General features: G+C 48.3%; 2 protein-coding genes across 3 annotated transcripts; both read right to left on the minus strand.

Annotated features, from left to right (window-relative positions):
- Window positions 1-57,265: 57,265 nt before the first annotated feature.
- Window positions 57,266-213,286, minus strand: mst1rb (macrophage stimulating 1 receptor b). The gene is made up of 21 exons (XM_038812334.1): window positions 212,980-213,286; window positions 193,140-194,616; window positions 155,828-155,995; window positions 143,044-143,160; window positions 140,328-140,498; window positions 124,925-125,085; window positions 107,993-108,131; window positions 104,750-104,886; window positions 101,114-101,284; window positions 99,924-100,017; window positions 95,774-96,004; window positions 89,553-89,702; window positions 84,348-84,504; window positions 80,066-80,158; window positions 76,643-76,840; window positions 71,434-71,514; window positions 68,744-68,925; window positions 65,277-65,386; window positions 63,473-63,638; window positions 60,470-60,606; window positions 57,266-59,707 (listed from the first exon to the last, which is right to left on the minus strand). Exons 2-21 carry the CDS (start codon window positions 194,346-194,348, stop codon window positions 59,500-59,502), a joined length of 4,080 nt encoding a protein of 1,359 aa, XP_038668262.1. The 5' UTR covers window positions 194,349-194,616; window positions 212,980-213,286; the 3' UTR covers window positions 57,266-59,499.
- A 27,261-nt stretch (window positions 213,287-240,547) lies between these two features.
- Window positions 240,548-279,005, minus strand: mon1a (MON1 secretory trafficking family member A). Of its 2 annotated transcripts, XM_038812336.1 has the most exons (7): window positions 278,737-279,005; window positions 278,200-278,281; window positions 264,092-264,237; window positions 251,574-252,026; window positions 249,390-250,155; window positions 247,269-247,416; window positions 240,548-244,461 (listed from the first exon to the last, which is right to left on the minus strand). In XM_038812336.1, exons 3-7 carry the CDS (start codon window positions 264,216-264,218, stop codon window positions 244,321-244,323), a joined length of 1,635 nt encoding a protein of 544 aa, XP_038668264.1. In that variant the 5' UTR covers window positions 264,219-264,237; window positions 278,200-278,281; window positions 278,737-279,005; the 3' UTR covers window positions 240,548-244,320. The 2 variants fall into 2 exon arrangements, with proteins under 2 accessions (XP_038668264.1, XP_038668263.1); XM_038812335.1 differs by lacking the exon at window positions 278,200-278,281.
- Between the last annotated feature and the right edge of the window lie 9,353 nt (window positions 279,006-288,358).

Consider the following 288,358-nt stretch of genomic DNA (forward strand, 5'->3'; position numbering starts at 1 on the left):
TTCCGCACAACTAGCTAGCCATCCTCGGCTACGTCGTGGAAAACGGAGTCCTGGACCCAGACCCCGACCGCATGTGCCCCCTCTTAGAACTCCCCCTCCCTCATTGTCCCAAGGTCCTCAAACGGTGCTTGGGTTTCTTTTCCTACTACGCCCAGTGGGTCCCTCAATATGTGGACAAAGCCCGCCCACTCTTTAAGGCCACATTATTTCCCCTGTCAGCTGAGGCATGCCAGGCCTTCAACTGCATCAAGGAGGACATCGCCAAGGCGGCCATGAGGGCGGTGGATGAATCCACTCCATTCCAGGTTGAGAGCGACGCCTCAAAGGTAGCTCTAGCAGCCACCTTAAATCAGGCAGGAAGGCCAGTTGCATTTTTCTCCCGTACCCTCTCCACTTCGGAACTCCGACACTCGGCAGTCGAAAAAGAAGCACAAGCCATCGTGGAGGCTATTCGTCACTGGAGGCACTACCTCGCAGGTAGGAGGTTCACCCTCATCACCGACCAACGATCGGTTGCCTTTATGTTTGACAACTCGCAAAGGGGCAAAATTAAAAACAATAAAATCCTGCGGTGGAGGGTCGAACTCTCCACCTATAACTATGATATTAAGTATCGACCGGGGAAGCTCAACAAGCCCGCAGATACCCTATCATGCAGGACATGCACCAGCGCGCAGATCGACCGCCTGAAAGTCATCCACACCAACCTCTGCCACCCGGGGGTCACCTGGCTCGCCCACTACATCAAAGCCCAAAATCTGCCTTTCTCCACTGAGGAGGTAAAAGCGGTCACCAGGGACTGCCCGATCTGTGCGGAGTGCAAACCACACTTCTATAGACCAGACAGGGCCCACCTGGACAAGGCTTCTAGACCCTTTGAATGCCTCGCAATCGATTTCAAAGGGCCACTCCCCTCAACTAACAGGAACGTTTACTTCTTAAACGTCGTAGACGAGTTCTCCCGTTCCCATTCGCTATCCCGTGCCCCGATATGACCTCCCACACAGTTATTAGGGCCCTGCATAGTATCTTCACCCTGTTTGGTTTCCCCAGCTACGTGCACAGAGACCGGGGTTCATCCTTCATGAGCGACGAGCTGCTTCAGTACCTGCTCGACAAGGGTATTGCCTCGAGCAGGACTACCAGCTACAACCCAGCTAGAATCCAGCTAAGAAGGTTGTGCTGTGCTGGTCCGAGGAGACAGAAGAACTCTTACGTGACTGCTTGGAGACAGTGGACTGGTCCATATTTAAGAACTCAGCGACTAACTTAAATGAGTATGTCACCACCATCACAGACTTCATCAGCAAATGTGTGGACGACTGCGTGCCAAAGAAAGCAGTACGTATGTTCCCCAACCGGAAACCATGGCTCAACCGCAAGATTGACTCCCTACTGAAGGACAGATCTGAGGCGTTCAAGGCAGACGACCCTGTCCTATACAAGAAATCCAGGTACAACCTCCGCAAAGCCATCCGAGATGCCAAGAGAGAATATCAAACTAAGCTAGAGTCACAGACAGACTCTCGGCGGTTGTGGCAAGGACTAAGCAACATAACGGGCTACAAAGCGAAGCCGAGCAGTATCTCTGGCAGCAGTGCACCCCTCCCCGATGAACTTAATGCATTCTATGCTTGGTTTGAGCAGGTAACCAACAATCCGCTATCGAGTGCCCCAGCAACCCATAATTCACCCATACCCACCATCATAGTTTCCGAAGTCAGATCGGCCTTCCTGAAAGTGAACCCACGGAAGGCGATGGGCCCGGACGGGATCCCTGGTCGTGCACTCAGAGCCTGCGCGAACCAGCTGGCAGAGGTTTTCACAGACATCTTTAACCTGTCCCTACTCCACTCCGAGGTCCCCACCTGCTTCAAGAAGACCACCATCATACCGGTACCAAAGAAGAACCAGGCAACGTGCCTCAATGACTACCGCCCAGTGGCCCTGACGTCAGTTGTAATGAAGTGCTTCGAGAGGCTGATCATGAAGCGCATCACCTCCATACTCCCGGAACGCCTTGACCCACTTCAATTTGCATACCGTCGCAACCAGTCCACATCAGACGCCCTTTCCCTGGCCCTACACTCATCCCTAGAGCATCTCGGAAACAAGGACTCCTACATCAGACTCCTATTTATTGACTACAGCTCCGCCTTCAACACCATAATCCCAGCCAAGTTCATATCAAAGCTCCAAAACCTAGGACTTGGCTCTCCACTCTGCAACTGGATCCTTGACTTTCTGACCAACAGACTACAGTCAGTAAGAATGAACACCAACACCTCCTCCACAATAGTCCTCAATACCGGTGCCCCGCAAGGCTGCGTACTTAGCCCCCTACTCTACTCCCTGTACACACACGACTGCATGGCAAAACTTGGTTCCAACTCCATCTACAAGTTTGCTGACGATACGACCATAGTGGGCCGGATCTCGAATAACGACGAGTCCGAATACAGAGGGAGATAGAGAACCTAGTGGAGTGGTGCAGCGACAACAATCTCTCCCTTAATGCCAGCAAAACTAAAGAGCTGGTCATCGACTTCAGGAAGCAAAGTACTGTACACACCCCTGTCAGCATCAACGGAGCCGAGGTAGAGATGGTGAGCAGTTTCAAATTCCTAGGGGTGCACATCACCAAAAATCTATCCTGGTCCACTCATGTCGACGCTATCACCAAGAAAGCACAACAGCGCCTTTACGTCCTCAGGAAACTAAGGAAATTCGGCATGTCCACATTAACCCTTACCAACTTTTACAGATGCACTATAGAGAGCATCCTCTCGGGCTGCATCACAGCCTGGTATGGCAACTGCTCGGCCCAGGACCGCAAGGAACTTCAGAGAGTCGTGAATACCGCCCAGTCCATCACACGAACCTGCCTCCCATCCATTGATTCCATCTACACCTCCCGCTGCCGGGGGAAAGCAGGCAGCATAATCAAGGATCCCTCCCACCCGGCTTACTCACTTTTCCAACTTCTTCCATCGGGCAGGAGATTCAGAAGTCTGAGAACACGGACGAACAGACTCAAAAACAGCTTCTTCCCCACTGTCACCAGACTCCTAAATGACCCTCTTATGGACTGACCTCATTAACACTACACCCATGTCTGCTTCATCCGATGCCAATGCTTATGTAGTACATTGTATATATTGTGTTGCCCTATTATGTATTCTCATGTATTTTCTTGAATTCTGTTTAATTCCCTTTTCTTCCCATGTACTGAGTGATCTGTTGAGCTGCTTGCAGAAAAATACTTTTCACTGTACCTCGGTACACGTGACAATAAACAAATCCAATCCAATCCAATCCAACCCAGGGGGAACGGGCAGGTGGAGAGGGAGAATGCGACGGTCTGGAAGACCGTCCTCCTGACCCTCTGGTCCAGGAATCTCCAAGTCTCCCATTGGCAGGAAGTCTTCCCAGACGCGCTCCCCGCTATCCGGTCCCTCTTATGCACAGCGACCAATCAGACCCCTCACGAGCGGCTCTTTAGTTTTTCCAGGGGCACTACCACCAGGGTCTCACTTCCGGCATGGCTGAAGACACCGGGCCCTGTACTCCTCAGGAAGCACATCAGGGCGCACAAAACCGACCCCCTTGTAGAGAAGGTGCTCCTGCTTCACTCCAACCCCCAGTACGCCTTCATCGAGTTCCCTGACGGCTGTCAGGACACCGTATCCCTCTGGGACCTTGCACCCACCGGATCCAGCATCCCCTCTATCACTACAGATGCTCCCCTCACCCGACACCCCATCCAGCCGCCCCCTTGCACTCCCGAGCCCACTAGCTCACTCCACCTGTTCCACGCGCCCGCACCGGCTAAGCCCCAGCGCCCCCAGTCCCCAGTCGAACCAGACGGGTATGGAGCTCGGACGAGATCTTCCCTGGAGTCCGCCATCGTATCCCAACCCACAACACCCGTCCAGCCACCGCAAGAAGCTGCAACCCCGGTGCTCCACAGATCGCAGCGGACAGTTCGACCACTGGACAGACTCAATTTATGAACCACCACCCCTGCCAGAGTTGATTTTTTTTGTAGGGGGTGAATGTGGTGAATGTAACTCCGTAATTCACACTGTATTGATGAGACCATGCATTGATAAGCGCAGTTGTGTTGCCCGACCACTATGAGGAGTAGCGCTGGGAATGCTTAGGAGTTTGTACAGGGCTCCACCCTTGGCTCCGCCCATGACCCCTCCCCCTGGACTGCTGTATAAATACCAATGCTCAGAGCCAGTCGTTCAGTTCATCAAGAGTTCAACGTGAAACAGGCTGGCTCTGTTGTAAGTAGATTAAAACCACTGTTCTTATCATAAAGCACGTGTCTAGTGAATTGATGGTTCCATCAAGTATTATCACATATCTTTGCCACATTAATGGTTAACCTTTGGCTCCTTTTACAGTACATAACAACCAAAGTTCACAATTTATACTGAAGCTGTGCTAGATTCTATATTTTATGCACTGAGTCTTTACCCTTTTCTGACCAACTACAGTTCACCAAGCTCCTTTACTTCTCCTCGAGGGCTTCCAATTAGACAGCTTCATTTCGCAAAGGCTCCAAATCAAGCTCACTGATTGGATAATTACAGGTTCATCGAACCTTTCAAGAACAGTAACCATGACAAGCGGAATTTAACTAATTGGCAGCTCTCTAATTTCATTGACAATCAGAAATATATTTGAACAAATTGCACTGTTTAGTAACTTGAGGAAGCAGGCGAAAATTGTGCATCAAATTATTTTGACTCTGTACTAAAGTTCTACATAAAGCAGCCTCTCGCTCCCAGTACAATCCTTGCTGGGAGGACTACTCTGTTTTGGGCCGGCTTGAAATTAGTGCCTCATGAGCCCCAGGCGGGTGGACTCCGCCCCCTATCTGGGAAGCTCATATTCCACGGGTCCAACGGGAAGATCAATGGTGGTTCCACTCCCCACCCACCCCCCCCCCCCCCCCCACCCCCCCACCCCCACCACCACCCCCGTGGTCCTCATGGGAATTAGGACACACAGCCTGTTTGAATTCAATTCCTTTTTCGAGCAGCCCTCCTGCTGACCAACTGAAAATCCTTTCCATCAATAAATGGATCTGGAGTACGATCGATGAAGATATGTCTGGACTAACTAGTTACGCCCCCCGTATATGCCAATATTTTCTAAAGAGATTAATTTTCCAGTGACTGATGGAAAGAATTAAATGACATGGTTTCCATGCTTGAAGACTTTTACTGCACCAAACAACCAGAATCAATATAGAACAAACATTAATTAGCAGGTGACCAAAAAAATCAAACTGAATAAAAAGCTAGGTTTCGCAGTTACCAACTAATACAACTCAACAAAACTCTTTTATGCAAAACTATGCTTACATAGTATTAGAGAAACAGTCCACCAGTCGCTCCCAGCTTCCCAACAAAGGGTCACTCCCTCCCACCACGCCAGGATCAAACTTCCAATGTTCTTCGACAATCATTCCACTCCGCCTGAGTTTCCCTAGTTATAATTACCACCACCATTGCACATCTTGCTGACTGTCCATTCCGTAAATTGTCCAGAGCACTAGGGGGAGATGGTGGTAATGTCATTGAACTAGTAATCTGGACACCCAGGCTACTGCTCTGGGGCAAGAGTTCAAATCCCACCATGGCTACTAGTGGAATTTAAATTCAATTGATCTGGAATATAAAGTAAATCTGAATAATGGTGACCATGAACATATCAGTGATTGTTGTTAAGACCCCATCTGGATTCATAATGTCCTTTAGCAAAGGAAATCTGCCATCCATATATGGTCTGGCTTACATGTGATTCCCAAACCCACAGCAATGTGGTTGCTTCGTAAACTGTCCTCCACAATGTTTAAGAGCAATTAAGAATGGGTAGCAAAGGGCGCCACAGTGGTTAGCACTGCTGCCTCACAGCACCGGGGACCCGGGTTCAATCCCAGCTCCGGGTCACTGTCCATGTGGAGTTTGTACATACTCCTCGTGGTCTGCTTGGGTCTCACCCTCAGCGATGTGCAGGGTAGGTGGATTGGCCAGACTAAATTGCCCCTTATTTGGAAAGAACTAAAAAAAAAGAATGGGTCATAAATGGTGGCTTTACATCCCTGAAAGAATAAACAGCACTTTCTGTTCTGATCCCTTTCTTTTGAACATAAACCGTACTCTCACAAGCATCCTGCTTAGTTGTTAACACCAAACCATTCCCCTTGCTTCTTCACAGCAGTAACCGTTTTGTTTTTTCTGTGGCTCAAACAACAGCAGTAATTTTTCTGCAAAGAAGCTTTAAGCAGCCTCCCCACCTCATGGGTTTCTGTTTGAGTTTCTCTTCCCATGGCAATCAGATCCCCTGGGCATGTCTCAGGGCTGAGATGTTTGTCATGAATTCTCTGTTTGACTTTGAGTTAAAGGTCCATCTCAAGACACAACTGAATTCGTGAATGAAGCAGGTTCAACCATATCTCCCAAATGGGAAGGTGGCTATGTGGTAAGATGGGGTAAGTGGGAGTAATTGGGTGACTCTTTTAAAAAGCCACCACGGGCATGAATGACTCCATCTGCATTGTATAACTCTGTGCCTTCCTAGCGCAGAGATCATTCATCATTGGTAAGCAACGTAAGGGACCTCTATCTTATAGCACGAACATTGTCATTGATATTGGCATGGTCTATGGGCAGGTGCCAAATTTATCTGTAGGTCATTACCGATCACCGAGAGCTCATAACTTTAACGTTTCTGCAGGTCCTGTTTTATTTCCTCCATTTTGCTTTAGATAAACAAGAGTTTAAACCACATCGGAGTCAAGGTCCAAGTTAAGATAACAAGTGTTAGTAATCTTAAGAAAATAATAGTATCCGAAAAACACAATTTAATTTGAGTTCCTCCCAAAATCCCAGACCTCAGAGGCACGCACTTTCTGCCTTCATTAATAAATCACATTCAGACTTTTTAGAACAACCTAGCAAATTAGAAAATGCTGACAAGATAGTTTCAGGACATTTCTCGTGGTTTGGTGCCTGTTCATCTGGGAGAACTTTGTGATGTTAGAATGGAGTATTCCAACTAATTTCAAGCACCGCTTTTAGATTTCATGTAGCCAACAGATGTGTGCTCTTAAAAGAACGGGAAAAACAAAGTAACGTTTGGAAATTCAACTGGGCAGCCAGATCGTCACTTTGCCCAACAGTTACCTCATCGATCAATCTCAACTCCGTCCATCCCACCACACTCAGTTACTCTGTTCCTCCCTGATCCCTAGTGGTACTTTCCATATTCCATCTGACTGTAAAGTCTCAGGGAAGCGACCAGTCGGAAGCGACCAGTCGGAAGCGACGACTGCAGAAAAGGTTTTACTTCGTCGAAAGTCATTTGCTGTGGTGGGTCCCCAAACAACTGGTGCAGGGGTGGCCAACATTCGTGCCAAGGTTGGGCTGAACTTGCCACAATAGTTTAAAAAGTGCCAAGTCCTGTTTGATCCTTTGGCACGGGTTCCTGCCGGATTGCCCGTACCTTACCGTCTACTGGATGTAACCCGTTTTTGCCCACCCTGTAGCCTATGTAGACTAACTCTTTTGCGTGGAATACCCACTTTTCCCACCATAGGCAGACCCCGAATTTCTTGGATCCATGTAGCAAATCCTCTGGGTTTCTCATGTGGCCCCAGTCGGAGGAACCGGTGATCAATACGTCATCCAGGTAAACTGCTACCTGTGGGAATCCGCCGAGATATTCTCCATCACTCGTTGGAATATGGCACACGCTGAAAAAAACTCTGCAGGCCGGCCTGTGCGGGTTGGTGCTTACATATTTCCACGAGGCCGTATCCAGAACTAATTGAAGATGAGCGTGGCTCAGGTCGAGCATGGTGAAGCTGACTTGCTTCTGCCATCGCCGGAACAAACGACCACCCGGCATCTACCGACCTTGCCAGGGAGACCCCAGTCGTGTGCCGTTTAGTGCTGGTCCCCACAAAGGGGGGCCAGGTGGAACGGTACCTGGAGGGGGGGGGGAGGTGTCCCAGGCAATCAGAGCCCCCAGGTGGCCGGCCTCCAGGCAGGGTGGTACCCTAGCACTCCTGGCACCACCAGAGCACTTTGACACTGCCAGCCTGGCACACTGGCAGTGCCCACTGGGCACTTAGCTGCTTGCCTGGCATTGCCACGGTGCTCAGGTGGCACTTTAAGGGGGCCAGGCTGGCATTGTGCCCACGCTGGGAATTGGCCCCGGGTGTGCCCTGCCCAAAGATGCTGGGGTGCGAAGGCCAGAGGCCACCCTGACAGGTGAGTTGGGGCATTCGGGGAGGGTTGGGCGTTGTGCCTGGGGGTGTTTGTGAGATCAGGCCGCCATTTAGAAATGGAATCCAAACCCCTTCCTGCACTGAAGTGCTCAGCTTGTCGGAGCACCTCAGAGCCGGAAGTGTGGCTAAGTGCAGCCTTGCCGGGGCATTCTCCCCCATTGCACGAAAACAAGACAGAGTGCCAAAAGATAGCGAGGTGGTTTCTGGCACTTCTGGGAACGATCCTGCTAATCCCACCCAGAACGTCACTCTGTTATTTTGGTTAGATCGCGCCCTAAAGTGCGGTTGAATGACACTGAGGATCTCACCCAAAAGAACGGCCAGAAACATTTCCCCAAACTAGCCAAAATGACACTTTTGGTTGAATTCCGCCTCAGATTTCCTCGGATTGTATTAGCTTGATGGAATCATTGTGGAGCCAGTGTGACCCTGAATCTTCTCTAACCCAATCTAGAGAGCAATTCTCTCACTTGGTGGCATTCTTGCCGATGAGTCAGACGCTGGTGGGTTCAAGCACAAGATACTTGAGCAGCGAAATGTAGGTCACAGTCTGGAGCACTATAGGAGTGCTGCACCTCATGAAGAAACCACCCTCATAAATGAGAACTTTGTCTGTTCTCTCAAATGGGTGAAAATCCTGGGTGGGATTCTCCGGTCTCCGACGGCGAAATCGCGTTCGGTGATTGGCCAGAGAATCCTCGTTTGAGACGAAATGGGGGACGGCTCTGCTTTCGCGATATGCCACCCCTCCAAAGCTATAGGAGTACGCTGCACGCTTTATCGACGGCCATGTTACCTGAGGCCCTCTCCCTGATGCTTCGCCCCCAACCGGCCAAGTTCCCGATGGCGTGGGTCTCTCACGCTATTTTTTGTCGTGAACTCGGCGCGGCGGCTGCGGACTCAGTCCAGCGCCACCATAGTCGGGGGAGAGCCAATCTGCGGGCAAGGGGGACTTTGGCATGGGCTGGGGGCACTGTTTGGGGGTGGTCCAGGGGGCGCAAGCGTGGCCAAAGGGAGGGTACTATTTGGCAGGCCACTGCCATGTGCACTGCCATGCCATGGCCAAGAATCGGCAATTCCCCGGCCGTATCAGCAGCTAGAGCCGGGTGCTCTATGCTGCCTGCCTGCTAGACCCCCACAAATGGAGAATCGGTGACCGTTTTACGAACAATTGTCCAGTCGTGAAACGCCACCATTCCCACGCCGGCATCAGAACATAGCCTAAAAACTGGAGAATGCAGCCCCCTATTTCCGAGAACTGCAGCAGCGTTATCCCTGGTATCTTGGCCAATATTCTTCCCTCAATATTTGTAACGTGGGTGTTTGCTGTGCAGAAATTGGGTGCTGCATTTCCTGTAATTGCAACAGTGGCTGCACTTTAAAGTACTTCATTGGCTTTAAAGCACTTTGGGGCATTACAAGGTCAAGATAAATTAAAGCCATTCATTTTTGCTTGTCGTTGGGACAGAAAGTGATTTTTAAAAATTGATAGAAATTGGTCCTTGTTTTATTAGTTTGCTGGCAGGTGAAGGGGGGCAGAAAGGACCAATTTTGGACGATGGACTGGCAAAATTAGCTGCTGTTCGGCAAACTAATTCAATTACACACAATTAGTCGAGATTATTGAAGCCGAAGAGACAAAGGACAGATGGTGTCTACATGGTTCAGACACTTAGCAGCCATCAAATACCGAGGTGTCAAAACACTTCAATATAGATAGGTTGTAATTCATGGAAAGTTGGCAATACTCCTTGATTTCTTTCTCTGTCTCCAGATGCAATGTTCTGTGAGCTGATATTACAGGAATATGCCTGCCCCACTGAAGAAGGATTCTCTCCTTCAGGAATGTCGCAAAAGGCCGAAACCGTGCTGAAACTAATACTCCAATCCGACTGATAGAATACTCAACTGAACCCTATATTGTCAATGTTTGCATTTACCCTGATGAACCTTTTCTCCTTCATAACCTGTAAGTATTATCCACTAATTGACAGTGTGTTCAGAAAAGAATGCCTCTTTGTCACTTGGTCACAGAATCGGTCCTACCTTCCCCTCCTGGATCACATGGTTCATGTCCCATTGTGGCTGCACTGTTGGAGGCACCGTCTTTAGGATGTTAAAGCAAGGCCCCACCTGCTCTGTGAGGTAGATGTAAAAAATCCCTGGCACTAGTTAAAAGAACAGCAACGGGAGTTCTCCCTTGACTTGGCCAATATTTAGCGATCAATAAATAGCATTAAATCGTATCACCTGGTCATTATCACATGGGAGCTTGCTGTGCACAAATTGGCTGCTTCTTTTCCCAGGTTACAAGTGGCGACGCTTTAATTGGTTGTAAATTACTTTGAGGTGTCCTGTGGTCTGAGCGGTGCTATATCAATGCTAGTCTTTCTTTATATTTTCTCTCTAGTCCTTAACCAAAGTTTAAGTTAAACAATCAGCTTAGAGCCACATTCCCTGTGCTTCTGGCTTTATCACATCTTTATTGTATAGGACCTAAAAGGAATTCAAAAGTTTGAGAGAAGCAACAATTCAGGGTGATGTTATTTGGGTATCAGAATGCTAAAGGTTTAATCGAACCACACTAATACGCATGACATTGCAACATGTTAAAGATCCAAAGGACATCGACTATAATTTAAGGGCAGCACGGTAGCAGAGTGGTCAGCATTGTTGCTTCACAATGTCAGGGTCCCGGGTTCGATTCCCGTTTGAGTCACTGACTGTGCGGAATCTGCCCTTTCTCCCCATATCTGTGTGGGTTTCTTCCGGGTGCTCCGGTTTCCTCCCACAAGTCCCGAAAGATGTGCTTGTTGTTAGGTGAATTGGACACAACACCAACAGCCCAAGTTCGATTCCCGTTGGAGCTGCAGGATAGTTATGAAAAATGAAATGAAAATCGCTTATTGTCACAAGTAGGCTTCAAATGAAGTTACTGTGAAAAGCCCCTAGTCGCCCCATTCCGGCGCCTGTTCAGGGAGGCTGGTACGGGAATTGAACCGTGCTGCTGGCCTCCTTGGTCTGCTTTCAAAGCCAGCGATTTAGCCCAGTGTGCTAAACCAGCCCCTGTTAGGATTAGTCCCCTCAACCGGCTTCTGAGACTGCGAGGTAATGGCTGGCAAACTATTACAGGAAATGGGTCAAGGACCGGCCTTTAGGCAGAAAACATGTGACTTGACACTAATCTAAGGATAGATATCCTGGCATTGGAGGTAGTTCAGAGCTAGTTCACAAGATTGATCCTGGGCTTGGAGGGATTTTCTTATGAGGAGAGGTTGAGTAGGTTGGGCCTGTGCTCATTGGAGTTTAGAAGAATGAGAGGTGACCTTATTGAGACATATAGGAGTCTTAAGGGGTTTGACAGGGTCGATGCTGAGAGTTTTTTTCCGCTTGTCGGAAAGTCTAGGACCAGAGGGCATAATCTCAGAGTAAGCGGTTGTCCATTTAAGACAGAGATGAGGATGAATTTCTTCTCTCAGAGGGTAGTGAATCTGTGGAATTCTTTACCACAGAGGGTTGTAGAGGCTGGGTCGTTAAGTATGTTCAAGGCTGGGATAGACAGACTTTTAATCAGTGAGGGGATTGAGAATTATGGGGATAAGGTGGGAAAGAGGAGTTGAGAATTCTCACATCAGATCAGTTATTATATCATGAATGGCAGAGCAGGTTCGATGGACCAAATGGCCTATTTCTGTTCCTACATCTTACGGTCTTATGCTGTATTTAGAATGGCTGAACAAAAAAGACATATAATTTTGAAGCTGTTAGTGACAAAAATTTGTTTTTACAATCTGCCAGATAGATCAGAAAGTTTTTTTTCCAGCTCCATAATTTTAATGTTCCTTCTTTACCCATATGTGTCTATCTTCACAGCAATCAAAGTCCTCGTCTCCTCTTCGCTGACTCATGCCTATTCTAGTTACAGCTTTTCTTTGGACCTCAGGCACAAAGACGTACTTGGAAAAAAATCTTGCCTTCATGTAGCACATGTTCAAAACAACAACTCAAAGAGCATCAGGCTTTTTTTTTAACCCATTGTTACTTACCCAAATGAGCACAAGATTGCACAGACTGCAGCGAAATTAGTCACAAACCGTTTATGTAGAAGAATGTCGACCCAGGCAGCGGGAGAACTGTCTGCTGATCTTTGGGGGAAATTGTTGCGTGACCTTTGTCAACTCCGAAGTGGCAGACAAGACATCAGTTTAGAGTCTCAGAGGTCAAAAGGATGTCTGTTCCCTCCTTATGCTGGAATGAATGATTTCCGCCCTCACTTCATTGCCTGGCATTTTCTCGGGTCACCTCAGAGGAATGTTGGGGCTGCAACATTCAGGGTTGGGTGAGGGAATGTCCCTGGCTGTTCTGCCCCATTTTCCTCAATGTCCATCCCTGGTGTGCTAAAATCGAAGGGTGGCCCAAAAACATGTGGTGACTGGTCTTTCACCGGGCCCACTGAAGTCTGGAGGCCCTGAAGAGAACATCTGGATGACTAATGGAGGAAATAAGAGGCCCCTTTTAAACTTGCAGTAGCACCCACAGCCCGCAAGCATGGTCTTAACGCATCAATGGCTACTGTGATAACCCTCACGACGACCGCAGGGAATGACTCATCGATCCCCCCCCCGCAGAGTACGAGTTCCCATGGTAACGGGTGGAGGCCCACCCAGCGGGCATTCATTACCATCTCTTTAAATGCCACCCCAGATTGGACCAGGTGTTCTGTTAGTTCCGGGCTGGGACACTTGTGTTGCGAGCTGTAGGTGTGGCTTCACTTTTCTGTTTGGAGTACATCTGTTTAAATCTTCGTGACTACACTGGCGACGAGGTGTAAGAATGGGATTCTGGACAGCCCTGCTTTTTTTAAAAAATCTGCAGTGAGGAAACGTACAAAGAGAACCCGGGAATTTAACTATTTGGGAAACTCAAGCAGTACAGTGCGGGCATGAAGGGTTGGCCCCAGTACACAGAAAGAATGCGCCATTTATTTTATGCAAATGGCATAGAAGGTGATGGCTGACAAAAATGAATCCTTGTGACTGCTTATGGAGCCCCACTGTTTGGCATCATTAAGAGCTTGACTTACTCCGCAGTCCTAGACTCAAAAACATTTGAATGAACTGGTAGGATTAGTGACAAACCACGGTCAGCTGCACACAGACTTAGTTTATGGGGTCATTGGTCACCTTGGTTGACGCCCATTCCAAATGGATGGGCCTACGTCGGATGTCCTCCACAACTTCCAGCGCCACAAAAGAGTTGTGCCAGTTGAATTGCTGATGGGCCAATCGACACCTCTGGACCAGTCTCAGTCTATTGTTTGCCAACCTCGGTGAGAAAGTGGAGGCAAAACAAGAGGCCCAGAAAAAATATTACAAAACCAACGACCCGACAGGACCTTCAAGCCGGGAGTTACCACCTTTGTTTGGAATTTCAGAGGCAGATCCCCTTGGATCCCGGAGAGTTTAATGGAAAAGACTCCCCCCGTGTCGTGCAAGGTCAAGAGGACCATAAAAAAAACAGGTGGACCATCTCAGGAGCAGCGAATCCTCTCTTGCAGAATCTATTCCAGGCAGGGCCCTCAACATCCTTGAAACCTACCTCCAGGCAGGAGACTCAATCCATATTAAACCCAAGAGTCATCCCCAAAGAGGACGAAAATACGGGCTCAGAAATGGAGACTGAGGTGACTGATCCACAGCCGGAAGCCAGCATTGTGGAAGAGCCCCCATCAGTGGCCTGTTGATGCTTGGCGAGGAAGCAATGCTCCCCCATCCACTCCCCCCCCCCCCCCCCCCCCCCCCCCCCCGCTGACGGTAGACTCAAGGCCATGTGCAAAGAGGCAATGGGGGCCTCATTGTCATGGGATTGAGGGGGAGGATCTGGGCTTGCAGGGGTTGGGGGAATAACACATCAATTGCTCAATAGGGCTCATGGAATATGAGTTTCCATGGCAATGGACAGAGGCCCACCCAGCGGGGACTTGTTACAGAAACCTTTAAATGCTGTGTCAGACCCAGACTGGGAGTTCTGTTAGTTCTGGGCTGGGACACTTGGGTTTGGCGCCTCGGGTGTGGATTTACTTTTGAGTTTAGACTAAATCTGTTTAAACCTTCATCTTCGTGCTGCCTGCATTGCTGCAGTTACATCTCTCCAGGTCTCCTGTTTCTGCTTCCCAATCCCAATGTAAAAACCTATCGGCAACCAGCTCAGTCCAGAAATACTAGATGGGCTCCTTCCCTTGTAGTGTCCTGGGACCAAACATCTTCAGCTGTTTCATCAATGACCTTCCTTCCATCGTAAGGTCAGATGTGGGGATGTTCGCTGATGACTGCACAATGTTCAATACCATCACGACTCCTCAGATGCTGTAGCAGTTCATGGCCACATGCAGCATGACTGGACAATACCCAGGCTTGGACTGACAAGTGGTAAGTAACATTCACGCCAAACATGTGCCAAGCAATGACCATCGCTAACAAGAGAGAATCTAACCATCTCCCTTTGACATTCAGTAACAGTACCATTGCTGAATCCCCCACTATCAACATCCTGAGGGTTATCATTGACCAGAAACTGAACTGAACTACCTATATAAATACTGTGGCCACATGAGCAGGTCAGAGGTTTGGGATCCTGTGGCGAGTAACTCACCTCTGACTCCTCAAATCTTGTCCTTCATCTACAAGGCACGAGTCAGGAGTGTAATAGAATACTCTTCATTGGCCTGAATGAGCCATTCCAACAATACTCAAAAAGCTCAACACTATACGGAACAAAGCAGCCCGCTTGATTGGCACCCCATCTACCACCTTCAACATTCACTCCTTCAACCACTGATATATAGTAGCAACAGTGTGTCCATCTACAAGATGCACTACAACAACTCACCAAGGCGCCTTTGACAGCACCTTCCAAACCCGCAACCCCTACCATCAAGGGCAGCAGATACAGGGGAACACCACCATCTCCAAGCCACACACCATCCTGATTTGGAACCATCTCACTGTTCCTTCACTGTAATTGGGTCAAAATCCAGGAATTTCCTCCCTAACAGCACTGTGGTTGAACCTACACCTCAGGGACTGCAGCGGTTCAAGAAGGCAGCTCGCCACCGCCCTTCTCAAGGGCAATTAGGGATGGGCAATAAAGCTGGCCCCGCGCTTAGTTTTAAGTCCGCTGAATCGCGCCCATTAAGGTTGCTCCTGTCTCCACAGATGCCTGCTGAGTATTTCCAGTGTGTCCCCTTTTTATTTCAGATTTCCAGCATCTGCAGTATTTTACTTTTGTATGTTTCATACGGGGTTAACCACCAAGACACACATTATTGTCGAATGAGATGGAAGCTGCTAGAAAAATATCCAAATCCCCATAATGTTCAATTCTCGACCAACTATATTCGAATGAATCAGGCAGGTTAGAGTTAAATTCCTCAAAGCCACTATCCTGCCGGAAAAAGATATTTTTCCCGACATCTCGTCGCACCCGAGACTTGTTAATTCTGTACTTGTTCCAGTTCTACATTGAAGTTAAACTCCCTCATACAACGCAGACTATTAATGTGATGTTAGCCAGATGGTATCTGTATAGCGCAGACATCTAATCATTTGATTCCTCAAAATGTGGTGAGAGGAGCAGCAGTTACACAACTAGCTCATTTATTCCTCCTGAGTTCTCAGCCGAGAGGCAGGTCCTCGGCAATTACCTGCTGAACCACGAAAGCGTTCTATGATTTATTTTTCACTCTGGGTAGGACAGGAGGGGAGGGGGGGTGCCGGTGGGGGAGGGGGGGGGGGGGGAGCAGGCTCTGAGATGTGCCTCAACCACAGTGCTGTTGGTATTAATCCGACCTACACATTGGCCATCGAGCCAACTGACTAGCTCAATGTCACTGGGACAAAATCCTGGAACTCCCTCCCTAACAGCACAGTGGGTGTACCTACAGCCGAAGGGCTGCAGCACTTCAAGAAGGCAACTCATCACCACCTTCTGAAGGGCAACTAGGGATGGGCAGTAAATGCTGACTCAAGTAGCAAAGCCCACATCCTGTAAATAATTTTTTTAAAATATCCACTCTATGATAGTATTCTTTCTCTACGTTTAGACAGTAAGTAGGAACTGTATGGGGTAGCACAATCAATCTGGCCTGGTCTTCCCACAACATGCAAGCTTACACACATGGCAGGGCCTGACTAGAAGAGATGATCTACATCTTCATGCCTCCAACTCTCAAGACCAATTTCTGGGCTCCCACTGCCACTCCAGCTAAAGATTGCTGAGCATAACTTGGGACTTCCCAATCCATGTTTCGTGCTGGAATCAAAATCCTGACATTTACTACGTTGGTTACAGTGGCACAGTGGTTAGCACTGTTGTTTCAGAGCACCAGGAACCCAAGTTCGATTTCCGGCTTGGGTCACTGTCTGTGAGGAGTCTACATGTTCTCCCCGTGTCTGCGTGGGTTTCCTCCGGGTGATCCGGTTTCCTCCCACAAGTCTCAAAAGACGTGCTTGTTAGGTGAATTGGACATTCTGAATTCTCCCTCAGTGTACCTGAACAGGCGCCGAAATGTGGCGACTAGGGGATTTTCACAGTAACTTCATTGCAGTGTTAATGTCAGCCTACTGGTGACAATAATAAAGATTATTATTATTAATTAATAACTTTTCGTCTAAGATCGACGGATGATTTTATTTTTGCCAGCTAAGGACATTGAGAGGCATGGAGGCAAGGTGGGCAATTGAGTTTGGATCCTAACAGGTCATATTATTAATGAATGGTTAGACAGGCCCAAAGAGTAGAGCCAACTCCTGTTGCTATGCTCAGCGTTTCAGTGCAGAATGGTTTGGTAGAGCAAAGTTAAACAACCACTCAGCTCAGCTGAAGGTTGTTTATTAGGAAAGTGAGACAGTTCAGGGCCGGGACATGGATGTTAGCCTGATACTGCTCTGGACGTATTCATTCATGAGCATAGATACACATTATGTGAAGTTAAGAAAAAATTGTGATGAAACAGTGCCTTGCCCCATCTTTAGGATGTCACAAAGCATTTCACAATCAGCAATTACTAATGAAATGTTGTCACTGTTTTGTCAGCAAATGTGGCAGCCATATTGGACACAGCAGATCCCATAAATAAGAAGGATGGCCAATTCACCTGTTTTGCTTGGTATTGATTGACCAAAGAGCAAAAGGGTTCCATCAGAGCCAGTTGGCTCCAGATCTCATCACAATCTGGTCCAAACACAGGCAGAAGAGCTGAACTGCGGTGGTAAGGTGAGGATGACTGCCCGTGACATTAAGGCAACATTTGATCACGTATAGTATCAAGGAGCCCGAACAAAATTGAAGTCAATGAGAATTGGGGAAACCTCTCCACTGGTCGGAGTCAAACCTGGCACAATTATCTCAGTATTGGGGCATCATTGCAGGTGTCCAAACATCTTCAGTTGCTTTATCAATGACCTTCCCTCCATCATAAGCTCAGGAGTGGTGTTGCTCGCTGATGATTGTACAATGTTCAGCACCGCTGACAATTCCTCAGAATGCTGACGACGTCTGTGCCCGTATGCAGCAAGACAACACTCCAGTCAGGGCTGCTAAGTGGCAAGGCAGAATCTAACCATCACCCCGTAACATTCAATGGCAGTATCATCACTGAATCCCCCACTATCAACATCCTGGGGGGTTACCATTGACCAGAACCAGAACTGGACCAGCCATATCAATACTGTGGCTACAGTGAGAAGCCATGATGTGGAGATGCCGGCGTTGGACTGGGGTGAGCACAGTAAGAAGTCTTACAACACCAGGTTAAAGTCCAACAGGTTTGTTTCAAACACTAGCTTTCGGAGCACAGCTCCTTCCTCAGGTGAATGAAGAGGTATGTTCCAGAAACATATATATAGACAAATTCAAAGATGCCAGACACTGCTTAGAATGTGAGCATTTTCAGGTAATTGAATCTTTACAGATCCAGAGATAAGGGTAACCCCAGGTTAAAGAGGTGTGAATTGTCTCAAACCAGGACAGTTGGTAGTATTTAAGCCCAGCCCAGATGGTGGGGGATGAATGTAATGCGACATGAATCCCAGGTCCCAGTTGAGGCCACACTCATGTGTGCGGAACTTGGCTAGAAGTTTCTGCTCGGCAATTCTGCGTTGTCGCGCGTCCTGAAGGCCGCCTTGGAGAACGCTTACCCGGAGATCAAAGGCTGAATGCCCTTGACTGCTGAAGTGTTCCCCGACTGGAAGGGAACATTCCTGCCTGGTGATTGTCGGGAGATGTCCGTTCATTCGTTGTCGCAGCGTCTGCATGGTCTCGCCAACGTACCACGGGACATCCTTTCCTGCAGCGTATGAGGTAGACCTCTGAGGAGGTCGGTGCGGTTTTTTGCTGTGGCACATTGGAACTGTCGATTGATGAGTCGAGCGCCATATCCCATTCGTACGAGTGAGAAGGTCAGAGGCTTGGAATTCGGTCGCAAGTAACTTACCTCCTGACTCCACCAAACCCATCCACCATCTATAGGGCAAAAGTTTGGAGTACTCTTCCACTTACCTGGATGAGTGCAGCTTTAAAAACACTCAAGAAGCTGAATACCACCCAGGATAAAGCAGCCCACTTGATTGGTACACCTTCCACCACCTTATTCACATTCCCCCCAGCACTGGCACAGTGGTAGCAGTTTGCACCATCTATAAGATGCACTGCAGCAACATGCCAAGGCTTCTTTTACAGCACCTCCCAAACCTGTGAGCTGTATACCATATGGTAGATCAAAGGCAGTGAACGCATAGGAACACCACCACCTGAAATGGCTCAAAGAGGTGGTTCACCACCCAATTCCCAAGGGCAATTAAGGGATCGGCAATAAATGTTGGCCTTGCCCGTGATGCCCGCATCGCATGAATGAATTGGAAAGAACGATCTTTGTCTTTGAATCGTGGCACAAGATTTTTTTATCCGAATAGGCAGGTGGGACCTTCAGTTGAATGCTGTTTGATAACATTACAGTGCTCCATCAGTACTCAATTCTTCCCTCAAGCCTTGCAGTGGGAGTTGAACCCACAATCTTTTGACTCAGCACTGAGATTGTAGCAACTGAGCCTCGAAAACCTGGTTGAATTTAGAGAGGAATAATGGATTCTGCTTTGGAGCAAAACTCTGGACTCCAACAGGATAGGCACTAAGTTGCTACACTCTTGGTTTCAAGCTGTAACACTGGAGTGCGAGCTACACAAAAAGCTGATGGGGAACCAGTCAGTGCAGGATATCATTATAAAGTTAGTCTCAGTAGGCTGACCATGAAACTATCATCAATTGTTGTTAAAATGGGCGGCATGGTAGCGCAGTGGTCAGCACTGTTGCTTCACAGCGCCAGGGTCCCTGGTTCGATTCCCGGCTTGGATCACTGTGTGTGCAGAGTCTGCACATTCTCCCTGTGTCTGCGTGGGTTTCCTCCGGGTGCTCCGGTTTCCTCCCACAAGTCCCGAAAAAGGACCTGTTAGATAATTTGGACATTCTGAATTCTCCCTCTGTGTACCCAAACAGGTGCCAGAGTGTGGCGACTGGGGGGATTTTCACAGTAACTTCATTGCAGTGTTAATGTAAGCCTACTTGTGACAATAACGAGTATTATTTTTTTTTTTAAAACATCATCTGGTACACTCTTGTCCTTCAGGGAGAGAAATCTTCCCTGGCCTGGCCTACATGTGACTCCAGGCCCACAACAATGCCTCATAACTGCCCTCTGAAACGGTCTAGCAAGCCTCTTTGTTCAAGGAGATTAGGGATGGGCAGCAAATGCCCACATGTCATGAAAAAGATTGAGAATAGGTTTCTCCCTGAACAAACAAAATATTAAAACAGCCAAAGATTGGTTCCGACCATCGATGTAACCTTTTCAGACAGTCTGGGAATTTCTCAACTACTAAGCGCTATGATGTGAGCTGCCAGTCTCCATTTTATGTGAGACTGCTCCATTGCCCCCAATGCATAAGAACTGGTATGTCAAACCAAAAACGTGTTATTGCTAGAGTCACTCGATATGTATACTGGCTAGGTAGTCAACCTCTACCCATCTGGGATATCACCGTTCCTTCACTGTCGCTGGGTCAAAATCCTGGAATTCCCTTCCTAACAGCACTGTGGTTGTACCTACACCACATGGACTGCAGCGGTTCAAGAAGGCAGCTCACCACCACCTTCCCAAGGACAACTAGGAATGCGGATGGGCAATAAATGCTGGCCTTGGCAATCATGCCCACATCCGAAAAAAATGAAAAGAATATTAATTGATGGGGTTGGAGAGGATAAATAACAAAAACAACTCTTAAATGGTGAGTCTTCAGTAGAGATCACAAACTAATCAGTTGAACTCCCATATACTGCTCCCCATGCTGGCTATTGGGTCAGGATTCTGTGCCCTGGTCCCAAAATCTAATTGTGCCAAGTTATCACATGAGTATCAGAAAGAACATCTCCAACATTGCAGCACTCCCCGAGAATTTGTATTATGATTATAATATATTATAATGCGGATGGTGAGCTAGATTCTCCATTCCTGAGACTAAGTGTTGACGCCGGCACAGGATTCATGGAGTTCCACGACAGCAAAACTGGTGCCGCACCTGGACCGATTCAGCGACTGTTGAGGGGCTAGTGCCGCGTATAACACAATTGATTCCAATTAGAAACGGTGCCTGATTCGCTGGGTCCGTGATTGACACTTGGAGGCTGACAAGCTGCAGCTGCACATACACATTACAATCCCCACACACACTCATCCCAGCCAACAAGATGGCACTGGTTATGCTGGACATTGCCCATACAGCTGATGGGTCGGCTGGGGCCAGATGACACCTAGAGGGTGCCCTGGGAGGACATCCATACGATGTGTGGCCCTAAGGTCACAGTGGGCAGTCAACGACATGCACAGCTGCATGGCTACCTTGCAGGCCGCAGGAATAGTGTTCCGTGCCTGTCCAGCCCGACCACACAGCCCACCCCCTAGCTATCCCTTCCTGTTCCCCCTGACCATGGCAGAAGGCCCTGGCCAGCAGCACAAATGTTATCAAACTATGGCGATGTTAGACACTTTCTGTACCCCGGCTCTCTCCCTCATCAGCCACGACACCGGTTTCACAAATTTTAAAAGCACAATTTATCGCGCCGTCGGGAATTCAGCCCATCGGTGGGGGAGCATCACTGAGGTCCCAGAGAATACCGGGTCAGGCCCGCTAATGGTATGCAAATGGCGTTTACTGTACGTGTGTTCCAGAATGCAATGGTGCCACCTTTGAGGCGACAGAGTACTTCGATTTGGCGTCAAATTGGCACCCACCACGATTTCGGAGTCGGAACCAATTCTCTGCCCATTCCCGTTTCCCAATTTCAGCGTTGGCCAATGGAGAATCCGGCCCCATATGTCTCACATGAAAAGTGAACATTTCCCAGAATGGTCATGGTGTGTTCATTCAGGGAGTTCAAGTTACCAGGGTAACGTACACGTTGTAGTCTGGAGCTATGGATAGTGGTGGTCCAGGCACCAATTTATTTCTATCATATGGCTGACCAGGGACCTCTCACATTCTTATCGTCCACCATTGGAAGGGTTTGCAGGTTGGTTCTCAACCTGTTTAACCATGTTATAAAGCTTGGCCATCAAGTCCTGGGGTAGGGGTTGAACCCAATCTTCTGGCTCAGAGACAGAGTTGCTACCACAAGGCCTCCTTCCCAGATTACCCATACTTCATTCACTCCGTGGAATTTGCAAAGATTTTCCCTTAAACCACAAATGCTGACGCTCGCAAGGAAATGATTTTTGAGGAACAGGCGTGAAAGGAAAGGAAAGGAGAGCGAGTGCAGCAGGGGACCAGATAATGAGCAGAACCTCCACCAAGCCTTTAACATTTTCCCTGTGGCATGGAACTATATAAATAGATTAGAAATATTTCAGGTATTTTTTTACACATCCAGTAATATCTCGGTTGAAATGAAATGAAATGAAAATCGCCTATTGTCACGAGTAGGCTTCAATGAAGTTACTGTGAAAAGCCCCTAGTCATCACAATCCGGCGTGGCTGGTACGGGAATCGAACCGTGCTGCTGGCCTGCTTGGTCTGCTTTAAAAGCCAGCGATTTAGCCAAGTGAGCTAAACCAGCTCCTGGTTGGAAGTGCTACAATGCAGTAAGTATTCAAGGGGTTGTGATTGCACAATTAACTGCATATATCCCCCCCCCCCCCCCCCATCTCCCATTCCCATCCCCATCCCATGTTTGTAACTGGCAAATCTCCATTTGCACAGCTTGTGTCCGTTCATCCATCGGGAGATGTTTGAAAGACAGAAATGTGGATAAAACTGATTTTCCCCTTTTGGGGAAATGGAGGGTCACTGTTTTAATTCTATTTGTTCATTGGATGTTAACATTTCTCGCAAGGCCAAATTTGCCCATCCCTCATTGCTCTTGAGAGTTGGTAGGAGTCTCAGTGGGTCTGGAGTCACACACAGGCCAGACAGGGCAGCCATGGGCAGATTTCCCAGATGGGTTTCAGCAACAATCTAAGATGAGCAAGATCGCCATTAATTAGACCAGCTTTCAGTTCCAGACTAATTCATTGAATTCAAATTTCACCAGGTGCCGTCAAAGGGAATTGAACTCATGTTTTTGGAGTTTAATCCGGACCAATGTGAGGTAATGCATTTTGGAAGATCTAATGCAGGTAGGGAATAAACAGTGAATGGTAGAACCCCCAAGAGTATTGAAAGTCAGAGAGATCTAGGTGTACAGGTCACTGAAAGGGGCAACACAGGTGGAGAAGGTAGTCACAAAGGCATGCGGCATGCTTGCCTTCATTGGCCGGGCCCTGAGTATAAAAATTGGCAAGTCATGTTGCAGCTGTATAGAACCTTAGTTAGGCCACACTTAGAGTATAGTGTTCAATCCTGGGCGCCACACTACCAGAAGGATGTGGAGGCTTTAGAGAGGGTGCAGAAGAGATTTACTAGGATGTTGCCGGGTATGGAAGGCATTAGCTATGAGGAGCGGTTGAATAAACTCGGTTTGTTCTCACTGGAACAACGGAGGTTGAGGGGCGACCTGATAGAGGTCTACAAAATTATGAGGGGCATAGACAGGGTGGATGGTCAGAGGCTTTTCCCCAGGGTAGAGGGGTCAATTACTAGGGGCCATAGGTTTAAGGTGCGAGGGGCAAGGTTTAGAGGAGATGTACGAGGCACGGTTTTTACACAGAGGGTAGTGGGTGCCTGGAACTCGCTGCCGGAGGAGGTGGTGGAAGCAGGGACGATAGTGACATTTAAGGGTCATCTTGACAAACACATGAATAGGATTGGAATAGAGGGATACAGACCCAGGAAGTGTAGAAGATTGTAGTTTAGTCGGGCAGCATGGTCGGCACAGGCTTGGAGGACCGAAGGGCCTGTTCCTGTGCTGTACTTTTCTTTGTTCTTTGTCCCCGGAGCATCAGCCTGGGCCTCTGGAATACTAGCCCAGTAATATTACCGCTACACCACTGTCTCCCCCTGTAAGTGAGGCGGGGGAGGGGGAGGAAGAGGACAATGAATAGCATTTATGTGTATAAGAAGAATCTAGATCAATGCACATGCCCGTACCAGCCTCCCCGAACAGGCGCCGGAATGTGGCGACTAGGGGCTTTTCACAGTAACTTCATTGTGAAGCCTACTCGTGACAATAAGCGATTTTCATTTTTCATTTCATTTCAGGGGAGAAAGGAATGGAAGAGGGCCCCAATGGGGTCAGATAAAGCAGGGAAAACAGAGGCTAACATGGAAAATAAACACCAACAAGGTGGATCAGTTGGCTTGAAAGGTTGTGACTGCGCTGTGGATTCTACGCAATTCTCTGTATAAATGTTGCCTAGTGTCTGGAAGCTACTTTTGATATTTCTGCAGCTCTGCTACCAGGTTTGCTGCATAACGCACACTTCATAATGAAAGATGAATTAGTCCCCTCTTGTGGCACTGTTGGGAGAGCAGCGATTGGAGTACAGCACATATATTAAGATGCTAAATCATTCTGTTCAAAAGTCATTGCCGTGTGTAAGGTGATAGTCTAATAGCAGTGGGTATAACTGAGGAGCAATGAGACATAATTTGGAATGGTGCAGGAGAATTCCGACCATTAGCTGATTAGCTTTGTGGAGATTGTGGAATACGACTCCAGGTCAGTTGCAATGTCTCAACAGATGCAGCTCTTTCCAGGGATGGTTTCAAACCATCCTACTGAGATTGAAAACAGCAGTGCCACAACTGTAAATTATGTAACCTTTCCCTAGACGGGCAGCAACGTAGGCAACAGAGAGAGTTTCAAACCACTCTTGGGCTAAATATTTCCTCAAATGTTTCAAACTGATAGCCTTGGGAAATTACATGTCCTTTGGTCTGGTATGAAATGCTTAACATTTGCTCAGGGCCATTAATTATTAGTGCAGAATTGACCTGGTTGGTAATGTGGGATTAAAAAGGACAGAATTTAGCTGGAAAGCATTTGAAAGCCTCTCTCTGTGTGTAGCTAGTCACATGATAAAAATTGTGCTATTTTGGGGCAGTTATTGTCTTTCTTCAACCGTTTTGATGTCAGGCGTTGATTTAATTTGCAGTGTATTTGTCACACCCTCTTGCTGGTTCCTATCTGAATTTTATGAGTGTCAGCCTGTCAGTCTGCAGGTGATGGGTTCAATCCTCGCCTTAAGTACATGAACACACATCCCGAACGAGAGCTGCACTGTTGGAGGTCCCAACGTTAAATCAGAGATCTGTCCTACGCTGAGGACATAAAAGAGCCACTGCACCACTTCAAAGAAGAGCAAGGATTCTTCCCAGTGGTCGGGGCAACATTGATTCCTAATCAAAAAGCACCAACTAAGCAGCTTGTCTGGTCGTTATCACATTTGCTGTTTGTAGGACGTTGTGGTGGGCAAATTGGTTGCTCATTTACGACCTTTACATAACAATGGCTGCACTTCAGAAATGACTTAATTGGCTGTAAAGGAGGATAGCACAGTGGTTCACACTGTTGCTTCATAGTGCCAGCGTCCCAGGTTTGATTCCCTGCTTGTCTGTACGGAGTCTGCACGTTCTCCCCTTATCTGCGTGGGTTTCCTCCGGGCATTCCGGTTTCCTCCGGAAAGACGTGCTTGTTAAGTGAATGGACATTCTGAATTCTTCCTCAGTGTACCTGAACAGGCGCCGGACTGTGGCGACTCGGGGATTTTCTCAGTAACTTCATTGCAATGTTCATGTAAGCCTACTTGTGACACTAATAAAGATTATTATTATATCAGTAAGTCATGAATGCCATTATCTCAGTGGCATGCAGAGGGAGTGCGGTGGGGGGGGGGGGGGCGACGGGGCATTGGCCCCGGGCATCCATTCGATGGGGGCATCCAATCAGAGAAGGAAATAATTTTTTTTTTTTTTAATTTAGATTACCCAATTATTTTTTCAATTAAGGGGCAATTTAGCGTGGCCAATCCACCTACTCTGCACATTTTTTGGGTTGTGGGGGCGAAACCCACGCAGACACGGGGAGAATGTGCAAACTCCACACGGACAGTGACCCAGAGCCGGGATCGAACCTGGGACCTCAGTTCCGTGAGGCGGTTGTGCTAACCACTAGGCCACCGTGCTGCCCCAGAGAAGGAAATAAGATAGTAATTTTTAAATTTCAGCGGTGATAAATCAATTTTTGGAGGCTCACCACACTGCAGAGGCAGCTGTTAGCTCTTTATTCCTTTATTCCTTTAACATGGTGTACCCTTTCTGTCCAGAGAAAATGGTGCTTCTCCCCATCCCCCCACACGCATGCGCATGATGTACGTGGTGCAACTATCAAAAGCAACAAGCAGACGTGGCTGTTCGTTCCTGCGTTTCCTCGAGTCATAACTTGTCTTTTCTTCAGCTTTTTGTGCATCTAGATTAGTTCTTTTACCTACTCAGGTCAGTGAATAGCTCTAGAACGGGTGCAACTACGTTTTTTATAGGTTTTTTGGTGATATTTAATGAAATATTTACGTGGGATGTAGTAAGAGTGAAGCCTGGATGATCAGAGGACTGCTATGGCATTTAATCTCGGAATAGGAGACATTATTCCTTAACATGCTAATATTCGAATACAGATACCACTAATTTGCAAGTCTATGATATAAATTGCACAAAATTATCAGTGGAGAATCAGTGTGAAATAATTTGATACGAAGGAACAAAGAAATAAAATATGATTTATCCGTCTGCAACTGACCGATTGTTTACCATTTTCTTCCCATTTTCTCATGCGTCTTACGGTTTTTGAGATAGAAAATGAAATGTTACGAGTTAAGGGCAGCACGGTAGCATGGTGGTTAGCGTAAATGCTTCACAGCTCCAGGGTCCCAGGTTCAGTTCCCGGCTGGGTCACTGTCTGTGCGGAGTCTGCACGTCCTCCCCGTGTGTGCGTGGGTTTCCTCCGGGTGCTCCGGTTTCCTCCCACAGTCCAAAGATGTGCGGGTTAGGTGGATTGGCCATGCTAAATTGCCCGTAGTGTCCTAAAAAAAAGTAAGGTTAAGGGGGGGTTGTTTGGGTTACGGGTATAGGGTGGATACATGGGTTTGAGTAGGGTGATCATTGCTCGGCACAACATCGAGGGCCGAAGGGCCTGTTCTGTGCTGCACTGTTCTATGATCTATGATCTATGAGTATTTCGTGTACAACCGAGTGGAGCACAGAACAGGAAAAAAAAGAGGGCCAGAGTCGAAGAAGAGTCCCATCAAAGAGGGGCATTAGATGAATGGATAAAAAGAAGTAAAGAAGAAGTAGGAGAACCTGGAGAAGTAAAAGATGATGTGGGTGCAGAGAAGGATTTTTCTGATACGGATTCAGCTCGGTCAGAACAGAATACTCTCTCTCCTCAGTCTCGTTGTCAGGATGATGATCCATGTGAAGAAAATAAAGAAGAGTTTAGCATATTTTTGCAAAGAAGCGATTTTGGCTGTTTGAAGAAACCGTAGTTCGACTCCATCATTCAACTACGATAGATGCTGAACCTCAACAGCAAATGTCTGCTGAAAAGAAAAGATGGAAAGCTATAACTGAACGGATTGTCGAGGTTATATGCTTTCTGGCAAAACAGAATCTGGCCTAGCGTGGACATCGAGGAGAAGGAATATATGGGTTATCAGAGCCAGGGGAGACAGTCAGTGAAAATACAGGAAACTTTCTAGCAACAATCAGACTTTTGGCCAAATACGATGACATCTTAGCAAAACACTTGCAGAGAGGGAAAGAGAAACCAAAAAGTGTCACCTACTTGTCCAACAGAATTCAAAATGAAATAATCAATTTTCTTGGTGAAACTGTCAAGAAAAATATAATTTACGAAATTAAGGACGCAAAATATTTTAGCATAATGCTGGATTCAACTCCAGATATTGCCCATGAAGGTCAGGTTTCTGAAATTCTGCGTTACGTTCATATTGATGAAAACAGAAAAATAGAAATAAAGGAGACATTTCTGGGATTTTTTCAAGTCAACAAGAAAGATGCAGTCAGCCTGGTAAATAAAATTCAGGAAAAATTGGAAGAAGACAAAATTTCCATGAATGACTGTCGTGGTCAAGCATATGATAACGCAGCAGTTATGGCTGGAGTGAGAGGAGGTGTTCAACAAAAAATTCTTGAAGTTAACCCAAAAGCTGTGTTTGTGAACTGCGAGAACCACAGCCTCAATTTGGCCTGTGTCCATGCAAGTGAGGTGCAACCTGTTGTTGTTACATATTTTGGCATTCTAGAAAAACTCTTTACTTTTTTTTCTTCATCTACTTCTCGTTGGGAAGCGTTAAAATCATTTGTCACTCGGACTGTGAAAAGACAGTGTGACACAAGATGGAGTTCCAGCCATGATGCTGTGCAAGTAATCCACGAAGAGTGTGACAACGTTATTGCAAGTCTTCAACACCTGCTGGAAGGAGAATTTTCAAGGGAAACTAAATCTGATGCAGGATCGCTACTGAACTCTATTCAACAGTTCCCGTTTATAGCTTTATTAAATTTTTGGTACTCAGTTTTATCATCAGTGGAGAAAGTCTCAAAACGTTTGCAGGATCCGAAAATGGGGTTCCATGAAGCTTCTTGTGATCTGAGAGGACTTAGTCATATCTTGAATTTGAAGAATGACGAAATTATCCACAATGCAATAGATTTAGCCAATGAATATTGTGAAAATTGGGGGATACCAATTGCACGAACAAGGAGAAGAAGAATAATGCCTGGAGAGTCAGCAAGAGATAGTGGACTGACGGCACAAGAAGAAATGAATAGAGTAATGGTAGAGATTGTGAACAGATTAAAAACTGAAATATAAGACCGCAGTGTCCGTCTTCAAAGACTCAGTGACCGATTTTCTTTTCTTCTGAACTTGAATTCAGTAGTGATTGAAGATGAACAAGAAAGAGAGAAATTAAAAAAGGAATGTTCAGACTTTGCAAATTATTATGACAATGATGTGGTTGCAATTCAGTTATATGACGAAATTATTGATTTTGTGATGCTCCTTCGAGCTGGAGGGAATAGAGTTCCCCCTGATCCTAAAGATGCTCTGGAGTCTTTACTGCAGTATGGGAGGGATGTCTTTCCGACGCTGTGTGTTTCATACAGATTACTGCTTACAATCGCATTTTCAGTCGCAAGCTGTGAAAGGTCATTTTCAAAACTGAAATTAATAAAAACGTATCTGAGGTCTTCTATGTCACAGGAGCGACTGACCAACCTGGCTTTAATAAGCATTGAAAAATAATTTCTCACAGCTGATGTAAAAAGTGAAGTAGTTCAGGTGTTTTGTGACAGGAGGCATCATTTGGGGAAAAGAACTTAATAAATTTGATTGATTTATATTAAAATCGAATAAAGCGTTTATTTCATGTTTATATATTCACAATGTTTTCCTTTCTCATAATATTTCTCAGTATATTAGGCCTTATACTTGAGTCTTTGGGGCATACAATCAAGATTTGCCCCGGGCATCACCAGACCTCTGCACGCCACTGCATTATCTGAATGCAAGTTCTTTACAGTGACTCCTCTGATATAACTGTTAGAGTTCAGTCTTGTGGCTAAGTGTTAGATTAAGCCCAAGATGAGGTACAACGCCTTTTCTTGTCAGCTTGAATCTTGTCTGTCTCTATTGTGGAGACCATGAATTAGATTCAATTAGAATTTGAATTAGTTTTTCAAGCAAGCAATGAGGTGATTTAAGGGCTTGCCCCGTCCACTCTCCACATTGGATGGAGACTATTCTTTGTTCTGTCACGTTGGGGGACTTGGTGGCCATCTTGGGTGGGTCTGGTGTCAGCTCTTTTTGAGAGGTTGCTGGACTGACCCACAGGGTGGGAATGGCTGATCCTGGTTTGGGCGGAGGAGGGGGTTGTAGATGATTCCCCCATCCGGCTGGTCATGTGGAACGTGAGGGGGGGTTGAGCTCACCAATAAAGAGATCTAGGGTGTTTGTGCACCATAAGGTTTGAAGGATGATATGGTGATATTGCAGGAGACAGATTTGTGGGGTAAAGATCAGTTAAGGTTGCGGAAAGTTTGAGTGGGGCAAGTGTTTCACTTGGGATTTGACAGTAGGCCCAGGGGGTGGGGGGGGGGGGGGGGGGGGGGGGGGGGGGGGGGGGGGTGCAGTACTACAATGAAGTTACTGTGAAAAGCTCTTCGTCGCCACACTCTGGCGCCTGTTCGGGTACACAGAGGGAGAATTCAGAATGTCCAATTCACCTAACAAGCACGTCTTTCAGTATTTGTGGGAGGAAACTGGAGCACCCGGAGGAAACCCACGCAGACACGGGGAGAACGTGCAGGCTCTGCAGAGACAGTGACCCAAGCTGGGAATTGATCCCGGGACCCTGGCACTGTGAAGCAACAGTGCTACCCACTGTGCTACCGTGCCGCTCATCTACCATGCCGCCCATAAATGCCATAGTGACCTCCGACCATGCTCCACATTTTGTGGATTTGGTGGTGGGTCGGTTCCCGCTCAGCACCCCCCTGTGGAGGTTGGAGACGTCACTGTTGGCGGATGAGGGATTCTGGGAGAGGGTTTCCTCCGCCATTGAGGAGTGTCCGGGGAAGTGAGGAGATTTCACCTTCCGCATTGTGGGAGGCTTTGGAGGCGGTTATTAGAGGAGAGATCATTTCTTACAAGGCGCAGAAGGAGAGGAGTGAGAGTGTGGAAAGGCAGAGGTTGGTGGATGCCATCCTGGAGGTCCATCACCAAAATCCAGTGAGCCAGACACCGGAACTGCTGGCAAGTAGAAAGAAATCGCAGGTGGAGTTTGGGCTGCTTTCGGATGGACAGGGCGGTGCGCCAGCGACAACGTTTGAGGGAGACTTTTTACGAGCATGGAGAGAAGGCCAGTCACCTATAAGCGTACCAGTTGAGGTGACAGGCGGCTTCTCGAGAAATAATGTAGGTAAAGGACTCGGGTGGCAGTTTGACCTCTGCCCCAGATAAGGCTAATAAGGCTTTTGAAGTTTTTTAACATAACCTTTACAATATGGAGCCTCCGAAGGATGGGTTGTCAATGTTGGACTTCTTGGATGGTTCGTCTATCCCGGTGGTGGACCAGGAGAGAAGGGAGGAACTGGAGTCCCCGCTGACCTTAGAGGAGGTGGTGAAATGCGTGGGTCTGATGCAGTCGGGTAAGGCGCCGGGGCCGGATGGATTCCCGATCAAATTTTATAAGACGTTTGCGGGACAGTTGGCCCCATTGCTGTTAGAAATGTTTAAGGGTTCAATGCCTCGGGGGACGTTGCTGCCCACAATGGCTCAGGCGTCAATCTCCTTGATCTTAAAGAAAGATAAGGATCTGGCATAGTGTGGGTCTTATTGTCCTAATTCATCATTGAATGCAGATGCGAAGTTGTTTGGCGAAAGTCTTGGCTATGCACCTGGAGCCCATGTCGGAGGAGCAGTCGGGGTTTGTTACGGGTAGGCAGTTGTCAGCCAGTGTTCGTAGACTGATTAATGTTGCTTTGTCCCCTCTGCAGCCCCTAAGTCGGAGGTGATTATTTCATTGGATGTGGGTAACGTGTGTGTTAGGGTGGGGTGGGGTTATTTGTTTGAGATCTTTGGCAGGTTTGACTTTGGGTCAGATTTATAGCTTGGATCCAACTGTTATATAGGGCCCCCACTGCGACCGTTCGTACGAATGTTTTGAATTCAACGTCTTTCCATCTGATGAAAGGCATGAGACAGGAGTGTCCACTGCCCCTGCTATTGTTTGCCTTGGTAATTGAGCCTCTGGCCTTAGAGTTGAGGCCACCTATGAAGTTGAGGGGGATAGAGAAAGGGGGGGGGGGGGGGGCGACCATAGAGTGTCATTGTATGCAGACAATTTATTGTTGTATGTCACGGACCCTCTTGTCAGTGGAGAGGAGATGATGAAGCTGTTCGGGAGGTTTGGTTACTTCTCGGAATATAAATTGAACTTGGACAAAAGTGAATGCTTCCCAGTGAATCTCCGAGGGAGGAGTGCCAACCTGGGGAGGTTGCCCTTTCGCCTGGCCAAATCCAGCTTCCATTACCTGGGAATCCGGGGGGCCCACAATTGGGCCTCACTCCATAAATTTAATTTTGGTCATCTGGTCGATGCAGTGAAGGTTGACCTGAAGAGTTAACCTTGGCGGGAAGGTAAAAATTAATATCCTCCCAAAGTTTTTATTTTTGTTAATTGCCTTCCTCCTTAAATCTTTCCAGGTGAAAGTCAGTAAAATGTTATCATCTTTCATTTGGGCGGGCAAGACCCTCCGGATTTTCGGGGTGTTTTTGAAGGGGAATAGGCAGTCGGGGGGTCTGGCTTTGCCCAATCTGTTATTGGATGGCGAATATTGAGAGGGTGTGGGGGTGGTAGAGGGGGACGGAATCCGTGTGGAGGCGGATGGAGAGAGGCGCCTGTAGACGTTCCAGCTTGAGAGCCTTGGTTATGGCTCCTCTTCCGTTCTCCCCGGCTGGATGGACTTCCACCTTGAGAATATGGAGACAGTTTAGGCAGCAATATAAACTTTTTAAATTGCTGAGCCAAGTCTGTGAGAATCACTGCTTTGTACCAGCGGCCTTGGACTCGTTGTTTAGGACATGGAGAGAGGAGGGGACGGGGCAGGATTGGAGTTTTGTTTATAGATAGTTCCCTGATTTTGAGAAGTGGTTGGGAAAGTACCGGCTTCCGAGAGCTCACCTGTTTCGCTATTATCAGGTAAGCACGTGCATGTACGCAAGTAGGTTTTTCCTTCCCCTTGGCGCCTCTGCCCACGTGATGGATCTGGTTCTTTCGGTACTGATGTAAGGGAAGGGAAGATGTCGTAAATTTATAGTCGGCTTGTGTGGATGGAACTGATTCCACTCAAAGAGGTTAAGAGGTATTAGGAGAGGGAGCTGGACCGGGCGTTTGGTTGTGGTGGGGGGGGGAGGTGGAGTTGTGGAGCAACGCTCTACACAGAGTCAACCGGGACTGGTTTAGCTCACTGAGCTAAATCGCTGGCTTTTAAAGCAGACCAAGCAGGCCAGCAGCACGGTTCGATTCCCGTACCAGCCTCCCCGGACAGGCGCCGGAATGTGGCGACTAGGGGCTTTTCACAGTAACTTCATTGAATCCTACTTGTGACAATAAGCAATTTTCATGTCATTTCATTTCATTTTCAACTCCATTTCCTCATGCGCTAGGCTTAGCCTGATTCAGGCTAATAGCGGTCCATAGGGCACATTTGACCAGGGCATGGATGAGTGGGTTCTTCGCGGAAGTAGGTGATAGGTGCGAGTGGTGTTCTCATGGTCCAGCACACTATGAGCACACGTTCTGGTCTTGTTCTAAGTTTATGAGCTTTCTCCTTCTTCAGTCCCATGTCGGGAATTCTTGGAGCTTTGCCCTTTGGTGCCTATCTTTGGGATTCTATCTGAGATGGCAGCCGTTCATTTCCTATTTCGGGGAGCTGGTCACTGTCAGCTGTTGCGGGGGGGGGGGGGGTGGAATCGGGTGGGGGGGATTGTTTTTTGTTCTTTTTGGGTTTGGGTTTGGGGGTGGGGGGGGTGAAATATTATAATTGCTGTGTGAATATGTTTATCAACATGTTATAGAAAACAAATCCTTAATAAAAATATATCTTGTCTGCTCTATGGAGACCATGATCTGGAGATGCCGGCGTTGGACTGGGGTGAGCACAGTAAGAAGTCTTACAACACCAGGTTAAAGTCCAACATATTTGTTTTGAATCACTAGCTTCATGTCCACCTGACAGGACTGTGGTTTCACATAAATTCACTGTCGTCATTTCAGAGGCCACCAAGTAATCACCCCACCCCCTTTTTGAAAAATGTTTCTTTTTGTATCACTTTCTTCATTCAATATTCCGTGTTTAGTATCAAACTAGTTGGAGATATGTCTTCTGTTAGCTTTTATATCCTTTTGGCAAGGTACAACCAAAAACACCCATGGAGACAATGGGCCAGTCTGCTGAGGAGTGGGAGACACTGTGCTCTGAACGAGTCACCTGGTCACTCCCTTTTGCTACTTCAACTTATACGTTAATGTCTCCTGTTCTTTCTCCTGTTTTAGCAAAGATGGTGTATTTCTATTTATCAATATTTATCAGCAGCACGGGAGCATAGTGGTTAGCACAGTTGCTTCACAGCTCCAGGGTCCCAGGTTTGATTCCTGGCTTGGGTCACTGGCTGTGCGGAGTCTGCACGTTCTCCCCGTGTGTGCGTGGGTTTCCTCCGGGTGCTCCGGTTTCCTCCCACAGATGTGCGCGTTAGGTGGATTGGCCAAGCTAAATTGCCCTGAGTGACCAAAAAGGTTAAGTGGGGTTACAGGGGTCGGGTGGAGGTGTGGCCTTGGAGCTCTTTCCAAGGGCCGGTGCAGACTCGATGGGCCGAATGGCCTCCTTCAGCACTGAAATTCTATGCTTCTGTGCTTCTAATTGGTGTGTAGTATGACCAAGCAATGAAATAGGTTAAATTAAGGTATGTGTCTCTGATGTTCTGGAAGGTTGTTAACATATGATTCACATTGACTACTTAGAAAAGCTGGCTGTGATGTCCACAGGTAATATCTAGTTAAATCACAATGTCCAGGCCCGTGCATGAGCAATGAGGCCTGGAATGGATGCCATCCAGCTAGACATTGATGCTCTGGGGAGAGCTGGGGGAACGTAACTGAGGAAGCTGCCTAGAATATAGCACAAAAACAAAGGGCACGATTCTCCGCTCCCGAGAAAAATCGTGAAGGCCATCGTGAACTCGGCCGAGTTTCACGACGGCCTCGGAGCCCGCTCCTCTCACCGAATTCACCCCCACCCAGGGGGCTAGGAGCGGCGCTCCGTTATTCTCGGCCGCCGGGCCTTGACGCAAGCGCGCCGAGAATGATGCGACGGCGGCGCCTATGTGACGTCAGCCGCGCATGCGCAGGTTGGCCGGCTCCAACCCGCGCATGTGCGGCTGACGTCATGACGGCTGACAGCTCGAACCCGTGCATGCCCGGTGGCCGTCTTTCCCCTCACCGCCCCGCAAGACGTGGCGGCTTGATCTTGCGGGGCGGTGGAGGGGAAATAGTGCGTCCGATTGAGACGCTGGCCCGACGATCGATGGGCACCGATCGCGGGCCTGTCCCCTCCCGAGCACAGTCGTGATGTTCATTCCCCACCAGGCCCCCTACAAGCCCCAAAACGGGCATCTCCACACCCGTTTCATGACGGCAGCGACCAGGTGTGGTTGACGCCGTCGTGAAACGGTCGCGAATGGCAGGCCGCTCGGCCCATCCGGGTCGGAGAATCGCCGGTCGCCGTAAAAAACGGCGAGCGCCAATTCTTCCGAGCGGGGGGTGGGAGAATCACGGGGGGGGCGCCAGAGGGTCGTGAAATTAGTCGGGGGGCCCTCCCGCGATTCTCCCACCCGGCGTGGGGAGCGGAGAATCCTGCCCATACAATGGAAAAAGTAAAGTTGTTACACTTCAGCCAAATTTCATCCACATCGCGGGGATGCCTTTGCTTCTGACAGAGTCAGTCACGCACTGATGCAGGTAAGTATACGCAGGGACATATTCACACAGATACAAATTAGAGACTATATACATGTTGGGCATGATTTACCGGTCACAGCACCCGAACAGGAGCATGACGTGGCCGGTAGATGCAGGGGGAAGTCTCCCGTGGGCTTTCCGGTAGCCAATACGCCTCGCGAGATCTACCTGGACCTCACGAGGTGGCGTGATCAGGATTCCTCCCACAATGGGCGTGACCAAGCCGCACTTGCCTAAGTAGGTTACCCAAGATCTACCGAGCTCCGGGCATCCAATAGCCGTCCCAGGCAGTGCCAAGCCAGACGCCATTCAGTACTGGTCCACACAAATATTGAGTAGGCAGTACAGCACCTGGGGAAGGCGGGGGGTGGTTCTCCTGAGCCATCAGAGGCCCCTGGATGGTCAGGGATGGGGCAGAGTAGCCACCTCGCCCGCCCCCTACAACAAAGGCACCTTGGCACAGCTACCCTGCCACTGTCAAGGCGGCCAAGTGGCACTGCAAAGCTGGTAGGAGCACTGCCAGGGTGGCAGTGCATGAATGCCCAGGTTCCAGGGTGGCACTGCCATGGGTCAGGGCCTGGAGGTGTCATACCCATGAAAGGAGGTGGGGGGTGGTTGAAGCTTTGGGGGGTGCAGGGCAGGTATGAAGAGGCCTCATAAGGGTTGGAGGAGTGAAGTGTGGGGGTTCTGGAAGGGGGGGGGAGCCCGAAAGGGAACATGGGAAGGCCTGGAAAGGGGGGACCTCAATGACCACATAGCAGGGTTTCATCACTTGGGAGGGTGGGGGGGGCACTGCCCATGTGGGTGTGTGGGGGGTGACATTGCCCATGTGTGGGGGCTTTGGGGAACCTACAAACCCTCTTACGGATTGGGGTACCCTTTCAAAATGGTGGCCGACCTCTCAGAAGCCGGTCTGTCAGCGAGTTCAGCTCCCCAATGCTGAAAATAATTCTAAAGTCGAGATTTACCGAACACCCCGCCGTGTGCTTTATGGCGGCGGAGGCGGCACGCCAGTGAGATCTACCGATCCCGCCATTGTCAACGGGATTACCTGGTGACAGCACCCCCCGTTGCCGGGAAACCCTTGCTCCGGCATGGGACCGCCGGTGCGAATAGGTGGCAGATCGCGCTCAAGTGTGGACGTGACCGGGGAGAAACTCCCCCGGGGCCAAAAAAAGTGGCTGTGTAGTTAGATAGCGGTGGGGAACCCACGGACAGAGCCAGCAGGAACCTCCCAACAAAACCCGCCACAAATAACACTTAGAAACATTTCCTTCAGATCGCGCCCGCTATTCTGCATATTCTATTCAGTTGTTGTAGACCTGCTTCCATAAAACAGGTTAATAACCGGTGCGCAAAATAACACCAATTGGAATATCTAGGCAGCAACCTATATTTGTCCCAACCCCACCACACTATCGCCCAGCAGTGATGCATCCCAAGCCTCTTCCACTATTCAGTGAGATCATCACACGTCTGAAACCGAACTTCATAAACCAGCGCGTGCCCCTTATCCCTTAACATCCTTGGTTAGCAAAAAGCGATCACTCCCAGATTTAGCATTTACTATTGATTCCGTGCCGATTGCTGTTTGCAGAAGAGAACTCCGAACATCTACTCCTCGATGTGTGTGGAAGCGTATCTTAAATTTGCTGCTGAAAGGTTGAGCTTTAATTTTTAGACTGTGTCCCTTGGTTCTAATCTCCCCAATCAGCCCAATAGTTTCCCTCTGTCGATCTGTTCCCCTTAAAAACCCCCAGCTGACCAGATCCCAAGGAATACAACCCTAGTTATTGGGCTGGTGGGGTCTTCTGGACCCACCGGTGGCGACCCCTCACCCCCCTCCTCCACCCACGGCAGGTTCCCCGGCTGGCAGAGGTGAGCCACCTAAAATGCCCTAGACATTGGCAACACCGGAAGATCCCACTGGCAGCCAATGGTGAGCCACTCTGGCGGGAAAAGTGCCATCGGTGGGTGGGGGTGTTGGGAAATCCACCCATTGTATATGTTCTTGTAATTTAAACCTTGTATTCCATGTATCCTCCCAGTAAATCTATCCTTCACTTGTCCTTCCTTGAAGGCCAAAATATCCTTCCCAAGGTGTATGCCCAGCTATGGTCTATCTTTGTGTAACTGCAGTAACGTCTACCCTCTTGTATTCAAGTCCTCTCCATGTAAAGAGCAGCATTCCATTCCTCTTCCTTCAGGTATCTGTTCGTGCTATTGTAACAATCTACCTGAATCCCCATATGTCTGTGGATCACTGTTTCCCTAATTAGTTTTTGTTGCGTGCGGCCTAGTCACATAAGTGCGCAGTCCCTTTAAATATCTTTGTGTGGCTGGCCGCACGCTGTATTTTGAAGGGGTCAGTTTGTCCGCAGTCTGCCCGGTAACTTGCGGGTTTCCTTACACTGATCGACTTAGAGGAAACATCACTTTGCACCTCCACTGATTCAGGCATTTCACCTCTTAGAAAGTGTTCCAAATAGTCCCTTTCTAGGCCGAAAATGGATGACTCCACATGTGCCTATACTGAAATCCATTTACCGCAGCTTCTCCTGTTCATTTAACCGATCAATGTCCCTTTGTAATTTAATGCTTCCATCTTTACTGCTTACAATGCTGTCGATAAGACTAATCCCAATGGCCGAAATATACGTGTGACTCTGCTATGTGACTCTCGCTACAGTAATCGTTTGAAATGCACAGGGGATCTGAACGTTCCTTGTACAATTTCTGTAAGCACGGACATAAAACAAAACCCAGTAAATAAACCAGTTGACGTTGTGCACAGTCTGGGTTCTGGAGCGTGATTACAATGTTGCCCAGGCCGGTCGGTCACTTTAACACATTGCTCAGGAACCTGCTATGATCAAGTGGTCTAAATAATTGAGGTCAATTTAAGGCTAATTACTTCTGCTGTCGGAGTCTTTTTCTCATTGCCTTTGATCGGTTACTGTTGTTGCCTCTCCAGGTTATGTTAAAACCAGAAAATAGCATACATTCTGCACACAATTCTTTTGAGATAATTCCCCGATCCTTTGCTTAGACCTGGTGAAAAAATGTAACATATGGAGCATGTAACAGGCTCTAAAAACCTTTAAATAAACTAACAGATTGCCCATCGCATTACTTCTGGCAAATCGATGATGGGCTGTCAACAACAGAAATTTTAATAACATACAAGGAGAGAGCAATTATTTTATTGCCAAGGTGTAGCTGCCCTTTCTCTTTAAGGCTATAAAGTCATTGGCTGGTTCGTGACGCAGAGCGAGATCAACAACGTGGGTTCAATTCCCGTACCGGCTGAGGTCAGTCACGAAGGCCCCGCCTTCTCACTTGCCCCTCGCCTGAGGTGTGGTGATCCTCAGGTTAAATCACCACCTGTCAGCTCTTCCCCCCCCCTGCCCCGCCCCCCACCTCAAAGGGAAAAATAGTTCATGGTCATCTGGGAGTATGGCAACTTCACAAAGTCTGATTGGCTGTTGTTAGTGCTTAGATACGCTGAGAACCAATGTGAAGTATAGTCCCTGCTGTTTTGTGGGACGTTAACATCTGATTTCTACACAGATAGGTCCAACAAACAGCAATGTGATAAATGGCTGGATACACTGGGCTGGATTCTCCGGTTATCGATGCCGAAACCGCGTTCGGCGATCGGCCGGAGAATCAAAGTTCCCGACCGAATCAGGAGCAGCGGCACTTTTGCAATGCTCCGCCCACTCCAAAGCAGTGTACTCAGTACGTCGCATGATGTATCGACGCCTCAGGACGTTGCCTGAGGCCCGCCCCCCCCCCCCCCCCCGATGCTTCGCCCCCGACCGGCCGAGTTCCCGAAGGCGTGGGTCTCTCGTGGTCTCACCGGTCGGAACTCGGCCTCAGTCCAATGCCGCCACAGTCGGGGGAGGTTCAATCCGCGGGCAGGGGGGCACTTTATCAGGGGCTGGGGGCACTGCTGAGGGGGTGGTCCAGAGTGCGTGAGCCGGTCAAAGGGGCACACTATTTCACAGGCCGGGTCAGCGAGTGCATGGGCGGCCATGGACCCAGCAATTCTCCAGGGTGTATCGGCAGCTAGAGCCGGATGTTCCACGCTGCAAGCATACTAGCTCCCAGACAAACAGAGGATCGGTGGCCATTTTACGCCATTTTTTCTGAAAAGACCACCGTTCCCACATCGGCACAGGGTCCTCGCCTCTGAATTGGAGAATCCAGCCCCCTGTTTCTCAGTGGCATTGATGGAGAGGGGAAACAGTGACCAAGGCTCAGCAGAGAATTCAGCTACCCTTCCACTAATATAGCAACGGGATCTTTTACATCCACCCGATCATCCTCAATATGGCATCTCACTCAGAAAACAGGCCTCTCATCATACAATGCTCTCTCAATACTGAGCAAAGCTGACACTAAATGAATTACACGACAATGGCTATTGGCACACTGGGCAAAAGACTATGGCCAGGATTCTCCAATAATGGGGCTATGCCCCCACGCCTGCCAAAAACGGGCGCAAATCACTCTGCACTTTTTTCAAGAGGGATAGCAGGGCCCCGGCGTGCTCCCCGCAGCTCCTGCTGCCGATATTCTGGCCTTGCACTTCCGGCTGTGGGTCCGCGCTTGCGCGCGGCGGCCGTTTTCGTGCTGGCTCCCGTGCAACATGGCGGAGCCACACAGCGGCCTGGCACAGAAGAAGAGGGGTCCCCCCCACCCCCCTAGAAAGCGCCGCCCGTCGATTGGTTGCCCCCCGATTGCGGGCCTGGCCATGGTGGAGGCCCCCCCAGGAGTCTGATCCCCCCTCCCCCCACCAGGACGGCCATGACCAGCCGCCACCATGAGCTCCTGCCGGGTGGAACCAGATGTAAACCACGTCTGCGGGAACGTGGCGGGAACTCGGTTGGTCTCCTCAAAATATCGTCACGGGGGCCTCTTTCAATGGCCCCTGACCGGCGCCGTGTTGAACCGCGCACGTGCGACTGGCGGATCCGCGGAAGCGGCGTAGCGCCGGATTTCCGGCGGCATCGGGTATTCCCCGCCCCCGCGCCGGGAGCGATTCCAGCGCAGAGGGTTGAAGAATCCAGGCCTATATACATATCTAAAGTTGCAACATGAAAACAATTCATTCCACATAGCCAGACTATATTACTAATACATAACTATATTTAAAATTCCTTCCCGTTCTATGAGCATCTTAGAATCTTCTTCCACACACTAAAGAACTATCTCAAAAGGAAAGACAGAGACATATATATATATATATATACAGATAGATAAATATACAGATTTAATAGTAAATATTTAAAATCAGTGTAAAAAATGCGAGGAAATTGTTCATGTTAAAACTTTCTTCACAGACCTGTTTTAACTGGATTCCACTCACTGTACATTCATCTCCATACAGCATTCTTATAGCAATTGCAGCGAGCCGCCACATATCATCCAGACATAAAAGGTTTTTCTTGGATAATGAGACTACCTTTTTGGTTTTCTACATATTCTTAAAGAGAAGAAACTCGATGAAGGAAAGTGAGGCATTAGCACCCTCGACTGTGAAGTTTTAGAACTGCAATGCACTATGTAGTCACGGAAGGGTCGATATTACATGGATTTGGAGCAACACAATACACCACACACTGGCAGCACAATTAATAATAGATGGAATTTCAGAACCGTATTACGCCACAAAGTGACAGAACAATCGATAATACGTGAAATTTTGAATGCAAGAGCATAAGAAATAGGAGTGGGACTAATCGGCCGCCTTGAGATCATGGCTGGCCTTCCACCTGAACTCCATCTTCCCATCATCCACCAATATCCCTTTATTCCCTTAGCCTCTAAAACAAAATCTTATCTACCTTGGTCTTGAATGTATTTAACGATGGAGCATCCAGAACCCCCTGAGGTAGAGAATTCCAAAGATTCACAACCCTTCGAGTGAAGAGATTTCTCATGTAACACCTCAAATGACTGACTCCACAATCTGTGTCTGTGACCTCCACCAGAATGGTTAATGTCATACTTCTCCACATTATAATCCAGCCTGCCCACTCACTTAGAATCCTAGAATACGTACAGTGCAGCAGGAGGCCAATATATTATCCCCAATCTGACAAACCCTAATTCTGTGTCATGAATTCTTGTGTGGAACCCTTCTGAATGCTGTTTGGTAATCAAATCCATTGGCGAGAGTCTTCAGTCCTGGTTCAGGGCTGGGTTGGGATTTTTCAGTGCAAGCGAATGGATTATTGGCTGGGACACCAAGTTTCCTATTCTCGCTCGCAATTCAACGACGGGACTGGAGAATCCCGTCCATTACATCCACTGGTTCCCCTTTTCTACCCTGCTAGTTACAACCTCAACAAATCTAATAAATTTGTCAAACACAATATCCCTTTCATAAATTCTATTGGCTCTAACCAATCATATTATGAATGATACCTTCCCTGTTACCACATTAGAGCTGCTATAATATTGTACAGCGGCAGAAAGGTTGCCACGCCAGACTATCCCAGTGAAGAGCCTGAGCTGAATGATTCAAACTCAACCGGAACAGCGTAAATTTCAACTGCTCCCCTTGATAATAATAATTTATGTCACAAGTAGGCTTCAATGAAGTTGCTGTGAAAAGACCCTAGTCGCCACATTCCGGCACCTGTTCAGGGAGGCCGGTACGGGATTTGAACCGGCGCTGCTGGCCTGGTTCTGTATTACAAGCCAGCGGTTTAGCCCACTGTGCTAAACCAGCCCCATTATAGGAGAGTAAATTCACCTCCCAAAATCCAAAGCAAGTGAAACCGTTTACTTTTCAATCATGATTAACATTCCCAGCGATTATGCCACAGTAACGAGGCCAATGTTTGCATTCAGGAATGCACCATCAGAATCTTTCCTCGCTTGCTCCGAAATGTCTTTGGGTACAGCCACTTGACATTGGGCGGGATTTTCTCGTCCCCCAGCCGTGTGTTTCCCGGCAGTGCGCCGTTCGCTGGCTTCGGGATGCTATCTTCCCGCCGCTTGTCAATGGGATTCCCAATTGTAACCACCCCATGCCGTCGGGAAACCCACTAGCGTGGGTGCGCTGCCAGCGGGATTGTCGATGACTGGAGAATTCCGGCCATTGATTTTACAACATAGCCAACGTGGGTCGGTGCAGGCTTGATGGGCCGAATGGCCTCCTTCTGCACTCTATGTTCTATGTTTTATGTGGCACTGCTGTTATTACACTTTGACCTCTCTTAAGCTCTGAAGGAGAGCCATATGGACTCAATACGTCGACTCTGCTTCTCTCTCCACAGATGCTGCCAGGCCTGCCGAGTTTTTCCAGCATTTTCTGTTTCTATTGTGGCACTGTAGACCATGTGAAATGACCAGTTATTTTCAATTACAAGAAATTATTTAATGTCACTATAATCCTCTCATTGCACAGCCCAAGCCAAATTGGACATTACTTGTGAATCTGCCTGAAGAGACTGCTGGAACAGAATGATTTACCTGGGCAATGCAGCTTCTGGTTACCATTCAGATTGACCTTCAGAAGGTAATAAACTCCTGTATGTGATAAGACAGCAGTGAAAACTTATTCAGTTTGTCATTTATGTATCTCTCTCTCTATATATATTTAGCGGCATTGATGCCCTAGGGTTACATAATTACAGCTTATGCCATCATTTCACTCGCTAGGAGGTAGGCCCAACAGCTGCCTCGGCAGATGTGGGGAGTGAACCCACGCTGTTGGCGTTTATTGGGCAGCACACACTAGGTAACTGAGCTAATCGACCCCCCCCCCCCCCAACCTTTGCATATGTCGAACTGAAATCCAACAAAGAATGTATCTACAACTTGCATACATTGAGAGGTATTTATGACCAGATGACAACTGTGGTTAAGTTTACAAAGGACCCCTGAGCATAATTTAACTGCGAAGAGGTTGTTCTGATATGCATCCCCTGTGACGAGTAAATCGGGATTGTGTTATGGTTACCAGCACAAATACCAGCGCAACAGGACTAACCATCCCTCCAGAATGTCTATATCTATAATGGCTAATTAGCTGCTTGAGAGGTATTAAGAGAATGGTTGTTATTGGTAGTTAGCAATTGATTCTTTTCAACCCTGTGAACCAAATCAAGTGCCAGGATTTACATGGTCCAGAAACCTCCACTTTACTGCAGCGTTTGAAAGAAACAAAGAAAGATTGTTACTCCCCCGGGCGGAATTCTCCGTTTCCCGACGCAGGTTCGGTAAGGGGGTGCCGCCGATTTCTTCCAAGTAAATGCAGATCCCCCGCACTTATCCTCATAAACGGAGAATCTGGTCCCCTGTCCTTAAGTTAAAAAAACATAGAGGAAGGTGAAACCCAAATGGCAGGAGGGTAAAATGGTTGCTTGCGAATTGGCAGCCTGCCTGAAGTCCTGACCAATTTTCATTGCAATTCAGCGAAAAAAGATCAGACAGCGGTTCGAAGCTGGCTGGCTATTTGCTTGTTGAAAAGCAGAATTCTGTGAATGCTGGAATTCGTAAATACAAACAGGAAGTGCTGGAAATACTCAGCAGGCCAGGCAGCATCTATGGAGAGAGAAACAAGAGTTGACATTTCAGGCCAATTACTTTTCATCAGAACTGGGAAAAGTTTGAGATATAATAGGTTTTAAGCAAGGGCGTGGGTGGTTCAAGGTCGATAGGAAGGTCTGCGAGAGTGTGGAAGGCAGGAGAGGGTGTGTCATTCCTCCAGGGCTAACGGGACTGATGATGGGGCAAGGAAAGAAGTAAAGAAAGAAAAACGAAGAGAAAAGACTAAACAAGCAAATGGCAGCATGGGGGCAGCATGGTAGCACAGTGGTTAGCACAGTTGCTTCACAGCTCCAGGGCTCCCAGGTTCGATTCCCGGCTTGGGTCACTGGCTGTGCGGAGTCTGCACGTTCTCTCCTTCTGCGCTGTAAGTTCTATGCTTCTAATGTTGAGTCCAGAAGGCCTAGTCGATAGATGGGGTGCTCGCTGTTCCTCACGCTTCCCTGGGCCATTGCGGCAGATCGAGGACAGAGGTGTCAGTGTGAGAGTGAGGTGAAGAATTAAAATGACAGATCACCGGAAGCTGATGGGCTATGCTTTGTGGTCTTCTGCAAAAGAGTCACCCAATCTGCACTTGGCTTCACCAGTCTAGTGGAGACCACATTGTGGGCAGCAAATTGCAAACGAGTTGAAAGTAACACACACAAATCGTCGCTTTGCCAACTGGAAGGAGGGTTTGGGGCCTTAGACAGTGAGGAGCGAGGTGAAAGAGCAGGTGTTACATCTCTTGGGTCTGCATGGAAAGATGTCTTGGAAAGTGGACAAGGGGGTGACTGGAGAATGAAGCAGGATGTCACAGAGAGACTGTTTGCTTTTGTCTGTTTTGCACAATCGTGGAAGTTGAATTTCAAACACCATCATCTCTAAAGATCCCCAAAACTTGCAAATCCAGTGCAATCTATGACACGCCCAACTCCACAAGGGTACCAAAAATTAGATTTCTCCAAAACTCCAGATTGACTGATTGGCCCCAGTTAAGCATTGCTGATGATCAGAAGTAAGCCCATTTTTCTCTTTGAATGTGCTTGCGTTTGACAGTTCATGGTCTGTACCACTCAATATTTATAGCCATATGTTTTTCATCCTTGGCTTCTATTTGCAACTAATTAATTTATCTGTTTTGGATTGCCATATACCATTTCCTGTCTGTTCAAATTAATTGGCAACCCTTCAGAAAGTCTTCTAATGGTTTCAGAATTTAGAGGTTTTGGAACATTCAATAAACTTAAATCCAACAACAGAGACCAAGATTGAAAGATTTTCCCTCATGTATCTGTACTGGTTTGAGCTTGTCGGCCATATTGCTTCCATTCAGGCAGCAGCTGGTTTACGTTGCACAGCTCCAGATGCAATTCCCTTACTGAGGAGGGAACTTTGTGTATGTGGTAACCCTCTCGCTAACGAGTTATGATGTGGGTTCAAATTCCACTCCAGAGACTTCGGCACAAAACCTAGACTGGCACTATGATATAGTGCTGGGGAACGGCTACACCCAGACACTTGATAATACAGAACTTGAATATTGCTGAAGAGAGACATAGTGGGCGAAATTCTCCCATCGGGAGTCTAAGTCCCGACGCCGGAGTGAAAACCGGAGTGTTTCACGCTGGCGTCGGAGGCCGCTCCTCGACCCCTATCCTCCCGCCCCTGGGGGGCTAGGAGCGGCGCCGCGTCATTTACACACGCCGGGCCTCGGCGCAGTGTAAAAGCGGCGCCGCGTAAATTACGCGGCCGGCGGCGCGTAAATGACGTCACACGCGCATGCGCAGGTTGGCCGGTGCCAACCCGCGCATGCGCGGTTGCTGTCCTTCCCGCGGCCGCCCCGCGAGAAATGTCAGATGGATCTTGCGGGGCGGCGGAGAAAAGGAGTTCCTCCTTCAGAGTGGCCGGCCCGCCGATCGGTGGGCACCGATCGCGGGCTAGACCCCTTTTGAGCCCCCCCCCGGGTACTGGATCCCCCTCTTCCCCCCACCCACCCCCCCCCCCACAGGCTGCCTCCCCCCCAGTGTTCCCGCGCTGTTCCCGCTGGCAGCGACGAGGTGTGGACGCGCCGACGGGAACCCGTCATATTGGGCGGGCCGCTCGGCCCATCCGGGCCAGAGAATCGGCGAGCGGCGATTCTCCCAACGGCCAGCCGTAAATCTCGCTGCGCCGTTTTGGGGGGGTGGGAGAATCACGTGCGGGTGCCGGGGCGGCGTGGCGGGTCACCGGAAAACATGCTGGGGGAGGGGGGCCTAAAATCCCACCTTATGTGTCCAATAGATCACTGGGCCCTGGATCTGCTTCAGTGCGGCACAACACATATAGATTCTGAATTAAATCCTTCTGCACTGGCATTGGCATCTTAATGTTAGATAGAGTTTCAGGCCAGTGGAAAGTCTTGTAAAAACTCTTATATGTTTGGAAGATATAAAGTTCAGCGGAAATATAACTGAACAGGTAACGTTGAATTTTTACCAGCCATTAGGGGGACTGCCTAGGAGGCAGGAATGGAACAGAAAGGAGGACGGTGGTGTACGTATGGTCTACGTGCTATTATATCACCTTGCCAGCGGTGTGAAAGGTGGCAGACAGTCCCACCAGCCTGGAGCCGGTGAACCCAGATGGACTCCCAGTGGGCTCCGGGAGGGCCCTCTCCATGTTGGACACTCGTGGGCCCCACCCGCCCACGATTACAATGGCTGACCCCACAGTAATGGTGTCATCTATCTTCCCCCAACAACCACGCCCCACCCCCTTGCCGGGGCCTGCCTGACCAGCCCCACCATCCCCAAACCCCACTTACCTGACTTTGAAGGTGCACAACCTGAAATATGCTCTCCTCCTGCAGATGCAGCACCAGCCATGGCCATCGCTAGCAGTGGCGCTACTGAGCTACTAGTCATCTGATCCTCGGATTTGGACAGCAGCTTTTGAGATGGGAGACTTGAGGGTGAGTCCTTAGTGGGGACTGCAGCCTTGGCTGCCGGTGATAAAATGCAATCCCAGAGTCTTGTAACATGGTCCATGGTCCCCTTCCTAACTAGTTCTCGGCCCCGGCAGCAAGACAATTACTGCGTGCATAAAATCCAAACCATACCATTCAGAAGGCCATTACTCTAGGGGTTGAAAAAATGTTCAATGCCTTTGATTACAAAATGATTTAACACACTTCCCTGTGTGTAGAGAGTGTCCCGGCCCAATAGTTGCTCTAGAATATCACAAGACTTATCCTTAGCAAGGGTGACCTCCACATATTAGAGACAGAAGAAATTAGGATTCCTGCTATTGGTATGAGATGTGGAAAGCACACCTGATAGAGTACATATAGGGATGCCATGAGAGGATTGGGCTAGGTTCACCTCTAATTCATCTCGACATTTGAATACTATAAAAATAATCCATTTCAACTCACAAGCAATCAATGGTTTCCGGCAAGTCACTGAAGAAGTCACCAATAGGTCCTCGGGAGTGGAGGGTAGAGAGCTGGAGAACATGAAAAGGTTTGCACTAAGGGCTGACCTGAAATCTTTCTCTCACTCCCTTGCAAATTTTTCTTTGGCCTCTTCATTATTCATATTATTTTGATTGCACTCCTTTGAGTTTTTCTCTTTTGCCCCTCCAGATATATCCTCTCTCATGCTCTTCCTCCTTTTCTTCATCCTCAATTGTGCTGAGACCCATTGTACCATCTCCTGCCAATTTCCTGTTACCCAAACCAACTCCATCCTCCTGCCTACCTCCCATCCTACCTCCCTACCTTCGACTCCGCTGTTCGTCAAGAATGTAATGCGAACGTACCAATTGGGAGCTATCTCAGGCTTAAACCTTTCCTCTTCTCAACTGGCCCTTCAAAGCCGGTCTGTCCTGCAACCTTTAACCAGGTTTCCCAACTTGGAGATAGGGACAAAAACACAAACTGTATGAACTCAAAATCAGCAGTTTTAATATTAAACAACTCATTTTATTCAAGTTGAAATTTACATTCAAAAAACATTAAACCACATTCGTTAGAAATGGTCTTTCAAGTCATAGGGTGCACTGCCACACAGTGGCACATTGCTGTACATACAGATCATCTCAAATATTTTTGAACCTTTAAAGTTGAGCATTAGATAAATATATTTTATCAATCAACGTCCTGGGAGGGCTATATTGATCAGAAACTGAACTGGACCAGCTGTATACATGCTGTGGCTGCAACAACAGATCAGAGGCTGTGAATTAGAGAGGGTGCAGAAGAGATTTACCAGGATGTTGCCGGGTATGGAGGGAATTAGCTATGAGGAGAGATTGAATAAACTCGGTTTGTTCTCACTGGAATGACGGAGGTTGAGGGGCAACCTGATAGAGGTCTACAAAATTATGAGGGGCATAGACAGAATGGATAGTCAAAGACTTTAGTGACTTTTAAGGGGCATCTTGACAAATACATGAATAGGATGGGAATAGAGGGATACGGACCCAGGAAGTGTAGAAGATTTTAGTTTAGACGGGCAGAATGGTCGGCGCAGGCTTGGAGGGCTGAAGGGCCTGTTCCTGTGCTGTACTTTTCCTTGTTCTTTGTTCTAATTCTGTGGCGTGTAACTCAGCTCCTGACTCCTCAAAGCCTGTCCACCATCTACACGGCACAAGTCAGGAGTGTGATAGAATATTCTCCAGTTGCTGGATGAGTGCAGCTCCAACAACGCTCAAGAAGCTGGACACCATCCAGGACAAAACAGCCCCGCTTGATTGGCACCCCAAGTACAACCTTAAATATTCACTCTCTCCCCTGCCGATGCACAGTAGCAGCCATGTGTCCCACCTACAAGGTGCACTGCAGGAACTCACCAAGATTCCTCCAACACTATCTCTTAAACCCATAATCCCTACAACATCGACAGACAAGGGCAGCAGATACCCAGGAACACAGCCACCTGGAACGTCGCCTCAAAGTCTTTTTTTTATGTTTTAATTGGAATTGTTGCACTTAACATCAAAATAATAATAACCAAAACAATAACAACACCAAGTATTACAAGCTCCCACCATTTCTGCGACAGTAGTCCCACTACTAGCATTTCTTTACATTATTGACATTAGTGCGTATCACGCAGTCTTTTTTAGAAGTCTTATTGGAATTTTGAACGTTTAATAATAGGAATTATACACATCTTTGCATACGTATTTACAATTACTGCCAGAACTCATTCCATTGTTTATAATAACATTAATTTTGCTGTGGGGTGGGGGGAGTCCTGTTTCCACCACCCCCCCCCCCCCCCCCTGAGTTCTTGGGGGAGATTAGGAAGGCCCGGTTTGACATGTGTAGGAGCGATCCTTGTTCCCTCCTGCCAATGGCCTTCCTCCCCTTCCTTCTCTGCTATCCACGAGTTTCCTTTCATCCAGGCGGAGCTCCCTGCTCCTCCTTCCCAACCCCTCCCCCTTCCTATCCCTCCCCCTCCCTTCCTATCTACTCCCCCATCCCTAGTTAGATGCTGGTTGTAAACAGGTCTGCAGAGAGGTTTGTGAACTTCTTCCACGTGCCGTGGAATCTCTCCTCGGACCACAACCCCCCCCCCCCCCCCCACTTATCGAGAATCCCTCCCCCCTCCCCTATCGAGAATTTTATTTTTCCTAATTTCAGGAACTCAGCACAGGTTTTTCTCCTCAAAGTCACTCACCATCCTGACTTGAAAAGTCATCCTTCAATGTCGCTGGGTCAAACGCCTGCAACTACCTCACTAACAGCACTGGGGGCGTACCTACACCACACAGACTGCAGCGGTTCACCAAGGTGGATCACCACCACCTTCACAAGAGCAATTAGGAATGGGCAACAATAGCTGGCCAGCAATGCTCACAGTCCATGATAGAATATTTCAAAAAAACATCATTTCTTTGCCATTCAGCTTACCAGAATACATATCTTGGGCAAAATTCTCCGACCCCCAGCAGGGTCGGAGAATCGCCTGGGGCCGCCTAAAATCCCGCCCCCGCCGTGGCAGAGAATCTTCGCCACCCGGGAAGTGGCAGTGGCGAGAATCTCGCCACTCCGATCGGAGAGGCCCCTGCGGTGATTCTCCGGCCCGGATGGGCCGAAGTCCCGCCGCTGGGAGGCCTCTCCCGCCGCCGAGGTTTGAGCCACCTCTGGAACGGCGGGATCAGCGGCGCGAGCGGGCCCCGGGAGGGGGGGGGGGCGGGGGGCGATCGAACCCCGGGGGGTGCCCCCACGGTGGCCTGGCCCGCGATCGGTGCCCCCCGCTCAGACTCCGGGCCAGTGCCCTGGCTGCACTATTTTCCTCTGCGGCCACCACGGCCTCCGCCATGGTGGAAGCGGAAGAGAACCACACATCGCGCATGCGCCGGCAGTGACGTCAGCGGCCAGCTGCCGCTGACGTCACTGTCGGCACATGCGCGGACCGGCGAAAGCCTTTCGGCCAGCCGCACTGCCGGGGGCGCCGGTTATTTGCGCCAGTCTTCTCGTGCAAACCGCTCCGGCGCGGGGCTGGCCCCCAAAGGTGGGGAGAATTCCCCACCTTTGGGGAGGCCCGACCCCTGAGTGGTTGGCGCTACTCCCCTACTCCAGCACCCTCCGTCACGCTGGGTAGGGGAGAATGCTGCCCCTTATTTGGCATTTTGAATGCTATTGGATCTACCTGATATTATCTTGAAGAGGGACATTTCTTAAGGCAATGTTCCTTTGTTTACAGCTTACTTTTATATTTTAAGCGTGATGCATAACAGTGACTCAAAGGATGACGCACATGGAAAAACATAAATGGTATAACATGTGGACTCTGTTTGACCAAACCAGTTTTTAACCATCCGCTTGAGTAAATATCCCATTTAAACAGGCCCTGTATCCACATCCCTTTATCTCCTTAACCTTCAGCTACCATCCAAATTAATCTTGATGTTTACATGGATTTACCTCAGCCAAAACCTAGGAAGTCAATTACGTAAACCTCACAGCACGCTGTCTAAAAGAATTTTGCAAGCTTTTTGTTCCAAATCTTGGATTGATGTCCTTTTGTTCTAGACCTTGGCCTTTACATCTAGACATGTTAACGGGTGGAGTATTTTTCACGCCTTACACACAGTATGGACATCAAACACTCCTATGTCAGGTGATGAGATTAGTTTGATGCCCCGTGGCATCTGTAATAATTGAAGGAGTTGCAAACGCAAACTTGGTTCGTACCACTGGATTTGGCCTACATTGTTATTCTAATTCAATGCCACAATCCACAACCCATTACAATGATCTCTCTGGATATTCCTGTATATGTACAAACAGATGTGATGAGCTCGTCCCTCAGTACAACTCATGTTAGTATTCCTCCATGCAATTAAAAGCTCCCTCCAATGCGATGATTCCAAAAATGTACCCCAAATCCCAAGAGAAGCGTAGCCACACTGCGATGCCTTTCCCGGAATTTGATGGTTCCTTGGGAGACTGTCAAATTTGGACAATTTAAATCTCAGTTTGGATTCATGCCCACTATATACTGCCACGAGAGAGCATGATTTTATTTCAGAGGAACTGGCTTTAATCTGTTTCTGATATTAAATTCAGCAACAGCTTGCGTTTACATAGTGCCTTTAGCATAGTCCCCAAGAACCTCACAGGAACATTATCAGAAAAGAATTGATACTCAGTCGTGAAGAGATCTTCAGACAGGTGATCAAAAGTGTCAATGAGATGGCTTGAAGGGTTAGACAGGAAAGGTTGAGGGAGGGAATTCTAACGTTTGGGACCAAGGCTGAAGACATCGATCCGGGAACGCTGAAAGCCAGGGCTGAGCACCAGGCCAGGATTGGCGGAGGAAAGACATGACGCAAAGTTAGTGCTGAAGGATGTTATAGGATACAGAGGGACATAGATAAGCTGCAGAGCTGGGCTGAGAGGTGGCAGATGGAGGTTAATGCGGAAAAGTGTGAGGTGGTTCACTTTGGAAGGAGTAACAGGAATGCAGAGTACTGGGCTAATGGCAAGATTCTTGGTAGTGTAGATGAACAGAGAGATCTCGGCATCCAGGTACATAAATCCCTGAAAGTTGCCACCCAGGTTAATAGGGCTGTTAAGAAGGCATATGGTGTGCTAGCGTTTATAAGCAGGGGGATTGAGTTTCGGAGCCACGAGGTCATGCTGCAGCTGTACATAACTCTGGTGCGGCCGCACCTGGAGTACTGCGTGCAGTTCTGGTCACCACATTGTAGGAAGGATGTGGAAGCTTTGGAAAGGGTTCAGAGGAGATTTACTAGGATGTTGCCTGATATGGAGGGAAGGTCTTACGAGGAAAGGCTCAGGGAATTGAGGTTGTTTTCGTTAGAGAGGAGAAGGCTGAGAGGTGACTTAATAGAGACATATAAGATAGTCAGAGGGTTAGATAGGGTGGACAGTGAGAGTCTTTTTCCTCAGATGGTGATGACCAATACGAGGGGACATAGCTTTAAATTGAGGGGTGATAGATATAGGACAAATATCAGAGGCAGTTTCTTTACTCAGAGAGTAGTAGGGGTGTGGAATGCCCTGCCTGCAACAGTAGTAGACTCGCCAACTTTAAGGGCATTTAAGTGGTCACTGGATAGACATATGGATGAAAATGGAATAGTGTAGGTCAGATAGGCTTCAGATGGTTTCACAGGTCGGCGCAACATCGAGGGCCGAAGGGCCCGTACTGCGCTGTAGTGTTCTATTCTATGTTCTAAGGTTGTCGTTTGGGCTGAAGGAAGTTAGACACCAGGAGCTTTCTGTGACGCAAGGAGAGGTTTTGCTAACAACTCTTTGTGCCCGCAAAGGCTGAAGCTGCAGCTGATGCAGGGACTCAGCACACTGAAGCACCCTACACCATAACAACAGGGGTCCAGGGTGGTTGCATAGCAACAGATATCAGAACTACTACATCCATGGTTTCAGCACAGTGCCACGGCAATAAGCTGAACAGGCATTGGACGTTTTATTCTTAGCAAGACAGCAAATTAAGGGGAGAGTTACTTGTGACGTTGTTGGTAAGGGGTATGTAGAATTACATAGAAACCATGAAGAATAAGCCATTCTGCTCAACCCATCTGTAGTGGCATGTATTCTCTGAACAAGCAGTGGCCCTAATCTGCGGAGCCCGCCCTGCTTCCCACCTCCCATTCCTTCAACCCCACTTTTGAAACAATATAGGCAGGTGTCTGCTGTAGCTTTGCACGCAGCTGGTGTTGAACTCAAGAAGACCGGCAAAAATGGAAGAAAACTGATGTATGTTATAGAGTTTGGGAGTAAGAAAAACACACACAAGGACACACCGCAACATTGTCTTTACCTCAATACATGGTTGAATCCCTAACTTATTCTGAACGAAAAATGGCATATTTGGAAACATTTGTTCACTGCCCGACTCTGCTCCAAAGGCGAATTCCTCGTCTCATTTGACCCACACATTGGTCAGGTCAGCTTTGAAATCATTAGGGGATTAAGCTTGATTGGCCCCCAAAACAGTCGTGAGGATTGTGCTTGCGATTAACCTGCACTCATCGATTACAATGGAGGCAGCATTGCAAATGTTTCCTGCTTATTTCAATCAGTTCAGTATCTTCCCAGAATAAGCCACGCTTTTTTGAGTGGCTGGATGCATCATCGGGAGGGCAATATCATGAGTGGCCAGCACTACTTGAAGCAGGACCGGAGGTCAACTGTGGCTGGCAGTGATGCAAGAGGTGACTCTAACCTGGGCAGCAGTGAAGAATGACACAAACCAGGAGGATGCGAGCTCAGGCTTACATTACACGGCTTCCACAAGCTCCCAACTATTCAACCACGACAGTCAAATCACCCTGACTGATTGCACTAAATCCTCTCTCTTGCAGAGCTAGGTGGCACTCAACTGGGCAGCAGCAGAAGATAGCGGGGGGGGGGGGGGGGGGGGGGGGGGGAGAACAGGTCCTAACCCCGCGTGGGAAAGACAACGGTGGTCATTATTGGAATGGCCATTGGTGATGCCATGGCCAATAGCAGGACTGAACCCATTAAAGATGATGGTATGCTCATACCTCATCTGGGGTGATGGTGGTCTCGTGGTATTGTCACTGAACCAGGAATCCAGAGGCCCAGGCTCGGGAGAGATGAGTTCAAACCCCACCATGGCAGCTGGTGGAATTAAAATTCAATTAATAAATTTGGAATTACAAGCCAGTCAAAACAACTTCTGTCAGTGACAACCATAACTGACTATTGTATTTTTAGGGAAGGAAGTCTATTCGTCGCCCGGTCTGACCTACATGTGAGTCCATATCCACAGCAATGTGGTTGACTTTTAACTGCCCTCTGAAATGCCCTAGCAAGCCACTCAGTTCAAGGGCAATTAGGGATGGGCAACAAACATAACCCTTGCACAGCGACGCCCACATCCCGTGAAAGAATAGGTTAAAAAAAAAACCTCCTTTCCACTTCTTCCTTGTCCCACAATCTTTTTTTTTTGGATTTGCAAGTGGTAGGGGCATCAGTATCAGAACACGCCTCACACTCGCCCAGCCACCCCCCCCCCCCCCCCCCTCCCCCCCCACTGTGCCTTTCTCCTTTCAGAATCCCAGCACATGTAGACTGGTCAGGAAGTGATGATGTAGATCTAACATGATTCGGTTTTACACTCGCAGCCTCCAGCTCAGATACTGAAATGTGTGTGATTCTGAAGATAGCATAGAGATGGAATCTGTACATGGTGAGACACCAGACAACGTAGCCTGCAGCCAGCACAGGGGATGAGGACAGGATGGATGCCAGCACCAGAGCGTGGGAGGGTACACACACGTTCCACAGCGAAGGGCTCAGATGAGTATGTCGATGGAAAACATACAGAAGAACACCGATGGGCATGAACTATTAAATATCTGGTGCAGTTGAAGCACAGACCTCTGCCATCATGGCAATAGCGTACAAAGGGGCTGGCAGTGTGTCATGGCAGTCCAGAAAGCTGCCATCTGACAGATTGCTAGGACTGCTGAGGCACATGCCCCGGGCAAGAGGCAATGGTTCTGTGCCACTCAACTACTGCCCTTGTTATTTTGACTGTCGGTTGGTCAGACAAGGCTGTTGCTGCCCATGTCAAGATGGTGCAGTGCACAGCCAGGGAGTCTAGACCTGTAGCCACTCCAGGTTGTCCATCAGCAATCACCCCATCAGCCATATTGCAGCTATCAGGAGAACACAACATAGGAGCACAAGGACAAGCAAACACACCTGGCAGGCAGGCACTATGACAAGGGTAGTGAGTTGAATTCTGAATGCATGATCTCATTTATAGATTTGGTTGCGATTTTCTGATAGCATTAATCTATGGCCCAGTGGTGTGACAGGTGGGTGGTGTGGGACGGTGTAGGACTGTCGGCAAATGGGGAATTTAGGTCCTGGTTTCTGGTATTGCAATGAGTTCGTCATAGACACCCTAGCCAGAACATGGCTGTTTCAATTCCCTTCCTCCTCATGTTCCTCAATTTCTTGCCATGTACCCCATGGCTAGAACTGACTACATTTGATGGTGAGGTTGGGCAGCATGCAATGCACCACCACCAATCCTGATATCTAATCTGCTGAGCACTGCAAAGCTCCTCTAGGGTGACCCAGGCAACAGACGTGTTATTTCAGCATGCCAAGGGTCTGCACTATCACATCTCGTACTTCACCGAATGGATGCTGTGAAGCCATCAGCAGAAAGCTCTTTTCACTCACTCACCACATTTTGGTACACAGTGGTAGTGCAACTGATTGCCATAGAGATCAAGGCATCATGACTGCTGCCAGAATGTTGGCTATTGACCTGCATGATTCACTGCCCGTGATTATATACCAGGTAGGCAGCAAAGGAGTGGAATGGCTTTCAGATGTGGCACAGATCCGAGTTGACGTGGGGGTGCTGCAAAGCCATCAGTGTGCAGTTACTGTCGCCTTGCACCATGGGAAAGTGGACAACCTTGGCAAAGCCACCTGCACACTGGAAAGATCCAAACACATAAGGGTTCATCCCCATCATCACCTCCAGAGTCACTGGAAAGGTGGTCCTCTGAGGTTGCCATTGTGGCTGCATCAAATGGTAGCTTTCAATGACGATGTCCTTGGTCTCACACATCATTCCGCATGAGGTTCAGGCAGGAGTCTTATTCCCGAAGACCCAAGGTCAATATGGGGTCCTGTCCTTCTCCTGCTCCTTCCCTTCCCCCCTCCTCCAGCAGTTTGTCCCGCTGCATTCTGTTTCATTCCTGGCCTCTGTTCATTCTCCAAATCATACTCTATTCCAAGAGGATACATGCTACTGGACCCAATCTAGGAACAGCTTCTGGAATATGCCTTTTAAGGCTAGCAGCACGCCATCACTCGAGGGGAAGTGTGTCATGTGAATCACACTCTGTTTCACTTTGGCCTGTGAGCAAAGTCCATAGCTCTGCTGCTCATGTCTTCAAGTTTTCTGTCCACATATACATTCTTATATGCCACGTTTAAATAGATTAATCCACATGTTTACACGATCTCTTAAGAGGGATTGGTGTCTGTATCATTATAACATACATAAACACGTGACATAATAACCGGTTTGTGCAAAAGTCTAAAAGTCAGCAGAAGCTCCTTCAGTACCTGCCTCGCCACATCCCGTGGACCTTTGCAACTTGAAACAGCTATGGAAAGCAGCAAACCCTTGTAGAATCGAAACAATAACCCGACAAAGATCAACCCTCAACTAACCTGTAATTAGTTGTTCAGGGAGCTTGGCAATGAAGTCCTTACTGCTGCTGGGCACGAGTTCAACTGTGCAAGGTTAAGTTGGGCATTAACTGAGGTGTTGAACTCCAAAATGGCATTGCTGGCATCAGATTGGTGTTGCACATTGATTGATGCCAGGACATACCTGATCGTACTAATGCCCTCGTGAATATGGCGTCCAAAGCAATTCGGCCTAAACATGTGCCCACCTGCTGCCACCACCATCTCAGAGCCCCAGAGATCCTCCGGGTCCCCAAAATACAGGCATAAAGGAGTCCAAATTCTCACCCATGAAATTTAGCTCTCTTTGAGGTTTACAAACCTTGGGTTGACAAACTGGCAAGGACCCAGGCAGGAATACGTTGTGAACTTTTCATAATTCCTCTTATAAACTTCATTCGGGCAAAAGTAGCGTTTTGTTTCATCAAAACCTGTTTCTGACGCAAGTGCCGTAAAATTAGACTCTTCACACAGTAATTCACAGAAGCTTCATCCACCATTTTGACCGAGGAATCGGCCCATTTCGTTTAAACAGGTCCCCGACTCCCTTAAACACCAAATAAAGAATTTTCATTCAAATCCATTAAGCATTCAAGGCCCTGAATTGCAGGTTGAAATTATTATAATTTAAAAAATACAAAAATCTACAAAAATAAATGCTGTACAGTGACAGCCTGTACACGTTTTCACTATCAAAGAATTTCACCAGCTGTACAATCTGATTATTAATTCCATCAACTCCAGACTTGATTCTGAGTATAATATCATCCCCGTCCAGGTTCTGAATTGGTCAAACTACTTCTCATTCATTCCCATCCCATGCAACTCTTGAACATTTAAATACAAAACACTTCTGCAATTATTCACTCCTCTGATGCTGAATACAGTCCAGTGAGCTCATTAACAGTTAAATCTGGAGACATCTTAGTAATGATTAGGTTTTGGTTGGGTATTTTACCTGTCTTCTTAGATTGATTTGCTGGGGCATACAAGTGAGCTAATGTAGCAGTTTATCTGCAATTTGGTAAACTCCTAAATGGAGCATGAACATCTCCTGGCTAAAGAGTCATACATTCAGCAGGAGCAAATTCAAATGTGACTTTTCTTCTTGTTCAGTGAGAACATCGTTTTAATATACACCCTGGCACAAAAACGCAAACATTGAAAAATGTGTGCAGGGAAGAACAAAAAGTCTGATGTCACGTCGGCCAACCAAAAAGGAATAATCAGTGGGCGGGAATTTACGGCCGTTCCCGCCGGCGCGATTTTCCGGTCCTGCCTACGGCGGAGTGTATGGACAACGGGAAACCCGCCGTCAGGGGCGGGAGTGGAAGATACCCCGCGTGGGGGTGCGGAATATCCTACCCCCCCCCCCCCCCCCCCCCTCCAAGAGAAGGTTAAATGCTAGAGTAAAATGTTACCTGCTAGCACAGGGATTAACCTCTGACCTCTGATGGACAAAATGGCCAGTCCTCCACCTCAGCCTTAAGGTCAGGTCCGTCGTCCAGTTAGCCATTGTGGGAAAGTTAAATGCAAAGGTTAGTTTTTCCCTTTGTTAAAATCTTATTGACAAATTGCCTCTCTTACGTATTCAGGTACAGTGATGCTCTCCAATTTCATGAATATCTAATACAAGTACCATTATAAAACAAATCAGCTTTTTGCTGGCAGCATACATTTTTCACCTAAAGACTTTTTAATTAACAACAAAATGTTTCATCAAGAGAACAGTATCTGGTGAATGTTTCATCGCTCGTTGCCTGCGCAGAATGGTAAATTGAATTTAAACACTGGAGAGGAAACATTAATGGAAGCCAAGTCGATGAACAGAACATTGTTTTTTTGCTCACATTGCCCTTTGGGTGGAGGTAATCCCCTGCATAAAAGCCAATTCCTTTTTTCACTATATCGGGTAGAAAACCTCTACCTATAATCATGGACATCAATTCGCAATTCCTCACTTTTCCTGCAATGTTCCTTTTGTTGTTGGTGATTCCACAGGCAAAAAAACTGCAGTGGTTTCTTTGAGCTATTGTCTCATTGCATCTCAGCATTCTTGGGTAAGATTATGCTATGGAAGACAACATTTGATTTACACAGGCATTCAGTTAAGCAAAGACTCGGTTTTAGAATTCTCATCCTTGTTTTCAACCCCCATCGCGGTTTCGATCCTCCTGACGTTTGGAATCTCCACTTGCCGAACATCCCTCCGAGGTGTCTGCGCTCCTCCAATTCTGGACTTTTGAGCATTTCCAATTTTAATCGCTCCATCATTGGAGGCCATGCTTTCAGCTGTCAAGGCCTTAGCCTCTGGAATTCCTTCCCTAAACCTCTCTGCCTTTGATGCATCTATTTCTCCCATTTAAGACACTCCTTCAAACCTACCGCCTTGGCAAAGCATTTGGTCATCTACCTGAATATCTCTTTATATGGATCAGTGTCAAAACTTTATTGGCAACGCTCCTGAGAATCACCTCCAGAAATGCTGCAATTTTGTGGAGATGCTATGTAGATACAAGTTGTTGCTGATAATGAGGAAAGCCACCAGCCTCTACCCTGCCTAAAGGAAAAACATAATAACTACCTGGGTTTGCATGGGACCATTACTTACCCATGGATAGAAGTATTGGTTGCCAAGGTGTATTAACAACTTAGGAGACCCATGTCCATCCCTACAGGTTTCCCTGACCACAGGAATTAGCAGAGACAGGTTACAGAGGAAAGGCACCGAGGGAGAAATAGTAACTCAATTGCAGGAATGACGTCCATTGTGTTTAAAGACAGCGTTCTCCTAAAATTCAAGTCAATGTTTTGAGCAGCAAGTGCAGCATCAGGTAATCAGTCTGAATCCAGGTTTAGTGCATCATCAGTAGTGTCCATTTCCGGATAAGGCTGGTTGTTCCCCAAATTCACATAATTTACTTTCAAGTTGATGTAATGTTCTCCTTCCAACATCGATTGTATTGTTTCGATTTCGTAGACAATTTCGGTAAATTTTGGACGCATTTCGGGCGTAGGATCCCAACAGCGGAGCATGATGTCAAACCTGGACAAGGGAGAGGTTATTAAAATCACGGCCTGTGGGTCACATTGTTTCTGTCGCTCATTTGGATTTTAGTACGGGAATGCTGTGTACCGGAGCATTCAAACCACATACCTGCCAAACATTCCCAATTCCATTATCCCCTACAAGCTCACAGTCCTACCGCTGTGTTAAACAGGTAAATATCCATTTACGAAATTCAGCAGCAGAAGAATCGTAGAATCATAGAATTTACAGTGCAGGAGGAGGCCATTCGGCCCATCGCGTCTGCGCCGGCCCTTGGAAAGAGCACCCTACTTAAGCCCACACCTCCACCCTATCCCCGTAACCCAGTAACCCTGCTTAACCTTTTGGACACAAAGGGGCAATTTATCATGGCCAATCCACATAACCTGCACGCCTTTGGACTGTAGGAGGAAACCAGAGCACCCGGAGGAAACCCACGCAGACACGGGGAGAGCGTGCAAACTCCACATAGAGCGACCCAAGCTGGGAATCGAACCCAGGGTCCTGGTGCTATGAAGCAACAGTGCTGTGCTACCGTGACATTCTGCTTCACAATTATTTCATTGTGCGTCTATAGTTCAGCACAGACATTGATGTCCTCTCTTCTCTCTGGATGCTCTCCCTGTCCAGAAGCTCTCCTTTCCCCTCTCCTCCCTCTCCCTGCCCCTCACCTCCCTCCCCCTCTCCTCTCTCCCTCCCCCCCCCCCCCCCCCCCCCCCCCCCTCTCCCCTTCCCCTTCCCCATGTATGAAACACTCACATTTCATCCGGACAGTATTCTGGTTGAGGCAGTCTTCTCCCCTTTAACAAGTATCTGGTAACATCATAGGGATCTATCTCTGGGTAGGGTGGTGCCCCTCGGGTAAGCAGCTCCCACAGCAACACGCCAAAGGACCACTAAACACAACAATGCCAACAGATCAATCGGTAAATATTTGCAGAAATTACAAAGTCGCACTCATTAAGATGGATTCCAATGGTGTGGATAACATAAATGAGGTTTGACCCTCAAACCCTCTGCCATTCTTTCAACATTCTACAATGCAATTCAAAATCTATTTGGGGATTTAATTTCTTCAGGTTGTGTGTCAGTTAACATGTTTGTGCATAAGTCCTGTAGGTGCCACGTGAACGGCTATAACCCCATTCAGTTTAGTTAACTATTAGGTTAATGATTTTCACCGTGGAATTTTACACAAACATTTTCTGCACAGGTTCAGTCGATTTAGCAAAGGCAAAAGAAACACAATTATAAGTTTCCGAGTGCTTCATTGGGAAGTTGATAGATCCTTCAAAGAGTTGGACAAGGGAGGTTAGAGGGGCAAGTCGTTTCGATTTCTCCAAGGTCAAATTGGGCATTTGCCATTTGTGATGGCAGACTAGACTGGTCAACAGTTTTGGCAGCCTCTCGACTTTCCATGTTTCTATGAAGTGCAAACTCATTGCGATCCACATCTATGCTGTGACTGTGATATAATGGCAAAGTAGGTGGATGTGTGGTCACGTTCATTGGGCATTACGTCTTTAGGTCTTTACTTGATTCTGCAAATAGCAAAAGAACAGGTTTCTGGTTTCATGGACGAGTAGAAAAAATTGGAAACCTCAACACGCCAGTAAAAAAACCATGCAATCCCGGGAATAAAAGTAGAGCTTTTCCAGTAATGCTGCCCATGGTGTTTACTGGATTCCTCGGGGAGCCAGGAGAGAAAGTACAGATTATGGTTCTCGTCTTCCCACTCTCCAAAGGAATCATTGTTGAAGTGCTCCCAGGCGACTTGGACGCAGCTCATTCACCCACCATTTCAATTGGGGAATGGTGTGTGACACGGAGTCGCTTGACAAGACAAGCACATTGTGCAACGTTGGACATTATCAGGAGGAAGCCCCAGGCTGCAATCTCAGGCATCCAGCTTGTTGCTGTACCGTGATGAGCAAACACAGACTCACAGCACTGATCCCCGACACAAGGACAAGCAACTTTTTTATTCATTCACTCTTTCATGGGATGTGGGTGTTGCTGGCGAGACCAGTATTTGTCGCCCGTCCCTAATTGCCCCTGAACCGAGTAGCTGTCCAGGCCATTTCAGAGGGGCAGTTGAGAGTCAACATATTGCTTTGGGTCTGGAGTCACATGTAGGCCAGACCAGGTAAGGACGGCAGATTTCCTTCCCTCGCCCTCACCCATTACTGAGAGTACCTTTTAATTCCAAATTTTGTTATTTGAACATAAATACATTTTACCGGCTGCCGTGGTGGGATTTGAACCTATGTCCCCAAAGCAATAACCTGGGCCTCTGGATTACTAGTCCAGTGGCATTAACATTATGCTGCAATCTTCCCCGACTGTACAGTGCCTTTAATGTGATAAAACATCCAAAGACACAGCATGTTGATTATTTCAGTCCTGTCACAGTGCAGTGCTGGTGGCTGGGTAGCATTCGTGCCAGTCTGGCCACATGAACTTACCACAGAACCATAGAATTCCTACAGTGCAGAAAGAGGCCATTCGGCCCATTATGTCTGCACAGACCCTCTGAGAGAGCACCCTACCTCGGCCCACTCCCCCACCCTTTCATCGTAACCCCACCTAATCTGCACAACTTTGGACTGTGGGAGGAAACCAGAGCATCCGGAGGAGAATCACGCAGACAAGAGGAGAAAATGCAAACTCCACATGGGCAGCCATCCCAGGCCGGGATCGAACCGGGTCTCTGGTGCTGTGAAGCAGCAGTGCTAACCACTGTACCGCTCTGCCCCCGTGCCTCTTTTTTTTTCTTTAAAGGCATGTACGGCCGCGATTCTCCGCAACCACGATGGGTGGGAGAATAGCGGGAGGTTCGGGAGCGGACCTCCCGCTATTCTCCCACACCCCCCAAAATGGTGTGTCCGGTTTACCGACATGCCGCTCGGAGAAATTCGGGCCGCCGCGATTCTCCGACCCGGATAGGCCGAGCGGCCTGCCGTTCCCGACCTGTTCACGACGGCGGCAACCACACCTGGTCGCTGCCGTCGTGAATGTGGCGCGCCAGGTAAGTGTGGGGCCTAGGGGGGACGGATCGGGGATCGAGCACCACGACCGTGCTCGGAAGGCGACTGGCTCGCGATCGGTGCCCACCGATCGTCGGGCCGGTGTCTCAAGGGGACGCACTCTTTCGCCTCCACCGCCCCGCAAGATCAAGCCGCCACGTCTTGCGGGGCGGCTGAGGGGAAAGACGGCAACCGCGCATGCGCGGGTTTGAGCTGTCCAACCCGCACATGCGTGGCTGACGTCATTAGGCTCCGCCGCGGCGTCATTCTTGGCGCGCCGGGCCTTGAAGCCAGGGACAAGGCCCGGCCGCCGAGTTTCCCGGTACGGCCCGCCTATCCCCCCGGGTAGGGGAGAATAGGGGGCCGGGAAAGGCTTCCGACGCCGTCGTGAACCTCTCCAGGTTTCACGACGGCTTCGGGCCCTGCGGAGAATTCCGCCCATAGACTACATCAAGCATGTCAACCTCAACCCCAGTTTGGTGAGGAGAAAATAAAAACTTTGGCCACGATTTTCCAGTCCTACCTGACATGGGACCAGAAATCCCCACCTGAAGTCAACTGGCTGCTCTGTCAAATTTTCCAACCTGCCCGCTACGATTCCCACCACATTGGGGGTGGTGCAGGGGGAGAAAATCACAGCCCTTATGTAAAAGTAACACCCACCCGTGTGGGTCTATGATATAAAGAATGACTATTACAAGCTGGAAAGTGTCCAGTACAATATCTGAATACTTACCACGTCAGATTTAGTGGTGAATTTTTGAGTCTGCAAGCTTTCGAGTGCCATCCATTTCACAGGTAACTTGGCTTTCCGATGATCCTGAATGCTGTAATATTCCTTGTCCAACACATCCCGTGCCATTCCAAAGTCTGCCACCTTCACCACATAGGTCTCATCCAGCCTAGACCATTCAAAGTAAAGCACAAGTCAACTGTGTGGATCAGCTCTCACTCTACAAACAGGAAATCTGAAAGGAACATTTCAGGAGCAAGCCAATCCCTAAACAAAAATCCCATCCATTTCACAAATCAATCCGCCCTTACTTTTCTTGGGCAAGTTCTCTCATTTGAGAGGGATCAACAGAAGAGGAAACATATCCAGTACCTGGACTTGATGCTGAAAATCTCATGATTGATTGCATGTGGCTCAATTTCCAGCTTCGGAATCATCAAGGCTTAAATTCCATTACAGGTAATTTGGTTAAGTCCAAAAGGAACCATAAGCTTCTCTCTCCAGTATAGAGAGTGTGTGCTGGGCAAGGCCAGGAGGTAGACCTTCGTGAACTATGCAGCTGGTATGGGATTTGAACCCATACTGCTGTACCACACGCTAGCCACCTAGCTAACTGAGCTAACCTACCTGCAATGACTGGAGTGCAAAAGTCAACACCTCCAGTATTGAGTTTTTAATGAAAATTGGCGATAGTTTCATGGTTGCCATTACTGAGACAATATTTTGCATTTATTAATTGAATTAAAATTCCACCATCTGCCTTGGTGGGATCTGAACCCATGTCCTTTGCCCCACAAGCATTAGCCTCGGGATTACTCGTCCATCAACGTAACCACTCTGCACCAACTCCCCTTAAAAACTTCGGCAACTATCTGATGTTGATCTCATGTTCAAAAGTGATCATTGCAGGGATAGCATGGTGGTGCAGTGGTTAGCACTGCTGCCCCACACTGCCGAGGACCCGGGTTCGATCCCAAGCCCTGGGTCATCGTCCATGTGGAGTTTGCACTTTCTCCCCGTGCCTGCGTGGGTCTCACCCCCACAACCCCAAAAGATGTGCAGGGTAGGTGGATTGGGACACACTAAAATTGCCCCTTAATTGGAAAAAATAATTGGGTACTCTACATTTATTTTTAAAAAGTGCTAATTGCAATTTAAAAAAATTACTTTGGAAGGGTTAGACATTATTTCTCTGTTCCTCAGCTAATTTTCTCTCTTGTTCTCATAGAGTCAAGGATCTTCACTGTTTCCCAAGGGTGTCTGCTAACTTGCACAAGGAGATTAGGGAGTAAGTGATGGTAAACTATTTAATCAGGAAGGCATCCTAGTTGAGCCTAATGTTGTCCTGCTCCCGTGTATTTACAGCAATCTGGATTTCCCCCTCTATTGGCCAGTGATGTTGAAGTTAATTGAAGGCAGCCAAATTCACAACTCAACAAGATTGGTGAATTCAGTGAAGACCTAGAGACTTCCAACTTGTTTGGATCTGTTCTTGCCGGTGCTTTTACCGACTCGGTTAATGAAGAAAGCCTTGTGTTATTGTTGTTTTAGAAAAGATAAAGCATTGAATGCCCGATTCTCATTTTGTAAACCTCATCCACCCAGAGGCCATGTAAGAAAGGGTGCACGAGAGAGGTTAAGGGGAGCGGATTTCAAAATCAATTGTAAACTTTTCAAAATTCATTTACGAGATGTAGGCGTTGCTGGTTAGGTCAGCAATAATTTCCCATCCCTAGTTGCCCTTCGAAATATGGTATCCCTCCCCGTACAATGAGCGCCCAACATGATCATTTGCAAATATACTTACATGCAATTTCTCGCTGCGAGATCTCTATGAACAAACTTCATTAGTGCGAGGTATTCCATTCCCTTGGCAACCTGTAGCCCAAAGCCTATTAAATCTTTCACTGTTGGATTCTGTATATGAAACAGGAAAAATACAAACAGCTGCGATCAGAATCAATGCCCAATAGAATCAATGGATACAGAGCACCCGTCTGTAACCCTGCATTAATGCCAATTCAATAATGGTTATTATTATTATTATTTTTTAACCATCTATTTTCACCTCTACTTTCCCTCGATGCCATGGTTGATGATGCTTGGAGCTAGAGTTTCTGTTTTGTAGTCCCCCATTATTTTCTTCCCTTCATTTTGAGGCAGCACCAGTGGCTAGCACTGTGGCTTCACAGCACCAGGGTCCCAGGTTCGATTTCCCGCTGGGTCACTATCTGTGCAGATTCTGCTTGTTCTTTCCGTGTCTGTGTGGGTTTCCTCTGGGTGCTCCGGTTTCCTCCCACAGTCCAAAGACGTGCAGGTTAGGTGGATTGGCGATGCTAAATTTCCTTTAGTGTCCACAAAAAGGTTTTACAACACCAGGTTAAAGTCCAACAGGTTTGTTCAACAGGTCATTCACCTGAGGAAGGAGCAGTGCTCCGAAAGCTAGTGTTTGAAACAAACCCAGTTGGACTTTAACCTGGTGTTGTAAGACGTCTTACTGTGCTCACCCCAGTCCAACGCCGGCATCTCCACATCACAAAACGGTTAGGTGGGGTTATTGGGTTACAGGGATAGGGTGGAAGTGAGGGCTTAAGTGATTCGATGCAGACTCGATGGGCCAAATGGCCTCTTTCTGCACTGTATGCTCTATGTTCATTCTTTCATAGGGTGTGGCTTTCTCTGGAAAAGCCCATTCCCAATGTCCCTCAAACTGAACATTTCACAAGGAAGTTAAGAGCCAACCACATTACTCTGGGGTTACATGTAGGCCGGACCAGGTAAGGACAGCAGATTTCCTTCCCTAACGGACATTAGTGAACCAGATGGGTCTTTACAACGATCAATGATAGTTTCACGGCCACCATTGCTGAAGCGAAGGCCGAGCTTCTTCCGGACCCGAACATGGTGCCAGACAAAAGAATGTCAGCGGGATTGGAAGATCCTGGTGGCAGGCGGGGCCGGAAAATCCCGGCCTAGACTTCATTTCCAGATTTATTAATTGAATTCAAATTCCAACCGCTGCCATGGTGGGATTTGGAACCCATGTCCTCAGAGCATCAGGCCATAGGGAGATGGTGGCACAGTTGGATTGTTTCTGGGCTAGTAAACTGGTGACCAAGTCATGGGTCCAAATCTCATGTTGACGGGTAGCAAGGTGGCTGGTGAAATTTAAATTTAAATTTAATTAATAAATCTGGAATATTATTGTAAAATCCTATTTGTTTCATTGTTTCCTTTCGGGAAGGAAATCCGTGGGGGCGGCACAATGGTTAGCACCACTGCCTCACAGTCCAAAGATGTGCAGGTTAGGTTGATTGGCCACGCTAAAATTGCCCAATTAGCATCCAAAGGTTAGGTGGGGTTATGGGATAGAGCGAGTGGAGTGCTCCTCCGAAGAGTCGGTGCAGACTTGATGGGCCAAATGGCCTCCTTCTGCACTGTATGGATTACACGGCTCTGGATTACCACTATGGCATTAACTCTCCCTGCCAGTCTATGTTGGCCATTAGGAAGTGTGGGGGAACTGTCCCCGAATGAGTTCCAGCTGCCTACCCTTCCACTAAATTAGGCTGCGAGCCTTCACTGAGACATCTGGTTTAGATCAGAGGCTGAGTACAGTGGTGATTTAAAAAAATGCATTACTGAAAAGCAAACATTACAAAAACTGTAATATAGAAAAACCTCGCCTTTTACAAGATCAGTGGAAAGGGATAAGGAGGCAAACGTAACAGATGGCTGGGAGTTTGCAACAAGACACCAGTGCCAGTGAAGACCTAAACCTGTGACCCTTTTTCTAAGTCATCAGAGCCTCTTGGCCATATTAATTATAGATAGCAGCATATTTGATTCTAGAATCAACTAGAAAGTAGTTGGCCTCGCAGGGGTGCAGCATTGATCGGAAGCTGCATGTTCAACGCTAAATTCTACAACATTGTCCTCAACAGCAATATTTAAACTGAGACTATTAACAAGGTATGTGTTGGAACTTTTGCTTATCAACCATGGCAGGGACAACTCTTGCCCATAACTCAGTTAATGATCCTAGCGCAATTCATAAACTGGAAGAATTTTTTTTTTCATTTGTTCATGGGATTGTTGATTGCTTTTCCAGAGAAAGCCACACCCTATGAAAGAATGAACATAGAGCATACAGTGCAGAAAGAGGCCATTTGGCCCATCGAGTCTGCATCGACCCACTTAAGCCCTCACTTCCACCCTATCCCTGTAACCCAATAACCCCACCTAACCGTTTTGTGATGTGGAGATGCCGGCGTTGGACTGGGGTGAGCACAGTAAGAAGTCTTACATGGGCGTCGCTGGCTGGGCCAGCATTTACTGCCCATCCCTGAGGGCCATTTAGAGTCAACCACATTGCTGAGGGTCTGGAGTCACAAGTAGTCACCAGACCAGGTGAGGTCGACAGATTCCCTTCTCTAAAGGGCATTAGTGAACCAGATGGGTTTTGTTTTCTAAAAATTTAGATTACCCAATTATTTTTTCCAATTAAGAGTGGCCAATCCACCTACTCTGCACATTTTTTTGGGTTGTGGGGGCGAAACCCACGCAGACACGGGGAGAATGTGCAAACTCCACACGGACAGTGACCCAGAGCCGGGATCGAACCTGGGACCTCAGCGCCGTGAGGCTGCTGTGCTAACCACTAGGCCACCGTGCTGCCCTCAGATGGGTTTTTATGACAATCGACAATGGTTTCATGGTCACCTTTAGTTTTTAGACTTTTCATTCCCGATTTTTCTCGAATTCAAATTTCACCATCTGCCGTGGCTGGATTCGAACCCGGGTCCCCAGAGTATGGCTCTGGGTCTCTGGATTACTAGTCCCAGTGATGATACCACTACCCCACTGCCTCCCCACGATAGCAAATGATATGGCTATGATGTAGATTTAGAGGTGGAGCTTGAGGATGGGGAGAGATCGAGGAAGACAGAAGGGTTTAGGGAAACAATATAGAGTGCAGAGGTGCGACTCGAATGAGTGCTTCACTGGGTGGGGGGGATGGATGGAGATTTGCAAATTAAATTTCAGTTTGGGTGTACATGACCAGGACTTATTTCAACTTATTAACTTATTATTTCAACTTATAAATATAACTTATTTCAATCGTGTAAAACAGTCACGGTCAGATTGGTCACCCGTTACACAAATTCTTTGCATTATGGCGGAAATTACCCCAGTTTCTGAAAATGATGGGACAGTGTTCATCGTCACTCTGTCAATTTAAACTGTTACAGTTCAATATTAGTAATTACTTACCCGCTCCACCTGACGGATAAAATGTCGGAGATCGCCATGCTTCATAAATGGCAATACTACCAACGGTAACCCTTCCTTGGGAAGGAATACACCCAGCAAAGAGAGAACGTTTTCATGGTGAAAATCCTTCATGATAATCCCTTCTTTCAAAAACTGCTCCACCTCCTCAACATCTGAAATTCCTGTTGAAACGGCACAACACACAAGGATAAATATGCCGGATGAAGAAGAGATATGGAATTCTCTGACCCCCCCCCCCCCCCCGACGTGTTTTCCAGCAGCGGAGGCAGCTCACCATTGGCGCTGGTGAGATCCTCGGGTCCCGCCAAGGACTAGGGCATTTTGCATGGTTCAGCCGTCCCTCCGCTGGGAAACCCGTCGCGGGAAGTCACCTCTGGCAGGGCTGGAAGATCCCAGGGAAGGGCCAGAACATCCCACCCTGCAATTTTGTTTTATTCAGGTGAGGGTTTTGCATATGTGCCAGCACACCAAAGCTTTATCAGATAGCAGCTGGACTGAGGCTTGTGCACCCTGCCCTGGAGATTCTTGGGCCCCATTCCTGCAGGTAATACAGCGCCAGGGCATCATTAGGCCACAGAAGGAAGCCATTCAGCCAATCAAGCCCATACTGGCTCTCCATAGAGCACTCCAGTCAGTGCCGTGCAAGTTAATTTCAAGTGGCCATCAGCTTCCTTTCAAAATCATTCTGCTCCCCTTACTTTCAGAGAGGGCGAAGTTTATTTCATTACCAATCACTGTGTAAAAAGGTTTTTTCTCACAGCCGCTCCGTATATCTTGTCAAAAACCTTATAAAGAATCATAGAATCCCTCCAGTGCAGAAGGAGGTCATTTGGCCATTGAGTCTGCACCGACCCTCCAAAAGAGCACCCTACCTAGGCCCACTCCCGCACCCCACTCTTTAACCCCACCTAACCTGACATGTGGTCACTGTCCGTGTGGAGTTTGCACATTCTCCCCGTGTTTGCGTGGGTTTCGCCCCCACAACCCCAAAGATGTGCAGGATAGGTCACGCTAAATTGCCCCTTAATTGGAAAAAAATGAATTGGGTACTCTGAATTTATGAAAAAAATAACCTGCACATCTTTAGACTGTGGGAGAAAACTGGAGCACCCGCAGGAGACCCACGCAGACACGAGGGAGAACGTGAAAACTCCGCACAGACAGTGACCAAAGGTTCGAATCTAACCTGGGTCCCTGGCGCTGTGAGGGAGCAGTGCTAACCACTGTGCCGCCGTGCTGACATCTGTGTCCCCTCGTCTATGTTCTATCAGCCAGTGGGAACAGCTTTCTCTTGTCTTTCTTTAGACCTGTCATAATCTTGAACATCTCAATCAAATCTCCTTTACTCCAAGGAGACCAATCGCTGATTCTCCAACTTAACCTTGGCGTTAAAGTCCCTCACACCTGGAACTGTTGGTAAATCTCTCCCGCACCCTCGCAACGTCCTTCTCATCCTCCCTGAAAGGTAGTGACTGAAAAGGGTTTTTATAAAGGTGCAGCAAAACGTCCCTGATTTTATGCTCAATACCTCGACTTTGAATTGGAAGTTCAACACCAGGGAACTGTCGGCTGAGGGTGAAGATATTTGGAGTTATCGTCCCACGATACCTCTTCCCAAAAATGGAATACATGGGTCTCAAAGGAACAAACTCCCAGCTAGGCCACACTCTCGGCCACATCCCAAGTGCCCCCATCGGGAATGAGGTTTATACTTCCGCCAACTGCAAGGATTTTGAAGCCATTTCGTGCTTGAAATCGGGACAGGCACCAGTTCCGCGATTCTCTGCACCCCGAAAAATGGTGTACTCCCGCCCGGCTATTCTCCACCCCCGACCGGAAGAAGTCCCGACGGCATATTTCTAATCTGGTCCTGTCGTTCGGGATACTCGTGTGGCAGCTTCGGACTCAGTCCGCGGCCGCCATAGTCGGGGGCGGGCCGATCAGTGGGCAGGGGTGTCCTCATACGGGACTTGGTCTTGATTGTGCGGGCAGTCCGGGTTGCGCGAGCGGCCGATCGGGGGCACTATTTCCGCGGTCCGAGTCCGCCATGGAGCACGGCGCGGCCGTTGGAGGCTGCCGCCGTGCGCATGCGCGGTCTTTTACCCGGACGTGCGGGGGCCATATCAGCAGCTGGAGCTGCGAGCTCCACGTTAGCTCCCTGCTAGCCCCCTGCAAGGCTGTGAATCTGTGGCCTTTTGATGCCAGTTTTTCTGGCGCAAAAGACGACAGTTTTCACGATAGCGTGGGGACATAGTCCCTGAAACGGAGAATCCAGACTCTGGTGCAGCATTCCCCGGGAATTCTCTGCCTCGCCAGCCTGCCAATGGGGGTTTCCCATTGTGGACAGCTCCACGCCATCGTAAAATCCCCGGGCTGCTGGCGCAACAGAGAATCCGGACAGCGGAGAATCCAGCCCCATGTTTGTTCACCTTGGACCACTGCATAACTCAGCAGCCAGATTTCAGTGTAGATGTGTCAAGACAAGAAAACAGCTCAAATGTCTGACCTCTTGGTTGTGGAGTGTTAGATGCAATCAGGGCTAAGTTAGGGGAAGAAATTCTAAAACAATTATTATGTTAATACCAAGAGATTTTGTTTTTTTTTTAAAAGCTGTAGGACAATGACCATGTGGAACAATGCCAGTGTGCCAATGGTATATTTGTACATACTATTCAGGGACTTGACAGCACAGTGAATTTCCTTCTTGTTCTGGTCTTTGTACAGCCCATGGTAAACACGCCCAAAATGCCCTGCAAAGAGATTTCATTACTTTAACAATTTTTCCAATGCATTGAAAATTTAACCAAAAATAGTGCCACTTTGGCTCTCCATCCAGATTGTTCAATGAAACAAAATTCTATTTAATGCAGCGTCAGCTTGGTGAGGGTAATGGGACTCGTGCTTTCGATATGTTGATGAGCCTAGCCACATGGCAAACAGATGTTTAACGAAGGCAAGCTGGTAACAGTGGGGAATAGAACATCAAGGGTTTGAATAAGGTGTCAGAGGTTTGGAGGAGGAGACAAGTTGGTGTGAACTTTTCATTTACATTCTAAAAGGTAAACTGACAAAATAAAGGCAATTAGGTTTGCTTTTTGAAGAGATTAGTTCAAATAAGGGAAGATCAAAAGGCAAAAAAAATTGTATATGAGAATCAATTCAACCTATGCAAGAGGAGCTGTTTTGAGACCTTAGCCCACAGCAGGAACAGCTGTTTTAATTCCCAGCAAGCCGTGTCTGTGACAAAAGGCTGCCTTGAACAACTAGTTGTTTTATCCGACATCTGACAAAAATGATATAACCACCTAGTGTGGTAACTCTTACTGGATTTCATTTACAGTTTAAAAAAAACGATAAGACTACTGGGCGGCCAACGTGTCGATGGTGCGTAAGTGGGTGATGGAGGGGGAGGGGGCAGCATGGAAACGGATGGAGAGGGCGTCCTGTGGGGATATAAGCCTGGGGGCCCTGGTAACGGCGCCGTGGCCGCTCCCTCCCACGAGGTATACCACGAGTCCGGTGGTGGCGGCTACCCTCAAGATTTGGGGGCAGTGGAGGTGACATAGGGGAGAAGTGGGGGGCTCGATGGAGGCTCCGTTAAGGGGGAACCATAGGTTCATCCCGGGGAACATGGATGGGGGATTTCAGGGATGGTACAGAGCGGGCATTAGACAGCTGAGGGACCTGTTTATCGACGGAAGGTTTGCGAGCCTGGGGGAGTTGGAGGAGAAATTTGGGCTCCCGCCGGGAAACATGTTTAGATATCTGCAGGTAAAGGCATTTGCTAGACGGCAGGTGGAGGGATTCCCTTCGCTTCCCGCGAGGGGGGTGAGCGACAGGGTGCTCTCGGGGGTCTGGATCGGGGAGGGGAAGATATCTGATATCTACAAGGTTATGCAGGAGGCGGAGGAGGCGTCAGTAGAGGAGCTGAAAGCTAAGTGGGAGGGGGAACTGGGGGAACAGATCGAAGACGGGACATGGGCTGATGCCCTGGAGAGGGTAAATTCTTCCTCCTCGTGTGCGCGGCTTAGCCTCATTCAATTCAAGGTGCTGCATAGGGCCCACATGACTGGGACAAGGATGAGTAGGTTCTTTGGGGGTGAAGATAGGTGTGTCAGGTGCTCAGGGAGTCCAGCGAACCATGCCCATATGTTCTGGGCATGCCCGGCATTGGAGGAGTTCTGGAAGGGGGTGGCGAGGACGGTGTCAAGGGTGGTGGGATCCAGGGTCAAGCCAGGATGGGGACTCGCGATCTTTGGGGTTGGGGTAGAGCCGGGAGTGCAGGAGGCGAAAGAGGCCGGTGTGCTGGCCTTTGCGTCCCTAGTAGCCCGCCGAAGGATTTTGCTACAATGGAAGGACGCGAGGCCCCCAAGCGTGGAGACCTGGATCAATGACATGGCGGGCTTCATTAAGCTTGAGAAGGTCAAATTCGCCCTGAGAGGATCGGTCCAAGGGTTCTTTAAACGGTGGCAACCTTTCCTCGACTTTCTGGCTCAACGATAGAGTACTGGGACAGTAGCAGCAGCAACCGGGAGGGGGGGGGGGGCCTTTGATTATGTTTGCTTATTTTATTTAAATTTGATTTATTTAATTGTAATTTATGGCTAAGTTCTCTTGTTGGGGGGGGGGGGGGGGGGGGGGGGGGGGGTGGGGGGGAGTGTGATATGTGATGTTACGGTTTGGGGGGAATTGTGGGTGTTACGGGGCTGTTAGTTGCATGTTACTGCTTGTTGCTATACTTGTTATATTTTTATATTTTCTGTAAAAAATTCCAATAAAAATTATTTTTTTTTTAAAAACGATAAGGTGTTGTTTGGGGAGAATTAATTCTGAAGGTAGGGAAAATAGTTTGAAGCTCAGGAAACTTGGGGATAATGTGTATAGCCATTGATTTAGTTTTGTGTCCTTATAGTTGGCTTTATTGTTGTTTATTTTAGTGTTTAGCAAACAAGCATTTTATTTACAATCATCACAAAAACGTCTGGGACATCATTCTCTGTGTTTGAAATCTTTCCTCACATTATATTAAATTGCATGGTTGACGGCAGTTATTTAGGTTTCTCTTCTGGGATTTGGAATAACCTGGCGTTTACCATGAGCCATGTCCTTAACAGTGAAAGCAAACATGAAGCTCTGAAGCAGGGATGTTCTGCTGAGGCTTTATAGGGCTGTGGTCAGACCTGATTAAGAGTATTGCAAGTTTTGGGTCCCCTATCTAAGGAAGGATATGCTAGCCTTGAAGAGAGTCCAGAGGAGGTTCACAAGAATGATTCCTGGAATGAAGAGCTTGTCATATGAGGAGCGGTTGAAGACTCTGGGAAGGATGAAACTCACAGGATACTGCTAGGCTTGGATCGTGTGGACGTGGAGAGGATGTTTCCACTAGTAGGAGAAACTAGAACCTGAGGGCACAGCCTCAGACTGAAGAGATGATCCTTAAAACAGAGATGAGGAGGAATCTCTTCAGCCAGAGGGTGGTGAATCTGTGGAACTCTTTGTCGCGAAGGCTGTGGAGGTCAAATTACTGAGTGTCTTTAAGACAGAGATAGATAGGTTCTTGATTAATAAGAGGATCAGGGGTTATGGGGATGGGCCAAGTGGCCTAATTCTGCTACTATGTTTTATAGCCTTATGGTCTATTAAGAATAGAGTTTACCTGATAATGGAGTTCACACAGTCTCTCTATTCCTACACGCCCCCTACACCCACAAATCTAGAAGCAAATTCAAGGTTTGGGGATCCTCGAACTGCGCTGATGAACACAACTGGGGTGTAATCGACCAAACCCTTTGCAGCAGAACATAGGGCAGTACTTGGCGCCACTGCAAGGCACATCCCCTTGATGTCAACCCTCAAGTAGCTTAACCTCTTCCTCAAGGAGAATTGCCACTGATTGGAATGATACAGAGATGGAGAGAAATAAAGAAAGATTGATGGCAAGAGAGAGAGAAGAGAAACAAGCAGATACAGAGAGACAGATAAAGCAGGCGTTTCTCCGTGGGCTTCCCATCAGTCTGAACTGTGGGTCAGATGCCTACGCTGTGAGAAAGTCACTCAATAGGATTTTCCTCAGAGTGTCCAACTAATTGCCAGTGGGCATGCTAACCACCCGATTAAGGATGGCAGGTGGGCTCTCACATGGGGTGACTAATCAAAGGCTGTCCAGATTGAAAGCAGGCAGCAAACAGCAGGCCAATGAGGGAGAGAGCATTTCAAAATGGAGGCAGTCTCTCTGTGAATTTTTATCAACATTCAATTAAGAATGGAGTTTGCAGCAATGCCACCACTGTGTGATGGAGGGGTGGGTGGGGGAGGCCTTCACAGGGAAGTGGCCGCTGTTGAATCTAGAGAGGGAGAGCCTCAAATCTCCCTGGTCTGCCACCAGAGGACGCCACCGAGCAGCTAAACTGCCCCCGTCATCAGAGCGACCCTCGTCGGTATGAAATGTCGCTTAATAAGCCAGGTGGGCTACCCACCGTGTGAGGTCAGAGAGCCCTGCCCTGCCACTGCCCTATCCTGCCTGCGTGAAAATGTCCCAGGGAACTGGAACATCGGCAAGCGACACCATTTCCAACACCCACCTGCCCTCTGATCCTGGTCCCGATGGAGCCCGAAAATCAAGCTCAGAGACAGACAGACAGAGAGAGGGGGAGACAGAGAGGGGGAGGAGGGGAGAAAATGGAAGTCAAGATAAGCTGGCCAACGTACTGTGTTTCCAACACCATTCCAGGAGCCAGCAGCCATTTTCGAGGAGGTGCTTTCAGGTTTGGTAGGACAACTCACCACCAGGTAGCAAGTAGCCATTTAAGTTCACTCGGAGACATGTTAAGGCCAATCGAAAAAAGACTGACTGGGATTTTCCATTCAGCCTCCGGTTTCCTTCTCAGGTTGGGGCTGGTTTGGATGCCAGCAGGCAACCCATGAGTGCCCAGATACCCTCCCTGGTTACCTCGGTGTGTGAGAGCAGCACGTGCTGCCATGTGAGGACTCCTCCCTCCTGTGGCTACTGAGTGTTTTTAATATAAGAATGAAAACATTGGTGTGAGGTGCCTGTTCCATCACCCTCTTTATCACCCATTACAGACTGCTACTCTACTCGAGCGAGAAGGTATCTGCTCTACTCGAGCGAGAAGGTATCTGCTGGGCCCTCTGGGGTGAAGAGCCTGATCTCCACCCTTAATTGGGCGGGGAGCATTCTAGGAAACAGTCCCAACTTCCGTTTCCCACCTCCCTCCCCACAACACCCCTTCCCACAAGCATAGGGAAAATCCAGCACGGATATGGAGAGATGGAGAGAGACTGATATAGAGGGAGGCTGAGATAGAGAAAGAGAAACAGAGGGAGAGATAGATAATAGAGAGAGGGAGGGACAGAGAGAGAGGGAGGGAGAGAGAGATGGCGTTAGAAAAAGAAAAAAGAGATGGAGGGAGAAAGAGTGGGAGGGAGGGAGAGAGAGATCGATGGAGTTAGACAAAGAAAAAAGAGAGAGATAGAGAGATGAGAAGAGAGAGAGGGACTGAGATAGAGAAAAGGGGAGAGAGAGGGAGAGAGAGAACAAAAGAAAGAGACTGAGATAGAGACAGAAAGTGAGCCTAAGTTTCTGGTGTGGCCTCCCACAGGAATCATTGGGGGCAGGATGGATAATTTAACATACCAGCAAAGGTCCTTGGCTTTGGGTGAGAAGGATGGGTACATCCGGCCCTATATATACATTCAGCTGCATTAAAAGCGACTCATTTTAATTAACATTAGGACGTTCACAGCTATTGGGAGTTTGGGGAAACAAAGTTATTATATAACCTGCTGGACAGCACAATCCTGAAAAAGACAAACGGGTGCCACGAATGTTAATAAATCATCAATTGAGCACATACTAACCTTTTCCAATCACCTGGTCCATGTATGCAGTTAAACATTCTCTCGGGATCAGGATATCTTTCACTTCTTCCAGCAGCTCAGGCCTCAGATTCTGTGATTTTATTCCTTTAGGATTTAGCAGAGGGACCTCTGCCCCATCAGTACTGCCTTTATAATTCCGAAATGTGTTTCCACTTGACCCAGACGTGGGAGTGAGGACTAACCGGGGAAATAAAGTAGAACGTTTTTTTTACAATAGGCCAGATATACTCCGCTTCAGCATTTGTTAAAGACGGCCAAGCAAATAACAGCGAGGGCATGTTTTTAATAACTGCTAGGACAATTCTTTCTGACTCTGCCAGATACCTTTCCTGTTATTCGTGGGATGTGGGCTTCGCTGGCTGGGCCAGAATTTGTTTCCCATCCCTCATTGTCCTTCAACTAAGTGGCGTGCTAGGTCATTTGAAAATGAAATGAAATTAAAATCGCTTATTGTCACAAGTAGGCGTCAAATGAAGTTACTGTGAAAAGCCCCTAGTCGCCACATTCCGGCGCCTGTTCCCGTACCAGCCTCCCCGAACAGGCGTCGGAATGTGGCGACTAGGGGCTTTTCACAGTAACTTCATTTCAGGGGACTTCTAACAATCATTGTTGTGGGTCTGAAGTCACATGTAGGCCAGACCAGGTAAGGGTGGCAGATATCCTTCCCTAAAGGACATTAATGAACCAGATGGGGGTTCGCGACAATTGACAATGGGCGGGATTTTCTGGTCCTTCCCACCTATGGGGCCTTCTGGTCCTGCCGAAGGTGCTCCCCCCCGCCCCCCCCCCCCCCCCCCCCCCCAACCAGCCGCCCCCCCCCCCCCCCCCCCCCCACCAGCCGCCCATGGCGGATTACCCAATGGCAGGACTGGTGAGCCATACAAAACATTGTAGCCATTTGAACACCAGTCCCCAGAGCATTGCTCCAAGTCTCGGGATCACTAATCCAGTGACAATAACATTGCCTCCCCTGCACTGTCTGCCCTGGTGTTAGTGTATAATTGCAGCTGGACTGAAGGGATAGTTCCAGTCTGCATCTTCAAATTCTCATGTGTCTGATAAAAGGAAGAAAGACTTGCATTCATGTAGCGCCTTTCACAAACTCATTTTTAGCGCTCCCCGCGTCATGTTTCCCAGCGGCAGAGGTGGCCCGCCATTGGCCGGTGGCAGGATCATCTGATACCGCCACTACCAATGGGGTTTCACCGTTCAACGCACCCCTCACCACCAGGAAACCCGAGCCGAGAGGGTATCCCTGGTGAGAACGGCCAGAGAACTCTGAGCGGGATGTCCCAAGCGCCAGTTAAAAGCTTCTGCAATTCCGGAAAATGTGACAGCCAGTTTGTAGTAAGGTCCCACAACAGCAATGAGATAACGACCAGATTATCTTCCTATTTTGGTGATTTCGCTGAGGGACAATTCTTTGGCCAGAACATCGAGGCGAAGACTCCTTCTCTTTGCTGAAATAGGACCATGTGAAGATAGATTACCCAAGCTAAAATTAGTAGGGAGTATTCAATGGAATGCAAAACATTCCTGTTCCATGGTGGCTTCAGTTGTTATTTTTAAACAAAATCATTCTCTGTGAATTTTCCATGGGGGTTGACGGAGGATTGGAAAAAAGGACATTACTTGAAAAAAACTCTTAACTTTCAACAAGTGCGTCAGTTGTGGTCCATTAGAAATACAATTCAAACCAATAAATAGTTCTGTGTAAGTGTGGGGGTCCCGGTACATGGGCCTTTGAAATATGTTTTGAGCAGATACAGGAATGACCAGAAATACTGTCGAAATGTGGGCCCTTATATCGAAAAGACGAGAATGAAAGGCAGCAATGGAAACACCGCGTCAGAGCACACCTGGAATACCGAGAGTCTAGTAACCACATCTTAGGAAAGATACATCAGCCTCATCGGGAGTACAATGTAGGTTTACCAGAATGATGAACGGGCTCCACAACAGTTAAATTCTGAGGAGACTCTGTACAAAGCGGAGTTGGTATTTCTTGAGGCAGCTAGTCCTTAAAGTCAAATTGGAACTATTTTTTAAAAGCACCTCTATCTTGATAATATCCGCCATTTTGTGGCGGCGTTGCACTATCCGGGGAGATCCCAGGAGAGGTCTGTCGCGGGCTCCCCGTCAGCCTTCATGCCTCGCGGGATCTACCCAAGTCCTGCTAGGCGTCGGAATCTAAAGCACGCCCAAAAGCGGAGTGACCAAACGGCACGTGCCTAAGTAGGGGTTAAACCTACTTGAGCGAGCTTACCCAGGACCTACCAGCCTCCCCAAAGAGGCTTCAGCCTGGCGCCTTTCGGTATTGGTCCACACAAACGTGGGCCAGGTAGAAGGCTACCAAGGGGTCTCTCGGGCCACCTGAGACCTCTGGGTGGTCAGGGTCAGTGCAGGGTGGCTCCCTGGCCCTTCTCCTGGAACGTGGGCACCTTGGCATTACCCACTTGGCACTGCAGCCCAGGCACGGGCACCCGGACTGCGAGCGCCGGGAAACACGCGGCCATGGGACTTTGTTACCATTTAGTTGAATCGCGCCCCAAGTGTCGTTTTTAATACCGGTGGCGAGCTCACTGGCAGAGCCGGCGGAAAACTCCCTGAAAAACCACAAATGAAGTCCCAAAAGACGTGGGGCGGAATTCCCCGACTCCGGGTCGAAGAATCGCCGGGCTCGACGGCGGTCACCGGAGAATCGCCGCCATTGGTGCCGCCGCGGTCGGTGCGGCATCGGTCGGGGGGCCGCTCTACCCAGCCCCCCCTGGTGATTCTCCACGCAGATGCGCCGAGATAGCCCGGCGCCGTTCACATGCAGTCTTACCCGGCGGGACCTCGGCGTCCATCCTGCGGGGGGGGGGGGCCTGGTGGGAGGTAGGGGGAATCCGACCCCGGGAGGGGCGGGGGGAGGCCTCCAACATGGCTGGGCCGTGATCGGGGCCTACCGATTGGCAGGCCGGCTTCTCCTGGTGGGAGGCCTCTTTTACTCCACGCCGGCCACTGACATGTTGCATCAAGGCCGGCGCAGTGAAGGAAGCTAGCGTGCATGCGCGGGTTCGCGCCCGCCGCAGCGCGCATGCTCAGACCCACGGCGCCCATTTGATGCCGGTATCAGCTGCTGGAGCTAGGTGAGTCGCTCCAGTGCCGTGCCATTCTGAATTCTCCCTCTGTGTACCCGAACTGGCACCGGAGTGTGGCATCTGGGCTATTGTCACAGTAACTTCATTGCAGTGTTAATGTAAACCTACTTGTGACACTGATAAAGATTATTATAATTTAAAAATGTTTCCATTAAATTCCGCCCAATGAGTCCACCACACTTTGGAAGGAGTTTAAAAATAAAATTGCAGATTATAAAACATTTATGGATTGAGGAAATTACTTAATCCTGGGACTTACTGGAATCCCTGTAATCGCTGGGAACAGGTGGTATTGTATTGCGAGTTATCATATTTACGGAAGCTTCCAAACGGTTCAGTAAATCTGCATGCTCTGAAAAACAAGATATCATTTTTGTCAGCGGGCTTAAGGCACCATATTAAACCAGTAATTGAACCAAACACAGCGCATCATAATTAGATAATGGAAGTAGAAAGGATATGCATGTTATCAAGGGGTGATCCATTTTCTGTGAATGGAAATTATCTTCCACCCGGATAGATTGAAAATTCCCAAATTTCACAAAAAGCTACTGATTGGGTGGGATGCAAGGAGAGTGGGTGGGGGGGGGGGGGGGGGGGGGGGTGTATGTCATCAACATCCTCCCAAGTGAGTCCAGCTTCCTTATCCAGGCAACAGTGTTGAAGATCAAGGCAAACACTGAGTCTGATTTCAGGAATGAGATAAAAGCAAATTACTGCGGATGCTGGAATCTGAAATGAGAAAATGCTGGAAAATCTCAGCGGGTCTGGCAGCTGTGACAAAGAGTCATCGGGCTCGAAGCGTCAGCTCTTTTCTCTCCCTACAGATGCTGCCAGACCCGCTGAGATTTTCCAGCATTTTCTCTTCAGGAATGGGAGAGCTGGATTAAATTGTGCATCACACCAGGAGCTGGCTGCTGACAGCCACCCGTGTGCATGGGTGGCTAAAGAAAGGAAATGGAACAGCCAAAGAAACGCAAGGAAGAAAAATCACTTCAATTCACGGAAAACCTTTTGTTTAATCAGGAGGCCAAGGTGCTCCACACCCACTGAAACATTCTGAAGCAAAGTGATTGGTACATAGTTAGGGATAGAGGAAGAGGAATAGGCCAGTAGTGTTTTGAAACCATTTCACCATTATTCATATGGATCACTGGATTAAGTCCATCTATTTGCCTTAGTTCTTGTGGTGAATGTAACTTGGTAATTAACACTGTATCTTTGTAAGCGCAGTAGCGTTATCCGACCACTAAGGGGAGTAGCTCTGGGAATGCTCAGGAGTTTGTACGGGGCTCCACCCTTGGCTCCGCCCACGACTCCTCCCCCTTGTGCTGCTGTATAAATACCCTTGTCCAGAGTCAGCCTGCAGTTCACCGAGAGTTCATCAACGGGTAACAGGCTGGCTCTGTAGTAAGTAGAATAAAACCACTGTTCATATCGGCAAGCACGTGTCTGGTGAATTGATGGTTCCATCAGTTCTATAACCCTTCACGCCTCGAAGACGGCAACCATTTTGCAAATGGTGAGACTCCACAATGAGGTAAGCAACCAGCTTATTGTTGTTGATGTTGTTTCATGTCAAATGTTAGTCAAGACACGGGAAGAATTTCCTCTGCTTCTTTGAATAATTTCATGAGATTTTTCAAGCCCATCTATGGCTGATGATAAATCAACATTCGGTTTAATATCGTACATGCTTTTAAAAAATGTGTTAATGGGATGAGGGTATCACTGACAGAGCCAGCATTTGTTGCCCATCCCTAATTGCCCTTGAATTGAGTGACCTCCTGGGGTATTGCAGAGGGCAGTTGAGAGGTAACCACATTTCAGTGGGTCTAGACTGGAGTCACATGTAGGCCAGACTGGGCAAGGATGACAGATTTCCTTCCCTAAGGGAACATTAGTGACACCAGAAGGGTGAAGACTTCAAGCTTTATGTCCATGTCTATCTGTTGACACGTGCCTAGATTTAATAAATGAAGCCACAACATGTTTACCCAATCCCTTATGAGTGAATGTTGTTTTTATATCATCAGAAAAACACTAAGGATGTGATTTTCCCATCGCATTGTGCCCAGCACTGATCCTGTTACACCGGGTGTATCGCGGGAGAGGCCAAAAACCGGTTTTCACGTCAGTCGCCGAGGCACGCGCGATGCACCCGACCCACAATGCATGACCTAGAATTATAGAATAGAATCTCTACAGTGCAGAAGGAGGCCATTCGGCCCATCGAGTCTGCACCGACCCTCCGAAAGAGCATCCCACCCAGGCCCAATCCTCCGCCCTATTCTCGTCACCCCACCCAACGTTTGGGGCAATTTATCATGGCCAATCCACCTAACCCGCACATCTTTGGACTGTGGGAGGAAACCGGAGCACCCGGAGGAAACCCACGCACACACGGGGAGCACGTGCGGACTCCGCACAGACACCCGAAATCGGAATTGAACCCGGGTCCCTGGTGCTGTGAGGCAGCGGTGCTAAGCACTGTGCCACCACACTCGCTCGGTATGATCCAGATCAGCATACTTAAATTAGTCATTAAACACATTTAAATATGGACAGCCCACTGGAGGTCACTGTCTCCCGGTTCCCGGTATTCACCGGCCTCATCGGTGAAGCCTCACGCCGGCGCGGGTTAGTACTGGTCTCCGGACGCAGAAGGTAAGGCACTGACAACCTGGCACTCTGACAATGCCAACCAGGTTGCCGGGGCGGGACATGAAGGGGGCCATGCCCATAAAATGAAAAGGGGGTTGAAGGGAGGTAATGAAGCAGGGTTATGATGGGTTGGGGGGGAGAGACTGAAGGGGGAGGGAACATAAAGATGTGGGGGGGGGGGGTTGTCCTTAAAAGTGGGGTGGCCCTCAGCGACCTCATAGCTGGGTGTGTTCCACCATTCAACTCCAACATAGCTTGGAGTGATTTTAGATAGGGCACTGACCTTACGGGAACACCTAAAAATAACTGCGGCCAAGATTAAGTTGCGAAACAACTTAATTGGCATTTTACAGCCTTTCAGACATAGCATTGAGCTCGACAACTTCAGACCGTGAACTCTCTCCTCCCACCTTCACTCCATTTTTATTTCTATCAATTTATTTTCATTTCCATCAATTCATTTTTCCTTCACCATTGTCTGTCTCCGCCCCTCCCCTCCGCCCCACTAGGGCCACCTGTCCCCTATTCCAAATTGTTCTTTCACACACTCCTTACTTCCGTTCTGCCATTAACAATCCTGATCTCTTAAAGAGCCACTAGCAGCACCATTCTCAGTTATGATATTCACCATTCAGATTCTCTTTGTCTTTCTGTCCATAGCATCTTTGTCAATCTCCACCTATTGCTGGCCCCACTCAGCCCCACTGCTCCAAGCGCCCCCCCCTCCCCCCACAACAGTATAAATCTGATCCTATTTCCAGTTCTCATTAGCTTTGACAAAGAATCATCCAGACTCGAAACGTCAGCTCCCTTCTCTCTCTCTCTGCCATCTCCTGCTGAGATTGTCCAGTATTTTCCGTTTTGTCTCTGATTCCAGCATCTGCAGTACTTTGCTTTTAACTTGAGTGCCAATTTATCCGGTGAAATGTGGGATACTGGTATCGCCAGCCTCCGAACCTTAGCGTTGGCATGCACACACGCCACTTCATGCCGATCTATTCAGCCCATGCATGGTACGATGCCCATCAACGAGGTCGATCTGAGGGCAGCACAGTGGCGCAGTGGGTTCGCCCTGTTGCCTCACGGCGCTGACGTCCCGGGTTTGATCCCGGCTCTGGGTCATTGTCCGTGTGGAGTTTGCACATTCTCCCCGTGTTTGCGGGGGTTTCGCCCCCACAACCCAAAGATGTGCAGGCTGTGGGGATTGGCCAAGCTAAATTGTCCCTTAATTGGAAAAAATGAATTGGTACACTAAATTTTTAGGGAAAAAAAGGTCGATCTGGAAAAACCCTCCCACACAGGACCTCAATGCAAATTCCACCTGGACAAATGAATGTGAATCATTGTACCTGACAAGCAAGTACCTGGTCTCAAACCCAACACAACAGCCTGGTTTTAACCTTCCAAGGAAAGGCTGGCCCACCCTCAAGGTTCAGGACTGGCCACAGTCCCTGCTTGGCCAACCTCTACATGTGGAGCCCCCTGATCTGTCTGGGAGAGAGAAGACTGTGCACATCATAGAGGAACGTTCAATTCACAGTTTCAGCAGAGGCCTATCCGCATGCAACACCGCAAGACCGGAAGAAACTCTTTCAATTAGGGACATTGCATTCGCTAACTAAATAACCCCGGAAATTATGATTACACCGATAACCTCAGTAAGAAGTCTTACAGATCCTTCCTCAGGATTCACCTGATGAAGGAGCTGCACTCCGAAAGCTAGCGATTCGAAACAAACCTGTTAGACTTTAACCTGGTGTTGTAAGACTTCATACTGTGCCCACCCCGGTTCAACGCCGGTATCTCCACATCACAGGTAACTTCAAAATGGGGTTATCCTGAGTCAGGAAAATGGGGAGGGGGGGGAGCAGAGTTACCTTGACTCTTCTTCCTGTATATCACCAGTACAGCGATCAAAATCAGTAACGCCAGCAAAAAGACAACGGTGCCAATGACAATTCCCACTTTTGTATCGAAACCTTCCTCAACATGGATGACATAGCCAATGAAGTACTCCACGTCATTCACCCAGAGCTGAAATAAGAAAAGAAGAATCAGAACAAAATGAATCGTGACAGAGAAATGTATAATTTTCCACCCATTGACTATGAATAGGTCCCGGGCGGCACAGTGGTTAGCACTGCTGCCTCACGACTCCAGGGTCCCAGGTTCAATTCTGGCCTCGGATGACTGTCTGTGTGGAGTTTGCATTTTCTCCCCGTGTTTGTGTGGGTTCCTCCGGATGCTCCGGTTTCCTCCCACAGTCCAAGATGTGCATGCAAGGTGGATTGGACATGCTAAATTGTCCATTAGTGTCCAAAAGGTTAGGTTGGGTTACTGGGTTACATAGAACATAGAACATAGAACAGTACAGCACAGAACAGGCCCTTCGGCCCTCAATGTTGTGCCGAGCCATGATCACCCCACTTAAACCCACGTAACCCCGTAACCCAACAATCCCCCCATTAACCTTACACTACGGGCAATTTAGCATGGCCAATCCACCTAACCCGCACATCTTTGGACTGTGGGAGGAAACCGGAGCACCCGGAGGAAACCCACGCACACACGGGGAGGACGTGCAGACTCCACACAGACAGTGACCCAGCCGGGAATCGAACCTGGGACCCTGGAGCTGTGAAGCATTGATGCTAACCACCATGCTACCGTGAGGCCCCATGTTACAGAGATAGGGTGGAAGCCTGGGCTTAAGTAGAGTGCTCTCTCCTCCTGCAATGTAATTTCTATGATTCTTAATAGTTCAGGTGCCTGACCCGAAACATTGTGAAACAATCGGTCAAGCAAAATGGCAGCAATGGAAACTGTTACATTATGGAGATGACATGGAAATGGTCCATTTGGCTCAACTAATCTCTGCCAGTGTTTCAGCTCCACACTAGCCTACTCATGGCCCTCTTCGTCTACCAGTGTATCCTTATTTAGCTTTCTTCCTCGTTTACTCTTCCTTCCCCTTAAATAATAATAATAATCTTGTCACAAGTAGGCTTACATTAACACTGCAGTGAAGGTATTGTGAAAAGCCCCTAGTCGCCACACTCCGGCACCTGTTCGGGGACACAGAGGGAGAATTCAGAATGTCCAATTCACCTAACAGCACGTCTTTCGGGACTTGTGGGAGAAAACCGGAGTAGCTGGAGGAAACCCACGCAGACACGGGGAGAACGTGCAGACTCCGCACAGACAGTGACCCAAGCCGGGAATCGAACCTGGGACCCTGGAACTGTGAAACAACAGTGCTACCACTGTGCCGCCCACATGCACCCATAGTCCCCACACCAGCCACTCCTCATGGTGTTGAGTTCCACATTCCAACTGCTCTCAGTTTGATTGTTGGGAGTTGCCATCAGGGAAATGAGTTCCAGTTGCCTGAACTTCCTGATTTTTTCAGCCTCTTATTCTCCAATTGGACTCCATTACCCAAATATCCAAATAGACAGATTTCATCTACTTTTGGTCATTCAACGTTGCTTTCTAATTTTGCACCAATTTGGCCTGTAAACCGACTTTAATGAACGCAAATAACATTGTGCCAGTTGCATTATTCCAAATTTGCCAAAATTTACTTGGAATTATGTGTAGATTGTACCAACCTAGTTAACGCAGTGTCATCTTAGGAAGGTTTTGCCAAGAGACATCTTAGCCAAGGGGCGGGTGATTGGCTTGCTTCCAGAATGCTACAGTAACAAGGGTTTTCAAGATGCGTGGCATCAGCTCACCCTCTGACGTTCTTTACTTGGCCCCTGTTGGGTGGTGGTGAGAAGGGTCCTCCATGTCAGACCTGCACAATGGGGCAAGGTTTAAGGCCCTTAGGCCCAAGTACACTGAGGGGCTTGACATTTTGTAGACAGCTTGGGTTGTACGTCTGACAACGAATGTGCTTGACAAATAAAAAAGTGTTGAAATTGAATTCAGGCACCTCAGAGAAGAACGTGCTATAAGAAGAAAAGTTGCATTTTATTGCACTGGCTGTCATTTGAATTTGAAATGTTTTGCCACCCGGCTGAATGACTGACATTGAATGTGGGCAGTGGGCTGGATTCTCCGCTCCGCCGCGCCAGTTTTCTGCCCCGCCCCGCCGGCGGGATTCTCCGTTACACCGGCCGGGTCAATGGGGTTTCCCATTGTGGGGCAGCCCCACGCTGTCGGGAAACTCCCGGGCGCCGGCAAAACGGAGAATCCCGCCCTGGATTCTCCATTCGGGAGACTTCTGTACACTGCACTGATGTCTATGTTTATGTATTTACATTGTGTGTTTATCGTATGCCCTATTTATTCATGTATGGAGTGATCTGCCTGGACTATACGCAGAAGAATACTTTTCACTGTACCTCGGTACACGTGACAATAAATCAAAATCTATGTGTTCCCGCCAGAGCTGAACCACTTCACACTGGCGCAGGGACCTGCAACCAGAAACGCTCCATGGGGGGGGGGCTGTGTGCAAAATAGCCCCCCCCCCCCCCCCGAAAATGCAAAATCCTGCACTCCCCCCCCCCCCCCCCCCTCCCGCTGACTGGGGGATTTGTTGGATCACACCCCCCCTCAAAAGAACGCACACATGAGGGTGACCCCACCCCTCCCACCAGAGACCCCCAACGGAAACTCACCCCAATCAGAGAACCCCAATAACAGGTAACCCCGCCCCATAACAGTCGCCGCCCCCCCCCCCCTCCCAATAACAGGTCATTCGCCCCTCATATCGGACTATACATTAGACATGAAATGAATATTGTAAATATAATCTGTAACTTCAAGTGTAATAAGGCACCTCAGAGTGCCACATACAGCACTGTAAGAAACAAATTTCTCTTGCACATTAATAAATGTTAACTTTTAATTGTTATGTAATGAACGTTTAAAAATGGTATAAATCAAGCATATTTTGACTGAAAAAAATATAGCATGAAGAATTACATGATCACAGGATCGTTACAGCACACCAGGCCATTCAACCCATTGTATCTGTGTTAGTCTTCCATATGGTAAATTCACCTCATACCACTCTTCCCCCCCCTCCCCCCCCCCCCCCCCCCCCTCCCACCGACCCCCACCCCTCCCCCTATAACCCTGCACGTGTATCCTTTTCAGATAACAATCCAATTCCCTTCTGAATGCCTCAATTGAACCTGCTCCCACAACACTTTCAGGCTGCACATTCCAGACCCAAACCCCTCGCTGGGTGAATAAGATTTTGCTTATAGAATCACAGAATAATTGAATCCCCATAACCTCACCTAATCTGGACACTAAGGGCAATTTAGCATCGCCAATCCACCTAACCTGCACATCTTTAGACTGTGAGAGGAAACCCACGCAGACACAGGGAGGACGTGCAAACTCCACACAGATACCCAAGGCCGGAATCAAACCGGGGTCTCTGGCGTGTTGAGGTAGCAGTGCTAACCATTGTGCTGCCTCATGTTACCATTGTTTCTTTGGCAAGTTACCTTAGATCTGTGCCCTCTCGCTCTTGATACAAAAGTGTGATGCCCAGAACTGGACATGAAGGAATGAGATATCCACATTATGTGAGCAGCATAGTAGCACAGTGGTTAGCACAGTTGCTTCACGGCTCCAGGGTCCCAGGTTCGATTCCCGGCTTGGGTCACTGTCTGTGCGGAGTCTGCGCGTTCTTCCCGTGTCTGTGTGGGTTTCCTCCGGGTGCTCCGGTTTGCTCCCACAGTCCAAAGATGTGCGGATTAGGTGGGTTGGCCATGATAAATTGCCCTTAGTGTCCAAGAAGGTTGGGTGGGGTTACTGAGTTATGGGGATGGGGTGTGGGCTTGGGTAGAGTACTCTTTTCAAGGGCCAGTGCAGACTTGATGGGCCGAATGGCCTCCTTCTACACTGTAAATTCTATGTCAACACATTATGATACCATACATGGCGGCACATTGTGTCTGTCCTTGGCCTGCTGCATTGTTCCAGTGAAGCTCAACGCAAACTGGGAAACAATATCTTCCGGTTAGGCACGCTACAGCCTTCCGGGCTCAACATCGAATTCATCAACTTTAGATGATTAGCTCTACCCCACCTCGACCCATTTGTTTTCATCCCATTTCATTTTAACTGTTTTTTACCATTTCTTTCTCTCTTGTCTTTCTTTATATATATTCAACCCCTCCACCTTATCCACCTTTCGTTACCCTTTGGCCGCTATGCTTCCCCGTTCCCCTCCCCCCACACCGGCATCTATCACAGTTTACCCTCTGATGTTAGTTTCTCCGCTGTTTGGCCTTTCACATCTTTTGTTCTCTCTGGGGACTGCTATTAGCACTCTTTCCCCTTGGTTTCTGTGGCTATTAGCAACCCGGTTTCCCTGGGCTTCTGTGGCTATGATTCATCTTTCATTCTCACTCCACATATAGTATAAATATTTCCCACTTTCTCTGTCTTTAGCTTTGACAAAGGGTCATCTGGACTCGAAACGTTTGCTCTTTTCGCTCCCTACAGATGCTGCCCGACCTGCTGAGATTTTCCAGCATTTCCTTTTTGCTTTCAGATTCCAGCATCCGCAGTCATTTGCTTTTACTTATTGTGGCACAAGGCGCAGATTTCCTCTGTGGCCTTCGAAGCCATAGAAACCATAGCAAAGTAACGGTGCAAAAAAGAGGCCACTCAGCCCATTGTGTCTGCTCCAGCCAAAAAACAGAAAGGTATTCGAGTGCTCATTGTCATCCCACTTTCCACCCCTGGTCCGTAGTTTCGCAGGTTACAGCGCTTGAGGTGCAGATCCGGGTACCTTTTAAATGAGTTGAGCATTTCAGCCTTAACCACCACCTTAGGCAGTGAATTCCAGACCACCTTCGGAGTGAAAAAACATTTCCTCATGTCCCCTCTAATCCTCCCACCAATCCCTTTAAATCTGTGCCCCCTGATAATTGACCCCTCGGGTAAGGGAAACAGGTTTTTCCTGAATACTCTGTCTAGGCCCCTCATAATTTTGTACATCTCCCTTCCTGAAAGAAAATGGCAAAGGTGCCTCTAAGGTAGATGCTTCAAATTTCACCACAAAACAACAGGCGGAAAACGTAGAGAGATAAATAATTCAACTTGCAAACCTCGACTGGAAGCCCTTCGCTGGGGAAATCTTCAGGTTTAACTTTGATATTGCAGGTAATCTCCCCAACCCATATATCTTCATCACAGACCTTGCCTCCGACAGTAAGAGTCACATTCATGCAGTCACGCAGCTCGAACAACATTTTGTGCTGTCTCCATGGAAACAAAGTGAAATTTGTGTTAAAAAAGTTGACAAATAAACAGTTTACCTTTCAATCTTCTGCCGCACTTTCAGTAAAATTAAAATCTGAAATCCTTTCAAGTGCAAAGAAAATGCATCTTTTCCCCATCTTCAGCTCCATGTTGGAAACGGCCATTCTGGAAATGCCTAACTTGCGATTTCATTGACATTCAGGTCAATGGCAAACACTCTTTCTCTTTTCGTTATCTCCTTAATCGCGTTTTACAAAATGGGTTCCTTAAAAAAATTAAGGTGGATCTGATTAAAGTGTCAAATCTGGGGCGGGATTCTCAAATAATGGGGCTATGTCCCCACGACCACGAATCACTGCGGACTTTTTGCTAGGAAGTCCAGAGTGATTCTCCATTTTTAAGGGGGCCTGCAGGGCCCCGGAGCGCTCCTCGCACCTCCGGCTGCCAATACGGAGCCCTGCACATCCGGCCGCAGTCCCCGCGCGACATGGCGGACCCACACAGCGGGCCAGCGCCGAAGGTGGCCCCCGATCGCAGGCCTGGCCGTCGCGAAAGCCCCCCCCCCCCCCACCCAGTGACAATCACCACCCTCCGCCCCCCCCCCCCCACCAGGACGGCCACCGCAGCCACGACTACGAGCTCCCGCCGGGTGGAACCGTACATGAACCAGGCCGGCGGGAACTCGGCCGGTCGTCCGCAGAGAATTGCAGCGGGGGCCTCTTTCAACGCCTGGAGAATCGCGGGAAGGCGTCGCGGGTCCGACGTCCCATTCTCTGCCCCCTCGCCGTGCGCGATTGTGGCGCAAAGGCTCGGAGAATTCCGGTTAACACAGGACAGAATGAGGCCATTCGGCCTTATGAATGCATGGCAGCTCTCTGTAGAGTATGCAGCCAGTTCCATTCCCCAGCTTTATCCACATAGCCCTGCAAGTCTATTGTCCTCCAGTAATGCCCAACTTCCCTTTTTTTTAAATAATTTTTATTCAGGTTTTCAACAACAAATTTTATCACCACAGAGAAAAACAGTAACCCCTCCCCTCCAAGACAAAAACAATAAATTAACAAGAAAAATAAATAAGCATAAAACCATGAGAACAAACCCCCATAACAAACCCGTAGCCCCCCCCCCCCCCCCCCCCCCCCGGGTTGCTGCTGAAGTTTTTTTTTACAAATATTTTTATTGGGTTTTTGAACCCAAGAAACACATATATATACACATATTTAGAGGAGAAGGTCACACCCCAACATAAAAAAAATATAATAAAATATGAAATAGAATAACTGGTAGGGTATTGTGCAACCAGTTCAACAGCGGCAGCTCTGTACATCTGGCAAAATTGCCCACACCACGTAAGTAGGCGACTGCCTGGGGGGGGGGGGGGGGGGGGGGGGGGACTGGGGACACACACACACATTTGGGTGCCGGGGAGAAAATCACAGTGTGCGGTATTTGGCTGTGCTGTGTGTTGTCGTCCCCCCCCTCCGGACGGGTCTCGCTGCTGTCCCACTCTCACCCCCGCTTCTGCCGCTCCTCCCGTCCTCCATCTCCATTTTCCTCGTTCCCCGCTCCTGGAGGTGTCATGCACGTTTTGGCATCCTGTGCCCTCCCTCCGGCTCCCGCTTCCCTGCCCCCGCCCCACCCCGCCGGCCCTCCTCTCCCGACCGCCCCCCTCCACAGTCCGCCTCCCTCTCCCCAGGTTTAGCTGTCTTCCCCCCTCCCCCCCTCCCCGTGCTTCGCCCCTCCCTCCTCAGTTTTAGCCTCCCCCCCGCCCCCCCCCCCCCCAGTCCATCTCTCCCCTCCATGCCCCGGCTACCTTCCCCCGATTCCCCACCATTTTCCCCTGATTCTTGGCCACCCGACTATTCTTCCTCTTGTTCGTTGGCCACAAACAGGTCCCGGAACAATTGCGTGAATGGCTCCCACGTTCTGTGGAAGCCGTCGTCTGACCCTCGGATGGCGAATTTGATTTTCTCCATTTGGAGAGATTCCAAGAGGTCGGACAGCCAGTCTGCAGCTCTGGGCGGTGCTGCTGACCGCCAGCCAAACAGGATTCTACGGCGAGCGATCAGGGAGGCAAAGGCAAGGGCGTCCGCCCTCCTCCCCAGGAATAGATCTGGCTAGTCCGAGACCCCGAAGACCGCCACTATCGGGCATGGCTCCACCCTCACCCCCACCACTTTGGACATTGCCTCGAAGAAGGCTGTCCAGTACCCTGCAATTCTGGGGCAAGACCAGAACATGTGGGTGTGGTTGGCCGGGCCTCCTTGGCACCGTTCACATCTATCCTCCACCTCCGGGAAGAACCTACTCATACGGTTTCTTGTTAAGTGGGCTCTATGTACCACTTTTAGCTGTGTCAGGCTGAGCCTTGCGCACGTGGCGGTGGAGCTGACCCTATGCAGTGCTTCGCTCCAGAGTCCCCACCCTATCTCAATCCCCAGGTCCTCCTCCCATTTCTTTCTTGTTGCGTCCAGTACGGTGTCAGCCCTTTCTACCAGTCGGTCATACATGTCGCTACAGTTCCCTTTCTCTAGGATACTTGCGTCCAGTAGGTTTTCCAGTAGTGTCTGTCGTGGCGGTTGTGGGTACGTCCTTGTCTTCTTTCGTAAGAAGTTTTTGAGCTGCAGATACCTAACTCGTTCCCCCTGGCTAGCCGAAATTTCTCTGTCAGTTCGTCCAGTGTTGGGATCCTGCCGTCCGTGTATAGGTCCCTGACTGTCAGTGTCCCTCCTTCCTGCCTCCACCTTTTGAAGGTGGCGTCAGTCAGTGCTGGTGTGAACCTATGGTTGTTGCAGATGGGAGCTTTGTCTGACATTTTGTTCAGGCCAAATTGCTGCCGCAGTTGGTTCCGGGATTGGAGGGTGGCTGTCACCACCGGGCTGCCGGAGTGTTTTTTGGGTGGGGATGGGAGTGCTGCCGTGGCGAGGGCCCGGGAGGGAGGTCCCCATGCAGGGTTGTCGCAAATTTTTTGTAGAAGTCCGCCGGGAATCCGTCCGGTCCCGGCGCCTTCCCCGTCTGCATGGAGCTAATGCTGTCCATGATCCCAACTTCCTTTTTAAACAATGAGCGGGATTAGAACATAGAACACAAAGCATACAGAGCAGAATTAGGCCATTCGGCCCGTCGAGTCTGCACCGACCCACTCAAGCCCTCACTTCCACCCTATCCCCGTGACCCAACAACCCCTCCGAACCCGGGCCGGGTCGGAGAATTGCTGGGGGGATGGGGGCGGTGAGGGGCAATTCATGTGATTCCGGTCCACCGATTCTCTGTCGCCGCGGCGTCGGTCGGGGGTCGTATTTACCCTTCCCCCAATTGTAAACCTTACCCTGCTGCACGCACCTATCCCTCTCCATTACTAAAGTGAAAGTCACAGAATTGTGGTCACTATCTCCAAAATACTCCCCCACTAACAAACCTATCACTTGCCCTGGTTCATTACCAAATACCAAATCCAATATGGCCTCCCCTCTGGTCGGACAATCTACATACTGTGTTAGAAAAGCTTCCTGGACACACTGCATAAATACCACCCCATCCAAACTATTTGATCTAAAGAGTTTCCACTCAATATTTGGGAAGTTGAAGTCACCCATGACTATTACCCTGTGACTTCTGCACCTTTCCAAAATCTGTTTCCCAATCTGTTACTCCACATCTCTGCTGCTATTGGGGGGCCTATAGAAAACTCCCAACAAGGTGACTGCTCCTTTCCTATTTCTGACTTCAACCCGTAGTACCTCAGTAGGCAGATGATTAAAATGATTAAATAGCAAATCAAGCGCTACACACAATAAACTTGTGACCTGGAGCTTCAGGGTCAGTTCACGTAAATATTTGTACCCGAGAAGATGTTAACAGAAAATTTTCCACATGAGACAAATAAAATATGTTGTTGAAATGTTCATCTTTTTGGTCTTCCAGCTGCAGTCCAGGCAAAGTGTCCACATTTGCATGCTGTTTAGCCCTGAGATATTCAACAACATAATGGTGTGCTGACAGGATTAATGGCCAACATTGTAACCGACAGGCAGCAAGCGAACGGACCTAAAAACTGTTTTTAAGGGGCGATGATCGGTCAATGGAATAAATTAACGGCAAAATAAATAATAGTGGAATGTTCGAATGCCAGAAAGTATTGCTGAGAGCTTCTTTCTCAAGCTGGGCATAGTTGGACTCAGCACCAGTCAATGTCCTGAAAGCAAATACTATTGGTCACTCTTCGCCTGAAGGCACTACATGTGAGACAACTGCTCCAACCCCACAGCGTGATGCGTCACAAGCCAGCGGCAGCTTCAGTTTTGAGTTACAACGGATTAATAACTCCGATTCTCATAATATTCTTTTGATATTTTGGTAAGGATCCTCACAATCTTTCGTCTAGAGCCAAGCTGGTTTGTTACAAAGACACATGTGTAAAGGTCTTGTTGTTAAGAGCAGTACAAACGTTCTCTGGTAACTTAATAATCCTAGAGACGACCTTAACTGAGTCACATTCTGTGGTCATGGAGTAGCCAGGATTTCTGGCATCTTCTTAGGTTCTTTGTGAAGACCATCTTGGTCGATGATGTGTCCAAGATAGCGAATAGAAAATTCCTTTCTCTTCCTTGACCCTGAGACTACATAGTTGCAGCCTTGCAAGAGTAGCTTCTAGGTTCCTTACAAGCTCGACATTGTTCAAACCTGTAATCAAAATGTCGTCCAGGTAGCATCGCACACCCGAAAGCCCACTCAAGATCTGATCCATAGATTGTTGGAATAGAGTCGGTGCGGACGTTAACCTGCATGGAAGCCTCTGATACAGAAACAGACCCTTGTGTGCTACTGTGGTCAGTAACAGTAAGAAGTCTTACAACACCAGGTTAAAGTCCAACAGGTTTGTTTCAAACACTAGCTTTCGGAGCACTGCTCCTTCCTCAGGTATCTCTGACATCTCCACATCGTGGTCAGTAACGGTAGAAACTCAGTAGTTATGTTCATTTGCAGATAGGCTTGGGAAAAATATTGCTAAATATTTGGTTGCCCGAGAGGCCTGCAAAAAGATCTTCGATAAGTGGCCGATTGTACTGATCAGCACATAATATAGGGTTGATAGTCGATTTGAAATCCCCGCATATTCATACTGAATCATCCTTTTCTAAGACTGGAACAATTGGGGACCACCATGCTATCTCCCAGGACTCTGGTTCTATTTGCAGCCTCAGCAGTGATCTCCCCTCAGAGGCCGCACTTTCAAGGTTCCGCAACCTGTCTGGTTCTACTGCTGCACAGTGACACAGTGGTTAGCGCTGCTGCCTGGGTTCGATTCCCACCTTGGGTGACTGTCTGTGTGGAGTGTGCACCTTCTCCCCGTGTCTGCGTGTGTTTCCTCCGGGTGCTCCAGTTTCCTCCCACAGTCCAAGGATGTGCAGGTTAGGTGGATTGTCCAGACTAAATAGCCGCTTAGTGTCCAAGGATGTGCAGGTTAGGTGAGGTCATGGGGGTAGGGCAGGGGAATGGGCCGAGGTATAGACAGAGGGTCGGTGTAGACCTGAAGGGCAGAATTAGCTCTTTCTGCAGTGTAGGAATTCTATCAATTCTGGTACTTGGGTTCCAGACACAGCTTCCAGTAGATAAGTGACCCACCTGTAAGCACCCACATGGGCAGCTCCACCCATGTCACAGCTGAGCCATGTTCTGGATGAACAAACAGCCCAGGGAGCCCTATGTTTGGTTTGCACGCCAGTATTTTCTCGCGTAACATTCATTAATCCTGGCTCACAAATTCATAGCCATGAATTTAAATATAAAGGCAGAAATTCCCCGACCGTTGAGATTCTCTCTTCCTGCCGGCAGCGCACCCCCATCCATGGGTTCCCCGGCAGCGTTGTACGGCTTCAATGGGAGTAGAGAATCCGGCCGGCAGCAAACGGTGCGTCGCCGAGAATCGCGTGGCTGGGGGACCCGAAGTTTCCTTCTGAGAAACCATCCCAAGAGTCCAGATTTTCAATTTAGTTTGCAGAGTGCTACATACAAATAATTTTCACATTTTCTCACAGGAGCTGAGGAACCAAAATAATTAACTCACGCGGAACTTAATCTCATCTTCACCGTTCGTTAACTTGTACACACTCCTATCTTCACCGTCTTCATCATCGAATGGATTAACCTCATAGTCCATCTTGTATTCCATCTCAAATGCCTTGAGGTTCTGCACGCCATCCATTATCACAGTAAGCTTTCCTTCTACCTCGTCATCATCATAGAGCGGAGGAGTTTGACAGATCATGGCCTCGGCAGAGTCTGGCTCTTCACATGCCTGTGGCCAAGAGTAAGAGTATTTATGATTGTGCAAACATTATCACATTCAGTTAATACACATAGGAGTTTGGAAGAGAGCAGAGGCAAGCTGGTTGAGGAAAGCGAGGTAAGGTCCCGCATTCGGGGGCTACAGCAGAACAGAAAAATCTACGTGAAACATTTTATTTGGTCCAGTTCTTATGCTATTAAAATCATTAGGTCCCAGCTGGATTGCACAGCCCTGGGATACAGCAAGCGAGGTGGAAGATGTTGGGTATTATTTCCTCTTGGATGCAAAGCCATCGGAAATGTACTTTGTTTGTCCAATCAGAAAATCAATCTGTGCCTTTGAACCACTGGGATCTTTCCATACTGACAATAAATCAGGAAAATTGTGATTTGGTTGTTAATGAGGAAAGGCAACATAAGACAAATGGTCATTCTAAAGCCGGTGCAAGAATAGAGGAATAGGGGGGATATAAATACACAAATTATTGAGGGTGGCAGAGAATAAAGCATGCAGACTACTGGGCTTTATCCATAGGGACATAGGTACTAAAACAACCCCCTGCCCAATAGGATCATAGAATGGTGACAGCACAGAGGGAGTCTCTTTGGCCCATGGTGTCTTTGTTTGTTCTCTGAACCACCTGAAGAAGGAGCCGTGCTCCGAAAGCTCGTGTTTGAAACAAACCTGTTGGACTTTAACCTGGTGTTGTAAGACTTCTTACTGTGCTCACCCCAGTCCAACGCCGGCATCTCCACATCATGGTTCTCTGAACAAGCAGTTCACCGAGTTCCACCTTCCTGCCTTTCCCCTGGGGCCTTCCAATTCTTTTTCTTTGGGTAATTATCCTAATCACTTTCGAGTGTCACCTTCAAATCTGTCTCCACCACAATCTCAGCCTGTGCATTCTAGGCCCGCAGCACTCGCTGCGTGAAAAAGCTTCTCCTCCTGTCACCATTACCTTTTCTCTGCCAATCACTTTAAAGCAATGCCCCCTGGTGTCTCGGTCCTTCTGCCAATGGGGAAGGTTTCTCCCTGTCTCCTCTGTCCAAACCCATCATTTGAAATACCTCCTCTCAAGCTTTCTCTTCCCAGAGGCGAACAGCCCCCAAGCCTCCAATCTATCCTTGGTCCTGGGCCGTTCTCGTGAATATTTACCTGCAGCCTCTCTACTGCCTTTACATCACCTATCGAGTTGAGGTTGAACCAATGTTGTGCACAGGATTATCGTGACTTCATTGTTTTTTGTACTCAATACCACTACTGACAAGGCCCAGGACACTGTATGCTTGATCACCTGCTTTCTCAGTCTCTTCTACCAACTTCCATCATTTATGCACTTTACGTCCCTCCAGTCCTTCTGTTCCTGTTCTCCCTTCGGAATGATCCCATTTGTCTCAGACTATCTCTCTCCTCATTCTTTCCACCAAAGTGAGTAATTTCACACTTCTCTGCCTTCAATTTCACCCACCAATTGTCCATCCATTCCATCAATCTGTCCATGCCCTCCTGACGTTTAACACTGCAGTGACTCCTCGCTTAACATTGTAGTTGCATTCCTGAAAAGTGCACCTTTAAGTGTGTCCCTTTAAGAAAAGTGTGTTTTATCAAATGGCTGCAGTAATGTCATTGTGTGGGTGGAGCTGGGCTGTGATTCTGCCTTTTACTTTCGTTTTGAGCTGGAAGCTGCTTTGTGGCTCTGAGTTTTTTAGTTTCGTTTTCAGTTGGGAGCTACATTCAAACAAAGAAGGTGTATTTTTGGTCTCTCTGTATGCTAAAGAATATCTCCAGACCACTTGATAACTTCAAAGTAATACCTGTTTCCTGTAAGGAATTCAAACCTACTGTCTTGTAGTAAAAGGGTGTTTGGCTTGTGGATGTTGTTAGGAAAGTTATTAAGGGTTACCTATAGAGTACTGTATCTTTGGGGGTGTATTTGTGTTGGTAGTTGATAAGATGTTTGCTGTCTGTTTATAAAACGTTAACTGGATTCATTGAATAAACATTGTTTTGTTTAAAAATACTTAAGATCTCTGTTGCATAACACCTGGAAAGTGGGCCCTTTTGCTCCTCATAACCAAAATCTATTAAAAGTTGTAGGTCAGGTGAACTCCATGATATACTTTGGTGTTCTCTAAACCCTGACCCATAACAAGTGGAATAACTTTATGCAAATCAGATATTCCCATTACAGCCAATGTACAAGTTGCAACTGCAGATTAAGGACTTTTCCCGTTAAGGAAAAAACATTGAAATATAAGTTGAAATACTATATTCGTAATGTAATAACCTTTAAATGAAAGAAAAATGCTCACTCATTCTACTTACCTTCTCCCCACTGACTGCTTCCCCCAGGCAGACTCTCTCCCACTCACTGCTTCCCTGCCTGACTCCCCCACTCCCCGCCACCCCCCCCCCCCCCTTCCGAACGCTTCTGCCCACGGCCTTTCCTCTTGAACTCTCTCTGTGAACACAGACTCAGGAGAGGGGGCAGTGAGAGGGAGAAAAGGAGCAAGGGAGCGAGAAGGATATTGAGGAAGGGAACTGGCAAGTGGGAGAGTCCACAAGAGAGAAATAGAGTATCAGGGAGAGGGAGAGAATCTTGGCCAGCACGAGACAGTATCCAGGAGTAGGAGAGAATCTCAGGGAGCGGAAGGGGCCACTCCAAAATGGCGCAGATGGGGGTCACGCTCGCTCCGTCAGCCCCAGCGCAAAATGCCGCTTAAGTGAATGTCTTGACGCTAAGGTAAGGCACATGGTGACCCTATTATGTGTGCGGCGAAGAATGAGACAACTTAAAACAGGAACTGACGTGTCCTCCTCTCGGCTTACAATACTTCCAAATTATGTGTCATTTGGAAATATTGGGCCTGTAGGCCCAAGTCTAGGTTATTTTTATATCTATACACACACATATATATAAAAGCAGACCCTACTAAATACCTTCCTCCAGTCTGAAAATTATTTCTCTTTTTTCCCTGTCATGTGGGCAATTTTGTCCATGCTGCTGCTCCATCTTTTACTTCCAGGGCTCTAACATTTCTGATAAACTGTTATGCAGCACTTTATCAAATGCCTTTTGGAAGTCCATGTACACCACATCAACTGCATTACCCGCATCAACTCTCTCCGTTACAGAGTCAAAAAGTTCAAGCAAGTTAGTTAAACAAAATTTGTCCTCAACAAATCTATGCTGGCTTTCCTTCACTAATCTGCACTTTTCCAAAGGGCTGTTAATTTTATTCCAAATGATCATATCAGGAAGCACTCGAGTTACCCTGACAGACCTGAAGTGGCTGGGGTTATTCTGACACCCTTTCCTGAATAAGGGTGCAAAATTTGTAATTCTCCACTCTTCTAGCACCACGCTTGCATCCAAGGAGGATTGGAAGATGAAGGTCACTGCCTCAGCAAGTTCCACCCTGACTTCCCTTGGTATCCGTCGATGCACATCACCCAGTCGCAATTAATCAACTTTACGGACTAAAGTCGGCCTATCTAATGGTGGTGGCTTGTTACGGTTCACTCAGGAAGCCTCAGTCGCTGTGGTGATATGCACATGCATTCTGTGGAGCTATGGATAGTGATGGCAGAGGCTCCAACGTCCTTTCCAATGCATGGTTGATCAGAAATCCCTGCTGCTCTTACCACCTGCCAGTTTTGGTAGGATTTCCAGGTCACTGGTTTGGTCGTGAACACACCATCCTTGGCCATCAAATCCTCGGGTGGAACTCAAAACCAAAGTTCTGGCTCAGAGGCATTGACCTCCCCCCACCCCGCTCCCCCCCATTCCACGGCAAGACCTCCAGCCTATTGAAGACCTCCTCTGCAATTTATTTATATTTTAAATTCAATTTTTAGCAGTTTTAAGCAGAAGAGAAAAGGCGGAAGGATGGAACAAAGGTGCAATATTTCTAAAATAAAAACTTACCTTTTCAAACGTTTTGTTTTTATCATCAGTGAAGACTAGCCTTGGCTGGTACACGGAGTTCAGATTGGTCCCACTTATTGTAATGTTGAGGCCTCTGTGGAAAACCCAATGGATTAAACAGTGATTTAAATCTTAATCCATGAATGAGTGAGAGAGAAACGCGCACACACACTACACGCATATGTACACACATGTTGAGCACACACATGCACGCATACACGTGCACGCACACGGTCAACGGAGGCAGTAGGCTAAGGAACATTCTTTCCCACCCTGAGCTTGACCCACAGTCAGTCATGAGAGTGAAGAGATTATCATGCTTTGCCTTTCTTTACCCTGAAAGATGCCCCAACAGAAACCCAGATGCGTGCGTGTGACTACTCTGCAGATGTCTGTGTGTGTCAGGATTTGAAAAAGAACTTTCGATTTCTCCACATAGTCCCCTCGCAGGAGACAAGGATGTGGATGGGAAAGAGGCAGGATGTTGCTCAGCAGCCATGTTCCCGGCTATAGACGGCCATTTATTTGGATAAGCCAGTACACTAGACAAGTAGGAACAGGAAGAGGCCATTTATCCTCTCGAGCCCATTCTGCCATTCACCATGGTCACGGCTGATTTGTGATCTACCTCCTGACACCTGCCCTTGTCTCACATCCTTTAGTCTTTTTGGCGAACACAAATCTATACATCTCAATTTTAAAGTTAACAATTGCCTCATCGTCAATTGTTGAAGAGTTTTCTAATTTTACCCCTGAAATGTCTGGCTCTAATTTTAGACAATGCACTCCTAGACCTAGACTCCCAGCAAGTGAAAATAACTTATTTCTATTTACCCAATCAGTTTGATTGACAATTCTATTAGATTGCAAGAATTTGATTTCTTTTAAAGTCCATTTGAAAGGCTTATTACAAAGCTTCCGAATAGTAGCATCGATATGCCCTGCACTTCCAAACATGAAATTGTGTTTGGGTTTTGGCGGGTGGTTTCCTGGGGTAGAGGGAAATCCAGTCCATTCAATTTTACATTCTGTCCCCCACCTCAGAACCCACCTTTGGTGGGGGGGCATAAATGTCTTCCCTCTGGTTCACTCAAATAAATCTTCACGTAGAACAGCAGCAACAGCGGGTAATGGTTACCCCATTGCCTGTCTGACTGGCTCACACAAGACTCGACTAAATGGTGGCTTACTTCATGAAGCTGCAGGTTGGGTAGATGCTGCTGATGATGGGATTCTTTCGGTACTGGAACTGGAGGTTAGGCTCGGCTGTTACCCTTGCCGAGTCTATCACCACAACAAGAGGGTCTTCCTTCAACAAATTCACTTTTTCAGTTGTGCATTGTATAAAAGTATTATTTTTTCTGGCAGGTCAAAGCACATTAAAAAAAGAATGAAAAGCATAGGTCATTTACTCAAATAACACATATTTGTTTCAGTACTTCTGGTCATTCAACAACAGGGACACAAAAAATCAATAGTAAATCTGATTTTCCTGATGTTACAGTGCAGGAAGTGTGTCATTCAACTCATAGGAGGTTCGTGGAAAGTTCACTCTTTATTTTCATACATCCATCACTCTCCTTCATTCTGCAATCCAGAACTCTCTTTCCAATTGCTCAGTCAATTGCAAAGGTTGAATTGATAGATGTTTGTTCGGCTTATGTTACCGAGAGGTGTAGATGCCTTTACATTATGCTAGCGTCAAGGAGGATCCAAGGTATGGGGATAGCTGGGCAACTGCAGTGTACAGGGTACCAAGAGTCGACAACAATTGCTCATATCATGATGTAACTGTGGGACAAGGTAAGGAGACAGGCCCCAAGAGCTGCCACAGCCAGTACGGGAATTGAATCAGTGCTTTTGGCATATTTCTACTCCACATTCATAGCCAACTGAGCTCACCACCCCTGTGTGCACTGTGCACCGCACTCAGCAATATGATTTTGATCTCTTCCGGGCCATTTTGGAAACACTTCAGTAAAAATAAAGAAATATTTTGCATTGAAAGATTAGGGATGGCATTGGGCTGGATTGGGTGACTCGGTGAGTTATGAACCAACGCAGGGACCGGCAATCTTTTGTACCCAAAGAAAAAGGAATGGACAAAATAGGGCAGCATAGTGGCGCGGTGGTTAGCATTGCTGCCTCAAGATGCCAAGGACTCGGGTTCAATCCCGGCCCTGGGTCACTGTCCGTGTGGAGTTTGCACATTCTCCCCGTGTCTGCGTGGGTTTCACCTCCACAACCCAAAATGATGTGCAGGATAGGTGGATTGGCCGTGCTAAATTGCCCCTTAATTGGAAGAAAAAAAAGAATTGGGCACTCTAGATTTGTGTAAAAAAGAGAAGAAATGGCCAAGACAAAAATTATTGGGAGCCACAAGATGGAAATTCAATATTTATAAAGCAAATACTTGGCAAATTGTCAAGTGTCTCTGGTAGAATATATAATTTTTTTTAAATTAAAATGAATTAAATTTTAAAAATAACTTAATTAAATACAACATTAAAAATTAAGTAATAATAATAATCTTTGTTAGTGTCACAAGTAGGCTTACATTAACACTGCAATGAAGTTACTGTGAAAATACCTGAGTCGCCACACTCCGGCGCCTGTTCGGGTACACTGAAGGAGAATTCAGAATGTCCAATTCACCTAACAAGCAGGTCTTTCGGGACTTGTGAGAGGAAACCGGAGCACCCGGAGAAAACCCACGCAGACACGGGGAAAACATGCAGACTCCGCATAGACAGTGACCCAAGCCAGGAATTGAACCCAGGTTCTTGGTGCTGTGAAGCAACAGTGCTAACCACTGTGCTACCGTGCCACAGAGCTCGTCAGTACAGGAAATGGGGCCAACACACTTCTTTGATGCATGTAATTTGATTTGATTTGATTGTCACGTCTACCAAGATACAGTGAAAAGTATTGTTCTGCGTACAGTCTAAACAGATCATTCCATACATGAAAAATATAGAACATACAATAGATACACAATGTAAATATATCGGCATAGACATCGGGTGAAGCAGACGGAGTGTAGTCCCACTCAGTAGAGAAGATGTGTGATATCAGTTCAGTCCATAAGAGGGTCATTCAGGAGTCGTAACAGCGGGAAAGAAGCTGTTTCTGAGTCTGTGAGCGAATATTCTCAGACTTTTGTATCTCCTGCCCGATGGAAGAGGTTGTATCTCCTGCCCGAGGGAAGAGGTTGGAAGAAAGAATAAACCGGGTGGGAGGGGTCTTTGATTATGCTGCCCGCTTTCCCAAGGCAGTGGGAGATGCAGGCAGAGTCAATGGATGGGAGGGGGTTTCACGTGATGGATTGGACTGCGTTCACGACTCTCTGTGGTTTCTAACAGTCTTGTGTTCCCTAAATAACCATCTAAAGTGGTAAGGTCTCCGTTCGTTGGCACAAACATCTTCAGGGTAGCAGGGTAGCATGGTGGTTAGCATAAATGCTTCACAGCTCCAGGGTCCCAGGTTCGATTCCCGGCTGGGTCACTGTCTGTGTGGAGTCTGCACGTCCTCCCCCTGTGTGCGTGGGTTTCCTCCGGGTGCTCCGGTTTCCTCCCACAGTCCAAAGATGTGCGGGTTAGGTGGATTGGCCATGCTAAATTGCCCGTAGTGTCCTAATAAAAGTAAGGTTAAGGGGGGGGGGGGTTGTTGGGTTACGGGTATAGGGTGGATACGTGGGTTTGAGTAGGGTGATCATGGCTCGGCACAACATTGAGGGCCGAAGGGCCTGTTCTGTGCTGTACTGTTCTATGTCTATGTTCACAAACGTAAAATCCTGAACATTGTACAGACAACTGTTGCATTCTTTTCTTTGGGCTTAAAGTATGTGTAACATGTACCAATTTCTGCCCCAGGCCCAACTCACTCACAAACGTGGCAAATGAGAAACTTGATTTCCCGGCCATAAACTTTAAACAGATGCTCAGCCATTGCCTATTTATATCTAATTAGAGTTTGAGGACCTTGCTGAAATAGGTTAAAGTGAGGTCTGTCCTGCCCGAATTTCTTCAAAATCTTTTCAGGATGCACTGTAGCCCCGCTTAAGGTGGGATTAAGTAAAACTTAAGGAGGACCTCCAAGCCAATGCTGCAGGCGTGTCTTTTTCCTCATCTGGTGTTCAGCGATCCTGACCACTCTTGAACACACCGAAGGGAGCCTGTTGGCATCTGAGATGGCGGAACAGGTGGTAGGTTTAGCAGGCGAGCTGCATCAAGATGGTTTAGTAATAATAATAATCAGAATAATCTCCATTATTGTCATAAGTAGGGTTACATTAACAATGTAATGAAGTTACTGTGAAAAGCCCCTCGTCGCCACATTCCGGCGCCTGTGCGGGTACACTGAGGAGGAATTCAGAATGTCCAAATTACCTAACAGCACGTCTTTGGGGAATTGTGGGAGGAAAGCGGAGCACCCGGAGGAAACCCACGCAGACACAGGGAGAAGGTGCAGACTCTGCACAGGCAGTGACCCAAGCCGGGAATCGAACCCGGGACCCTGGAGCTGTGAAGCAACCACTGTGGGTGGCTCTGTGCTACCGTGCCACCCACAGTGGTTGGGCATTGACTAATTTCCAACGTATTGATCTTCCCCTGCAATTGTTAAGTGCTTATGCTTAACAATTAACAGGCTGCAATAGTGCAGAAAGCCCAAAGGATTTATGCAACATGGAAAGACACAGTCCAGATTCAACACGTGGAGAATCCCGCCCAGCAACTTTGAAAACCAACATTTTTAACCCATTTGGAACCAGGTTATCTGATTTGAATATTCCCTTGATGCAACCTTTCTCCATTCTCATCTCTTACCGATTTATGATGCAGCCTTTCCCACCAATTATCACTTCCTGGTTATTGCCACTTGTCAGATGTCTGCCCAGGAAAATAATTGATGTCCCACCATCTTGAGGACCATATGTTGGAGTCACTTGAGTTACGACAGGTTCCTATAAAAAAAATATTATATTGGTTCACAGCTACCCCAGAAATCATAAAATTTGCAGAATTGCAGATCCCACCAATATCCACGTATGTTAGAGCCATTGGCATGATCAGTGCACAGTTTGCAAAGGGGTCATGCCAGGGGAATGGGAACAGTCTCTGGTGCATTGCCTAACATGTACGGAACTTAGTTATTCCAACGGGGGGGGGGGGGCAATTGGAATGGATGTAATTAGCTTCACAACCATTGACAAGAACAAAATAGAGGATAGAGGGAGAGAGAGGTAGAGATGGAGAGAGCACATGATGGCAGACAAGATTGAGTATGGCTATAGCGCACTCCTCCTCATTATCAAATTGACTCCTGATACTCGTCTTACACCAGAGAATAAAAGTTGAGGACAGGTATTGGAAAGTGAGCCAATACACCTGAAGATTCTGTCTTTTATCGTGTGAGAATATAGCAGCCATTAGGTAAACCAAAGTTCCACTTTTGTCTATTTGCAGGAAACTGCATTATCTCAGTCACCCATCTACACAAACCTACAGCAATGAATTCTTCCGCTGGGCTACGGAGGATGGATGGGGGGCAGTGACGATTTGTGAAGGGACAGTTTGAGGGAGCAACTATTTCTCTTATTGTTAAGGCCTGAACCCTGGATTATCCTCTCCAAACCTCCTTGCCTCTTCAATTCTCTCCCCTCCTTTAAGACTCTTTAAAACCTTTGTCTTTGACCAAGAGTTTGGTCATTATCCTAATGTCTCCTTCTTTGTTTCAGTGCCACTTTTCTGCTGCGCTCCTGTGAAGCACCTTGGAATGTTTTGCTGGGCTGACGGAACTATATCGATGAAGTAGTTGCTGTGATTGGTATTAATATATTCCAAAGTTGTAGGGTTACCAACTCTCCAGGATTGACCCTGGCCTTCCAGAAATTGAAGATCAGTCTCCACGTCACTGCTATATGCAATCCAGCAGAAAATCAGGAGCTCATTAAAACATTTTCTCTCAACATTTCCCTTCACCAAATGGCAACAATAACGCTGTTTGATCGACAGTCAAGCATCATCCAATTGGGTAATGAGTCTTTTTGCTGTCCAATTGGAAGGCAATGTGTAACAAGAATGGGATGTGCTTGCTGATGAACGACTGGAGTATGGGGGCAAGTCACGTGATGGAGCCTCCAGGAATACATTTAATCACAGTCGGCGACCCTACCAACTTGGATTGCTTTTTGCATTGGTCAATGCAGACGGTTATTACTGGGACTCTCTTCCTGGTGAGGGGTTTGTCACTCAGAGCCAGGTCCATAGGACGATAACTGAAAGCACAGGCAGTGGGGGTGCCTTACCGGAGGGTGTGCTCGAGCCCAGACTACTGCCTGGGGACCACCAGCAGGCAGCTCCGCTACTCTGCCAAGGCCCCAGAGGGACTGTGAAATTCCAGAAATTCTTTCACAAGCCACTTGGATGTGGTTTTCGTTACTTGGATGAGTGCTGCTGACATGCCTCCGACATCCTGGCTCCAACAGCCGGGATCACTTAATCCAAACTCGGCTGAAACCATTTCTAACACAGCAGGCAACAAGTGGCTGGGAAAGGAGGTCAGTGAGCTTTGGGCAGTATTATTTGATGGCTTTATAATGAAGAATACGTTCATGACACTTACCAGCAACGTAACACATAACTGCAAAAGGCAGGACGAGAAAAAGGAAAAACTCAAAACCCCATAATGGAAATTAAACTGTTGCTGGTTTACCTGCTGGGTCGTTGCAGCATTTGCTGTTTCTTTGACATTTCATACGCCAATGGCTAAAACACAGAGGGCGGGATTCTCCCCTACCCGGCGGGGCGGGCTGTACCGGTCCGAGGAGTGGCGTGAACCACTCCGGCGTTGGGTCACCCGGAAGGTGCGAAATCCTCCGCACCTTCTGGGGCTAGGCTGGCTCCAGCGGGGTTGGCGCCGTGCTAGCCGGCGCCGAAGGGCCTCCGCCGGCCAGCGTGAGTTGGCGCTTGCGTGGGAGCGCCAACGTGTGCTGACGTCATCCCAGCGCTTGCGCACCGGCCATGGCGGAGGTTGACAGCACCCGACGGGTGGTCGGAGAATCCCGCCCATGATTAGAAGATTTCTTTAAAACTTTGAAGTGTAGGAGTGTGACTTGCACGTTAAATCTAACGGCATTTTTGTCCCCAGAGTTGGCAAAGATTGTGGAAGAGTTAGAGATGAAAGTTACAATAAGATTGGGTCACAAACTTATTTAAGTAAATGGAGGTGTGCAGAGCTTTGCCCCAAAATGGCTGCTGAGTGAGGTTGGCTGAGAGTCAGAGGTAGGAGCTACTTATATCTTGCTCTGGCCCAGTTTATTTTCCTTGACTAGATATACTGCGGTGGTTGGCAGGGGGCGGGGGCAGGGGCAGGGGGCGGGGGCGGGGGGGGTGCCCTCTTCACTCAGAGGGTGGTGAACCTGTGGAATTCTCTGCCACAGAAGGCACAGAATATCAGAATCGCTACAGTGCAAAAGGAGGCCATTTGGTCCATCAAGTCGACACCGGCCCTCTCCCTATCTAGGCCCACTCCCCCCGCCCATCACCATATGCCCCTGTAACCTGCACATCATTGGGCACTAAGGGGAAACATATCATGGCCAATCCACCTAACCTGCACATCTTTGGACCATGGGAGGAAACCAAAGTCCTGGAGGAAGTGCCAGGGTGGCAGTGCCAAGGTGCCTGTGTTCAAGTGGGAGGGCTGGGGACCACACTGACCTGACCATGACCACCCAGGGGCCTCTGATGGCCTGGGAGATCCACCCCCTGGGTGCCATTCTGCCTGGTCCATGTTTGTGTGGACCAATAATGAATGGCACCTAGCTGGGGACTACTTAGGCACACGAGGCTTGGTCACGGCCATTGTGGGCAGGATCCTTGCTCGGTCTGTGTGGTCCTTACAAGGTGTACTGGCTATTTGGAAGCCCATGGGAGGCTCCTCCTAACATCTACCTGCGTGTGGTGCCCTGGTTCAGCGATCTAAAGAGAGCAGCTCAGTAACAAAATTTAGCGCTCGGAACCGACATGTGAAAAACAAAGCGAATCATAATACTGCGTGAATCTAACCACAAAGTCAAATCCTGCGAGGGAGGTGGATCCACTGATGGAGAATTCCCCTTCATGCTTCTCTTCTTGAATGGTGACCGTGACCGCTGTCAGTGTCTCAGGCTGAGGCTTTCCAGTTACTTCCAGTTTGCACACCAACCTGCCAGAAAACACAAGATTTGTTTTTCCATCTGAAAACAAAATCAGGCATGCATTTCAGGGACTGCAGCTGACACATTCGCCCTCTTTCAACATGTTTCAGAACGCCTGTCTCTGAACAAACACGATGCCGTCATATTTTTAGAATGATAAAATGGCAACCGCTCACAAAGGATTGTGCCAACATATTGTCGGTGTGGGTTCATTCATTGAGACGAGACACGTAGGAACGTGGCATAAAGCTCAAAGATACCAGAAGCTGAGCTCTTTCTCTGTTGAAAGCAAAAGCAGAACTAAAACTGGATGGCATGACACACTTCCTTTCCTGTGATGTCATGCTGCAAACCCATAAATGCATGTTTCAACACTGCCCACCCCCGCCCCCCAACTCTGTCAATGACTCAGGTGGTTCAAGCTGCGACTAGCCGAGCCACGCCAATCAGAGAGAATCCCAGTTCAAACCAATGGGCGGAATTTTGAGCCCGTGTTGGCCGTCAGCGTAAACGGCGACTTGGGCCCAATACCCCGCGAAAGTCAGAAAACAAGCTTCTCCTTCCTTGCCCCCCACAGGTGGCATAACGAGGATTCTACCCTTCTCATTTCAATATATTTTAATAAATTTAAATGCCATTACAGAGCTTCTCAGCCATATGACCCTCCCTTACTGAATATTCATTCGTCGCCGGCTTGGCATCGAGACAGGTTTACAACGGGTTTGTAAAAACAGGAATCCGTCAAGGGGAACGCCATCAGAGTCGCCAAGGTAAATGTAGCTCCTGGGTAGAGAGGGTCATGCCCGAGCAGTGCCCTCTGACCTTTAACAATGGTGGCCTAATCCCATTGGCGCTGGCATTGCCAGCTCTATCAGACCCCGCACCACCAGAGTAACAATGAAACCCCCCCCCGGCGCAAGATTTATTTGTTCACAATGCGCTAAACTCTGCAGAGAAAACTCGTCTGTGCAGCTGGAGAGCTAGCCGGCAGTTTTCTCGCCTCAGCCAGTACTCCGTGTGCTGAGGGGAAGATACCGCCCAGTGTCCAAGTTGTGTTGGCTGAATTGTTGGATGACAATTAGAAGAATTTAGGAAAATTGTATTATAAATATATTGGACAAGTTAAGGGTTAAATGTTAGAATATGTTTAACTGCAACAGTCATTTTTATTTTAAGAATTCTGTTCTGCAAGGCCTGGGTGGTTCAGCAACCAGCAGGTGACATTGACGAAGGAGTGTGTTTTTTAGTCTGGCCCTAATGCATTGTGGTTGTCTTGGGGAAGTCCCTGGAGAGTTAATGTGCTTTCAGTCCCTGGAGAGTAAGTTTGTTTTTTATCTTGGGGAGATGAGGTCATTGCTAGGTAGAGCCAAGGAAGGCAGAGACACGCGGAAGAAGGGCGGCACAGTGGTTAGCACTGCTGCCTCACAACGCCAGGGTCACGGGTTGAATTCCAGCCTTGGGTGAAGTTTGCACAGTCTCCATGCGTCTGTGTGGGTTTCCTGCGGGTGCTCTGGTTTTCCCCCACAGTCCGAAGATGTGCGGGTTAGGTGGATTGGCCAGGCTAAATTGCCCTTTAGTGTCCAGGGATGTGCAGGTTAGGTGGGGTTACCGTGTAGGGCAGAATAGTGGGTCTAGATAAGCTACTCTTTCAGAAGGTCAGTGCAGACTCAATGGGCCGCATGGCCTCCTTCTGTACTGCAGGGATTCTATGAGATTCGATGAGAGACGTTTTGAAAGCATTAGAGAGACAGAGCTTTTGGAGAAAGGCTTTTGGGATTGAATCTCTGACCTGGCAACTCTATTTTTTATTGAGACCACAAGTAAAATCTGGCTTCTTTCCCAGAAGGATGGTTGAAACAAAGGAATAATATTTTAAAAGCAGAGCAGAATTGCTTGAAGACAAGGAAGAGGCTGAAACAATCCAGTTGAAGCAGCTTTGTGAAGATATTCAGCCAGAGTCTGAAAGGATTCTAACAAGAGCCAGAATCTGTTCTGTACCGCAAGAATTACTCTATGCCCTGCTGATTTTCAAGTTGGATTGAGAGCTGTGTGTTTCTTTTATTGTTCTTTAAAGGGAAATTGTGTAGTAATGTTAAGGGGTAATTGAAAGCTGTTCCTTTTCGGGTGTGATTGGCCATGATAAAATTGCCTCTTAGTATCCAAAGCTGAGCAGGTTAGGTGGGAAAGGGTGGGGCAGTGGTACGGTACCAGATGGTCAATGCAGACTTGATGGGCCAAATGTCCTCCTTCTACACTGTAGGAATTCTATTCTATGGTTCCAAAATGCAAAAATGGATAATTGTTCCAGTATGAATCTCTAAAGTGCCAAAAATGGATCAGGATGCAGCTCTCTCATTCTCAAAGCAAATACAGCATGTTTCAGCAGAACTGCTCCATCAGAAATGTTGCAAAATCAAGTTAGCAATCCACAGTAAGCTCATGACCTCTTCTGGCCGTACACAGTATCATTGCCATTGACCTACATGTCTGCAACTGCACCTGGAGCGTAATTCATTGCTAGTTGCTCCGAGACATTTCCGAGTGACACGTGACTAAGCTACAATAATATTAGTCTTTTCCTTACGTTAGCACAGTGTGCTCTGTAATCTTTCAAAATTATTTTGCAATCATGATGTATTTGGCACTGATGCAATCCTAAACATAACGAAAGCTGAAACCCAGCACTTTGACAATCCGGTCCTGATAGATGGTGAGCAGTGGTTGTGCTGGACACAATTTCTGTAAAATCCAACAAAGGATCGTCACCTATTTTTAAACAGATTCCAACACAACATGAGTGTTGTCATAGGAACAATTAGTGCAACTGAATTGCAGATCAGTACATTGCACTGGCAGGTAGTATGGTAACGATTTACAGAAGAATTTTCCTCTTAAAAGTTTGTCTCCAACTTTAGGAATATTGTAAACAGGAAGAGGCCATTCTGCCCCTCGAGCAATTTGGTTAGATCCTGGCTCATCTGCCTTTCTAACTCCGTCCAACTGCCCTGAACACCTCCGCCTTACAGAAATCTACCAATCTCAGTTTGCCATTTTCAGCTGAACCCCAGGCTCAGTTGCTTTCTGGGGTGGAGAGTTACAGCTTGGGCACGCACCCAGTTAAGGAGTATTGAGTGTAGGGGGTGCAAAGTGTGCCACGTAGGGAGCATGCAAGGGCATCCAAGTAATGGTCATCTGTCTGACTTGTCATCCTGTATAAATTACCCAACTTCAACTTAAAAGGCTCCTTGTATCACAGTGAAATTGAGATGCGGAGGTGCCGACGTTGGATTGGGGTGAGCACAGTAAGAAGTCTTACAAACCAGGTTAAAGTCCAACAGGTTTGTTTCAAAGCTTTCCGAGTACTGCTCCTTCCTCAGGTGACATTTTTGCCCAATTCAGTAGCAGCAGGAATGTTCAAGTATGCTTTACTACAGGGCAATAAAGTACAGATACCACACCCACCTAAACACCTCACACCAAAACAATATATCCTAAAAATCCACTCCACTGTTCAAGCAACATAAAATAGCTTAAGGTCACGTTCATCGGGGCACACTTCATGTTAAAATTCTACGCCAGTTTACATGTCACATTTTGTGCCAAATCTGAATGTCCCTAATCTAGGATAAATAAAAGAAGGGATGAATTTATCTCACAAATCAGCATGATTTAAACCTGTTCGTGGTGGGCTAGGAATTAAGTATAATGTAGCTTTACAGCCATCCTGAATTGCAGTAGATACATTTTGGGCTTTTTTAAATATAAACTGAGAGTACCCAATTATTATTTGTTTCCCAATTAAGGGGTAATTTAGCGTGGCCAATCCACCTAACCTGCACATCTTTGGATTGTGGGGGTGAAACCCACACAGACACGGGGAGAATGTGCAAACCCCACACGGACAGTGACCCAGGGCTGGGGTTCGAACCCGGGTCCTCAGTGCCGCAGTCCCAGTGCTAACCACTGCGCCATATGCCACCCGCATTTTGGGCTTTTTAACTGTAGATCAACATGTTCCGTGTCCAAGATTGCTGGCGTATAAAAAGTGTTCGCTCACCACAACCTGGTATGTGTATTTACATGCCCAGTGTCTGACCAATTTGTAAGCTTATTTTAATTTGTTCATTTTCAAGGTCATTTTGACCGAGGTCATTTATTGTTTCAGGTGAGCCGCCTCCTTGAGGGATTGGGATCCATCTGCTGTTGGTCCACCCACCCGCTGGAGGAGAGGGAGTTCCATGATTTTGACCCAGTGAAGATGAAGGAACATTGATATATTCCCACATCAGCGGGCTGTTTGGTTTGAAGGGGAACTTGGAGAGAAGATCACAATCCCCTGCTCCATTATCATAGAATTTACAGTGCAGAAGGAGGCCATTCAGCCCATTGAGTCTGCACCTGGAAAGAGCACCCTACCCAAGCCCACACCTCCACCCTATTCCCATAACCCAGTAACCCCACCCAACACTAAGGGCAATTTTGGACACTAAAGGCAATTTAGCATGGCCAATTTAGCAGGGGCTGGTTTAGCTCACTCGGCTAAATCGCTGGCTTTGAAAGCAGACCAAGCAGGCCAGCAGCACGGTTCAATTCCCGTACCAGCCTCCCCGGACAGGCGCCGGAATGTGGCGACTAGGGGCTTTTCACAGTAACTTCATTGAAGCCTACTCGTGACAATAAGCGATTTTCATTTTCAATCCACCTAACCTGCACATCTTTGGACTGTGGGAGGAAACCGGAGCACCCGGAGGAAACCCACGCACACGAGGGGAGGATGTGCAGACTCCGCACAGACAGTGACCCAAGCCGGAATCAAACCTGGGACCCTGGAGCTGTGAAGCAATTGTGCTATCCACAATGCTAACGTGCTGCCATTGCAGCCCTATGCCTTCAAGGTCAGTTCTTCTCAGACCTTTTTGGTTGGAATCTTCTGGGCCTATTCATTGAATCCCTACAAGTGCAGAAGGAGGCCATTCAGCACCGACCCACCAAAAGAATACCCTAACCTGGGCCCACTCCCTCACCCTACCCCCGTAACCCCACCTAATCTTTGGATACTAAGGAGCAATTTAGTGTGGCCCATCCACCTAACCTGCACATCTTTGGACTGTGGGAGGAAACCGGAGCACCCAGAGGAAACCCAGACCGACACAGGGAGAACATGCAAACTCCACACAGGCAGTCACACCGAGGTCAGAATCGAACCCAGGTCCCTGGCTTGTAGGGAACAGGCAGGTCGAGGAATACTTTGCAATTTGACTGGGGGAACGGGAACAGCGGCATGGCTTCTAAACTCAATCATAGACAGAAACCAAACCCCTCAAAGTGCTTCACATTTGAATATAATATGTCTCTTTCCTCCCTCAGATAGAAGTCCCCAGGGCACATTTTAAATAATGTTTTTAATTTTTCCAATTGAGGGGCGCTTTAGCGTGGCCAATCTACCTACCCTGCACTTCTTTTGGGTTGTGGGGGTGAGACCCACACAGACACAGGGAGAATGTGCGAACTCCACACGGACAGTGATCCAGGGCCGGGATTGAACCCGGATCCTCGGCACCGTGGGGGCTTAAACTTAAACTGCTACAATACCGATGGCTTTGGGTTTTCACCAATTTAACTACTAACCCATGACTTGGAGTTGGGCACGTCTGAGATGTGAGGCTGCATATTAAATTGTAGGCAATCAAGTTAAATTGGATGGAGTCCTTCCAAGTAAGGGAAGAGGGTCTGCCTGAGTTAATGAATAAGTATGAAAACGTTTTTTCGCGACAAATTAGGGAAAATAAAGAGCATCTCGGTGAAGATCTATGTCGATCCAGAGGCAACCCCTCACTTTTATAGAGCAAGACCAGAGCCATACGCCTTGTGAGAAAGATTAATCATAGAACTGAAGCGATTGGAAGAACAGGGTATTATCCAATCAGTTCAAGTTGATGCGTGGGCAGCACCCATAGTGCCTGTGATAAAGCCTGACAAGACGGTCCAAATCTGTGGCGACTACAAAATTATAGATCATCAGGCTGCCAAGTTAGGTAAGTATCTTAGATTCCCAAGATTGGAAGACTGGCTGGAGACCTGTCTAATACAAAGCTAGATATGAGCCATGCATATCAGAAACTGGAGTTAGACAAGGCTTCGCAAGGTTACGTTATGAGAAGCACGCACAAAGGTTTGTTTCAGTATATGTGTATATACTTCGGTGTGTTATCAGCGTATTTTCCAGAGAACAATGGAAAGTCTATTGCAAGGTCTTCCACCCATCGCAGTCTACCCGGACAATGTTTTGATAACTGGATCGTCAAAAACTGAGCACATTGCTAACTTAGAGGAGGTGCTAAAAAAGTTTCAAAAGGCTGGAATAGGCCTCAGGGAGGAATAAAATGTACTTTTCAAGCCACTGAAGACCCTATCCTGAGTATTATGCAGATGCCCATGGAAGACAAGGTCAGAGCTGATACAAAACCCCGCTGAAGTTAGGTGCAAGGTGTTCCAAACCAATGCTGGTTTCATGTGGTGTATTTATTTGGGATATTAGTGAGAAACGTTTGCAGAAACAGTGAGAACTCAACCTTCTCTTTCATTAAATAACACCCTGCAATCCTAAACATGACTGAAACCCCTTTGTTTCCCAAACAACCATAGACCTAATAATCAAATCTAGCCAGTGACTACCAGCTTAAGTGACCAGGACTTGGGATTGGGAATTTATTTTGCGTGGCTTCAATCCCCTCGTACATGGATGGATTTGCCTTCTTCAACTGATTCAGTTGCTGCTGCAATTCCTCCCCTCCTTCTGTGTCCAACATAGAATTCCTGGCCAAATGCTGGACTTCCCGGATCATATCTTCCTTTTCCTTTATCCACTTGTCCAGCAACAGCCTGTGGCTGATTGGGTAGTTTCTTTACTTCAGCTTCAAACCCCCAGATTCTCTGAGAATTAGAGATTTTCTCTGCTTCAAGCTCTTGAACGTTTACCTTTCGCCCTTCACTGGTTTGTTGAAACTCATTATTCGTCTTAGCTGAAGTGATAATTTCCTGAACAACCCCAGTATTTTCTGTTTCAAGCTAAGTCAACTTTTCCGCCCAAACAGAAATGGTCCTTTGACTCGATTCGATTTCTTTTCCCAAAAATGGTTTTTTGGTCTGCAACCCACCCAGGTCAACTTCCATTTCAAGGTGATATTTTTCTTAGTTTTATCTGATTTACTTCGCTTTGGTTCATTTTGACGGTCATCTAATTTGGAACGCAAACTCTCAATTTCGCTGAGTAGTTATTTTCTCCATTTGGAAGGAGATGCAGAATTTGTTCGGACTCCTGTTTCAACCGTAACTGAGAACCAATAGGTTGAGCGACATTTCACTGGAACACAGGGCGGGATTCTCTGATCCTGAGGCTAAGTGTTGACGCCGTCGGAAACGCCGTCGCGTTTCTTGATGGCGTCAACACGGCCTCAGGATCAGCAATTCTGGTCCCTACAGTGGCCAGCACAGCCCTGGAGCGGCCCACGTCGCTCCAGCTGCTGATCCTGGCGTGAACTGGGCGCCGCGGAGTCTGCACATGCGCATTGGGGCCGGAGGCAACCCACGCATGTGCTGTGGCACTGGCGCCAATGCGCGCGTGTGCAGTGTCTCCCTTCTCCGCGCCGGCCCCGACGCAACATGGCGCAGGGCTACAGGGGCCGGTGCAGAAGAAAGGTGGTCCCCGGCCAGAGAGCTCGACCCGCCAATCGGTGGGCCCCGATTGCAGGCCAGGCCACATCGGAGTCCCCCCCCCCCCCCCGTGTGGGACTCCCCCTCCTCCCCCCCCCTTACAGGCCGCCTCCCAACCCTTCCATGCTGGGTTCCCGCGGGACTCTTGTTTTTTGCGACGGCCGCTCGGCGGAGGGAGGGGGGGGAGCTACGTAGAGCGGTCCCGACCGGAGCCGCGCCGACCACACGGGCGCCAATGGCGCCGATTCGCCGCACGTCCTGGCGTCGGGGCGGCATGGCGCGATTCGCGCCGGTCGTGGGGATTCTCCGGCCCGGCGTCAGGCTGAGGGAATCCCGCCCACTAACTTCCTCTTTAGCTAAGTGTATCTGTTCAACTGTGTTACTTTCATTCAATTCATCATCAACGTCCTTGCTGACATTCTCAACATCATCAAACTGCACAGTGTCGTATTCAGGACTATCCCCCTCTTGTGCCAGACTGCAAACTAGCTTACTGCTCCTTCAATTCTCTTTGTTCTTCACGTTTGTGTGCCTGTGACCTCGTCACTATATAGTCTGGGAACATTCTTTCAGCAAGGACTCGGTAGCTAGATTGTATACAGATTCATGTTCAGAGGTCGTGGTGATGCCCACGGTAGTTGATTCTGTATACAATCTACCGATTCCTTACAGAAAGAATGTTCTGGAATGTTCCCAGGTTGGGCAAGATCACAGGCACACAACCTTGAAGAACAATCCATTAGAACTGAAAGAACTCATGGAGAGCATCAACTCCATGCAGACAGGGAAGGCGCTGGAGCGGAGAGATTCCTGGCGGGGATCTACAAAATATTCGGGCAGCACTGGCCCCACACCTGTGGGAGATGTTCGTTGACTTGCTGTCAATGGGAACCCTGCCACCAACGTTGGCTCAGACCTCAATATCACTGATCCCAAAAAAAGACAAAGACCCGATGGACTGTGGGTCATACAGGCCCATCTCACTCCTTAACACTGATGCCAAGATCCGAGTGAGGTGGCCAGACAGCGGCGTACCAGAGGTAGTCACGGAAGATCAGACGGGATTTGTCAAGGGCAGACAATTAATCGGGAACATCAGGCGCCTGCTGAACATGACCATGATCCCACCCGGGGAGAGAACACCGGGGGTGATCATCTCCCTGGACAGAGACGAGGCCTTCGACAGGGTCAAATGGAGGTACCTCATAGAGGTACTGGAGGCGGTTTGAGTTTCGGCCAGGGTCCACCTTGTGGGTGAACCTTCTGTACAGCGTTCTCATGGTGAGCATATGGACAAACGCCACCAGCTCTGAATACTTCCAGCTGCACAGAGGCACGAGGCAGGGATGCCCTTTATCCACGGCATTGTTTGTCCTGGTAATTGAGCCACTAGCGATCGATCTCAGAGTGGCGAAGGGGTGGATAGATATCCAAAGAGGAAGCAGAGAGCATAGTGTCTCAATCGATGCAGATTACATGCTCCTCTACATCTTGAACCCCCCACCAGCATAATAATAATAATCTTTATTGTCACATGTAGGCTTACATTAACACTGCAATGAAGTTACTGTGAATAGTCCCTCGTCTCCGCATGAAATGAAATGAAAATCGCTTATTGTCACGAGTAGGCTTCAATGAAGTTACTGTGAAAAGCCCCTAGTCGCCACATTCCGGCGCCTGTCCGGGGAGGCTGGTACGGGAATCGAACCGTGCTGCTGGCCTGCTTGGTCTGCTTTAAAAGCCAACGATTTAGCCTTGTGAGCTAAACCAGCCCCATTCCATTGCCTGTTCAGGTACACGGAGGGAGATTTCAGAATGTCCAAATGACCTAACAGGCCCGTCTTTCAGGACTTGTGAGAGGAATCCAGAGCACCCGGAGGAAACCCACGCAGACACGGGGAGAGCGCGCAGACTCTGCACAGGCAGTGACCCAAACCGTGACTCGAACCATGGTCCCTGGCGCTGTGAAGCAACAGTGCTAATCACTGTGCTACCGTACTACCCAACTAGGGAAAGGAAACTGTGCGGATATGCACGGATGACTGCTGGAGGAGGTACACTCACCCCTGGATGAGACAAGAAGGATGCGGGAGGAAGAACTAGGCAGGGAGATAGGGGAAGGACTCTGGATCGAAGCACTGCACTGGGCAAACTTCACCTCCATGTGCGCATGGCTGAGCCAAACAAAGCTAAAGGTGGTGCACAGGGCGCACCTAACCATGACGAGAATGAACGGCTTCTTCCCGGAGTTGGAGGACAACTGCGAATGGCGGCAGGGAGGCCCGACCACCCACATCCCCCATGTTCTTGGTCCTAGACGTCCTTCTTCGAGGCCATGTCCAGGGTTGTGGGAGTGAGGGTGGAGCCATGCCCAAAAGTGGCAGTCTTTGGGGCATCAGAACAGCCAGAACTCTTCATGGAGGGCGGGGTGAATGCCTCCCTGATCGGCCGCCGGAGACTCCTGCTAGGCTGGCGATCAGCAGCACCGCCCAAGGCTGCAGACTGGCTATCTGACCTGGAGGAATTCCTCAGGATAGAGAAAATAAAGTGTGCCAGAGGATCGGAGGAAGGCTTCCATAAAATTTGGGGCAGCACGGTAGCATTGTGGATAGTACAATCGCTTCACAGCTCCAGGGTCCCAGGTTTGATTCCCCGCTGGGTAACTGTCTGTGCGGAGTCTGCACATCCTCCCCGTGTGTGCGTGGGTTTCCTCCAGGTGCTCCGGTTTCCTCCCACAGTCCAAAGATGTGCAGGTTAGGTGGATTGGCCATGCTAAATTGCCCATAGTGTCCAAAATTGCCCTTAGTGTTGGGTGGGGTTACTGGGTTATGGGGATAGGGTGGAGGTGTTAACCTTGGGTAGGGTGCTCTTTCCAAGAGCCGGTGCAGACTCGATGGGCCGAATGGCCTCCTTCTGCACTGTAAATTCTATGTATCAAAATGTGGAAGGAAGGAGGGGGTTCGGGACAGATCACGAAATAAGGAAGAGGGAGGGAGAAGAGCAAGGGGTTAGGGGGAGGAGCGGGGGGGGGGGATAAAAGCACCCAGGGAAAACGCAGGGCAATTAGGAAAGGAAAGAACCACGAGGGACAAAGGCAACAAAAGAAAGAGCACATCTAGTGCCCCCCACCTACCCCCAACACAGCTAAGTGTCAGAAGGCACCCAGAATGGGGGAGCAGGCCGCACAGCCGCGACGGACAACCACCGTGGCTGAATGGAGGCTCCCTCCCAGGGGAGCACAGCCAGCTGTTGGCCCCCACATAACCGAGTGGATGTACTTCGGACCATGGCCTGGCCCAACAGTTGTTCTTTTAGTGTCAGCCAGTCCTTCCTGCACCTGTCTCGATCATCTTGTGACCTCAAGTTTTGAACCTCGCATGACAGGCCCCGCGAGTCGAGACAATACACCCTGTGTATAATAGCAAAAGCTACAGTGGTCATAAAAGTCTTTAATCTTGAAAAAAGGAAGAATTAGTCACCATCAGCTCTGAGAAGGGCGGAGGGAGCGGGAGTTATTATTATTTTTGGGAGTGGGCCATTTTTGTTGGGCTGGTGGGCGTGAGAAGATCTGTTGGGCTTTGTCATATACATTGTTATTATGACAGTGTGCTATGACAGGGCCACTTTCTGGGCTCTTTGATGTTGAGATTGTGTTTGTTATCAGTGAAAAATCTTTGATAAAAATATCTTTGAAAAAGCTGAATGCCAGAGGGGAGGCGACAGTGACTTCTCTTGACAGCAGGGCAGCATTTGACCATGTATGGCATCGAGGAGGCCGAGCAAAACTGGATTCAGTGGGAATCAGGGGGAAACCCCTTTCCCGGTTCGAATGATACTTGGCACAAAGGAAGATAGATGTGGTGATTGGTAGTCAGTGCTTATGTCATACATCGAGTGCCACCAACAGTGTGTACCATCTACAAGGTGTCCTCACCAAGGTGTCTTAGGCTGCACCTTCCAAACCCACAACCGTTACCATCTAAAAGCAGAAGATATCTGGGACCACCGCCACCTGGAGGCTCCCCTCCAAGTCACTAACCAACCTGATTTGGAAATATATCGCCGTTCCTTCACTGTGGCTGGGTCAAAATCCTGGAACTCTCTCCCTAACAGCACTGTGGGTGTACCTACACCTCAGACACTGCAGCGGTCATGAAGGAGACTCACCACCACCTGAAGGGCAACTAGGGATGGGCAATGTAGTAATCCACGGGAGGCAGGAGTTCCGTCACCACACCAATATTTATTTACAATAACGATATTACAGGAGCAGCTACAAACAGTGCTGCTAGCAGTCCAGTCAACTTCAGACTGGCTCACAAAGCCTACACAGGTGATTATATGGGCCCCCTCAATGAGCTATCATTGAGGGAGCTCATACTCCAATTGGCCAACCAATAAAGCCAATTGGAGTTCATTACACTCCTCCCCCCCCCCCCCCCCCCCCCCCCCCCCCAAGGTCCGAGGAATTCCTGCCAGCTGGCATTCCTCTGAGCTTCTTCCTGCTCCTCATGTCTGGGTCTGTCACCTCTGTGTCGTCCGCCGGGTCGTTCTCCGAAGTGGGCGGGGTGTACCTTATAGGTGCCCGTCTTTTCCTTGACGACCTCCTTGGAAGTTGTTCTTCCTCCTCCTTGGGGAGAGGTGTCGCGGCGGCCTCGTCGAGCGTGTCCATCTCCAACTCTGATGACTGGATGACGGGGTCTGGAGAAATTGCTCGGGGCTGGGGTGTGGGTATCCCATCCTCGTCGCCACTGTAGTAATCCATGGGAGGCAGGAGTTCAGTCACCACACCAATATTTATTTACAATAACGATATTACAGGAGCAGCTACAAACAGTGCTGCTACCAGTCCAGTCAACTTAAGACTGGCTCACAAAGCCAACACAGGTGATTATATGGGCCCCCTCAATGAGCTATCATTGAGGGAGCTCATACTCCAATTGGCCAACCAATAAAGCCAATTGGAGTTCATTACAGGCAATAAATCCTGGCCCGGCCGGCGATGCCCACATCCCACAAATGAGTTTAAAACAGAAAGAAAAGGGAAAGCAAGTGGAATGGGACAAAGAAGACGGAAAAACTGACAAGAAAGGAAGGGTGAGCAGAGAAGTGATGGGGGAGATGGAGAGTGGCAGAGTAGAAAGAATGGGGAGACGCAAAAGCAAGACATGGGAGAGACACAGGAGAGAAAAGAGTGAGAATACTCAAGGGCTGAAGATGGGTGAAAAAAAAGTTCAAGAGAAAATAAATAAGTTCTGACACTCTTGAGCCTGTGGGGAGGGACAAGGGCGTGAGAAACTGAATTTTCTTCTGCAAAAACTCAGTCCAAAGGAGTTGGAGCTAAGTGACTCAGATAATTCTGTTCAAACTTGTCGTCAAGAATGACGACTTGCTTGAGTGAGCTTTGTGTGATGGCAAGGGGCTGGGCCTCCATTACCCCAGCCGTCAGTCTGTTGCTGGCTCTCTGAGTGCATGACATAAGCACATTTCGTATATGTCAGCTAATGTATTGTGTTGGCAACTCTATTACCGAAGGTGAAGCGAGGAAATCGTGCCCCTGCCATTTTAAAAAGAAACTATTTATTTTACATCGTTGGATGTGAGATATCTGTAGGGACAGATTACCAACGTGAAATTATCAACTACTTGTGGGCTCAACGGAACAATTTTCTGCCTCCCTCTGACTCACCTCGACGGATAACCCCTTCTGTGTGGACCGAATTGACCTTGGCCCAGGAGGAGGAGAAAGACAAACTCATAGCGTTTCTATACATGTTGCTCCAAGTGTTTGTACAATAACTGCACAAGACAGAAACAGGCCATTTGGCACAACTGGGCTAAACCACATGTAATGCTCTACATCAGTGTTTTTCAAACTTTTTGTCCCGGGTCCCACTTTTGTAAACCAGCCGACCATCGGGACCCTCGCCAGCCGAGCTTCACGAACTACGCCAGCCGACCTTCGCGACACTCGACACTGTGACTTATCTTTAATGTGAAAGGGGAGCCTGCTTGGTCCTCACAATCTCTACTGGGGCTGGTTTAGCACAGGGCTAAAGATCTGGCTTTTAAAGCAGACCAAGGCGTCAGCAGCGCGGGTTCAATTCCCGTACCAGCCTCCCCGAACAGGCGCCAGAATGTGGCGACTCGGGGCTTTTCACAGTAACTTCATTTGAAGCCTACTTGTGACAATAAGCGATTTTCATTTCATTTCATCTCACTCCAATCAGGTTCACAGGAGGAGAGGGCACAGGTGCAGAGTTCAGCCAGCTCCTTCCTGCCGTTTTCATCTTTGTGAGAACGAAAAACCCAACCTCACACATGTAGGTCACCGTAAAGGGCAACAGCAACTAAATGCTTGTTTTACTCAGCACTGGATACTCCTGGGCAATGCTCCTCCAGAATGCTGACAACTTCATGGGCTTTTGGCATGTTTTTAATGTGGTATCCCAGGTCAGGTAGAGCAGCTTAGTCATTTGGAGTCAGCTGTAAGTTGATAAATGACTCTGGGGTCTCAGCCTCAAAAGGGATTCTTCACCCACCACTTCTCTTTTAATATCTGAAACTTATCCTCTCCTTTGCCAGTACTTCCCTCCATAAAACATACATGGGTTTTGCATCCTTATTTGCATTGGCACAATTGACAAAACCATACCTCAAGAAATCATTTTTGCACTACTTTGTTCCAAAGTTAAGTTACTTCTCTGTAGGCTGTTCACCGGAGGTCCGGGATCACGGCGCAGAACTAAAGCTAGCACTGGTCTGTCCTGCCGTGGACTCTCCTGAGTAGCTCTCTCCAGCAGATTCAGATGCGAGATCATGGTCAGTAGATACACTGCCTACTCCTGTCTCTGGCCGTCTCTTGTAACAAAATGATCCATCTTCACAGTCCTCAGGTCTTGCTTGTTAGCAGCTAGAAAATGGAAGAAGCTCTCCTCCGTGATTTACATACAGGGCGCTTGACGTCAGGTGTACGTCAGAGCGCATAACCTGCTCACTGTTGCCTCTCATGGCTGGAAGACTGCACACAGCCTCATGTAGTTCTCATTAAAAAGTCGGTAGCGGCTGTCAATCTCAATGTAAATGCCGGCAGTGGCCATTGGGCGCTTCTCCCGCGATTGGGAACGCCACGACCAATCGCTCCGCAACCCTGCTGAAACCCACCTGCGCCCCACCAGCAGGTCGTGACCCACACTTTGACAAACTCTGCTCTACATGGGTTTATTCTCCACATGAACCTTCCCTTCCAATTCCTTTTTATCTCACCATATGCCCAAGTTCTCTCTTCCCATCTATTTACCGAGCTTCTCCTGAAATGCCCTATACATTACTGCACTACTATACAGTTACTGTGCAGCTATTCCCTGCAGTAGAGAACCCCACATTCTAACCTTTCTCTGGGTAGTGATGCAACTCCAGAATTCCTAAGCAGGTTTCTTCGTGACTATTTTATATCTATGGGCCCTAGTTTTGGTCTCCTTCACAAGTGGAAATATTGCATCAATCCTTGACATTCTAATAGGATTATCAAAACAAATCAGTGATGATCTCGCTGAATGGCAGAGCAGACTCAATGGGCTGAATGGCCTATTCTGCTCCCGATATCTTGTAGTCTAATACCCCACCATCCATGCCTGTCAGGCACTCAATGACCCAGCTCACTCCTGACTGTTATACAAGGGCAGGAGACAGAACTGTACCCTGGTATGCGCTTACCACAGCATCAGGCCATATACCACCACGATGGAGCACAAGGCAAATTTTAAAATTGAATTAACCAAACGTTTCTACACTTGAAAGTATAAAGCACAAGGTTGTAAGCCAGTGCTGCCGTGTATTGGGAGGCATGCCCTGTCACGTGAATCTTTCAATTAATTAATTAATTAACTTGTAAGTTTTCTCTATAGCCACATTCCATTATGTGAACAGCAAACATCACAAATGCTTTAAGGTTGATTTCTAAAAACAAGACGACTTCAAAGTTGATTGACTAGTGCAAGTAAAAGCTTGTGCAGATCTCGAAAGGTACGAGAGGCATAAAGGTACGAGTTTCAGGAACGCTGCACTTGACTTGGCCTGAGCATTTTTTAAGGGGATAAATTTTTAAGGGTTATTTGACTGGGTCAAAACTATATCTGATCTACCTGGTCAATTATTGCTTGCAGGAAAGTTCTTTACAGGGAGGCTCCTTGAACCGGATTTTCCGGGTGAGAATCAAGGGGCGAGACCAATCCTGGCCTGAGTTCCCACCTCTGTTGTCCACCTTTCAGGAGGCAGGATTTTCACAGAGTCAGGTTCCGCCGTTGAGACGGATCTGCCGCCTGATTAGTGGCCGGGGGAGGGGGGGCCGCCTGATTAGTGGCCGGGGGGGGGGGGGGGGGGGGGGGGGGGGATAGAGGCAGGACAGAAGGGAAGGGGGCCACATCATGGCCCTAATCAGCTGCCATTGATGTGGCTGAGGTCTGTGCCTGGTCTTAAAAGGATGAGAGGACCAAATATCCCGGGAAGTTGGAGAGCTGGGACCTGGCCCGGGATAGTGAGAGGTAGTTTATTGAAGGGACAGGTAGTTTGTTAAAATTGCTCAGAATTTCTTTTGCCCAAACTTTCACTTTTATCCATCCAATAAAAAACAAAAATCGGGCAGACTTTTGCGACCCCTCCTGTCAGAGGGATTTTCCTTTCCTGCCAAAATTTTACAGCCACGTTTGACGAGAGCTCCCCTTTACATTTGGGCAACTCGGGAAACATTGAACCAGGAAACTGAGGCGGTGATCGCACCCCAGATCACATTCACGCCAATGGCCTCTGCCCCAGAAATCTAGGATGCCGAATCGGTCGCTGGTCCCTTTTCCTGACCTTTGCGTTGACAAAAACAGTCACTGCGGTTCACGGATCGGGGAAGCGGGCACTGAGGAAGTCGTCTGCGAGTGGCAGCTGCCAGTTGTATGGCTGCAAGCAGCCACATGGGCAGAGTAATTGTACAAAGTTGAGGGGTTTGCCCATTGGGAATGGTCGCAGGGAGGCTCCTTAACTCAAACATGTATTTATTAAAATTTTAAACGGAGAAGTGGAAAATGCACGAACGTACCTCCTGTCGTTGGATTCTTCGGGGATGACGCTGCAGTGCCGAGCTCCGACTTGAACGATGTGGGAGGTGGGTGTTATCGGTAGAGCACCTGGAGATCGGAATAGCTGGCCACACAGAGTCAGCGTGGTGCTCCCATTAACAGGAGCACTTTTAGGTTGAAACTGAAATGGAAAGAGAGTGGGTGAAGAAGTGCAGTGAGCGTTAGACAGTGGGTTGTACAGTACCTGACGCCACAACACACATCACTTAACTTCTAACTTCTTCCGCACAAAACATTCAAGTTTAGCTGTTTTGCTATTCCTCTTTCTGAAAGAGGGGCACATTGGAAGTGACCATGAAGCCACAGGAGGAGAGGTCTTCAACCAGATGCAATGTTTGGCACCAGTGAAGCACAACAGTGCTTATACTTCCTCAGGAAACTAATGAAATTCGGCATGTCCACATTGACTCTTACCAATTTTTACAGGTGCACCATAGAAAGCTGCATCCTATCTGGCTGCATCGCAGCCTGGTATGGCAACTGCTCGGCCCAAAACCGCAAGAAACTACAGAGAGTCGTGAACATAGCCCAGTCCATCACACAAACCCGCCTCCCATCCATTGACTCCATCTACACCTCCCGCTGCCTGGGGAAAGCGGGCAGCATAATCAAAGACCCCTCCCACCCGGCTTACTCACTCTCCCAATTTCTTCCATTGGGCAGGAGATACAAAAGTCTGACAACATGCACAAACAAACTCAAAAACAGCTTCTTCCCCGCAGTTACCAGACTCCTAAACAACCCTCTTATCATAGATCATAGAATTTACAGTGCAGAAGGAGGCCATTCGGCCCATTGAGTCTGCACCGGCTCTTGGAAAGAGCACCCTACCCCCTAACCAAGGTCAACACCTCCACCCTATCCCCATAGCTCAGTAACCCCACCCAACACTAAGGGCAATTTTGGACACTAAGGGCAATTTTATCACGGCCAATCCACCTAACCTGCACATCTTTGAACTGTGGGAGGAAACCGGAGCACCCGGAGGAAACCCACGCACACACGGGGAGGATGTGCAGACTCCGCACAGACAGTGACCCAAGCCGGAATCGAACCTGGGACCCTGGAGCTGTGAAACGAATGTGATATCCACAATGCTACCGTGCTGCCCTGACCTGACTAATACTACACCCTTGTATGCTTCACCCGATGCCGCTGTCCATGTATTTACATTGTGTACCTTGTGACGCCCTATTATGTATTTTCTTTTCCTGTACTAAATGATCTGTTTGAGCCACATGGAGAAAAATACTTTACACTGTACCTCGGTACATGTGACAATAAACAAATCCAATCCAATCCATGAGTAAACAGTGCGAGGGAGAAGAGAGAAAAAGGATCAAGCAGATCAATTGGAGACAAAATAAAAATTCCAATATTTTCAATATAAAACCCGTCATGTCTACCTCTCTCCAGTTCTACTGAAGAGACTTACGAACTCAAAACATTAACGCTGTCCTCTCCTCACAGATGCTGCCAGAGCTGCTGGGTTTTCCCAGCACTTTTCCATTTTTATTTCTGATCCCCAACATCCGCAGTATTTTCCTTTTAGCTCAATTGGAGGGTTAACGTTGAATTTTTAAAACTAAGGTTGATAAGATTTTTCTGAAACAAATGAATGAAGAAATATGGGCAAAGATAGGAGTGCAGAGTTAGGTAACAGAGGGAAACACAGAATCCCTACAGTGCAGAAGGAGGCCATTCAGCCCATCTAGTCAGCAACGCCCCTCTGAAAGAGCTAGGCCTAGCTCGGCCCACTCACCCGCCCTATCCCCATAAACCCACCTAAGCTGCTCAATTTTGGACACTGAACCATGAGCTCATTGAATAATAGAACAGGCCCAATGGGCTGAATGGCCTCCTCTTGTCACTCTGTTCCAAAAATAGCCAACATCTCCATCACGTTTACTCGGTTTTGAATCTCAGGTCACCACCATTCCCATTTCACGCTCAAATGTTTATTTTTTTCTCAGTTACCTTTCTCCTCAGCCTTAATTTTATTTTTCTGGTCCTTTCTTCACCCTGTCTGCACGTCAAAGAAAAACTAAAAATCTATTTATTTTTTTTAACCGACTTATTGCTTGGCCAATTGCAACTAAAGTCCTACAACCTGACACTCTGTGACAAAGAAACTCCACGATGTCTTTAAACATAAATTTAGTGGTTTGACTCATTTTATTTAGTCTTGTAAGTATTTCGAAACAGTACACACAGTCATGGTCTCAACCACTTGCAAATCTGATTCGAACGCAAGACACTTGTTCTGACTTGTGTTTCAATTAACTTATACTTTCCGTTTTGATCTCAAAATTAATTGAAGGAAAGAGAACACAGCAGCTCATCCTCTGACAGTGCCAGGTATTTCTACATGCCCCGGCAAGGATAATGGCTGCTGTGGTGGAAAGCATGCTATCTTTCCTTTTCAATTAACTCTCTTAGTGCTCCCTGCATTTACAGAATGTTAGTTTGAAAAGTTAGACATTTCCGCATGACAATCCCTCTCTCAACTTTGACCTTGAAGTACCTCAGCGGGTGCCAGCCTTAGGTGGGCATTTGGGGAATTTTGCTCCAGTGTGCCAGCTTCCTGGCACCATTCTACCCACTGGTCAGCTTCCAGTCAGCCTCCAGATTCCCAGAGGCGTCAGAGAGCAGCTGCCTGGAAATGACCTCTCGGGAACCTGTATTCCGTGCAGGCGCTGAGGCCCTCCCGCAGCAGGTGGGAAATTTAAATTCAGTGAATTAATTAATCTGGAATCTAAAGCTAGTCTGAGCAATGGTGGCCATGGCAGGTATCAATGATTCCCGTAAAATTCTATCTGAATCGCTAACGTAATTTGGGGAAGGAAATCTGCTTCCTTAGCTGGCCTGGTCTACATGTGACTCCAGACAGACCCACAGCAATGTGGTTGACTCTTAGCTGCCCTCTGAAATGGCCAAGCAAGCCACTCAGTTGTATCAAACCGCTGAAAGCTACCATTTTACAAAATGCTGTTGCGCAGAGAGACCTGGGTGTTCAAGTGCATGAGTCGCAAAAAGTTGGTTTACAGGTGCAACAGGTGATTAAGAAGGCGAATTGAGTTTTGTCCTTCATTGCTAGAGGTATGGAGTTTAAGAGGTTATGCTGCAATTGTATAAGGTGTTAGTGAGGCCACACCTGAAGTACTGTGTTCAGTTTTGGTCTCCTTACCTGAGAAAGGACGTACTGGCGCTGGAGGGTGTGCAGAGGAGATTCACTAGGTTAATCCCAGATCTGAGGGGGTTGGATTATGGGGAAAGGTTGAATAGACTGGGACTGTACTCGTTGGAATTTAGAAGGATGTGGGGGGGATCTTATAGAAACATATAAAATTATGAAGGTAATAGATAGGATAGATAAGGGCAGGTTGTTTCCACTGGCAGGTGAAAGCAGAACTCGGGGGCACAGCCTCAAAATAAGGGGAAGTAGATTAAGGACTGAATTTAGGAGGAACTTCTTCACTCAAAGGGTTGTGAATCTATGGAATTCCTTGCCCAGTGAAGCAGTTGAGGCTCCTTCATTAAATGTTTTAAGGTAAAGATAGATAGTTTTTTGAGGAATAAAGGGATTAAGGGTTATGGTGTTCGGGCGGGAAAGTGGAGCTGAGTCCACAAAAGATCAGCCATGATCTCATTGAATGGCGGAGCAGGCTCGAAGGGCCAGATGGCCTACTCCTGCTCCGAGTTCTTATGTAGATGGACTGGGGCAGTTCAATCTGGTGGCTCACCGCCAATTTCTCTGGGACATTTCGGGATGGGTAACAAATGCCAGCCTTGCCAGTTGCACCCACATCCCAGGAAAGACAATTCCAACGCTCCATCAAGTCCATTTTAGAGAGTGTCAGCGGAAAATATTCATGCTCAAGCCTCTCCGGAGTGGGATGAGATCCCCCCGCCATTCTGACTCAGGGGAAGAGATCATCTCCATTGTCCAAGAGGCCACGCACTGAGCCTCAAGGATGCGAAGCTGAGCAGTATTTAGGGCACAATTGTTTCCTGCACATTTTTCACAACATCTTAAAAGGATTTGTGCAGTAATGATCGGAAGGTGGGTAAAACAGCCATTGCAACCAAAGACATCACAAAGCGCTAATGTAGAGAAGTCCATTTTGTGAAGGCCGCTGAAGCAGATTGGATAAACAGACTCAAAGAACAGATGTGTTTCTCAAGAAGGGAAAGGATGGGATAGAAAGGGGTCATTGATCGATAAAGAATGGTCTTGAGGCCTAATGTAAAGAATACAAGCTCATTGCCTTTATAAACATTGGCATTTAGAATACAAAAGTAAGAGAGTAATGATTAGGGCCTTTAGGTTAGGCATTAACTGGAGTGTTGCAAACTGTACAATCATTATGAAGTGCTTCGAGAGGTTAGTCATGAGACATATCAACTCCATTCTCCCAGAATGCCTTGATCCACTGCAATTCACAAAGCGCCACAACAGGTCCACAGCAGATGCCATCTCCCTGGCCCTTCAATCATCCCCGGAGCACCTCGACAACAAGGACTCCTATGTCAGACTCCTATTCATTGACTACAGCTCCGCCTTCAACACCATAATCTCAGCCAAGCTCATTTCAAAACTCCAAAACCTAGGACTTGGCTGCTCCCTCGACAACTGGAGCCTCGACTTTCTGACCCACAGACCACAATCAGTTAGGATAAATAACACCACTCATCCACGATAGTCCTCAATACCAGGGTCCCACAAGGCTGCATACTTAGCCCCCTACTGTACTCCCTATACACACACGACTGTGTGGCAAAATTTGGCTCCATCTCCATCCTCAAGTTTGCTGGTGACATGACCATAGTGGGTCTGATCTCGAACAATGATGAGTCAGAATACAGGAGGAAGCTGGAGAACTTGTGGCATGATATAACAACAACAATCTTTCCCTCAACATCAGCAAAACTAAAGAGCTGGTCATTGACTTCAGGATGCAAAGTATCGTACACACTCCTGTCTGCACTAATGGTGCCGAGGTGGAGATTGTTGACAGCTTCAAATTCCTAAGTGTGCACATCACCAACAATCTGTCCTGGTCCACCCATGTTGACGCTACGACCAAGAAAGCACAACAGCCCCTAAACATCCTAGGAGAACTAAGGAAATTCGGCATGTCCACATTGACTCTTATCAATTTTTACAGATGAATCCTATCTGGCTGCATGGGGCCCAAGACCGTAAGAAACTACAAGGAGTCGTGATCACAGCCCACTCCATCACGGAAACATGCCTCCCATCCACTGACTCTGTCTACACCTCCCACTGCCTTGGGAAAACGGGCAACATAATAAAAGACCCCTCCCAACCGGGTTATTGTCTCTTCCAATTTCTTCCAAAGGGCAGAAGATACAAAAGTCTGAGAACACGCACCAACAGGTTTAAAACCAGCTTCTTCCCCACTGTTACTGTACCAGACTCTCGAACGACCCTTTCATGGACTGAACTGATCTCTTCACACATCTCCTCTACTGCGTAGTACTACACCCGATGCCTACGTCCATGTATTTACATTGTGTATTTATGTATGTCCTTTTTTTTCATGTATGGAACGTTCTGTTTAGACTGCACGCAGAGCAATACTTTTCACTGTATCTTAGTACACGTGAAATAAATCAACTTCAATTCAGAAGTTGAGACCTTAGAGAGGGCACAAAGGAATTTTTTTAGAATGGGAGATTAAATATTCAAACCCATGAGAGGATTTGACAAAGTAAATTAGGAGAACTCATTCCTAAGAAACAACAACCAAGGACACAGATTTAAGGTGATTGAACCAGAAAGGTGATGAAGGATTTTTTTTAAAAACACAGCGAGTTTTTACAGTCTGGAATGAATTGCCTGGAAGCGCAGTGGAAGCAGATTTAGTAACAATTTTCAAAGACAATCAGATAAATGCCAGGACAAAATTTGTAGGGCTTTGAAGAAAGGGAAGGGCAGCAAGTCAAAATCGATAGCTCTTTCGGAGGGCTCGCAGGTCATCTAGCGCAGCAGTACCGTCCTTACCTCTGACCCAGAAGCTCTAGGTTCAAGTCCCGCTTCAGGACTTGATGGACATGGAAGGTGCGTGCATTACGTAGCCAGACGGGTTGATTAGCACCCAGTAAATCATTCCAGTACACTGATGGCAAGTTTCCTGGTCAGCTATATACTTTGCCAAGCATTATCGTGGACCAAACCAGTCCATGGTCATCAATGGTGGAAGAGGCATGGGATAAATACCCTTCCTCTGTACTCTGATTTTTTTTTATATGACACTGTTGATCCAAACAGAACTGTAGATAATTGGTAGACTAGTTACAGGATTGCAGCTTGACTGTCAGTAACCTGTAAATATATACCGTTAGCTGTACTAGAGCTAAACTGACATTTTTTTCCCCTTCTGTAATTTCCAATTCTCAACAATTCCAGCGTTCTTTTTTTGCAGCGAGACACATAGTTTCACACTTGTAAGGTTTTGAAGTGCTAAATTTAATGAGCTCCTACTACCTTTTCTGATTAGGTTCACCTCACTGGTGAGAACGGAGACATAACAAACCACAGAGTAAAATCTCAATGGACTTACACATTATAGAACCTGAGGTACTACACAATCTCCAAAGGTTTAAAGTCCAATCTTCAGCAACCAAAACGCAAATCCATTTGGAAATAGCAAGCGTCTAACCACAATCAGAAAAAAATAGGCTAATACTGGTCCCCATGCTTAAGACAAGCTAAAGCAGTTTGTCATAGGTTATTAGGTTCTTAATTAATAAGGGGATCAGGGGTTATGGGGAGAAGGCAGGAGAATGGGGATGAGAAAAATATCAGCCATGATTGAATGGCGGAGCAGACTCGATGGGCCAAGTGGCCTAATTCTGCTCCTATGTCTTATAGAACATAGAACATTACAGTGCAGTACAGGCCCTTCGGCCCTCGATGCTGCGCCGACCTGTGAAACCACTCTAAAGCCCATCTACGCTATTCCCATATCATCCATATGTTTATCCAATGACCATTTAAATGCCCTTAATGTTGGCGAGTCCACTACTGTTGCAGGCAGGGCATTCCACGCCCTTACTACTCTCTGAGTAAAGAACCTACCTCTGACATCTGTCCTATATCTATCTCCCCTCAATTTAAAGCGATGTCCCCTCAAGCTAGACATCACCATCCGAGGAAAAAGACTCTCACTGTCCACCCTATCTAATCCTCTGATCATCTTGTATGCCTCAATTAAGTCACCTATTAACCTTCTTCTCTCTAACGAAAACAGCCTCAACTCCCTCAGCCTTCCCTCATAAGATCTTCCCTCCATACCAGGCAACATCCTTGTAAATCTCCTCTGCACCCTTTCCAATGCTTCCACATCCTTCCTATAATGTGGCGACCAGAATTGCACGCAATACTCCAAATGCGGCCGCACCAGAGTTTTGTACAGCTGCAACTTTGCTCTGAAATTCAATCCCTCTACCAATAAAAGCTAACACACCATACGCCTTCTTAACAACCCTATCAACCTGGGTGGCAACTTTCAGGGATCTATGTACATTGACTCGGAGATCTCTCCGCTCATCCACACTACCAAGAATCTTACCATTAGCCCAGTACTCTGTCTTCCTGTTATTCCTGCCAAAATGAATCACCTCACACTTTTCTGCATTAAACTCCATTTGCCACCTCTCAGCCCAGCTTTGCAGCTTACCTATGTCCCTCTGTAACTTGCAACATCCTCCTGCACTGTCCACAAATCCACCGACTTTAGTGTCATCTGAAAATGTACTCACCCATCCTTCTACGCCCTCCTCCAGGTCATTTATAAAAATAACAAACAGCAGTGGCCCCAAAACAGATCCTTGCGGTACACCACTAGTAACTGAACTCCAGGCTGAACATTTACCATCAACCACCACCCTTTGTCTTCTTCCAGCTAGCCAATTTCTGATCCAAACTGCTAAATCACCCTGAATCCCATGCCTCTGTATTTTCTGCAATAGCCTACCATGTTGAACCTTATCAAACGCTTTACTGAAATCCATATACACCATATCAACTGCTTTACCCTTATCCACCTGTTTGGTCACCTTCTCAAAGAACTCAATAAGGTTTGTGAGGCACGACCTACCCTTCACAAAACCGTGTTGACTATCGCTAATCAAATTATTCCTTCCCAGATGATTATAAATCCTACTCTCATAAACCTTTCCAAGACTTTGCCCACAACAGAAATAAGGCTCACTGGTCTATAGTTTCCAGGGTTGTCTCTACTCCACTTCTTGAACAAGGGGACAACATTTGCTATCCTCCAGTCTTCTGGCACTATTCCTGTAGACAATGATGACATAAAGATCAAAATTAAAGGCTCAGCAATATCTTCCCTAACTTCCCAGAGAGTCCTAGGATAAATCCCATCCGGTCCAGGGGACTTATCTATTTTCATACTTTCCAGAATTGCCAACACCTCCTCCTTATGAACCTCAAGCCCTTCTAGTCTAGTAGCCTGTATCTCAGTATTCTCCGCGACAACATTGTCTTTTTCCTGTGTGAATACTGACGAAAAATATTCATTTAGCACCTCTCCTATCTCCTCGGACTCCACGCACAACTTCCTACTACTGTCCTTGACTGGCCTTACTCTTACCCTAGTCATTCTTTTATTCCTGACATACCTATAGAAAGCTTTAGGGTTATCCTTGATCCTACCTGCCAAAGACTTCTCATGTCCCCTCCTGGCTCTTCTTAGCTCTCTCCTTAGGTCCTTCCTAGCTAACTTATAACTCTCGAGCACCCGAAGTGAACCTTCACGTCTCATCTTTACATAAGCCTCCTTCTTCCTCTTGACAAGTGATTCAACTACTTTAGTAAACCACGGTTCCCTCGCTCGACCACTTCCTCCCTGCCTGACAGGTACATACTTATCAAGGACACGCAGTAGCTGTTCCTTGAACAAGCTCCACATTTCAATTGTGCCCATCCCCTGCAGTTTCTCTCCCCATCCGATGCATCCCAAGTCTTGCCTCATCGCATCATAATTGCCTTTCCCCCAGCTATAACTCCTGCCCTGCGGTATATACCTATCCCTTTCCATCGTTAAAGTAAACGTAACCGAATTGTGGTCACTATCACCAAAGTGCTCACCTACCTTCAAATCTAACACCTGTTCCGGTTCATTACCCAGTACCAAATCTAATGGGGCTCTTGTTGGCCTATCTACATACTGCGTTAGGAAACCCTCCTGCACACATTGGACAAAAAAGGACCCATCTAAAGTACTCAAACAGTCAATATTTGGAAAGTTAAAGTCCCCCATAACAACTACTCTGTTACTTTTGCTCCTATCCAGAATCATCTTTGCAATCCTTTCCTCTACATCTCTGGAACTTTTCGGAGGCCTATAGAAAGCTCCCATTAGGGTGACCTTTCCTTTCCTGTTTCTAACCTCAAACCTCATGTCTTATGGTCTTATAAGCAAGTAATTAAACTGGCCACTTATACCTAGAGTTGAGACAAACCTTAATCTACATCAAACTCGAATTAGAAACATAGAAAAGTCTTCTCCGCCATTCAATATGATCATAACTGATGCTCAATCTCAGCACCATACTCTCACACCCTCCCCACACCACTTGATACCTTTAGTGTCCAGAGATCTCCCCATTTCCTTCTTAAATATATTCAGTGACATGGCCTCCACAGCCTTCTGTGGTAGCAAATTCCTCAGGTACACCACCCTCTGGATAAAGGCCTGCCCCATATCCTGAAACTGTGACCCCTTGTTCTAGACGCTCCCTCAGTCAGCGGAAACAACATCCCTGCATCCAGTCTGTTCAGTCCTGCCAGAATTTTATACATTTCAATGAGATCCCCTCTCATACTTCTAAACTCCAGTGAATACAGGCCGAGTCGACTCCTCTTATGACAATCCTGCCATCCCAGGAACCAGTCTGGTGAACCTTTGCTGCACTCCCTCTGTGTATATCCTTTTTTAGATAAGGAGACCAAAAAACACCAGGTGTAGTCTCACCAAGGACCTGTACAGCTGCAGTAAGAAGTCTTGGCTCCTGTACTCAAGTCCTCTTGCAATGAAGGCCAACATACCATTTATCTTCCTAACTGCTTGCTTTACCTCCATGCTTGCTTTCAGTGACCAGTGTACAAGGATACCCAGATCCCTTTGTACCTCAGCGTTTGCCAATCTATCGCCATTTCAACGATACTCTGCCATTCTGTTTTTCCTACCAAAGTGGATAACTTCATATTGATCTCTGTTGTACTGCACATGCCATATATTTGCCCAAACACTCAACTTGGACGAAACCATCTTGAAACCTCTTAACAGCCTCCTCGTCACTCACATTCCAACATTTTTGTTGTCAGCAAACCTGGAAATATTATACTGGGCTCCTGTAATATCCCACACGGGACCTACGGGTTGCGATTGCTTATCTACCCCGTGATCCTTGCGGAGTATGAGCTCGCCCGTTAGGGGCGGGGTATCTCAATTGACCAATGTGTAAAAGGCCGGCCAGTAATGCACCAATCAGAGAGAAACCGGGTAGGGATCTCCTGGGTAGTGTACATATTGCTTGTGTAAAAAACTTTGGACGGGATTCTCAGGCCGCGCACGCTCAGCGACTGGAACGTCCCGGCCGAGGTCAATGAACCTATGCATGATCTGCGTCCCATCGGTGGCGATCTTACGGCGGGCGGGGTAGAAAAGTCCAGCCCTTTGTTTCTTATTTTACTCATTGTGGACTCCCCGGGTCCTTCGCTCACCCAAATCATAAACATATATTGGTTGGAATTCTCTAGCCGTTGGGATCCTCTTTTCCCACTGACAGTGAAACCCCATCCGCAGGTTTCCTAGCCTCAATGGGAAATCCCATCGACAAGCAGTGGGACTAGAGAATCCACCAACAGTGAACAGCATGCCGCCAAGGAACACACGACTGGGGGAACCAGAGAATCCAGCCCAAGCACGGATCCCTGCGGGACGAGGGCTCGGGCGGGTAGCTATTTTGATAAGCAAGAGGACGGTGTTCATGGAGGTTGGACAAAAGGTCACAAGGTTGGCCGACAAGGTCTTCTGTCAGAAAACATCACAGACCATAAGCGAGTATGTTGCAAACAACCGGAATGGGGAAGTCTCACCTTCCACGTTCTGCGGGGCACTGAAGGAGATGATTTAAAAGAAAACAATCTTTATTGTCACAAGTAGGCTTACATTAACACTGCAGTGGTTACTGTTAAAAGCTCCTAGTCGCCACATTCCAACACCTGTTCGGGTACACGGAGGGAGAATTCAGAATGTCCAAATTACCTAATAGCACGTATTTCGGGACTTGTGGGAGGAAACCGGAGCACCCGGAGGAAACCCACGCAGACACAGGGAGACCGTGCAGACTCCGCACAGACAGTGACCCAAGCCAGGGATCAAACCTGGCACCCTGACGCTGTGAAGCCATAGTGCTAACCACTGTGCTACCGTGCTGCCCTTTAGGAGAGAAATTAGGTGAGAAATTATTGCCTACAAGGTGAGCAGAGACCGGGAAGAGAGGGCGGCTGGGCAGCAACTGATCGGCTCCATCCTGGAGGTCGACAGACGGCACTCAGAGGCCCTGACCGTAGAGCTACTGGCGGAAAGGAAAAAGCTACAAATGGACTTTAAACTGCTATCCACCAGGAAAACAGTGTACCAACTCCACCAGACACTGGGGACATTTTATGAGCGTGGCAACAAGGCTAGCTGACTGCTGGCTCACCAGCTGAGAAAGCAGGCAGTCATGGAAGAAATAGCTCAGGTAAAGGACAGCAGAGGCAGACTGGCAACTGAATCAAAAATGGTCAACAAAGCATGCAAGGCCTTCTACCGGGAACTGTACACCTCCGAGCCCCCCAACGGGGGTGAAACGGTTCCTCGATGGACTGGAGATGCCAGTCATGGGGGCGATCGACGGAGGGAACTGGAAGCACCAATAGCACTGGGACAGATCATGGAGAGCATCAGCTCCATGCAGGCGGGGAAGGCTCCGGGACCCAACGGGTTCCCAGTGGACTTTTACAAACAATTTGCGCCAGCACTCAGTCCTCACTTGTGGGAGATGTTCGCAGACTCGCTAGCAAGGGGCACCCTGCCTCCAATGCTAACACAGGTCACCATATCGCTGATACCCAAAAAAGACAAAGACCCAGCAGAATGTGACCCATTTTGTTGCTCAATGTAGAATCAAAAATACTCGCAAAAGTCCTGGCCAAGAGACTGGAGAACTGCGAGGACCAGGCAGACTTTAGTAAGGGTAGACAGCTAACTGTGAACATCAGACAGCTGCCGAACGTGATAGAGAGAGGAGAGAAGAAGAGAGGGGAAGCCAAGCGACAGAGAGAGGGGGGAGGGGAGGAGAATGAGGGCACCGCCCACACATAAACACCAGACAACTACCCATGTTAAAAGTAAAGGTCCGAGGAAAGAATCCTGAAACAGCAAAAGGGAAAGGGGGAGGGCGGGGTTAAACTGTAACCGTCGCATCTACCCTTATTGAGCGTCCAGTGTATAAAATGTTAAAACTTTAATAAAAATTGTGTGGGTCTTTATCAAAAGCTGTCTGAAAATCCAAATACATCACACCCACTGCTTCTCCCTTATCTATTCTACCAGTTATGTTCGAAAAACTCCAGTAGGTTTGTCAACCATTTTTATTTCTTTTAATTTCGAATACCCAATAGTTATTTTTTTTCAATTAAGGGGCAATTTAGCATCGCCAATCCACCTAACTTGCACATCTTTGGGTTGTGGGGGTGAAACCCATGCAGACACGGGGAAAATGTGCGAACTCCACACGGACTGTGACCCAGGGCCAGGATTCAAGCCCAGGTCCTCAGTGCCGCAGTCCCAGTGCTAACCACTGCGCCATAGGCCGCCCTTAGGTTTGTCAACCATGATTTCCTTTCCATAAGACCACGCTGACCTTATCTAATCCTGTTGATAGTTTGTAAATGTCCTGTTGTCACATCCTTTACAATAGATTCTTAGTTCATAGATTCGTAGAATTTACAGTGCAGAAGGAGGCCATTTGGCCCATCGAGTCTGCACCGGCTCCTAGGAAAGAGCACCCCACTTAAGCCCACCCCTCCACCCGTAACCCCACCTAACCTTTTTTGGACTCCAAGGGCAATTTATCATCACCAATCCACCTAACCTGCACATCTTTGGACTGTGGGAGGAAACCGGAGCACCCGGAGGAAACCCACGCAGACACGGGGAGAACGTGCAGACTCCACACAGACAGTGACCCAAGCCGGGAATCGAACCTGGGATAAAAGCAAATTACTGCGGATGCTGGAATCTGAAACAAAAGGGAAAATGCTGGAAACTCTCAGCAAGTCTGGCAGTATCTGTAGGGAGAGAAAAGAGCTAACGTTTCGAGTCCAATGACTCTTTGTCAAAGCTGTGACAAAGAGTCATCGGACTCGAATCGAACCTGGGACCCAGGAGCTGTGAAGCAACTGTGCTAATCACTGTGCTACCTGCTGCCCATTCTTGCATGTTCCCTACTGCTGATGTTAGGCTAACCGCTCTGCAACTCCTTGTTTTCACCCTCCCTCCTTTTTTAAGTAGTGGGGTTACATTTGCCACTCCCCAATTTGTTGGGACTGTTTCAGAATCTACTGAATTTTGGAAGATGTCAACCAACGCATCCACTACTTCCACGGCCACCATCTTTAGTCCCCTGGGATGTAGATCATCAGGCCCACAGGCCCAGGGGATTTGTCGATTCCAGTCCCATCAGGTTCTGCAGCTCTGCTTAGGAGAACAATTGCAACACTTTAAGCAACCTGCAAATTTATGCTGCAGGAAACGAGCTCTATTCACATCAACCTTTGACTAATAGCTTTTCTTCTTAATCCTCTTGAAGATATTTGGTGATTTCCAGCTCTTCGCCAGCCCCAGCACCACTGATCAGTATTACAGAACGCCTCCCATGTGGCCTTTCAAGTGGTGAGCATTGGCAGAAAGTGTCATCGTGTCGCTCAGCAATGGGTGGCATCATAGCAAGTACAAATCGATCATATCCAGCGCGAAGGCATAAACAATTCCAGCAGGATTTGCAAGTGGGCACCTGAGGCATCTTTCTTTCATCTTTGGGGATCCAGGCCAACCCTAGCACTTGTACTGCTACCCGCCACAGATCAACGCTAGCTAGAGAAAGAGAGAGAGAGAAAGGGAGAGAAAATGAAAGGAAAAGGGGGAGATAGAGAAAATGAAAAGAAAAGAAAGGGAGAAAGAAAAAGAAAAGAAAAAAAAAAGGAGAGTAAGAAAGACAGACTTGTATTAAGATAGTGTCGTTCACACAGTCCTAAAGTGCTTTCCAGCCAATTGAAATGTTACAGGATTTGCCACAATTTCTGCATCATTGACAAACAGCAATTGAATAAATGAGCAGTTGGGTTGTTCTAGAGTAGGTTGAAGGGTATACGTTGAGCATAGGACGCTTTGAGAACTCTATGCCCTTCTTCAAATAATGCCATGGGTTGTTTTACGTGCGTCTAAGAGAGCAGGTGGGAGTTCAGTTTAACCTCCCATCTGTAAGATGGCACCTTTTACAATTCAGCAGAATCACAGAACTGCTACAGTGAAGTAGGGCTCTCGTCTCATTAGAAAATTGCACTGACGGGCGGCATGTGGCGCAGTGGATAGCACTGGGACTGCGGCGCTGAGGACTCAGGTTCGAATCCCTGCCCCGGGTCACTGTCCGTGTGGAGTTTGCACATTCTCCCCATGGGGCTGGTTTAGCACAGTGGGATAAATAGCTGGCTTGTAATGCAGAACAAGGCAGCAGCGCGGGTTCAATTCCCGTACCAGCCTCCCCGAACAGGCGCCGGGATGTGGCGACTCGGGGCTCTTCACTGTAACTTCACTGAAGCCGACTTGTGGCAATAAGCGATTATTATTATTAATGTGGCTGCGTGCCTTTCACCCCCACAGCCCAAAGATGTGCAGGTTAGGTGGATTGGCCCTGATAAATTGTCCTTAGTGTCCAAAATTGCCCTTAGTGTTGGGTGGGGTTACTGGGTTATGGGGATAGGGTGGAGGTGTTGACCTTGGGTAGGGTGCTCTTTCCAAGAGCCGGTGCAGACTCGATGGGCCGAGTGGCCTCCTTCTGCACTGTAAATTCTATTCTATCATTTCTATTGGGTGCTCTATTCTTTGGAGAGGCACTTGGTGCTTCTGCCCTCCTGACTGAGAGGCGGAAAGACCATACCAATGGACAATGAGTGGTGTGGCCTGGATATCTTGCTGATTCATCAACAAAGCCTAATTTTGTTTTGAAAAAGAAAACGGTTGTACATTTTCAGAAACATACTTCAACAATAACTGGTGCGCAGGTATCCAGCAACCACTTTTTCTGACATTCCTGGTGCTGAGTACACGATCCCTCACACCAACCACACCTCATAAAGGACGGTGCTACCTGGCATGATTTGCAGGTGAGGAAGTGATGACAGCCTGGTCCATCGATTGGCACTTTGGTCACCTGAAATTTTAAAAAACACAGAAATCCACATATTTCTTTGTAGAATATTACAAAGCACTCTGCAAGGGGAAAAAATCCTGAGTTCAGTCACAATGCACAAGACAGTGTTTTGGTGTTGTATGGGACAAGGAGAGGGGGAGATAATATTTGAATCCACTGATTGTATTACATCCCTGAAATATATTCCAGCCCATGTTAATCTCCACAATATGAATTTAGAGCTGGCTGATCAGTTTTGTTCTCCATGTGCTGTTTAGTTATTGTTAATTTAGAGATATTTTATCAGCAGAAATACCAGCCTTTTTTTGAGATTCTCGATCAACAATAAGTTGCGTTAGCCCTGAAAGGGGGGGGGGGGAGGGGAGGTGGCATAATAATTAGTGTGCGTGGCAACAAAAACACAAATTAACATTTAATGAAGCATCGTTTACTGTCAAAACTGTCCCAGGGCATTTCACAGAAATGAATGCCGAGCCGAAGGAGATAATCGTAGAGTGTAGCAAATACAGTGAGAAAGGTGACCTTTGGAAGAGAGTTAAAGGAGGAGAAGGGATGCGGGGAAGCAGAGGGGGCATCTGGAAGGAATTCCTGAGCCTGGGACTTAGAAATCTGGAGATATGTGACATTATGAGAAACGTACAGAACTGTAAGGGTTAATGTTATGTCCGAATCAACCACTAGAAGGAGCTAGATGCAGAAATATATAAAGCATCAATAAGTCTTCTGGGAGAGTGTTGAGGAGAAGGCTAGAGAACAGACTGTAGGAAAGATAGTGTGAGTGAGAGCATATCATAGTTATTCTATTAGTGTATAAATTAGTGGTAGAGGAGTGTAGATTGTATATTTATTGTCAATTGTTTAATATATAGAAGTAAGAGGTCGAATTCAATTAAGTAGTGTAAATAAAACTTCAGCTTTGTTTCATGCAAAAGCCAGTTGTGGTCTTTGTGAACACGACGCCAACCATCCTAGGATCTGAACCACAAAGAACACCACAATATGGCCACCAATAAAAGTGCAGAGGGAAGATGAGTGGACATGAGGGCAGAGTTTGGAAACAGCGGGTTTGGTGAGAGAGTTAACCGGTAGGACGAAGGAGGTTACAGAGATAGGGGAGGGGTGCCGCAAAGGGACTCAAACGTGTGGACAGGAATTTTGGTTCAAAAACATTGGAGGAGCCAAAAATGTGAGAAGACGAAAAAAGAGAAAATGCTGGACAATCTGAGCAGGTCTGACAGCATCCGTGGAGAGGGAAGGGAGCTAATGTTTGGAGTCCAGACTCAAAATCTTAGCCCGCAGCAGATGGGATTTTACAACAACCAATGCCAGTTGTCCCAGTCACTATCATGGTGGCATTGGAGCCTGTGCCCCCCAAGGGCTTTGGCCTCACCCTCTGGTTTACTAGCCCAGTGACATTACCAGCACACCGCCATCTCCCCACAGCAGCTTTAGAAGTTCCGCTCGGGATTAAATAGGCTGCCTGGAACCAATTCAGATACAATGGGCAGGGGAGCACCGCATTCAGTTAAAGACATCTCGGGGGAACTCCGACACTACCTGGCAAGAATTGCATGCTAACTTCTGTCCACGCACATAGCATTTGTCAGCAGCAACATTTCACAACACACTTCAATTTTTTTTAGATTTAAGAGATTTGGGAACAAGTCAATGAAAGGTCACAGGATTCTATTGCACCAATATTGCATTACAGCACATTAGCTAATGAATTCCTTTTTTATTCCCCCTGGTCTGTTTTCAGCTCAGCTATCCGTCAATAGGATGTGAGAAACAATTCTCTACAACAAAAGGCAGGCAACTTTAATAAACCGAGAGATTTTTCTAATATATTCAGTCATGGGATGTGAGCATCACTGGCAAGGCTAGAATTTGTTGCCCATTCTTAATCCTGAGGGAGGCAGTGGCGTGCTGGTATTGCCACTGGATGAGTAATTGGGGGTAATGACTCTGTTCAAGGGAACTTTAGGTGGCCCAGCCACATCCCATGATTAATTTTTTTTTTTTTTAATTGCTCTTGAGAAGGTGGTGGTGACCCGTTGGTTGTAGGTACAGCCACAATGCTGTGATGCCACGGTATTGATCCAACGACAGTGAACGCTGAAGAAACAGTGACATGTTTCCAAGTCAGGAGGGAAACTTGCAGGTGGTGTAGTTCCCATGCATCTGTTCACCCCAAACCAGTTACATACAGATGTTTTAAGTCATTAAATTAGTTTCTTGGTCAAGAAGTTTTAATGGTGGTACGAGACAAAACAAAGAATATATATATGTAACGGAGGAAATAGTGAGAGGAGACATGTTCTAGTTTCTGATGAAGGTTGTTTTGCATTGGTCTATATCCTCAATAATAGCTGCAATGCAAAACTGCAAGCTTTCTAAAAAGCATACATGAGCAATCTTGTGTAATGTTTTGAATGTAAAGCAGCAGCTCAGGAATGGAAGGTTGGCTATTTTGCTGATGTGATTGGTTTAGTGTTCAATTCAGCCCAAGTCGAATAAGAGCAAACTCCCCTCGTTCAACTCTTACCTTTTTTCCAGTAACAAACAGCAAGGAATCTTTCAAACGCGCAACCTTTCTGGAAACGGGATCTGAGCCACTCAAGCTGAAATTTGCGTGTGGCTTAAACGATTTTTGAATAATCACCTACAAATGGAAAGGAGGCAAGATCATTGAGTGAGCTGATGAAACACAGGAATCAAAGCCCAGCAAGTTCCTTATACCGGGAACCGTTCCTTTCTGCAGCCTTTCACATCCTTCCTGAAGTGTTGCACTCAGAATTGGGCACAATACTCCAGTTGAGGCCAGACCAAGGTTTCATACAAGTTTAATATAATCTTTATTGCTCTTCTACTCATTGCCCCTATTAATAGGGTACTGCATGCATTTAAGTTGGATTTTTTTTCGTGACTGAGGTGTCTTTCAGTTACAGCTGCGAATTCCAAGTACACTAAGTATTTATCTTCCTGAGGACCTTTCCCCCTTGAGAACCACTGTTGTACAACTTTAGAAAGTTGAAGTGACACATCAGAACATTTTTCTTATTCTTTAATGGCATGTGAGCATCTTTGGCTGGGTCCGCATTCCAATCCTAATTGTCCTTGAGCTGAGTGACTTGCTGGGCCATTTCAGAGGGGAGTTAAGAGCCAACCACATTGCTGTGGGTCTGGAGTCACATGTAGGCCAGACCAGGTAAGGATAGCAGATTTCCTGCCGTAAAGAAAACCAGATGGGTTCTTCCAGCAATCAATGATAGCCTCATGGTCACCATTACTGAGAGTGGCTTTTAAGTCTATATTTATTAATTGGAGTTAAATTCCACCAGCTGCTGTATCCCCACAGCATTAGCCTGGGCCTCTCGATTACTAGTTCAGTGACATTACCACTGCACCACTGCCTCCCCCTGTGGAGTGGAGCTGTATTACACCACATTGTGGTTTTGGTTTATTCTTTCATGGATGACGACATCACCGGCAAGACGATGTTGCCCATCACCCATTTCCCTGGAACTCAGTAGCATGCTAGGCCACAAGAGTCAACCACATTGTTGTGGGTCTGGAGTCACATGTAGGCCAGGACAGATAAGGAGGGCAGATTTCCTTCCCTGAAGGGAATTAGCGAACCAGGTGGGTTTTTAATGACAAATCAACAATAGTTGCAGTTGGTGCAAATCCTGTTGTGGCTGTAAAACTTTGCCACAGGATTATAATAGGATTTGCGCCGACAAGATTTCAAATGGTTTGTGAAATGGTTAGTATTGCTGCCTCACGGCGCTGAGGATTTGGATTCGATCCCAGCTCTGGATCACTCTCCGTGTGGAGTTTGCACATTCTCCCCGTGTCTGCGTGGGTCTCACCCCCACAACCCAAAAGATGTGCAGGGTAGGTGGATTGGCCACGCTAAATTACCCCTTAATTGGAAAAAAATTAATTGGGTACTCTAAATTTATGTTCAAAAAGATTTCAAATGCAATCTGTACTTGATGTAAATTTACAGTATCCGATTTTTTTTGTTCCCAATTAAGGGGCAAGTTAGGGTGGCCAATTCACTTACACCGCACATCTTTTTGGGTTGTGGGAGCGGACGGGGCAGGGTGGAGATGAGGCCCCCACAGACACAGGGAGAATGTGTAAACTCCACGCAGACAGTGACCCAGAGCCAGGATTGAACCCAGGTCCTCAGCACCATGAAGCAGCAGTACTAACCACTGCGCCACCGTGCCGCCGTTTCTGTACCTGATGCTTTGAGGAGTTCCAATGATCTGCAATTCTCTCACAAACATGTTTTCATAAGTCTGAAGGTTGTACTTTCAATATTGTGATTGGAACACGGTAGTGAACTCCCCTCTAAACATTAATTTCCTTGGACGCAAAGGAATTGAAAACACGAGAGGAATAGCGTCGTCAGAAGCAAATGGAAAGGTTCCATCTGCTGATCTTTTGCAAAATCAAAACAGTTTGGGAAATGAGTGCTTCTTTTTGCTGGCAAACTTCATGTCAAGGAAGAGCTCCGTCAGGAAGTGCTCCCTTGTACAAGCACACTGACCTCAGCAAAAGAGAAAGAGCTGTTTTAATCCAGGTTAAAGGAGACAGATTTACAGCAGGAGAAATTAGGTATTCGATGTACGTCACTCAGTTCCTGCAAAGTAAACAAGCCTTTGGCGCTAAACCTCCAGTCCCTTAAGGAATTTGTGCAGAAATTTCAACACAGAATTCAAAGTGAGAGGTCAAAAGATGTCTCACAAACGATTTTAATAGTTGCCAAAGTGCAGACCACTTTATGGCGTTAATACTTTTCCTTGGCAAATCAGACGTAACGCAAGTCACGCAGTTTATACAGAAAAGGTAACTGAAACAAAACATCAAAAAAGGGTTTGCCCAGCAAGAATTATATAAATTCCTCAATGAAAATCTAAGCGATCGCACATGACAGTGAAATGCAAGCTCACCAAATGCTGGTTTTGTTGCAACTTCTTTTGTTTTTCAAGAGTTTTCATCAGCAAGGGAATCGTGAGGATAAGGCGGGAAAATGGAGTTGACGACGATATCAGATCAGTCATCTCATTGAATGGCGGAGCAAACTCGATGGGCCGAATGGCCTACTTCTGCTCCCACGTCTTAAGGTCTTATGGTAATTATATACAGATAATTTTACAAATACACTGGAAAATACACTGGATGCCGCAATTGGTCGACCAGAGAAGGAATGAATTCTCTTCAAAATGATCACACAATGCACGGGATTCTTAATGTTTAATTTCTTCCCAATTTTGAACTAAACTGGAACCAAATACATGTAGTTCCACCTTCATCTAACTCTAGTTTTGACAGTGTCCTGTCAGAATTTGTATCAAAACAGTGCAGCAAATATCTTACAATACTGGCACCAGGCTGGAACAGTTATGTAAAGTCAAGTTACCATAGTCCCAAATGACCAGAGGCTGCTCTTCCCTTTGAGGGTGAGGGCTGGCTGGTGGTTATTTAACTGGAGGGCCGTCACACCTCAGGTGAAGAGCAAGGTTGAGAGGGTGGGGCCTTCATGAGTAACCTCAGCCAGTACATGAATTGAACCCGCGCTGTGAGCCTCGCTCTGCATCACGAACCAGCTGACCAGTCAACTGAGCTAAACCTTGGGGAGGAAATCGGAGCCCCCGGAGGAAACCCACGCCGACACGGGGAGAAACTGCAAACTCCACACAGATAGTCACCCGAGGCCGGAATTGAACCCTGGCGCTGTGAGGCAGCACTGCTAACCACTGTGCCGCCTGGCTGCCCTTAAATGGCTGGGAAGCAGCTGGCAACCCGCCATCTCTTCGGGTGGTGGGGCAAGAAACACCGCCATCCAAAACATCCTGTGTGCATATTCCCAAAGATAGGAACATCCAGGTAAACAGCGCACAGTTATACACATTTGCAGGGCTGAAATATACCACTGACAAATTTAAGCAATGGATTTGACGGTCTGATTCCATTTTGGTTGCTGTTCAACATGCCCTGAGGCCGATCGCGATGATGTGTCGGCTGCTACAATACAGTCATTAGAAAAGAGAAATCATAGAATTTACAGTGCTGAAGGAGGTTATTCGGCCCATCGAGTCTGCACCGGCCCTCGCACTGTTGCTTTGCAGCTCCAGGGTCCCAGGTTCGATTCCCGGTTTGGGTCACTGTCTGTGCGGAGTCTGCACGTTCTCCCCGTGCCTGCGTGGGTTTCCTCCGGGTGCTCCGGTTTCCTCCCACAGTCCAAAGGTTTGCGGGTTCGGTGGATTGGCCATGATAAATTGCCCTCAATGTCCAAAAAGGTTAGGTAGGGTTACGGGGATAGGGTGGAGGTGTGGGCTTAAGTAGGGTACTCTTTCCAAGAGCCGGTGCAGACTCGATGGGCTGAATGGCCACCTTCTGCACTGTAAATTCTATGATTCTATGATTCTACCTAATTTTCTCAGCGACTATCCAATTCCTCGTGATTTAGTTTGGGGTGGACAATGCCGTGATGATCCATGAAAAACCCGGCTAGTCTCAGGGTCCATCTCTGCCCTGTGGCTCTGTGAAACTGGTACTGGGATCATTCAACCTTTCGACAAAACAGATCCAAGAGACTCAGAACTCTGAGGAGCTATCATATTTTACCATCTTCATTTATTTCATTGATTTCTTTGTCTCCAGACACTTCTAAATGTTTATCTGCAATGCACCGGGAGCCACAGTGGTTAGCGCTGCTGCCTCACAGCTCCAGGTACCCGGGTTCAATTCCCGGCTGGGTCACTGTCTGTGCGGAGTCTGCACGTTCTCCCCGTGTGTGCGTAGGTTTACTCCGGGTGCTCCGGTTTCCTCCCACAGTCCAAAGATGTGCAGGTTAGGTGGGGTTACAGGGATAGGGTGGTGGAGTGACCTAGGTTGGGTGCAGAACTCGATGGGCTGAATGGCTCCTTCTGCACTGTAGGATTTCTATGGTTCTAGCTGCACAGGTGACACTAGGAGGGTTTCACTTTGATTTCGCTGATTCAGTGCAGCCATTGTTAAAGCATATTAAAGACACACAAGTGAGTTATAACATTCATTAACGAGTGCCTGCAAACCCTTCCATTGTCACTACATTGCTCGACAGTACCTCGAGGAATGTGAAGAGGTAACTATTTGGATTTTTGGAGGCCGGTTTGGAGGATTCCAGTTTCTTTCTTGTCCCTTTATCATCTTGGCTGTTGCTGATCTCCGTAGCTGCTGCAATCAACCTCTTTCCTGCCTCAGTCTGTTCGTCAGGGTTTCTTGCTGGCTAGATTTACCCTCTAGCCGCTGAAGTCTTCATCAAAATAATGCGCCATGGAGCTTCTGGGTGAGCCTATCATTTACTGTTAGTGTAGAAACAGTTGCAATGCTTCCTCTTCCTGCTCTTCCAACATGTCCCCCAAGGATCAATCCTTCGACCCACCCTATTTCTCATAGGTACGCTATCCATCGATGACATTATCCATGTCCGCTGATGGCAGCTCCACCGCGCAGCCACCTCCCTCGACTCCTCCACTGTTGTTAAATTCTCTGCTAATCTGACGCCAGCTCAGTTGGCCGGGTGGCGGGTTAGTGACGCGGAGCGACGCCAACAGCTCCAAATTCAATTCTCGTACCGGCCGATGTCATCATTCACTTCGGGAAGACTGAAGCCACATTTTGTTTGGAACCCGTTGGAAACTCTGTTTCCCAGCTATCAACTCCATCTCCCATTCAGGCAACAGTCTTCTCCGCAAGCAACCTTCTCACGTTTTCCTTCCTTCAATTATTTTTGTTTTCTCCTTTGCCGTTCACCATTGACAGAAAGGCAGGAAAAGACCTTTCCACCGAACCATATTGCAACACAATAGGATTGCAAGATGTCGGTATATTCCCTGACAGCAGAGAACCTGTTTGACTGCAGTGTGGCTTTAAATGTTTTCAGTTCCGAATTACATAAGTGATTATGGCACCAACCAACAGCTGCAATTATAGCAAAATCACATGGGGATAATTTGGACATCTTGTAAGGTCACACATCATTTAAAGAACCCACATCCCATTCTGCGTTGTTCTGACACTCACTACATGACCTACCTGGGACCACCTGTGTGTGGTGATGTGCATCACTGTAAATACACAAGGGGTTAATGTGAATACACTACAACTAAGTAAACACTAGAGGGAGCACCAGAGACGTCATGACATGCAGACATACAGCTAATGAACACATAGAATAGGACACGACCAATGGGCAGTCAAGACACCCAGAGGTTACATTACCACAAGGGGGCATTACACAACCCATATATAAGGACAGGGCACACATGCTCTGTCTCTTTCCATAAGCGACACTTAGAGAGCAGGACAGGGGCAGATCAGAAGCATCACATCCACCACGTGGCTTAGAGCAGACTGGTTAGTTAGACTGAGTTACTATAGCAAGATTAGCAGGAGAGTCGAACTCATAGAGAACTGTGCTAATGGTTCAATAAATCACATTGAACTTACTTCAAAGTATGGAGTAACTTTTGGTCAAAGCTGCATCGAGTTGCAGCCTGTGTTATCCCAGAGTACATAACACAACACTGTGCTCCACTTTCGCCACCTCCCAATCTCTTCTTGAATTCCCCCAACTTGTTTTTGATCTTATACAGGGGTAAGTATGAATTTATAAAAAATGTAATGGAAGCAGTTCTGCAGGAAATGCAATTTAAAGAACCACGTTATCCTTCTTGCGAGGGAGTTTGTACTCTGCAAGGGCCATGGGGAAGATTATCATTCCCACCCGTGCGGAATATTACATCCCTCCCAGCCAAAGTCTGAAGGCCCCCTCGACAACCAATGGGAGGAAGGAGGAGGATCAGGTGGAGGACGTAGAACTCTCTTCGGCTCCGGCATATCGTCATATTCCTGATGTGCCAGATCAGTTGGCATATACCGCGCCAGTGAATGCCATCTGCGGTAGGAAAGCCATGGAAAATGATCGTCAGGAGGCGGCTGGACTGTTGAATCGGCGTCCAAGATCTCGGGTGTTTGTGTCTCCATTTCCGCGTCAGAAGATACTATTCCAGGCATGTCAGCATCGATATAGACTGGAGGCATCACAGCGGGCTGGGTCCGCAATGGAGATGTAGGAGCCAGGGCAGGTTTCTTCTGAAGAATCTCATGGGGGAGCAACCTCCTTGAGCGAATGTGATCCAAATGCTGTCCCATTAGCTGCCCCAGGACCTAAACTTGGTGAGAGACTGGCCTTGTTTGATGGGTGACAATCCCAGAGAACCAGTGAGCACTGTCGTTGAAGCAACGAACGACCACCGCGTCGTCAGGTGTTATGTGTTGAAGAGGTCGCTGTCAAACTGGGCAACGCCCTTGCAAATCTTGGTTAAGGTGCACCTTCGCACCAATGTCTAGGAGAATCAAACTCAGTCGGGTGCAAGACCTACGACCCAATAACGTATCAGCGAGGGCCACCCCAGTCACCACGTGCGGTGTCCACGGAGCCCAATGTCTGTTTCTTTAGCCCCAGTTAACCATCAACGTTGCTCTTGCTGCCAAGCCATTCGATGCCAGATAGTTTGGGGCAGTGCGGACATGCCGAATCCCTTTGACTTTCACAAAAGCAGCAAATTCTTCGCTGGTGAAAGAGGCCCCATTATCTGTTACGAGCACCTCATGATCCTGTGGGCGGAATAGAAATGTGCAATTGCTCGATAGTCGCCCTGAATGTGATCGTCGCCATCTTGTGGACCTCCAGCCACTTCAAGAGGGTGTCCACCAGGGCGTGAAACATTGAACCCAGGAATGGACCGGTGAAATTGGCGCGTACGAGAGCACAAGGGCGACTGGCCACTCCAAAGGATGTGGGGATGCCATTGTGGGGAGCTTCTGGTGCTCTAACACATTGAGGACTGTTGGGCCAACGACTCAATATCTGTGTCCAAACCCGGCCACCAGACGGAGCTTCTCACCGGCATCTTCATTTTGGACAGTCCGAGGTGTCCGTTGTGAAGGTCCTTCAAAACAATTGCCTGACCCTTCGCGGGAATAACAACCCTCATGTTGTTCAGGAGGGTACCATCTTCCATGGTCAGCTCCAAGAGCTTTTGAGGAGAGAGCCTTCAACTCCCCTGGTAACTGTCGGTGTTTGGCCACCTTAGAGCACCGAATATCTCACCTTGGTCAGTATGGGGTTGGTTTGCGTTCAGTCACAATGCAGTGATGGACAAGGAGGACATGAAATTCAGAACAGCAATCACTTCATCCGCTGTGGGGGGGGTCTGCGGATTTGGAAGGCAGCTCAACGCATCGGCTTGCGCAATCCGGTCCCTGTGCGGTGCTCAAAATAGTGGTGTTCGAAAGGGTATTCATAAGCAGCCAATAACATGGCTCAGCATTGACTCCTTGCAAAAGCTATCGACAGGTCGCCTTGTCTTCATAGAAGAGGCCCAGCAACGGCTTGTGATCCGTGATGTTAAAAAAATGGCGGCCACTGATGAAACCACTTTGCACCAAATACTACCGCCAGCCTTCTTTCTCGATCTGAACATATTTTTCCCAGCCATAGCCAGCGTCTGGGAGGCAAAGGCAATCGTCGTTTATGGCCATCGCTCACCCGATGAGACAGGACTGGCCCTGTCCCATACGGTAATGCATCACAAGTGACGAATAAAGGTTTCAAAGGGTCGAAATGTGTCAACAACCTTGAAGAGTATAACTGCCCTTTCACCTTCTTAAACGCCTCATTCTGGGCCTTGCTGTATTCCCAAGGCTGGTGCTTCTTGAGGAGCAGGTGAAGGGGACCAGGATGGTGGCCAAATTCGGGATGAACCTGCCATAATAATCGACCATTCCAAGAAAAGAGCAAAGCTCAGTGGCACCTTGTCGGGTGGGGCCATTTTGATGGCGCTCACTTTCTCAGCAGATGGATGCAGGCCATCGTGATCCACCCGATACCCCAAATATACAACATCTTTCATGTGAAACACACACTTCGCGTGGCGCAGATGGGCCCCATACTCTGAAAAACCCTTCAGCCCCACCTGGAGGTTCTGCAAACCTTCTTGTTCCATGGTCCCTGTGACTAACACGTCGTCTCAGTAAACCGCAACGCATGCAATCCGCGCAGGATGTTCCCATGACACGCTGAAAGACGAGGGTACTCTGAATGGGAGCCTGCTGTACTCCTAGAGTCCCTGTGCGTATTGATCATGACGTAGTTCCGTGACGATTTGCCAAGCTCCAGCTGTAAATAAGCGCTGCTCATGTCCAATTTTGTAAATGTACAACCGCGGGCCAATGGAGCATTATGATCCTTGGTTGTTTTTATAACCTTAGAGTACCCAATTCATTTTTTCCGATTAAGGGTTAATTTAGCGTGGCCAATCCGCCTACCCTGCATATCTTGGGGTTGTGGGGGGCAAAACCCACGCAAACACGGGGAGAATGTGCAAACTCCACACGGACAGTAACCCAGGGCCGGGATTCGAACCTGGGACCTCGGCGCCATGAGGCAGCAGGGCCAACCACTGTGCTGCCCAATCAAGATCCTTAATGCGAGGTAAAGGATAACGGTCTAACCTCAAAGCCATGTTCACCACCAATTTATAGTCTCTGCAGAGACGAACTAACTTATCCGGCTTCATCACAGGCGCTGCCCAGTCAGGTCTAATGATGCCCCAACTCTCCAAGCGACGAAGTTCAGACTCGACTTTCTCCACTCAAGCCTAGCAAACGGGCGGGCATGAAAATAGCGGGGTTAAAAATCCGAAAGCATAGCATGGAATAACTAAATCCCAAAGATTGTTATGGTTCTGCTTGAAATACGAAATCGACAAACTCCCACACGGAGTGTAAACACTGAAAAACACTTCACACTTCTCGTTCAGCCAATGCTCACAAAACCACCAGCACTTTGCAATGTCAAAACTTTCCATGATCTAATCAGTAACAATACGGGTGCTGCTATGGTGCCGGAGCAGCAACCTACAGGTCAGGTGCTTAGACCCCATGACAGCAATTTATACAACTAAATTCGAATAAACCTGCTCAGCTCGCACTGAACAAGAGTGACCCATGGAACTACCAGATTGTTGCAAGGATTCTGCTGGGTTAACAAATAAATATTTCTATCACTTACATAAGCACCTTTCACGACTTCCGAAAGTTTCAAAGCACTTTTACATCCAATTAAATACTTATGAAGTGCATTCACTGTTGTCAACAGCCAATCTTGCCCCCAGCTAGCTTCCACAAACAGCATGTGAATAACTGGATCATCCATAGTTTATATTTTAATCCAGTGAGGGAAAGATATTACAATGATGGCGGGGAGGGATGCTTTATCTTTTCTCGAAATAGTGGCAAAGCTTCTATGTCCAGCTGAGAGTGCCTTGATGTAGCGCCGTGTCAACGAGTCGGCACCTCTGACAGTGCAGCATGTCCTCAGTGTTGCACTGAAGCGTCAGCGCAGATTTTGTAATCAAGGGCAGGACTTTCGCCCGCCCAGATGAGGGCAGGTGCGGACGCAGGCGAGCGCGAGAATCTGTCAACTGACTATGTCCCGCCACAAGACATTCTCCCCCCCCCCCCCCCCCCCTCCCGAGATGGGCACGCAAGCTACGTGTCGCAAATGAAGGGGATTAACTTGCCACCTAGGGCTTACAGTACAGGTACTTACAGAGACTGCGCCTAGCGTAATGTGTACAGTTTTGATCTCCTTACTTAAGATTGTATTCAAAGCAGTTCACGTGACTGGTTCCTGAAAGAAAGGGTTAGCTTTGTGTAGGTTGGGCCTATACCCAATGGAATTTAGAAGAATAAGGGGTGATCTTACTGAAACGTACAATATCCTGAAATGTTCAACAGGGTGGCAGCTGGGAGGACGTTTCCTCTTGCGAAGGAATCTAGAACTCAGTGACACAATTAAAAAATTTGGATTGGATTTGTTTATTGTCACGCGTACCTAGGTACAGTGAAAAGTATTTTTCTGCAAGCAACTCAACAGATCATTAAGTACATGGGAAGAAAAGGGAATAAAAGAGAACACATAATAGGGCAACACAAGGTACACACTGTAACTACGTAAGCATTGGCATCGGATGAAGCATACAGGGTGTAGTGTTAATGAGGTCAGTCCATAAGAGGGTCATTTAGGAATCTGGTGACAGTGGGGAAGAAGCTGTTTTTGAGTCTGTTTGTGTGTATTCTCAGACTTCTGTATCTCCTGCCCGATGGAAGAAGTTGGAAGAGTGAGTATGACGGGCGGGAGGGGTCTTTGATTATGCTGCCCGCTTTCCCCAGGCAGCGGGAGGTGTAGTTGGAGTCAATGTGTGGGAGGCAGCTTCGTGTGAATCTCCCATTTAAGCCTGAAATGAGGAAAAATTAGTCTGGAATCCTCCTCCCCAGCGATCAATGGAGGCTGGGTCACTAAATATATTTAAGGTTGAGTCGAGAGATTTTTAATTGACAAGGGAGTAAAGGGTTATGGGGGGAGGGTGAGGAGTGGAATTGAGGCCACAGGCAGATCTTACCAAATGGCAGCATCGGCTCGATGAGCCAAATAGCCTATTGCTGCTCCTAGTTCTTGTATTCTTGCATAAAAGGCCAACTGAAAATTCACAGTCAACTTGTGCACCCCACTCCCTGCAAGGTAGCATAAGGGTTAGCACAGTTGCCTCACAGCTCCAGGGTTCCAGGTTCAATTCCCAGCTTGGGTCACTGTCTGTGCAGAGTCTGCACGTTCTCCCATTGTTTGCGTGGGTTTCCTCCGGGTGCTCCGGTTTACTCCCACAACAGGTTAGGTGGATTGGCCACGCTAACTTGCTCTGAGCTAAGGTGGGGTTACTGGTGTACAGGGATAGGGAGGTGCAGTCTTTCAAAGAGCTGGTGCAGACTCGATGGGCCAAATGGCCTCCTTCTGCACTGTAAATTCTATGAGTAAGCCAGCCACCTGAGGCAGCCTCCTGATGCAAGCCCGTGGAGGGCCGGGGTCAGTCATCCAGGCTGACTTTGAGGCCTACACGGCCTGCCTGGCCAAAGCTGTGGCCATGGCCTACCTTCGACTGTTGGTTACATTTTAGTTTTAAACGTTGTAGCCGACAGTGTTGGAACAATTTAATTTCGCAACAAAGGAAGTCATGTCTGCAAGAGAACTCTGCCATCGAAAATAAAAGAGAGGTGGGGTGAGAGGAGACTGCATCCTTTCAGATTAAGAGTGCAGCTATTGTCCTAATCCAGCACCAATAATCAGAGGTATTGTAACCCACCCCATCCAACTTGTGAACCTGTATGTAACTGGTGAGGAGGAAATGGTGTACATAAATAATAATATTAGTGTCACAAGCAGGCTTACATTAACACTGCAATGAAGTTACGTGAAAAGTCCCTCGTCGCCACACACTGGCGCCTGTTCGGGTACACAGTGGGAGAATTCAGAATGTCCAATTCACCTGACAAGCATGTCTTTCGGGATTTGTGGGAGTAAACCGGAGCACCCGGAGGAAACCCACACAGGCACGGGGAGAACGTGCAGACTCCGCAGACAGTGACCCAAGCCGGGAATCGAACCTGGGACCCTGGCGCTGCGAAGCAACAGTGCTAACCACTGTGCGACCGTGCCGCCCTGACTGAGTGCCCTGAGCAAGTGTCTAGAAGGGGGTGTGTTCGGTCTGGAATGTGGTGTAATTGTGCTCTTGCAAAAAGGAAGGGAATGTTTGGGAACTACACTGCGGTCAAAATATTGCTGAAATTATCATAGAATTTGTAACTGGAGCCCCACATGGGCTTGTTTGCTTGGAGACTGAGAAGTTGGTGGAGACAAGTCAATGTCTCGTTATCACCATCCAAGGTCTGAAGATATGCCAGGTGGGCAAAACCTGATCAAGCTGCCAATAACCAAGGGGATGACCAGGCTGTCGACCATCTTTGACGGACGTAGGGCACCTGTGACGTCCGTCAACGGATAGTTGGCCAATCACAGCCTTGAGGAGGTGGGTTCAGGTTATCCAGGCAGGCAGCATGCACAGAGCAGGATAAAATAAATTGTGCTCAGGACAAAGCAGTCTGACCAACCACTTGGAGACCGGAAGGAAAGAACTCGCTCCATTCCGACTCTCAGCAAACACAAGCGGCCTTGCCCATCTGGACGCGCAAGTTAATTCTTACTGAGTGCAAATTTTGGAATTCTGAATAAACATGCTGTGTGCAAACAATAATTTGGCAGACTTGAGTTGTTGAGACTCAGAAAAAACTTCCAAACCAGAAGTAGGGAGTTAGCCCACAGTACAGGACCAAGATGGAGACCCAGCCCTTGCTGTCAAAACATTGTTTACCTGTAAAATTCTTCCATCTGCTGTTCCAAGGTGGCCCACGGTGAAATTTCCTATTACAGATACAATGATGGACGTTAGCTTAGTATTCTCCAGCTCTCCATCAAATCTATCGATGCGGTTGAGGACTTGCGACATCTTGGTTGGTTTTTCCCAACACTCTCTCATTTTCTGAAAAAGGAGAGAGAAAGCAAAGGTAGATCATTGTAATTGCAGAAATAATCGTGTATCAAGCTGCTGCAGGAGGGATAATAATGTTCATCTGGCAGAATGTGAGCAAAATTGCACCAGAGGTTGGGAAGAGCAACATATCCCGAGTGGCAATGCTTCATGCCAGAGGTTAGCCTGTGAGGTTTGTTTGTGAATGTGTGAAGCAGTAGTAATAGCAGCGTAAGCATTTAGAAACTATGAGGGATTAAGACTTCACCCTGTATCATTTTCTTAGAAAGTATACAGGGATATGCTCATTGTCCTCTCTAAAAATGTCAAACCGGACAAGGACCTAAAATGGCTCAATCTATGTCTGTATGTGACCCTGAACAAGGGGAGTCACCTGGCAGTATCAGGAAGACTCATGCCTCGTTATCCCTGAAGAGCCACCAATGACCCCCGGAAGGCTGCACAGACCAAACGCAAAGATTGTTATACAAACGCCACCTGCATTTTATAACCGAGACTGGCAGCACGGTAGCAATGTGGATAGCACAATCGCTTCACAGCTCCAGGGTCCCAGGTTCGATTCCGGCTTGGGTCACTGTCTGTGCGGAGTCTGCACATCCTCCCCGTGTGTGTGTGGGTTTCCTCCGGGTGCTCCGGTTTCCTCCCACAGTCCAAAGATGTGCGCGTTAGGTGGATTGGCCATGATAAAATTGCCCTTAGTGTCCAAAATTGCCCTTAGTGTTGGGTGGGGTTACTGAGTTATGGGGATAGGGTGGAGGTGTTGACCTTGGTAGGGTGCTCTTTCCAAGAGCCGGTGCAGACTCGATGGGCCGAATGGCCTCCTTCTGCACTGTAAATTCTATGATAACAGGAGTCTACTAAGGCAAAGGGCCCCGCAACCTTCTCAGTGATTGAGACATTTAGCAATCTTGGGGATCCAGACGAGGGCCAGGGTGGACCCCTGACCCCGTCTTCACTCTTCTGCTAGAAACAGTGTGCCGTCACCCACAAAACTGATTAATCTCTGCATAGCTATTCCATTGTGTGAAGTCAACCCCACCAAAAAGTGAAGTATCCGCCTTGGTTTTCAGCTCACTGACATCAGTGAAGGACTACCTCATTGGCGTTAATTGCAGATTCTGGAACCTATGCGAAACAACGTTTCTTTACTCTATGCAAATATTTCTCTTCCCTAACCCTCTTTTACTCTGTGAGTGCAAAGGAGGCGATGTCGCAACACTCCTCCCATGGTTTGAACGTGTGTAAATAAAGTAACCCTTCGAGTTCATCCAATCTCAAGTTTGCTGTGGAGTTATTTTGATTTGTAAATTTAGAGTACCCAATTCATTTTTTCCAATTAAGGGGCAATTTAAGAACAAAGAACAAAGAACAAAGAAAAGTACAGCACAGGAACAGGCCCTTCGGCCCTCCAAGCCTGTGCCGACCATGCTGCCCGTCTAAACTAAAATCTTCTACACTTCCTGGGTCCGTATCCCTCTATTCCCATCCTATTCATGTATTTGTCAAGATGCCCCTTAAATGTCACTATCGTGCCTGCTTCCACCGCCTCCTCCGGCAGCGAGTTCCAGGCACCCACTATCCTCTGTGTAAAAAACTTATCTCGTACATCTCCTCTAAACCTTGCCCCTCGCACCTTAAACCTATGCCCCCTAGTAATTAACATGGCCAATTCACCTGCCCTACACATCTTTTGGATTGTGGGGACGAAACCCATGCAAACACGGGGAGAACGTGCAAACTCCAGATGGACAGTGACCCAGAGCCGGGATCGAACCTGAGACCTCAGCGCCATGAGGCAGCAGTGCTAACCACGGCACCACCGTGCTGCCCTCTGCTGTGCAGTTCTTAATCGAAAGTTGGATCACACCAAAATCAAGTTGTTGGAAAACACTTAAAAATGTCAAACACATCGTGGCAAGAGGAGAAATTAGTGCTGTCTAAATTAACTCCCCGCCTGTCTGTAACAGAAGACATTTGTAAGAATGACAGCAACATCTATGTCACCATTCCTCAGAAAATAGTGCTCGCCCCTCGTGCATTGCGCTGTGTGTATTTTTCTTAAAGTGTGCATCTTGTCTGATATTCTTTTAAGTGGACTTGGTTGGTTTAATGAATTGGATAAACAATCCTGGTACAAACACAGGCATTTTCATCTTCTGGCTTAGTATAGGAAATAAAATGGGTTTTGAATGAACAAAAAAGAACACCAATTGTTGAACACACAGTTAGCAAATACACGGTTATTCAGCACGCATTCAAGTCAGCAAAGGCCACAAAGAGTCTGATAAGAGGTACAAAGAGGGAGGTGGCAGAGGGGAAGTCGGAACCCCCCATTACAGAACAGGCTTGACAGGCAAAAAGCAGCACAGTCAAGGCGCTTTGAAGTAGGTAAGGAAGAACCAAGAACATGGCATTGGTGGAGGGGAAGAGCCGGGACAGAGGAGGACAGCAAATCATAGCATCACAATTTGCATTCACCAAGTTTGAAGGAGGGTAAAGCACGGTTCCATTTCAACAGGATTTGGGCAGTTTTTTAGCACATTAAAATGTATTTCTTAAAACCCCTCATATTTATTACGATGTTGCAAACTGTGCTTTAACGTTTTAACTTGCGGGGAGAGCAAGAGGCAAAATAAATATTTCTCAAAGATATATTGTGTAATTTAATTGGTTGACCCTCTCCATTCTTTTACTACAAGGTTCGCAGAATGCGTAACTCGTAAGAGTTAGACAGCGGACAAGGAAGCCACTCAGCCCATCGTCTCCATGCTATTCCTCTGCCCCGGATCTTCCTCAGCTTCAGGACCCAATGTTTTCTATCATTCTTCGGGTATTTTCTCATTCAAACTTCACTGGTACCCGGACTGTATGCTCAGCTGTGATTTGTCTACGTTTGTCTACATCAGCTGAAAGAAAGTTGGATGTTGTGTGTGTGGTGAGATAACCACTGTAGTTATGTGTACTGCAGTAGGGGGATGTATGCCTGTACCTGTAATACAGGTTCCTCCGGTAAGCCCCTGCCAGCTAGCTCCGCCCACAGGGAGCTTATGTATAAATGTATGAGAGCTGCTCAGACCCTTAGTCTATTGTTGCAGATGGAGGGACAACATCGTACAACAATAAAGCCTCTATTGTACTAGTCTCTCGGCTTTGAGTATAATTGTTAGCGCTACAGTGTGATCAGCTAAGGGTAGTGGTGTGGGCAGCACAGTGGCACAGTGGTTGGCACTGCTGCCTCACAGCGCTGGGGATTCGGGTTCAATTCCAGCCTCGCCCGCTGGAGTCTGCATGTTCTCCGCGTGTCTGCGTGGGTTTCCTCCGGGTGCTCCGGTTTCCTCCTACCGTCCAAAGATGTGCAGGTCAGGTGGATTGGCCGTGCTAAATTGCCCCTCAGAGGCTGGAGGGTTGGTGCAGGCTCGACGATCTCAATGGCCTCATTCTGCACGGGAGGGATTTTTTTTTTTTTTTAATGCTTTGATTGGAGTTTCATTTATGCAGCTTAGTTTTTGCTTCATATCATCCCATCTTACAATTGAGTCCCTCCTAAACAAGGTTATAAATAATTTACATCTCTTGCTATACATGTGGCCAGAATTTGCATTAGTGTACCGTAGGGATTCTAATGTCACTGCGAATCACCCATGCTTAATTCAAAAGCAGGATGGACAAATTATTTCTATAATTTTAATGATGTAAAATAGACAGTAAGATGGGGGGAGGGAGGCACGGTGGCGCAGTGGTTAGCACTGCTGTCTCACAGCGCCGAGGACCCGGGTTCGATCCCGGCCCCGGGTCACAGTCCGTGCGGAGTTTGCCCATTCTCCTTATGTCTTCATGGTTCTCACCCCCACAACCCAAAGATGTGCAGTGTAGCTGGATTGGCCACGCTAAATTGCCCCTTAATTGGAAATAAAATTAATTGACTACTTTCAATTTTTTTTAAAAACATATTTAAAAAAGAGAGAAAGATCCTTATAGGAGCGCCACAAGGTCTTTAATTCAGCCTCAGTTACTTACCCCCATCCCTGCTACTTCAACGGAAGCAATGTTTACTTCCATCACTAGCCTGCCAGGGTCAACACCATTTTGGTGCATGGTGTTTACGTGGATCTGCAAATATATTCCAGAATAGCACTACAAGCACAGGCCGTCCACGTCCAAATATACAACAGCAACCTCTCTATTTATGTTGAGCCTTTAACATCCTAAAACATCCCAAGGTGCTTCCCAGGAGCGTTCTGAAGCACAATTTGACACCCGAGCCACATAAAGGTTGATGGCTGAGATCTTAGTCGAACAGATGGATTTCGAGGAGCGTCTTTAAGGAAGAAAGCGAGGTTGAGGCAGTGGGATTTAGGGTTCCAGAGCTTGGGATCTGGGGCAGCTGAAGGCGCAAACACCAATGTTGGAGCAATTAAAATCGGGGATGCTCAAGAGACCCAGAATCAGACGAGTGCAGGTATCGTGGAGCGGGTGTGGGGCTGGAGGAGATCACGGAGACGGGGAGGGACAGGATCAGGCAGGGATCTGAAAAAAAGAATGATAATTCTTGTCACTTTGCCAGGGGGCAATGTAGGTCAGTAAGCAGAGGGGCAGTAGGTGACCAGGGCCAGATGCAAGTGAGGACACAGTAATTTTAGAAAAGCCTCAAGTTTCTGGAGGGGAGAATCGGAGAAGCCAACTGGGGGTGTGTTGAAATACTGAAGTCGTGACAAAGTCATGAATGAGGACTTCAGATGTTCTGAGGCATGAGCGACATTGGGCAATATTACAGAAGTGGATGTAGGTAGTCTTAGCAATGGCATGGATACGGTCAACAGCTCATCTCAGAGTCAAATATGCGACTAGTCTGGTTTAGCCCAGACAATTGTCAGAGGGCCAGTATCGGTAATTCGGAAATGGAATTTGAAACGGGGACAACTTTTTTGCAGCATCGACTTTGCAGACCAAAATTTCCTAGGTTCGCTCCCCAGTCTCTGATGAACTAGCCAATCTCAATCTGCAATTGGCCTCTGCAGCCTAGGTTAGAGAGGGAGTTTCAGATGACAAAGAGTCATCGGACTCGCAACGTCAGCTCTTTTCTTTCCCTACAAACGCTGCCAGGCCTGCTGAGATTTTCCAGCATTTTCTTTTTGGTTAGAGAGGGAGCCTTCAGACAGGGGGTATGGACGAGAATTTGTTTTTCTAAAAATAATACAAAGATTGCAGCAAGTATTGAAATTTCTTCAAAAGGTAGTTTTGAGAAACATCACAGATACTGTAACTAAGTACAGGAAGAAGTCTTACAACACCAGGTTAAAGTCCAACAGGTTTGTTTCAAACACGGGCTTTCGGAGCGCAGCTCCTTCCTCAGGTGAATGGCGAGGTATGTTCCAGAAACATTTATATAGACCAAGTCAGAGATGCTGGACAATGCTTGGAATGCGAGCATTTGCAGGCAATCAAATCATTACAGATCCAGGGAGAGGGATCCCTGACTTTGTCTATATAAATGTTTCTGGAACATACCTCGCCATTCACCTGAGGAAGGAGCTGCGCTCCGAAAGCTCGTGTTTGAAACAAACCTGTTGGACTTTAACCTGGTGTTGTAAGACTTCTTACTGTGCTCACCCCAGTCCAACGCCGGCATCTCCACATCGTAACTAAGTACAGCTGTAAAAAGGCCCATTTTGCTGAAGCACTCGTCAGAACAATTTACAAGAATACCAAGTTGTAAATGGAACAACAATCTATACCGCATGAGAAGAGAGCGCTGATTGGTTGGCAAGTGGACAATGAACTTGATAAGTTTACCATTAACCAAAATAGATGACAGCCCTTTCCTGGCTCATTCTCCACAGCAATGCCTTGGCAAACCAGAGTCAGCCTGCCTGGTTTGGATTTAAACAAAGCTTGGCAGTTAACTTGTCAGTTATCAGTTAACTGGTGCATTCTAACCAGAAGGTTAAGAGGTGACTTAATTGAGCCATACAAGATGATCAGAGGATTAGATAGGGTGGACAGTGAGAGCCTTTTTCCTCGGATGGTGATGTCTAGCACGAGGGGACATAGCTTTAAATTGAGGGGAGACAGATACAGGACAGATGTCAGAGGTAGGTTCTTTACTCAGAGAGTAGTAAGGGCATGGAATGCCCTGCCTGCAACAGTAGTGGACTCGCCAACACTAAGGGCATTCAAATGGTCATTGGATAGACATATGGATGATAAGGGAATAGTGTAGATGGGTTTTAGAGGGGTTTCACAGGGCGGCGCAATATCGAGGGCCGAAGGACCTGTACTGTGCTGTAATGTTCCATGTTCTATGTTCTCCACACCAACGTCTCTACCAATCGGGGTTCACTTGTCAACCAATCAGCATTCTCTTCTCATGTGGTACAAATTGTTGATTCCTTTACATTTGGGATTCTTGCAAGTTGCCCTGATGAGTGGATGAGGAAAAGCTTCGACAATGAGCCTCTTTTTTTAGCAATCACTCAACAGGACATCACAGATACATGGCACTATTTCAAAGAGAACAGGGTGCCCTGGCAACTATATATTCCTCAATTAGCATCACCAAAACAGATTGTTTGGTTATTATCACATCATTGTTTGTGGGATCTCACTCTGTTGCCACATTTCCTACGATAGGGATTACACTTCAAAAGTACGTCATTGGCTGTAAATTGGCACATCCTGAGGTTAAGGGGTCATATATGCAGCATAGATGGAGGCTATTCAGCCCATTCAGCCTATACTGGCTCCCCACATTGCAATCCAGTCAATTCCACACCCCGCTTGATGCAAAAAAGCTGATTTAAATACAGGACATTCTTTTCCGAAATGGCTAATGTCACCACCGTTACATCACAGATTGTATCCGTACGGTGTTATTTTAATACATTCGGTTTTTGAACTTCGCTCTCTGTAAGTTACTGAGTTCATGCTGCAGTTGAAACATTCATCTTTCGGTAGAACAAACTTTGTAAACAGCAAAATCAGCAAGATGAAAAATCAAGCTTTCGGAGCACATTGCCCCTGGGTTTGAACAGCTGCCTTAAAGTACAAAAATTCCCTTTTAAGCATACTCTCTTGGTTGCAAAACTTGAGTTACTGTACGGGTGCCTCATGCTGACTCATGCTCCATTGCCTTTAGTGAACTATCTGTTGGAGTGTTGAAATATCAGTTCTGTGAGCTCACGCTCCACTAACCACGAACTATTACTGAACCCAGCATTCTTTAAGATGCCTAGAATTGGACATCACACGACACGGTCAATGAACAACATATTGACATTATCCCCTATCCTCTTGACCATAAAGAATGGATTCCTGCATTATTCCTCCCATCCTATTCAGCATGACCCACAAGAGGCAACATTTCCTCAAAACCCTGAACTAGTCGGCAACACAAACATCGGACAACCCTCGACATAGGTCTCACTAAATCGTAGAATAGAAAATGGTTCTCATCCTGCACTTGCCTTTCAGCCTCCCATGATACCAATTTCTTCAATATCTTTTAAAAACCTAAACCCAGATGAATATGCCATGCATATATGGAATTAATAAAACAAAACTGTTCTAGTTTACAGAGCCAGTAATGAAATTTGTTTAGTAAAGTCACTAAGCCCCATTATGTGTGCACTTATCAATAAATGCAGAAATTTACAAGGGACATTGTTTGCATTGGCGATTCGGTGGTAGAATTCTCGCCTGCCAAGCAGGAGGCCCGGGTTCGATCGCCGGCCAATGCAAGACAACTCTTTACGGGCGGCACGGTAGCACACTGGTTAGCACTGTTGCTTCACAGCGCCAGGGACCCGGGTTCGATTCTAATCTTGGGTCACTGTCTGTGTGGAGGCCGTACGTTCTCCCCGTGTCTGCGTGGGTTTCCTGCAGGGGCTCCGGTTTCCTCCCATAAGTCCCGAAAGACGTGCGAACTGGACATTCTGAATTCTCCCTCTGTGTACCCGAACAGGCGCCAGAGTGTGACGACTAGGGGATGTTTACAGTAACTTCATTGCAATGTCAATGTCAGCCTACTTGTGATACTAATAAAGATTGTGATTATTCAGTCAGCGGGCAAAATGTGGCGATGTGAGGAGAGATTTGGTACCCATGTACGCAGTTCACTACATTCCGTACCTGTGACCTTAATCACTAAAGCTCATGGGACGTTGGCCTTTATCTATAGAGGACACAAAGTGGAAAAAAATGTCAGTTCTACTGTACAGAACCTCTAACTGGAATACTGCATCAACTTTAGGTCTCACGGGCAGCATGGTGGCACAGTGGTTAGCATTGCTGCCTCACGGCACCGAGGTCCCAGGTTCGATCCCGCCTCTGGGTCACTGTCCGTGTGGTGTTTGCACATTCTCCCCGTGCTGTGTAGGTGGATTGGCCACACTAAATTGTCCCTTAATTGGAAAAAATGAATTGCGTACTCTAAATTCATTTTTTTTTTAAACTTTGGGTCGCACACTCAAGCAACGATAATGCTCATAGTGTACAATAGTGTACGATGAATTGGATCTAGATATTGGATTTAGTTCCAACTTTACGATGCAGTGACCCCTCAGTTCAATTAGACGATTAATGGTTCTGCAACACACTAAAATCCGCCGCTTTGTAATAATTCGGCTGGTTCCTAATTTCCTGTGGCCCACGACTTTTAATTTATCCTTTCGGGAATGCACCTGCTGTCTGGAAGCACTGAAAGAGCTAGAAGAAGCTTTCTACAACACCAGCTTCTTAACTCAGTCAAAAACAAAAACGCCACAATGTATTTTCACAGAAGGCTAAGTTTGACATCGAGTCACAAGGCGAGACGTTGGGACAGGTAGCCAAATGCTTTGCCAACACGGCAGGTTTTAAAAAGGATTGAGAGGAGAGGTTTAGAGAGGGAGTTCCAGGCAGCTGCTATCCAGCAGTGGAGTGGTTATATTCGGGGTTGCTCGAGGGTGGAATTGGAGGAGGGCAGATTTTGCAGAAGTTTGTCGGGCTGGAGGAGATGGTAGGGAGCGGCGAGGCCATGGAGAAATCAGAACACAATACGGGAAGTTTAATATTTATAACAGGAAATTACATTGCAGGCAGGAAAAGAAGCTAAGAGCATTTAGAGAAATGCCAGATCAATGCCAGAAGCCTTGGATTTACATCTTCATCATGGAGTTGTTGCAGAAATAGAAGTTCAATAAAAAAATCATAATATACAACTATCCTGACCTTACATCACACTGCATACATTGAGTTCCATCAGAAATGGATGAACACTGCACCTACTCCAGTACAATCCACCCCGGCTGACAATGTCCCAGAATGAATATCCACCATGTCATGTGAGAGTACCTTTAAGGAATGGAGTTCCTCAAATAGCTGCAGAGACGCCAGAGTGTGGGTGGAGCTGGGCTGTCTGACTGCTTTACTTTCGCTTTGGGCTGGGAGCTACAGAGTGTGTTTGGTTTCGTTTTGCAGATTGGGAGCTGCATCCAAAGAAACAAGAAGTAATTCTGATCTCTCTCTGTATGAAAAGAATGGCTTCAGATCACTTGCTAATTTAGCAGTGATACTGAGCTCAGTAGAGAATTTAAGCCTGCTGTCTTTCTGTAAAAAGAGTGTTTTGTCATATGAATGTTGCAAGGAAAGATTAAGGGTTACTTATAGAGTACTGTATTCTTTGGGGGAGTATTTTCATTGATAGTTGCTACGAATTTACTGTGTGTGTTTAAAAATGTTAATTGAATTCATAGAATAAACATTGTTTTTGTTTAAACATACTTTAGCTCTCTGTTGCACCACACCTGTAAAGTGGGTCCTTGTGCTCCCCATAACCAAAATCTATTCAAAGTTATGGGTCAGGTGAACTCCATGATACACTTTGGGGTTCTCTAATCCCTGGCCCGTAATAACCGTGACACCTGTTGAAACCACCCTGCACCTAATGACTGGTTTAATCCATTATTATTAGAGTCACATTAACACTGCAATGAAGTCACGGTGAAAATCCCCCAGTCGCCACATTCCGGCGCCTATTCGGGTACACAGAGGGAGAATTCAGAATGTCTAAATTACCTAACAAGCACGTCTTTTGAGACTTGTGGGAGGAAACCGGAGCACCCGGGAGAAAACCAAGCAGACACGAGGTGAACGTGCAGACTCTGCACATGACTCAAGCGGGAATCAAACCTGGGACCCAACCGCTGTGAAGCAACAGTGCTAACCATTGTGCTACCGTGTCGCCACGGTCCTGCCGTGCAAACGTTAAGAAGGCCAGGTGTGATCCACACCTGGCCAAGTGTGACAAAGTGGACAAGCTTCAATATTCCTGAAGAATCAGGCTATTACTGAATGAAGGTGGACACATGGCGTGTTGCACAATTCACGCCAATCAGCACATTATCTCTATTCACTGAGCTCCATTATGTGTGGGTCACTTAACCTGACAAGCAGATAGGAAGCAAGTTTAATTGTCCTCTTTAAAGACGTGGGGTCGGAATCTCCATTTCTGCTACTAAGAGAATCCATGGACTTCTACAACAGGAAAATCGGCGCCGCACCTGCATCGTATCCGCTAGCGGTGAGGGGCTAGCACGGTGCCGCATGGAACATTATCGAATCACATGAAAAATGGTGCGCAGCTCGCCTGGTCCGTAATGGACACTCGCAGGGCTGACAAGCTGCAGTCGCGCATAAGCAATACACCCCCCACTCACACACTGATCGAGGCCGGAAAGATGGCACAGGTTGTGCTGGAGTGCCCATACAGCTGATTGGTCAGCTGGGGCCAGAGGGCATCGTGGGGGGGGCCCAGGGGGTCACCTTCACGACCCAGGGCACCAGGTTTAAAGTGGGCTGTCAACGGCATGCGCAGCTGCATGGCTGCCTTACCGGATGCTGTAATGGTGTTGCGTACCCGTCCGCACGAGCCCACAGCCCACCTCCTGGCCACCCCCCACTACTCCCCCCGGCCTGGCAGAAGCCCCCGGCAAGCGGCACGACTGTTGGCAAAGTATGGTGGTGCTGGGCACCGTCCGTACACCCTCTCTTTCTCCCTCTCTCAGCAGCCACCACACCAGGTTCAGGATGAGAGCACATGTGGACCGCGCTGTCGGGAACTCAGCCCATTGGAGGCAGAGAATCGGAGGCCCACTAATGATATGCAAACGGTGATTAAAGTATGCCTGACACGCATCGCATTCACGCCGTTTGAGGGGACGGAGCATAGCGATTCGGCATCAAACCGGTGCCTGCCACGATCTCAGCGTCGGAAACTATTCTCGGCCCAATCGCACGCCCTGATTTCAGCATCAGCTAATGGAGAATCCCGCCCATGGAATCCAAAACATAACTCTCGAATTTCCAAAAATCAGGCATATTTCAGGAACAAATACTCACCCAGAGGAGCTTACATCATAAAACAAAATTGGCAACAGGAAATTTACCTGTAGGCTTAGCATCTTACAGGACGAGGGAGCAGGAGTTTAAGTATCACCAAAATGAAAATACAAATTCCAGACCAGCCCTCCTTTGCTTGGATCGAGCACCAGAGGACAGGGATTTAAGGTCAAAGAAGCAATAGCGACATGAGGAAAATCTTTTCATCCCATTGAGTGTTAGAATTTGGAATGTATACTCTGAGAGTGTGGTGTCGACTGTATAAAGTCTTGCTAAAACTACACCTGGAATATTGTGAACAGTTCTGGTCCCCTTATCTATGAAAGATAAGCTGGCATTGGAGGCAGTCCAGACAAGCTTCATTTGGTTAATCCCAGGCATGGAACGTTTTCCTTATGAGGAGAGGTTGAGTAGGTTGGGCCTGGACTCATTGGAATTTAGAAGAATGAGAGGTGACCTTATTGAGACATAAAGGATTCTCAGGGGGTTTGACAGGGGAGATGCTGAGCGGTTGTTTTCCCTTGTGGGAGAGTGTAGGACCAGAGGGCATGATCTCAGAGTAAAGGAGTCGTCCATTTAAGACAGAGATGAGGAGGAATTTCTTCTCTCAGAGGGAAGTGAATCTGTGGAATTCTTTAGCAGAGAGCTATAAAGGCTGGTTCCTTAAGTATGTTCAAGGTGGAGATAGACAGAATTTTGATCAGTACGGGAATCAAGGGTTTTGGGGATAAGACGGGAGTTGGAGATTATCATGTCAGATCTCATTTAATGGTGGAACAAATGTGGTGGGCCGAATGGCCTACTTCTGCACCTACATCTTATGGTCTTATGACAGGATCAATTGAGGCTTTGAAAACGGAAATGTATCGTTAACCGAAAAGGAAAAGGGTACAGGGCTACTGGGAAAAGACTGGGGAGCAGCATGTGTTGAACTGTTTCGTCGGAGGACTAGCACAGATATAATGGACCGAATGGCCTCCTTCTATGCTGTAACCATTTTACAATTCCAGAGAAAACCAGCTGACTGATAACAAAGGCAATGTTAATTTTTTTTTAAAATAGCTGGGTGGCACGGTGGCGCAGTGGTTAGCCCTGCTGCCTCACAGCACCGAGGTCATGGGTTCGATCCCGGCCCCGGGTCGCTGTCCATGTGGAGTTTACACATTCTCCCCGTGTCTGCGTGGGTCTCACCCCCACAACGCAAAGATATGCAGGGTAGGTGGATTGGCCTCGCTAAATTGCCCCTTGATTGGAAAATGTAGAAAACATAGCTGTACTGTGAGACTGGTTTTAATTGGCGCTCGGGTGGAGGGTGTGAGGGAAAAGAAATGAGGGAGCAAAGGAGGAGGAAACTTGAAAGCAGGAGAGATCAAAAGGAAAAAAATGGAGAAACAGAAAGAAAATTAAGAGAACAAGAGTGAAAAGAGAGTCACAGATATAATCAGAAACAGTCGGGGAAAAATAAATGTCAGTTGCCTGTTGGCTAAAGGAAGCTTTTCCTCAGCCAAAAATTCAGGCAAAAGAATTTCCAAAGTATTTGTCCAGATCGCGAGGATTCCAAATATTTACTTCTTCCCATTTGGGCACCTAAACGCTCCAGCATTACACTTGAGCAAAAGCAAACAAGCTACATACAGTGCCTTGCCTCTGACATGGTAACCCTATGAGAGATAGCTCTGCATCGCCGGGACATTGCTTGTCACAAATCCAGAAGCAAAAACACAGAGTCTGCCTCTGAGCTGGGCGATTATGATAAACTGGGTTCTCTTCCAAAAGCGTTAGAAGAAATAAGAGAACTACCCTGAGAAAAAAAATGAGGCAGTTTTTTCCTTTAAGTTACAGCCATAATATCCACCCATGTATATAGTGAGATGCAGACAGGCAGTGATTGACACATAGGATGGCCAGTAAACATACAACACAGTACAGCCAATCACCAGACAGGACACTACCACTATAAAGCCAGAGGGACCCAGCTACTGAGACAGTCAGAGTCCACGAGCTAGCAAGTGCAAACACCATGCGGCAGCTAGTAAGTCTGGTCAGGCTACTACAAGGTCACCAGTCAGATCAGTATAGTGTTGTCCCACAGCTGAATAGGTATAGCAGTTCTATAGTTGAATAAAACAGTGTTGGATCTTCTCCAGTGTTAGACGTCTGTTCCTAACTTCCCTGCATCGAGTGCAGTCCACATCAAACCAACCTGCCTAACACATCAGTTACTTCATTTACTTTTTACAAATAAAAATAGCACATGCTCAAGTCCACCCTCAATAAATACAATAATCTTAAATGATTGGGGGCCAGATAGCTCAGTTGGCTATATAGCTTGGTTCAGAATAATGCCGCCAGCATGCGTTCAATTGCTGTTTTAGCTAAGGCAGCCTTGGGGCCACGCCTCCTCACCTGGCTAATGCTTGATGTGGAGAGATGCCCCTTGAGCTGGATACCCAATGGTCTCCGTCTGAGGATGAGAGATCCCCATGTACCCTCGTGAGCTGTGACTAATTACATCCCTACCTTTAATGACTCACAAGAACACATAGCCTTTGGTGTAATCACCACACCGGCATGTGTCATTGTAATCTGGTCAAGCAGCAGGGGATAAAAAGGGAGTGCCAGTGTGAAACAGAGTAGGTAAAGAGATCACAGACTAATGCGTCCAAAAACCTGGGTGGAAGAAATAAGAGGGAAGGGTGAGATGAGAACAAAAGTGTCAACGTGAGTGCTAGAAAATGGATGAGACAGACAGAGGGACAGCAGAATGCCCAAGTCGCATGCCAGCTGTCAGCCTGGGCTCAGTGAGTATCACTCTTGCCTCTGAGTCAGTCGGTAGTGGGTTCCTGTCTCACTCTAGAGCATGTCATCTAGGCTGAGCAATATTGAAAGAGGACTGAGACATTAAACCAGCCCGCCTTCACAGATGAGTGTAAGGAAAGGAGGGCCTGAATTTCCCCAACCATTAGAAACAGGCTGGCATGTGGGAGGACTGACAATATGGGTGGGGTGGGGGGGCATTCGGAGGCAAGCGTCTTTCCGCCACTGTGGCATATTGCCAATCAGGTGAATCTTCGCTGTGCCGCCTCCCAACGGCCATCTGAGCCACAAGTAGCTAATTAAAGGCCACTTGGCACCCCCACTGACATATTGCCTGGATCAGGACTCACCAGCATCTCCTGGTGGAGTGTGGGGAAGGGGCTCTGCTTTGTTGTGGAGAGATGCTCTCCTTACTCCCTTACTGAGGAGAATGCTCCCCACGGTCCGTCCCCCCATGCCCCTCAGGTCCCGTCCCCCCGCCACCCCCCACCCCCCCCACCCACCCACCCACCCCCCCACCCCCACCCCCCGCCACCCCCCCCCCACCCCCCCACCCCCACCCCCCCCCCCCCCCGGTTCCCGCGCTCCCCCCCGGTCTCCCACCAGCCTCCCCCCCCCAGGTCCGTTCCCCCCCCCACTCCCAGTAACTGTGCCATCAACACACCACGACAAGGCTCACCTTGTCTCGACTTTCCCCAGCCACATGTACCTATCCTTGAGGGTGCCTCGCTCTTGATGCAGCCTTAGCAATGGCTTCCGCCAGTGGTGGTGCTGCCGTGGAACCAGGCCACTGGTGGAGTTGGCAAATCATGCGGCCGGTCGGCATCCTCACCAGCATGGCAGCCCGGGCTGTGCCTCTTAATGGGTAGCTGCCAAAACAATGTCACCCAGGGTCCAAGAACCCACAAGAGCGGAGTCATTGCACACTTTCAGCCTCAGAAGGGGGACTTCAAGGTCCCTGAAAACTCCAGCTCTTCGTCTTTCTTTTGTAAATGAATGTTTTCGGGGCAGAAGGTGTGTGAAATGAGGGGTGAGGGAGGATAAATGCTGACTCATTTCATACAATGTTGAATCACTATGACAATGTTGGACGCAGACTGGAATAATACGCACACTAGTACGCACCACTTCCACTGATAAGTGCACACACAAGCACACATTTTTGGCTGTGCCTTTGAATTCCACTAATTCGATTAATCTTTTTCCAACAAGTTAGAAATTGCTGGGAAGGGTTTTTGGAGAATTTCCCTGAAAAACTGTTGTGGGATTGAATCCTGTGATCCGATGAAGCTGAACGTTGCGGACCAAGTGCTGGAAAACGGGATGAGAATAGATAGATGGGTGCGGGCGCAGCACGGTGGTTAGCACTGCTGCCTCACCGCACCGAGGTCCCGGGTTCGATCCGGGCCCTGGGTTACTGTCCGTGTGGAATTTGCATATTCTCCCCGTGTCTGCGTGGGTCTCACCCCCACAGCCCAAAGATGTGCAGGGTCGGTGGATTGGTCACGCTAAATTGCCCCTTAATGAATTTTTACAAACATTTTAAAAATAGATAGGTGATGCTTCTTGGCTGACGCAGACACGATGGGCCGAAGGGCTCCTTTCTGTCTGTAAAATTCGTATGACTCTGTGAGGAGTTCACCTCCAACATTGAAGTGGGACGTGGAATGGGTTTGGAACAGAGTATTTCATTTCCAGGTTGCTTCATAATTGGTAGTCCCACTCCCAGGGCTCACTGGGATTAATGGTGGAAATTATCTAAGATTTGATAAGGCGTGATATTGAGATGAACTCGTCCTAAATTTGGAGTTTTCCTGCTCCGGGAATCGTATTGGAGCCTCTGTCTTACAAGTTGTTGCTTCTTCACCCAGAACTGCATTCATTCTCCAACATGGCAATCGCTCACCTCAACAAAAATCCAGCTTGCATCCCCCCTCATCCATCCAGCTCTCGTCCAAAATCACAAGAAATGTTTTCCCTTTAACAACAGTTTCCTTTCTGGAAAGAAGATTTAGTTCAGTTACCTCACTGGTCTATTGGCCGTGGGTATTTGTCTTAATTCTTTCACGGGGCGTGGCCAGCATTTATTGGCCATCTTTCAATGCACTTGAGGAGGCAGTTAAGTCAACCTTATTGCTGAGAATCTGGAGTAGGCCAGACCATGTAAGGGTGGCAGATTTCCTCCACAAGGCACTAACGAACCAGGTGGGGGCTTTTTTCAACAATTGACCACAGTTTCACGATCAACATTTCAATTCCAGGTTTGTATGTGGTGACTGTCAACATGCTGATCCTCCCACGTAGCAATCCTTTCTCATTTATAGAATTAATATTTGGATGGACACGTACAACGCTGCACCTCAGAAACAGTTTCACCAGTACATCTAAAATTCACAGGATGATTCCAGATGGAGACAGCCAGCCAGGTAACTGCTCCTTGCAGCATCCAGCTGGATCGCTTCACCTCCACAATCTATCTTGAAGGACATTATTTTACACAAAAAAGAACCCACAAAAACTCCTCAGAATTATCTTCTGCCCGCAATCCACAGCACCATGACGTCCACCATTGATGGGGCAAGGAGGCAGGTGCCGACTCCACCCCCAGCCAGATCGGGGATTCAACACCCGTGATACCAGCACCAATCTGATCCGCGCCGGATGTCCACTCAACTGCCCCACCCCCACAACAAGTCTGAGTTGCTGTGGCAACATGCATGTTGCAGTCCAGAGCTCTGGATGGCGATGGTAGAGACTCCGATTTCATTCCACCACATGACTGATCAGGAATCTATTACACTCTTACTGCCCGTCTTCGGCATGTATTGGAAGGAATTCCAGGCGGATACTCCACCTGTTTGGCCACATTATGCACACACCTTCCTTGGTCACCATGTCCTGGAGTGGGAACAGGGACATTGCCCACTGCACCACGAGACCTACTCACTAACTTGCATTTATATAGTGCCGTTGGTATCACAAGGCGCTTCTGCGCAGGAGTATTAAAAACCAAAAGTATGGCCCTGAGTCACCCAAGGAGATATTAGAAATAAAAGCAGAAAATGCTGGAAAAACTCAGCAGGTCTGGGAGCATCTGTGCAAGAGAGGGACAGAGTTAATGTGTCGAGTCCGTATGTCCCTTCTTCAGAGCTGCAGAGGAGCCTGGGGATGTCATACGGACCCGATACGCCAACTCTGTTTCTCTCTCCACAGATGCTGCCAGGCCTGCTGGGTTTGCACCAATATTTTCTGTTCTGATTTCGGATTTTCAGCATGTGCAGTATTTTGATTTTAAGAAGCTAGCCAATCAGACTACCGAAAGCTTTATTAAATGAGGCAGGTTTTAAAACGTTTTTCTTCGAGGAGGAAAGTCAGTCAGGGGGGCGGGGAGAGGTGTGTGGGAGAGTATCCCAGAACTTTGAGGCCCAGGCAACTGAAGCCATGGCCATCAATGGTGAAGCAATTAAAACTCTGGGTTCACAACAGGCTAAAATTAGAGGACCACAGATATCTCCCACGGCCATAGGGCTAAAGGAGGTTATAGAGATGGGCCTAGATTTATCAATTCTAAATCTGACTACCTTAATTAATTAATTTGAATCTGTGGCCCCTCCTCCTACAATTAAACTACAATGTAATTTCCTATATTGTTTCCATAGCTCAAGACCACTACATTCAAACACCTTCTCTCAAGCCAGGGAAAGATTAAGTTTGAGTTAACGGGCAATTACATTGTACCTTCAATGTAATGAAATATCCCAAGCCACTTTACAAGAGCATTATCGATCATGACTTAGGCACCCAGCCAGAGGAGGGGATATCAGGATAATAAACGGTCAAAGCCTGAACAGGTAGGCCTGGATTTTGTCATTCGGCTCGCGTTGAGACCCGCTGCTGGTGGGGCCGGTAAATCCAGCACTTAGGGCGTGATTCTCCGCACCCGGGAGAAATTGTGAGGCTGGCGTCAAAAACGGCCAGCTGAGAATCGCTGCTCGCCGTAAAAAAACGGCGGGCAGCGATTCGTGTCGGGAGGCGGGCGTGGGCGTGGGGGGGGGAGAATAGCGGGAGGGCGTCAGACCAGCGTGGCCGTAAAAATTTACGCCGCCCGCTATTCTCCGCACCGTCGTGACTGCGGAGAATTGCGCCCTTAGTTTCTCAGTACTGTCTGACGGCGTGAGAGAAAGTGAGTGAGGCGGAGGGGTGTTCACAGAGGGGGTGGAAGGCCGCAGCAGCCAAGAGCACAGCCGCCAATGTTGAGAACAATTAAAATTGGATGCCGGGGGGGGCAGCACGGTGGCGCAGTGGTTGGCACTGCTGCCTCACGGCGCTGAGGTCCCAGGTTCGATCCCGGCTCTGGGACACTGTCCGTGTGGAGTTTGCACATTCTCCCCGTGTTTGCGTGGGTTTCGCCCCCCACAACCCAAAGATGTGCAGGCTAGGTGGATTGGCCACGCTAAATTGCCCCTTAATTGGAAAAAGTAAAGTGGGTACTCTAAATTTATGATGTAAAAATGTTTTTAATTGGATGCTAGAATCGGAGGAAACGCAGGGTTGTAGGGCTGGAGGAGGTTACGGAAACAGGGAGAGGGTGGGGCCCTGCAGGGACAATATGCATTTATCCTCGGAACGGCATGTGGGCTTCCTCGTGATTTTAGGCCTGCTCTTCCAACCTCACCAAAACTATTCCAACACGTGTTGTGCTTTTTAAGAACACCCTCAATGTCTGTAAAAGCACAGCTACCTTTTCAAGCCCCACATTCCAACAGTTACTACGCTTCAAAACGTATTTCATTGACTGTAAAGGGCAACAAGTGCTGGCCTATAGCCAGCAACACCCACATCCCCTGAAAGAATAGAAAAAAATACATCCTGCATCCTTCCAGGTGAACAAATGTCAAGAAGTCAATGGCAACAGGACACCGGATAATCTGATCAATGCGAACAAAATGCGCACTTCACACTTGACTTGCGTCTGAAGATCATACCCGTTAACCTTTCAGTGCAGCTGTCAAGCAGCAGAATGGAGAGTTTAGGGACTCGAGTTTTTATTCTTCAGGGACGACAAAAGGGCCTCAAAGCCTCAGGGATTTTGACTTGATGTTACCAGTTGGAAGGCTCAGCTACCACCAAGTACGGCAGCACGGTAGCATTGTGGATAGCACAATCGCTTCACAGCTCCAGGGTCCCAGGTTCGATTCCGGCTTGGGTCACTGTCTGTGCAGAGTCTGCACATCCTCCCAGTGTCTGCGTGGGTTTCCTCCGGGTGCTCCGGTTTCCTCTCACAGTCCAAAGATGTGCAGGTTAGGTGGATTGGCCATGCTAAATTGCCCTTGGTGTCCAAAATTGCCGTTAGTGTTGGGTGGTGTTACGGGGTTATGGGGATAGGGTGGAGGTGTTGACCTTGGGTAGGATGCTCTTTCCAAGAGCCGGTGCAGACTCGATGGGCCGAATGGCCTCCTTCTGCACTGTAGAATTCTAAGTACATCGGATAATAGAAACCGAACAATTGCAGAAATGCTCCTTGTATTGGTCACTATCCCCATGAGGGAATGAGAAGCCAAAAATAACCGAGCTTACCAAGTGATGCCCCCCAAATGAAGAAATGACCACGACGATTTCACTTTTTGCAACTTTTACTTGAACACAAATCAGAACTGAGTAAATTCAACATGCGCTGGTAGATTTAAATAGTCGCTACAACAAAGCCTCATCTTACACAACCACAAATACCCACAACATCCCCCAGACCAAGGTGGCATTACGTAGCCACACAGTTCCACAATATGCTGTTCTTTATTCACACAGTTTCCTATCCAACAAGACTTTTCAGCTCTGAGTTCAACGGGTGCAATTATAAGCGAGGCACACTTCGACGCACCCTCCACTTCCTCATAGGAACATAGGAACAAGGGTGGCACGGCGACATAGTGGCTAGCACTGCTGCCTCACAGCGGCGAGGACCCCCCGTGTTTGATCCTGGCCCCGAGTCACTGTCCGTGTGGAGTTTGCACATTTTTCCCTGAGTCCGCGTGGGTCTCATCCCCACAACCCAAAGATGTGCAGGGAAAGTGGATTGGCCATGCTAAATTGCCCCTCAATTGGATTTTTTTTTTCAAATAGGAAAGTAGGAATTAGGAACAGAAGTTGGCAATTCAGTTCCTCGAGCCTGCTCCGCCATTCAATCAGATCATGGCTGATCTCTTCCTGGTCTCAAATCCGCCTCCCTATCTGTTCCCCATTTCCCTTTGTACCTGCTTTTTTTAGAAATATATCTATCCCTTTCTTGAAACCATTTAATGACTCAGATTCCACCACTCTATGGCGCAGCGAGTTCCACAAATTCACCACCCTCTGCGAGAAGTAATTCCTCCTCATCTCAGTTTTAAATCTACTGCCTCTGAACCTATATCTGTGACCTCTCATTCCTGATTGCTCCACAAGAGGGAACATTTGGTCTACGCTTACTTTATCAATCCCTTTTTGTATTTTATATTCTTGGATCAGATCCCCTCTCATCCAGAAGGTGGACCTTTGACTCCTTCGGACCATGACAGTCCTAACGTTGTAGCTTTCTTAACATCCTTTTTTAAAAATAAATTTAGAGTACCCAATTCTTTCTTTCCAATTAAGGGCCAAAATAGCGTGGCCAATTCAGCTACCCTGCACATCTTTTTGGGTTGTGGGGGTGAGACCCACACAGACACGGGGGGAATGTTCAAATTCCACACAGTCAGTGACCCGGGGTTGGGATCGAACCCGGGTCCGCAGCGCTGTGAGACAGCAGTGCTAACCACAGCTGTCCCTCAAGGTCCTTTTCAACCAACCTGGTTTAGCACAGTGGGCTAAACAGCTGGCTTGTAATGCTGAACAAGGCCAGCAGCATGGTTCAATTCCCGTACAGGCCTCCCCGAACGGGCACCAGAATGTGGCGACTAGGGGCTTTTCACAGTAACTTCATTGAAGCCTGCTTGTGACAATAAGCGATTATTATTACCTACGGAGCAGATTGGCGGTTACATTTCCTACGTTACAACCGAGACTACACTTCAAAAATACTCTATTGGCCGTAAAACACTAGAGGGCAATCCTGAGGTTCGGAAAGATGTGATATAAACACTAGCTCTTTCTCTCTTTCTCCATCTTGCTTTCTAATACCCATCTCTCGTAAGCTGTTAATTTTGTTTCAGAAATTTAGCGTACGCAATTCTTTTTTACCAAGTAACGGGCAACTTAGCGTGGATAATTCAACTACTCTGCACATCTTTGGGTTGTGGGGGTGAGACCCACGAAAACACGGGGAGAATGTGCAAACTCCAAACGGACAGAGACCCAGGGCCACGATCGAAGCCGGGTTCTCGGCGATGTGAGGCAGCAGTGCTAACCACTGCGCTGCCGTGCCACCACTGAAACTGCTAATTTTAACAAGTGTTGGCCCTTCAATTAATCTAATCCCAAGGTAACAGATCGCATAAAATCAACAGGAAACACAAACGGTCAAACCCGCAAACAGGGACTGTTTGCTGATAAGGGGCCATTTCCTGGGCTTTGAGGCCAAGTTGAAGCTTAGAAATGCCATCGACCCGCCCTTCAGATACCAAACTGCTGACTTTCTTGTTTGTTTCCATCATTACTTCACTGATGAGACAAAGTCTAGTCTACGACGATTTATCACAGCCCTGTCTGTACAAGTACTTGTTACCTTAGCAACTGAATGGACAACACCTTATACTAACAATAGTAACGCTCGGGGGACCTGGTTTTGAATCTTACCAGGGCAGATGGTGGAATTCGAATTCAATAAAAATCAGGAATTAAAAGTCGAATGATGACCGTTGAAACATGGTCAATTGTCCTAAAAACCCATCTGGTTCACTAATGTCCTTTATGGAAGGAAATCGGTCATCCTTACCTGGCCTGGCCTACATGTGACTCCAGACCAACAGTGATGTGGTTGACGCTTAAAACGCACTTAGGGATGGGCAATATATGCTGGCCCAACCAGCGACACCCACATCCCCTGGGCGGATTTTGTTTTTAATTCTTTGCAAAATTCCTCGTGAACGAAATGTTCTTGTCCAGCCGAATCTGGTACCCGAAATGGGCCAGGGCAAAACCCCAAGGGGGTCAGAAACGCCAACATGAGAGAGGTCTTCAACACAGATTCGGATATGTAGACCCAACTGTCGGTGGTCTCCGACGTAGCTTCCAGCAGTGAACCCGCCTCGATGTTCCACTTGAAGGCAACGCTCACCTTCCCGGTACACACCACCCAATCCTGCACCGCGGGTACACGTCGCACAGCCAGATACAAAGCGAGTCCAGCGCCCTCCATCTCCACAGTCGTCAGAGGGTTATTCATAATTTGTTGGCGGGATGGGTCATAAATTACGAGGTGGCAATGATTAAACTCCTCGTGAGCTTCACCGAATACAAGGAACCCTTAACCATGTATAGTTATCTTCTGTACAAAGTCGGCCAGTTTGGGCACCGACAGGAGAGAACCGGCTGGGATCTTTCGGCCTGTGTAAATAATTGGAATATTGGAATAAAACTTTATTTCCTTTTTTAAAATAAATTTAGAGTACCCAATTCATCTTTTCCAATTAAGGGCCAATCCACCTAGCCTGCACATTCTTGGGTTGAGGGGGCGAAGCCCACACAAACACGGGGAGAATGTGCAAACCCCACACAGACAGTGACCCAGAGCCGGGATCGAACCTGGGACCTCGGCGCCGTGAGGCAGCAGTGCTAACACACTGCGCCACCGTGCTGCCCCTTTATTTCCTTTTAACAACTCAGTGTGGACTCCTACGTGGTCAACAAAACCGTCACAAAAAAATCCCAGCATCCGGCCGTTATCGCCCTGATCGTGGAAAATTCAAGGTCACCTTTCACACTTTCCAACAGTAATTGTGCATCAGGAAGTACTTCATTGGCTGCAAATTCGTTTGAAATGTCCAGTGATCATGAAAGGTGCTGTGTGAATTCAAGTTGGCCATGAGACACATCAGCTCATACTCCCAGAATGCCTTGATCCACTGCAATTTGCATACCGCCACAACCGGTCCACAGCAGACACCATCTCCCTGGCCCTACACTCATATCCCTGGAGCATCTCGACAACAAGGACATCTACGGCAGACTCCTATTCATTGACTATAGTTCCGCCTTCAACACCATAATCCCAGACAAGCTCATATCAAAGCTCCAAAATCTAGCTCCACCCTCTGCAACTGGACCCTCAACCTCCTGACCCATGGACCACAATCAGTAAGGATCAACAACAACATCTCATCTGGTATTGGTAGTCCTCAATACCAGGGCCCCACAAAGCTGCGTACCTACCCCCCTACTATACTCCCCATACACACATGACTGTGGTAAAATTTGACTCCAACTCCATCTACAGGTTCGCTGATGACACGACTGTAATGGGTCAGATCTTGAACAATGATGAGTCAGGGTACAGGAGGGAGATAGACAACCTAGTGGTGTGGTGTAATGACAACAACCTCCTCTTCAACATCAGCAAAACTAAGGAGCTGGTCATTGACCTCAGGAAACAAAGTATCGTACAAACCCCTGTCAGCATCAAGGTGTCGAGATAGAGATGGTTGACAGTTTTAAATTCCTAGGTGTGTACATCACCAACGATCTGTCCTGATCCACCCATGTCGACGCTACGACCAAGAAAGCACAACAGCGCCTATACGTCCTCAGGAAACTAAGGAAATTCTGCATGTCCACATTGATTCTTATCAATTTTTACAGATGCATCATAGACGGATAGAAGGCATCCTATCTGGCTGCCATCACAACCTGGTGCGTCAACTGCTCGGCCCAGGACCGTAGGAAACTACAGAGAGTCGTGAACACAGCCCAGTCGATCACGCAAAACCGCCTCCCATCCATTGACTCTGTCTACACCTCCCGCTACCTTGGGAAAATGGGCAGCATAATCAAAAACCCCTTCCATAAGGATTATTCTCCATTCCAACATCTTCCATCGGGCAGGAGATACAAAAGTCTGAGAAAACGCACTAATAGGTTCAAAAACAGCTTCTTCCCTGCTGTTACCAGACTGCAGAATGACCCTCTTATGGACTGAACTGATATCACACATCTTCTCTACTGAGTAGCACTACACTCCGCCTGCTTCACCCCATGATTGTGTCTATATATTTACATTGTCTATTTACGTATGTCCTATGTTTTTTCGTGTATGGAACGATCTGTCTGCATGGTAGAGAATACTTTTCACTGTACCTTGGTACTCGTGACAATAAATCAAATCCAAATCCAATCTAATCCCACTTCCCAGAAACTCCTACCAAGTGTACGGTCAAAGTTGCGGCTCTGGGATCGGGCTCATCGGCCAAGAAAGAACCCACGCCAAGTAACACGGATTTTCTTAGATGGACAATCATAATCGTTAGTGAGAGATTGCGTAGAAGACACAAGACTTTGGTATATTGTATCTTGTACAATATTGGAATCAGCACACACATATATATATATATATTAGTTGTATAACTTTTATTTATTTAAAGTAAAAGGAATTACTTTAACAAGTTCTCAGCAACCAACTTCAACAAGCTCACAGCATTCCACATCTGGGCCGGGATTCTCCGACCCCACGGAGGGTCGGAGAATTGGCGGGAAGCGGCGTTATTTCCGCTCCCGCAGGTTTTGTAATTCTCCCGCCGGTCATAAACCGGCGTTGTGCAAATCCCGCCGGCAGCCTGTGAAAACAGCTGGCGCCGGCGGGATTTCATTTTTTAAAAAAATTACCTTAAATCTCCGGCCCGGATGGGCCGCAGTCCCGCCGCTGGGAGGCCTTCTCCCGCCGCCGAGGTTTAAACCACCTCTGGAACGGCGGGCTCAGCGGCGCGAGCGGGCCCCCGGGGTCCTGGGGGGGCGGGGGGCGAACAGACCCGGGGGGGTGCCCCCACGGAGGCCTGGCCCGCGATCGGGGCCCCCCGCTCACTCTGCGGGGCAGTGCCGTGGGGGCACTCCTTCTCCTTCCGCGCCGCCACGGCCTCCTCCATGGCGGACGCGGAGGAGAACCCCGCATCGCGCATGCGCCGGCAGTGACGTCAGCGGCCAGCTGCCGCTGACGTCACTGCCCGCGCATGCGCCGACCGCCAAAAGCCTTTCGGCCAGCCCCGCTTCCGACGGCGCCGGGTGTTTGCGCCAGTCTACCGGTGCAAACTGCTCCGGCGCGGGGCTGGCCCCCAAAGGTGGGGAGAATTCCCCACCTTTGGGGAGGCCCGACCCCTGAGTGGTTGGCGCCACTCCCCTACGCCGGGACCCTCCGTCACGCCGGGTAGGGGAGAATAATAAAGGAGTTAATTTTAAAATAAATGTAGAGCACTCAATTATTTTTTCCAATTAAGGGGCAATTTAGCATGGCCGATCCATCTACCCTGCGCATCTTTTGGATTGTGGGGGTGAGACCCACGTAGACATGTGATCGAACCCGGCGCAGTGAGGCAGCAGTGCTAACTACTGCACCACCGTGCCGCCCTTGATAAAATAGTTAATTAACGCTTGAGATAATTACTGTTTGTTCCTGGAAGGATGGGGTATTAATGCATCATAAAGACGCACGGCTGTTCAATATCAAAGAGGTAACAAAGTTCCAGATGCAAAAACGGGAGCTTTTGATCTAATCCAACCACAACTCGCATTTATATCTCGGGTGCAAAAAAGGTATATGGGTCACTTGGATTGATGAACAGTTCCAGAGTGTGAAAGCCACGAGATCCGGCTAGGAATTTATAAATCACAGCTCATGGCTGTATGTGAAATGAAAATGAAAATTGCTTATTGTCACGAGTAGGCTTCAATGAAGTTACTGTGAAAAGCCCCTAGTCGCCACATTCCGGCGCCTGTCTAGGGAGGCTGGTACGGGAATTGAACCGTGCTGCTGGCCTGCTTGGTCTGCTTTAAAAGCCAGCGATTTAGCCTTGTGAGCTAAACCAGCCCCTTGTAGACCATTCTGGGCACTTGTAGATCTTCAGGGAAGATGCAAAGGGATTGGAAACCTTCAGTTGTGAAGAGATTTGGAACAGAGAAGGTTAAGGAGAGACCTGCTAGAGGTTTTCCAGATACTGAGAGATATGTTGGCACAGCAAAAGCAATTCGCTCTCATAAGTGCGTCATTGCCTGGAGGTTACAGGTTGACAACAGTGATCAGGGGCAGGATTCTCCCCTACCCGGTGGGGCGGGGGGGTCCCGGCGGGATGGAGTGGCGTGAACCACTCCGGCATCAGGACGGCCCAAAGGTGCGGAAGTCTCCGCTCCTTTAGGGGCCAAGCCCTAACCCTGAGGGGCTAGGCCCACGCCGGAGCGGTTGGCGTCCCGCCGGCTGGTGGGAACGGCCTTTGGCGCCACGCCAGCCAGGGCCAAAGGGACTTCGCCGGCCGGCGGAAGTCCGCGCTTGCGCCGGAGAGTCAGCGGCTGCTGATCTCATCCCCGCACATGCGCAGGGGAGGGGGTCACTTCCGCCTCCGCCATCGTGAAGACCATGGCAAAGGTGGAAGGAAAAGAGTGCCCCTACGGCACAGGCCCGCCCGCCGATCGGTGGGCCCCGATCGTGGGCCAGGCACCCTGGGGGCATCTCCCGGGGCCAGTTCGCCCCGCGCCCCTCCCAGGACCCCAGAGCCCGCTTGCGCCGCCTGGTCCCGCCGGTAAAGTAGGTGGTTTGATTCACGCCAGCGGGACCGGCAGGACAGCGGCGGGACTTCGGCCCATTGTGGGCCGGAGAATCGCCGGGGCGGGGCCCACCGACAGGCACAGCGGGGGGGGGGGGGCCACGGACAGGCACGGCGGGGGGGGCCACGGACAGGCACGGCGGGGGGGGCCACGGACAGGCACGGCGGGGGGGGGCCACGGACAGGCACGGCGGGGGGGGCCACGGACAGGCACGGCGGGGGGGGCCGCCGACAGGCACGGCGGGGGGGCCACGGACAGGCACGGCGGGGGGGCCGCCGACAGACACGGCGGGGGGGGCCACGGACAGGCACGGCGGGGGGGGCCGCCGACAGGCATGGCGGGGGGGGGCCACGGACAGGCACAGCGGGGGGGCCGCCGACAGGCACGGCGCGAATCCCGTCCCTGCCGAATCTCTGGTGCCGGAGACTTTGGGACACGGCAGGGGCGGGATTGACGCTGGCGGGGGGGGTCGGAGAATCCCGCCCCAGAGATCTGGAGGCTGTCAGGATCTAGAACACTGTCTGAAAAGGTGATTAAAGCTAATTTCATAATTAATTTTAAACGCAAACTTAACTTGTTGAAGAGGCACTTATAGAGTTGCATTCACAAATTATGGATCTGAGGCTAAATCCAATTGTTCTTTCAAACAGATAGCAGAAATGGACCAAATGGCCTCCTTCTGTACTGTCAGGTTCTATAATTCTGCACAAAATGATTGGATGGGCAGCACGGTGGCGCAGTGGGTTAGCCCTGCTGCCTCATGGCGCCGAGGTCCCAGGTTCAATCCCGGCTCCGGGTCACTGTCCGTGTGGAGTTTGTACATTCTGCCCGTGTTTGCGTGGGTTTCGCCCCCACCACCCGAAGGTGTGCAGGCTAGGTGAATTGACTGTGCTAAATTGCCCCTGAATTGGAAAAAATGAATTGGGTACTCTAAATTTTCTCCTTTTTTTAAAGAAAATGATTGGATATATGTGAATTCAGTTGTAAATAATGAGGCCTAACAATTCATCAAAACCTACTCTCTGGCAAGACCATGAGGGAACAGAGGGCAAAGATTGTGATCAGAATTTAATATCCTCCTCTCTGGCATGTTTGGTGGTGGGGAAGGAGGATGCCAGGTGGGGCCTGATTAAGGCACTTGAATGGCCTTACTGACCTGCCACAAATTGAGGCACTTAAGTACTTGGGCACTAGTGCCAGGGAGCCGGTTCAATTGTGGCCTCAGATCACTGTCTGTGTGAGTTTGCATGCTCTCTCCATGCCTGCATGGGTTTCTTCCGGGTGCTCCGGTTTCCTCCCACAATTCAAAGATGCGGAGGTTAGGTGGAATGGCCACGAGCAACAGGGATAGGGCGGGCGAATGGGCCCACACAGAGTGTTCTTTCAGAGGGTCGGTGCAGACTCCATGGTCTGCATGGCCTCCTTATGCACTGTATCCCCTGCTACTGGCATTCAGCTCTATCAAGTTTGTTTGGGGACTCTTAGTGGGGTTGGGTAGCAGGGGTACAATGCCTGATCGAGGGACCTGGCATAGGGAAAGAGGTGGATTTGCTGAAACCCAATTCTCAGCTATGGCCTGGTCTCCTCGCTGATTCCTGGGCCTCTGCTGGATGCGTCGCCAGTAGCTTCCACTGCCCCTGCTGGCACTGCCTGCGATGGACAGCTGCCAGTTTCTGAGTCACTGGCAGCTCTTGGGCCCTTGATCCCATGGACTTTTTAAAAATTGAAATCACCTGCCATGATGATTTGTGCCAGGGAGCCCAGAGCATTGCTCACGGTTTGTGGTTTACCAGTTCAGTGACCTATACCCAATTCTGAGGTAGATCAAGTAAACTAATTCAAATAAAGTGAGGGACAAATTAAAGGGGCAGCCCCTTAAACAAAAACAAATCACAAATGAAACTTAAAAAATTAAACCAAAACGTGATTAAGAGGGTCAATAGGGGGCAGCATGGTGGCACAATGGATTAGCACTGCTGTCTCACGGCGCCCAGGTCCCAGGTTCGATCCCGGCTCTGGGTCACTGTCCGTGTGGAGTTTGCACATTCTCCCCATGTTTGCGTGGGTTTCACCCCACAACCCAGGGATGTGCAGGGTAAGTGGATTGGCCGTGCTAAATTGCCCCTTAATTGGAAAAAATGAATTGGGCATTCTAAATTTATTGTTTAAAAAAAGAGGGTCAATAATGCAGCTCATTCCCCACGGTGCCCACCAAGCACAGAAAGCCGCGAGCAGTGCCAGGGAATTCCACATGCCCCCTTTGCATGGACACCCAGCCGCGTATGCAGCTGTGGCGAGGAGCAGTCGGGTCAGGCGACCCCCTCGGTCGCCTGCTGGCTGGGCCTGTTGGTTGGCCAGGAGCAGATTCACAGGGAGGTCATTCTCTTTCCCCGCCCCTGTCCACACCAGCTACCAGAGATCAGAAGCGTGGGGCCGAAAGTGCAAAGAAAACTGGAAAAGGTTTTTTTAAATAACTGAAAAGGGACAAACCTTTCAACCCACCCCATGCCTGCCGCAAATTAAAATCGAACCATCTAGTGTGGTGGGATTCGATGCTGGAACTCCAGAACATTGCTCCCAGATTGTGGTTTACCGGCTTAGTGGCCTATAACGAGGCCACAGGATGAACCCAGTTAAGTACTTGACTCGTACTTAATATGGCAGCACCAGCAAAGAAGACTCGTACCACTGAGACGCCCATTGTCTGAATTAAGTTGCGCCCAATGTTTCAAATGTCACGTAATCAACAACTCATGAATTGTTGACTGCGAAAACTGGTCTTACACAACCAGCTCTGATCCTGAAAATGTGCTTAATATAACTTGAGAACCATTAAAGATATAAATAGGTTGCATGAGGTTGACACTAAAATGACTATAATGAGCCATTCTCTTCAGTGTGGGTTGTCCTCTGCCTTTCCTTTCCTAGTGGCAAATTGGAAATGGATTCTGGAGAGATAGAGATAGAGATAGATCTGACCTCCACTTTCTTAAATCGACTTTCACAGCCTTTGCAGCTCACATTGGGTGGATTTTACAGTCCCCTGCTGGCACATTTGAAGATCGGAGGCTGGTAGAATGCAGCATGTAGCCTGGCCACCCATATAGACCTGTCTCCCATTTTATGGAGGGGTGGGGGACCTACTTTCTTCACGGCCGGGGGAGACCCATGCCAGGTGTGAACCCAACTGCATTTACAGGATGGGCTGGTGTCGAGCAAGAGGTGGGAGTGAGACCTCTTTCGGGGGGGGGGGGGGCCTGTTCCCATTGGGGGCACCTTCCCCACAAGGTTATACCCCTCCCCCCGGACCCCCTTTAGCCTTCCCCACCACCTCTAAATCTGGCCCCCAACCCCCCTTATTTCCCCCTCCCCCCCTCACTGAGGGAAAGTCGCTACCAGGTTACCGTTCCCCCCTCCAGAGTGCGGGCTTTTGAAACCCATGAGACCCTGACATTGAGAATCGGATGTCTGCGGGACAACTCCTACTTGTTCATTCCATTAATCTCTACACAGAGAGATAAATGTTTTCCAGCATTTTCTGCGTTAACTCCGATTTTTAAGCAGTATTTTGTCTTCACTTTAACCTTTGACCCAATCCCTAATCTTCCACTGGCACATTGACCCTGCACATTGCAACCATTTTTTTAAAATTCAAAACAGAATTTTAAACGAGTACAGGTGTTGTTTTCGGAAGATTTCTGGGGAAACGTGAAGCGTGGAGATTTTTTTCCTCAGGCTGTCATTATGCTGAATGTGACTGGTATTTTCTCCTGACAGTCCGCCTGTCTGATATATCTGCAGGCTCATTCCTAGTTAATGTTTGTCCAGCAGCTCGCTTCTCAAGCTACACTTGAAGCTGAGACGAGCCCGGCTTAATCTTCGAGGTTAATAACTCTTCTTCATCACTCTTCATAGCAATGTTGGCATCTGTAATTGATGGGATTTCTTTCATAGTTATCCTCACTGTCAACTATTGCAAGAATCCAAAATATGACTTCCTCCATTAGACGATGATGTGAAAGCACTGGTTCACCACAGAAGGTGATTGACATCCCATCCAAATCTAGAGCTGGAGCACTTTCATTCCCTCATTCCCCCCACACCCTCCCCCTCCCACCACCTCACTCCCACCTAACATACTTCCAACAGATATACACAGACCTGGAGCTCAATTTCTGCTTTGAGGGTTGATGCACGATCAATCACTACTGAAGCGCGATTGTAGTCCAATTGAAGGCTTTAATGAACAAATAGTTACCCCAGCAGCTCCGGTGCAGAATGACTGCTGTGGGTGAAACACAGACTCTTATGCTCCGCCTGCTGGGCGGGACCAGCAGGCAGGTTCTACCATTCATACTACAGTATAAGGTACATCCCACCTAGGTACCGCGATACCCCTAATATTGCCTACCACAAGGGTGAGAAACAGGAACAACAGCCGGGGCGTTCCAATCCCGCCTGTGGCAGGAATCATTGCTGGGCGGGGCGGGGGTAAGGCAGAAAATTTTGACGGACCAGCCAAAAGCCCATCAACTTCAGGCAGGAATTCACAGTCCCGCGATGGGCAGGTTTTGATCATCCCGGCCTATGTATCCAGGTCCCAAACCTGTCCCCGGAGGGAAACAGTCGCTCTTTAGATTTTGACCGCGACGTCCCTCAATTGGTATGGAGATAGGTTTTCCATCCAATTAACGGTGGAAGGTAGGCTTTTGAAACTGAAGAGCCAGAAAGGTCTTCCAGCTTCAGAGATGCAGCCAGCTGCAGGAGAGGGTAAGTAACTGGAGGGCACCTGAGTATGGAGATTTTCTCTCAGCAATAATTTTAAAAAGGCAATTAAAATAAGTTAAGTGGAGTTAGATAACTGTGCAGTTAAATAACTCCCTCCTGTGGGGAGGGAGATAGTGGAAATGCCCCCTACAAAGTGGTCTTTGGCTGCGCCCCCTCCTCAGGCAGGCGGGGAGGGCCTATAAGCCTGTTTGGAGCACTGGAACCCTCCACCTGTAGGCCGACTGCTGGGAGCCAGGTTCCAGGAAGTAACCTGCCCCACAATGCATCGGGAAACTGGAGGCCAACTGGAAAATCCCAGTCAGCCTCCTTCACTTACCATTAACAAGCCTGTTAATGAGACATGTTGGGCCCCGAACCAGAGTCACTCAAAATGGGCTGCACCATAGCACAGTGGCTAGCACTGTTGCTTCACAGTGCCAGGGTCCCAGGTTCGATTCCCGGCTTGGGTCACTGTCTGTGTGGAGTTGCATGTTCTTCCCGTGTCTCCGCAGGTTTCCTCCGGGTGCTCCGGTTTCCTCCCACAAGTCCTGAAATATGTGCTTGTTAGGTGAATTGGAAATTCCGCCGCCTGTTCGGGTACACGGAGGGAGAATTCAGATTGTCCAAATTATCTAACAGGACACCTTTCGGGACTTGTGGGAGGAAACTGGAGCACCCGGAGGAAACCCACGCGGACACGGGGAGAACGTGCAGACTCCGCACAGACAGCGACCCAAGCCGGGAATCAAACCTGGGACCCTGGTGCTGTGAAGCCATAGTGCTAACTACTATGCTACCGTGCTGCCCTCTGTGTACCCGAACAGGCACCGGAATGTGGCGAATAGGGGATTTTCACAGTAACTTCATTGCAGTGTTAATGTAAGCCTACTTGTGACACTAATAAAGATTATTATATTATGAAAGAAGAAACTGGTGATGCTGGGAACTAAGGGGTCAGGGCCCTGGCACAGCGACCAGCGTTGCTCCTTTCAGATCCCATCCACGTCTGTTCCTGCCCCGAGAGAGGTTTGAAAATTCTGTGTGCTGCCTTCACACAATGAATTGCACACAAGCATACTCACATCTTCGCTGTTCCTTAAAATGTAATTCACTGCTGGAGTGACAACGGTATTCACAGAAAAGGAATCAGTTAATAAATATCGCCTCAGTGATCTCTTCATGTGTAAGAGTTGTAAAACACAGACATTCTCTTACACTTGGAGTGAACTTTACTCAAATGCAGCTGTGGCCTCATGCCCTAGATCCCATACTTGTCTGAAAGCCGTAAAAGGAGAATGTTTGCACAGCCCAAACATTTCAGCAATGGCTGAAGTGCATGTCGCTGAAATGCTTCAAAATATTTTTAGTGCTCAGATTAACAAACGTCTGTTTAAACGTCCTTCAACAGCATGGGGGGTTCCATTTCAGGCACAGTGACTTGTTAATCAAAGCCAAGCTGTTTCGATCTTTCGCCCTATGCTGTAAAGTCTTGGAAAGTAAGCCCCCCCACCCCCCGCATTGACCTGGGGTTGGGAAGAGGACAGGCCTTGTTGGGGAGCAAGGATGTGTGATTTTCAGATGGGAAACCAGAAGCGAGGGTTTGCCCAGGGCCTGCAGAAATTAACTTCCTCGGGAACGTGCGGAAGCAAAGTCGGGGTGTCGAGGAGAGTGCAGAGAAACCATCGACCTTCAAATTTGGCTTTTATCAATAAGTGACTGTGCCTGAAATGGAACAGCGTACACTGGACGTATCCGCTATCTCAGAACCAAATCGAACTGGAGTCATCCTCGATCCAAAGGGATTCACGTAAGAAGATGCTTAACCATGGGCCATTTTCTGAGGCCTTTCCAATAGATTTTCCAGCCAGGTGCCAACCAGTTTGGCATTTTGGTTACCTGGGGGATGAGGGGGCGGAGGGAGCACATAAAGTGTGGCCAGCCAATCAGCTGCAGAATTTTGCTGTTTTTGATGTCAACAACAACTGGAATCCATATAGAACGTAGAGTGCAGAAGGAGGCCATTCGGCCCATCGAGTCTGCACTGATCCATTTAAGCCCTCATTTCCACCCTATCCCCAATAACCCCTGCTAACCTTTTTTTTTTGGTCACTAAGAGCAATTTATCATGGCCAATGCACCTAACCTGCACGTCTTTGGACTGTGGGAGGAAACCAGAGCACCAGGAGAAAACCCACGCACACACGGGGAGGATGTGCAGACTCCGCACAGACAGTGACCCAAGCCGGAATCGAACCTGGGACCCTGGAGCTATGAAGCAATTATGCTATCCACAATGCTACCGTGCTGCCCCATGCTGGGGGAATTGAAATCCCCGAATATAATTACCCCATTATTATTATTACACACCTCAGTAAATTGTCTACATATCTGCTGCTCTATTACCTGCTGACTGTTTGGGGACCTATAATACTCTCCCAGCAATGTGACTGCTCACCTTTCTGAAAGGAAATCTGCCATCCTTTTCTGGTCTGACCTATATGTGACTCCTGAACCAGGCTGTCCCTTAAAATGCCACCTGACATGGCCTAGGAAGCCACTCTGTGTGAAGGCAATTAGGAATGGTGGCATGGTAGCACAGTGGTTAGCACTGTTGCTTCACAGCGCAAGGGACCTGGGTTCGATTCCCAGCTTGGGTCACTGTCTGTGCGGAGTCTGCACGGTCTCCCCCTGTCTACGTGGGTTGCTCCGGTTGCCTCCCACAGTACAAAGATGTGCAGGTTAGGTGGATTGGCCACGCTAAATTGCCCATAGTATCCAAAAAGGTTGGGTGGGGTTTCTGGGTTTTGGGGATGGGGTGGAGCTGTGACCTTGGGTAGGGTGCTCCTTCCAAGGGCTGGTGCAGACCCAATGGGCCGAATGGCCTTCTTCTGCACTGTAAATTCTGTGATTCTACGAATTCTATGTGCAATAAATGCTGGTCCAGCCAGTGATGCCTGCATCCCGTGAATGAGTTAAAAAAAGAGAAGATTCTCAGCAGCCGAATGGCCTCCTCATGTTTTCAGTGTTCTCTTAATGCAGCTTCTGTGGTAACGTGATGGGCTTCAATTAAAGTAGGACCTTTCTGTGGTATGAAACGCAAAGTTGTTGAAGCATAACTAGAGGCAGATTTTCAAATTCTCTTTGCAGATTTGGCAAATGATATGGTGAGACCTTCACCACGAAGGGATTTGAGTACAGAAATAAAGATGTCTTGCTGCAATTGGACAGAATCTTGGTGAGATCTCACCTGAAGTACTGTGTACAGTTTTGGGCTCCTTATCTGAGGAAGGATATACTTGCTGGAGAGGGAGTGCAACGGAGAATTTCAACAGACTAATCCCTGGGGTGGCGGGGTTGGTTTCTGAGGCGAGATTAGGGAGACGCCTGCACTCTCGAGAGTTCAGAAGAATGTGAGGTGATTGCATTGAAGTTTACAAAATTCTTAAGAGGACAGGACAAGGTAGACACAGAAAGGACTTTTCCCTGGCTGTGTCCAGATTAATCTCAAGATATAGAATAGGCCAGTTGGAACTGAGGTAAGGAGAGTAGTAAATCTTTAAAATTCTCAACCCCAGACGACTGTGGAAGATCCATCATTGAGCATGGATACCAATGGATATGGAGCACGGGAAAGTGGTGTTGAGGTAGATGATCATGCCATGATGTAATTGAATGGGAGAGCAAACTCAATGGGCCGCTTGGCTTATAAAATAATAATAATAATCTTTACTGTCAGAAGTAGGCTTACATTAACACTGCAATGAAGTTACTGTGAAAAGCCCCGAGTCGCCACATTCCGGCGCCTGTTTGGGGACACGGAGGGAGAATTCAGAATGTCCAAATTACCTAACAGTACGTTTTTCGGGACTTATGGGAGGAGACCAGAGCACCCGGAGGAAACCCACGCAGACACGAGGAGAAGGTGCAGACTCCGCACAGACAGTGACCCAAGCCGGGAATGGAACCTGGGACCCTGGCGCTGTGAAATAACAGTGCCAACCTGTTCCTATGTTTTTGTTAAACCATACTGGACTTATCATTCCAGATTTTTTTATTGAATTCAAATTTCACCATCTGCCATGGTGGGATTCGAACCCAGATCCCCAAAATATTAACCTGGTTCCCTGGGTTACTCGTCAAGTGACAATACCACTCGGTCATCTCTTCCCATTGGGCTGAGTTTCACAGGAGGGCAACAGATCGCACCACCCCACCCCTAAACCCCACCACCAGGCCAGTGGACTGATCTCTGCCATCTTCACGGGGACTACAAAACATTGGGCGAAATTCTCTGCCTCGCGACACTGCAAACCCAAACTGTGATCGTGTGGAGAATTGGGCGTTCGGCCAAAATCGAGGTCCGTGCCAGGCGCCAATTCGGGCTGCCCGGGCCGGGGGCAGTGATTTGACGGCCCCTTTTGGTGCTACTTTTTGGCTGCTCACTCTGCTGAGTGCTGCTTGTGTCCTTTAAATGCTCAGGAGGCAAAAATGGTCATAAACGAAATCTGGACTTAAAAGTCTAAAGTCGATTCATAAAAACCCACCTGGTTCACAACTGCCCTCTAGTGAAGGAATTCTGCCACCCTTACCTGGCCTGACCTACATGCGACTCCAGATCTACAGCAATGCATTAGACTCCTAATCGCATTCTGAAGTGGTCCAGCAAGCTGCTCAATTCAAAGGCAATTAGGGATGGACAACAAATACTGGCCCAGCCAGTGATGCCCGCACCCCATGATTGAAGAAAAAGTTATTTAAACCAACCCAGACTGTTGAACACTCCAGAGGTGTAACAGTACACACACTCCAGACAACTATTCAGTCAGCACAGAATCAGAGGCAGCAGTCTGCATCCGAAGTCCAAACCCAAAGGAACTGCAGCCATGCTCCGCATTAGCTTCGAGTAATGTGAACCATGATCAGCCATCCACCCTACACTGGGATAATCAGTCCATAGGAAAATAGGCCTCATTATGAAGTTAGGCTGGTGATAACACTGGTTACCGAGAACATAACTAGCTCAATGAAACGTTGATATCAAGCAGGATAAATCGAAAATACTATTTCCATTTCACAACAATAATGTCCCTCATTCTGACCAGGCCGAAAGATAGTTCCTTTTCCCATCAGGTATTTTACTTTAAAGACACAATTGCCTATAAATTGGGCCATGGCCATTTTTCGATGCAAAGGGTGTAGTTTATAGCCATTCCCTCGCTCGGAGCTTGATGGCTCTCTTGATACAATCAGCGCCTAAGGGAATTCGCTAAATTTGGTTTTGAACACAGGCCTTCCTCTAAGTCATATTCCCACAATGACTGGTCTTGTATGAACTGGCCTACACTTGACTTAAGCCTAGGAAGACTCTAGTCTTCCTTTTTTTGGTGCTTCAGAGCAGATTTTGAAGAGCGGGAGGGCGAGAAAGAAGAAAAATAGCGGGAAAGAACTTCAAACTCACGTCTTGAGGGCAGTACTCCATCTTCTGGTAAAACTCCAGTCCCCTTTTGAGAGGTTCCTCCGAGCTCTCACAACAGCCTTTCATGTCCTTCTCTATGACCTCATTGATCACTTTGACTGGGAATGTGCATAGAGCTGACCTCTGGCCCACAACTTTGCTTTGAGGGGCGCTTTCCGAAAAAACTCCAAACAACACGTCATCATTTTCTGAAATAGAAAGCTCCTTGGCAAGCCATGCACCCGGCTTAGCCAGATAAGCAGCTTGCAATATGTTGAACAGAGTTTCCCTGCCCCCAGCCGTTCTCCTCCTGCGCCTTGGTTCATACTCGCAGTGCAACACTAGCTCACGGTAATATCGAACCTCGTACTCTCCAACCTTCAGACGAGCGATTCTCGTCTCATAGTTTTTCGAAGTTGTGCTTTTCCTTTGGACAGTTAGAAAATAGACATGATCTTCGGAGCTAAAAGAATAAATATAATCTATAGGATAGGTGTCTAGAAATTCGTTCAGCACAGTTAAAGAAGATTCCTCGTTAGAAACGAAGCGAAACCCTTCCATTGATCCCAACAATTTCTTCATCGAAATTGATTTGGGGCTATACGTCTTTGCCACTGTACTGTTGACCGTGGCACCGATGAACAAATAGGTGGAATGCAATTCCGCAATAACATGTACTTGGGTTCCCAGCGGACTCGCCACACAGTCAGGACAATGGTCTGGTGTGTTGTTTTCTTTCTTGAACAGACATTTTGTCTGATTTTGTCTGATTTGATCTTCGATGTAGTGCATGTAGCATATGCCATGTTGAGAGCTTCCACAGAGATACAAGATTGCCTCTTCCTCATCAAACACAAGAACTTCATTGTCATTATCTTCCATGCCAGCCTTTGGCTCCCAGTCTGTTGCACAGCTTTTGCATACTTCACAATTTGGGCTGCCAACAGGACCCGTCTGCAGGGAGGCTATCTTTTCGAGAGCTACGTTTAAAGTGTACAAGTGGTTCCGCACAGCTACATACACACTTTGTGCATTATATTTGTACACCGCTACATTCTGTATTGGTTGCTCTGCATTAAAACTTGGCAGGGTGTAGTGGAAATCAAAGTTGAAGCTTTCAGCCTCCTTCAGGCACTCCTGAGTGTCACAGAATGAAATATTTGTCAAGAAGCAGACGGTTAACCAAAGGAAGAATTCTGCGCCAATTAGCATCCTGTTGCCAGTTGTCACTTCAGCAAGGCCCGCTGGGAATGTGAAGGAGACCAACAATGACCAAATCTTCCCAGGCTCAAGGACAAATCCTCAACTGGTGATGTTTCCGCCACAATTCAGGTATCACGACAAAGAACCAAAGAAAATGTGGTCACACCACATTGTCTCGCGCATTGACCATCAGGAAGAAATCGTGCAGTCTGGACTCAAAGCTAGTATCCGCTTGCTCCGCTCCGACAGAAACCATGCGGGTGTGAAGGCCGTTCTCCTGATACACCAGAGAGAAAAAAATAAATAAAGTTAGAAGCCGAACATCAAGGATCGTTGAGGAATTTTTTCCTCTTGTTTTGTGCAGTAACATCTGAATTATAATTAAAAAATAAGCACAACAAGACATTTCATCGATCAGAAAGAACTCATAACACCTTATAGTCTAAAGCATATTCAATCTTTTCATGTATTCCACAAGCTTTTAAAATAGATCACCTTGGGCGAATTTTGGGCTGGATCTTTGCTCTGGGAAATCCCTCAATCCAGTAGACCTGCCTTGGTTTAATAGTTAGGCACACTTTCTGTTCCAGATAGGCAGGTCCGCTAACCTCATTAGGAGCTTATAGGGAGCTGCAGAGGCAGGAAAGTGCTGAGGTGAGCTAGTTAGAAGGCCCATCTTGCTTCTCTGGGACCTATTTCCAGTTGTGTTAGAAACTGTTAGCCCCTCACCCCCTCAACCCTCCTCATATACCTCATGCCAACCATATCCCCACCCACACCTCATACCTCCATGCCAACTCAAAATGGCCACCAACCCAGCGCCCATTATGTGCAGACCTCAGAGGCCATGTAGAGATGAGAAACAACTTCTAAAAATTTAATACGGCTCTCACTCCTACACACTTGATCGTGAAAAATCTCCCATTCATGAAAGCCATTCAAAACCTTTGAATATCAAGCGGTTAATCTTTTCTGAAAAACAGGCACATTCCTATTCAGAGCCCACATCGAAGGCAATTAATCTTTTAATAGCCTCTTTAAGCTGGCAATAAAATGGTGAACGCCTGCTGAGGCAAATGTGGCTTTTGAAACTAAGCCAGGCATTCATAATTATACAGCCCTTGGGGAAATGTCAACAAATAATTTTTCAAGTTCTCATGCAACCCGAGTGTGCAATTTCCTTCGATCATTCAATGTTTGTCATTTGAATGGCGTTGTTTGCAATTCATTCACCAGAAATATGATAATTGTGAGATAATCTGTGTTTTAGTGATGTTGGTTGAGGGATTCATATTGACCCCCCTGTTCTTTGGTGGGGCGTGATGGGGTGGGGGTGGGGGGGGGGGGGGTGGGGGGTCCTCTTCAATTGGGCTTGGGTTGGGTTGTTTTGTTTGTACTAGTAGGATGGCTGAGCGGGATGGGGGGGCGATGAAATCAGTGGTGGGGTAGGATACTAGGCGCCATAGTCGGGGTCTACCTGGCTGGCTGGGCGGGTTAGTTCACAGAAGCACAGTGGGGGGGTGAGCAGGTGGTTAGTGGGGGGGATAGGGGTTGTTATTTTGGGGGCTTGGCGGGGGAAGGGCAGATGAACTGCTGACAGGGGTGGGGCTTCTAAAAAGTGGTAGGAGTTGAAACGATGATAGTGGGCGCCCAAGGGTGAGCCTGAGGAGGTGCGGGACGTGGGCTGGTGGCTGGCCCAAGAGGGACTATGGTTGATCGGCAGGGGGCTGGGAGGTGCCCCCCGAACAGGCTGATCATGTGGAACATTCGAGAGTTAATTGGGCCGATCAAGAGGGCTCGTGTGTTCGCACATTGAAAAAGCTTGAAGGCGGACATGGCCATGCTACAGGAGACTCACCTAAGGGTGGGGGAATCAGACTAGACTGAGGAAGGCATGGATAGGGTAGGTATTTCACTCGGGATTTGATTCTAAAATGAGGGGGGTGGCGATTTTGATCAACAACAGCATGGCGTTTGAAGTGGGGAGTTATGGTGAGTGCGGAATAGGAGGGAATGCCGGTGTGATTAGTGAATATCTATGCCCCGAACTGGGACAACGTTGAATTTATGAGGTGAGTGCTGGGGAAGATCCCCGACCTGGACTCACATCGGCCCATTATGGGCGGGGAATTTTAATACGGTTCTGGATCCAAGACTGGATCAGTCGAGTTCGAGGTCGGGGAGGGTGTCGGCCGCAACGAAGCAGCTTTGGGGGTTCATGGAGCACATGGGGGGGGGGGGGTGGATCTGTGAAGATTTTGGAGACCGAGGGCGAAGGAATTTTCATTCTTCTCCCATGGGCACAAGGTGTATTCCCAAATAGACGTTTTTGTTTTTGAAAGGAAGTTGCCAGCAGGGGTGGTGGATGTTGAGTACTCGGCAATAGTGGTGTCAGACCATGCCCGCACTGGATTGACTGGCGGATGAGCGGGGGGGGGGGGGGGGGGGGGGCAGCGCCCACAATGTAGGCTGGACGTGGGGCTGTTGGCGGAGGAGGAGGTGTGTGAGTGGGAGAGGAAGGTCATCCTGGGATATGTAGAGATTAATAACAGGGGGGAGGTCTCGGCAAGTACGGTATGGGAGGTACTAAAGGCAGTGGTCAGGGTTGAGTTTATTTTGATCCGAGCACATAGGGAAAAGGCGGAGCGGGCAGAGAAAGAAAGGCTGGTGGAGGAAATCCAGCGGGTGGATAGGAGGTGTGCAGATGCCCCGGAGGCGGGGTTGTTAAAGGAGCGGCAGAGGCTGCAGATGGAGTTTGGGCTACTATCTACGGGAAAGGTGGTGGGGCAGTTGAGAAGGGTGAGAGCGGCGGTATATGAGTATGGGGAGAAGGCAAGAAGGATGCTAGCGCACCAACTGAGGAAGCTTTTAGTCTTAATGGCTGCAAAAATAACTTCCCATTTAGCTTTAAATTCAATAACTTCTATCTGATATTAGATGGCCAGCATTAATTTACAGGATGTATTCCAATCTCATCAAGATCTGAGATCATTCTTATTTTACTTTGATCTATGATTACACTTATGATTACAGCCACAGTGATTATTGTTGTGCAATAAACCGAAAGGTATCAGACATTCTCCACACATTTCCTGTAATAGCTGATTTTAATCACCCACCATCACTTAGTCACTGTATAGGTTTGGGGGGGAGGAGCTAGCAAAATAATGATGCAGAATTCATAATTAGATCACAACGTAACTCAAGACTGCCAGGCAGTGCCAGTTTCTAGACTATACACATACACACACATACGTACACATGCATACGCATGCATGCGCACACACACGTACACACACCCACATGTACACACAAACGTACACACCCCAAAATGCATGCACACATACACTCCAAAATGCACGCACACACATGCCAAAACACATGCACACACCCCAAAACGCACGCACACCAGAACGCACACACCCACACCCGCAGCCCAAAACACACGTACCCAAACACCCCAAAACGCACACACACCCCACAATGCACGCACACCAAAACGCACGCACACGCACCTCAAAGTGCACGCGCACACACCCCAAAATGCACGCACACCCGAAAACACACACACCCCAAACTCACGCACACACACCCCCCAAACGCACACACACACCCGAAAACGCACGCACATCCACCCCAAAATTCACGCACACACACCCCAAAACTCATGTGCACACACCCCAAAACAGACGCACACACACCCCAAAACACACATGCACCCAAAAACGCATGCACACGCAACCCAAAACACACACACACGCACCCCAAAACGCATGCACACGCACCCTAAAACGCACGCACACACACCCCAAAATGCACACCCCCCCAATACGCACACACCCCAAAACTCACGCACACGCATCCCAAAGCGCATGCACATGCACCCCAAAATGCACGCACACGCACCCCAAAACACACGCGCACACACCCGAAAACGCCTGCACAAGCAACCCAAAACACACACACACACACCTCAAAACGCACGTACATACACCCCAAAACGCATGCTCACGCACATACAAATGCACAAATTCAGAATACAAGGATGTGAATGCACCAAACAATGAGCAATATTTATTCACAAGATGTAGGCATGCCAGCATTTATTGCCTGACCCAAATTGCCCTTGGCTGAATTGACTCCCCTTCACAGTGCCGTTAACAGTCAACCACATTGCTATGGATTTAGAGTCAAATACGAGACAGGCCGGGCCAGAGATAGGTTGGCAGATTTCCTCCCCTAAAGGACATTATTGAGCCAGCTATGTTTGTACAAGAATTCAGCAATGACATGGTCACCATCTCTGCTACCCCATATATTAATTCCAGGATTATTTCTGAACTAAATTTAAATTCCCCAGCTGCCAAAAATTGCCAAAGGCATTTTGGGATGTCTTTGTGTTGTGAAGGGCACTATATATACTGTAAATCTTTCTTGTGACAACATGTGTCAGATAAGGAATGTTAATTGTGACTGGCTGGTCTATCAAAGGTCTGATTGCAGTGTCGCTCATTAAACGCTAAGACATTTCAATCTGAGTGCCCTTTCCATATCTGCCTGACTCTTCCCTTTTAGAACTGTACACGACTGGTTGGTTGGAAGGGAGAAACAATAATAACCACGCCCTATTTTGCTGCCCTTGTAACTGCTTGCCAAACAACAAGCATTGCATTTTGGTGTATGAATCACAGCCTCATTCTATAACAGTTCTGCGGTTGAAATATTAAGGGGCTGTTTAGCACAGGGCTAAATCGCTGACTTTGAAAGCAGACCCAGGCAGGCCAGCAGCACGGTTCGATTCCCCGAACAGGTGCCGGAATGTGGCGACTAGGGGCTTTTCACAGTAACTTCATTTGAAGCCTACTTGTGACAATAAGCAATTTAAATTTCATTTCATGTAACGCCACTAGGAGAGGCTGCATTCTAATGAGATGCCTCCAGGAATATATGACTGAAGTCAAAGACTAAAGGAGATTTGCGGGAATGGGTCCAGGAATGAAAGACTGGGGTGGATTCATTGGAGAGGCTGGAGTGCTTTCGCTTCGAGGGAAGAGCGTTTGGAGGAAATTTGAAGGCGGTGTTTTTTTTAAGATCATGAGGGATGGGGGGGGGGCGGGGGTCAGTACAGCACAGTTGCTTCACAGCTCCAGGGTCCCAGGTTCGATTCCCGGCCTGGGTCAATGTCTGTGCGGAGTCTGCACATCCTCCCCGTGTGTGCGTGGGTTTCCTCCGGGTGCTCCGGTTTCCTCCCACAGTCCAAAGATGTGCAGGTTAGGTGGACTGGCCATGCTAAATTGCCCTTTGTGTCCAAAAGGTTAGGTGGGGTTACGGGGATAGGGTGGAGGAGTGGGCTTAAGTGAGGTGCCCTTTCCAAGGGCCGGTGCAGATTCGATGGGCCGAATGGCCTCCTTCTGCACTGTAAATTCTCTGACCTGGACAGAGTGGATGGGGAGAGGCTGTTTCCACTGATGAAAGGGTCAAGAAGCCGAGGACACCAATTTGGGATGATTGGCAAACGAGCAAGAGGTGACATGAGGAAAAGCTTTACTGTGCAGAGGGTTGTTAGGACCTGCGATGCACTATCTACAGGTGTGGTGGAGGCCGATTCAATCATGGCATTCAAGAGGGAATTGGATAATTAACTGAAGAGAAAGAAAATTACAGTTTATTCTTATTCTTTCATGGGATGTAGCCGTCGCTGGTTAGGCCAATATTTTTATTACCCATCCCTAATTGTCCATGAGGAGGCACTGGTGATCTGCCTTCATGAAACACTGCAGGCTATGTGGCCTAGGTGCTGCTAGGAAGGGAGTTGCAGAATTTTGACCCAGTGACAGTGAAGGAACAGCAATATATATTCACGTCTCGATGGTGTGTTGATTAGAGGCGGTGGTGTTGCATTTGCCCTTCGAGGTGCTATCGGTCGCAGGTTTGGAAGGTGCTGTCAAAGGCGACTCGGCGAGTGGCTGCAGTGCATCCTGGGCACAGTGCACACCACCGGCAATGTGCATGAATGTTGAAGGTGGTGGATGGGGTGTCAATCAAGGGGGCTGGATGGCGTTACGATTCGTTGGTACTATTGGAAATGCACTCGTCGGGGCAAGTGGAGAGTATACCATCATACTCCTGATTTGTGGCTTGTAGATAGTGGGCAAGCTGTGGGGAGTCAGGAGGTGAGTTACTCGCCAAACGACTCTTGGCCTCTGACCTGCTCTTGTAGCCACAGTATTTCTATAGAACCCTGGAAATGTTATGACACAGAAAGAGGCACTTTAACACATCGGGCGCGATTCTCCGCCCCCCCACGCCGGGTGGGAGAATAGCGGGAGGGCCTCCCGACATTTTTCACGCCCTTCCGCTATTCTCCCCCCTCCCCCCCCCACACGCCCGACCCACGCCACAAATCGCCGCTCGCCATTTTTTACGGCGATTGCCGATTCTCCGAGGCCGATGGGCCGAGCCGCCGGGCCTTCACGCCCGTTTCAACATGGCAGCAAACACACCTGCTCACTGCCGTCATGAAACAGGCGACAGATGCCCGTTTGGAGCATCTGGGGGCCCGATTGGCACAGCAGTACCACGGCCGTGCCAAGGGGGGCATAGGCCCGCGATCGGTGCCCACCGATCGCGGGCCTGGGTCCGTAACGGACGCACTCTTTTCCCTCCGCCGTCCCGCAAGATCAAGCCGTCACGTCTTGCGGGGCGGCTGAGGGAAAAGACGCCAACTGCGCATGCGCGGGTTGGCGTTGTCCAACTTGCACATGCGCGGCCAACGTCATTGGCCGCGTCAGCCGGTGTGACGCTTGACGTGCGGCCTTGACGACCGTGATGCATGGGGCCGCGCTCCTAGCCCCGCCCGGGGGGGAGAATCAGCCCCGGAAGTGGGCGTGAAGGCTGCCGTGGGTTACGGCCTGTCCCACGGCAGCCTATATGATTCTCCGCATTTGCGGAGAATCTTGCCCTCTATGTCTGCACCAGTCGATAAAAAGAGAGAGAGAAAAAAGATTCCAGCCACTTTCCAGCGCCTGGTCCATTGGTTTGCAAGTTACAGCAATTAAGATGCAGATCCCGGTACCTTTTAAATGTGTTGCGCATTTCAGCTCGAAGCATCAATTCGGGCAATGAATTCCAGGCCCACCATCCTCTGGGTGAAAAAGGTTCTCCTCTTGTCTTTCTCATCCTTCTACCAATCACCTTAAATCTGTGCCCCCTGGTAATTGCCCCCACAGCTAGGGGAAAACAATTCTTTCCTTTAAGCCCCTCCTAATTTTGTACACCTCAATTCAGTCACCTCTTAGCCTCCTCCTCTGTTCTAAGGTAAACCTTTGCCGATCCAATCTCTCCTCATAGCTGCATTTTTCAAGCCCTGGCCACAGTCTTTAAAAATCTTCTCTCCAGAGTAATTTTAGTCCTTTCTGAGGCGCTGAGGACCCGGGTTTGAATCCCGGCCCTGGGTCACTGTCCGTGTGGAGTTTGCACATTCTCCCCGTGTCTGCGTGGGTTTCACCCCCACAACCCAAAGATGTGCAGGTTAGGTGAATTGGCCACGCTAAATAGCCCCTTATTTGCCCCTTAATAGGGGCAGGAAGGTAGCATGGTGGTTAGCATAAATGCTTCACAGCACCAGGGTCCCAGGTTCGATTCCCGGCTGGGTCACTGTCTGTGTGGAGTCTGCACGTCCTCCCCGTGTGTGCGTGGCTTTCCTCCGGGTGCTCCGGTTTCCTCCCACAGTCCAAAGATGTGCGGGTTAGGTGGATTGGCCATGCTAAATTGCCCGTAGTGTCCTAATAGTAAGGTTAAGGGGGGGGAGTTGTTGGGTTACGGGTATAGGGTGGATACGTGGGCTTGAGTAGGGTGATCATTGCTCGGCACAACATCGAGGGCCGAAGGGCTTGTTCTATGCTGTACTATTCTATTCTATTTGGAAAAAAAAAGAATTGGGTTCTCTAAATTTATTTTTAAAAAAGAGAAAAAAAAAAATTTTTGAAACAAACAAAAATAAAACTTTAGCTGTGGCCCAACCAGCATTTTACACAGTTCATAGGGTGGCATGATGGTTAGCTCTTCTGCCTCACTGCATCAGGGACCCAGATTCAATTCCGGCTTGGGTCACTGTCTGTGTGGAGTGTGCACGTTCTCCCCGTGTCTGCGTGGGTTTCCTCCGGGTGCTCCGGTTTCCTCCCTCAGTCCAAAGATGTGCAGGTTAGGTGGATTAGCTATGCTAAAATTGCTGCTTAGTTGGGGGTTAGTTGGGGTTACAGGGTTGTGGAGATTGCAAGGGGGCCTAGGTAGCGCGTTCTATCAGAGGATCGGTGCAGACCCGATGGGCCAAATGGCCTCCTTCACTACATTGAAAGGATTCTATGGATTCTAAACATTGCATCCCTGCTTTTGTATTCAATACCTCATCCAATAAAATAACGCAGTCCATATTTTTTTAAAATCATCTCATCACCTGTCTTGCCACCTTCAGGGACCTGTGGACACGTATTCCAAGATCTCATTCTATCTCTATCATATCCTCCCTTTTACTGCATATTCCCTAGCTTTTGCTTCCAGGCACAAAACATTAAACACACTTAAAACTATACTTGCACCAAGGTTCTCCATTACAAGCACCAGGATTCTCCATTACGAGCACCAGGATTCTCCATTACAAGCACCAGGATTCTCCATTGCAAGCACCAGGATTCTCCATTACAAGCACCAGGATTCTCCATTACAAGCACCAGGATTCTCCATTACAAGCACCAGGATTCTCCATTACAAGCACCAGGATTCTCCATTACACGCACCAGGATTCTCCATTACAAGCACCAGGATTCTCCATTACAAGCACCAGGATTCTCCATTACACGCACCAGGATTCTCCATTACAAGCACCAGGATTCTCCATTACAAGCACCAGGATTCTCCATTGCAAGTACATGGATTCCCCTTTGCGAGCCTGCTCCGCTATAGCTGCAAGCCAAATCTCTCACTCACTGCAATGGGACCCGAGAATTCCGCTGCCATTAACAGACGAAGAATCCCAGCCCTTATTTCTAATGTATACCAATACAAATATAAATCCCTTAAAACCTTTATTTCCCTAACACTGCAATGTGAGAGTGCTTCTCCAGAGGGACTGCAGCAGTTCAAGGAGATGGCCACCACATTCTCAGGGACAATTAGACATCGGAAATAAATTCAGGCTTAGCCAGCATACCCACATCCTGTGAAAGAGTAAAAAAAAACCGAGTACTCCGATTGAGAAGGTACAGAAATTGCCGGACCAATTTTGCTGATGCGAAGTTGACACCCTACCTAGCACTATCCTTGCTCCAAGTCTTGACTTCTGTGGATTGGTCAACAGCAGTGATGATGGCTGTGATACTTGTTAATTAATCCACCTTTTCCGGGACATACAACATAATCCGGTTTCCTTCCACAGCCCAAATATGTGAAGGTTAGGTGGATTTGGCCATGCTAAATTGCCCCTTAGTGTCCAAAAGGTTAGGTGGGGTTGCAGGGATGAGGCAGGGACCGGGTTTGGGTAAGGTGCTCTTTCGAAGGGTTGGTGCAGACTCGATGGGCCAAATGGCCTCCTTCTGCACTATAAGATTCTATGCGTTACCTCAGACGTCTCCGGATTGAATTTTATTTGCCCCTTGCCTGCCCACTCAAACAAAGCATTGATATAATTCTGGGTACAACAGCTTTTTTCTTCATCATCAACTACACAGTCTTTTTTGTGTCATCTGCAAATTTCCAAATCGCACCTCCCACGATCGTCCAAATCATTAACGTGTACAGAAAACAGCAGAGGTCCTAACACTGGTCCCCCCATGCCGACAATATAGTCAGGAAAGCCCACCAACGATTCTACTTTCTCAGAAGACTAAGGAAATTTGGCATGTCAGCTACGACCCTCACCAACTTCTACAGATGCACCATAGAAAGCATTCTTTCTGCTTGTATCACAGCTTGGTATGGAGCCTGCTCTGCCCAAGACCTCAGGAAACCAGAAAAGGTCGTGAATGTAGCCCAGTCCATCACGCAAACCAGCCTCCCATCCATTGACTCGATCTATAATTCCCGCTGCCTCGGAAAGGCAGCCAGCATAATTAAGGACCCCACGCTCCCCGGACATACTCTCTTCCACCTTCTTCAGCCATGAATAAGATACCAAAGTTTGAGGTCACGTGCCAACCCACTCAAGAACAGCTTCTTCCCTACTGCCATCAGACTTTTGAATGGACCTACCTCGTATTAAGTTGATCTTTTCTCTGCACCTTACTATAACTGTAACATTATATTCTGCAGTCCCTCCTTCCTTCCCTATGTACGGTATGCATTGTTTGTACAGCATGCAAGAACAATACTTTTCACTGTATACTAATACATGTGACAATAATAAATCAAATCAAATCACTGAGCTATGTGGAATGTCACTGGAAACCATTTTCCATTCGATAAAAGATCTATCAATCATTATCCTTTGTTTCCCATCGCGGAACCAATTGGATCCAACTTGCCACTTTTCCCTGTATCCCATGGGCTTTTACTTTTCTGACTCGTCTGCCATGTGAACCTTGTCACAAGTCTTATTAAAAACCATATAGACAACATTCACTGCACCTCCCTCGTCAATCCTCTTTTGTTACTTCCTCAAAAAACATGATGAAATGAGTAAGGCACAATCTTCCACAAACTAAAACCATGCTGACTCTCCTTTCTAAATGCCATTTTATCCTGTCTCTCAGAATTAATTCCAACATAAAGTCAGACTGAGTGGCCTATAAATTTTCAGGCCTATCCCTTGCCCCCTTTTTAAATAACGGTACAACTTTAACAGACCTCAAATACTCTAGTACCTCACCAGTATCGAGTGAGGGTTGGAAAATGATCTGCAGAGCGTCTGTTATTTCCTTCATGGCTTCCTTCAACAGCCTGGGATGCAATCCATCCAGCCCTGGAGATTTATCCACTTTCAAGCATGTCAGTCCCTCCAGTACTTCCTCCCTCATAATGCTGATTATATCTAAAATTTCATACTCCTCCCCTTTAACTAGAATGTCTGCATCATCTCTCCTTAATAAAGCCAGAGACAAAGGGCGGGATTCTCCCGTACCCGGCGGGGTGGGGGTTCCCGGCGGCATGGAGTGGTGTGAACCACTCCGGCGTCGGCCCACCCCAAAGGTGCGGAATCTTCCGCACCTTCAAGGGCTAGGCTGGCGCCGGAGTGGTTTGCGACCCGCCGGCTGGCGTGGAAGGCCTTTGGCGCCACGCCAGCCGGGGCCGAAGGGACTCAGCCGGCTGGCGAGAGTCCGCATATGCGCGGGAGCGTCAGCAGCTGCTGACGTCATCCCCGCGCATGCGCGGGGGGGTTTTCACCTACGTGGTGGCCATCGCGGAGGCTGACACGGCCGACGCGTAGGAAGAGTGCCCCCACGGCATAGGCCCGCCCACGGATCGGTGGGCCCCGATCGCGGCCCCAGGACCCTGGAGCCCGCCCACGCCGCCAGGTCCCGCCGGTCAGGGACCTAGTCTGATCCACGCCAACGAGACCGGCAAAAAGCCAGCAGGACTTCGGCCCATCGCGAGCCGGAGAATTTGGGCAGCCCTGGGGCCCATTGAGTTGCGCCGATCGCCGCCATTCTCCGAGGCGGGCGGCATGATTCACGCCTCGCCGACTTTAGGAGGGCCGGAGAATTTGGAGGACAGCGGGGGCGGGATTTTTGCCGACCCCCGGCGAGTCTCCGAACCGGCAAGGGGTCGGAGAATCCTGCCCAAAGTGTTCATTGAGAACCCTGCCCATATTTTCTGCATAAATGCACCAGTTACCCTGTACATCTCTGATAAGCCCACCTTTTCCTTAGTTATTCGCTTGCTCTTACTGTACTGGTGAAACATCTTTGAGCTTTCTTTGATTTTACCTACCAATTATTTTGTATCCTTGCTTTGGTCCTAATTTCCTCTTTTATTTCACCCCTGCACTTTCAAGCTCCCCTAGGTTTTCTATAGTATTAAACTATTTGTGACTGTTACAAGCTAGCTTTCTTTTCCTGCTTTACCTTAACCAAAGGGCTCCAGATCTGGCAGTTCCACCTTTTTTTCATTTTTGGGATATGCCTACACTGTGCCTGTAGAATCTTGCTTTTGAATGCCTCACACTGATTTGATGCTGTTTTGCTTTCTATTAGCTGTATCCGGTCAACATCCGGCGTTCACCTCTGACGTTTTTGCAAACTTTGTCATTAGAAGTTTTCTCCTGTTCTATCTTTGTCCTTTTCCATAATGATGCTCAATCTAACTCCATCATGGACACTAGCTCCCAAATGGTCCCACCTGCTACTTTATCCACTTGCCCAGCTTCAGTTAGAACATAGAAACATACAGTGCAGAAGGAGGCCATTCGGTCCATTGAGTCTGCACCGACCCACTTACCCCTCACTTCCACCCTACACCCGGAACCCAATAATAACCCCTCCTAACATTTTTTGGACACTAAGAGCAATTTATCATGGCCAATCCACCTAGCCTGCACGTCTTTGGACTGTGGGAGGAAACCGGAGCACCCGGAGGAAACCCACCGCACACGGACAGAAAGTGCAGACTCCGCACAGACAGCGACCCAAGCCGGGAATTGAACCTGGGACCCTGGCGCTGTGAAGCCACAGTGTTAGCCACTTGTGCTAGCGTGCTTCCTCAGGCTAAACGTGGAATTGCACCCCCTCTCACTGGGCTTATTACGGGCTGGCTGAAAAAGTTCTCTTGAATTCAGTTCAAGAATTTTATGCCCTTCACACTGTCTATATTCCAGTTGCTATCAGGGCTGTCAAAGTCCCAAACTATTACTGCCCTATTGTTTTTGCACTCAGAAATGTGTTTACGTATTTGCTCTCCTAACTCCTTTGCATTATCCCTTTGAGCTCAATACATACAGCTGGACTAGATCAGACTCTAGTCAATGATAACCCCCAGGATGTTGATAATGAGAGATTGAACAATGTTAACACCATTGAGTGTCTTTGGAAATGGTTGGATTCTCCCTTGTTGGGGATGTTCATTGGCTCGCACTTCGGTAGCGCAAATGTTGCTTGTCACTGAGCAGCCCAAGCCTGAATGTTGTCCCGCGGTCTTGCTCCATTTGTGCTTTAAGGGAGACACGGATGGGATGAGAATGTGGATGGGGGAGGGGGGGAAGAGGAGTTTACCGAGGGACTACCGGAGCTTAGGGCCGAGGCAGCTGATGGCACGCTGCGGAGGAATTATGACGCACTTCCTAACAGCACCGTGGGTGTACCTACGCCACACGGACAGCAGCGGTTCAAGAAGGCAGCTCACCGCCGCTTTATCAAGGCCAACTGGGGGTTGCCAACTGTGATTACGCGTATTCCTGGAGGTTTCATCACATCATCACATGACTTGCCCCCATGATCCAGCCATTAAGTCGGACAACACATCCATCCTTGTGGCATATTGGCATATTGCCTTCCAACGCCAAAAAGACTCATTAACCAATTGGATGTGTTTGACTGTCAGCCAAACAGCCTGTCCCCGCAACACCCCCCCCCCCCCCCCCCCCCCCCCCGCCACCTCACCCAATTTTTAATATTTTTGTAACTGAAGAGAATGTGCCAAATCAGTCATAGAATTATAGAATTTACAGTGCAGAAGGGGGCCACTCGGCCCATAAAGTCTACACTGGCCCCTGAAAGGGCACCCTACCTAAGTGTGTAATCGAACCCGGGTCCTTGACACTGTGGAGCAATAGTGCTAACCACTGCGCTACCGCGCCGCCATCTTTATTAACGTCCCGATGATTTCTATCCCGGGCTGCACACAGCAGTGTCCTGGCGATTGACCTTCAATGACTGGAGACTCCAGGCCAATCCTGGAGGGTTGGCGACCCTATTAGGGAGAGGCAGTAAATGCTGTACTTGCCAGCAACGCCTACATCCCGTGAAAAGAATAAATAAGAGGGCAGGACTGGAGGATGGCAGAGATTTGGAAAAGTCTGCTCCAAGAATTCGAAAGGAAAATGGTCAAGTCAGCAGAAAGACTCGCCCTAGTTTCATATTTACTCTCTCTCCAGGGTTTACCTGCAGCCAAAGCAGTTAAACCTGTTTGCATTGCAGGCTGGGGCAGCACGGTGGCACAGTGGTTAGCATTGCTGCCTACGGCGCTGAGGACCCGGGTTCGAATCCCGGCCCTGGGTCACTGTCCGTGAGGAGTTTGCACATTCTCCCCGTGCCTGCGTGGGTTTCACCCCCACAACCCAAAAAGATGTGCAGGATAGGTGGATTGGCCACGCTAAATTGCCCCTTAATTGGAAAAAATAATTGGGTACTCTAAATTTAAAAAAAAAAATGCATTGCAGGCTGGCTCCTGTCAGTCCCAGCTAGGAAGGATGTGCAGTCCCTGGTTTCCCTCAGCCCATTTTTCCATCAAGACAGGGGAACAGGGCCATTCAAGCAAGGATCAGCAAATGAAATGAAATGAAAATGGCTTATTGTCACGAGTAGGCTTCAATGAAGTTACTGTGAAAAGCCCCTAGTCTCCACATTCCGGCGCCTGTCCGGGGAGGCTGGTACGGGAATTGAACCGTGCTGCTGGCCTGCTTGGTCTGCTTTAAAAGCCAGCGATTTAGCCCAGTGAGCTAAACCAGCCCCTATAGCTAAGCCAGCCCCTAAAACATGGAGATCCACATAGAAAGTAAACTGTCAACAAAAACCACAGCTATATATAACGGTTCACTGCATGATAATTTGAAATCCAACAACGTGTTTACTAATTCTAATACACTTTTTAAAATATTTTTATTTCACCTTTTTGATAAATACATGACAATAAAACAGAAAAACAACGAAGAAAACAGTGTCGCCACCCCTCCCCCGCCACCAAAAACCCTGACCCCGCCCTCCCCAATAGCTGACGGTGACCAGCCCTCTAAAGTACAAACTAAATGGCAGCCATCTTTCAGCTCAATCGGCTCCCCCCCCCTCATGGTGGACTTGACTTTCTCGAGGTGTAAAATCGCCATGAGGTCCCCCAGCCACACTGAGGCACAGGGTGGAGAAGCTGACCTCCACCCCAACAGAACCCGCATGCGAGCAATCAGCGTAGCGAAGGCTCGGCATCCGCTCCTGTGCCAGTCTGCAGGCCTGACACCCCGAATATGGCCCCTCAGGGACTGGGCTCCAAATCAATGTTTAGAATTGGCAACATGATGCTGAAGAAGGAGACCCAAAACCTCGCCAGCCCAGGATGTGACCAGAACATGTATGCATGGCTGGCCGGGCTCCAGCCACACCTCTCACACTTGACCTCCACTCTCATAAACAGCTGACTCATCCTAGACCTCATTCAATGCACCCCGTGTACCACCTATAACTGTATAAACCCAAAGCTCGCAGACAAAAATTTGGCATTCACCCTTTGAGGCTTTTGACACCACATCTCTTTCTCCAATTCCACCCCAACTCCTCCTCCCACTTAACTTTAACCCCCCCCCCTAGTGATACAGTATACTCCTCCAAGATCCTCCTGTATATTCCCAAAGTACTCTGCCCCTCCGTCCCCGCAAGCAACAGAACCCTCTTCCCCTCCGTCTCCGCAAACGGCAGAACCCTCTCCAGCATCGACGATGGCGGCACTACCAAAAACATCGGAAAACTCTTCCTCGCAAAGTCACGAACCTGCGTAAACCTCAAAGATTCGGACTGCGTGAGCCCAAGCTTCTCTGACTACTCCTCCAAGCTCGCAAACCGCCCCTCCAAATGCAAATCTCTCATTCCTTTCATCCCCTTGTCCTCCCAGCCCCTAAACTTAGCATCTAATCTTGCCAGTTGGAACATCTGGTTTGCGCACATCGACATCAACTTCAACACCGCTTCTAATTTAAAATGCTGCCGAAATTGTCTCCAAATCTTCAACGTAGCGACCAACACCAGGTTAAAACTTCCAGAAGCTTAGAACATTATGCATAAGACGATGTCTGCTGAGAATGTGGTGTGATGGATGAACATGGCAAGCTATGAGTTGCCTACTAAGTAATGTTTAGTCGATGGTGATTTTAGTTTGTTACAGTAAAAGTCTCAAAATATGAAATTTTGTTGCGCAATTCTTGGCATTGGTCATTGAGAAATTCAAGGGGTTGGATTTTATGAGGCACCATATTCCCTTCTGCTCCTCACCCCTGGCTGAAAAGTTGGTAGTCAGCCCTCCACCAACGCACCCCCCCCCCCCCCCCCCCCCCCCCCCCCCTCCACCCCCAAAAGTCAGCTGCTCCACAGCCATTTTATGCTGGGAGCAGCCTTAATTATTTCAGGTTGGAACTTGCACCCCAGCCTGGGAGGAAGTCCCGCCCGAGAGAACAGCGGGCTGTGGAGCTGCATACTAACATGGAATTAAATCTCACAGGACAGGAAAGAAACTTGGCAGGAAAAGACAGAAAACATAGGCATATCTCCTCAGCAGGCAGATGCACACAAACAGAGTGTAAAAATATGTAGTCACCACTGCAGCATGCCAGTTTGTGAAATGTACAGTATTGCACAATTGTGTAACATCTGCTCGTCATGCCTGGATTTGGACTAAAATAGAACTAGAATTCCCGGGATGGGTTAAAGGAACAAACCACACACCTCATAACCAACCACTGCTGCAATAAAAAGACTTTAAATATCCCACTAACTGACAGTAGCAGGAAAAAGCATAAATTTGCTAACAGTTCAATTATAAATACAACAGAGGAAAGAAGCTCACTCACATGGTTATCTTTTTCCAAATCATTGCCACATACCACCCTAGCTATTAAAGAGTTACACAAGATATTTCCTTTACTCTTTGAGTTAACAGAGTGAATTGTGATCTAGATTTCCAGTTGTTATGTGAACAGAAAAATCATCCTGCCACGCAGAGTTTTATTCTCACGAGGCAGCCCTGTGTAATTGGAAATTCAGATTAACTTTCACCAGGAGCGGACAGCACGGTGGCGCAGTGGGTTAGCCCTGTTGCCTCACGGCGCCGAGGTCCCAGGTTCGATCCCGGCTCTGGGTCACTGTCTGCGTGGAGTTTGCACATTATCCCCGTGTCTGCGTGGGTTTCACCCCCACAACCCAAAGATGTGCAGGCTAAGTGGATTGGCCACGCTAAATTGTCCCTTAATTGGAAAAAATGAATTGGGCACTCTAAATTTAAAACAAAAAGCACTGCTGCCTCACGACGCCGAGGTCGCAGGTTCGATCCCGGCTCCGGGTCACTGTCTGTGTGGAGTTTGCACATTCTCCCCGTGTCTGCGTGGGTTTCACCCCCACAACCCAAAGATGTGCAGGTTAGGTGGATTGGCAACACTAAAGTGCCCTTTAATTGGAAAACAAATTGGATACTCTTAAATTTATTTTTTAAAACTTTCACCAGGAGAGAAGCAGAGGGGTGAGAAATAGCCACTGGTCTAAAGGGGTCACATGTTGTTCAAACAAACCAACACAAACCACCAGGAATCTATTTGTAGGATGCCCGCACATCATTTCAGTAAAACAGGACGCACGTTTTTTGGCAAAGATTAAGACAATCAGTATTACTCTTCCAGAGGGAAGGAGGGGGAGATCTGGGGATAACTGCCCCAAAAGAATAAAAATCAGTAAAAACTGGGAATAACAATACTGTTCCGAACTCTTTCTTCCTTTTGGTGGCCTGTCTCTTTAAAACCACCAGACTCTGGCCTGTTGTGATATTCAGCCATGAATATCCTCTGGAGACTTTGGGTGGGATTCTCCGTTGCGAGTCCAGCTCACCGCCGCTCCCAGAGAGGACGGAGAATCTGGTGCCCAGCCAAATCGGCAATCTCCAAAGCGATCTGGGAGCATCCCGCCGGCATGAAGGAAGGAGAATCAAAGTCTGCGACTATTGATAAAAAAATGACAGACAGATTGCTGCCAGGGAAGTCATTTACAGATCGTTACGGGTGGCACAGTGGTTAGCACTGCTGCCTCACAGGGGCAGGGACCTAGGTTCGATTCTAGCCTTGGGTGACTGTGCGGAGTCTGCGCATTCTCCCCGTGTCTGCCTGGGTTTCCTCCGGGTGATCCGATTTCCTCCCACAATCCAACGATGTGCAGGTTAGGTGGACTGGCCATGATAAATTGGCGTGGCCTCCTTGTGCAATGTAAATGCTATGATTTTATGATTCTATGTCCATTCCTTGAATGCTGACTGTAACTTGGAATTTCCCTCTCACCTCCTCATGGCTCTCTTGCTGTGTAATTCCAAACCAAAGCAAAACAAGATCCTCCAGGAGCTTCCAACATATGTTTAAATTGTTGTTTTCAGTCCCCACTCCCTCTTCACCTTTTTTCACTAACACCAGATCTATTAGGGAAAATAAAATAAAATTGGCCCTTGCTAAATTGGGCAAACGTCCATGTAAACCTTTCAACCTCTCGCCCTGTGAACGTCTTCAAACAGGGTTTTGGGGGGAGGGGGGCTGTAACAACCTGAGGATTTGGGAATGTATGGAATTCTCAGTAAACTTTTTAAGTAAGCGTTCTGCCTGATTCAGGTCCTTCTTGCTAATCAACTTCAAGAACATTTGAGGATCTTGGGGAATGGAGGGGACACAATCTTGATGGAGTTTGTTAGGAGGCAGACTCACCTGGCTTTCAGCGATCCGGGAAATGGACTGGGTCCCGGAACCGTCCAGGTAACTTGCGCCACAGGTGTGGTGAAAGGGGAAGAGCAGAGATTGATCCGGATTAGCCACTGTTCAGGGTTTCAGCACCAGGCTGCTGTATTTAACATGAACGCCGGGTGCCCGGGCAGCGGGCTGGACCTCCTGCCCTCACCTGGTTCCTTGCTCTCGGGGCAGCTGCGTGGATCGTGGCCGCTGTGGAAGAGTCCAGCTCGGCTAACGTGAGGCGGGCTCTGTGCGGCGGTGGGTTGGGCTGCACACTTTCTCCTTCCAGCCGACTTTCCGAACCTTTCTCCTCTCTGCAACTCGAAAGCTCAACTCCCTCTTGTGGCAGCTACCTCTGTATTTCACACACATTGTCACCACCCATTGTCAGTGCAGACATGTCTCACACAAGATTTACATTTATTCCTTATGATCCATATCTTAGGTACATGTTTAATGCCTTGCATGTATATGTGTGTGTATGTATGTGTGTGGTGTGCGTATGTATGTGTATGTGATGTGTTTATGTATGTGTGGTGTGTGTATGTGTGTGTGGTGTGTGTATATGTGTGTGGTGTGTGTATATGTGTGTGTGTATGTATGTATGTGTGGTGTGTGTATGTATGCGTGTGGTGTGTGTCTTTATGTGGATTTGGTGTGTGTATGTATGTGTGTGTGGTGTGTCTGTATGTGTGTGACATGTGTATGTGAGGTGTGTGTATGTGCGTGATGTGTGTGTGTATGTATGTATGTGGTTTGTGCGTATGTCTATGCATGTGTGTAAGTGTTGTGTGTATGTGTGTGGTGTGTGTATGTATGTGTGTGGGGGGTGTATGTATGTGTGTGGTGTGTGTATGTATGTGTGTTGTGTGTATATATGCATGTGGTCTGTGCGTATGTCTATGCATGTGTGTATGTGTGCATGTGGTGTGTGTAAGTATGTGTGTGTGGTGTGTGTGTGTGTGTGGTGTGTGTATGTATGTATGTGCATGTGGTGTGTGTATGTATGTGTGTGGTGTGTGTATGTATGTGTGTGTGGTGTGTGTATGTATGCGTGTGTGTGTGGTGTGTGTGTATGTATGTGTGTGTGGTGTGTGTATGTATGTGTGTGGGGTGTTTGTGTGTGGTGTGTGTATGTATGTGTGTGTCGTGTGTGTATGTATGTGCATGTGGTGTGTGTGTATGTGTGTGTGTATGGTGTGTGTATGTATGTGCATGTGATGTGTGTAAGTATGTGTGTGTGGTGTGTGTGTGTGTGTGTGTGTGTGTATGTATGTGTGTGTGTGTAAGTCCCAAAAGACGTGCTGTTAGGTGAATTGGACATTCTGAATTCCTCCTCAGTGTACCCGAACAGGCGCCGGAGTGTGGCGACTAGGGGCTTTTCACGGTAACTTCATTGCAGTGTTAATGTAAGCCTGCTTGTGACACTAATAAAGATTATGTATGTGTATGGTGTGTATGTGTCTGTGGTGTGTGTATATATGTGTATGTGGTGTGTGTGTATCTCTGTGTATGTATATGAATTTATATATATGTGTTTGTGTATATATGTGTGTGATGTGTGTGTATGTTTGTGTGCGTGTATGCATGTGTATGTGTGCGTTTGTATGTATGTGTGTAGATATATGTGTGTGCATGCATGTGTGTGGTGTGTGTACGTTTGTGGCATGTGTGTAGGTCTGTATTTTCTTCCTCTTTGGGGTAAGCATGTCTGTTTAGAAAAACTTTTGAGAAAACATTTCCATATAAGGTGAATATATTCACTTAGGTAAGTACGAGCTGAACCGTGACTGTGTCAGCCCAGCTCAGTCGCACCCTGGCCACTTTGAGCTCATCTACCCGATCGGAAGAATTTTTTTCAAAAATGGACTTGCCCGGCAGAGGATTCGACAGCAAAGAGTGCAATGTCGAAATTGACATCGAATAGGGGGCGGGGGTGAAATTACAAACGTCGAGCCCAGGCAACGAGGCATCAAAGATGGCGGAGGAAGCGTTCTTGCCCAACACCCTCAACATGATGGCAGAGGAGGTGGCCAGAGAAATAAAGAAATTTGGTGAGGAAGTGGATGACCGCTTCAAGAAACGCGGTCAGGAATTGAAGGTGTCAATTAAAACCACGGTGGGAGCAGCTGAGCAAAACAACTAAAGCGGTTGGCCTGTAGGTGGATTAATTGAAAAACATGGAGGAGGCCTTATCCCAGCACGAAGCCAGACTTCCAGCCTTGGAGGCCAAAATGGTGATCGTCAGAGACAGGAACAAAGGCCTCGAGGCAAAGCTGGATGATTTAGAAAATAGGTCCAGGCGCTTGAACCTGAGGCTGGTGGGTCTACCTGAGGGAGGTTGTGTTTTATAAATTTAGAGTACCCAATTATTTTTTTCTTCCAATTAAGGGGAAATTTAGCGTGGCCAATCCACCTAACCTGCGCAGCTTTGGGTTGTGGGGGTGAAACCCACGCAGACACGGGGAGAATGTGCAAACTCCACACGGACAGTGACCCAGGACCGGGATTCGAACCCGGGTCCTCAGAGCCGTAGTCCCAGTGCTAACCACTGCGCCACCGTGCTGCCCCCTGCCCGAGAGAATTTAGAGTGCAAGGCCGACCGAATACTTTGTTGAAAAGTTTTCACAGTCGATGAGTGGTGATGAGGTATTTGCTGCGCCGGAGCTCGACAGGGGACACAGGGCCTTGAGGCAGAAACCGCCACTTTGAGCGGCGATCATACGGTTTCGTAGTTTTCAGAGAAAGGAGTGGGTCCTGGAATGGGCCCAGAAAGTGCAAAACCTGAACCTGGACGGCAACAGGGGAAAGATTTACCATGGCACTGGAACGGATCTGGAGAAACGATGGGCGGTCTTCAATAAGGTGAAGACAATCCTGTTTAATCGAGGAGAGCGAAAGAGAATCAGTGAAATTAAAGGTCACGTTTGACTCACAACATTTCTATTTCAAAACTCCTGAACAGGCAGAGGATTTTATCAAAGATCGTGGTCTAGACTCGGCTTGAGGGATGCGGACGGGCAGTTGGTCGTTTGCGATGCCAATATTTTGTTGTTTTTATTGTTCATGTTGTTAAGGTGTTGAGTTGGGTTAATGGTGGAGGTGTTTGGATGGTGTCGTTTCCTCTTCTGTTTTATTATTAAGATTATCTTTCTTTATTGAGTAAGTCATTGCTGGGAGGCCGGGGGGTGGGGATATCTTTCCTCAGTTTAAGGCCTTTGTTTATTATGGGTGGGAAAGGGGATCGGGGGGAGGGGGCGACATTCCTCCAGGAAACCCACATGCAAAATCAGGCACAGCTTCGAAAGGCTCGGGTGAGCCAGATTTTCCACTCAGGATTTGACAGCAGGGCCCAGGAGGTGGCGATCCTTATTAATAAAAGAGTCCGGTTTCATTCGGATGCATGATGGAGGTATGTTACAGTAACGGGAGTGTTAGAAGGAATACCAGTGGTGTTGGTGAATGTTTACGCCCTGTCATTTGAGGGTGTCTTTAAGAAAGGTTTTTGTCTTACCACATGGCTTCAGTGATGTCATTGTGTGGGTGGAGCTGGGCTGTGGCTCTGTGTGCTGTTTTTGCTTTCGCTTTCGCGTTTGGCTGCTGTGGACTCAGACAGAGTACAGACGTGTTTTGGCCTGTCTTTTTAGTTTCATTTTAAATATCTGTTCCAGTAAAAATCACCTTGGTGCTGGCTTTAGATATAGTTTGCTTTCAGGAAGGGTTTAAACCTGCTGGTGAGACTGGGTCAGAATCTCAGGAAAAGTCAGTCTTATTCAAGTCAGAATGCAGAGTGCTGGGCCATGCCCTTGAAAAGGGGTTTTTGTTTTATGGGATTTTGTTTTTGAATTGGAACAGTTAAGGGGAATACATTAAGTGTTGTACATAGATTACTGTAGCTGTGGAGTGTCTTTATGTTTGTAATTGATAAAAAAATTCTTGCTGTGTGTTTATATAAATGTTAAATAAGTTCTTTGAATAAAGCTTATTTTGATTATGGGCTTTGGGTGGGAAAGTCCCCACGGGTGAAGAAAGTGATGCTTGAGAGGAACCGTAGCGAGGGGGGGTGCTGGCTCTGCCGAACCTTAGCAACTACTACTGGGCGGCCAACATAGCTATGGTAAGGAGTTGGTTGGTGGGTATAGGGTCTATTTGGGGGCGAGTGGAGGCGGCTTCGTGCAGGGCACCAGTTTGGCAGCCCTGGTCACGGCTCCCCTACCGCTCCCGCCAGCCAGGTACTCCACCAGCTGGCAGTGGCGGCAACCCTGCGCATCTGGGGCCAGTGGAGGAAACATGTAGGGGAGGTGGGAGCATCGGTCTGGTCTCTATTATGCGACAACCACCGATTTGCCCCCGGGAGCATGGACGATGGATACCGAGCATGGCGGCGGGCGGGGGTGGGGAGGATGAGCAATTTGTTCTGGGGGGGGGGGGGGGGGGGAGCTTCACGAGCATGAAGGCCTGGGAGGAGAAATTTGGACTAGTAAGGGGGAATGACTTTAGGTACTTGCAAGTGCATGACTTCATATGCAGACAGGTCCCATCCTTCCCACGCCTCCCACCAAATGGGATCCAGGATAAAGTAGTTTCCAGGGGAGAGGTAGGAGAGGGGAAAGTCTTGGATATTTACCAAAAACTCATGAAAGGGTGAAAGGGGACGAGTCCCAGACAGAGGAACTGAAGCTCAAGTGGGTGGAGGAACTCGGCGAGGAGATGGAGGACGGGGTATGGGCAGAAGCCCTGAGTCGAGTAAATTCAACTACAACATGTGCTAGGCTCTGCCTGATTCAGTTCAAGGTCGTCCACCGGGCCCACATGACGGTGGCCCGGGTGAGCAAATTTTTTGGGGTGGAAGACAAGTGTGCTAGATGCGCGGGGGGACCAGCGAATTACGTCCGCATGTTTTGGGCATGTCCAAAACTTAGGAGATACTGGGAGGGATTTGCGGACATCATGTCCCAGGTACTGAAAACTAGGGTGGTGATGAGTCCAGTAGTGGCAATTTTCGGGGTCTCGGAAGACCCAGGGGTCCAGGAGAAGAATGAGGCCGACGTCTTGGCCTTTGCTTCCCTGGTAGCCCGGCGGCGTATACTGCTGGCATGGAGGGACTCAAAGCCCCCAAAGACCGAAGTATGGCTCTCGGACATGTCGAGCTTTCTTGGTCTGGAAAAAATTAAGTTCGCCTTGAGAGAATCTGTATTAGGGTTCACCCGAAGGTAGCAACCATTCATCGACTCCTTCGCAGGGAATTAAACGTCAGCGAGGGGGGTAGGTTAGAGTAGAACAGGGGGATAAATAGGCGGGCATGTTAATGAGAGAGGATTGGTTATTTGCACTATGTTTTTGTTGATATTTGCACATTACTGTACACTAACTGTTTACAATGCCAAAAATACCTCAATAAAATTGTTTATTTAAAAAAAAGTTTTATTTTGATTAAAGTGTCTGGGAAGACTGTTGAATAACACCTGGAGGGTAGACTCTTGTGCTCACCCTAGCCAAATATAACATATAAACCCTGGCCCATAACAGCCCTGAATTGGAATGATAGACTGTTGATGAAATGGTTACTGGCAAGGACACCGGATCAAGATACCCATCAGCTTATTATGGGATTTGTATGCGAGACCCAAGGATAGATTGTTCAAGGCCAAGATCACTGACCCCAAGGGGTATGACAAAGACATTAATTACTTTCACGGAAGAAACGGGAGGGACAGACCCTTGGCGGTTCAGACACCCGGGGGGAAAAGAGTTCTCGTTCTTCTCTTCAGTACACCAGGTCTTTTCCAGGATTGACTATTTTGTCATAAACCGAGCACTAGTGGTGGTGGTGAAGAATTCTGAGTATTCGGCCATGTCCCACATTGGATGGACCTTGTGTTGGGGGTAGAGAAAGGGCATCAAAAGGGGTGGCGGCTGGATGTGGCTCTGCTAGCGGACATTGGGTTCTGTGAAAGGATCTCCGAGGATATCCAGGATTATATTTTGAACAGTAACAATGGGGCGGTCTCCCCCTCGACACTATGGGAAGCACTGAAGGTTGTAATTAGAGAAGAAGTTATGTGTGGATTTCTCCGTCCCGCCGCACCAGGTTCCAGGATTCTCCGTTTTGCTGCCTGATCGCTGGGGATTCCCATTGTGGGGACAGCCCCACATTGTCGGGAAACCCCGGAGGCCGATGGCGGAGAATTCAGCCCTGTATCTTTTAGGGTCCATGTAGAGCTGGAGGCAAGGACGGAGCAGGAAACGCTAGAAGACAATATTTCAGAGATAGATTAGAAGTATGCGGACACCCCTTCCCAAGAACTATTAGTGGAGAGGAGAAAACTGCAGATGCAGTTTAACCTAATGACTACAGATAAGCAATACTCAATATAAATACATAGGATGGGATTCTACTTCGGCCAATGCCAAAATCGGGAAAGGTGATTGGTCGGAGAATCGGTCTTGATGCCAAAATGGTGGCGGGCGCCGGGTTCACGTCAAATACCAATTCTCCACTGCCTTGACAGCGGCGTCAATGTGTTCCACTGCGCACATAGAGTAAACACCGTTTGCATATCATTAGCGGGCTCGACCCACTATTCTCCGGGGCCTCCACAATCATCTGCCTCCATCGGGGGGAATTCCCGATGGCGAGGTTCACTTGTGCTTTTAAAAATCGGGAAATATGTGCCGTGGCCAATGAGGGCAAGAGAGGAGGTAAGACACGCAGAGGCACGATCGTGGGGTGCCGGTCCTGATACTGGCCAGGCTGGCTGGAGGGGTGGCCCTGCCAGGGTCGGTGGAGAGGGGTGGGGGTGGGGGGACAGGGTGGCAAATTGACCTTGGGGGGGCATTGGGCCGTGGTGATCCGCCACAGGACTGGGGCAGTGTTCAGATACGGACCGCCATTGCCACGGCCCGCAAGGCAGCCATCTTGCTGGGCACGCCACTGACCAACCACCGTGGCCCGTGGTTGCGCAGAGTGCCACTGGCCATATAGGTGGCACCATCCCACCTCCCCCACACCCCAGGCGCCACTCCCCCACCCCACCTCCCCCACCCCACTACCCCAGCCCCCACTCCCCCACCCCATCACCCCAGCCCCCACTCCCCCACCACCCTCGCACCCCAGGCGCCACTCCCCCACCCCACCTCCCCACCCCACTACCCCAGCCCCCACCTCCCCCACCCCACTACCCCAGGCCCCCACTCCCCCACCCCACCACCCCACCACCCCCCCACCCCATCACCCCAGCCCCCACTCCCCCACCCCACCACTCCAGCCCCCACTCTCCCACCCCACCACCCCAGCCCCCACTCCCCCACCCCACACCCCAGCCCCCACTCCCCCACCCCAGCCCCCACTCTCCCACCCCACACCCCAGCCCCCACTCTCCCACCCCACACCCCAGCCCCCACTCCCCCACTCCCCCACCCCACCACCCCAGCCCCCATTCCCCTACTCCCCCACCCCAGCCCCCACTCCCCCACCACCCTCGCACCCCAGGCGCCACTCCCCCACCCCACCGCCCCCACTCCCCCACTCCCCACTCCCCCACCACCCGCGCACCCCAGCCCCCACTCCCCCGCCCCACCACCCCAGCCCCCACTCCCCCACCACCCTCGCACCCCAGCCCCCCACTCCCCCACCCCAGCCCCACTCCCCCACCACCCTCGCACCCCAGCCCCCACTCCCCCATCCCCCTCGCACCCCAGCCCCCACTCCCCCAATTCACCACCCCAGCCCCCACTTCCCCACCCCACCACTCCAGCCCCCACTCCCCCACCCCACCACCCCAGCCCCCACTCCCCCACCCCACCACCCCAGCCCCCACTCCCCCACCCCACCACCCCAGCCCTCACTTCCAGAATCAAAGGTTGTCACGTGATATATATGTGACAGCTCTTGATCGCCATCTGGTGGTGAGATGTATTTGCATTAAGTTGTTAACCCTTTATCTCCCATACAATATCCATATTGTTACATCCCCCTTCCTTTTTTTTGAAAATTTAGAGTACCCAATTAATTTTTTCTAATTAAGGGGCAATTTAGCATGTTCAATCCACCTACCCTACACATCTTTTGGTTTGTGGGGGCAAAACCCACGCAAACACAGGTCATCCCCCTTCCTTTGAAGATGTGTGGAGACTGGTGTGGTGATCACAAGTTGACTAGATACAATACAATTGAGCAAACATTAGAGGGAGAGCTATAAATACATCGGGACAGGATGTACAATTTTCTTTAACGATGTACAGAACATATTTAAAGAGAAAAAGGGGGATGTGGTGATCACAAGTTAACTAGATGCAATACAACTGAGCAAACACTAGATGGAGCACGGGAGAGCCATATAAATAGACCAGGACAGGAAGTGAGGACACACTTCACAGCAGGCAGAACTGGTAGCTGTACACACACAGCAGCAAGTAGCACTGAAGGTAGCCGTAGGTAGAGCTCTGAAGAGAGAACGAATTCACAGTAAAGCATCTTCTCCACAATTGAGACTACGAGCTTTATTAAGACACAAGGGGGCAGCACGGTGGCACAGTGGTTAGCATTGCTGCCTACGGCGCTGAGGACCCGGGTTCGAATCCCGGCTCTGGGTCACTGTCCGTGAGGAGTTTGCACATTCTCCCTGTGTCTGCGTGGGTTTCGCCCCCACAACCCAAAAGATGTGCAGGTTAGGTGGATTGGCCACGTTAAATTGCCCCTTAATTGGAAAAAATAATTGGGTACTCTAAATTTATATAAAAAAATAAAAAAAATTAAGACACAAGGAACAACACAACTGGTATAAACATATATACATGGTAAAAGCATTGTATGTTCTATACATGTGAATGGTTAATGCCATTTGTTAACAATTATTTGCAGTTCACAAGTTAAGTCTGCCGGCTTCTTTTTCATAGCGTGGACCTTCTAAATCGTGCTGGTTCAGCAGATGTCTTTGTCTTTTCTGTTGTGACAACATCTCACTGTTGTGCTGTAGAAGTTGTCTTGAGTATCCCTGTGTCAAACTCTTATGTGTGGCAAAGCAGGTTGAGCTGTCTTCAGTTTGAGAAGCGCTCTGCGATTCCTTTGTAGTATTGAGCCTTCGCCTGTGAGAACCACGTATGAATGTGGAGCTGCCCGGTGAATCACACGTGCCATGCAAGACCATCCTCCTGTTGGAACCTGTACCCGCACATTATCTCCTGGCTCCAGCGTTGCTAAATCCATAGTTGTCCCGTTGTGGTAATGCTGTTGATTTTGCTTGTTTTGCTTAATTTTCTGTACAGCATCATCACTATCAGGATCTGCTGTTGGTAAATATGGTACGTAGTACGTAGCTGTCAATTCATCTGCAGTTAAGCTGGTGACAATCCTGTAGCTAGCAGAGTTGCTGTGTAGCTGAGTAACACTAAGAATTGATCGCTTCTTGAATTCAACACTTTGCTATGTGAACATCTTTTTCAGCTTTCCCATTCAATTGTGGATGTATTGGGCTTGACATAATATGCTGAAAATCGTAATTTTGTAAGAATTCTGTCCAATCACAGCTGTCAAAACATGGACCATTGCCTGTTATGACAGTAAATGGGATCCCGTGACTTGCAAATACCTCTTTTGTTGCTTTTATAACCACTTTCAAACTAGAATTGGGCAATTTGATCAACTGAGGGTAGTTCGAGAAGTACTCTATGATTAGTAACAGTAAGAAGTCTTACAACACCGGGTTAAAGTCCAACAGGTTTGTTTAGAATCACTAGCTTTTGGAGCGTAGCTCCTTCATCACTCACTAGAGGAAGGAGCTGCGCTCCGAAAGCTAGTGATTCCAAACAAACCTGTTGGACTTTAACCTGGTGTTGTGAGACTTCTTACTGTGCTCACCCCAGTCCAACGCCGGCATCTCCAGATTATGATTAGTAAATAATCATTACCATGGAAGTAAAAGAGATCAATGCCAACCTTTGACCTTGGAGTCTTGACAAGTTGATGCATCGTCAGTGTTTCCATTTGCTGCTGCAACTGGTTTTTTGTTGACACGTTTCGCATTCTGCGACAAGATTATTGATTGGCCAATATAATGATTGCCGAGTTCTTCGTTGGCACTTTTCCATCCCCAGATGGCCTTGCTGAGGATCATGGCTCTTAACAAAGTCGGAATTATTATCCAGTCTTGGAATCCGTTGACGCTGCACAGATCCGTTCGAATGTTCCTGTAGCTGGAACACATACCTTTAGGTCAACCATCTCTCACGTAATGCATCACACCCTGTATTGTAGCATCCTTGGCTGTTCCTTCTTTGATTAATTTCATTTTTCATCCCCGACAGGTAGACTTTCTGATATCAGGTTTGCTTGAGCTTCGATTGTCTGGGCAATGTCGGTCGTCCAGTATCATAAGATCACAGAATTTACAGTGCAGAGGAGGCTATCTGGCCCTTCGATCTGTACTTGGAAAGACCACCCTACGGTAGCCCACACCTCCACCCTATCTCCATAACCCAGTAACCCCACCTAACCTTTTTGGACACTAAGGGCAATTTAGCGTGGCCAATCCACCTAACCTGCTCATCTTTGGACTGCGGGAGGAAACCGGAGCACCCGGAGGAAACCCACGCACACAGGGAGAAAGTGCAGACTGCGCACAGATAGTGACCCAAGCCGGGAATCGAACCTGGGACCCTGGAGCTGTGAACCACTGTGCTACCGTGCCTCCCTTATCTTCCTCAGTTGCATGCAACAGTTCATGAGCTACAACAAGGTCTTTACCCGTGTGTAGACAAGTTCAAAATCGCACCTTTGAGGTTTCATTATCATATGTTGGAGTCTCAGAGACATATTCAGATTTTTTTGATGATCGATGCAAGAGAACGATGATCCGTTTCCACAGTAAAGGTGGGTAATCCATACACACAGTTGTGCAATTTGTCCGCTCCAGTGAGTCGGCAGGTCATGTTACAGTTGTATAGGACTTTGGTTAGGCCACATTTGGAATACTGCGTGCAGTTCTGGTCGTCACATTACCAGAAGGATGTGGATGCTTTAGAGCGGATGCAGAGGAGGTTCACCAGGATGTTGCCTAGTATGGAGGGTGCTAGCTGTGAAGAAAGGTTGAGTAGATTAGGATTCTTTTCGTTGAAAAGACGGAGGTTGAGGGGGGACCTGATTGAGGTCTACAAAATTATGAGAGGTATGGACAGGGTGGATAGCAACAAGCTTTTTGCAAGAGTGGGGGTGTCAATTATAAGGGGTCATAATTTCAAGGTGAGGGGGAAAGTTTAAGGGAGATGTGCGTGGAAAGTTTTTTACGCAGAGGGTGGTGGGTGCCTGGAATGCTTTGCCAGCAGAGGTAGTAGAGGCGGCACGATAGCATCATTTAAGATGCATATGGACAGATATATGAACGGGCGGGGAACAGAGGGACGTAGATCCTTAGAAAATAGGCGACAGGTTTAGATAAAGGATCTGGATCATTGCAGGCTGGAGGGCCGAAGGGCCTGTTCCTGTGCTGTAATTTTCTTTGTTCTTTGTTCTTTGAGACCCAGCCATTCTTTTTCGATTTGCGCACAGCGTTGTTCGGTCGGTGTCATCGCTCTTGATGCATAGGCTATTGGTTGACATTGCCCGTCAGATATTTTCTGAAGTAGCACAGCTCCTATGCCATCCTTGCTAGCATCTGTGGATATCTTTGTTTCACTCTTAGGATTAAAGAATGACAGAACTGGTGCTGTGGCGAGTGCTGTTTTTAAGTCAGACTCCTTTTCTTTTTTTTTTTTTTATAAATTTAGAGTATCCAATTATTTTTTTCCAATTAAGGGGCAATTTAGCGTAGCCAATCCACCTACCCTGCACATCTTTGGATTGTGGGGGTGAAACCCACGCAGACACGGGGAGAATGTGCAAACTCCACACGGACAGTGATCCAGGGTCAGGATTTGAACCCGGGTCCTCAGCGCCGTAGGCAGCAATGCTAACCACTGTGCCACCGTGCTGCCCATAGTCAGACTCCTTTTCGTGTGAAAATGAAATTTTTTGTATCAGCTGTCTCAGAGCCGTAGAACGTGATGATAAATCTGCAATGAAATTTCCCAGAAAGTTTAAACCGCCACCACTTTTTTGTCTGTCGGAGAAGACATCTTGTTGATGGCTGCAACCTCCCCAGTGACTGGCTGCACACCCTGAGCTAAAACCTTGGCACCTAAAAACGGGCGTTTGCACATGACGGTGGCCCGGATGAGCAAGAGTTTTGGGATAGAGGATCCTGATCTGAACAATTGATGTTGGTTTTAAATTGTCCGCTCCGGAAATTGATCATTATTTACTTTTTCAACAATGCTATCTTGTACAGCGTCAGGCTTACTCGCTTTGTTTTCAATTCGTTTTTTTCCAATTAAGGGGCAATTTAGCATGGCCAATCCACCTACCCTACACATCTTTGGGTTGTGGAGGCGAAACCCACGCAGACACGGGGAGAATGTGCAAACTCCACACGGACAGTGACCCAGAGCCGGGATCGAACCTGGGACCTCGGCGCCGTGAGGCTGCAGGGCTAACCCACTGCGCCACCGTGCTGCCCTGAGTTAAATATTTCTAAAGCCTGCTGTCCAGCTATTGTTGGAAACAGTGCTATTTTTTGCTGATCACTGGCCGCTTCAAGGTTGAAGGCTGAGATATATAATTCAAACTGCTGTTTGAAATTTCCCCAGTTAACATCAACTTTACCCGATGTCGGGCAACACGGTGGCACAGTGGTTAGCATTGCTGCCTCACGGCGCTGAGGACCCGGGTTCGAATCCCGGCCCTGGGTCATTGTCCATGTGGAGTTTGCACATTCTCCCCGTGTCTGTGTGGGTTTCGCCCCCACAACCCAAAAGATGTGCAGGTTAGGTGGATTGGCCATGCTAAATTGCCCCTTAATTGGAAAAAATAATTGGGTACTCTAAATTTTTTTTTAAACTTTACCCGATGTCCGGAATTGCTTTGGAGTCTGCCAACCCTTCATGAAGCTTCGACTGGGCAGTTTTTGCGACGCAACTGGCTTCCAACGAGGTCATTGCGATCGGAGCCTTCTTTCTACTGAAGTTTTTTCACACGGAGATTTTTCCTTTTCCATATCTTTCTCTGCTAATTTAGGAACCACTCCTGGTACCATGTGATGTTCTCTGTTTTACTTTGTCTGGATGGCTTGGATGTGAAGTGTTTAACAAAGAACATCAAGCTGATTTATTAACGCAATTTTAAACTAGTTTTGAAAGTATTCCTAAGTACAAAGGCTGCTAAAATAAACTATGCCATGAATCTAACTACAGAACTCTCAAATACACAACTACTCTCTCACACGCCGAGATATCTTCTCCCAGAATCAAAGGTTGTCATGTGATACCTATAGATGGATCCTCCAACTCCATTGCCGAACCAGCCGTGGTGATGGCTGGTTCAGAAATGGAGACGTCTGAGGTTGCGGACGCCGATTCAACAGTTCAGCCGCCTCCTGTCGATCATCTGCCATGGCGTTCCTGCTGCAGACGACATTCTCCTGCGAGGTATCCACCGACTGCACCGGCCCATTGGGTACACGACGATTTATCGGAACCGAAGAAAGTCCAATGTTCTCCACCTGATCCTCCTTCTTCTCCTCATCAGTCATCGAGGGGGGTCTTCAGACTTTGGAGGGCATGGGAATGTAATATCCCACAGGGGACTTGCGGGTGGGAATGTTTATGTTCCCTGTGGTCCTCGCGGAGTATGAGCTCCCCCACTGAGGGACGGGGGCACTCCAATTAGCATCGTATAAAGGGTTAGCCAGTCAGGCACCGACCAAAATGAGAGACCCGGTGGTGAATATATTGTTGTTGTCAATAAATCAAAGTTCTTTATTTTACTCGATGTGGACTACCCAAGTCCTCATTCAATAGTCATTGCCTTCAAGTATTTTGCTTGGCTTCCTTCTTTAGTCTCCAGTTTAACTGTGTCTTTCATTCTCCCAGTTCTCCATCAAACACAACAGCCTGTATAAGGCCAGATTCTTCATTAGTCATCAGGTTGGCTTCGGCCCAGTTCAGTCAAACCTTTTCGAACCATGTTTGACCCATCAATGCTGGAAAATTGGCCTTTGCTACATGTAAAGACAAATCTGCTGTTTGCCCGTTAATGCTGTGTCAATGCGGCCCTTCAATGGAACCACTTCACCTGTGTGCATCTCCAATACTATTCTTAAAGTTTTCCGGGGAACGTGTCTCAGGTTTTCCTTAGAGACAGTCTCTGGAACCAGCGACACTGCTGCCCCAGTATCCACTTCCATCCTTACTGTCTGTCCCTCCAACAGTAGGGTGAGCCGCTATCTATTCATAGCACCCGCAATGGCTAGAATATACAGTGCCAATTCGTCTACAGACTGCAAATTGCCTCGATTCTCTCAACCCTTTTGCACAGCACGAACACTTTTTCTTTTGTTCTGTTTACATGCTGTTTTGGTTTCTCTTGCTTCTCACTATATTTTCTCGTAGCTAGGGCAGCACGGTGGCACAGCGGTTAGCATTGCTGCCTCACGGCGCCGAGGTCCCAGATTCAATCCCAGCTCTGGGTCACTGTCCGTGCGGAGTTTGCACATTTTCCCCGTGTTTGCATGGGTTTCGCCCCCAACAACCCAAAATATATGAAGGGCAGGTGGATTTGCCAGGCTAAATCGCCACTTAATTGAAAAAAATGAATTGGGTACTCTTAAAAAAAAATTTGCTCGTAGCTTTCTTTTTCTTCCGGCAGGCACGCTCTATATGTCCTTTTTTCCCCACAGCTTCTGCATATCATATCCAAATGCCCTGGCTTTGCGCATCAGCGATAAGTACGACTTTCAAAACTCTTATGTGTTGAATCAGCCGACATTATCTGTATCCAAGTATTTGAACTCAGTTGCTCAGCTCCTTTTGCAGCCAACTCCATCGAAGCAGCAATTTCCATGACCTTTATCAGAATAAGGTTACTCTCGCTTCGTATCCGTTTCTGTATTATCTCACTATACAGACCACAGACCAATCTGTCCCGAATTGTATCGTTCAGCACATCACCGAACGTACAGTAATCTGCAATTCTTCTTAATGCGGCCACGAATTACACAATTGATTCCCTCCCTTTTTGATGTGTTTTGTGGAATCTAATCAGCGTGGCCAATCCACCTATCCAGCACATCTTTAGGTTGTGGGGGTGAGACCCAGGCAGACACGGGGAGAATGTGCAAACTCCACACGGTCAGTGACCCGGGGCCGGGATTGAACCCGAGTCCTCAGCACTGTAGGCATCAGTGCTAACCACTGCACCACCGTGCCACCCCATACAGAATTGCTTTATGCATATCATCACAACACACACTCACCCAGGCTTTTAACCCTTACTGCACAAAAGAGCTAGAATATCTGCAATTTCTACATTCGCCACATCCACACATCCACAACAGGTGTAGCAGCGGCAGCCAGGTAGATAGCCAGCATGGCTGGCTAGAGTCCATGTCTCCAGCGGGTGGAGGCTGCATCGTGCAGGGGCACCAGCTTGGCAGCCCTGGTCACGGCTCCCCTGCCACTCCCGCCAGCCAGGTACTCCACCAGCCCTGTAGTGGTGGCGGCTTTGCGGATTTGGGGCCAATGGAGGAAGCATGCGGGGGAAGCGGGAGCGTCGGTCTGGTCCCTAATATGTGTCAACAACCGACTTGTCCCGGGGAAGATGGATGGCGGGTTTCTAGCGTGGCGGAGGGCGGGGGTGGGAAGGATGGGCGACTTGTTCCTGGAAGGGAGCTTCGCGAACATGTGGGTACTGGAGGAGAAGTTTGGGCTGGCGAGGGGGAATGACTTTTGGTACATGCAGGTGCGGGATTTCGTACGTAGACAGGTCCCGTCCTTTCCACGCCTTCCACCAAGTGGGATCCAGGACAGGGTAATTTCCAGGGGGGAGGTAGGAGAAGGGAGAGTCTCAGATATTTATAAGGAGCTTATGGAAGCGGAGGACACAGGGACCGAGGATCAGAAACTTAAGTGGGAGGAGGAGCTTGGTGGGGAGTTGGAGGGAGGTGTATGGGCAGACGCTCTGAGGAGGGTAAATGCAACCGCAACATGTTCCAGGCTCGGCCTGATTCAGTTCAAGGTGGTTCACTGGGCCCACATGACAGTGGTCCGGATGAGCAAATTCTTTGGGCTGGGGGACAAGTGTGCTAGATGTGGGGGAGGACCAGCGAACCATGTCCACATGTTCTGGGCGTGTCCAAAACTCAGGGGACACTGGCAGGGATTTGCGGACATCATATCTCGGGTACTGAAAACAAGGGTGGCGATGAGTCCAGAGGTGGCGATATTTGGGGTGTCGGAGGACCCGGGAGTCCAGGAGGAGAGGGAGGCCGACGTTGTGGCCTTTGCTTCCCTGGTAGCCCGGCGACGAATACTGTTGGCCTGGAGGGACTCAAAGCCCCCAAAGACCGAAGTATGGCTGTTAGACATGGCAAGCTTTCTCGGCTTGGAAAAAAATCAAGTTCGCCTTACGAGGATCACTATCGGGATTCACCCGGAGGTGGCAACCATTCATCGACTTCTTCGCGGGGAACTGATCGTCAGCAGTGGGGGGAGAGGGGGGGGGGGGTAGAATAGTGCAGAGTAGTGGGGAAGAATAGGCGGGTCTATCTGCGAGAGTGGTACTATTATTTGCACTATGTTTTTTGTAATTGGTATCTGCACACTAATGTATATTGCTACTATTTACAATGCCAAAAATACCTCAATAAAATTGTCTGTTAAAAAAAAAGAGTCCATGTGTCTGCGGGCAAAGGGGAAAGACAGAGGGCGCGATTCTCCCAAAACGGGAGAAATCGTAAAGCTGGCGTCAAACCCGGGCGGGTTTGACGCCAGCGCGCCCCTTCCCGACCGGGAACCGATTCTGGTCCCCGGTCGGGGCTAGCAGCCCGACGCCGTAGGCTCCGGCATGACGGGCTTAACGAATATCGTTAAGCCCGCTTGCCGGAGTTAGCGCCGGCTGACGCGTCATATGACGTCAGCCGCGCATGCGCGGATTGGAAGATTCCAACCCGCGCATGCGCGGATGACGTCCTCGCGTATTTCCGCGAAACCCGCGCATGCGTGGGCCGGGTTGCCCCTCAGCCGCCCCGCGAATGGATACTGCGGGTCGGCGGAAGGAGAAAGAGTGCGCGGGCATCGGGCCCGCTGCCCGCGATCGGTGCCCACCGATCGCGGGCCCATGGCACCCTTGGCACGGCCGTGGTACTGCCGTGCCAATCGGTGCCATGGTTATGAAAAGCGAGTTTGTGACGCCGTTTTTACGAACGGCCAGACCAGGTGTGTTTGCCGTTCGTAAAAACGGCGTAAAGGGCTGGGTCTTCAGCCCTTCGAACAGCTGTGAATCGCTGCCGGCCGTAAAAAAACGGCGGCAGCGATTCGGGTCGGGAGTTGTGCGGGGGGTGGGGGAGAATAGCGGGAGGGCGGGAAAAATGTCGGGAAGGCCCTCCCGCTATTCTCCGACCCGTCGTGGGGGTCGGAGAATTTCGCCCAGAGAATGTTAGCAAGATGAGGATTCCCTTGATCATTGAAAGCCACCAGGTTACATGGTCACCCTGAGTTGTACTGCTGCACCACCTTCAACCCCTCCCCCCATCCCTCACTCAGCCCTTTCGATATGTTGCCGTGCGCACTGCGTCCCTGTCCCCATCAGTGACTGTCAGCAGGCCTGTGATGTGGGTAGCACAGTGGTTAACACTATGGCTTCACAGCACCCGGGACCCAGGTTCGAATCCTGGCTTGAGTCACTGTCTGTGTGGAGTCCGCACGTTCTCCCCGTGTTTGCGTGGGTTTCCTCCGGGTGCTCCGGTTTCGTGCTGTTAGGTGAATTGGATGTTCTGAATTCTCGCTCTGTGTACCCAAACAGGCACCAGAATGTGGCGACTAGGGGCTTTTCACAGTAACTTCATTGCAGTGTTAATGCAAGCCAACTTAGAATCATAGAATCATAGAGTTTACAGTGCAGAAGGAGGCCATTCAGCCCATCAAGTCTGCACCGGCTCTTGGAAAGAGCACCTGACCCAAGGTCAACACCTCCACCCGATCCCCATAACCCAGTAACCCCACCCAACACTAAGGGCAATTTTGGACACTAAGGGCAATTTATCATGGCCCATCCACCTAACCTGCACATCTCTGGACTGTGGGAGGAAACCGGAGCACCCGGAGGAAACCCACGCACACACGGGGAGGATGTGCAGACTCCGCACAGACAGTGACCCAGCCGGGAATCGAACCTGGGACCCTGGAGCTGTGAAGCAATTGTGCTAACCACCATGCTACCGTGCTGCCCTTGTGACAATAAAGATTATTATTATTATTATCATGTGGGCAGCCTTTATCCTCACCACCCATCCCTGTCAACAGGGGTACCGGCAGATGCCATAACCAGTGTTAGCGATAAGCTCCGTGATCCCTGTCCTGTTTCTCCCAGTGGAACCTACTGTGGGTCTCCTCACTGGGTGGGCCGTGTGTTAACCCATCAGCAGGGTGGCAACTGGTTGTCTCCATGCTAACAGGTGGGGTGTGTGGGCAGGTCCTACAGATGAGGGTGAGCAAGATATGGGTGCATTTCTGGGAACTTAGCTGCAGGGTTATGTAGAGCTTGGGTTTTACACACAGGCTGTGACAGGGAGCTGGTCAATTTTCCTGGTTGGGGGCAGGGTGAATGGGATCAGGGGTGCGGTGGACAGGCAGCGCTAGGAGACAGCTCGTGATCCCCAGGGGTGGGATAGCTGATAGAGTCACGGGTGCGGCGTCTGAAAGGGGCTGTGTGCCAGTGAGGGTTCCAACGGCCTTGTGTCTTTTGTTGGGGGTGAGCTGTGCTAATCCCCTGCTTCCTCTGCTGTGGGGCCGCGCTTCTGAGGAGTGCACTGAGGAGTGACAAAACCTGGTGGGCCGGTGATTGTGCATGGCCACGCCCATTCCGTGATGATACTCCTGGGGTATGAGGATTTCCGGGGGGGCAGGGGCTGGGTGGAGATAGCGATGTCTCTGGAGAATGGCTGCTTGTGGACACGGGCAGCAGGATGGGTGGTTTGAGTCCCAGTCGCAGCTGCTCCTTCCCGTGAACCATGACCAGAGGCCCTCTGAGCATTTACAGGATTTAGTGAGCAAACAGCAGTGTGAACAGCCTGTAAGTTGCAGCAAAGGGGAAAGGGTCTCAGTAATGGGGGGTCTCAACCAGGCCACCTCAATTATAAGGGGCACACCCTGAGTGCAAGGACTTACCACCAAGGTCTTCCCCACTACTCCCTCTGGTCCAGTCAAACACCAGCCAGCCAGGCCAAAATGTTTGGAGGGTTTTCTTACCTCCTCGCTCCCCCTCAACAGCCATGGCGCCTGGGCCCGGCTCATAAATACTTGCACCAATTCACGCCCGCGTGACTCCTACCTGAGAGCATGGTGAAGGGGTGGAGGCGGGCGCCAATCTCGTTTTTATCCCGACACAAGGTTCTCCGCCCAATCGCCATTCTCGCTGCCGACGCCGGGCTGTCCCCGGGGTTTCGCTCCCAGAACACAAAAGCCTCTTGTCTGTCATTTTCTCTCCTCATACCTCCCACTCCTGCTCAGTAACAGGCCTCCAATATGTAATAGCCCTTTCCCTCTGTTAAACTTGTTTAATAGGTGTTAAATTCCTGTGACATTTTTTAAATTTGACACAAATTAATTGAAGGGAAAACACACAGGATTCCTTCCAGCAATCGTTTATTTAAGTTATAATTTTTTGTCTCATTTTTCACCTCAGTCTTGGTCATGAAAATTCAAGCAAAGTAATTTGGATCCCTCCTAATCACAGTGACTTGTCCCCAGTTTATAGAAATGTCATCCTTATCACCACCAGAGGGAGCATTTCTCCAGTCACCAAGAACCTCTGGAGAATCACGTACACAGCAATGCAGTATTAGATATCTTCCAGTTTTTGTACTTTACATTAATTAGGAATCTGGAAAATAAATGCACAATAATAGCATGTATTTTTTAACAGAACCGTCATATTCTGCAGGCAACATTCTGGCCCCATTAACCCCACCCACACCCTGCGCCCAGATCAACACAGTCCTCAACAGTTGTAATCGAAAATTAAAGATTCTTTTCTGCCGCCCATGAATGTTTACCCTGCGAGCTCAGTGCTTTTCACAGCCCTGAATCCTTCAGGCCTCCTTGGCTCTAGGAGCTGCCCATGACGTTAGCTTTGTAACGCCAGTTGTCTACACCAGGTGGCAGGGGAGAGCTAGGAAACTGGGAGCACCGTCTTCTGACCAAAGTCAACGCTACAACGTGTAAACTTAATCCATGGGTCCCGGCCATTGATTAACCCATTTCTGCAAAACGCACTAATGCCCCCACACACCCCACTATCAATTACGACGAGACGAGAGTAGAATGTAAACGAGGCTTCAATACACAGAGATGTGTGGCCTCCTAAAGCAGCTGACAAAATGGCTGCTGTACGGAGAGCACACATATTTATACTCTGCCTACTGGGCGGAGCCAGCAGGCAGGGATCTACCCCCGTACCTATAGTAAAGGGGCCTTACCGTAAAACCCATATATATATACAGTATATACATCAGTAGTGACTACCACATTCACCCCCTTTTAAAAAATGAGTCCAGCAGGGGTGGTGGAGAACTATATACAGACAAGTTGCTTTTAAAATCACAGAGAATATTACAAATTTAGGCCTTGATCTGTCCTCGAGAGCGCCGCAGTGCTGGTGGCGACTCAGGCGTCGGCTTGGTCTTCGGTGACTCCGGGAGCATGTCGAAATCCTCTTCATCCCCGGATGGGAGCAAGGGGAGAACGGATTGTCCCAGAGTGGGGGCTGCGGCGGGGGCAGAGGGTGGGTGGCGCCGGGGCAGAGGGGGGGGGGGGGTGTGTGGAACCAGCTGGTGCCAAATCCCTGAGGGAGACTGTGTCTTGGCGGCCGTAGGAATACGCTACGTAAGCGTACTGCAATGTCGAGATGCCGGCATTGGACTGGGGTGAGCACAGTAAGAGGTCTTACAACACCAGGTTAAAGTCCAACACGTTTGTGTTTCAAACACTAGCTTTCGGAGCACTGCTCCTTCCTCAGGTGAATCGTAAGCTTACTGCGGGTTGGTGTGGATTAGCTGTACCCTCTCAACCAACGGGTCCGCCTTGTGGAGTCACACGTGTCTACGGAGGTGAACAGGTACTGGAGCTGCCAGCCACGTTGGGAGTGAAACCCCGGAGGTGGACTTCCTGGGGAAAGCAAAGAGACGTTCATGGGGGATTTTGTTAGTCGCGGTGCACAGGAGCGACCGAATGGAGTGAAGGGCTTCGGGGAGGACCTCCTGCCAGCGGGAGGCCGGGAGATTTCAGGACCGTAGGGCCAGTTGGACGGCCCTCCAGACCGTCCCATTCTCCCGCTCTATCTGCCCGTTACCCCGGGGGTTGTAGCTGGTCATCCTGCTCGAGGCAATGGCCCTGCTGAGCAGGAACTGACGCAGCTCATCGCTCATAAATGAGGATCCCCGGTCACTGTGGATGTAGGCGGGGAAACCGAACAGAGCGAATATGGTGTTGAGGGCTTTGATGACGGTGGCAGACGTCATGTCGGGGCATGGGACGGCAAAGGGGAATTGGGAATATTCATCGACCACACTGAAGAAGTACGTGTTTCGGTCGGTGGAGGGGAGGGGCCCTTTGAATCCCACGCTGAGGCATTCAAAGGGGCGGGAGGCCTTCACCAGGCGCGCACGGTCTGGCCAATGGAAGTGCGGTTTACACTCCGCGCAGACCTGGCTGTCTCTGGTGATAGCCCTGACTTCCTCAATGGAGTAGGGCAGGTTGCGGGCCTTGATGAAATGGTAAAAACAGGTGACTCCTGGGTGACAGAGATTGTCGTGCAGGGTCCGGGGTCGGTCCCCTTGTGCGCTGGCATCGCACAGGATAGGGCCTCGGGGGGCTCGTTGAGCTTATCAGGGCGATACAAAATCTCATAGTTGTAGGTGGAGAGCTCGATCCTCCACCTCAAGATTTTATCATTTTTGATCTTGCCCCGCTCTGTGTTGTTAAACATGAAGGCAACCGACCGTTGGTCAGTGAGGAAAGTGAATCTCCTGCCGGCCAGGTAATGCCTCCAATGCCACACAGCTTCAACGATAGCTTGGGCCTCCTTTTCGACGGAGGAGTGCCGTATTTCAGAGGCATAGAGGGTGCGGGAAAAGAATGCCACGGGCCTGCCTGCCTGGTTGAGGGTGGCGGCCAGAGCGATGTCTGATGCATCGCTCTCGACCTGGAAGGGGAGCGTCTCGTCGACCGCGTGCATCGCGGCCTTGGCGATGTCGGTCTTGATATAGTCGAAGGCCTGGTGAGCCTCGGCCGTCAGGGGGAAAATGGTGGATTGAATGAGTGGGCGGGCCTTGTCCGCATAGTTTGGGACCCACTGGGCGTAATACGCAAAGAACCCCAGGCATCGTTTGAGGGCCTTGAGGCAATGGGGGAGGGGGAGCTCCATGAGGGGGCGCATGCGATCGGGATTGGGTCCCAGAACTCTATTCTGGACCACATAGCCGAGGATGGCTAATCGGTTCTTGCTGAACACACACGTCTCCTTGTTACACGTGAGGTTGAGGAGAGTGGCGGTGTGGAGAAATTTGGAAGGGAGGCCTTCACCAGGCGCGCACTGTCTGGCCAATGGAAGTGCGGTTTACACTTCACGCTGACCTGGCAGTCTCTGGTGATAGCCCTGACTTCCTCAATGGAGTAGGGCAGGTTGCGGGTCTTAATGAAATGGTAAAAACAGGTGACTCAATCCCGACCGCATGCACCATTCGGTCCATCTCCCGTTGGAAGACCAAGACCCCATTGGTGACGCCGAACGGAACTCTAAGAAAGTGGTAACAGCGTCCGTCTGCTTCGAACACAGTGTATTGGCGGTCCGCCTTACGGATGGGGAGCTGGCGTAGGCAGATTTCAGGTCCACTGTTGAGAAGACCCGGTACTGGGCAATCTGATTGACCATATCAGATATGCGTGGGAGGGGATACGCGTCGAGCTGTGTGTACCGATTGATGGTCTGGCTGTAGTCAACGACCATCCTGTTTTTCTCCCCGGTTTTCACCACTACCACTTGGGCTCTCCAGGGGCTGTTGCTGGCCTTGATGATACCTTCCCGAAGCAGCCGCTGGACTTCAGACCTGATGAAGGTCCTGTCCTGGGCGCTGTACCGTCTGCTCCTGGTGGCGATGGGTTTGCAATCCGGGGTTAGGTTTGCAAAAAGGGAAGGCATTTCGACCTTTATGGTCGCGAGGCCGCAAACAGTAAGGGGTGGTAAGGGCCCGCCAAATTTCAGAGTTAGGCTCTGGTGATTGCACTGGAAGTCCAGGCCGAGTAACAAGGCAGCGCAGAGGTTGGGGAGGACGTAGAGGCGGAAGTCACTGAACTCCACGTCCTGGACAGTGAGGGTGGCGATGCAGTACCCCCGGATCGCAATGGAGTGGGATCCGGAGGCCAGGGAGATTCTCTGGTTAGCGGGGTGTACCGCGAGGGAGCAGCGCCTTACTGTATCGGGGTGAATGAAACTCTCAGTGCTCCCGGAGTCCAGCAGGCAGGAGATCCTGTGCCCGTCAACCTTCACCTTTGTCAAAGCGGCCGTGAGGTTGTGCGGTCGAGACTGGCCAATCGTGACTGAGGCCAGATGCAGCTGGTCGGCGGTGGTTGCAGGCGATAAGTGGCGTGATGAGGTGCCCAATGGGCAGGGGTCCTGAGGCGGGTAAGATGGCGGCGCCCACGGGCTGCACGTGTCCTGGGGGAGGCAAGATGGAGGCGCCCTTGGGTCGCACGTGTCCTGGGGCAGGCAAGATGGTGGTGCCCACAGGCCACATGTGTTGTGAAGAGATCAAGATGGCCGCGATTTTAACGTCAGAACCTATTCTCCGCCCCATCGCGTTTCGAGATTTCGCCGTCAGCCAACGGAGCATCCCACCCCTCTTTTTAAAATTAGAGTATCCAATTTTTTTTCCAATTAAGGGGCAATTTAGCGTGGCCAATCCACCTACCCTGCACATCTTTTGGGTTGTGGGGATGAGACCCACACAAAGACCTTAACCGGAGTTAAATTATGTCCAGTGACAATTGACCATTTCGGGCAGTTTGGGAGTTCCGGTGGACAACAGGGCAGGGGGCATGAGAACTAGAATTCCCGATCCTTTCCCAAGCCCCCGATCTGGGCCCAGTCTCCTGAGAACAGGTGAGCCTTCCAGGGCTGTGTATGATGGTGTTAATGCCCGAGAGGGACCTGAGACTCTGCAGGGTATCTTAACAGGGGCCAGGAATTGCCTCAATATTCTAATGCCGTACTTTTGTCGGAAATGGGGTGGAATTCCCTGGGATAGGGCGTTTAATTCAATGACAATAATTTGATTGTTGGTTTGAAGGAGCCACTGCAGAAAACCGCCCATCCGCCAATGAACACTGTGCAACTTCCCGAAAAAAGAATCGCTTCAGATCAATATTCTTATTTCCCAGTTTTTACTATTGGGGTTGGGGGACTTAACATGTTTCAACAGCATGTTATCTTTTTTTTAATAAATTTAGAGTACCCAATAATTTTTCCAATTAAGGGGCAATTTAGCGTGGCCAATCCACCTACTCTGCACATCTTTTGGGTTGTGGGGGTGAAACCCACGCAGACACAGGGAGAATGTGCAAACTCCTCACGGACAGTGACCCAGAGCCGGGATCGAACCCGCGTCCTCAGCGCCGTAGGCAACAATGCTAACCACTGTGCTGCCCTAACAGCATGTTATCTTTAAGCTCAATGTGTTCCAGAAATGGAATGAAACTTCCTCTTCAGGAGCATTTTGGCGATTTTTTTAACACCCTGTTTCCCGCCTGCAGCTGGCACGCTCCGCACCTCTCGTACATCCTGAGCACCGTCACTGATAACTGGTGCTGGACGGAGATCCTGAAACTGCGCCGCTATTTATAATAATGTCGCCATTTACCCTCCCAGAGCAGCGCCTCCTATTGGCTCCGGTACCACACTGGGTTTCATATTGATTAATCAGTGGCTGGGAGCTCAGAGTCAGTCCTACACAGTAAGAAGCCATTTGGTCATCACGTTCATACTGGCTCTCTGTAGGGCAATCCATAGTGGTATTGTCACTGGGCTAGTAATCCAGAGACTCGGGCAATGCCCTGGGGTTCCGGGTTCGAATCCCACCGCGGCAAATCGTGAAATTTAAATTCAATAAAAATCAGGAATTAAAAGTCTAATGATGACCATGACACCATTGCCGATTGTCGTAAAAACCCATCTGGCTCACTTTAGCGAAGGAAATCTGCCGTCCTTACCTAGTCTGGTCTACACGTGACTCCAGACCCACAGCAATATGGTTGACTCTTAACTGCCCCCTCAAGGGCAATTAGGGATGGGCAACAGTTGCTGGCTGTGCCAGTGGCATCCACATCCCATAAAATAATTAAAAATCCAGTCAATCCCATTTCCCCAGCTCTATCCCCAAACCCCTGCAAGTTTATTTTCCTTCAGCGGCGGACGCGCTGTTCGCTGGTGGCGGTATTCGATCTTCCCGCCGCTTGTCAATGGGATTTCCCATTCTGACCACCCCAAGCCCTCGTGAAACCCATGGGAAGGGATGTGCTGCCTGCGGGAAAAGTGAATCATAACGGCTAGAGAATCCCAGCCAGCCTCTTCTATCACGGTGCCGCCTGCCAACCCAAGATGGCTGCTGAAACCCGCCTGCACGGGTGCCCTGACCGCTGAATGTACAGAAATCCCAGTGACGTCTCTCCATTGTACCCATCCTGCCAGCACCCTCTGCACGTGTAACAATGATGTCCCTCTCTGCCTATTTCTGGGAATAAGAACTTTTTATTCGCGGATGGGCCTATGTTAATCATTTCTCATCATTGACTCCACATAAGCTGCATATTTACATGCAGCACTATGGTCCTTTTCATGTTATTGTACCCGGATGGCCCTTCCTTGAGGCAGCTGTGTGCTTTATTTAAATGAGTTCCAGCAGATTCCTGAGCCGTTCCCTCCCAGCTATTCAAATTTGACAATGGAATGAAATAATTCATTACAGAAATACCCCGTCGGAAATAAGGAACAAACAAACCAATAAGATATACCAAGCAACCGCAAACATGGCTGTGATGATTTGAGCAACACCATCTGTGGCCCTAGCTGCTGCCTATTCTGTCACTCGCAATATCGTCATGGAGTAAAGCAGGAAGGCATTTGGCAGCAAACCTTCCATCTGTGCCTCCGCACAACAGTTTTTACCACCTAATCTAAACCTGTCATTACCTTGTACACCTCGGCCAAATCTCCTTTCATCCAAGGTGAACAATCCCTAGCATCGCTAACCTTTTTTAAAATTTCATTTACGGGATGTTGCTAGGCCGGCGTTTGTTGCCCATTCTTATTTGTCCCTGAGAAGGTGGTGGTGAGCTGCCTTCTTGAACCGCTGCAGTCCATGTAGTGAGGGTACATACACTGTACCTACCCTAGGAAGGGAGATCCAGGATTTTGAGCCAGCGACAGTGAAGGAACGGCCGATATATTTCCAAGACAGGCTGGTGAGTGACTTGGAGGGGAACTTGCAGGGTAGTGGTGTTCCCATGCATCTGCTGCCCTTGTCCTTCTAGATGGAGGCGGCCATGGGTTTGGAAGGTGCTTCCAAAGGAGACCTGGTGAGTTCCTGCAGTGCATCTTGTAGATGGTACACACGGCTGCCATTGTGCATCGGTGGTGAAGGGAGTGAATGTTTGTGGATGGTGTGTCAATCAAGCGGGCTGCTTTGCCCTGGAGGGTGCCGAGCTTCTTTAGTATTGTTGGAGCTGCATTCATCCAGGCAAGTGGAGAGCATACCATCACACTTGTGCCTTGTGGATGGTGGGCAGGCTTTAGGGAATCAAGGGTTGAGTAACTCGCTGCAGAATGGCCGACCTCTGACCTGCTCTTGTGGCCACAGTATTTATATGGCTGGTCCGGTCGAGTTTCTGGTCAATGATAGCCCCTAGGATGTTGATAGTGGAGGATTCAGTAATGGTAAGTAGGGGCTTTTCACAGTAACTTAATTTGAAGCCAACTTGTGACAATAAGCGATTATTATTATTATTATTATTATTAATGCCATTGAATGTCAAAAGGAAATGGTTAGATTCTCCCTTGTTGGAGATGGTTATTGCCTGGCACCTGTGTGGTGTAAACATAACCTTGCAACTGAGATTCCTCATGCATGGAACCATTCGAGCAATTGGTTACTGCACCAACGTAAACAGAAGAGCCATACACGCATGATACACACAGACACAGTGGCAGATACACATGCATATACAGTCTCACACGCACACGCGCACACGCACGCACACAGTTCCACATGCGCACACACTCTTGGTGTAAAAGCAGAGTTTAAGAGACAAATAGCTTTCTTTCGAATAAGAATTGAAGAGAGGAGGTAAGCAAGACACCAGACAGCCATGACCACTTAGGTCAATGAATAAACGTATTATACACGCGTGCTTAGGATAGGGAGCAGTAATGTCATTTAATGCAGTAACATATCGGGCAAATGTACACATGTATTAGCACACAGGGATAGAATGGATTTGCAAAGTAACATCACATTAGGAAGATGTAATTAACCCTATAAAAACAGAGTTCCCTCAGGAATGTTTACTCAGTCCTGTTTAAGCTCCAACAGTAGTTAAGACGATGCGATTGCAGGACTCCAATGGGTCTGCTGTTCACGAGGGAGTCTCAATATTCGTGCCCACTGGCTGTCATGGGTTATAGCACCGTGTTGATCAATAAAGAATGTTAATTAGATGTCTCAGTAGAATTCCGAGTTGGTCGTAAAACTAATTTTAGGGGAAAGCAATAACAATCCAAGAATCCCAACATACTGCATCGAGAATAAAGCCTTGGGATATCGTGTGATGTATTTAACTGCAAAAGCAACAGTTTATTTGGTCATCCAAAGACATGCGGCGTCTTGAAGCCACTCACAAACGCTGCTGGAATTGTGCATTTTTGATTAACCACCACCATTTAGTTCTTCCCGCCTGCAGCTCAGTCACGTGAGAGGAAAGGTAGCGTTCCGAGGACTTCTGAATCTCGGCTGGGGTCAACTGAGTGAACTATTTTGGGCCCAACAACTTAATATAATAACAGAAGCAAATTCAGGGACATATTACAAGGGGCCGCCCCTGGTAGAGGCACTGCCCAAACAAAACTAAGAGCAACGGAAACATCAAATCAAAAGGTGATAGAGGGTCTGTAAAGCAATCCAGCCCCTGCGGTACGCACCGGGCATGGGAGGCCTTGACGGTGCCCATGGACACCGCATGCTCCCTCTCCAGGGAAACCCGGCCATGAACATAGCCGCGGAAGAAGGGCAGACAGTCCGGCCGGATGACGCCCTCGGTCGCCCGCTGCCTGGATCTGTTCGTGGCGAGTTTCGCAAGGCCCAGGGGCAGGTTCACAAGAAGATCCACTGCCTTCCTCACCCCTCTCCGCAATGCGTCCCCGTAGATCAGGAGCTTGGGACTGAAGTGCAAACAAAACTTCAACAAAAGGACAGGCAAGGAACAAAAAAGGGAGTGAGGCTTAAAACAGTCAACCATAGACATGGAACCACAAGACCACAAAATGGCAGTGTCCTTGGGAGTCCGTGAACCGGTCAACTGAGTGATATAGCGGCTGTTGGTAAGAAGGAATAAGTTCTGTTTTACATTACAACACTTGCTGTTTATTAAAACACTGGCCTGTTTGTTTATGATGGGAGGGGGGGGGGGGAGGAAAGCTGCTAAACGGGATTATCACTATGCAAAAAAAATCCAATCTCTCTCTGGAACGTTTGTCTCTCAAACAGACCCCAGACGCACAAACCTTGGGTCTGCGCAAAGGCAATCTCCGCATTTTTAAATCAAATTGTTTTTTTTATACAGACTCCCTGTCTCTTTGCCCCAGACCCCAGGTGGTATATTTTCAAGTCTCTTTGCCAGTGAACACGCTGCCGGACCGAGAGAGCGACACAGAGAGAGAGAGAGAGAGAGAGAGAGAGAAAGAGCGTCTGAGAGCAAAATCCAGTTTAGAGGAATCATTCCAGAGAAAGCTTGCAAAATAGATTGTTAACATGGTCCCTTCACCCCGAGTTGACAAAAAGCATGATATAAAAATAAAGACAAAAGACCACCTTCATCAAAGACCAATGGGAGGGCAGCTTGGTGGCGCACTGGCACCGAGGTCCCAGGTTCGATCCCGGCTCTAGGTCACTGTCCGTGTGGAGTTTGCACATTCTTCCCGTGTTTGTGTGGGTTTCGCCCCCACAACCCAAAAGATGTGCAGGCCACGTGCAGGTGAATTGGCCATGCTAAATTGCCCCTTAATTGGAAAAAATGAATTGGGTACTCTACATTTATATTTTTAGCGGAAGGTTTCTCACTCCTGGTCCAAGCCATTGGCTGACTCTCCCAATAAAGGATTATTTCTGCAGTGTGTTACTCTTCCAGCATGGGGAGGGGGCAATAATTTCACTGGAAGTCAGTGATACACAGAACACCATTTTAAAGATAACGCACTGGAAGCTCAATTTGATAGCTTTCCAGAGACCAGACCACCATTAAAATAAATTACTGACTGCAAATTTTAATGGGTCACATTTTAAACCAATAATACTCAAGTGTTTGAAGAATTTATTGCTCTTCCTGCTGGCATGTTCCCATTCATCAACTCATTTGAGGTTTCCATGGGCGACATCAGGCAATACTGTCCCGAAAACGGTGTTGACAGTGCCTGGAAATCTCATTCTCTCACAGAGACAGAGCAGAATCTAAGTATTCAGCCTGCGTGAGGTGAGCATCTTGTCATAGCTGATGGTTTAAAATTCTCATCCTTGTTTTCAAATCCCTTCACGGCCTCACCCCTGCGCATCTCTATAATCGCATGCAACCCCGCAACCTTCTGAAATCTCTGCGTTCCTCCGATCTGGCATCCTGAGCACCGCCGAATTTAATCGTTCTACCATTGGTGGCCGTGTCATCAGCTGCCTGGGCGTCAGCTCTGGAATTCCCTCCCTGAACTTCTCTGTCGCTCTCCCCCCTCTCTCTCCTCGTTCTAAGACGCTCCTTAAAATCTACCTCTTTGATTGGTCAGAGCACCCCTCATGTGGTCTGGTGTCAAATTATGTTTGTCAACATTCTTATGGCAGCACTGTTTAATGTTTAAGGACATCATAGGCGCTGTCAAAGTGCAAGCAAGTTGTTGTTGTTGCCATACAGCAGAGTTTAGCCCAGCTTCCTATTAGGGCAGCATTCCCTGTTATTGGCCGCACCACAGTATAGATGGAAGCTGTATGGGAGGAATCACAGCCCCTATTGGGCTCTGTCTGGTTTTCCATCAATTTTAACCAACAAAAACTCCTTTTAATTCGTCACAGGTTTTGCATCAAATGTAACAATCCCAGAGTTGTTGACATTTTGGCAATTTTTTTTTTTTTGCTTATTTTTTGCCAATTCTTTTTCTGACAGATATTTCTTCCTCATTCGCAGCAAGTGATGTATTGGCCATTAGCCGATTTACTTTTAAGATATTCTACACCATCTGAAGTGACCTCCCGTCAGTGAGGTCAAAGTTCAGGCTTCTGTTTTTAGTATAGCTCAAAGTTTCTTTTTAAGACTTGCAGTAAGGCCCTCCTCTCCAAAGGGAATCGCTGCCCTTTGACAGGACAGCCATTTGGGGCTGAATGGCCTGATCCCGCTTCCATGTTTACATGCTTCGCTTTCAATCTCGGAGTTCAATGGTGCGGTGCTCGCTGGAGGGCACTGATTGGTCCACTAGGTTTCCTCCGGGATTGGTCCACTAGGTTTCCTCTTCTCCCCGGCACCCCGGGAGCAATTTGGAGCGACCTGCAATTTTGTGTCAGTGCGGCGGATCCTCCGGGATTGTTCTCTTCCTCTCTAAACCAGCAAACCTCCAGACAAAGCTCTGTGACGTCAGGGCGGGATGAAGTGACGGAGAGTCAAGCCTGTCGATAGAGAGAGGGGGAACCCAAACACTAAAGGGTGATGACAGCTAATTGGAGTCAAGTATTTGGAACGGATGTAGTGCTTTTTTTAAAAAGAAGAAATGGCTAACACCTTACCTTTCGTTTAAAAACTCTGTGACTAGCGTTAGTGACCATTAACTTTCAGTGCCCCCCCTCCTCCCCCCCCCGCACATACGTGCTCGCTGATTAGTCAGTTTGCATTTTTTGGTAGGTAGTGAGGGAGTCAACCGATCACAGCCATTCCCTGTCAGTATGTCACTGGGTTGAGGATGAAGAGTTTGTCTTCTTCTTTCCTGATCCACTTCATTAGTTTGGTAATGGCACCCACTGCAGTAGCTTTGGTTCCCAGGGGAGTAAAACACATGTAGAGTTCAAATCCGCTCGTAACCTGGACAGTGGGTGAGGGAAAGGACAAGAGTTAGGAAGCAGGAAATTCAGTCACGTCTACATTTCCAAACATCTCGGTTTATTTCAGCTTGACCACTGCTACACTTGGGGTGGGAGATTTCTCACAAGGAGGCCGCCGGGTTTCTGATTGGCATAACTTTAGCGCCAGTGGTAACCCATTTAACAAAAGCGGCCTCCACAGTCTTCCGGGCTCAGGTGGCTGCGGTGGGACATCTCTGCTGGGCTGGGCCATGCAGATTTCAAGGTAACACGAAGCTTCTGCCAAACTGTCCAACAAACTCTCCCCCAGTGAGTTGGGATTTAATCCCAAGTAAGCATTCTTCGACACGGCTCCATCCATTGCTCCCAACTATGGAAAATTGCAAAGTTCAGGAGCGGCACAGTGGTTAGCACTGCTGTCTCATAGCGCCGAGGACCCGGGTTCAAAGCCCGGCCCCGGGTCACTGTCTGAGTGCAGTTTGCACATTCGCCCCGTGTTTGCGTGGGTCTCACCCCACAGCCCAAAAAATGTGCAGGCGAGGTGGATTGGCCTCGTTAAATTGCTCCTTAATTGGAAAAAAAATATTGGGTCCTCAAAATTTAAATTTTGTTAAATTTCAAAATTCAGTGTCGAATAGAGATGGCTTGACACTGCCCACAAAGTTGTCGCTGTTTTGATACACTATATAGTTCCCTCTGCATCTGTGATCCCAGCACAGATAGCATTCCTGGATGAAGTATCGCACAGACCACCGGGGGCGGGGGGGGGACCTTGTTTTACGTTGCCACAATTGTTGAGCGGTCACTTTTTAAACACACAATTCAGAGTGATGCTTTCTTCACTCTCCTTCATCAATATGCTTCAATGCATCCTCGAATGAGTGCTATTTACTGCGATGGAATCACCTTTCCATTTCCTGCACAGCAACTAACTTTGGGGACCAGTTGATATTTTTAGGTGAGCAGCAATTGATGCCAAATTCTGAACTCTCCGTTGGGTTGTTACGGGGTAGTACTCCCAGAGCAGACCCAAAGCTGCCATGAGCGCTTATCGGAAATTCGGGAACAACCACCTCTATCCCGCCCCCAAGGTGGGGGAATAATAATAACTGTTAATATATGATGCTGGAATAATGCAGCTGCTCGTCTTGTACCTTGTACAAGTTTATTGTGCATGAGGCAGCATGGTAGTGCAGTGGTTAACACTGCTGCCTCACGGCGCCGAGGTCCCAGGTTCGATCCCGGCTCTGGGTCACTGTCCATGTGGAGTTTGCACATTCTCCCCGTGTTTGCATGGGTTTTGCCCCCACAACCCAAAGATGTGCAGGGTAGGTGGACTGGCCATGGTAAATTGCCCCTTAATTGGAAAATAATTAATTGGGTACTCTAAATTTAAAAAAAAGTTTATTGTACATCCAACTCAGCAGAAATTCAGGGCGGGATTTACTGAGCACTCCGCTGCGTGCTTTTCGGCAGCAGATGTGGCCCGCCAGGGGGATCTGTAGTCATATCATGGTTGTGGTGTAATTCACCAACTGACCACTAGGTGTCTCATTAGTATACAAGTGAATGTTAGAGTCAGGTGACCTGAGACTGACTAGGAAGCTGGAAGAGAGAGGTTGCTTGTGCAAGTTCATACTGTCATTCATCTGTTGTTCTGTACATATTTGACCCTCTGTTAATGTATTTTTTTATAAATTTAGAGTACCCAATTATTTTTTGTTTCCAATTAAGGGGCAATTTAGCGTGGCCAATCCACCTAACCTGCACATCTTTGGGTTGTGGGGGTGAGACCCACGCAGACACGGGGAGAATGTGCAGACTCCACACAGACAGTGACCCAGGGCCGGGATTCGAATCCTCAGTGCCGCAGTCCCAGTGCTAACCACTGTGCCACATGCCGCCCACAACCCTCTGTTAATGTTAATAAATCATTGATAGCTTTAGCTACAAGTATTCGTGTAATATAAGTAAGGCCATCCAACAGGCTCTACTGACCCCATCGTTGTCAACGGGATTTCTCAGTGACAGTACCCCTTGTCGCTGGGGAACTGGTGCATTGGTGTGGGACCGGAATTTCCGGCCAGCGTGGACAGCTGGTAAAGCCCACCCACAAACTCGATATAAAATCCTCACTGCTGCTGTTTCCATTGATACTGTTTATGAGGTTGGGCCAATAACCATTACCTGTCTCTAATAAGGCAATTAACATAACAATGTAATTGTGGGAGCATGCACTCGTTGTAACAGTGACTTATTGACGAGGGGGGGGTGGAAAGGTCATCAATATTGCTACACCCCTAACAGACGGGAGTTATAAAATTGCCCCCTTTTTGCTGTGGTTTACGTGTCTGTGATTAACTGCATGGTAATGTCCACATTTCAGGCTCAGAAGATGAACTGAGACGTCCCATTCCAGCACCTCAAATCCAGAGGTGAAAGTCCTGAGTTACCACCTCCGATTTCGTGTTGCTCTGGTCCGTGCCGCACACCCTCCACCGCCCACCAACCCGCCATTTTAATTAGTTACTGTTTTAACAAATCGCTTGTCTGACTGTGCATTTGGCTGTTAAATTAGAACCGGCAAAATCAGCAAGAAGAATCACGCTCATTTTCCTGTGATTTTTTTTTTGTTTTTGTGCGGGGTCTAATTAAGGTTCCGTGGGCCACACGGAGTAAAATTAGGTCAAGTGGGAGGAGGCTCGTGTGGAGCACATGCACCAGCACTGACCAATTGGGCCGAATGGCCAGCGGCTGAGCTGTAGATACAATGGAATGTACTAGAATGTTACAAGCCTTGGTTCTTACCCATGCCAATAGGTTTTCTCTGTCCCCTGCATAGTAGATGTATTTCAGAGGTCTTGCGGAGTTGTGGATGCGACTGTACAAGTATTGATACAGCTCCAGTAGCCTTTCCTGTTCTTCTGCGCTTATGTAAGGAGCTTCAACTTCTGGGCTACCAAAGAAAAATGTACAATACATTTATGCCATTCTTGGATCCAAAAGCTTTGCAAAGACAATTTTAACACGAGGCAAAGGAACAGGAACAGGCCCTTAAGCTTGTCCCGTCATTCAATGAGACCATGGCTGATCTGTGGCCTAACTCCATATACCTGCCTTTGACCCATATCCTTAATATCTTTGCTTAACAAAAATGCATCTAAAATTACCAACTGATCAAGCATCAATCAATTGCCATTTGTGGAACCGTCCTTTATGGGTAGAAGTTCTTCCTAACATCTCTCCTGAATGGTCTGACCCTAATTTTCAGACTATCCCCCCTAGTTCTAGAATCTCCAACCAGTGAAAATAGTTTATCTTTATCTCCCCTGCCTTTTCCTATTAATATCTTCCCCCCCCCATAGAACCCCTGCAGTGCAGAAGGAGGCCATTCGGCCCGTCGAGTTTGCACCAACCCTCTGAGAGAGCAGCCTCCCCAGGCCCACTCCCCTGCCCCATCCCCCAAAACCCCATAACTCCGCCAGATGCCGCTGCCATGAATATATAAATATATATATTCATACGTTTACACACTCATTCAGGCTGAATGTCCCAGCTGTTTCTTGGAATGAGGACCAACGTGTTGCTTGCTCAAAACCTGAAAGGACATTTTGGTTCCTTTCTGACGAAGGAACACTAGTTTTGGACTTGCCCAAATGTCTGGTGTCGGTGTGCCCCCCCCTCCCACGTTGTTCATTGAAGGACAGGGCAAAACCAACCATCTCCAAGGCATTTGTGATGATGCAACTATGGGAGGGGGACTGCAGATGTGAGGTCAAGAGGTCAGGGAAAGACTGTCGCATCGATCTCCCAAAGAGGGGAAAAAAAACCCATCGGGCGAGGAGTTAAAAAACTTTTAAAACCCAGATGTTTCTCACAAGAAGCCGCTCAGAAAGGGCAAGTTACCGGAGGGTGGGAATGGGGGTGGGGGAAGGGGGATGACTGCCTAATTGAACTTGGATAATTATTTACCCAAAGAGAGGGAGGGGGAAAGAAAGCAAAGGAAAGTGAAAATGTTAACCAGGAGGAAAATCGCGCCAATTACTCCAACCTTGCTGATAAAATAGCAATTAAATTACTGCTTACTTTGACTGACTATGTAAAACAGTTTTCACAATGCTAATTCTGCTCAATTGCAAATCCTTATAGCTTATTTTCTTGCATTCAAAGATTTTTAGACTGGGGAACTTGTATCAGGGGCTGGTTTAGCACAGTGGGCTAAACAGCTGGCTTGTAATGCAGAAGAAGGCCAGCAGCACGGGTTCAATTCCCGTACCGGCCTCCCCGAACAGGCGCCGGAATGTGGCGACTCGGGGCTTTTCACAGTAACTTCATTGAAGCCTACTTGTGACAATAAGCGATTATTATTATGAACTCAATATTGACCAGGGACTGCCCGAAATCTATTTCAACATCCATTGCCTCATCAGATCTGAGCCGTTTAAAGGGTGCACACTTGGCCACCAAAAATATTACCCCACTGTGCATCATTCTCTCCTCCAGGTTGCAAGATTGTGAGTTCAAGTCCCACGCCAGGGTTTGAGCACAGAATCTAGACTGACACTGTAGTACTGAGGGAGTGCTACACCGTCAGAGATGCCATCTTGCAGATCAGACATTATAATCCCCATCTTCTGTCTTGGGAGGGCCTAAAAGATCCCATGGCACAATTTCAAAGAAGAGCAGAGGAGTTAACCCTGGTGTTCAGTCTGATATTTATCCCTCAATCAACATCACAAAAACAGATTATCTTGGCTTTTGCGGGAGCTTTCTGTGCACAAAGTGGCTGCTACATTACAACAGTCCCTACACGTTTGACTATAACTAAGTGACTATAAAATGATGTTCGGCATCCTGAGTGTGTGAAAGGCGCTACGTAAATGCAACTCCTTCTTCGATAACTCAGCTGGTGATGAGCAGGTTGCTTACCTGGTGAAAAGCCCCGAGCTTCTTGATTTATAAATGAAGTGTCTCAGGTCTTGGATCCCCACTTGGGACACACTGTAAGATGGAGTCCGTAACTCTTCCAGCAGCATCTGCAGGGTGTTCCGCTTCTTCATACGCTCCAGAAACTTGTTTTTACAGTTTGAGATGGTGAAGAAGTGCTCCCGGTCGGTGGAGATGAGCAGCAAGCACAGGCTGCTTGCCTGGTCAAGGTAGGAGATGTGGACGTGAAAGAATCCGCTGGAGTTGAACTTGGGTAGACAGACTGGGGTCCAGGCCTCCCCATCCCGGAAGGAGGTGGATGAACTGATGAGGTTGAAGAGAAGATGGAGATCGATGGGATGGAGAAACTGATCTTTTTTCCTCACCAGTGTGACCAGTTGGTTCTGGGCAACCAGAATGGAGAAGACAAGACTTTTGTCTTTGGCCTGCTGGAGGCTGCTGCTGATCATGTCTCTCACAGAAGAGGGCAGCGGCTGGCAGCGTACCGCACACGTTAAGAAGCTGGGATCTTTGTCCATGAGATTGAGGAGATGATCTGTTATCCTCTCGGACCCCGAGAGTAATCGGCGGAGATCATAGTTCTTTTTCTGCTCAAAGATCCTGTTCAGCTGAGTTGAGGTCAGCAGGCTGATAATCTGGTAGTAAACATACAGGAGTTCTTTAGCCACCTCCTGCTCGGATTGGCGGGTGCGAGAGACAGCCACGAGGACAAGGGGGTTGCGGCGGACAAAAACCACCTTGTAGCCCTCTGCGGAATGAAAAACATAAAATCAATCCACTCTGCGCTGTCTTGTGAACAGATGATTAAGACAAGGATAGTCAGTGCTCGGCAACCCGGCACAAATATTTCATTGGAAGAAGAATGGGAAAAGTAAACGCCCTACACGCCAAAATGCCTGCTACCAGGGCGGCACAGTGGTTAGCACTGCTGCCTCACAGCGCCGAGGACCCGGCTTCAGTCCCGGCCCTGGGTCACTGTCCGTGTGGAGTTTACAGATTCTCCCCGTGTCTGCGCGCGTCTCACCCCCACAACCCAAAGATGTGCGGGGCAGGTGGATTGGCTATGCTAAATTGTCCCTTAATTGGGAAAAAAAAAAGAATTGGGCACTTTAAATTTTATTTAAAATTTTAAAAAGAGGATATCAGGGGATTGAGGAGCTGGAGTTGCAGCGACAGGCGTGGATAACTGGGGAGTTTCTCACGAGATCAGAGATCGCACAGGAATGTCTCAAATTATGAGGAGTTTCAAAAATGGAAACCAGCAGTCACCTCGGCCTGTTGCTGTCCACTCCCCGGTGCCCTATCACATGAATAGTTTATGGATAGCTGGGAACAGGTTTCCATCAACTGGGGTACGGCATGAAGAAACTCAAAATGGTTGAGGGGACAGTCAGGGAACAACACTGGAAGGTTGGAGTCGTGGTGTATTACAGTTCACTCAGGGAGTTTGAGTTGCTGTGGCAACAAGCACTTTTCCATACATGGTGCAGTCTGGAGCTATGGATAGTGATGGTAGAGGCTCCAACTTTCTTTCCATCACACAGGTGACCAGGAATCTCTCCCGCTCCTACCATCTGCCATTGGTGGGCGATGGAAGGATTTTCCCGTTGATACTCAGCCTGTTTGGCCGCGTTATGACTGCACCTTCCTTGGCCATCAGGTCCTGAGGCGGGGCTCGAACCCAGAACCTGTGGCTCAGAGGCTGGGACGCTACCCACTGCACCACAAGACCTCTAGAAGGTCGGAGTGCACAGCAATTACTCTGCACAGCACGGTGTTCCAGACAGGCACAGGGTGACGTGGGCTGTCTGTCAAAGTGGCTGGGTGGGGGATTTAAAGAGAGGAAGAGATAGAGAGAGAGAACCGTCCCCCTGGTCAGCCCTGAATACTTTCTGGTATTGTTTGGGCAGTCAGAGAAAGTGCGCCAACCTGCTCAACAGGCAAGATGTGTTCCAACATTTGTTTTTAAACGAGGGTTAATGTAAATAATAGCCACTGCATTGCTATGGTGCTGAGTAATAATGATTGTAGCTGGAATTTATTTTGATGTCCCTCACAGAATGGTTTCATCATCAATTCCCCCCCATGCTTGGTCCCATACAAGAGATATGAACTCAAGTGGAACAGTGAAACCCAACAAAAAGTAACTGAAACCCTTAAACGCACCTGCATGGATGGATTTGATCACATTTTTGCTCGCCTCAATGAAGGAGACAAGAGCCACCATCACCCCCATTATGGAGGAGAGGGCTTCCTCCGTCCCGTAACGGGAATAAATCGGCTTCCCGGCTTCGCTGAAGACAAAGATGTGCTTCCGGTGCTGCCGCCACGATTCGCTTGTCACGTCCTCCTCCTTCTCGGAGAGCGCCGATTCTCTGCGGGAGCCCCCGGACGACCCGTCTCCCTCTGCTTCGCTGTCTCTCATCTCCTTGTTCACATCCATCGCGACGCCCGTCAGCTGTGTGCTCAGTTCGTTGAAATCTTTGCTGATCTCTTCGATTTGGGATTGTTCTGTGGCGGCCTCGTTAGCGTCGTCCAGGCACCTCTTCACTTCGTCGTCTCCAGTTAGATCTTCATATGATCTTGTGTGGACAAACATTGCACTCTCTTGTCCAGCACCTAGACAAAGGAATACATGTAGATAAAGACATGTCTGGTACCTGCCTTGTAGCTAGCAGTAAGTAACTAACAATGTCTAACGGAGAGTGAATTTCTTTGAATTGAAAGGGTTCAAAGGGCTGTTCGATACAGAACAATATCTATCTGGGTATGACTAATCTTATCATGGGACTCAGGTGGTTTCTGTTTGAACAATGAACACCTGGAGCGAGAAACAACCATTTCAAGTGCGGTCCTTTTAATGAATATGTTAACACATCCCTCATAGGGCAGCACAGTGGCGCAGTGGGTTAGCCCTGCTGCCTCACGGCACCGAGGTCCCAGGTTCGGTCCCGACACTGGGTCACTGTCCGTGTGGAGTTTGCACATTCTCCCCGTGTTTGCGTGGGTTTCGTCCCCACAACCCAAAGATGTGCAGGGTAGGTGGATTGGCCACACTAAATTGCACCTTAATTGGGGGAAAAAGTAATAAATTTATTTTTTTTAAAACACCTCCCTCATAGAGTTCAAAGGCCAAGAAACAGAGGCCCTGAAGCGAAACGGGTGACAGATATAAAAAGCCGGACTATATATCTAATTGAGCAGTTCAGCATCTTTAGTGAGAGAAAAGCGTCAGACTGCAATCAGCTTCCTGCCATTGCTGGCAAGCAACATCAACAACTCGCATTTATATAGTGCCTTTTATAAACTAAAAGCTTTGCAGGTGAATCACGGAACAGGTACGAACAATAAGCCACAAAAGCAGGTACAAGGACAGGTGATCAACGGCTTGACTCCAGGGGTAGGTCATAAAGACCGTGGAAAGAGAGGGAATAGAGTGGATTTAAGGAGAAAATTCCGGAGACAGGGCCTTAGGCATTGAAAGGCGTATCCACCAATGGTGGAAAAATTAGAATCAAGGTGGGGGGGGGGGGGGGGGGGGCAGGGGCGGTCGTGTGAGGTAAGCTGTGTTTCCTCTGAGCTCTGGCACTATTTAGCTCCAAACCCTTGTATTTATTGTGCTCTTACAGCTTGTACTCAGCTAATGCAGGAGTGAAAACGCCATATTATGTCCCCGGAAGATTGTTGGTCAAATTTTGCTGACAAATTTCCAAGAAATATTAAGAAAACTCGATGAAGCCGAGGAGAGAAATTTTACTATTGTAAGGGTCCTCCCTGTTCCTGTCTATTCCCATATTTTCCCTTTCTTTTGTTTTTGCTGTGGCATTTCTGATCCATGGATGCTTAATGACTTCAAGGCAAAGCAGCTTGTAAGCAATCTGTACCTTTAATTCAACCAGAAGGATCCAGAAGGCTGTGGTGTTTTAGGTTGGTGATTGTCAACTGGACGATACCAGTGATGACTCAGTCTGATTGATTTGGCTGGTGGCCGATGAATTGGCCCAAAGGGCTGTGCTCTGCCTGGTAACAGGTGGTGATTGGATCTGATCCCAGTGGAATGTTTTTAGAGTCTCGAGGTTGCAGTTTGCTTTCACTTTTGATTCTGCAGCCTGGATGGAGGAATCTAACTAACTCTCTCCAAAAAGATCTAACTAATCCTCTCCCATAAGGCCACTGTGAGGGTTGACTCTCTCCCCAGCAGGACTGGGTGTCGTTCTCTCGAGACTGCAAAGGCTTGAAATCAAACCACAAGCTGAAACCAAGATTTGATGTGAAATAAAGTGTCTGTACAGAGAGAGATACAGGTCTGGATGGGGACCTCGAGTTGAAGGCGCAGTTTGGTAAGAAATAAAGCATCTCTCCAGAAATCCTGCTGCCTGTAAGTGCTGTGATGAATGAAAGAATCGGCATGAAAGGCCATTACCAGCTGTAAACCAGTGATTTCCATCAATTAGCGTGCCATGGGAAAAGTGTGCTAAAGAACCACTATTTTTTTTTTTTTAAATTTAGATTATCCAATTATTTTTTTCAATTAAGGGGGCAATTTAGCGTGGCCAATCCACCTACTCTGCACATTTTTGGGTTGTGGGGGCGAAACCCACGCAGACACGGGGAGAACGTGCAAACTCCACACGGACAGTGACCCAGAGCCGGGATCGAACCTGGGACCTCAGCGCCGTGAGGCAGCTGTGCTAACCACTAGGCCACCGTGCTGCCCTAAAGAACCACTATTTGAAGCAAAGGGCGTAATCTATTGGCCGCATCCCGCCCAAACCGCGACGCAGCCGGTAGATCCCGGGTGAGGCCTCGTCCAGGATTTACCCAGCTCCCCACGACTCGCGAGATCTAATGGGATCTCACGAGACTTCGCAATCTAGATCCCTCCCAATATGGGGGGGGGGGGGGGGGGGGGGGACAGTATTTGGCAAATCTGCACATTAGAGTGAGTAGCTAGTCTCATTCTAATAGTCAGCTGGCCTGATCTACCCGAGGCTTTGGGATCTAACCCCTTCAACCCGGAGGCCTTAGGCCAGTGCCATTCAGTACTGATCCCCGGGTGGTTGGCCTCTGAGCAGGTGGCACCCTGGCACTGCTGGTGCCACCTGGGAACCTTGGCACTGCCGACCTGGCATCCTGAAAGTGCCATGTGGGTGGCAGAAGCACTTCCAAGATGCTAGGGTGGCAGCGCCAGGCTGGCATTGTGCCCATACCAGGGACAGGGCCCAGGAGTGTCCGGTCCATGTGAAGTGGGGTGCGGAGGGGCCCAAAAACCCCTTACAGGTGATTTGGGTTCCAGGGGCCATGTCGAGAGGGGGTGTCAAGAGTTTGGGCCGATATTCAAAAATGGCATCCCAATCTCCTCAGAGCAAGAAACAGAACTAAGGGCAGCCTCAGCAGGGCATTCCCAACTGAGGTCCTGAATTGCAACAGAGTCCCATTCGATAATGTGATCTTTCTCGACTCTGCAAGTGCCGGGAAACAGCAGTACTGAGACATACCCGGCAAAACGCGCTTGACACGGGACTCTGTTGCAATTCAATTAGATCTAATCTAAATATTCTTTTCTTTTGACCTTCATCCTTATTATTTTTACCCCTTGCGCCTCCTCTGTGTGTAGGGGGCCTGGTAGGAGGCCTGGTAGGGAGTCTGGTAGAGGGCCTGATAGGGGGCCTGGTAGAGGGCATGTGTGGAGGTCTGGTAGCGGCCTGGTAGGGGGCCTGGTCGGGGGGCTGGTAGGAGGCCTGGCAGGGGGCCTGGTAGGGGGCCTGGTCGGAGGACTGGTAGGGGGCCTGGTAGGAGGACTGGTAGGGGGCCTGGTCGGGGGGTTGGTAGGAGGACTGGTAGGGGGCCTGGTAGGGGGCCTGGTAGGGGGCCTGGTCGGGGGGCTGGTAGGGGGCCTGGTAGGGAGCCTGGTAGGGAGTCTGGTAGGGGGCCTGGTCGGGGGCCTGGTAGGGGGCCTGGTAGGGGGCCTGGTAGGGGGCCTGGTCGGGGGGCTGGTCGGGGGGCTGGTAGGAGGACTGGTAGGGAGCCTGGTAGGGGGCCTAGTAGGCGGCTACCACTGTTGTTCAGTGCCAAAAGAATTTAATGCAGCAATCTGAACAGCACTGGACTCCTTGTTGACTCAATGTGCTGAAAAATAAAATTTCAATTTTGGAAATGAACCAAGTAGATCTTTAGTGTTCTTTAAGATTGAGGATTTAAAGGCATTTTAATATTTTAATAAGCCATTTAAATGTTTTTAATGTTGATTCATACAAAGCTAATCATTCTGGAGATGCATTAATGCATACAAAAGTATTTTTCATTTCTTTGGTACTCCCAACAACTTCTGATGCCAAAGATCAACCTGAAATGCTCCCATTTCTATGGGGGAAGTGTTATCTGCATTGAGGGATCTTCCGTCTGGCAAGGCTCCAGGATCTGATAGTTCTGGAAGTGGATTTTATAAGGCTTTCAAAGACATGCTGATAGAACCTCTGATTAGTTTATATAACCACTCATTTGAAGTAGGACATGTTTTCTGAATATGGGGAGAACTCCAGTTGCCTCTTAGCTCAACAGCTGGAGCGACAGGGGCTTCCTGGGAGATTATACAGGTCCGATACTCGAACGGCAGTCTGGTTTCCGCCCTCCTCAGGTCAATGCAGATTTGAATTATTCTATCGGGGTCTCTATAGATCTGAGAACCCGAATGCGGTATCAGCCAAGACTGACATTTTGGGCAGCTTATCCATCCCAGCTGTCCAGGGGGAGAGGAGCGAGAAGTTGCAATCCCTGCCTGGCCCAGAGGAAATTATGAAATGCATTGGGTTGATGCAGACAGGTTAAGCCCCTGGCCAGGATGGCTTCCCCATTGAATTTTATCAGAGCAGTTGGTACCTTAAAATCTGGATATGTTTAATGATTCCTTATCCCAGGGTTCACGGAATTCAACCCTCACACAAGTATCTATTTCCTTGATTCTCAAAAAAGACAAAAACCCAACAGAGTGTGGGTCGTATCGAACTATATCACTCATAAATGTGGATGTTAGGGCAGCACGGTGGCCTAGTGGTTAGCACAACCGCGTCACGGCGCTGAGGTCCCAGGTTCGATCCCGGCTCTGGGTCACTGTCCGTGTGGAGTTTGCACATTCTCCCTGTGTTTGCGTGGGTTTCGCCCCCACAACCCAAAAATGTGCAGAGTTGGTGGATTGGCCACGCTAAAGTGCCCCTTAATTGGAAAAAATAATTGGGCAATCTAAATTTATTTAAAAAATAATAAATAAATAAATGTGGATGTTAAGTAACTTGCCAAAATGCTAGCGCTGCGACTGAAGCCCTGCCTCCCAGAGGCAATCTTGGAGGATCAGACAGGCTTCGTTAAAGGTCTGCACTTGTTGGCCAATATACGACACCTGTCCTTTTCCCCTCCTTGGTGGCCGATTGTTTCCCTAGATCATGGAAATCATTGGGCGGCACGGTGGCACAGTGGTTAGCACTGTGGCATCACAGCGCTGAGGACCCGAGTTTGATCCTGGCCCTGGGTCACTGTCCGTGTGGAGTTTGCGCATTCTCCCTGTGACTACGTGGGTCTCACAACCCAAAGATGTGCAGCGTAGTTGGATTGGCCATGCTAAATAGCCAATAGAATCCCTGCAGTGCAGAAGGAGGCCATTCAGCCCATCAAGTCTGCACGGCCCTCCAACAGATCACCCTACTTGGGTCCAATCCCCACCCTATCCCTGTAACCCCACCTAATGTTTGGACACTAAGGGGCAATTTGGTATGGCCAATCCACCTAACCTGCACATCTTTGGACTGTGGTAGGAAACCGGAGCACCTGCCTGGAAGAAACCCATGCAGACACGGGGAGAACATACAAACTACACACAGTTACCCAAGGCCAGAATCGCACCCGGGTCCGTGGGGATGCGAGGCAGCAGTGCTAACCACTGTGCCACCATGCCGAAAAGGCGTTTGATAGAGTGGAGTGGGAATATCTGTTTGACTATTTTGGGCAGAAAGGGTGATATCTCTCAGCTCTATTGAATGAAGTGAGGATGAAATGAGAGGGTGAGTTGGGTTCCATTCTGGATGATGAGGTATGGAGTGAGGCCCTTCAAAGGGTGAACTCTCCATCTCCATGTGCTTGGATAAGTCTGATCCAATTCAAGGCGGTGCACAGGGTACATCTGACTAAAGTGAGGATGAGTGGACTTTTCTCTGGGGTAGAAGACAGGTGTGAGTGTTGCTCTCGGAGGCTGGCTAACCACCTATGGCCTGGTCTTGGCCCAAGTTGGTAAGCTTTTGGGTCTCTTTCTTCATCACCATGTCGGAGATACTTTGATCTGGAGCCATGTCCACTGGTGGCCATTTTTGGGGTATCAGACTCGCTGGAGCTTCAGATGAAGACGGATGTCCTCGCCTTTGTCTCGTTGATAGCCCAGAGACAAGTTCTGCTTGGGTGGAGGTCTCCTACTCCGCCCAGTGCCTCGTCTTGGTTGGTGGCCTTATCATTCTTACATTTGGAGAAAGTCAAGCACACAATTAGGGGGTCGGTAGAAGGGTTCTACCTAAGGCGGCAGCCATTCATTTCCATTTGTAAGGGGCTAGTCACCATCAACTGTTGAGTAGGGTGATCATGGCTCGGCACAACATTGAGGGCCGAAGGGCCTGTTCTGTGCTGTACTGTTCTATGTTCTATGTTAGATTTAGCTTTAGATTAGCTTTTTGGACTCAATTTGTGCTTTTGCTTGTTCTGTCTCGTTCTTTTAATTGTGTAACTTTGGTTGATTGTAGGACATCACGGTGATGCAGTGGTTAGCACTGCTGCCTCACGGTGCTGAGGACCCGGGTTCAATCCAAGCCCTGGGTCACTGTCAGTGTGGAGGTTCTCCACAAATCTGCGTGGGTCTCAACTATGAACACTTTAGTATGCAGCTGACTTTTGTATGTTCGTACAATGTTATTAAAACATGTTCTGATCAGTGTTTATACCTCACCAAATCATTGTCCTCAATTTGCCTGTAGCTTTTTCGATTTTAATTTGGAGGATTTCCCGAAAATGAATGTTTTTATTTCTTTACAAAGTTACTAGTACAATGTTCAGTTGATTGCTAGATTGGTTAAAATTTCTTCTTTTCCCAGTCCTAACCGACCTATGAAAAAATTGTTTGTGCCAGTAATGGAAGAAAAATGAAGTAACTTGAATACTAGCATTTTGCATTGTTTTGGAGGCCCTCAAAGTAACTGCCTGTATTTTGTTTGAACCATGTAAGTTCATGGACTTCTATTCCCATCAAATAAATGTATTACCAAATACAATTAGTTGATATAATTTTGCATATGTAACTTACAAAATGTACCTTTTTAGAGTTTATGGGAAATGGACTATTTTTAATTTAATTCTAATTTTAATTTTAATTCTAATTTTCTTTTAAATATGTTTCAAATAACTTGTTTGCTTACGATTTATAACACTTGCTTACATTGACTTATACAAATAGAGATGAACAAAAGCATTATAGCATGTTTGAGGTTGCTCTCTAACATAGTGCCATCTTTGCAGTATACAGCACTTTGGCTCTACAAAGAGTACTACTACAGGTCAAGATTGTTTCAGATAGTTGCATTGGGAAGTATTTGTAAAATAACCTGGTTATGGCAAGTAAGGCATTATAGGGGGAAGTAGCTCAAGTGGTAGAGCACTCGCTTCGCATGTGAGAGGTAGTGGGATGGATGCCCACATTCTCCACTAGATATTACTCAAGGGACAAAACGTCAGGACCATCAGCTGTCTCATTCAAACCACAGTTCACACATTTAAATGCTTTTTGGGCAGCATGGTAGAATAGTGGTTAGCACAGTTGCTTCACAGCTCCAGGTTCCCAGGTTCGATTCCCGGCTGGGTCACTGTCTGTGCGGAGTCTGCATGTTCTCCCCGTGTCTGCGTGGGTTTCCTCTGGGTGCTCCGGTTTCCTCCCACAGTCCAAAGATCTGTGGGTTAGGTGGATCGGCCATGCTAAATTGCCCTTAGTGTCCAAAAAATGTTAAGTGGGGGTTACTGGGTTACGGGGATAGGGTGGATACGTGGGCTTCGGTGAGGTGCTCTTTGTAAGGGCCGGTGCAGACTCGAAGGGCCGAATGGCCTCCTTCTGCACTGTAAATTCTATGATTCTATGATATAACCTGAACTATTGGCTTCTGTAAAGAATATTATATATTTCCATCATAATGGAAAAGGGTTGGGCAGCACGGTGGCACAGTGGATTAGCCCTGCTGCCTCAAGGCGCCGAGGTCCCAGGTTCGATCCGGACCCTGGGTCACTGTCCGTGTGGAGTTTGCACATTCTCCCCATGTCTGCGTGGGATTCGCCCCCACAACCCAAAGATGTACAGGCTAGGTGGATTGGCCACGCTAAATTGCCCCTTAATTGGAAAAAATGAATCGGGTACTCTAAATTTTTTGTTTAAATAATGGAAAAGGGTTTCCAAGCAAATCTAGATTGTTGCAACTTTGCTCTGTATTTTTCAACTTCAGCCACAAATTGCATATTTTTAAGGAAAATGGGATTCACGTATTTACTGTGTATGAAAAAAACACTCAGATTATTGTTAATTATTCTGTTAGGAAAGCAGGTCTGCTTTGTATAATGCAAAATTGTTAACTTTAGTGAACTTCCAGGGAGCATTTTCTTTCATAAACTTTTCAAATGCTGAGAAAAAAATGTCTGCGTGGGTCTCACCCCCACAACCCAAAAATGTGCAGGGTCGTCAGATTGGCCACGCTAAATTGCCCCTTGATTGGCAGAAAAAAGAATTGCGTACTTATTTTTTTTTAAATTTGTTAATTGTTTTGTATGTTTTATTATGAAAAAAATTTAATAAACATATATTTTAATTAGTCTGGAATAAAATGCTTGTCTCATTGATTATGATCATGAAGCTACCAGATTGTTGTAAAAACCCATTAATGCTCCTATTGGGAAGGAATCTACCATCCCGGAGGTGACCCCAGACCCATGCCAATGTGGTTGATTCTGAAATAGCCTGGCAAAACCACTCCGTAGTAGCTGCTCCAGGGCAGTTAGAGATGACAATAAATGTTGGCTTAGTCAGCGATGCCCACATCCCAAGAATAGGTTTAGCGTGGCCAATCCATGTCCCCGGTACATCTTTGGGTTGTGGGGGTGAGACCCACGCAGACATGGTGAAAATGTGCAAATGCCACACGGACAGTGACCCAGGGCTGGATCAAACCCGGGTCCTCGGTGTTGTGAGGCAGCAGTGCTAACAACTTTGCAACTGTGCCACCACCCCATACATTTACATCTAAATTATTAATATATACCACAAAAAAAAAAAGCAGGGGACCTAGTATTGAGCCCTGTGGAACCCCACTGAAAACAGGCTTCCAGCCACAAAAACACCCGGCAACAATTCCCCCTTGTTTCCCACCACTGAGCCAACTTTATATCCAGCTTCCTGCAATCTCCTGGATGCCATGGTCCTTTATTCTATTTTACCCAGTCTGCCATGTTGGACCTTGTTAAAAGACTTGCTAAAATCCATGTAGACCACATCAACTACCCGTATCAATCCTCCTTGTTGCTACCTCAAAAAAACTCATTCAAAATTTGTCAAGCATGACCTTCCCTTAACAAATCTCCGTTCACTGTCCTTGATTAAGGCACACCTTTCTAAATGACATTTTAACCTGTCCCTCAGAATTGATTCCAATGAATTGCCCACCACCGATTTCGGACTGACTGGCCTGTTATTATTCAATCTGTCCCTCACTCCCTTTTGAAACAAAGATACAACATTAACAGACCTCCAATCCTCCGGCACTGTATTCAGAGAGGATTGGAAAATGATGGTCAGGTCCTCCACTACGTCCTCCCTGGCTTCTCTTAATAGCTTGGGGTACATTTCATCCAGCCCTGGTGACTTATCCACTTTCCCACCTGTTTATCACCTTAATACTCCCTCTCTTCTCATGTTCAATACTTCACACTCCTGTTAGGAATGGGTTAACAGACCTTCTAATTAAATGCAAATTTGATGCCAATTATCCAACAGAAGTCACTGATATATAAAGGGGTTACAGGTGGTGTTATTTGGTGGACATTTGTGTGGGTTGGATTAAAGTAATAAAGGTGTTTTGTGGAGAGGCAGAACTCTTGTCTTCTTTACTCTACAGCAACCCAGAAGCTAAGACATCCTCCTCCTTCAATATTCTGTATACACCGTCCTCTTCTTTTGTGAAGACAGATGCAAAGTATTCGTTAAGAACCATACCCACATCCTCCACCCATACATTACCTTTTTGGCCTTCTATGGGCACTACTCTTTCTTTAATTATCCTCTTACTCTTAAGGTATTGACCAAACATTTTGGGGTTTTCCTTGATTTTGCTTGCTGCCCGGTTTTTGCTATCCTCATGTCATTTTTCATATCACCCCTCCATTTTCCATACTCCTCGAGTCGATCTGTAGTATTGAGTTCACGGGTTGCACGGCTTCTGTTGCACACCTCATAAAAATCTGAAGATATTGTCCACGGGAATCATTCCTTGCTTCCTGCCTTCCATCCTGCCAAATGTCCCCTTTTGGACTCTCTCCGGTGAGTTGCCAAATTCGGTCATTATTCTATTTGTGAGGGAGGCACGGTGGCGCAGTAGTTAGTCCGGCTGCCCCACAGCGCCAAGGACCCAGGTTTGATCCCGGCCCCGGCTCACTGTCCGTGTGGTGTTTGCACATTCTTCCTGTGGGTCTCACCCCCACAACCCAAAGATGTGCAGGTTAGGTGAATCGGCCCCGCTAAATTGCCCCTTAATTGGACAAAAAAGAATTGGGTACTCTAAATGTTTTTTTTTTAAAGTAAATGTACGGGGCACAATCAATAAGTTTAAAGAAGTTACAAAAATTGACCACTTGTTTAATAGTGAGGAGGATGGCTGTGGACTGCAGGAAGATATCAATGGATTGGTCAGGTGGGCCGAAGCGTGTCAACTGGAATTCAAGGCAGAGAATTGTACGGTGATGGATTTTGGAGAAGTCAAACACAGCAAGAGAATAGACAATAAATTGTAGGATACTGAGAGGTGCAGAGGAGGTGAGGGGCCTAGGAGTGAAGATCAACAGATCTTAGCAGGGTAGGTCGATAAAGTGGTTAAAAAGACATATAGAATTCTTTCATTCATTAGCCGAGGTATTGGCCTCCCTAAGATCAGGGAGGTTGTACTGGAACTATATCAAACATTAGTTAGGCCACAATTGAAGGGCAGCACGGTAGCATTGTGGATAGCACAATTGCTTCACAGCTCCAGGGTCCCAGGTTCGATTCCGCCTTGGGTCACTGTCTGTGCGGAGTCTGCACATCCTCCCCGTGTGTGCGTGGGTTTCCTCCGGGTGCTCCGGTTTCCTCCCACAGTCGAAAGATGTGCGGGTTAGGTGGGCTGGCCATGCTAAATTGCCCCTAGTGTCCAAAATTGTCGTCAGTGTTGGGTGGGGTTACTGGGTTATGGGGATAGGGTGGAGGTGTTGACCTCGGGTGGGGTGTTCTTTCCAAGAGCCGGTGCAGACTCGATGGGCCGAGTGGCCTCCTTCTGCACTGTAAATTCTATGAATACTGTATGCAGTTCTGGTCAGCTCATTACAAAAGGATATAATTACATTAGAGGGTAAAGAGATTTACGAGGATACTGCCAGGATTGGATCATTGCAGCGATGAGGGAAGATTGGATAGGTTAGGGTCGCTCTCCAAGGAACAGAGGAAGCTGAGGGGAGATTTGATTGAGATGTACAAATCTGTAAGTGGACTGAAGAGAGTGGATGGGAAGGGCCCATTTACCGCAGCAGAGAGGTCAGTAAGTAGGAGACATCGATTTTAAATGATCGGCAGAACAATTAGAAGGAGATTGAGGAATTCTTTTTACATCCAATGGATTGCAGAGGTCTGAAACTCACTGCCTGAAAGGGTGGTGGAGGCTGTAACCCTCAGCTCAGTTAGAAGGGGGTCTGGATATTCACCTCAAATTCCAACCTGCAGGGTATCCTGGGCTGTAGATTTTCTATGATTCTGTAGGATGTTTAAAGTTGGGCGGCACAGTGGTGCAGTGGTTAGCACTGCTGCCTCAAGGGCGCCATGCGTCAGTCGATAGCACTGGGACTGCGGCGCTGAGGACCCGGGTTCGAATCCCGGTCTTGGGTCACTGTCCGTGTGGAGTTTGCACATTCTCCCCGTGTTTGCGTGGGTTTCGCCCCCACAACCCAAAGATGTGTACAGTAGGTGGATTGGCCACTCTAAATTGCCCCTTAATTGGAAAAGAAAAATAATTGGCTACTTTCTAAATTTATATTTAAAAAAGCACTGCTGCCTCACAGTGCCGAGGATCCGGGTACGATCCCAGCCCCGGGTCACCGTCTGTGTGGAGTTTGCATGTTCTTCCCATGTCTGCGTGGGTCTCACCCCAACAACCCAAAGATGTGTACAGTAGGTGGATTGGCCATGCTAAATTGGCCCCGAATAATTTTTTTAATGTATAAAGTGAGGCAATAAGAGCCTTCAATACACCTTCCTCAATTGGAGGGTTAGAAAGTACCGTTTAACTTTCAGGCACAATCCGTGCTCTCAAGTCGAGAATCTTGAATGCTCTCTCTCTTGCTCAATCTTTCCCTTACTCTGAATAAGAATGCCTTACCTGGCTCAGTGCCTTCCACCAGGCCGGGAGTGGGACTCTCCGATCTGTTACTGCGTTGGAGTTCAACTGGGGCCAAGGATCCATTGACCTCCCAAGGTACTTTCCTGTTGTGGACATCAGCCTCCATATTTGCATTTCTTGGGTGACTGTAGACAAGCAAAAGGACATCATGTTAAGGGAAGAGTTCATGCATCAGATAACTAAATTCACAGGTCTGGAAATGATGAACCATCAGAGCTTGAATGGGTCAGATATCACATGAGTGACAATGGCAAGGTGATGATGATGACTCTAACGCAGGGGTGGGCAAACTTTTTCGTGCAAGGGCCACATTCAGAAATTCACAATTTTAAAGGGCCGCATAGTATATTAAGTAAAATAATTAATATTTAAAATAGCCAAAATAAAAGGTTTTTAAAGAAAAAAAAGCAATGAATTTTTATTAATTAATATTTTAAAGTAGAAACTTTACATGAAACACATTTATTTGAAAAACAAAGTAACTCAGTTTAAAGAAAAAAAAGCAATTAATTTTTATTAATTAATATTTTAAAGTAGAAACTTCACATGAAACACATGTTGTGCCGAGCAATGATCACCCTACTCAAGTCAACGTATCCACCCTATACCAGTAACACAACAGCACCCCCCCCCCCCCCCCCAAATTAAACTTTTTTTTTAAATGACTTGATCTTGGTGGGCCGCATGCGGCCCGCGGGCCGTAGTTTGCCCACTCCTGCTCTAACGGGATCATATTCCACCTACATCCCTTCAGTAGTTCAATGGTATTCCAGCATTATCCCAGAGATTGTCAATAAATCTACAGGCCTATTCCACAATTGTAAATGTTATGCGATGAAGAGGGCGGGTTCAGTTCGCACACTTAATTAGACTGCAACCAGGTGAATCAGGCTAATGCCAACAACAGGAGGTTTGATCCTATTTAGCTGCAATGAACTCAGAGCCTGCCTCCTCACCCTATCTGTAGTTCAAAAAAAAATCACAGTAAGTTGTTGTGGTTTGGCAAAAAAGTGGTGGGAGGGCAGCACGGTGGCGCAGTGGTAGCACTGCTGTCTCACGGCGCCGAGGTCCCAGGTTTGATCCCGGCTCTGGGTCACTGTCCGTGTGGAGTTTGCACATTTTCCCCGTGTTTGCGTGGGTTTCACCCCCACAACTCAAAGAGGTGCAGGGTAGGTGGATTGGCCACGTTAAATTGCCCATTAATTGGAAAAAATGAATTGGGTACACTAAATTTATAAAAAAAATACAAAATAAAAGTGGTTGGATATGTACCTTAGGTTCCAGTAACCTGCAAGACTACAGACCAAATGTTGGAAAGTTGGATTAGTCGCTCACATAACTCTTTCAGGTAATTAGGGCTGGTTTAGCACATTGGGCTAAACAGCGCGGGTTCAATTCCCGTACCAGCCTCCCCGAACAGGCGCCAGAATATGGCGACTAGGGGCTTTTCACAGTAACTTCATTGAAGCCTACCTGTGACAAAAAGCGATTATTATTATATTAATTAATTGCACGTCAACTACTTTGGGTTAACCTGAAATATAAAGTTCTATACAAGTACAATGTCTATCTTTATATATTAATTGAGGCTAAATGGGTGGCATGGTGTTGCAGTGGTTAGCACTGCTGCCTCACGGCGCAAAGGACCCGGGTTTGATCCCGGGTGACTGTGTGGAGTTTGCACATTCTCCCCATGTCTGTGTGGAGCTCACCCCCACAACCCAAAGATGTGAAGGGTAGGTGGATTGGCCACGCTAAATTGCTCCTTAATTGGAAATAAATAATTGGGTACTCTAAATTTTTTTTTAAAGATGTTGGAGGAAGCACACAATGCTCCAACCAACCCATCTTCTCAACCCTTCAAACACCACCTCCGCCCCACATGTGGCAGAGTTTGCAGATCGCACATTGAACTGATCAGCCATTTCAGAACCTATTGAACCAGTGAAGCAGGTCATTCTGAATCCTGGGGGTGTGCCTGAGCAGAGATGTTTTCTGTATGCTAAAGTGATAAATTATTTTTTTTTAGCTTTCGAAGTTTAAATGCTGACAGCAAAGGCTGCAAAGTATACAGACACTTACATTTATGTTACAAAATAGTGATGGATTATCAGTATATAATGGAAAAGGGAATTTTTTTAAAAATATAGAGTACCCAATTCATTTTTCCAATTAAGAGGCAATTTAGCATGGCCAACCCACCTAGCCTGCACATCTTTGGGTTGTGGGGGCAAAACCCACCCAAACACGGGGAGAATGTGCAAACTCCACACGGACTGTGACCCAGAGCCGGGATCAAACCTGGGACCTCGGCGCCGTGAGGCTGCAGGGCTGACCCACTGTGCCACCGTGCTGCCCTTGGAAAAGGGAATTTAATCTGTTATCTAATATGGCAACACAACTCTCTGGCTCATCCACTCAGATTAATGGTACAATGTTACACCGATATCATGAAAATAGGCCTGCTGTCCTTTAGCCAAACAGACAAGATGAAGGGCAAGTAGCTTTCAGAGATATATAATCAAGACCTAAAGAGACGAAAGGGGCTGGTTTAGCACAGTGGACTAAATAGCTGGCTTGCAATGCAGAGCCATGCCAGCAGCATGGGTTCAATTCCCGTACCAGCCTCCCAAACAGGCGCTGGAATGTGGCAACCAGGGGTTTTTTACAGTAACTTCATCAAAGCCTACTTGTGACAATAAGCAATTATTATTATTAAATATAACAAAGATGAATATACACAAATTAGCAACATGGAAATAAAGCACAACAAGAAGGTGCGTGTGTCTGTAAAATATAGGTCAGCAATTTCCTGTATGTCAGCAATTTCCGTATGGTGAAAAGGATGTGATACTATAAACAAAATGTATGTCTCCTGAGATAATGTTGATTCCCCGTCACCACTTTTCAGATAGCAAAATTGGAAAGGTAAGCAAAAAGTGATAACTGCATTATCCATGCACATTCCCAGCAATCTGTTTGGTCAGTAATGCCAACTCTGCCCTGTTTTCTGTTCCCTAATGAATAGGTGCTGAGAGCAATTGTAGCTGCCTTCCTCCCCCAAGCTCCGGCCTTGGCCCAAGCTGACACAAACTTCACTGACCACCCCCGACCTTTAGCGCAGAGGGGTCTAATTGTTCCTCTGCGTTTTCCTTAGGCAGCACCTTCCAAACCCACGACCGCTACCATCAGGTAAAGAGACTGGTAGCAGATACCAGGGGACACCACAATAAGACCATAAGACATAGAAGCAGAATTAGGTCATTAACCCATCGAGTCTGCTCCGCCATTCAATCATGGCTGATATGTTTCTCATCCCCATTCTCCTGCCTCCTCCCCATAACCCCTGATCCCCTATTAATCAAGAACCTATCCATCTCTGTCTTAAAGACACTCCGTCATTTGGCCTCCACAGCCTTCTGCGGCAAAGAGTTCCACAGATTCACCACCCTCTGGTGAAAGAAATTCCTCCTCATCTGTTTTAAAGGATTGTCTGAGGCTGTGCCCTCAGGTTCTAGATTTTCCTCCAAGTGGAAACATCCTCTCCACGTCCACTCTATCCAGGCCTCTCTGCATCCTGTAAGTTTCGTAAAGATCCCCATTCATCCTTCCAAACTCCAATGAATACAGACCCAAAGTCCTCAACCACTCCTCATACGACATTCCAGGAATCACCCTTGTGAACATCCTCTGGGCCCTTTCCATGACCTGCAAGTTCCCCTCCAAGCCACTCGCCATCCTGGCTTGGAAATATATTGGCCGTTCCTTCGCTGTCACTGGGTCAAAACCCTGGAACTCCCTCCCATCAGCGCTGTGGGTGTACCTACACCTCAGGAACTACAGCAGTTCAAGAAGGCAGTTTACCACCACCTTCTCAAGGGCAACTAGGGATGAGCAATAAAAGTTGGCCCAACCAGCGACGCCACATCCCATAAATTAATTTTAAAAAGACATTCTGAACCCTCTCCTCCCAGTAGAATTGCAGATGGCGCCACATACGGTAACCTACTCCAGGTACAGTGCATTTATTATTCAGTGATACAGCTTACCTTTCTCACCATTTTATTATTTTTTTTAATTTAGAGTACCCAATTCATTTTTTTCCAATTAAGGGGCTATTTAGCGTGGCCAATCCACCTCACCTGCACACCTTTGGGTTGTGGGGGTGAAACCCACGCAGACACGGGGAGAATGTGCAGATTCGAACCCGGGTCCTCAGCGCCGCAGTCCCAGTGCTAACCACTGCGCCATATGCTGCCCCTTTCTAGCCATTTTATTTACTAAAGTCTAGTCTGAGCCAGCCTGGGCTTCGGCCATTGTAATGTATAGGCCTAACCCTATAGGCAGTATCCGAAAACAAATCCAAAATGCAGGGGTTTTAGATGAATGATACTCTATCTGTATGAGCAGGAAGCAAACAATGGGATTAGAGGCAGAGAGCGAGCTAGACAGTACCATATTTCTAATTATTTCTGATGAATCACAATGAGTGCTTTCCCTAGAATGTTTAGAATGCATTAGTAAATTGTCCCTGGTGTTGTCCGAGGCCAGTTTCTGAATTGAAGGATTTTGCTTGTAAAATAGGTTCAAAATGGCTGCTACTGCTGCTTGGAGTTACTCCTGCCAGGGGATCTGCTGTCTTCATATGTCACACTTGTCAGTCTTGTTCCTTCTTCACACATCAACTCAGCAACCCCTCTGTGACAACTACGCCTAGGTCCACTCCTCTTTCTGCTGCCCTCCACTTTGCACTCGAGGAGAGTGTGATGATATGTGAACTATCATATGTGCATATAATATGAAATGAAATGAAAATCGCTTATTGTCACGAGTAGGCTTCAATTAAGTTACTGTGAAAACATTCGCCACATTCCGGGGAGGCTGGTACGGGAATCGAACCGTGCTGCTGGCCTGCCTTCGTCTGCTTTAAAAGCCAGCGATTTAGCCCAATGCGCTAAACCAGCCCCATATAATAACCCAACTGTAAAAGCAGCAGGGTCCCAGGTTCGATTCCCGGCTTGGGTCACTGTGTGTGCGGCGTCTGCATGTTCTCTCCGGGTCTGTGTGGGTTACCTCCAATTTCCTCCCACAAATCCCGAAAGAGGTGCGGTTAGGTGAATTGGACATTCTGAATTGCCCCTCTGTGTACCCAAACTGGCATCGGAATGTGGCGACTAGGAGCTTTTAACAGTAACTTCATTGCAGTGTTAACGTAAACCTACTTGTGCCAATAAAAATTATTAAATTTAAAAAACATTAGTGTCTGTATGTATAGATTACAACTCTATCATCCGACCACTAGGTGGCGTGAGCAGAAAGGAATGTCACTGAAACACAGCAGGTGTGCAGCAGAACGTGGAGAGCAGGCATAGAGTCCAGTCCCATAGCGAGTAGCTTCTTAGTCAATAGTAATTAATACTAGTTAATCATAATTATTTGTATTTAGTCATAGTATGTAACTGTACTTATCGTTCACATCGTAGAAAACTTTATAGTGTTTAGTTGGTTAATAAATAGTTTTGTTCTTTAACAAAACCGTATGTTCTCTAATTGATTCAACCACAAAGACATCACCATCTGTGAACGTAGAGAACATAACAGAGAATCTCTGTAGCTTTTCAGCTCTGATCAAATGGTTGAAATATGGAGATTTTGTTTTTGGATGCCGCCTTTTAAGAGTTCTTTTATGCTCTTAGAAATTCAAGCACCTCTGTCTTATGGTCTATTTGTGGAATTTTAAGCAGGGCGGGATTCTCCGGGCCCCCAACTGCGTGTTTCTCGGCGTCGTGCCGTTCACTGGTGGCGGGTTTCTCTCTTCCCGCCGCTTGACAACGGGATTTTCCCATTGAAACCACCCCCACGCCATCGGGAAACCTGCGGGTGGGGGTGCATTGCCAGTGAGGAACAAAGAAATCCAATGGCCGGGTAATTCCGGCCCATATTTCTCAGCATCCACATTCCAAGGTCTTTATTTTTTCCCACAGATCTTTTCTTGTTGTCCAGGTCTCTGAGACGGACAGGAAAGTGAATAGAATGTAACGTCTTAGGAGGTTTTTTTTTTCCTTGTTCCAGCCTGGAGTAGAATCTCATCCCAAGACGAAGTAACAACAGAATATCTAAACGGCGGGCGGCACGAGGCAAAGTGGTTAGCCTTGCTGCTTCTGGCGCTGAGGACCCGGGTTCGAATCCCAGCCCTGGGTCACTGTCCGTGTGGAGTGTGCACATTCTCCTCGGGTCTGCGTCGGCTTCGACCCCACAACCCAGAGATGTGCAGGGTAGGCGGATTGGCCACGCTAAATTGCCCCTTAGGAGTCCAATAATGTGGGGTTATGGGGATAGGCCAAAGCATTGGGCCTAGTTGGGGTGCTCTTTCAGAGGGTAGGTGGGCCGAATGGCCTCCTTCTGCACTGCAAGGATTCTAAGGATGCTATCAAGCAGCAAGGTGTGGCCCAGCACAGCAGGAGTGGAAAGCAAGGGACCAACACTTTACAATGACGGAGAGGACCAAGGAGCACACGCTTAAACAGAAATGAAAAAACCATGGAGCTATTTCCAGTGTATTGAATTTCTACTGTTAAACAACACCTCACTGCGGTCTCTGCATAATGGAATGATTAATCGTGTGCAGAAGATATTGAGGAATGTTACCACAGTCAGCACTCTTTTACTTCCAGCGTCTTTATCATTCCTGTCATCTCCAGACAAATATACCAATGTACAATGTTCCATCTGAATTAGGAACAGGAGTAGGCCACTCAGCCCCTCATGCCTGCTTCGCCACGCAATGTAATCATGGCTGATCTGATTCTGGCCGCAACTCCACATAATAGCTACCACCGATAACCTTTGACTCTCTAGTGGTCTAGAATCGACCTGCTTTTGCCTAAAAATATTCATTCACCCTGCCTCCACTACTTCCTCAGGAAGAGAGTTCCAAAGATTCACCACCCTCTGAGAGAAAAATATCTCCACATCTCCGTCTTAGTGGGAGACCCCGTTTTTTAAAAAAAAGTTTTATTAAACTTTTTCATTAGAACAAAACAGTAGAACATAATACAAAACAGATGCTTCAAGTAATGATATAAAATAACACAAACACATCCAATCATACGCTTCCCCCCTCGTATTGAACCATATTATACCCTTTAACAGCTGATGGTGACTAGATCCTTGAAAAAGGAAATGGCTGCCGCCTTAGGTAGGACCCTTCTACCGATCCCCTAACGGTGTACTTGACCTTCTCAAAATGTAGAAACTCCACGAAGGTCACCCAACGAAGCCGAGGCGCTGGGCGGAGTAGGAAACCTCCACCCAAGCAGAACTCGTCTCCGGCTATTAACGAGGCAAAGGCGAGGACGTCAGCCTTCACCCCGCCCCCCCCCCCCCCCCCCCCCCCCCCCCGCCGTCGGGTCCGACACCTCGAAAATGGTCACCCCCCGCGGGGAAAGGTTCCAGCTCAACATTAAGAATCCCTGATATGGGGTTAAAATAAGAGATCCAAAAGTTTAACAACTTGGGACAAGACCAGAACATACGAGTATGGTTAGCCGACCCTCGGGAATACGGGAATACCGCTCACACCTATCGTCCACCCCCGAAATAAAATCCTCTTCAACAGGGAGGATGGTGGTGCCGGGTGAAATGAGGAATAGTCTTCCACAAAAAAAAAATCACAAATCTGAAAGAATCTAAACAAATTGGTCGCAGAGAGCTGAAAATTTTCCAACAGCTCCTCAAAACTGGCAAACCTTCCCTCCACAAACAAGTCCCCAAACCTGTCCAGACCCTTTCCCTCCCGTGTCCTAAACGTTGAGTCCAAGCTCGCCGGCATAAAGAGATAGGTTCTAACAACATGGAGCTAGATTTTAAATGCTGTCTGAACTGCTTCCAGATTCTCAGGGTGGACGCCACCAGCAGATTCGAAGAAAATCTTGCAGGAGAGAACGGACACAAGGCAGTCAGTAAAGCACTCAAACTAGAGCCCCTGAATGAACTCACCTCCATTTGCCCCCAAATGGAACACAGATCACGAAGCCACCTCAATACTTTCTCAATATTTGTTGCCCAATAATAAAATTTAAAAATGGATAAATGTAAACCCCCTGACTGTCTATCCCGCTGGAGAAGTGCCCTACGGATCCTTGGGGTCTTCCCGCACAAATAAAAGAGGACACTAACTTGTTAACTCCAGCAAAACAGGATTTGATGAGAGATGTGGGGAGACACGGAAAGAAAAAATATCTCAAGAGACCATTCATTTTAATAGCCTAGACCCTGCCTGTCAAAGATAGAGGGAGGTTGCCCCATTCACCAGACTGGCATCATTTAATTTAGGGAATAAGGCCCAGACGTGTGGGCAGCACAGTAGCATAGTGGTTAGCACAAATGCTTCACAGCTCCAGGATCCCAGGTTCGAATCCCGGCTTGGATCACTGTCTGTGTGGAGTCTGCACGTTCTCCCCGTGTGTGCGTGGGTTTCCTCCAGGTGCTCCGGTTTCCTCCCACAGTCCAAAGATGTGCAGGTTAAGTGAATTGGCCAGGCTAAATTGCCCTTGGTCCAAATTGCCCTTCGTGTTAGGTGGGGTTACTGGGTTATGGGGATAGGGTGGCGGTATGGGCTTGGGTAGGGTGCTCTTTCCAAGAGCCGGTGCAGACTCAATGGGCCGAATGGCCTCCTTGTGCACTGTAAATTCTATGAAAGACGTAGGCCACCCGCATTCCTAAATAACGAAAGCTACATCTGGCCAAGCGAAAGACAACGTCCCCAGGTAGGCTAACCTCCCCGGGGGAGGGGGGTGGGGGTTAACCAGAAAGATTTCTCTCTTGTCCAAATTCAACGTTAACCCAGATAAGGCGCAAAAACTCCATAGTAGCTTCATTATCTCATCAGATCATCTGCTTACAAGGACACAGGTGGTACAGTGGTTAGCACTGCTGCCTCACAGTGCCAGGGGCCTGGGTTTGATTCCGAACTCGGGTAACTGTCTGTGTGGAGTTTGCACAGTCGCCCCGTGTCTGCGTGGGTTTCCTCCGGGTAGTCCTGTTTCCTCCCACAGTTTGGTGGATTGGCCACGCTAAATTGCTGTTTAGGGTAGGGTGACAGAGGGCAGCACGGTGGCGCAGTGGTAGCACTGTAGTCTCACGGTGCCGAGGTCCCAGGTTCGATCCTGGCTCTGAGTCACTGTCCGCGTGGAGTTTGCAACTTCTCCCCGTGTTTGCGTGGATTTCGCCCCCACAACCCAAATATGTGCAAGATAGGTGGATTGAACACGCTAAATTGCCCCTTAATTGGAAAAAATGAATTGGATACTCTAAATTTATATTTTTAAAAAGGGGTGGAATTACAGGGCGTGGGATTGAGCCTAGCTAGTGTGATCTTTCGAACTGCCGGTGCAGACTCAATGGGCTGAATGGCCTCTTTCTGTGCGTAGGGATTCTATGATTCTATGTCACCATATGTCCCTTCCTCTCCAACTAATCCCCTTCCACTTGCTGGAGGATTTTAATGCCATGGCCAGTGGCTTAATTGCCAACGCAAACCGAAGAAGAGATAAAGGACATCCCTGCCTCGTACCCCTATTCAACAGGAAATACCCTGACCTCAACGCATCAGTGCTGACACCAGCAGTGGGGGCTCTCTGCAGCAACCAATTCCAAGAAACAAACATCCCAAGGATCTCAAAGAGATATCCCCACTCCATCCTATCAAACCTTTTTCAGCATCTGGGGGCAGCATTGAGGTGCAGTGGGTTAGCACTGCTGCCTCACGGCGCCGAGGTCCCAGGTTCGATCCCGGCTCTGGGTCACTGCCCGTGAGGAGTTTGCACATTCTCCCCGTGTTGGCGTGGGTTTTGCCCCCACAACCCAATGATGTGCAGGCTAGGTGCATTGGTCACACTGATTTGCCCCTTAATTGGAAAAACTGAATTGGATAATCCAAGCCAGAGATACTTACTGCAAAGATGTTTGTCCTGTATCACCCCCACATTTTGCAGTCACAACACATCGCCATCTTTATTATGTGTTCACTAATTTTTTTTAAATAATTTTACAGTACCCAATTATTTTATTTTCCAATTAAGGGGCAATTTAGCGTGGCTAATCCACCTACCCTGCACATCCTTGGGTTGTGGGGGCGAAACCCACGCAGACACGGGGAGAATGTGCAAACTCCACACGGACAGTGACACAGGACCAGGATTCGAACCTGGGTCCTCAGCGCCGCAGTCCTGTGTTAACCACTGCGCCACATGCCGCCCTATTCATTTATTTTTAACTGAATGAGAATTAATAAAAACTGTTGCTCCCAATAACCTTTGCTACTGCTAGTAAACCTTCCTACACCTAATAAGACTGTGCAATCAACAAATACGTTTTTAAGATAAGTGAGCAAAATCATAGAATAGAATTACTACAGTGCAGGGCAGCAATGTGGAGCAGTGGTTAGCACTGTTGCCTCATGGCACTGAGGACCCGGGTTCGATCCCGGCCCTTGGTCACTGTCCCTGTGGAGTTTGTACATTCTCCCCGTGTCTGCGTGGGTCTCACCCCCACAACCCAAAAAGATGTGCAGGGTAGGTGTATTGGCCACACTAAATTGCCCTTAGTTGGAAAAAAAAGAATACTCTGAATTTTTTTGTAAAAGAATCACAATGAAAAATGAAAATGAAAATCACTTATTGTCACAAGTAGGCTTCAATGAAGTTACTATGAAAATCCCCTAGTCGCCACATTCCGGCACCTGTTCGGGGAGGCTGGTACGGGAATTGAACCGTGCTGCTGGCCTGCCTTGGTCTGCTTTAAAAGCCAGCGATTTAGCCCAGTGTGCTACAACAGAACAGAAAGAGACCATTCAGCCAATCAAGAGTACACTGACCCTCCGGAAGGGCAAGCTAACTAGGCCCATTCCCTAACCCTATCCCAACCTAACTTGTTGGTAGCCACCGTGCCGCCTCAAACCAATCACTTATCTGTTTTCCTGTGATGTCACATTTTGGTTTATTTCGGGAGGCTGAAGCTCCACTTTGGAACTACAAACTGGACTGAACTGGAGTGGATATCTCCTCGAGCTGGTTACTGCCTCCAGGTCCTTTTTTCGCCTGTTCCTAAACACTACACTCTTATTTTGTTCAGTCATAGAATGTGGATGTCTATTGTGAGGCCACTATTTAGTTCCCATCCCAAATTGCCCTTGACAGGATGGTGGTGAGCTGCCTTGTTAACCACAGCTGCACTGCTTGCCAAGCCATTTTAAGATGGCAGCTATGAATCAACCACATTGTTCTGGGTGTGGAGTCACAAACAAATCAGGCCAGGTAAAGACGGCAAATCTCCTTCACTAAAGGACAAGAGTGAAGCAGATGGGCTTTTACCACAATCTTGTCACCATTACCAAGACTAGCTTTTTATTTCAGATTTATTTAATTAATTGAATTTAACTTCCCCAGCAGCCACGGTGGAATTTGAACGCTTGGGCGGAATTTCATCGCCCCATTTTGATGGGGCAGGGCTGGAAAATGCAGTGAGCTTTCCAAAACTCCTTGACTTCAGTGGGATCCCGCTAACAGAAAATGCCTTAAAATTCAACCAAATGTCTCCAGATCAAGCCTGAGGATTGCCAGTCCTCTAATGACAGTGCCTATTGAGAGGGCGGCACGTTGGTTAGCACTGCTACCTCACGGCGCCGAGGACCCAGGTTCGATCCCGGCCCGGGTCACTGTCCTTGTGGACTTTGCACATTCTCCCCATGTCTGCGTGGGTCTTACCCCCACAACCCCAAAAGATGTGCAGGATAGGTGGATTTACCACGCTAAATAGCCCTTTAATTGGAAAAAAAAAATTGGGAATCTAAATTTATTTTAAAAAACAATGACTATTGGGCTCCTGACATTGTGTCTATTACCCATCGTATCTTATTCTTCTTTAAAATAATTTGATGCATTTGAACTAGGTTCATTCTTTGCTATTCTGCTCCGAAGGATGATGGTTAGATTTTGAAAACAGAAACATACGGAAGCACCAGTGACCTCCTCATTTAGTCTACAAATATACTTTCATACAATGCGAAACTCTAGTTTTTGGATACATGCTCATCATGTGACACACACACACAGTCACACACACAAAACACCTCCCAGCCCCCATGTGATTAACACTGCCATCTTCATGCAGATCAGAATATCGTAGCCAAAGGAGGGGTGGGCTGGTAAATGGAGTTATGTCACTGATCAGCCATGGTCTCATTGAGTGACAGGACAGTTCGAGGCTGTATGGCCTCCTCTTGTTCCTATGTTCCTACAAGAGAAAGGGTGCACGGATATTAAAAGGTCGGCTCATTGCACCATGGAACATGGTTGCTTGCTTTTCTTTTAAAAAGTGCAACAATTTTGTGCTGAAAACGATGAGAAGGATTTGAGCTAGAGGATAGGCAGAAACTGTTCCCAGTGGCAGGAGGGTCAGTAACCACATTTATAATAATTGGCAAAAAAAAAGCCGGGGAGAGATGAGTAATTTATTTACCTCATTGCGTTGTCATGGGGGATATGGCTGTGGTAATTTTACTAGACCAGCAATCCAGGGCCCGATGCTAATTCTGGGGCACAGGTTCAAATCCCTCCATCCCAGTTAAATTTATTTATTTTTAATCTGGAACCGAAAGCTCGCCTCAGTAAAAATGAAATGGTCATTGATTGTTGTAAAATAAAAAATCTATCTGATTCACGAATACCCTTTAGGGAAGGAAATCTGCCATCCTTATCCAGTCTGGCCTACATGTGACTCCAGACCCCACAGCAATGTGGTTGACTCTTAACTGCTCTCTTAAATGGCCGAGCACGCCACTCAATTCAAGGGCAGTTAGGGATGGGCAACAAATGCCCATCAGTGACACCAGCGTCCCAGGAGAGAATATATGTTTCCAAAATCCAGGAATGTGTTGTCTGAAAGGATCATTCAACAGTAACTTTCTTTAAGGAAGTGGATAATTACATAAAAAGGGAAAGAGCTAGGAGCAGTGAGACTTACTGGATGGCTCCTTCGAAGAGTCAATACTTTGATGATGGGCTGAATGGCCTCTTCTGTGCTGTACAATTTTACGACTTGAAAAGAGGATGGGAGTAGATTTCAGCCCTTGCCACCTGGGTAGAAATCTGTCAAAGAAGTGCACCCTTGCTATCTCAACAGAGTGAAAATCAGGCAAAAGCCTTTCTGAAGGCCTCGTTTTCAGGTTAGCTCTGCTGGCGAGACGGTTGCCATGTGGTTCTGCCAACAGCGTGGGGTTCAATCCCCGTTCTTGCTCAGGTAGACTTGGGGGGGGGGGGGGGGGCATCTCCTCATCCTGCTCTGTAGCAAAATAAGACCTTAAGGGCCCTCCCCAAAGACCAATGAAGATGCTACCTGGGGAAGAAGGCAAATTCAGGTTCTCAGCCGGAGCAGGGGAAGGTGAAAATCTATCCGCGGGCAGACTGTGTGACCAACCCTCTGAACCCTGCAGCGATGGTCATCCCACAGTGGCAGTTTGGCATGGGACTAAGTTACTGATCAATAACTGGAGTGCTGCCAAATAGAGTTCAGGTGCTTCCCTCTCAAAGGGGAAGTTGGTCGACTAAAAATATAACCCAGAAGGCAAACCACCCATGCGTGTCTGAAACTGGCAGCAGAGCAACATTGTACCCCTCCTCACCCTACCCCTATCTTTTTTTTTAAATTTAGAGTGCCCAATTAATTTTTTCCAATCAAGGGGCAATTTAGCGTGGCCAATCCACCTACCCTGCACATCTTTGTGTTGTGGGGGCGAAACCCACGCAAACACGGGGAGAATGTGCAAACTCCACACGGACAGTGACCCAGAGCCGGGATCGAACCTGGGACCTCGGCGCCGTGAGACAACAGTGCGAACCACTGCACCACAGTGCTGCCCGCTCCGCGACCCCATTTTCACCCCACTACCATCCCCCACCACTGCCCACACTTTCAGCTGGGGAATGGTGTGTGGCGGGGGAGAGGGGGAATGGAAAGTGAACAAACACTGAAATCAATACTAGGACTGAAGGAAGGAAGGACACTGCATCTTTCTTATCTTAACTCACCAACAACCTCTGTTCCAGCCACTGAGACAGCGTGGGTGAGGTGATCAGCTCTCGGTTCCTCTTTCCGACCTAAAACTGGCAGCTAAAGCGAGGAACACATGGTTTGATTATTTTGAATCGAAAATCCCAAATGCAGGCGATGTTCACCTAGCCCAATCCCAACCACCTCCTCTGGGTCTGCACTGACTCTCTCTGTCTCTCTCTCTCTCTCTGTCCTTCTCACATCTCTCATGCCGATTAACAGCAGGGGATTTGAAACAAAAACACAAAAGGCTGGTCTGTCAGCAGCTGGGATGCATTGTCTGCCCCCACACAGGGGAAGCTCATGCAGCGTTGAAGGTGCCCCCAATGACTGTACCTGGGAATTTGCCCCTGTACCATTCTGCTCCCACAGACAGTGCTAAAGCAGAGACGGAACCAACCCGGTAAATATCTACAGGGAACCTGTTTTATTTCGCACCCTGCTCATCATTAATCATTAATTGCTGATGATATCATTCACTGAAACAGACAATGCAGCCGGTTAGTGTCACAAACCTGCTTAATCTTCAGGCCTTTCTTTCTGCAGGTCCTGGCAGGCAGACAGGGCTGAGTTTTAGATGTGTTGCAGTTGGTTATCTTCTCTCGCAGTTCCTCGCTGTTTGGGTTTTTGGTGGGGGGGGGGTTCCTCTCTCTCTTTACAATGTGTGTGTGGCTGCCGTCCCCGCTCCTCCTCTGCGATCTGTCCAGAGTCCAGCAGGATGCCTCATTGCCTCTCGGAAACTTACTCCTTGCATCATAGAGGTCAAAGCCAGCTTTGGCAATGAGTCAAGAGCTGCTCTCCCTTCCCCCCTCGGCAGCAGCTTGCTGGGACTTGTAGTTCACAGTTAACCCCACAGCAGCAGTGGATCATTGGCCTCCCTCTCTATCGCTGAGCCAACCTGTGACCTTCAAACTGGCCATCAGGAAGCACCTTATTCCACACAATGGGTGCTAGAAATGGGGAATTCTTCCCCCCCCCCCCAGAGAGAGTTTATTTTTTTGTTTTCAATAAATTTAGAGTGCCCAATTATTTATTTATTTTTTTCCAATTAAGGGGCAATTTAGCATGGCCAATCCACCTAACCAGCACATATTTGGGTTGTGGGGGTGAAACCCACACAAACAGGGGGAGAATGTCCCACACGGACCCCGGGGCTAGGATTCGAACCCAGGCCCTCAGCGCCGCATTCCCAGTGCTAACCACTGCACTGCCGTGTTGCCCTTAGACAGTTTATTTCAACACTGAGGCCGATCAGGATGAGAATCCACTTAGCAGTGTCCTGGGCTTTATAAAGGAAGGAGTGGAGTACGAACAGGAGTTGCCAACTCTGATTCAATGTATTCCTTTTTAAAAAAATAATTTTTATTGAAAAATTTTGAATTTATACAACAACGACGAACCATAATAAAATACCAAAAATAACAATAATATTAGCAATCATAAACATTCGCCCCACCTCCATGAACAACACAGCATTTTAACAACAACGCAAATTAACACAATATTAAGTTCCATAATAGAAACTACAATAAGGAACACCCCCCTCCCCCCGGGTTGCTGCTGCTATTGACCAAAATACCTATCTTTGAGCCAGGAAGTCCAGAAAAGGCTGCCATCGTTTATAGAACCCTTGTATTGATCCTCTAAGGGCAAATTTGACCCTACCAATTTTATAAATCCCGCCATGTCACTGATCCAAGTCCCCACACTTGGGGGCCTCGCATCCTTCCACTGCAGCAAGATCCTTCGTCGGGCTACTAGGGACGCAAAGGCCAGGACACCGGCCTCTTTCGCCTCCTGCACTCCCGGCTCTACCGCAACTCCAAAAATCGCGAGTCCCCACCCTGGTTTGACCCTGGATCCAACCACCCTCGACACCGTCCCCGCCACCCCCTTCTAGAATTCTTCCAGTGCTGGGCATGCCCAGAACAAATGGGCGTGGTCCGCTGGACTCCCCGAACATCTGGTGCACCTGTCCTCACCCCCAAAGAACCTACTCATCCTAGTCCCGGACATGTGGGCCCGGTGCAGTACCTTAAATTGGATGAGACTAAGCCTCGCACATGAGGAGGAAGAGTTGACTCTCTCCAAGGCATCCGCCCAAGTCCCGTCCTCTATCTGCTCCCCAAGTTCCCCCTCCCATTTAGCCTTCAGCTCCTCCACTGACGACTCCTCCACCTCCTGCATTACCTTATAGATGTCAGACACCTTCCCCTCTCCGACCCACACCCCCGAAAGCACTCTGTCCATCGTCCCCTGCGAGGGCAGCAAAGGGAATCCCTCTACCTGTCGCCTAGCAAACGCCTTTACCTGCAGGTATCTGAACATGTTCCCTTGGGGAATCCCAAATTTATCTTCCAGTTCCCCCAGGCCCGCAAACCTCACGCCAATAAACAGGTCCCTCAATTTACTGATGCCCACCCTTTGCCACCCCCTAAATCCCCCATCCCTGTTCCCTGGGATGAACCGATGATTGCCACCCAATGGAGCCTCCATCGAGCCCCCTGTTTCCCCCCTATGCCGTCTCCACTGTCCCCAGATTCTTAGGGTCGCCGCCACCACCGAGCTCATGGTAAACCTCTTAGGGGAGAGCAGCAACGGCGCCGTTGCCATGGCACCCAGTCTCGTACTTCTACATGTCGCCATCTCCATTCTTTTCCACGCTGCCCCTCCCCCCTCCATCACCCATTTACGCACTATTGACACATTGGCCGCCCAATAGTACCCCAAAAGGTTGGGCAGCGCCAGCCCGCCTCTATCCCTCCCTCGCTCCAGGAACACCCTCTTCACTCTCGGAGTCCCATGTGCCCACACAAAGCTCAAAATACTGCTAGTCACTCTCCTAAAGAAGGCCCTGGGGATAAAGATGGGCAGGCACTGAAAGAGGAACAAGAACCTCGGAAGCACCGTCATTTTGACGGACTGTACCCTCCCCGCCAACGACAATGGCAGCATGTTCCACCTCTTGAACTCCTCCTCCATCTGATCTACAAGTCTGGTGAAATTATGTTTCAGGTAGGGAGCCTACCAATTCCTTCCTCCTGGTCTCCAGGGTGCACCACAAACACCTCACTCTTGCCTAAATTTAGTTTATAACCTGAAAAGTTCCCAAACTCAGCTAACAGCCCCATCACCCCCGGCATCCCTCCCACCGGGTCCGCCACATACAGTAACAGGTCATCGGCATACAACGACACCCTATGTTCCTCCCCACCTCGCACCTCTCCACCTCTCTGAATCCCTCAACGCCATCGCCAGCGGCTCGATTGCCAGTGCAAACAACAAGGGGGACAGGGGGCAACCCTGCCTGGTCCCTCGGTAAAGCCGGAAGTACTCCGACCTCCTCCCATTCGTGGCCACGCACGCCATCGGGGCCTCATATAGCAGCCTTACCCATCTAATAAACCCTTCACCAAATCTAAACCTCTCCAACACCTCCCATAAGTACCCCCACTCCACTCTATCGAAGGCCTTCTCCGCATCCAGCGCCACCACTATCTCTGCCTCCCCTCAATCACCGGCATCATGATGACATTCAACAATCTCCGCACATTCGTGTTCAGCTGCCTTCCCTTCACAAAACCTGTCTGGTCCTCGTGTACGACCCCTGGCACACAGTCCTCTATCCTGGTGGCCAGGATTTTTGCCAGCACCTTGGCATCTACGTTGAGGAGAGATACGGGCCTGTATGAACCACACTGCTGGGGGTCCTTGTCCCTCTTTAAAATTAACGAGATCAGCTCCTGCGACATCATCGGGGGCAAAGTCCCCCATTCCCACACTTCATTAAGTGTCCGCACCAGCAAGGGGCCCACTAGGTCCACAAACTTTTAATAAAATTCCACCGGGAACCCATCCAGCCCCGGTGCCTTCCCTGACTGCATCTGCCCGATCCCCTTAACTAGCTCCTCCAGCTCAATCGGCGCACCCAACCCCTCCACCTTCTCCTCCTGCACCTTCGGGAAAGAAAGCCCGTCGAGGAACCTCTCCATTCCCCTCCTCTCCCCCGTTGGCTCCAACTGGTACAGTTCCCCGTAAAAGTCCTTGAAGACCTCATTCACCTCTACCCCCTTCCGCACCACATTCCCACTCTTGTCTCTCACTCCAGCAATTTCCTTAGCCGCATCCCGCTTGCGGAGCTGATGAGCCAGCATCCTACTTGCCTTTTCACCACGTTCGTACACTGCCCCTTGTGCCTTCCTCCACTGTGCCTCCGCCTTTCTAGTGGTCAGCAAATCAAATTTAGCCTGCAGGCTGCGCCTCTCCCCCAACAGTCCCTCCTCTGGTGCCTCTGCGTACCTCCTGTCTACCTCCAGCATCTTTCCCACCAGTCTATCCCTCTCACTCCTCTCGCTCCTCTCCCTGTGTGCCCAGATGGATATCAGCTCCCCACGAATCACTGCCTTCAGGGCTTCCCAGACCACCCCCACCTGAACCTCCCCCGTATCATTCACCTCGAGGTACCCCTCAATACTTGCCCGGACCCTCCTACACACCTCCTCCTCCGCCAACAACCCCACATCCAACCGCCACAATGGGCGCTGGTCCCGCACCTCCCCCATCTCCAACTCTATCCAATGCGGAGCGTGGTCGGAGATTGCAATGGCCTAATACTCGGCCTCCTCCACTCTCGGAATCAGTCCCCTACTCACCACGAAAAAGTCTATCCGAGAGTAGACCCTATGTACGTGGGAGAAGAAAGAGTACTCCCGTGCCCTCGGCCTCACAAACCTCCATGGATCCACCCCACCCATCTGGTCCATAAACCCTCTCAGTACCTTGGCCGCCGCCGGCCTCCTACCCGTCCTAGGGCTGGACCGATCCAGTGAAGGATCCAACACTGTATTGAAGTGTCCCCCCCCCCCCCCCCAATTTGGGGCATACACACTAGCAAGTACCACCTTCTCTCCTTGTGGCCTGCCCCTAACCATAACATACTTACCCCCCTTATCCGCCACCACCTCCGATGCCTCAAAAAACACATTTTTCCCCGCCAGAATCGCCACTCCCCAGTTCTTCACATCCAACCCAGAGTGGAAAACCTGCCCCACCCATCCTTTCCTCAGGCGGACCTGGTCCGCCACCTGGGTCTCCTGAAGCATTGCCACATCTGCCTTTAGCCCCTTCAGATGAGCAAGTACCCTCGACCCATTCAATCCTCTCGCATTCCAGGTGACCAACCGAATCAGAGGGCGTCCCGCCCCCCTCCCCCGTCGACTAGCCATAGCCCGTCGACTGCCCGCCCCAGGCCAGCACCCCCTGCCTGACCCAGTCCCCACAGCGACAACACCTCACCTCTGTCCCCCCAGCCCCCACCAGCTCCTTCCTGACCCTACCAGCAGCAACCCGGTATTCCCCTTTCCCCCCCTCCCTTCCCCCCCAGGCTAGGAACCCTCCTAGCCGCGAACCGTCCTCCATTGTACTTCCGTGGGTCAGCTAACTTCTGCTGACCCCGGAAACTCCCGCCAATAACCCGACCCCTCCCAAAGTGGGATCATCCCCCAATCTATCCCTCCTCCAGGCACCTCTCCAGCGCGGGGAAGAGCCAGTTAAGGCCCCGCCTCCCCCGTCATCATCTCCACCCCCCAGCGCCGCAGCGCGGGAAACCAGAGGAAGGCCCGCTCTTTCGCACTGCCCCACCACACCTTTCTTACGCAGCTCCCAAATACCAGCCCCACTCCATACCCCCAACCCGACATAGAATACAACAAACTCCCCCAACCCTCCCCGGAAGATAAAAAACTCAAACACTGCCCCACTGCAAAAAAAAACATAACAGAACAACACCCCCATAAATAACCATATCAAAATTGCAAAGTACAAAAAAAGAGAACACAGCAACAGCAGAAACCAGCAATAAAGTATTACAACCGACCCCGCAACCCCCAACCCCTAGTTCAAGTCCAGTTTCTCCGTCCGCACGAAGGCCCACGCCTTCTCCGGAGAATCAAAATAATAATGCCGGTCGAATAAGTTACCCACAGGGGCGTAGGCTGCAACATTCCGAACTTTATCTTTTTCTTGTAAAGCACCTCTTTCGTCCGATTAAACCCGGACCGCCGCATAGCCACCTCCGCACTCCAATCCTGGTAGATCCGTACTACCCCGTTCTCCCAATTGCTGCTCTTCACCTTCTTGGCCCAGCGCAGCACACACTCCCGATCACTGAACCGGTGGAACCTCACCAGCACCGCAAGCGGGGGTTCATTCTCCTTAGGCCTCCTGGCCAGTACTCTGTGTGCTCCCTCCAGCTCCAAGGGCAAATGGAAAGACCCGGCCCCCACTAGCGAGTTCAGCATCGTAGCCACGTAGGTTGTCAGGTCCGACCCCTCCAGCCCCTCTGCAAGGCCCAAGATCCGCAGATGTTTCCGCCTCATGAGGTGATCAAGCTCCTTGAAGCGTTCCTGCCACTTCTTGTGGTGTGCCTCGTGTCCCTCCACCTTACTCACGAGGATCCCGGCCTCCTCCTCTCATTCAGTGGCCTGCGTCTGCAACTCTTTGATGGCAGCACCTCGGGTCGTCTGAATCTCCGAGAGCCTTCTGTTCGTTTCCTGCAGAGAGCTCAGTACCTCAGCCTTGAAGTCTGCAAAACAGCGCAGGAGAGCAGCTTGTTGCTCCAGGGCCCACTGCTTCCACTCCTCTGGAGCTCCGCCGGCCGCCATCTTGGATTCCTTCCCCTGTTTTTTCTGGGGAGCTGCTGCTGTTTTATCCCCCTTTCCACTCCAAGTTCCAGTCATGGACTGAGGGGAAAGTCAATCAGCACACCTTCTCCCACCGGGAGACGTCGAAAAATTTCCGTTTTGGGCTCTAAAAAGAGCCGAAAAGTCCGTTTAAAACGGGAGCTCCCAAATGTGCGGCTTCCTACATCATCGCCGCCACCGGAAGTCCCTCCGATTCAATGCATTCCTGGAGGTTTCATCACAAAGGGATTTTCACAGTAAATTCATCGCAGTGTTAATGTAAGCCTACTTGTGACAATAAAGATTATTATTATCAAGGTGTGCCCCACACTCCAGCCATTAGTTGGCCAACACATCCATCCGTGTGACGCTTTGCCTTCCTACAGCTAATTAGAAAGCAAAAAATACACATTATGCTATTGGATGCTGGTTGACAGCTTTCCTGTCCAATTTTCAATATTTGTATGCCTGGTAAAGAGAAATAAGACCATAGGAACAGGAGTAGGCCATTCGGCCCCTCAAACCTTCTCCGCCATTCAATAGGATCATGGCTGATCCAACATGGGCTGCACAGTAGCACAATAGTTAGCACTGTTGCTTCACAGCATCAGAGCCCAAGGTTCCATTCCCAGCTTGGGTCACCGTCTGTGCGGAATCTGCACTTTCTCCCCATGTCTGCGTGGGTTTCCTCTGGTTTCTTCCCACAAGTCCCGAAAGACATGCTGAAACTGTAATTTGAACATTCTGAATTCTCTCTCTCAAACATACGGCGAAGTGTGGTGACTATGGGATTTTCACAGCAGTTTCATTGCGGTGTTAATGTAAGCCTATGTTTAACAATAATAAAGATTATTATTATTCCTCACGTCCACTTTCCTGCCCTTTCCCCTTAATCCTTGATTCCTGTGGTTAATGAGATTCACATGGTGTTATAAGTTACCAATTTTACTCTGTTCCCATTGTATATACGTACCGATATTGTAAGTGCAGTTGCACTACCTGACCACCAGGGGTGTAGCTCTGGGAGTACGCGAGAGTTTGTACTGGGCTCCCCCCTTGGCTCCGCCCAGAATTCCTCCCCTGGAGCTGCTGTATAAAGATCCGTGCCACAGAGTCAGCTAGCCAGTTCATCGAAAGTTCAACGGCGAACAGGCTGGCTCTGTGTTCAATCTTGTTCAATGTCCCGATTATTTTTCTGGAGGGTTGCGCACGACAGTGTCCTGGAAATTGATCTTCAATTCCCGGAACCACCAGGCCAATCCTGGAGTGTTGGCAACCCTAAGTACAAAAGCTAGCCAGTTATGGTAACCTTTGGACAACACTCACTCACCCTCAACAAGAGTAGCTCAGGTGGCTGAACAGCTGGCTCGTGATGCGGGACGATGCCAACAGCGCGGGTTCAATTCCCGTACCGGCTGAAGTTATTCATGAAGGCCTCGCCTTCTCAACCATATCCCTCGCCTGAGATGTGGTGACCCTCAAGTTAAATCACAACCAGGCAGCCCACTCTCTAAAAGGGGAGAGCAGCCTCTGTAAATGAGAATTGGTTCCCAATTAACCCAAAATAAAGGGGAACTTAAATAAATAACGCTGGGGTTGTTCTCTCTGGAGAATAGAAGGTGATGGGGATTTGGTGGAGGTGTTCAATATCATGACGGGTTTAGGCAGATAGACAGAGAGAAACTGTTCCCACTGACAAGGGTCAAGAACCAGGGGACTCCGATTTACCATTAACAAAAACCCACCTACCCTACACACCTTTGGGTTATGAGGGTGAAACCCACACAAACACGGGGAGAATGTGTATACTCCACACGGACAGTGACCCAGAGCCAGGATCGAACCTGGGACCTTGGTGCCGTGAGGCAGCAATGTGCCACCGTGCTGCCGTACCCTCCATATTGTTGAGCAGCACAACCACTGTGCTTGAACCAATCTGGCAACTCCAGACTGGGCAACCATGAGGCAATGTGGGCCATAAGCAGCAGCAGAATTGTACTATACCACAATCTGTAACCTCATGGCCTGGCATGTCGCCCACTCTATCACTGCCACCAAGCCAGTGGATCAACGAGGAGTGGAGGAGGGAATGCCAGGAGCAGCACTGGGCATACCTATAAATGTGGTAGCAATCTGGTAAGCTGCAACACAGGACTACTTGTGCGCCAAACAGCATAAGCAGCAAGTGATAGACAGAGATAGGCGATCCCATAACCAGCACTGAAGGTGGCACGGTGATTAGCACTGCTGCCTCAGAAATCTGAGGACCTGGGTTCGATCTTAGCCCCAGGTCACTGTCTGTGTGGAGTTTGCACATTCTCCATGTGCCTGTCTGGGTCTCACCCCAACAATCCAAAAGATGTGGCGGATAGGTGGGTTGGCCACACTAAATTGCCCTTTAATTGGGAAAAAAGTAATTGGGGACTTTAAATTTAAGAAAACCCAGCAGACCTGCAGCCCAGCCACATTCAGTGATAAATGGTGGAGGACGGGATGGCACAGTGGTTAGCACTGATGCCTCACAGCGCCAGGGAGCCGTGTTCAATTTCGGCTTTGGATTACTTTTCATTTTCTCCCCGTGTCCGCATAGATTTCCTCCAAGTGCTCCGGTTTTCTCCCACAGTCCAAAGACGTGTTGTTGCTCGTTATGCTTTCCCTTAATTTGCTCTGTTTTAATTACCTTTGCTCAAGAATCGCCAGGTATCTTTCAGATACCACCACAAGGTTCAATGCCGAATACTGATCAATGACTCGATACACCAGTTAGTAAGTTTGAAATCAATGCACATTTATTTACACACACAGTCAATTATTACTCATGCACAAACTCTACTCGCTAATCTACAACTACTACTAAAAGCCTATACTTAGCTTCGGGGGCCCACTCAGTCAGAGGAACAGTGGCCGTTGTCCGGTTCTGATACTGCTGGCTTCGAACTGGTATAGAATAGTAACTAGGAGCGCCTATCTCGTAGCGTGCGTTGACCTTAGACTTACTTGGCTGGTGCTTGGTGGGCCTCTCGTCGCTGAGAGCCAAAGGCCAAGGTGAAGGTGAAGATGGAGAAAATAAGAGAGCGAACTGACCTTGGGGACTCTGTTTTATCGCCCCCATTGGTTTCACGCCCTTCAGGGTGGACCCTGGACTTGGTCCCAATTAATTGAACCACGTCCCAATCGTTTGTATCGATTCTCTCCAATAACGGGGTCGTTCCCCAATCGCTGGGCGGGCTCTAGGTAACCATTGGCCTGCCTTTGTTTTAGTCTCCACTGGCGCCGGGGAGTCTGTCCTGGTACCGATTGTTTCAATGTTTCTTTTTGTCCCCGGACATAGCTCATTACTATGCTAATGGCTTGCAGTTTCAGTTCTGTCTGGGCTCTGCAAGTTCCAATCCACAGGAAACCTTGTGCCTATTTGTTTTCCTAGTGCTGTCCATTTTTCCCTGCAATCTTTGCGAGT

This window comes from Scyliorhinus canicula, chromosome 11, assembly GCF_902713615.1.
Source record: "Scyliorhinus canicula chromosome 11, sScyCan1.1, whole genome shotgun sequence".
NCBI classification, from domain to species: domain Eukaryota; kingdom Metazoa; phylum Chordata; class Chondrichthyes; order Carcharhiniformes; family Scyliorhinidae; genus Scyliorhinus; species Scyliorhinus canicula.

What these genes read in the sequence shown, in the direction of transcription:
- mst1rb (XM_038812334.1), bottom strand. Translation starts at nt 194,348, where the DNA reads ATGCTAATTGGCGCAGAATTCTTCCTTTGGTTAACCGTCTGCTTCTTG. An exon ending in ATACAGGAAGAAGAGTCAAG is followed by an intron (nt 80,159 to 84,347) that starts GTAACTCTGCTC and finishes CTTGTTTTTCAG; the next exon opens with AGCATGCAGATTTACTGAAC. An exon ending in GAATACTGTCCGGATGAAAT is followed by an intron (nt 59,708 to 60,469) that starts GTGAGTGTTTCA and finishes TCCCTTGTCCAG; the next exon opens with GTTTGACATCATGCTCCGCT.
- mon1a (XM_038812335.1), bottom strand. Translation starts at nt 264,218, where the DNA reads ATGGAGGCTGATGTCCACAACAGGAAAGTACCTTGGGAGGTCAATGGA. An exon ending in GATCAAATCCATCCATGCAG is followed by an intron (nt 250,156 to 251,573) that starts GTGCGTTTAAGG and finishes TTCATTCCGCAG; the next exon opens with AGGGCTACAAGGTGGTTTTT. An exon ending in GAGAAAACCTATTGGCATGG is followed by an intron (nt 244,462 to 247,268) that starts GTAAGAACCAAG and finishes CCCACTGTCCAG; the next exon opens with GTTACGAGCGGATTTGAACT.